Below are 258,458 nucleotides of genomic sequence, written 5' to 3' on the forward strand. Positions count from 1 at the left end.
TTTGCTTGGTACTGTCCTGATCTGCCTAGTAGGTGTTCCAACCTTTTTTCCTGTGGGGTATTATTTTAACCATATTGCTTTGGGTAAGGTATGTTGAGGCTGGCAAACAGATCAAGAGAGAGAAAGCAGAAAGTTTTAGTTTTGCTATGCTCACCATTCCCTGGACGGAACACAGCATGTCATGTAGGGCCACTCACTGTAAACACTGGGGTGGGTTACATGGCAGAGGGTGGAGGGGAACTGTGGTTTCCATGGGAAGGAAAAAGCAAGGCAGGGTAAACAGGGTCAGGATTGGCTAATCTGAATGATTTCAGTGGGTTTGAGGGCGTAGGAGCTGTCCCTGGCTGTCTGGTACCTGGCCCTGGGGTGATTAGCTGGGTGTATGGTGGCCTGTGTGAGAGCCTGATAAGGCAGGTGGCTGGGGGCGTGGACTTGATTGGCTGCCTAAGATCGGGAACTGACTGGTCCTTAGCCTGGGCCTCAAAACTGGCTTAAGATAGATAGCATTAAACAAACAAACAAACAAACAAACAAACCAAAACTGTATTACAGGCATTTTATGGGTTCGTTGGAGACCTCTTATCATAGAGGAAGTCTTGTCTGCAGTCTCCTTTCCTCTGCCTGTATCACACACACTCTCCACTACGTCTGAAGGTACATTTCCAGCCTCTTTCTGCCAAGGTCTCCTTGCTCTGATAGGAAGCTGTCTTGTGCTGGGTTCCTTTAAAGAAGGCTTCAAGCTGGCTGTTGCCTGTGCCTCTCGCATCTGACACTGAATTATACATAACATAACCATCAGCAAGGGAGGATAGTTCTCCGAGAGGGCACCAAGGAGCTGGTGAGGAAGGCAGTAGCCGCAGCCAGGAGCAGGAGGCAAAGGTTTTTTCAAGAGCAAGGGAACAATATACCAGGCAGGACTTGCATAATGAGGGCCAGGACTAGGGTGACCGAGTGAGGCACTCTCTCCGGTGCCAAAATTTAAGGGAGTGCCACAAGATGCAGTAATCAGGATAAATCATATTTAACGCAATATTTTCTTAAAAAATGCATAGGATGCACATTTTCACTTCTGCCCGAGGCTCCAAAATGACTCCGCAGGGCACTGGTGCTGTGCAATCCCAGCTTCTGGCTCCCTAACCACCCCCACCCTCCTCAACCCCACTCCCCTCCGCCAGATCGTACCCCTGAGCCACTTCCACAGAGAAATGCTGGAGCACCCCTCTAGGAAAGGTTTTTCTTAGGAAGTAACCTTTACCTGAGCCTTGAAGAAGAAGGCAAGGCGTTGGAGTGTATGAACAGGGGAGAGGGAGCCACGCTTGTGTTAAGTCCAAAATGCCTGAAATGAAAGGAGCTAGAGGAATTTTTGGAACAGGGTGGTGGCAATGAGTCTGTAGGTTGGGAACTCTAGAATTTTAACTCGGGGAGACACAGGCCCAGATTTGTTTCTTAGGCAGATTATGCCTTGTGGGGGACAACTGGAGGGGTGAGGTCTGGATGCTGGTAAGTGCCTTAGGAGTCTAGCGCAGTATGCGAGCAAGGGATGACTGTATCCCCATCGAAACAGGTGGAGACAGATTCCCAAGGGCCAGGCCTCAGTTCCCCGCTGGAGCACAAAGGGTGGGGCGGCACCCGGGTCTCTGACCTGCCACCTGGGCCACCTCAGAGTCCCGAGTGAGCCGCGGGTGCAGCAGGGCGCGCGGAGGAACCGCCCGGATTCAGCCGGGGGCCCGGGGCGAGCGGGGCGGGGCGGGTCCCGCGGGTGCCCGACCGGATCGCCGCCCAATCGCCGCAGGCCCGCGGTGCCCCGGGGGGCTGGGGCCGCCGCCGCCGCCGGAACGTGCCGCGGCTGCGCCAACGCGCGAGCGCCGGGCAGGGCGGCGGGCGCGTTCAGTCTGGCGGCGGCGGCCGTGCGCGGACGGACGTGCCCCGAGAGCCGCAGCCGCCCGCAGCCGAGCCGCGCCGCGCCGCCGGGCCGCGCCCGCCCGCCCCCCGCCATGGTGGCGTGGATCATCTCCAGGCTGGTGGTGTAAGTGGCCTTCTTCCCCGCGTCCCTTCCTTCCTTCCCTCCTTCCTTCCCCTCCTTCTCCGGCCCCGGCCCCCGGGCAGCGCGCGCCCCTGCACCGCCGGCCCCGGTGGCTCCGGCTATTAATACCCGGCGGCCGCTAAATTTAGCAGGTACAGTAGCTGCCGAGGTCGCCGGCGAGCAGGCGGCCCAGGACGCGGCTGCTGCCCCGCGGGGCCCGGCCCGGCCCGGGCGCGGGGACCGGCGGGTGGGGCGGCGCGGGCTGGGGCGCGCGGGGCGCCGCCGGGGGTCCGGCTCGCGCCTCGCCGCGCTCGGCCGCTTTGTTCCGCGGGTCGGTGGGCTTGGCCGAGGCCCCGAATGGGCGCGTCGCGGGGACACGCGTCCCTCTCCTGAGCGAGAAATGCCGGCGGGGTCGCCCGTCGCCGCGCCCCGCCGCCACGCTTTTGTCAGGTGAATATGACAGAGCGCAGAAGAGCCTGGGGCGCTGCCTGGAGGGGTCGGCGCCGACAAGGGCGGAGAGCCGGGGGCGAGCTCCGAAGGGGGTTGAAATAATACTCCTTTTAGGGTTCTCAAACTGACAGCGGCCAAGGCCAGTGGGACGGAAGAGGACATCTGTGAATCTTGGGGTAGCCACCTCGCGTCCCCTGGTCTGATTCCTTTGGCGGGGGGTTTGAAGGAGAGACAGGGACAGGCATCTCCAGGAATTCACGGGAAATTTCCAAGTGACAGACGGCCACCCTGATGGTGCCGATGACAGCTCCCAGGTCCTGCAGGAGAGCGCAGAGTCATCTGGGGTGAGGCCTGTGTGAAGTCATTGCGGGTGGGCGTTGGGGGGGGGGGCTGCGTTTTGCTCTATCAAGCCCCAGAGCGGAGTAGACCTTTGAAGAGCTCCTTCCTCTGTGGATTTGTTCTGCTTTGGAGGTAGACATGGCTAGCTCTTCCAGTTCCTCGTCTTCCCTCACCATTCTCGCCTGAGTGGGGACGGATTTGCCACCTGCTCGGGGAAGCTGGGGCCAAAACTGGCCTGGGGAGTGGGGCGGGGTGGTGCGACTCAGGCTTTTTCTTTGTCTGAGAAAGAGGGGCTCCCGACTCTGGTTGATGGTGCACCATCACTCCCCACGTTTTGAAACACCTCCCATCTCCTACCCTTCTTTCCTGATTTTCAAAGAAGCCGTCAGGGGCAGCCTTCTGAAGTCATGCTCAGCATTGTCTCCTGGCCACCATTCTGGGCTTTCTTCCCAAAGCCAGTGTTTGTGCTTCTCAGCCCCCAAGTCATTCATTCCATGCGGGCTTCTCCACAGCTGTTGTCGCCTGCTGGGGGTTTGTGCTGTACCTAGAGGTGGCATGTTAAATATTTAGAAGATTTCTGCGGGCAGAGCTGGCATGATAACCCAGGGAAGCTGCTGGCACGCCTTGCCCCACCTTGTGCCTAACCAAGGTCTGTGTTGCCTTCAGGGTGGGTTTTTTTTGGTTTTTTTTTGTTTTTTTTTTTCCTCCAGGAGTAGTGATGTGATCTTCAGATTTGCAAGTGGCTTCTCGGGGGGTGGGGGGGTGGGGGGGTGGCTCAGGGTGGGGTCAGAGAGTTGAGCTGGCCAGGCTGGAGGACTCACTCTGTAGGTGCTACCAGGCTGGGGCTGGAACGCTGGGGAGTGCCGGTTTCTGGTCTGGGGTCTGTGTGACCGTCTTTAATTTTATTATTCCCCCCCCTCCCCCGTATACTAGACAACTGAGGAGGGTGGAGAGGAGAGGCTTATATTTGGGTGGGCCCTCAGGGACTTGCTCTTACTTTCCAAAACAACCACACTCTCCCAAAGCGAAGCTTCAGAGAATTTAAACGACCATGAGAACTGCCCCTCAGGCCAGCCCAGGACCCCCTGCTCCAGGGGAGAGTTTGTGGTGTTTAGGGTGTTATTGACACTGTCAGCTCCAAAAGGTCAGAGATACAACCTGTTCCTTTAATCCCTCATTCTCTGTAGAAACCGCACATGGAAGTGTCTGTTGTGGATTTAATAAGCAGTACCTGCTTCATGGAAATAATACCTGTTCGTTATAGGAAAATCAGAAAATAGAGATAAATAGACTGAAAATCGCCCGCGTTATTACTGTCCAGAGATAGCTAGTGATAATTCTGAGAGGTACATTCCTCAAGATGTTTTTCCTTGTGCATTTATGCACGTATGTTTATATTTACCATTCAAGGAAATTATTGACTCAGCCCCAAATTCCACCTCTTCGCGTAAGAGTAGGCATACCATGTTTGGAGTCAGAAAACCCTTGATTCAAATCCCAGTTGTGCCTCTTGCCAACAGATCCCAGTTCACAGCTAAGATCACAGGCGATCCCGCAAGCGCTGGTCAACCTCATGTTACTGTTGCAGGGATTCCAATTCCACGTGATATGTAAATTGCCAAGCACCACAGAGGCCATTAAACCAACAATAACTCCCCCCTTCTGTCCTCCGAGGGCGGGTGTCAGAGCTCTGGAAGGGGCTTTTAGACCTTATTCCTGCAGTTTTCAAACTGGCTTCCCTGAGGGCCACCGAGCATGGGTGGGTGGGCTCTGGGCTCCCAGCTTTGATTCCTTTGGTTTCTTTTATATCCTGGGGTTCTAGATAAAATAAAATTTGGAAAATATATGGGTTTCACTGCGAATAAGAGCCACTGATCCAGTCCTCCCCTCATCTGTGAAACTGTAGAGGAATGTGCTTTGCCCAAGGACACAAGGTGAGGGTGAGCTGGTGAGGGAAACAGGCTGAGGAACTTTGGGTCTGTGCCCTTTCCACCTCTGCTCATCCTTGATGGTTGTCCTAAATTGGTCCCTTTCAAGCTTTCAAGACCTCTAGAGTGGAGTCCTATGATTTTGTCCACCCGCTCCTTTTTCCATAAGCAATTTTTTAAACATTTTACAATGTGTCAAATTCCAGTGTACAGCACAATTTTTCAGTTATACATGAACATGTGTATATTCATTGTCACATTTTTTTCTCAGTGAGCTACCATAAGATCTTGTATATATTTCCCTGTGTCCCATAAGCAATCTTTTGATGGTTTTGTAAGCCTCTGTCACATCAAAGAACACTTAAAGAAGACCTATCACTGTGTTCTGAGGATGGGGAGGGAGTGTCTTCCTTCCAGCCGGAGGCATCAAGACAAGCGGACAGTGTCTGGGGACAGCCAGCTGTGTTTGTGGCTGTCTGTGTTGCCATGGGCTGTGAGCGTTTTAAGGGCAGTGGTGGTGACTTTTCCCCCCCTCCCACCTCTCGCCCCTTCCCAAGGCTCTTTTTTGAAGTTCCAGGCATCTCAAGCAGGGCACTCAGCAAAGGGTGGTTGTGTTGAATGAGATCAGAGGCCCTGGGATAAGAAGAGGAACCCGTCAGCAGTTATCCCCTGGGCACGGAGGTCAGTGGGCATCAGGACAGGGTGAACTCAGTGGGCAAAGCTCTTGGAATGAGAGCCAATTTGAGATGCTGCTTTCTTGCCAGCTGTCTTCCTCCTAGCTCCAATGGCTCAGCTGAGGAACAATTAAGGAGGAGATAATAATGCGGTAACAAGGTTGGCCTTGTTAAAACCTGGCTGATATCTGCATAGAACAGGGGAGCTCATTTCGGACTGGCCTGCTTGCCTCCTTTAAAATATTTTGTTTTCTTTACAAACAACCCAAGACCTAGGTGTGAAAGAATTTCAGACTGCCAAGAGTATGTTCATGTGCACTGGAGGGGGACACAGAGGTTGCTGTGTGTCTCCTTGGGAGAATGCACTGTCTTGAAGCATTTATTCCAAGCAGCAGGTGTTGCCTCATTGTCTCTGGACAGAATTTTGGCTGAGGCCCAGGGTGTTGGCTAAAGGGATCCAGACCTTCCCACCACTTCTGGGGTTAGTGGACCCAAACTCTAACTGACTGTAGGGAGAAAATGAGAGTCCTGATTCAACAAAAATTGTAAATAATTGATGGCCATGCAGAAAAAAACCCCACTCTTCCACAATGTACATCTTTAAAAATGGTAGCTTTGAGAAAGTGCAGTCTCAGGTTTAAAACAGAATCTTGGGTTGATAGCTGAAGATCTAGCTAAGTCTCAGGACTGTAATGTGTGTACCCTGGGTCAGGGCTGGATGTATAGAGGGGCCTGGAAGGAATGTGGGTTGTCCTCAAGATGTTCCTCAACTGTTACAACACAAATGGGAAAAAGAAAAAAGAAAAAGCCATAAACTCTTAAACATAAACTTGCCTTTCTTTGGGGCCTACTTTTAAAAAGGTGGACTGCAAAAAAAAAAAAAAAAAAAGTGGACCACAGAAAAGTGATCCTTATAGGGAAGGGTTCAGGTTAGTGGAAGATTTCTTTCCTGGCACTGGGTGTGGTACCGGGTAGGAGCTAGGTGAATGTTGCAGTTGAATTGTAAGAAGGGAAGGATGTGGGGCTGGAAATCAGCAAACTTGGGTTCCAGTCCAAGCGCTGGTTTGACCCCCTACAGAGTCCTGGGGGCCACTGGTACTGCGCTGGGGCCCTGCTCCGGGTCTGTGAGACAAGAGTGTCAGCCAGCATCAGTCGTGGAGGTCTCAGTGGTTCCAAGAGCCAGTGCTCCTCTGGGCCCCCTCCTATCCCCTAATTGGCCCATGTGCACCATGTGTATTTGTGAACAGGGGGAGTGTCCTCCAGGAAGTGAAGAATATCAGCTTAGATTTTGCTGCTGTTCTGCTGCCCTGTTCCGTGTTCATTAATCCCGCCTGCCTTCTGGGAGGTAGCTTCAATGCACCTCTTCCTGCTGTGTCTTATTTGAAGGTTAGCTGACAAGTGAGGGTCTTACCTGGTTATTAATGGCTCAGTCCTCCCCTTCCTTCTGAAGCGAGCTATTCTCTTTGGAGTGTGTATTATCTGGGGGGAGGAAGAGCCCTGAGAAGAATGAGAAAAGGGGGAATCAGGCCCTTAGTAGCCACCTAGCTGCCATTTTGTATTGTGTATGTATGTCATGCGTGTGCGTGTGCGTGTGTGTGTTTTCCAAACGATTTGAAGAGGCTAGGGGATGAGGAAGACTTGGCCATGCAGTAGTCACCGTACATGGCACCTTTGGAATTTTATTGCCAACAATGAACCATGCACATGCCCAACTGGGTACCAGGATTCTTAATGTCTGTGGGAATTTTTCCAAGAACCAGCAAGAGTAAGGGGGTTTGCATTTGGGCCAGGGAGATATTTTCCTCTCACTTCGGGGCCTTGGGAAGGCCCTGCCGGGTTGCAGGATGGATGGTTACGTACGTATTGCTTGTTCTGAACTTTCAGATCTTGTCCTTCTTCACACAGAAGCACATTGTTTTCCCTTTGGGTCATTTGGGTCACACCCAGGAGCTTTCCTTTGATTATAGAGAAAAAGTAAAACTAAAGGGCCAGCTATCTGGCACACAGGAGGAATGTCTGCAGGAATCTGGACGGGTGATCTGGTATTACAGGCCCTCAAGCCTGGTGTGCATGCCTAGACCAGTGTGGCCCATGGGTTTCATCTCTTATAATTGATAGGAGGCTGCCCAGGACCTGTCTTGCGATGGGATATGAAGCTGGTTGGGCTCAGTGGGGAAGGAGTCCCATGAATGGTTTGTGCAGGGGAGACGGTAAAGGGGGCACACATGTTGGCTCCGTATTTTGTCTCTCAAACTTAGCCTGTTCCTGATCGGAGAGGTCTGTCCCACAGTCAGAGTTTTACACACTTCCCTAAATTAGTAAACGGACAGTGGCATCCTTTACCTGAGCTGACATCCCCTGCTGACATCCTGTCCCTGCCAGGCTGTCAGTCACCTGGCAGTTCTAGGCCGTAGGCGCCTCCTTGCTGCCAGCATGGGGAGCGGTCCAGCCAGTGGCTCTCTAGTCTGCCCCTTTCCTCTGAGGATGCTCACACGTGTACCACGTTTCTCCTTTTCCCTTTGGCTTTCGCCAGCCCGCAGCTCAGTTACACTCTGCCTTGGCTCGTCTCATGTCCTTGTGCATTCGCATCCTTCCCGCCTCCTTGTAGGGATCTATGGATGGGACTCTGGGCTTCGAAACACGTTTCCCATTTCCTTCTGGTAACGTACCCCATACTCCTTCCCCTCCGCTCAGCCATGGAGATGGGTGGTCACTGAGACCTAGCTACGCATTTCCTTGGCCAGAGAGATTGGTCCAACAGTCGGTATGTGACCAAACTGAGCTGCTAGATCCTTCACCAGGGCTTCTTGATTTGAAGCTGGGAGAGATTAGCCTTGCCTCTGGGACCAGAGCTGGAAAGGTGTGAAGGTGGGGCTGCTGGTCCCTGCCTGGCACCTGCAGAAGCATGGAAGCCAAAGGGGCGAATTATGGCAAAGCAGAGGTGAACAGAGATGAGATACAGGGACAGAGAGAGGAAGCTGGCACGAGAGTCTTGATTCTGGTTACTCAGGCCGGCTTCCTGCAGCTCTCCCTTTGATGCCTTGATCTGTCCTACATCCCAGGATGAAAGCCTTGAATAGTACTTGTATTAATCAAACATTGATTGTAGTGGTGAGGATGGACTGGGTTATGCTGCAGTAACAAGTCCCAAATCCCAGTGGCTGGAGACAACAAAGGTTTATTTCTTGCTTTATGCTGCCTGTTCCCTGTGGGTTGGCCGAGGCACTCTGCTCATTGTAATCACCGCAGGCTCAGGCTGACTCAGTCTCCTTCGTCTTGGGGCGTTGTCATTGCGACACAAGGCACCAGGATTCACTGGAGTAGGGAAAGAAAAATGGAGAGTCATGCACCGGCTCTTAAGTGTCTCTAACCGGAAGTGACACGTGTCGTGTCTGCTCACATCTCATTGGCCAAAGAAAATCATATACCATGCCCGCATTCAAGTGGGTGGAGTTACAGTCTTACTAACCATCTGTGAGCAGCCCAGTGACCAGCATATGTGCTGAATGAATGAATCCTAACCAGCTTTGCAGACCTATAAATGTCCTTTTTCACCAAAGTTGGTGAAAGATGGGATTTTTTTTTCCTTCTTGCATCTGGAAGAGTCCTAATACACACCTTTACCTCTTCACGTTAGAAAAATCTCCCTTTCTCCTTTTGACCTTTTTTCATGATCCCATTTGTGAGTTTAAATTGGAGGTCTTAATGTTGAGGAGAAATTAGCAGTTGTAGAGAGCTGATGCTCTTTTATGGCTAAAGACCTCGAAGGTGCCCTGTGATTGTCACTACACTCTCCGTGTTGACCTCCATCTACCTTCCTCCATGAAACTTCACCGAAGAAAGATTTCTCTTCTTGGGTCCGCAGTGTGGCACTGCCACTTTGCACCTTGCAGTGTGGCTTTGTGCATGCATTTACACACACACACACAACCCCATCCCCCTGCTTAAGAACCACGTCTGTTTCTGTCTCCCTCTCAGCTCTTCATGAGTAGTAGGTGTCCAGTGAGTGCGTGTTGGATCGTGAATGAGTCAGGACCTCTCTACTCCCACGTGGTCTGTGCACCAGCACATCAGCATGACTGGGGGCTGGTTAGGAGTGTAGAATGCTGGGCCCCACCCAAGCCCTCGTGAATCTGCATTTTTAACCAGATCCCTATGAAACCTGAGAAGTGCTGAGTCAAGGAGACGGGGTTTCATCATCTCGCCTGTGAAATGAAAAGAAATTGGCTTGCCTAAGTTTCCCACTGTTGACTATAAATGGGGATTCACTCCCAAGTCATCCATTCTGCTAGACTGTAGTTCATCCTCTCTGGTGCAGAGAGGTCCGAACCCTGACTTTTTTATGAGTTCTGAAAGGCATAATTGGACTCCACCAACCCAGGGGCTCAACTACACACCTTTCGCAGATGGGCTGCCTAATTGTGATCTGGGTAAAAGTTTGTTTTGCCATAATTGGGGTTTATAAACGGCCATGGCAATGCCTGTCAGACAGAATATTATGCCAAGCAGGTCTGGCTACTCAGAGGAGGGTGGGCTATAACCCCCCTCAGAAAGTGGCGTGGTGAGACACAGTCAGCTGGTGCTGGGGGTGCACAGTGGATTTATAGGAACACGAAAGGACTTTTCTCATGAGCATGTGAGGCCAGGAACCGCTGGTCCCCATATGTCCCCCTGAGGAAGTCACAGGATCCAGTGGGCTCTGTAAACGTTTCACGCCAGACCCTGTGTGCTGTGGAATCCAGTCTTACCAGTGAGTCCCCTCAGCTCCACCTTTATACTGCCCCCTGTCCAACCCACTCCCGTCTCCCCTGCCGCCACTCTGTTCCACCCCCAAACTGCTGCTTTCCTGGACCACTTCAAAGCTCTTCTAATTGTTTTCCCTGCTTCTGTTCCTGTCTCTCCAGAGATTTGCTTAAAACATAAAGCTAGGTCTTAGCTTTCCTCCGCTGTTTAAAACCATCTAAAGATCTCCTGTCACACTGAGGATAAGATTCAGACTCATTCTCGACAAGACTCAGCAAGGCCTGGCCCCTGCCCACCACCCTGACCCCACCTTGTTCTGCACCCCCTTCCTCACTCAGCCCCACCACCCTCACTTGTCCCACCCGGGGGCCTTTGAGCTTGCTCTTCCCTCTGCTCTGAACACCCTGCCGTGGATGGTCCATGGTCCTTTCCCCCTTTCCGTTGAGGTTGCTGCTTACATGCCACCGATTTGGGAGAAGCCTCTTCTGACCACCTTCTCCAAGATATGCCCCATCTACACCTCTCTCCTCTTGTCCCTCCCTGAAACCTTGCTTTTAGTTCTTTTGTTTGCTTGTTCCTGGTCTGTCTCTCCACTAGGATTTGATCTCCATGACTTTTGAGACTTTTGTTTTGTTCATGTCTGTTTTCCCAGTGCCTAGAGCAGTTCTAAGCTCATAGTAGGTGTTTAAAAAATACACAAATGATGACTTTCTGTTCCCTCTGGGGTTAGATCCTTTTTTAAAACCTGGGTTTGTAGAACCTTGATTTGTGATCAAGGCAAGTCACTTAACCTCTCTAAGTCTCTGTTTTCTCATCTGTAAAATGAAATACCTGATTTCTATTTCTGGCAGTATGGCAAACTGTATAGTCTGAAACCCCTCCCATAATAAAACTGAATTAAACATTTTTCTGAAAGTCACAGATGGAATATAACAGTGATCCCCTTAAAAGCATAGCAGAGCTTTTAAGTAAGAAAGGGAATTCACCAGGAGGCAAAACAGAGAGGGAATCATTTTGCAAGGGTGTAAACTTGCCCGTTTGCTGTGGCAGCTGCACGGCACACTACCCTGAAATTTAGCTTAAATCAGCAGCCATGTTGTTATCATCTCCCCTGGCTCTGCGGTCAGGAATCTGGCCGGGACACAGGACGCAAAACTTGCTTCTGCTCCATGATGTCTGGGTCTCAACTGGGATGATGCGGATAGCAGTGGCAGACTGGACATCTGTCTCCCTTCATGTGTTCCATGGCTTCTCCGCCTGGTTTTTCTATGTGACTTCTCCAGCACGGCCGCCTCAGGGTGGTCAGGTTTCTTACACGTAGATCGGGGCTGCAAGAGCGAGTGTCCGAGACGTGTCCGGAGAAACTGTTAAGACTTTTTATGAGTTGGTCTCAGAAGTCTCGAGGTGACGCTTACAACACTTCGGCTGCCTTCTATTGGCCAAACAAGGCACGAAGGCCGTCTTAGATTTGGAGAGAGGGAGATTAGACTTTAACGCTCCACGGGAGGGGTAGCAAATAATTTGCAACCGTCTTTAAAATACCACGCTGGAGGACTGGCCTGACTTGGCTTTACTATCTAAAGAATAGAGGGGCCCCGGGTCTGGGGAGGTAATAGAGCTGAACGTCTGCATAACACTGAAATGTGAAGGGCTGCTCTGCAGTGCTGTCCTGAGTAGAACACAAGCCCAGGGAGCTTGGCCGTCTTGCTCTGGGTTCTCGGTGGAGGGAAAATCTCCCTTGGGAATTTGAAAGCGTCCATTGACCGGTCCTCCTGTGGATTTGGGGTTTGAATGGACACATTGTGCAAATACCCTCCACTGATTAACATAAACTTTGGTCCTGGGCCAGCATTACTCCTGCGGCATCTGACAGAAATTAATCCAGTCTCTCTGAGAGCTCTCAATACACATCATACAGAATTAGCCTCAAAGTGTATGAATCCATGCTCCGAAGTTACAAAACACGTGAAGTAACAATCCCCCTTGCACCCTGAGCAGGAGTTCGCAAACATCCTAAGGCAGAATTAGCCCTCCAGAAATAAATAGATAAATAACATCCATATATTAATTATATATATTATTTATATAAAATAACTATTACCGAGACATCTTAGAATAAGTCTTTCTAAAGTGAAAAAATAAAGAATTGAAAAATACAAGAAGATAGCAGATCTCGGGGTGGAACAGGAAAGGAATAGGCCCACAAGAAAAGAAGCAATTCTACAAGTTAAAAATCAAGTATTAAAACAACACACTGGATAGTTTAAAATGCTGAGGGATTGAACACCAAGGGGGTGATGTTTCCACACTGCCTGGTGGGGCCTGAGGGCTCTTAGTGATTTCACTCTTGTTTGACAGACGAGGAAGCTGAGACCTGAGGGGACGAGTCTTCATTAAGGTCGGTAGCCTGATTGGCTAGGCCATGATTTGAGTCTCCAATTCCAGAAAGTGTTTTGGACTAGAAGAAGGAGGAGGTTCGTTTTATATGGTTAGAGGGTTGACCTGGGACCCGTGGGTGATTAGGAGACATATTTTTGTCTTGATAGAAGGAAAAGGTTTTCAGTAACTGGTGTTAAAGTGAGGCAATGAGCTCCTGGCTTCCAACCGTAAGGCCCTTCAGCTCTCAAACTATAATTTTATCCTTTTCTTTTATTATAGTGGAGGAAGAGAGGTAAGAGTTGTTGGAAAGATTCTCTTTCAGTGGGTAGGCCTTCTGTCCTTGTTTGAGATTGACTGATTCATTGCTTGATTGATTCATTCATTGGTGCTCCTCCCATTCATTGACCATTTGCTTTGTGCCAAGCACTATCCTGGGCACCAGGGATAGAAAGAGGAAATGAATTACAGTTGCATCTTTGAGAAGTTTCTGAGGTCACGTAGCCAATCAGTGGAAAACTTGGACTTGAATTCCAGTGTCCTTCCTGCCTGGCCAGCATTCTTTCCGTTGGGTTGGTTATTTTGTGGGTGGGTGTGAACGACTTTCCTGGCTTTGGTTGGAAATTGTAGGGAGGAGCCCTTTCGCAGGGGAAGTGGTGCATCTGATATGTGAAGGGAGATTGAACCACTGCTGCCTCTCTCTGCCTGGGGGACACTGTGGCAGCCAGTGTTGAGAGAGAAGAGGTGGCAGAGGGGAGGGTGTGCTGAATACTTACAATCTGGGACAAAGAGGTAGGTAAAGTTGAGCATCCTTGCTCACTGTATTCGTCTACTATTGCTGCTGTAAGAGATAACCACAAATTTACTGGCTTAAAACAACAGAAATTTAGTTCTTTCATTTCTGGAGTCCTGAAGTCTGAAATGAGTGTTTTGGGGCTAACATCAAGGTGTTGGCAGAAATGCTTCCTTCTGGAAGTTTCATGGGAGAATCCACGTTTTGCTTTTTCCAGTATCTAGTGGCTGTTGGCATTCCTTGGCTTGTGGCCACGTCGCTCCAGTCTGTGCTTCTGTAGTCACCTTGCCTCCTCTGTGTCTTCATATCTTCCTCTACCTCTCTTAGAAGGACATTTGTGATTACACTGAGGGCCCACCTAGATGCTCCAGGATAATCTCGTCTCAAAAATCTTAACTTAATCACTTCTGCAAAGTCTCTTTTGCTATATAAGGTAACATTCGTAGGCTCTGGGGATTAGAACCTTCATATCTTTGGGCACCACTATTCAACCTACCAAACCCCTGGCTGCTGGCCCTGCTGCCACCAAGCAGAAGGGAGTCCATCTAAGAACAGCCTAAAGAAGGAACACTGTGAGGGGAGGGTATAGCTCAAGTGGCAGAGCGCATGCCTAGCATGGACAAGGTCCTGGGTTCCATCCCCTGTACCTCCTCTAAAGATAAATAAGCCTAATTACCTCCCCCCTGCCAAAATAAAGATCATAAATAATAAATAAATTAAATATTTTTAAAAAAAAAGAAATAAAGAACTCTGATGTTTCTACGTCTTCTTTTATCTCCATTTTCAGACTCTCCTTGATTTGCAAAAATTAATTATGGAGTCAATAGAAAAGATTACAAAGAAATGGTTAGGGTATAATGGATACAATGAATATGCCTTGACTCACCACCCAGTTTAAGAAATAGGACATTGCCTTCACTGTATCCATGTACCACTGTCTATAGACACTTGGGTTCTTTCTAGATTCTTGTTTCTCTCTTTTTCTCTTGAAAAGACTTCTGCAGTGAACATCCTTACGTGTGTTTGCTGGTGCCCCCGTGCACAAATTTCTTTGGGAATGGAATGGCTGAGGCAGGGGTGCACGCATCTTTCCCTTACCCAAATCACATAAACTAAGTTTCGTGGATGTGTAGGATGGTTGCTGGGCTCTTTATTCTGTTCCATTAATCAACTCGTCTGACTCTGCATCGGGGCCGCGCTGTCTTAATTACCATAACTTTCATGAAAATTGTTGATATGTGGCCCGGCAAGTCCCCTCCACATTTTGCTCTTCATAAGTTGTTTTCCAAAATTGTTTTTCTTCTGCGAAATATGCAATTTCAGTTGTACCGAATCTTTACTATCACTTGCTATTGTCACACTTTAGAATTTTTGCCAGTCTGCTGGTTAGCAAAGTGGAATCTCATTATGGTTTAAATTTGCATTTCCCTGAATACTAATGAGACTGAGCATCCTTTCATATGTTTATCGCCCATTCATGTTCTGTCTCCTGTGAAGAGCCCGGTCAAGTCTTGCCAATTTTTCTCTTGTCCTTAGCGTACTGATGTGCAGGAGTTCTTTAAATATTTTAGGTGCTGGTCCTGTGTCACTTAGTGTCTCACACTTTTCTCCCAGCCCCTGGTTTATTTTTTCACTTTCTTTATGGTGTGTTTTGATAACCAGAAGTTCTTAATATTAGTGCAATGGATTTATCTTTTTTTTTTTTTCATTTTATAGTTTATACTTTTTGTGTCCTGGGAAAACCTTACCTACCTGAAATCATGAAGCTATTCTCCCATACTGTTCCTAGCTAGCAGTTTTATAGTTTTGTTATTCACATGTAATTTCTTAATCCATCTTGAGATGACTTCTGTATATGATGTGAAGTAGGACTCCAGAATTTTTCCCAGAAGGAAAACCAATTGTCCTAGCACTGTTTATTATATAAAGTTCATCCTTTCTCTTTAGATCCGCAGTGTTCAGTCATAAATAAGTTTCCATGGATGTGTAATTCTGTTTCTGGGCTCTTTATTCTGTTCCATTGATCTATTTGGCCCTGAACCAGTGCCACTGTTTTAATTACCATAACTTTATGAAAATTCTTGGTATCTGGCCTGGCAGGGGCCCCCACTTTCAAAAGTGCCTGAACGCTTTCCTCTTCCATATGCATAATAAGAATTATCTTAGAATTATGTATTACAACACAGCCACACACACATGGACTTACTCACTCAAAAATCTGTTGGGAGTTTAATTGGACTAACATTGATGTTCTTAAGATATCAAATGTTCCAGTCCATAAACATGGTATTTATCTATTTATTTCGGTCTTCTTTAATGATTTTCAATATTTTCAAATTACTTTTATTTTATTTTTTTATTTTTAAATTATTACTCAATTATTTTCAAATTTCAAAATTATTCAAATAATTTTATAATTTTTACTGTAAGTGTCTTGTGCATCATTTGTTAGATTTATTCCCAGTTACTTGATATTTGTTGATGCCAGTATGTTTGGCATCTTATTAAAATTTTCATCTTCCAACTGTTAGAAGAATACATCCTTGCTAAACTGTAGATTCTTTTGGGTTTCCCAGAAAAGTAGTCATGCCATCTGAGAATAGCATAATGTTGTGTCTTTTCTATAATTATTCCTTGTTTCCCCTTCCCCTGACTGTCCTGGTTAATATTCTAGTGCAAGATGACTAAAAGTGGGAGAGGCAGGCCTTCTTGTCTTGTTTCTGATTTCAAAAAGAAAGCTTCAACATTTTTCCATAAAATATTGTATTTGCTATAGGGGTTTCAGAAATACACTTTATCATTGTAAGTTTTCTTCTTCTTCTCGTTTGCTGAGAGTTTTTATAATAAATGATATTGTATTTTATCTAATGCTTCCATTGAGATGATAATGTATTTGGTGGGGGGCTTTTAATCTGGTGAGTGGCAAATTGTATTAGTTTTGCCATTAACCAACTTTGCCTTCCTGGATAAACCCAATTTGGTCATAAAGTTGTTTTTTCTTTTCTTTTCTTTCTTTCTTTTTTTTTTTTTTAACTTTTTCATTGATGTATAATAATTTTACAATGTTGTGTCAAATTCCAGTGTAGAGCACAATTTTTCAGTCATACATGAACATATATATATTCATTGTCACATTTTTTCTCTGTGAACTACCATAAGATCTTGTATATATTTCCCTGTGCTGTACAGTATAATCCCATCCATCTATTCTACATTTTGAAATCCCAGTCTATCCCTTCCCACCCCCTGCCCCCTTGGCAACCACAAGTTTGTATTCTATGTCAATGAGTCTGTTTCTGTTTTGTATTTATGTTTTGTTTGTTTTTTGTTTGTTTGTTTTTGTTTTTTTAGATTCCACATATGAGCAATCTCATATGGTATTTTTCTTTCTTTTTCTGGCTTACTTCACTTAGAATGACATTCTCCAGGAGCATCCATGTTGCTGCAAATGGCGTTATGTTGTCAGTTTTTATGGCTGAATAGTATTCCATTGTATAAATATACCACCTCTTCTTCATCCAGTCACCTGTTGATGGACATTTAGGCTGTTTCCATGTCTTGGCTATTGTAAATAGTGCAATATGAACATTGGGGTGCAGGTGTCATTTTGGAGTAGGGTTCCTTCTGGATATATGCCCAGGAGCGGGATTTTTTTTCTTTTTTGTTATTAGAACAATCCTAAATTCAATTTGTTAATATTTAGTTTAGTTGTTTTTAAAGCTGTGTTTGTGAGTGATGTTAGTTGTGTTATCTTGTCTGGTTTTGGTATCAAGATTATGCTAGATTCATAAACCAAGTTGAGGGCAGGCATATCCTTGTTTTATACCCTGGCATAGTTGGTGTAAGACTGCATTTCTTTCTTGTGTGTAACATAGATGAACTGGCCAGTAAAATGATCAGGGCCAGGTGTTTTTTCCGTGGGAAACATTTAAACTATTTGTTCGATTTCTTTAATGGTTATAGATTTTTCTCTATTTTCTTGAGTCAGGATTAGTTCAGGAGTTCATTCATTTTAATAATTTTTCAAAATTATTATTATTATTTTTATTTTTCAAAATTATCACTAGTTAACAACATTGCTTCTGCACCCCATTCCTTTTTTCCTCTCCTTCCAACACTCTCTTTAGAGATATGTTAGATGTCCTTACTCTGTCTTCCATATCTCTTCATTTCTTATTTCTCACTCCTTTTTTTGTCTCTGCTGCTTTATGAATAATTTCCTTCATATCTGTCTCTTAGCAATCTCTAGTCAACTGCTGAACATATCTGTTGGTTTTAAAATTTCAATTATTCTATTTTAGAAATTCTATTTGGTTCTGTTTCAAAACTGTTTGGTCGTATTTTATGATCTCTGTTTCTTCCACATATTTTAAATTCACTTTTCTCCCTTCAAACGTATTAAACGTTTATATTCTGAGTCTGATCATTCTGTCATCTAGACTCTTCTTGAAGGTCTAAATCAACTGTCTCTTTTTCTGTTGGCTCTCAATCTTAGAACAGTGTGTATTTTCCAATTTTTTAAATTTTAATTTATTCGTTCACTGTGAGCTTGTATTCTTTGGGACTTTATCTGTAGGAATTATTTGCAGCCTGGGTGAAAGGTAGGTTCCTCTAGAGACTTACATTGCTTCTGCTGGGTGTCTGGGAATACTACTACTGTTGGTCCACTAGAAAATAAATTCTCAAATTTTTTTATCTAGCCATTCGGGTGGATAAGTTTGGGGGCAGGCTAGTGGTTACATCTTCTCCGGGAAAATACTATTTTCTCTCTGCCTGTTGTCATGGCTAAAGAATTAGGCATTTTTCTTTCCTGTTCCTTCAGGCTTTGGCATCAGGCTTAATTCTAGTTCACTTTTTACTTACGGTATGTGTCTTGGGGGTCTGTACAAGTTTCCTAGGGTGCTATGGACCAGAGGACTACAAACTGGATAGGTAAAACAACAGAAATTTATTTCTCACAATTTTAGAGGCTGGAAATGTGAAATTAGTATGTTGGCAGGGCCATGCTCTCACTGGATGCTTATGGGAGAATACATCCCATGGCTTTCTCTTAGTGTCTGATGGTCGTCTGCAGTCCTTGGCTTATGGATACATCATCATTCCAACCTCTGCCCCCCTTGTCACATGACTCTCCCCGTGTCTGTGATTCTTTTTCTCCTATTTTAAGGCCATTGGTCATAATTGGATTAGGGCCTAGCATAATGACCTCTTACCTTGATTATATCAGCAAAGACCCTATTTCTGAATAAGGTCACATTTACAGGTGGGGGTGGGTGGGAGTGGTGGTTAGGTCACTGTAGCTTCTTGAAGGACACAGTTCAGTCCACTGCAGGATTCAGGCTTTAGAGAGGGGATGCCCTGTGCTGGTGTTACAGTGCAGTCTGAGGAACCCCAGCATCACCTCACCTGGGAGTTTGTTAGAACTGTAAATTTTCAGGTCCCCCAGACTTTCTGAATGAGAATACCTGAGGATGGGGCCCAGGAATCTGTGTGTTACTAACTTCTCCAGGCTTTCTCAGGCAGGCTGAAGTTCCAGTAGGATTGCCCAAGACTTTGTCTCCTGTACTTAACACTCTGTCCAGCCTTGTGTGAAGTTCATTGCTTCTGTTCAGCAAGTGCCCTTAATTTACCTTTCTGGGGCCCAAATTTGACTTGGTTTTTGGCCTGAAAGATATCCTTACATTGATATACAATATCAGTAGGTTTTTAAAAGATTCTTTAAATTGATTCCTTTTTCTGTTTCAAAACCTTTTGAAACCCACAGAAAAGTTGAAAGAAAAGTACAGTGAGTACCTGTATTTCTCTTGCTTTGGCGTACCCACTCCATCTCTTTCTCCATAAATACACACGTTCCCTCTTGGCTAACCATCTGAAAGTAAGCTGCAGACCTCATGTCCCTTCACCCCTAATATTTAATTAATGTCACTCAAGGGCAAGATTTTTCTCCTACACCAGTGGTTCTCAAACTTGTTCATTTCAGGGACCCCTTTATATGCAGAAAAATTAAGAATCCCAAAAAACTTCCGTTTATGGGGCTCACATCTGTCAGTATTTACTATATTAAAAGTTAAGCTGGAGACATTTTGACATTTGTATTAATTAATTATAAAATAACAATAAAAACCCATTACACGTTAAAATAAATAATAAATTTTTTTACTGAAAAAGAATTACATTTTCCAGAACATGAAAAACAATGGCAAGAGAAATATTGTATATTTTTGTAAGTCTTTTTCATGTCAAGTTTAATTGCAATATGGTATCTGAAACCTTATTAATAAAGGTTGATCTATCTTATGCTTTGAATGAGTCTTTTATCCATGTGTTATTTGTAACATTACATATTGATTATTTAGAAACTCCTGATTCCCCAAGTTAAATGCGTATGTTCTAAATGTTGACACATTTCATTATACAATATCCAAAAATCACATTCATTAATATCATCATCATCAATCTCATCAGAAAAGTCTTTAAGTGTTGGGGCACTGTCAAGTTCATGGTAGTGGATACAGATTTTCCAAAATTCTAATTTTTGTTTGAAATCTCAAATTTTATCATTGGCAACAAACACTGTTTGTTTTTCATGAAGTAATGGGCTCATTTCATTCATTTCCTAAAAGATGCTTGCCGGATGTGCACTGAATGACTATAGTTTGTCAGTCATTCAAGTAACAATAGTGTTCTCTGAAAAATGGTGGATGATCAGCACACAGCACAATGACACAAGTGCTTTTCCTCAAGACAATCCTCATACTTTGGTACATGGCAGTACTTGATGTGTACGGCCTAGCGCATCACCAAATATTAAAAACACCTGTATTTCAGGGTCGTGCTTTAATAAAATTGATGGCTTCTACTGCATGATCAGTGATATTCTTAAATGAAACAAGCATCATTTCCCTACTGCATCATGGTGAGGAATACAGTGACTGCTGGTAGAGTTTACTGCTATTGGCTTGATTCGTGCAAAGGCAGCGGTTTTACCCTTTATTGTTTTTGCATTGTCAGTGCAAATTCTACACAGTGAAAAAGGCAGATGTCCTAGTATTATTATTAAAGTTGTTTTGCTTTCATGAACCCTCTGACAGGGTCCCAGGAATCCCCAGAAAGGGTTTTGGGGTCTCCCAGGAGTCTGTGGATCTTGCTTGAGAACCATTCACTGTCCTGTACAATTAATACTTCTTACCACCCCTAAGGAAATCCATTCTCAGGGGAGGGTATAGCTCAGTGGTAGAGAGGGTGCTTAGCAAGCATGAGGTCCTGGGTTCAATCCCCGGTACCACCACTTAAAATAAATAAATAAATAATCCTAATTATGTTCCCCCTCAAAAAAAAATCCATTCTCATTCCGCAACTTCATCCAATATGTGGTCTGTACTCAAATTAATCCCAATTTTTAAAAATCCTTTATTTGCTTTTTCTTGTTTCTGTTTGGATCCAATTAAAGTTCACTCTTTGAACTTGGCTGTTGCATCTTTTTGAACGACCTAGAAGTGTCTCCCCTCCCCCCACTTTATAAAGACTCTAGGCCGGCTGAGAGGTAGAATGTGAGGTCAGACTTGACCTCACGATTAGCCTCAGGTCAGACACTGTGTAGATGATGGGGTGCACCTCCCACTGCCTTCTGTCAAGAGGACAGAATGCCAGGCTGTCCTATAATGGGTGATACCAAACTGGACCACTTGGTTAAAAAATTGGCAATTTGTTTAAATTCAGAATTTGCAGTTGTTTTCAGTGGAGGTAAATCAGAGTGTCTTGTCTGATACTATTGGAAATGATGGTCTCCTTTTGCTTCTTCATTTTTGAGGTTCAAAGGTGTACTAGTTAGAACTCTTTTGGTTCCAAGGAAAAACAAAATGCAACTCATGCTGGCTCTTGTAACTTAAAAGTCTAGAATGGGAGTAACTTCAGGTGAGGCTTGATCCAGCAGCCCAGGAGCAGCACCGGAGCAGCAGGTTCTCTTAGACTCTCCCCTGCACTCTTGTCGACACAAGATAGTTGCCAGCAGCTCCTAGGAGGGTTGAATTTCTCATTGGTGTCCAGCAGGAAGAGGACATCTCTTCAAAAAAAGAGCATCCTCCCTGGGACACAAGGAGGCTTCTTCCCCAAAAGCTCCGAGCAAGCATCTTGCTCTCCTGACTTTGATCACACATCTGTCCCTGAGCCAATCCCTGTGGCAGGGGGCTGGAAAGTGTGGACTGACTCACACTAGCCAAGACTTGCCCTGAATCTGGGAATATGGTCAGCTTCTCTGGAGTATAGCGGCTGCATGGGGTGGGGAGACGACCCAGAGAGCATCTGCATCCTGTAGCAAGACAAAGGCAAATACCCACCATAATGTAAAGCACTTGGCTGAGCACCTGCTTTGGGCAGATATCATGTCATGCCATCCTTTCTTCATTCAGCAAGTTTACTAAGCACTTTGTATTTAGTGAGATGCTACTGTGGGCTGAGTACTGGGCCACCATGGAGGGGAAAAAAGAGTCCTCTCCATCACGGCACTTCTCATTTAAGGCTCTGTGATGCTATGAATACAGCAGTCGTACAAGGTGGGCATTACTACTTCTTTCTCAAGTGATAAACCTGAAGCCCTGAGCTAGCCTGCCCCAGGTTTCCCAGAAAGTTACTGGTGGAACTGGATCCAGAGAAATACTGTGCGGCCAGCAGTACCCTCTGGCCCAGGGCTGGGTGGGGCTAGCAGGTGTAGATTCTGGTCCCAGCTCTACCTCTGAGGGGCTGTGTGACCTTGGGCTTCTCTCTCAGAGCTCTTCTTCCTCTTCGTAAACTAGAGTGGGGTCGGGCTGAACCTCCTGGCCTGCAGCTTCCCTGGTTGTTCACGCCATCCCCCCGCCTGCATCTCTTAGAGGTACCACCTGCTCTGAGCAAGGCAGACCTTCTCACAGTATCTCAGCCTCTCTCCAGAGCCGCAGGGGCCCTGCAGGGTCCTTGATAGTTACAGTGACGAGCTGTTGAGGACAAGAGACCAAGGAGGGAAAAGGGAGGACCCTCAGGAACTGCCTCCGCTCACACATACCAGGGGGAGGAAAGAGAAGGTGAGGAGTGCAGGATTGGCTGGTGAGTTGCTAGTGTGGCTTCTGCCCACCCAAATCAGTTTGAGAGCCTGTTGGGTATGCTCTCATCCATCTTCCCTTGTAACGGTTTGGCCCAGTTGCTGGGTTTCCTGTCCTGGCCGGCTCAGCCCCACCCACCCGCTCACCTGACCTGTGCTTGCTTCATCTCAGGAGAGGCTGGATCCAAACTCTGAGGTCAGCCTGGGCCAGCCCAGCCCTGCGGCGTTTTCCCGGGTGTGACTGAAGCTCAGTGCTTCCCCGGAGGCAGCTCATCCAGTTTAACGAGGCTCTGGGCAAGGTGGCCTTTCCCTACGGGGCATGGGCACGCTCCCCGGCTGGCAGGCTGGTGGCAGGATGAGGTCAGCTGTGGTTGCGGCATGCCTGGCATCAGGAGCCATGGGGCTGGGTGAAGTCACACGGAGCGGGAGCTCTGATCCCGGGAGAATTTGGAGACAGCTTCCTGGGTCGGTGGACCATGATCCCACTCACCCTGGGTCAGCCCTTCCTTTGCAAGTGTGCTGCTTGAGGGTCTGCAAACTGCTTTCATGTCTTTCGTTGGTTACAGGCTCACAAACATGGTGGCTTCCAGGCTGAGATCAGCTTGCACATGCTTATTTGCCTTGTGGTATTTTAGATTTGAATCAGTTACCTCATTTCAAATTAAGAGGTGTGACACTCACACCCAGATTTCTGTCTTCTCTTGAAGAGTCAGCATATCTGGCACCCCAGCATGGTTCCCGCAGGGCGGCAGCCACTGAGCTGAGCGGTGGCTGCCCATGGGACATGTGCTCCTGGGTCTGCTCACTGCCGCCCTCCCCCACCCCCGACTCAGTTACTGCAGGCTGCTGGAGGTTGCCGTTTCTCATCTTACACCTGCTGGTTTCCATCACCAGCCTGATGCCGTATTTCCAGAGCAACCTGGAGAGGCGGGCATTAATATCCTTGTTTTGCCAGTGAGGTAACCAAGGCCCGATCTGGGTTCAGCATTTGATGTCGGAGAGTGGTCGTGGCCCAGCTCAGTCGTGGCTCTGCCACTTAGTAGTTTTGTGATCTTGGGCGGGTCACTTGCCCTGCCTGGGGCCCAGCCTCCCCATTCATAAAAATCAAGTGGGGGTGGGTAGCTAAATGCTCACAGGGGTCCCGCTGACATCTGTCATCTGAGTACTCATTGACAGTGTGCGAGGTGCTGGAGGGACTCCGATCTGCCCCTGTTCCCCAGTCCTAAAGGCAAAACTTAGGTTCATTTTACTATAACACAAGTAAGTCTTTTATTAACACGTATTAATACTCTGCGTCACATACAGTGTTGGCAGTGTGCATAATTGTTTCACTTAATACTGACAGTAGTCCAGTGAGATAGGTAGGTAGTATTATTTCCATTTTACAGATGACCAATCTGAGGTTTAGAAAGGTTAAGGAATTTGCCCAGTTCTTTTTTTTTTAATTAAAGTACAGTCAGTTACAATGTGTCAATTTCTGGTGTGTAGCACAATGTCCCAGTCATGCATATGCATACATATATTCTGTCCAGTTCTTAATTGTTAGAGCCATTGGATCTGTCTGACTTCACAGCCTTTGCTTTGTCTTTGCCTGAGTGTCACTGCATCCCCTGTGTCCGGAAAGGATCCTTAGTAGTGGAAGGCAGTGAGAGAGGAAGGGTGCAATGCTTCTGCAGGTGGTAAGATTCATGGAGATTCTGAAGTGCCGTGGGCTGGACTGGCTGGTCCCTGCAGGAATGAGTGGTCTTCCAAACGCAGTCTGGATTCCCTTCTGCAGGGAGGGAGGCACGTTCCAGGCAGTACGCCGTTAGGTTTAGGGGTGAAAATGTGCCAGCTGTGTTTGAAGGAACAGACTGGTTTGAGTTGAGAATTCATGTAGTGATGTCTCGGGAGTTCAGAGAGGAAAGGTAGGTTTGTGGTCAAAGTACAGGTCTCTGCTTTCAGGCAGGAGTGGACCAGGGAAGGTTTTTTATAAGGGGGAGTGAAAACAGTTATATCGATGTCAAGTTTGAAGCAACAAGGGTTGAATCAGAGTCTTGGCAGTGGGAGTGGAAAGAGAGGACTGAATTGGTTAATCAGTGGAACAGAAATTGACAGGACCTTGAACCCAACATGTGTAGCATCAGAAGGAATTTTGGAAGTCTAGCTCTGTCTTGTCCTGACATGGGGACTCCTCCTTTGGTGACATCTATGACTGCAGTGCATTGAGTCATTTCCAGTGCAGGATAAGGGAACAGTTTCTTACATGTCTATTAGGTTCTAAAACCAGCACATAAGGGTGAGAGTTACTTAGTGTCTGCACTGACGCGAATAGTGTCACCCCAAAGTTCGTGTCCACCCAAGACCTCAGAATGTGACCGTTTTGGACTAGAGTCTTTGCAAATGTAATCAGGTTAGGATGAGTTCATGCTGGATTGGGGGTTGGCTCTAGTCCAGTGACTGGTGTCCTTATAAAAATGAGGACATTTGGATGCAGACTGAGACACGCAGGGAGAATACCATGTGACAGCTGAGGCATTTGGCGTGATGCCTCCACAGTCCAAGGAGCACCAAAAGTTGCTGGCAACCACTATAAACTGGGAAAGGCAAGAAAAGACCCTGTCTGTGAGCCTTTGGAGGGAATAGGGCCCTGCTGATACCCCGAGTTCAGGCTTCTAGCCACCAGAACTGTGACAGAATACATTTCTGCTGTTTTGAGCCATCAAGTTGACGGTGCTTTGGTACAGCAGCTGAGCCCATCACCATGGAAACCCAGGGTCCCCTGCTGGCCTCCCTGTCCTAAGAGGACTCAAGGGCTTCCCAGCACGATTGTCCTTAGAGGACCTGTGCAGGCTCCCAGGGCTTGTCTCCTTCCTTCCGAGTGCTCACCATCTTTTCAGTCATCCATTCTAGAACTTCTCACTGATGTTCAGGGCCCTCCATAATATACTCCTAAACGACCTTACTTTTCACTTCCTGTGACCATCCCTACATAAGGGCATGTGCTTTCCCTGCTTTGACTTGAGTCGTTGCTTCCTCTCTCCTGAATGCCACCCCCTGCCCTGCCAAGCTGTATCCCACCCTAATGCCTGCTTTTCCTTCCTGGACCGTCCTAGACTAAAGTGGATTCTCTATCCTGCAACCTAAAAGCACATTCTGCTCAATAGCACCAACCACTGCGCAATATCCTAGCCAGTTGTCCTGAGACATCTCATATATTTTCTTATTTTGTAACATATATATATGTGTGTGTGTATGTGTATACACAGACTAAGTGGTTTAAACCACAGAACTTTATTCTCCTGCAGTGCTGGAGGCTGGAAGTACAAGATCGGGGTACTGGCATGGGTGGGTTCTGGTAAGGACTTGCAGACTTTTGCTCAGTGTCCTCACATGGCAGAGAGAGAGACAAAGACAGGGAGAGACAGAGACAGAGACAGAGACAGAAGACAGATATATGTATACATGTTGGGTTCAAGGTCCTGTCAATTTCTGCTCCACTGTATATAGATATGTGTGTGTGTGTGTGTGTGTGTGTGTGTGTGTGTGTGTATTTTTTTTTTCACTTTGTCAGTGTTGATGGCTTGTCTCCTGGTCTCAAGTCTCAGTCCTTGAAGGCAGACAGCCTGTCTTCGCTTCTTTTTCTCCCCTGTATACTTCATACGTTGTTATTACTCAACATACATAGAGAAGAGTTTCTAAGCAATACTCCTTCTACCTTTTCTTTGTCTGGAAAGATTCAAAAGAAGAAAGGTTGACTTAAGGGAAGTCTTGAGCTTTAGGGAGGAGAGCATCCTCTGGCTCTGAGAAGGTCTGTGAGTATCTTTGGAGCCAAAACTCATTATTGTTCTCTCAGCAAGTTCAGGCCCATTTATCCAAAGAGCAACAACTAGTCATTGAACGTCTTCTGTGTGCCTGGTTCTGTGATGGGCATGAGGAGGTGGTGGTGAATGAGACAGAAGTGACCTTTATCCTCAATGAGTGTTTAGTTCTGTGGGCAATATTGACCAAGAAGACATGAATACTTCTTGAGTTGCTGCCCTGTGACTTTTCATTCAGGTGACAAGGTACAGACAGGCCTGCAGATCAGGAGAGGCTCCTGGCAGCCAGGTTTGTGCTGGATGACCTGCCCTCTCCACGTGGGTATGGCTGATTAGAGCCGAGGTGGGCACCTGACTCAGACTGAGCCACCTGTGTTTTCCCTCTCTTGGCAACAGAAAAGTGAGCTTCACAGGTAGCCAGTTACTATGGGCTGAGTTGTTTCCCCCAAATTCATATGTTGAAGCCCTAACCCCCAATGTAAAGGTGTTTGGAGGTGGGGCCTTTGGGAGGTAACTGGTAATTCGGTTTAGAAGACGCTGTGAGGGTGGGGCCCCATGATGGGATTAGTTCCCTTGTGAGAAGAGACACCAGAGCGCTCTCTATCTCTCTCTCTCTGTCTCTGTCTTTGTCTCTCTCTCTGCCATGTGAGGACACTGAGCAAAAGTCTGCAAGTCCTTACCAGAACCACCCATGCCAGTACCCCGATCTTGTACTTCCAGCTGCCAGAACTGTGGGAGAATAAATCTCTGTGGTTTAAACCACTCAGTCTGCAGTGTTTTGTGATGGTAGCCCGAGCTAACAGACCCGTTATTTAAGAGGCTGGAGCTGTAATGAGTAAGAGTGAGGAGGTGCAGAGGCTGTGTTCTGCTGTGAAGAGTGTGTGGAAGGCGGGCGGGCAGAGGAGGAAGGGCAGAGAGGTTCAGAGGACACTGGGGTTGTCAGAAGTGCTGCATGGTTTCTCAGGGACCCGTCAGGCCCTGGTTCCGGACGCCTCCAAGGCCCAGCTGCCCTGGGGTTCTGGCTCCACCCACCGTGTCCTCCCCACATATTCCCCGTATTGCTTATACCAGCGTGAGTCAGTTTCTGTTACTTACAACCCGAAGACTCTCTACCAAGACCCTCCTGTTCTGCTGGTGAGAAAGCCAAGAACCGAGGGGCCAACTGGTCCAGTGCTACACCGGTGAGCGACGGAGCTCAGGCTGCAAGTCCCCAGAACAGCTGTCTGCCACTCCTGTCCTTCCAGGCCAGCAAGCTGAGCTCGTTCAGCAGACCCAGGGGGTTCTGAAACCATGAGGAGAAATGCTGTCGCTCCTCTGCCACCAACCGTTTAAAACACGATCTGTGTTGTCTTGGAAGTCCCTTCCAACGTCACACGTGTTTCCCTCTTTTTTTCTATAATCCTGTCAAACTGAGTAGCCAGGCTGTCACCACTTGTATTTTTGCCTTTGGAATCTTGCATGGAAGAGATTGTCGGCAGCATGTACTGTCTGAGAACAAAGGTCTGCCCAGTCCTTGCTGCTGTCTCTGCCCTTGTCTGCCGGTTGTTCTTGTAGTCGGACACACGTTTATATCAAGATGAGGTGATTTTCTCCGAGCTATATAGTAGGGAACACCTGACATCTGTGTCTGGTTTGGCTTCTATATTTATTTAGAGATATATTTTTAAAATGAGCTCATCATTAATTGGAACATAGGTAAAAATAGAAAGGAAAAGTTATTCCTATTTCCACCATCCTGTTACAACTGCCAGAAACATTGTAGAGATTCTCTAGTAGTTTCTACTTGTAAACTTAATTTGTAAAAATACGTAGTTGTATTTATACATATTAACAGGTTTGTTCTACTTTCCCCCTAAACGTGATGATATAAACACTTTGATGCTTGTCAAGCATTTTGTAAGTATCGTTTTTAGTGACTGTTTCCATTCCAGAGAGTTGAGCACAGTGAAGTGTGTAGTAGATCCTTTGGGGCATGAATGATAATGAGTATGTGAAATGAGAGAGCCATACCTCTGTTTGTGAGACATTTCGTTTGTGTCTGATTGTGTGTGTGTGTGTGTGTGACTGTAGGAAATGGCACAGTCTTTGCCTTTGCTTTTCAGATGTTGTCCTTGTGCTAGATTCCATAAAGTGGAATTATGGATCAACAGGTGTGACTCTTTGATATACATCATCGAATCGCTGTCACACAGGGAGGGCCGATGCCCCCTGCTAACCAGCAGTGTGAGAGGCCCCATCAGAATTTCACTGTGCATTCCTCTGCCCTAGTCCCTGAAGAAGTAACACGAATAAGAACACATGGCTATTTCTGTTAGTGTTCTTTGAGGTCTGTTAGGAGAACTCCCAGCCATCCGTTTGTAGAGCGCATGACCCTTAGCAAGGAGGGACATGCATTTGGTTCTTTCCTTTGATAAAGTTACAGTAACTGTTTGTCTCCAGTGTATGGGAAAATGCTGCCAGTGCGATACTGTAGACAAGCTTATGTAAAAAATCCTTCAGTTACCCCCACCTCTTTTTATGGATGGATAAAGACTAGGTAACAAGTTCAGCCAGCTGGGAATATTTTATTATGATCACACTTTTTCAAGCAAAGATGGGAAATGGGGAACTAGATTGTCTGTACTGAACTGTTTTTGTATGTTCTGTATTTGGGGAAGAGAGGCCTTTGTGTTTTTAGATGAGGGTGGGTGGGAGAATTCTCACAGAAGAGGTAGGACTTGATTTAGAGGGAACAGGACACAGGGTGAACATGGTGAGGATTGCGTCAGAACTCCTGGGCTGTGTTAGGTTTGGCTGGATCGGCAGGTTGGGCCAGATTGCAGGATCCTGGAAAACCAAGCCCAGGATTTGGGGAAATGGTTAATACTCTGTATGGAGTCATTAAGAGGTTATGAGCAGGGAGGGAATGCCACATGGTCCGGCCACTTTAGAAGACAGTTTGTCCGTTTCTTATTAAGTTAAACATATATTTATCATCTGTCACAGCTATTTCGCTCCTAGGTATTTACCCAAGAGATATGAAAACATATGTCTGCACAAAGATTTTACTCATGTTCACAGCAGCTTTATTCATAGTAGCCTGAGGTTATGGGCGGAAGAGTGGCCTGAGGATGAATCTGGCCGTGGTGTGCACTTATGGTCAGAGCAAAGGGAAGGGAAACTGGTTAGAAGGTTCTCACAGTCCTCCAGGCATGAAATGAGAAGGGCCAGTGTTGTGAGGTAAGAAAGGGCTGAGTAGAAAAGGAAACGTTCAAAGCTTGGAACCTGAGACGTGGGTTCCAAAGGAGAGAAGAAGGAGATACGTGTGAACAAGGGATGGGTGGTACCATGGCTGGAAATAGGGCAGTGGCCTTCTTCCGACCCACTGACTCCGATGCTCTGGGGATGGCCCAGCATTCTTTGCTTTAACAAGCCCACCAGGGAATTCTGATGCACCCTCAAGTTTAAGAGCCACGGACACAGGGAAATTGGGTTTATGGGGGTATAAGATCTAAGAGGAAATACCAACAGGCTGTTGGAGATTGGGGGAGGAGGCTCGGGAGAGGAGCGGTGGGGCTGAGGTGGACACTGGGCTTCCCTGATCTGTGCACACAGGAGTGTAAGGAGTGCTCTGAGAGAGGGAGAGGCAGGGGCCCAGGCAGTCTTGGGGGTGTCTCAGTGAGACTCTATGGTTGCAAGTAACAGAAATCCGCTTCAGATCAGTTTCAGCAAGAGAGGACATTTATGGGAAGGATGCTGGGGCAGCTCCTGGAATATGAAGGTGGAGTGTCCACCGGGACATTAGGAAGGACTGAAACCAGGAGCTGAGCAACGGTGAGAACCCAGAGAGCTTCTCGCTCTGTCTCTGTCTCTCTTAATTCTTTGAACTAGCATCTCTCCAGTTCCTGACTATGTGCCTGTTTTAGGTGACAATAATGAGCTAAAACAAAACAAAACAAAGACTCGGCTCTGCCCTCATACAACATGTCTGTCTGTCTGTCTGTCTTAGCAAGAAATGTCACCACTTCTCTGTGTTCTATTCTCCTTTCTCTGTAGACATCCGTTTCTGCTTTGGTGAAACATTTGGCCAGATGGGGCCACCCCATACCTGCTGCTTTACAGTCCCCATTTTAAGTAACCTGCAGACCTCTCAGCGCTGATTCTAAATTCCTGGGGGATAAAAATCTGAGAAGCCCAGCTTGGGGCCAACGTTGGTTGAATCAGCTCTGGCTGGAGGCAGGGTCCTTGATACCTGTGTTCTGGGGGTGGGGGTGGGTGATCCTTATAAGAGAGAGGAATGGGCAGCGTGGCTGTGCCAAACAGTATCCATTCCAGAGAGCACTGTTTGCATCGTAACTAGTGTCATCTGTGGGAGGAGGAATGGGTTTTGCTTTCTTTCATAATGAACTTCTTCACAGAGCATTCCCGCAGCAACGTGGGGCCCTGTTGCGGGCTTGTGTGCCCTGATTATTAGACCCCCTTGTTGTCGGGGAGGGGCTTACTGGTGCAGAGGGATTGACACGTTGCGTTGCTTTTTTTTTTCTTTTAGGAATGGGGAGATAGCCTTTAAAGCCGCTCCTCCCACCCTGAGAGTCTGATTACAAATGAAACAACTGCGTTCGGGCATCCAACCCTGAAAGATGAGTTCCAGGCTCAGAGGGGAGAGAAGGGTGTTGCGGTGGCTTCTGTGTTCCTTCCTCTTGGCCAGAGTAAACTCACTCTCATCTAGTTGGTGCTGTGGTCAATTTGGCAGTGTGCTTCCTTCTTTGCTGTGAAATCTAGGGCTTCGTTGCTAATGGTTTTAGAGCAATTGTTCCTTTGTTATGTTGGAACCTTGATGAGGCCTGGGAGACCACAGGGCATATGTGGGAATGGATCTTCACCCACCTTCCTTAGGAGGGGAAACTCCAACTCACCAGCTCCCTTTGCAGGCTTGGTTGCAAACTGCTTCTCTGACCTCTTGTCTGCCCCTGAGCCATTCATTCATTCATTCATTTACACATTCATTCACTCACTCATTCATTCATACCTGCTGCGTGCCAGCACAGTGCGAGGAGGTAGAGTTCGTCCTACTTCATAGTTTCAGTCACCCACCTTGCCGCCTCCCTCGTTAGCTTTCCCTCCTCCCCTCAGCCTTTGGATGGACCTTGGCAGAAGGTGCTCTCGGGAGTGACAGCTCACCCCAGCCTGTGCCCTCCTGGCCTGGCCCCAGCTGCACTGAGCGCCTTGTACTGCAAACCCATGATGCTCTCTCCTGTTTCTGGGGTTTGCTCATGTCTTCTCCCTTCCTAGAATGCCCCCACAATCTACAAACCCCTTACTCATCTTTCAAGATCTTCTGGAGCATCCCCTGCTAATTTAGTAGCCCAGCCTCAGCTCACAGAGCATAATTGTGTGCGATGGTCTGCTGGAGTGTCGTCCAGCTAGACTTGGACTTGGTGATTCTGGGGCTGTCCCGCTCATCTTTATATCATGACAGCGATGGATAGAGGATCGAATGCTACTGTGGGCAATAGGATGAGGGAGAAAAGGAAAAGATAAAGAAGAGAATAAAAAACCACTTACAATTCCATTACCCAGATGCATTCAGGAGGGATCCTTAAGACACAAAAATTTTGTGTGGTTGAAGTTACTGTGTTTCTTGCTTCCTCATTCACAGTAATGTATTAATATGTCCGTGTGTCCAGAAGATTTCTAAACAGGATTTTAGCAACCTTTTAAAATTGTATAGTCAATTCCTTTTTAAAAAGTGTTGGATATCTATATTATTTTCAATTTTTTATATAATAAAAATAAGCCCTGGAGTGTATTTGCGGCTTAATCTTTGTTTGCCTCCAGTGATTTCTTCTGGCTGGATTCCCAGATGCACAGTTACTAGGTCAGAGGGGAGCAAAGCTGTTAAGATTTGCGAGATAATGGCAACTTACTTCCCAGAAAGATGATACCAATCTCTGCTCCCATCTGCAGTTATTGATGGCTGGGTTTGTAAATTCTTAAAGAAGTTGGAGGCAGAAAAAGAAACACTCATGGCCTCTTAATTGGCTATGGCTTCAATCTGGAGGAAGCGGCTGCTTTTCCTGTGTAAGGGGTCAGGGCGTGGAGAAAGGCCTGTTGCCCCGAGCCCAGGGCTGTGAGCCTGGCCCTTAGTGACGAGCTCTATCAGCACCATCACACTTTCCAGGACTCGGGAGCCTCTCAGAGACACCGTGCAGCTTTCCGGAGCAGGGAGGGAGAGAAGCTGTTTGCTGACCTTCGGGCGGGGGGCTCCCAGCAGTGCTGCATTAGCCACTCGTCCATTAGTGAGGAACTCAAACACATCTGGCTTTTTAAAGCCTATCAGACATTAAAGGGAAGTGGAGTGAGGGTGAAGCGTTTGTTGCCGTCATGGTATGAGGAGATCACTACTGTGCATTCATCTGCGTGAGGCCTCCTAGCCAGGTAATTCCAGGAGCAAAGAGGGTTCCAAGAGGTCATTCACTGGCCTGGTAGGGAATTAGACCTGCCTGCAAACTGCAGCCTCTTGGACGTGTACACCTGTTGAAGTATTAAGTCTACTCTGTTGGTATTGCTTATTTTTGCCTATGTACTTCTAGAACTGGTGAGGATACTTAAGGTGGGGAGCGTGTAGCTCAAGTGGTAGAGCGTGTGCTTAGCGTGCAGGAGGTCCTGGGTTCAATCCCCGGTACTTCCTCTAAAAATAAATAAATAAATCGAATCACCCCTCCCCAAAATAAGTAAAATAAAAATAGAGAACACTTAAAGGAAAATGAGCCCAAATCAAGTTTTTATTTTCCAGCTGAGGATGATCTTTCATAAATATGCTTTAAAATTGACATCCTGTTGTCATTTAGTTAACTGAAGACATTAATTAAAACATTTGCTATGGACAAGATGGGAGACAGGAAACTAGTACCTGGAGAGTATTAGAACTCGTGTTCCCTTTCAAACTCTCATTTCATTTAATCCTTAAAATGGGAACCGTTGTTAATTTCTTATTTTTGTAGATGAGGGAACTGAAACTTAGAGAAGTGAATAACTTAATCAAAGTCATAAAGTCAATCAGTGGTCAAGATGGGATGAGAATCTGTTTGTCTGCTCCAGAGCCCCTGCCCTTCTCGGTCTTCAGGGGGTCATTTCTCTCCTCGCTCCGGGAGGAGCTGAAGAAAGCACGTTGTAAGCCAGCTGCCGTTACCTGCTCCTGGGGAGGGGAGGGCCGTGCTCCCCTAGGAAAGCCTGCTGTGGTTTCTGCTGGGGCCGAGATCTGCTCTAAGAAGCGCTTAGAGCCGGCTTCAGAGGGAACCAGATGGAGAAGTTGGACAGCTCCCAGCTTCTCTGGCCTTAGACCCTCACTGGGGGTGCTTGTGTTCAGTTGGGGTGATGTGAATTCTTACACAGACATGCACTTTTGGTGGCTACTGCTTGCCTGGATTTCTGGCTCTCTCAGCTCAAGAACTGGATCCTCACCTTTTGGTACCGTAATAACTTTGGCTTTGTTGGTGGTACTGAGGTGAGAAGGGCTTTGTGTACATGGAGGCATAATCTGCCATCGGAGAGGCCTCGGTCAGCCCCAGTGGATGTGAGTTCAGGTTGGAGAGGAGAAGGCTAATGGGACATGAGCTTTTGGGCATCAGTTGTCTGAGGTCTGAAGGGCTGTGTCAAGGCCTCTTCCTTTTTTTTTTTTTTTTTTTTTTGCATGAACCAAGATAGATAAAACCAACTGGACTTTGCACGATCCCAAAAGGGGAATGGGATTCTCCATTATAAAGAGGCAGGGAGTTGCAGCTGGACTCCGCGGGGTCCCAGCACCCAGACTGGGAGCTGCCGTGAAGCCGCCTACTCTCACTTCCTCCCCCTCCCCCCAGACCCTGGTCTGACATCTCTGCTTCTCTAGCCACATCAGCTTCATTTTCTTTGTGTGTGTGTGTGTGTGTGTGTGTGTGTGTGTGTTGCTCTCTTTGACCCTGTCTCTCTCCGCGTACTTCTGCTTTTCATAGATGTAGGGGCAAACATGGACAGCTACAATGGCGGTCCCACCCTTGAGTTGATCTTTCTTTAGTCCAAGTATCCAGCAGAAACTACTAACTCAAGTTTCTCAGTCCCGGTGCCAACCCCTGGGAGACAGAACCCGACTGTTCAGGGTCAGAGGGAGGTCGGGTAGTGTGCACCTGGCTGCTGGGCCCCACCCCAGCATTTGAGAAGGGAAATTCTCCCAGGGGAAGGAGGAGGGCTGGATCGACGCCCTGTTAGTGGAAAATTGAGAGTTTAGGTCAGTTTGGCTAAAGAGGTAGAATTTGGACTGGACCAAGGAATGGAAGCCCCCGGGTAACAGACTTCAGGTCAGTTAGAAGAAACAGCTCCTTAGAGCGGTCCAGGGTAGACCGGAATGCTTTGGGTGACAGCAAGTTCCTACACGGGCAGGGGTTCAACCAGAGTCAGAAGCAGCATCCTGGGGGGTCCAGGCATCTGCTGGGGGTGGACCACATGGCCTTCAGGGTCCCTTGTGGCCATGACAGTCTGGCTGTGAGCTGCTGCCTCTGCTGCAGATACTTGCCCTGGACCCCTCTTGCCCAGAGAGAGACTGGAAGGACCTATACCAGCACTTTATTGGCATGCCGGTAGGGGAGGGGCATAGCCAGTGCAGCAGTGTTTTAACTACCGTTATTGCGGGACAGTCAGATTGTGGGTGATTTTGAATTTTGTTTTATTCTTTTCTGTCTTAACATTTTTTTCTTCAGTGAACAGAAACAAGTTATGTTTATGTGAACAGTAAGCAAGTTAAACCCAGTGGTTGAGTTTCACTAGGCCCGTACGAGTTGTGTGGCTTGTATACGGTGAACAAAATATGGTATTTGCCCTCAGTGAACTTAAGGCCCAACGGGAGGAGGGTGAGATAACTGAAAGGAGGCTGTGTTAAATGCTAGTGGAATATTACCAAGTGTGTGGAAGGTGCACATGTGTGATATAACCTGCCTTCTAAGAAGCTCAGGGAAGTGTTTCATGAAAAGATGAGCACCAAGTCTGGCTGTAAGAACTGTGATTCTCAGCCAAGGGCAGTTTTGCCCCCAGGGGACATTTGGCAGTATCTTGAGACATTTTTGGTGGTCACACCTGGAAGGGAGGGAAGGCTACTGGCATTTAGTGGGTGGAGCCCAGGATGCCTCAATGCCTGGACATCCTTCAGTGCCTAGGACAGTCCCCCTACCCTCAACAGAGAATCCACTGCATAGAGTTGTGGCCAGTGGGGGAAGAGAAATGAGGCACAGAGAATGATGGCAGAGCACAGTGGCAGAAACGCATGAGGTGTGCACAGGAGTTAGCGGAGGGGTGGGGTGGGCCGTGGCTAGGTGTGGAGGCCCTCAGTGCCAAGGCAAACACTTGGATGCTTTTGGTGGGCAGTAGGGAGCCATGGAAGTTTTCTGAGCAGTGGAATCGCTCCATCAGGAACGGTGTCATTTCTTGTCGTCCCAGCTTTGTTTCGTTGTTTGCTCGTCTGCACATCCACAGACTAAAACGCACCCGTGTTTTCCTGTTTTCCACCTCAGTCCGTCCATTCTTTGTTTCCCACGCATCCGAAGGAAGGCACTGTCAGCACTCTGCCGTGCTGACCCGTGATTCCCATCTGCTGGTGACAAAGGGATACAGCAAAAACATGATCCCCTTTTGACCGCTCTGCTTCCTGCTGCAGTTTCCAGGAATATACCATGGCGAGGGGTGGCTGCCACATCTGTCCCGATGGCCGTGTAGCAGCTCTGCTTGTTTGGGTGTTTGCTAATTCTTCACACTGTCTCAGGATGCAGAGTGGAGCCGGGGTGGCAGGGGGACAGTTCGTGCTCAGTGGTGTCCACACAGCGTAAACAGCAGAGGCCAGGGCTGGACCTGGGTCAGACTGCAGTCATGGGATGAAAGAATGCCTGAGCTAGGGGAGGGGGGGTGCCCCAGCTCTCAACAGGGTGCTCTCCCCATCTGTTCACTGCTGGTTTGCCAAAACAATGCCGGACACCTGCTGTACCAGGTCAGTACGATATGTACCTGGTCAGTAGGCCAGTGATTTCTGAATGAAAGAATGAGGACACCAAGGTCCAGCAAGGGATGGTGTGATGGCTTAAGATCATCCCACCAGTTGGGATCAGAGCTGAGCCTAGAATCCTGGTTCCTGACCCCCGGTTGGGAGCCCTTCCCCTGTGCCATACCCCCCCTTCAGCCCACAGGGACCCAGAGATGCCATCCTGGGCCCTGGCTGATAGGATCTCCCCCCATATCAGGCACCTTTACCAGCGCTCTTTGCTCCAAACCCCTCCCGCTGCCTGAATTCCACTGCTCCCCAAACCAAACAACTAACCAACCAACCCACCCGAAAAAGCAACCTGCCTTCTCTGCCTGCTGTCATGGCAAAGGAGCTGTAGAACCACCCTGCACTAAAATGCTGGGGCTTCCAGTTCCTTTAGTTGTACCCCCCAGGAGAGAATGCCTCCCAGGGGTATCTGCAGGGGTGCCTCAGCCCATTTCCCCACAGACCAGGCAGGGCAGGGGTGCAAGGAAGGATCCTGTAGGTGCTGAAGTTTGGGCCAAACTGTCCCATCGATAGGAAAGCCTCCTTGGTTACATGCACACAGGGAGAGGGAGGGGTGTGAACTTGCCCATTGTTTTCTCTCTTTATTTTGGGAGGGACTTCAGGGTGGACCTCGGGCATCCTCTGAGGTCCTCGCTGGACCCTTCTGGGAAGAGGCATTTCCCTGATGTCACACACCCAGAACGAAGCAACACATCAGGGTAGGATGCTTTTTATGATTCCGCTGAGACAGTGACCCCTCCCCGTATTGCCAAGAAACATACACATAGGAGATGTTAGTGTCCGCTTCCCCACCCACCATCCCCAGGGAGGAGCTTGCAGGCAGTGCATTCCTGGGTCTCATAGGCACAAGAACTTGACGCAGCCCCACCCAGGACTGGTCGGGTAACTCCCACGATGGCTCCTGTGTCACCCCTCTGGTGGAGGGACACCATGGTCTTCTGCTCAGAGCCTCCCCTATAGGGAAAAATGATTTCACAGATCTGTGCAGCAGTTGTTTTCAAAGCATTTTCTTGTATGTCATCCCATCTGACCGGACCACCAGCCCCGGTGAGAACACCCCATTGTGCAGAGGAGATAAAGCCAGGGAGTTTACGGGGCACTTGTCCAAGGACCCTCACCTGGTGGGTGGTGCAGCACAGACCAGTACCAAGGTCCCCAAGCTCCAAGCATCCAAGGTTGTCACTACTCCCATTCACAGCTTAGGGTTCAAGCAGCATTACAGGCAGGTCACATCCCCTGCTCACTAGTGCTGACCAGCTCTGCAGACAGGGAAAGCCTCTGGGTGTCGTGAGTCTGGAAGGGGATCAGGTGGGTGGTTTGCAGCACAGTGCCTGGCACAGAGTAGGTCTGTGTGTCAGAAGGACATGTGACACACTCTCCCGGGGAGGGAAGGGGCGGACCCTTAGGAGGAGGAGTAGATCCACAACGTGGGATCCACATGGTCCCGCACTCTTTCGTTCACTTTCAGCAGAACCCAAATGTTACAGTTTGCAGCCGCTTTGGTAAGTGGGCTTATGTTTTAGATGCTCTCATCTTAGATAAGCCAGTCCTCATGATGACTTAAAAAGATTTCCTCAGCAATGCCGAGGATTCATCATCACACAGATAACATGTGATCAAAATATTTTACTGATGTTCTGCTGTCAAAAAAGTCGGGACATCCGCTTAGCATCTTGGTTTAGCACTGAGGATTTGAAATCTCACATTCTAGTTCAGCCCTGCCACGGTCTCGCTGTGTGATCTTAGCCTGATTATTTAACTTCCCTGATCCTCACATTCAGTGTGAGAAATGGAGATCAGAATTGTGCCTACTTCCTAGAGTTGTTGTACTTGCAAATTACAAACTGTGCTTACACATTGGGTGCTTAGAGCTGTGCTCAGTAATTGGCACTGCTCATTATGCGATGTGAATTTTTTTTCTAAAACGTGAAGCCTTCCTTCTTGGTGTTGCTTCCCCAGATAACAGGGCATCCCTTATGCCTACCCTGAGATCATGGCCATTTGGGGCTCACAACAAATGGAAAAAGAAAGCGTACTCTTTTCATTCTGAATCGAGCAAAATTTCTCAATATCGCCCTCCTCAAAGCCAACCCTTTCTGTTATTCTGTCTTGGAATTTTTCTCTCCTTTTTAGTGACCTAGTTTTATCCATTCTCTTCCGATCTGCAAAAGCAAACGGCACAGTTGTTCAAGAGTAGTTCTTATTGTATGTAGTTGAGAGGAATGTATTTTCTAAACAGAGCAAACTATTTGGTGGATTTCAGCTTCTTAAGTATTAAGCGGTACTCCACCGCACCTTTTAGAGCAGTGCCAAGGATGACCTTTCCAAGCATCGCAACTAAAAAGTTGTATTATGCTGTACATCAGAAATTGACACAACATTGTAAGTGACTGCACTTCAATTAAAAAAAAAAAAAAGGTGTTCCTTCAAAAAAACAAAAGCAAAAACAGTTGTTACCCAAACTGGGGCCTTGCTTTCCTCATTCAGGGCCCCATTTGCACACGATGGCTGGGTCCTGGAATGGTGCAGCCAGCACAGTCGAGTGGCCCGCACTCACTGGCCTTCTCCCAGGGGAGCTGTGGGCTTCTGACATCACCTGCAGGGCAGGTGTTCCCTGCTGGGCTCGCTGCCTCGCTGCCCCAGGCTTCCGCAGGTTGGCAGCTCAGGAGCAGGGTTCAGAACACGCAGACCTGTCCTTTAGCTGCCATCAGCTGGGTTTGTTGCCTAACTGTCCCTCATAATTAACGTGTCTCCCTCACAGTAAGACACGTCCTGGAGAGCCTCCTCTCAAAATTTCACTCCCTCGAAATTTCCCTGGCTCTTTTCCACTTTGCCTTCTTTTGTGGTCTCATCAGGGCGGCGTTCTGGGCACGAGCCAAACACCCTGCTTCAGACCATCTCTGCTCTTGCATGAGCAGGTGCGTCAGGGCTGGACATGGTTGGCTTTCCTCTAGCTCCTCCACTTCCGGTGAGATGACAAGAGGGGTTCGTTAGCTGCCCCGAGCCTTTCTGCTGACAAGCCCAGTGGCTTGGAATCGTGGTAATTTCTTATGAGCCACACAATTTATAACCAAGTCACCTCGGATCCTTTCTGGAGCAAATCAAGATATACAAAAATAAATATATAAAATATCAGTAGCAGGAACATACTTAGTAGTGAAACTTCTGGATAGAACATAAGTACAGCATATTCCACCCCCCTGCAACCAGAACCATGAAAAAATACAGATTTTGCATTACTCGCTAATTCATCTTCCATGTCATTACATCTGCTCTAATGAATTGAGAAGGTTTACAATGCCTTCTAAAACTGATAAATTTTATTTTGTTTTACAGTTTCAGTAAACTAAGTGAATAGCGTTGTACCAATGAAGCAGAACAGATGGAACTTGAAAAATTAAAAATTCTGTTTTCTTCAAAACTAGAATGAACCTTTTATGGGTTAAATGAGGCAGTGGCCTATACTCAGTGTGTTCTGTTTTTATAAAATTTTCAAGTGTGGATGACTTTGAACAAATATTCATGTAAAGACTGTATTTGTGGTTCATAAACATCATACATTTATTTTAGTTGTGGTAAAAGAAAACCACATAAAAGGTACCATCTTAACCACTTTTAAGCGCAGTTTTAAGAAGTTGGGTAATCTTAAGTATATTCACGTTGTGCAACCAATCTCCAGAACGTTTTCGTCTAATATATATATACGCACACACACATTTTATATATATATATATATGAGATATGTGTAAAACCACGTGTTGTTCATCTGTTCATCCATCACTGGACACTTGAGCTGCTTCCATCCCTTGGCTATTGTGAATAATGTTGCTGCGACCAGGGGTGTGCAAGTATTTCCTTGAGACACACCGTTTTTAAATCTCAGCTGCGTTCTACTCTGTTAACGTGATTAATTTTAAGCATAAAGAAATGAGTAGCTTAACCAGCAAGACCAGCCTCGTTCGGCAGCGTTGTGTTCACGTGGTCCCGCAGGATTGTCAGCGGGAAGGCTGCAGCCTCGGTATAGCTGAGGGAGAAGGTTGGAGGGACTTGGGTTCACACCTGGACAGGGTGTGTCTAGCACAGGCCCACATCCCTGATGCAAGGGAGGCTGGAAAAGTGAACATCAACCATTTTTAGCTTCAGGTGCATAAGGTGAAAACTCCCCTGCACTGGGTGGTGGGGGTCATTGCCGTGCAAGGAGCCAGAAGAATGATCAGAAGCCTGCTATACGAGCTCACCAGCAGCTAGAATTTTCACATCCCATTAGGTCACAACTGACCTACCTGCCTTGAATGGCTTGGCGTGGCTTCGGAGGTCCCACCATGACACGTTGCTTGGGTGGTGAACGTGAGTGTAGGACCAGCAGCTTCCTGGTGCTCATGTGGTCGTTGGAAACCTTGGAAAACCCTGCACTTGTGTCCGTGCTGGTTCTGCTCCATGAGTTGCCCTCCATACCTCCCTCTACCAGAACCAGGTCTTGCCTCTCTCTGGGGTCCCACATGGGATACCAGCTCCTTGGGAACCCACCCTTCTTCCTTTCTTGATCTGTTCCTGTACTAGTGTTCAGGAGTGGATCCAGGTTTCATGGACTCCAAAGCTTTTACAATGGAGGGGAGGAGCTTTCTCAGAAAAAGTCATAAAAAATTTGACGAACGCAACCCTGGGACCCCTCCCAGGACCCATGCGGTGAGGGGCCATGTAAATCTATTGCTTACATTCATTCTTTCTCTTTTTTTCCCATTTAAAAAATTAGGGTATAATTTGCATGCAGTGAAATTCACCCTTTTAATTGTGTACTTCTGTGAGCTTTGACCAATGCATACAATCATTTGACCATTATCACACTATGAATATAGAACAGTTCCATCATGTCCAGAAATTTCCCCATGCTCCTTTGTAGTCAACTTCTCCCCCTACTCCCAGCCTCCGGCAACACATCTGTTTTCTATCTCTGGTGGTTTTGTCTTTTTCAGAATGTCATAGAAATGGAGTCAAGCAACGTGTAGCCTTTTGGGTCTGGCTTCTTTAAGCACTTCGCATAATGCATGTGAATTTCATCCGTGTTGTTGTGTGTCCCACCCACTCTGTGCCCAACACTGGAAATGCTGAGATGAGGGGGGGTCCCAGTCTCTGCACCCAGAGAGCTCACAGTCTGATGGAGGAGGCACTTGGCCCATCATCCTAGGCTTTTCCTTCGATACTTAGCGCACACAGCTTTGCCCTGCTAACTGTCTTGTTCTGATGCACCAGGCACTCCAGCTGCTTCATGATCGCTCTGAGGATAAAATTCTTCCCTTCTTGAGATATCACGTTAGACTGAAAAGAGCAAGGGGTTTGAAGCCAGGAAGACTCTTTGGATCCAACCCACCCACTTAGCAGCTCTGTGATCTTGTGTTAGACTCAGAATTCGGCACAGAGTGTGTACTGAATGAGTATCTGTTGAATGAACGAATGGAACTTCCTTGAGTCCCAGGTTCTGCCTGAGTAACAAGGGGATAATAGTCGTGACTGCACCTGCCTGCTGTGGGCATCAGTAAAGGTTTGTCCTGTTCCCCGCCCCTTCCCTAGGCCCTTTTGACACCCTCCCCGGGCAGGCACGTATACAGTGTATTGACCTCCAAGCTGGCTGCGCGGGGCAACACCAGCACCTGCCACGTAGGAGCCAGGAGGGGCACGAGCTGAGCAGACGAGTCCCCAGAAAAATCCCCCAGGTACCCCCCCAGACACCCCACAGCCACCAGCCCCACAAGTCCAGCTCAGAGAGCCCCTCAGGCTTATTGCCCCACCCCCTCTTTCATGGTGCAGACAGAAAGACCCATCGGTCCTTTCCTCTCACCAAATATTCCTTGTATGGGGCTTTAGAGAAAGTCCACCAGGAGAAGAAAACCATAACCCTTTACCAGGGGGTCCTCTGGCTGAGGGTCGGGTCTCTGGCTCTCAGATCCTGGGAGGCGACACGGGCTGGGGAGGTGGGTGCCCACAGGACAGTCGTTGTAAAGGAAATCTGTTCTCTCCTTCAACACACTCAGCAAGAGTGAACACATCGGTTGTTATTAACGAGTTATTTGTATAATTGTCTGTTTGCTGGCTGCCTTCCCTGTCAGAGGACCCAGGGCACGTGGTAGGTGCTCGGCAAATAATGACTGGATGAAAACTGTTTTGTGGCTAAAAGAATTGACATTCAAAGTTACTATTTCTGTAGAAGGGAAGGGAAGGGAGCTAGTATTTGTCATTCTGCACAGCGTCTTTGGATGTTAAGTCCTTCCCCACAGTCTCCGTGTTTAATCTGCACAGTGGCTGTTGGATGTGGGAGCTTTTCTTCTCTACATGCGAGGAAACTGGTTCAGAGTAGTTAAGAAACACACTCGCAGTCCCACAGCGAGTCAGTGATGGAGCTGGATTCAAACTCAGCTCTGATGCCAGAGCTCAGCCTCTGGATTTCTTAGGAATGGAAATCTCTACAATTTAGACATTAAAAAAAAAAAACCCAGACTGGTGCTTGAGCAGGATTTGAGTGGGTTGGATTGCAGAGTTTAATGCTTAACAGCATGAATTGAAAATTTGCAGAATGTTTCTTCCGTTTTGTGCTTCTCTAAATTGGATTTGGGAGTACTTCTGTAATCCAGTTTAAATTCAGATTTTTGCCACGCACATCACACACAGCTCTAAATAAGCAATAAAACCTCTCTCTGTGCTAGCGCCATGTGGGCTGCAGAATGGTCCAGATTGGAGGCCAGGAGGCCTGGGTTTGAATCTTGTTGGGTAGGGTAGGAGGCTTTGGCAGGTCCCTGAGCCACTCTGAGTTCAGTTTTTTGTTTGTTAACTGCAAAAAGAACCCCGGGTATCTCAGAGGGTTGTGATGTGGCTCACAGGAGCAAATAAATGAATGAGATGTTTGCTCAGGGGGTTTTCCCAGGAAAAGCTGTGTATCTGTTGTCCCAAATCTGCAGAGAGGAGTAGGGGCTTGAAACACACCGGGAAAAGAACGAGTCTACAGAGAGGGGTCAGGAGAATCAGGCACCAAGGTGAGAAAGAAGGATGTGATTTGTTTCTGTTCTGCCAAGATCAGCTTGGGTGGAGAGGATACTGTCACCCGGTGTCAGTAAATTCATAATGCTGGGTCAGAGTGGAATTCCCTTGGGCAAGGAAACAGGCAGCATTCTCCCTTCCTCTCTCCTGGTCCTCGTTCATTCATCCGTTCATTCAGGGGCCACTGCAGGCGCTGAGCCATGCGCTGCAGTCCAGTCAGGAAGGCAGTTATGCCAGGCAGTGGAGTCAGGTAGTCCTGGGTTCAAGTCTGGCCTCCTCCTCTGGGTAATAGTGAAACTCGATTATTTAATTTCACTCAGCTCTGGTTTCCTCACCTGTATGATAAGGAAACAGGTGTCTCCGAGGGCCATATGAAGATGAAAAGTGATAATGCTTATAAGGAAGTTCGCACAGTTCCTGGAACTTACTGAGCACTCAAAAAAACAGTAGCTTATGGATCATAATAGCATCATCTCCAAGGAGCCAAAATGCACAGTGGGCCAGTTCTGCCGTTTTCATGTTTTCTCCCTCTGGCCTTTTAGAAGGTCCCAGAGGGTAAGCAGAAGCAGAGGCCCAAGGGTTGGAACCCATGGCAACCAAAGCCCGGGTGGTTTGCCGTGCCATGGGAACCTTGAGCTGTGAGCCCAGCCTGAGAAACTCTGCCCGGCCTAAGCCTCTGGATAAGCCCTGCGAGTGCCCTGCGCAGCAGGTGAAGGTCAGCCTGCTCAACTGTGTTTAGAACCCAGGCCCATAGTGTATCTAAGGCAATCCTGTTAGAGCTGTAGTGTTAACAGGCCCTGGAGGTGTGTTATGTTTTTTTGTGACTCCTTGTCTGTGACACATGGACCCTCCAATATCAGGACGTTGTCTCAGAGCTTGGAGGCTGATGCTTGGTTAGCTTTATCCATTTTTGGAGACAAGTGTACACACACACACACACACACACACACACACACACACTTACGATTCTAAATTCCTCCGAATGCTTTTTTTTTAAGATCAAGTGTATCAAAACATAATTAGTTAAGTTTACCCTTTTCAGTGTGAGTGTTATGAGTGTGAGTTTGAATTCTGAGTTTCGATAAATGCATACGGTTATGTAACCACCGCCACTATCAAGATGCAGGGCGGTTCCATTGTTTCCCCAATTTCCTTCACTCTCCTTTGTAGTCAGCCCTCCCACCATCTCTGGTCCTGGCAACCACTGGTCTATTTTTGGCCCCTATGAATTTTACTTTTTCAGAATAGCCTATAAATGGCATCATACAGCTTGTTGACTTGGGACCTAGCTTCTTTCTCATAGTGTAAATGCATCTGGGACTCCAAACGCTTTTGACTGCAGCAAGAGAAATGGTTCTAATATCAACATGGAAAATTGAATAGCATTGTTGTGTACATTAATAACCAATAGAAAATCTAACTTTAAAAACTCACAATACCACCAAAAAACAAAACAAAACAAAACAAAACAAAACAAAACCCTGAAGTACTTAAAAATAAAGAAAACAAAACATGTCCAAGATCTTTATAGAGAAATGTATAACCTATCATGGAAAGACATTAAAGAAGACATAAATCAATGGAAGAGACCATGCTCATGGAGAGAAAAGCTCATAAAGATGGCAAGTCTTCCCAAGTAAATCCACAAACTCAGTGTACTTCCAGTCAAAATTCAGATAAGGTTTTTCATGGAGCTCGACACGTTGTTATGAAATTGATACAGAAAAAAGAAAGTGCTAAGAATAAGGAAGATAATTTTAAGACTATCAGAACTTATCTTTCGGCTGTGGGAATTAAGACACCACGGTGCAGGCACGTATGATTAGTCGGTGGACCTGTGTAATGGAATGGATAGCTGAAAAGTGGGAAAATGGAAAGTGGAAAATACTGTCCGTTCCATGGTTTGCCTTAGCACCCGCGGTGCCCAGCTTGTAGCCGAGCCCTAGGCCAGCGACTGCTCCCCTGTGGGCTCCAGGGAACGGTGGGCAGTCCTCCTCAGTGACAGTGACAGTAACTGGTGTCACAGTAACCATCAATTCATGTGAGCAGGACCCCTCTTCCTTGGTCAGAAGTTGGTCAGCAGCTTTAGAGTTGCATTTTCCTGACATTGGCCAGTGGAGTAGGTGTATGGCCTTTGCCACTTTGGACCACCCCCCTCCCCAAACTCTTTTCGGCGTATTTTCTGTCTTAGCAGTTTTTAAACTCTTGGGGCATATGCGGTGGTCAGACGAAGAGTCCAGGGCCCGAGGACTGAGAAACAGTGACCTAAACCAGGGTTTCTCCCCCTCAGCACTTCTGACGTGTGGACTGGATAGAGCTTTGTGGTTCTTTGTGGTTTGGGGCTGGCCTGTGTGTTTTGGATGTTTAGCTGCATCCCTGACCTCCACCTGCTAGATTCCAGTAGCGTTCTCTCCTTTGGGACAACCAAAGTGTTTCCAGACATTGCCCAGATGTCCCCCAGGCAACCAGATCACCCCCTGTTGGGGACCACTGCCTTAAAGGATGATGTTCATGTGAGACCCCTTGCCCCTTGTAGTCACTGCAGCTGTGGAGGAGGTGGGGGAGGCAACCCGGGGGAGGCCCCTGATTTGGAGCAAGAGGAGGAACGAAGGGCAGAGACAGGAAGAATGCAGCAGGTGGATAAACGGAAGCAGTAAGTTGGGGTGGGGGCTCCAGGTAGCAATAAATGGCAGTGGGCAGAGGGGAGGGTGGGTGCAGAGCTCGGAGGCTCTGAGGCACCGTGCGAGGCTCCGCTCGCAGAAGACTGGGAGGATGTGTTAGCTCGGAGCCCCGTCTCCTCTCTAGAGCGTGGCACTCAGGCCTTCCACCTTCCCGCTCTTGAGCTGACCTTGAGTGCTTATGTCGCTTTAGACACTCCTAAGAACTCTGCCGCTTTCCTCTTGATCTTGTAGAGAGAGTCATGTGAACCTCTCAAGTGGGCCGAGTTCCTTGGGGAGAGATTGCCGCTGTTTGGCACTTACTCACTCATCAGGCGTCTGTCGAGAAGCCACTCGGGCGGGGTGTAGGGAGCCCCACCCGTCACCCAGGCCTGGGTGGTCTGACTAACTCAGCCAGCTCAGGCAGCCCTGGGGGAGGAAAGCCAGCCTGTTGTCAAGCTGCGTAGCTCTGCTTCTGGCCGTCGTGTCCCTTTGAGCCTCGGTGTCCTAGTCTGTGAAATGGAGTGGTAAGAATTCTTATCCTATGTGGGTGTTGAGAGGATTGAGAGGATTAACAGGATGTGTACAGTGCCTGGCATTAGTGAGCGCTCGATGGCATTCATGTCATTGATTTTAGTGTTTTATTATGATAACAGGGCCGTAACTGACTTAACCAGCATCAGGAAAATTCTGAGGGGCGAGTGATCAAAGACTCCCAGAAGTGGCTCTTTTGAGATGGGTCTTAAAGGATTGGTGGAACTTTATCCGGGAAAAGAAGTGTGGGGCTGTGGGAAGATCTTGTGCTAAGATTCAGGCAGAAGGAAGAGCAGGCAGGAAGTCACAGATTGTGAGCGTGTGAGCATGGCTTTTTGGGGGGGTAGGAGGCCAGCTACTGGCCGGGAGCTGGAGCCGAGGGAGGGGTGGGCCGGGAGGCCGGCAAGGAAGGCAGTGGGGCCGGTGGAGAAGGGCCTTGCCGTGGGGACTTGGTCTGAATGGACGTAAATCCCAAGCCTTTGGCTTGGACCTACTTCATTTGTCACTTCTTTTCTCCAAAACAGATTTAGAAGAACGTGCCCTTTTCATCCCATCCTCCCTCCGCTGGGCAGTGAAATGCTAAGTGTGCTCCCTAACACGCCAGCATTACTGAGCTTTTAGAGTCTGAAAAGCAAATTCATCTCGCTGTCCCTGTGCTGTCACGCGGGAGCCAGGGAGGGGGACGCTGGTGGCCACTTCACATTGGAGTCCAGCTGATGGACGGAGCACAGACCTCCCTGGTCGGGTGCCCAGGAGGCTTCCCACCTCGGTGACCACTCAGTGGGTGTCGCTGCCTGTGGGGTTCACAGAGGAGCAGAAGGAGCGGACCAGTGGGCTGTCCGGTCAAGATGCGCTTTCCACCTGTCTCTCTTCTGCTGCTTCACGTGCTGCCTCAGGGCAGGGGCTGGACACCTTCCTGGCAGACGTGGCTAATAACCAATGTATCCGTGCCAAGCGGGGAGTGTTTACTTCTCTGGAGCCTGTGGCCTCGTGCCTGAGGCTTTGCTGAGTCAGCCCGGTGCCGTCTGGCATCCCCCTCGCTGCTGAGACCTCAGTCCCCAGGTCATGAGTATCCCCTGGATGGCTCTGACCTTTGCTGCACCGGTCTCTGAAACCTCCCTGAGAGAACACATACTTCCTAAGCACTTGCCAGGCCCAGGGGGTGGGGTTACACGAGAGAGGCAGACACCATCCTTGGCTTCCTGGAGTCTTGTGGGACAGACGGACGTTGAATAAAAGCAGTATGGATAAGGACTAAGAAGGGGGACAGTCCAGGGAGTGGCAGTGAAGAATGGGGAGGAACCTAACCTTCTGGGGGTGCGGAGGTCAGGAAAGGCCTCATGGAGGAAGAAGACTCTCCCTGGTATCTGAGAATGTTTAGGGGGAGGACACGGTGGGGCGGCTGGGGAGATGTCTCTCTCCAAGCTGGCTTCTGACCGAACCCCATGGGCTTCCCCAGGCTGTGTCCGCCTCGGCCTGTGTGTGTCTTTGGCTCTGTTGCCACCCCTCTCTTTCTTAAATTTCTTGCTTCCTTTCAGACTAGCCTTTTGCCCCCTTAGTTGGCTTCTCTTGCTCCCCAGACATAATCCCGGCCTTCCTGGAGGATGGCCTTGCTCTCTGAGGCAGCAGACGCGGCAGTAAGGAGCCAGGCTCTCAGAGGCCAGCTGGCTGGGTCCCAGCCCCCGTATTCCACCCCTTAATGGTCGTGGAACTAGAAAAGCGCAGACTAACCACTCCACGTGTTGGCGTCCTGTCCAGAGGTGAGGTTCCCATTCCCAAGGCCGTCTGAGGACGGAGGTCGTGCCTGCAAACTGCTTAGCGCAGGGCCGGTGTCAGGCAAGGTTACAAAACCCTCTCCCCTTCCATTCTAGCACCAGAAACAGACTTGCTTCAGTTAGTTTTCTGTTTTTCCCTGGAAGTCTGATCAATGTGAAATGTCAAGGTGTTACCAGGCCACAACGCTCACGGTAAAGCTGACCCTGCTTGGTCAGTTGCATCTGGACTGGGGAGTTCTCTGCACGGCCTCCCTGATGAGGAAGCCATGGCTTTGGGCTCCCCGAGGGTGGTGTCTCCTTGAGGGACCCTGGAAGCTCTGTCTGTTGGGCTGTCACAGGAGATTTTGGTTCCTTTGGGGCTGGGGCTGGGGCAGCTTGCACTGGAATTGACACCTGGGTGTGACCTCATCTGTCAGGTGAAAGGATTTAACCCTTCCAGCTCCAACATTTCATCCATTCACTCATTTAAAAATATCCACTGAGAGCCTCCTATGTGGATGGTGCTGGGAACACACTGTGGAACAAAACATCCATTCTGTGCCCTGAGTTCACTTACATTCCAATGGGGAGATGCTGTCAATCAAAGTATCACCCAGGTAATAATAAAAGAGCACCCTGATCATAGATACAGCATGCTCCGAGAGTCTGGAGGGGAGATTTGACCTAGTTGGCGAGGTCAGGGAAGGCTTCCATGAAGAAGTCACGATGGAGCGGGGATCTGATGGATCAAGAGGCACCAGCCAAAGAAAGGGGAGGGGAGATTCCAGAAGGAGAGACAGCATAGGCCGAGGCTTTGTGGGGGGGATGGTGCAAGGTGGGGAGAATGAGGGCAGACAGAGGTGTGCCACGCGCCATGCAGGTCCTCAGGGGCAAGGCTGAGAGGCTGCTTAATGGCCTAGTGCGGCCCCGGCGTGCTGGGACAGTGAGAGCTGATGCCCAGTCATGCTGGTGTCATTATTTTTGCTTCTTCATCTTCAGAGCAGTGAGAAGCAGGTTAATGCAAGGTGGGGATGGACGTGTGTGGTGGGAGGAGGGGTTGGCCTGATTGGATTTACAATTTGAAAAGCTGATTCTGGCTGCAAGATGGTGAAATTAAGTCAGAGGGAGGTGAAATTTGAAGCAATTTGGAGTGACACGGTTTTGATGGAGAAGGAAGCCCAAGGTGTGGGTGGGACTTAGAGCATCGGATGGGGATTAGCAGCAGGGAGGAACATTTGGCCTTTAATTTCAAGGGGTCTTGGCTGCTCAGCTTGGCTTCCATGACCCCTAACCACCCTCCTCTGTTGCCAGACACAGATTGAAGGAAGGTGTGTGTAGAGCTGTATCAGGAGATAGAGGTTGCTAAGTGCGTCCAAGCCGTGAGCAGAAAAACCTTCAGGGCATTCAGAAAGATAAATCAAGCCCCAAGCACCGTTTTCTGTAGCTTGGAGAATGCTTCCGGCATTGAAGATGACAGTTTTTTCCATCAAATAGGATGAATGAAAATCACATTTCTTTTTTTTTCCCCTTCCCTCTAGGCTTATATTTGGCACCCTTTACCCTGCGTATTATTCCTACAAGGCTGTGAAATCAAAGGACATTAAAGAATATGTAAGTAGCACTTTTTTTAGGGGGGCTGTGATGGGGTTGGGGGGATGCCCTCGTTGGGGGCACTGGGAGCAGGGCAGAGGAGGCCCTTCATGACTCTTCTCTTGTGAGACCTGCCTGGTGTGACCCAGGAGTCCTCTCCCGTCTAGACCTCCTCTTCAGAACTAGTGGAGGGGAAGAAAGCAGGTGTATGACAGGAGAAAGTGGCACCTGGAATTGGAGACCCCCCACCCCAAGTCGGCCACATGCCACTGTATGGCCTTAGAAGAGCAAGTCCATCTGCTGAGCCTCAGTTTCCTTGCCTGGAACATGCTGTGTAGACCATAAAGCAGCGTTACAGGGAGATGCACTGACACCGGGGGCAGGAGCATGGGTCCCAGAGTCCAGCAGACCTGGTTCAGCTCCTGGCCCTGCAGCTCAGCCCTGATCCCCATTCCAGTTCTGTGATTTGAATACCCCACAGCGTAAGCCCGGTTGCTTTATAAGCTTTTAGAGGGCAGGGGCTATCATCATCCTATGACTGTTGCCAGCAGCACCTAGCAGAGGGCCAAACACACGGGAAGGTGGTCAGGAGTGCTTACTGGCTGGAGGATTGTGTTACTGTTGGGTGATTTGGGTGCCCCAGTCACGGCCCTAAACATTCTGGGCCCTGCTTAGGCAAGAGAACCATCAAACCACCCCTGATTGACAAAGACCTGTGAGGGAGGGGATGACAGGGAGGGGGATGGTGGGGGAGGGGGACGGCAGGGAGGGGGTTGGTGGAGGAGGGACACTCCTCCCGCTGTGGGACAGAATCCCAGGTCAAAGTACAAAGGATATAGATTTTGTCATCAAGAGACTGAAGTCAAGTCCTGGCTCTGACATTTGATTGATGCAATGCTGGACAAGAATCTGAACTTCCAGGAGCCTCAGATTCCTCATCTGAGCGGTGGGTGGGTACCAGCAATCCTAGACCCTAGTGTTGTGGGGGCAAAGGGTCTTTGCTCTCCTTCTTTTACTCAGAGGAGGTCCCTTGGTAAGTTAGGCACAGGGAAAGACATCATTCGGAGGAGGTTTGGAAGTCGTCTTTTTCTCAGATTTCCCAGGATGTCTCTAGGATGAAACCAGCCACCTCTAGATCAGTTCAGACAGAGCCCCCACCCACCCACTCTCTTAGTTTCCCAGAACTGCTTTCCTGGCTGGCATCTGCTCCCAAGCAGGGGATCCAGGCAGGGCGTGCTCTCTGGAGGCTGGGTCCCCGGTACAAATCTGTGAAGGAAACTCAGAGTGTGAACTATAAATAGTGGTTAAGTTGCAGGCGCAGAGCCTCATGGTTCCTAATTACTTGGCCCAGGGGAAAGCCCCGGGCAGCCTCTTCCAAGTCTCCATTTCCCGGACCCCTTCCAGCCTAGGACTCGGGGAGGCTGTGCCAAGGAAGGAGGCAAAACCAGGGTCACCGCAGTTCAAGGTCTGATCCTCCACTTTGCAGGGGTGGAAGCTCAATTCTGTCCGCTCATCCAGGAGAGATGAAACCCTGGTGAATTATTTCATTCCAACTAAACTCACAGGAGCCTGGTTTATGACTAGAATGGAAATTCATTAATTTAACGTGAAAAATATAACTGACAAGCAGAGCAGCTGTTTGTGTTGGCGGCGAGCACGTGCTTTTCCCAGGAGGGAAGGCATGGATTAAGATTAGATGGTTTCTCGGTGAAAATGGAGCTGGAAGAAAGGAGCCCGAGACCTGCCTCCTTTTTCTGCACTTTCTCCCACTGTCTTACGTGCGCGCTCACGCTCACTTCTTTCCCTCCTTTTGACCAACAGAGCCATTTGTCCAAGAGAGAAACCTGGGAACTTGCCTCAAATCCTGCCTCCCCCTCATCACCCACCCCTACCCCCACCCCTTCATCTCTATCCTCCTAATAATCTTTCAAACTAGATCTCTCCTATGCTGCCTCTCTCTTTGGTGAAGCTCCCATCATCCTTCCCTGGAATGTTGCAGTGGCCTCCTGTATTTGTTTTTTTTTTTTTTTATTGCCACTGTAACAGTTTACCATGAACTTCATGGCTTAGAATAATGCGAATGTATTATCTCATGGCTGTGGTGGTCAGAAGTCAGGTGGGTCTCAGTGGGCTGAAATCAAGTGGGGCTGCATTCCTTTTGGAGACTGTAGGGGAGAATCCATTTCCTTTCCTTTTGCAGTTCCTGGAGGCCACCTGCATTCCTTGGCTCCAGCCTCCTCCTCCTCCACCTTCAGAGTCAGCAACGTTGCCTCTCTGACTGTTCTCCCATAGTCCCCTCTCCCTCTGCCCATAGCCGAGAAAGGTTCTCCACTTTTAAGGATTCATGGGATTACGTTGGGCCTGCCTGAATAAACCAGGATCATTTTCCCTTCTGAAAATCCTTAACTTAATAACTACAATGTCCCATTTGTCTCATAATGTAATATACTCACAGGTTCTAGGGGTTAGGGCAAGGACATTTGGGAGTTGCTGTTATTCTGCCTACCATCCCCCCAGCTGGTGCCTCTGCCTCTTGTCCCTCATCTCATGCCCTATTGTCTGCATAACTTCTACAAGCCTTTAAAAAAATGGAAATCTATTCATTTCACTCCGCCTGGGTCTTTTAATAGCTGCTAATCACCTGCCAGGTCAGGGCCAGACTCCCTTATACAGTGTTGGACCTTCTTGATCTTGCTCTTGGTACTTTCCAGCCACTCCCTGCAAGCTTTCTGTGCTCTTGATCTCAACACCCAAAGTGTGGTCTGTGGACCAGCATTAACAACATCACCTGGGAGCTAGTTAGAACTCTCATCTCAAGCCCTCCCCAGACCTCCTAAATGAAAATCAGCCTTTTAAACAAGATCCTCAATTTGAGAAGCACTGCTCTTGACGTTCACAGCTGTTTATGTCTTTCCAGACTTACTGTATCAGTCATGGTTTGTGGACAAAAACTTAAACAGAAAGGAGTTTATGGGAATTTGTAGAATTAACTAGGAGGCTGGGAGAAAGATACTCAGAAATTGGGGAGGATCCGAGAAGGCTGGGTGACAGCCAAGTTTATGCCACAGGAAGGGTCTGGTTAGGAAGCTGCTGTCTGTGTCACCACCATGGATCTGGCTGCCAGCTGCCCATGCCTTTGGAACAGTCCGTGAAGATTCAAAACCCTGAATAGGGGCATCTGATTTTTCCAAGCCTGGATAATAGGACATAAAGACCCATATGCTGGGAGATGCCCTCTGAATTAGAAGGCTTTGGATGCTGGTAGTTTAAAAACACACACACACACACACACGCGCGCACACAGACATACCTCAGAGACACCACGCGTTCTGTTTCAGACCACAGCTATAAAACGAATATCACCAAAAAGCAAGTCACACGAACTTTTTGGTTTCCCAGTGCATACAGAAGTTGTATTTACACTATACTGTAGTCTGTTAAGTATGCAATAGCATTATGTCTTTAAAAAACAATGTACATGACTTTATTAAAAAATAATGCTGCTGGGGAAATGGCCCAGTAGACTTGCTTAACACGGGGTAGCCACAAACCTTCAATTTGTAAAAAACTCAGTATCTGCAAAGTGCATTTTAAAAAAGCACAATAAAATGAGGTACATCTATATGAAAATATATAATGATTTTATATTACAGTTACTTCTTTGGCTGCACGACATCCGCATTCACTTCCTTACCCAGAGTTTGACTTAAAAAAAAAAAAACCTGCCAGTTCTGTACCATTCATTTACTTGCCAAATCCAAATTTCTTCGTCTGAGTCTGGGTCCAGAGCCAGGATCTCTGGCAGATTCCTCTCCTCCTCTAGCTCTGACAGGATCTAACCTTAATACTCAACACTAAAAATTAAATTGTCAAGTGAACCATCAGTGATGCATCCTACATACAATACTAGGGGAAGAAGGAAAATAAATAAAAATAAAATTAGTTAAAGTATTTTAATCTATACATAACACAGAAAGGAAGAAACTATAGCTAGAAGCTACAGTCCTTATTTATGCAAGTGGTCATGAATTCTTAGCTGGTATTTGTGTCTTTTGTTAAAAGATAATTTTAAAATGGATAAAAGCATGATTCTTGTACAAATATAAGATTAACACATGTTGAAATTTTTACTTAACTAATTAAATAACAAGGGAACCAGAAAGGTATTTGAAAAAAAAAAATGATTCAGAGGAGACTCCAAAGAACAGACACATATCAGCGATCAGGAATGATGAAATGAATTTGTTCATTGATATTCAAGTGCTTTCTTGGGAGGGTGGGGCCACTGGACCCAGTTGTACCTCCATTGGACAAAAACTCTTCTGCACCTCTGTGGACTAAATTATTTGCGTGCCAGTCGATGTTCTATCACTTACAAAGTTGCAGAATAGCTCAGAGACATTGTGAAACAAGACACCTGTAGAATGAAGACAATTCTTAATTAGGCTGCTCTGGACAGCACCTAGCGTCCCCAGGACACCCATTCCAAAGCCTTTCACAACTTTTCCTGTTCCCTCTTCCACCATCTAATTCATGCTCCCTGTGCCTTCCGCGTTAGTGAACAAGGTTTTTTCTCTGGGGGTGTGGCCTATGTCCACATTCCTGAGGAATCTGAGGCCTTAGTAGTGGGACCTCTATATGGTCGTAGTAATGATCCATTGACTTTTGCCTCTGAACAAGGCGATGCTAGGACATCCCCTAGAGGATCCTTAGCTCCCATCCACCCTCTTTCCTGCCGCATCGTGTGATAGCAGCTCTGGTTCCCCTGGATTGTCAGGATCAGTCACCCCATCAAAGCCCATAAGTCCATTTATTGTCTATTTCCTAGTGGCGTGGTGGTCTTGAAATGGCCAGGTGACCTTCTAGTCTCTGCTTATAGTTCATCGGAACCACTTTGTATCTCTGGTGGAAGCATCCATCCCTCAAGTACTAAAATTATTAAAAAGCAGAGCTCGAAGGTTTGAGGATGAGAAGCAGAAATGCTGTGAGTGGGTTAGGCCAGGGGTTCTCAAACTTAAATGTGCATGTGAATAAACAGAATTTTATTAAAAATGCAGATTCTGATCCATTAGCTCTGGAGTGGGGCCTGAGGTTCTGCATTTCTAATGAGCTTCTAGGTGATTCCAGTGATGCTGGTCCATGCACCACACTTTGAGCTGCAAGGAGCTGGCATTTGGCTTAATCATAGCAAAGAGCACCCCCCTTTCCTTGGTTCTTGAACCTCTGGATTCTGGCTAAGAGGCAGTACCGTATGTTGGTCACAGTTCAGAGAAGAAACTGCAACCTCACAGAATGCTGACTCCCACCTGGTTCTTCTGAACCGGCATTGTGTAAGGGCAACAGGGTGCGTGATAAAGATCAGTGACTCCCCCAAAGCATCAGCCTATTGTCTTACTTCTTTTGCTATTAAAGAGGGCCCTCGGTCAGAAACAATGTTGGCTGGGACACAGCAAGATGAAAAGAGCACTCACTGAGTCCACAGCTTGCTGTATGGCTGCCAGAAACATGGCAGTGGGAAAAGCAAGTGCCCATGCCCAGTAAATGAATTTTCCAGAAAAGACTCTGTGCTGCCCGTTTGATGAGGGAAGGGGCTTGGTTGGGTGAGCCTGCTCCCAGGAGGCTGGCTGGCGCTTTGAGATATGGTGCCATCCTAGAGATGCCCAGTCACTGCTGCTGGCAGCTCGGTCTCTTAGCAGCGGTCCTGGCCAGGTTGGCCTCGGCAAGAGGGGTCCACATTGCCGAGCTCACATGCCACCTCTGTCACTTCCACGTGACCACTGGTACGTGAGCCCATTGAACATGCAACATCATGCCTGAGATAAAAGGCTAGCAGACATCCACAGGGCTGGTCATCTCATCCACTTGATTACCAAGAGCCTCCTCTGCTGCCGGGACCCTTTGGTAAGAATTAGCATCTGCATCCCATGGGCCCATTCACATAATTCCTGAACCACCTCAACACCACTCAGTCTTGTCCTTTCCAAGTACCTTGTCATCTAGCCAATTTAAGCTGATATCTGAGGGCTGAAATCTGGAGGCAAAGGAAGATGCTCTGTTCAGGGAACTGGAAGAGATTCATTCTAACTGGAGTGGAAAATTCAAGAAGGTGTGAGTGAGGAGGAGCACTTGTGATGGAGATAATTAGTGTCTAGTTTATGCCAGGAATAGTAAGCCAATTTAAGGAATTTGGGGCTTATTTTAACAACAATAAGGAACTAGTGAAGGCTTTAAGGTAGGAAGGAGAGTTATCAAATTTGGGTTTAAGAGGATCACTCTGACTGGAGTGGAGGACAGACTGGGAAGGGAGCAGAAGTACCGAGACCAAGCTAAAGGCTGCAGTTCTGTTCTAGATAGGCGATGTTGGTGGTCTGAAATAACGGCAGAGAGATGGAGAAAATAAGACAGACTTAAGAGAAATAAGAAGGTGCAAGTAACAGGACTTGGTGATTGGTTGGCTGTGTTAGGTGATGAATGCAGTTTCCTCCAGGGAGAGTGTCTAGTCTAGAGTTAGAAGAGAATGTTAAGAACAAAGCTCCAGGGAGGAATTGATGCAGAAAGAGGGAAACCGGGACAGTTGTGGTGGTGGGAGGAGCTTTTCAGGAAGTGATGGTTTCACATCCAGCTGGAAAGTCAAGCAAGTCAAGTGAAACACTGACAAAGGGTCGCCTAAACCCTCTTGCCATATGTTACAAAGTGGAAACCCCAGTGAGGGCAGTTTTGATGTGACATAGAGGCCGAGCACTAAGTGAGGGGTGAAGTAGACACTGCAGGTATGGATGACTCACTGAAGAAGTTTGTAGCTAAGGGTTGTGTCAAAGAAAAACGTTTTTATTGTCATTGTCATCTTCTTTTGTTTTTAACTGAAGATACTAGGGCATGGTTTGAATACTAAAAAGAAAAAGCCTACCGAGAGGGAATTCAGGCTCCTGGCAGTGTACCTGGGTACCAGCGTTGGGAATTTCTGGATCCTGGGCCCCAGTATGCCACGGACTTTACGACTGGACAAGAACTTGCTGGCTCCCTGCTAAGGAGTCCATTCTGCAGATAACCTCGGCAGCATGTAGTATCTCATAGAGCATTTTCTTTTGATGGACTGAGCCAGTCTTTTTCTAAATAGAGAAGGCCTCTAATTATTCTACCAGGCCACATGTTTCGGAGTCACAAAGACAATGGAAATTCACCAGACAATGGAAATTCACTGCCTTCATTTCTGAGAGATATTTTTGCTGAGTATAGAATTTTAGATTGACACTTTTTTCTTTTAGCACTGGGCCTGGGTCAGTTGTGGAAACAGCCTGTTTGCCTCCAGCCCCAAGGTCTGGAGTGGACCTGGGGGAGGACAGGGGAGGGGGTTACCAGTGCACACCCCACTGCCTGGACACGCCTCAGCAGGCACTGTCGGCACCTCTTCTCTTGAAGTTGGCGGCCATTCATCCCTGACCTTTTCTGCTAGCTTTGTTGCATTCTCTTTCAACAGGTCAAATGGATGATGTACTGGATTATATTTGCACTTTTCACCACAGCAGAGACGTTCACTGACATCTTCCTTTGCTGGTAAGTACTCCAGGAATTGGAACTTTTCCAGGGAAGGCATTGCATGGCGCCAGGGGAGAGGTGGCAGGAGTCTGAAAGTGGTCTCAAACCCTGCTTCAGCACAGAGGAGCAGGGCACGGATGCTAACTGGAACATTTTTAGTCAATTAGCCTTTAAATTTGTTCTTCATGTAAATATTTATTGAATGACTTTCTAAGAGTGGCTGTTGTTCTTATAATGATAACGGTGATGGGCAAGATCAACACAGTTCCTCGATTAACAAAGTCAGTAAAGAAACATTCATATTTTTTTTAAAAAAAAGGAAAGAAAGAAACAATATGCAAAAGTGCAATAAAACTGCTTCCCTCCTACACCTTTTACTCTCACCGTAACTACTTTTCACAGCTGTATTATATACCTTTAAAAATGTATGTGTCAGTATATGTACACACATATACACGTGCTTTACCTTTTTTTTGAAACAATAATACTATAGTATTATACCTCATAGTTCTCACTTTGTTTCTCAGATTTATTTTTGAAAGACTTTCACATAAGCATAAATAGATCTACTTTTTTTTTCTATTTATTTTATTGAAGTACAGTTGATTTACAATATTATGTTAGTTTCTGGTATACAGCAAAATGATTCAATATATATATACACATATATATTCTTTTTCATATTCTTTTCCATTGTGGTTTATTACCAGATATTGAATATAGTTCCCTGTGCTATACGGTTGGACCTTATTGTTTATCTATTTTATATGTAATAATTTGTATCTGCTAATCTCAGACTCCTAATTTATCTCTCCTCCATCCCGTTCCCCCTTTGGTAACCATAAGTTTGTTTTCTGTGTCTGTGAGTCTCTTTCTGTTTTGTAAATAAGTTCATTTGTGTCCTATTTTAGACCACATATAAGTGGTATCATATGACCATATGCTGCTCGAAAATCAATCCTTGAGAGGCAAGTATTGGTAGAAACAGAAAACGTTCCTTTTAATCAGAAAGCCAGCGTTCTGGGGAGAAGACAGACTCACAGCCTAAGTCCAACTCCAAAAATTCTGCTCAGCCATGAGTTTTAAAGGGAAAAGGAGAAGTAATCTCAGTTAATTGCTGAGATAGGTGATGAGACTCACAGCCAGCAAGTGCAGGCTTGTCAGCGCCTCGTGATCTTTTTTTAGGTGCTATCTCGTTCACACAGTTTGTTTGCGAGATTACTGAAGGCAAAGCTAGGGGAGAGATCCGGTCATCTGTTAATTACTTATTCTTCATTTTTACTTTTTCTTTTATCTATGGAAAGAACCAACAGATCAGGCAAAGTATTGTGTGATCAAAAGATTTGAAAGGTGGGCTTAGGCCGGAGATGAGTAGAGCATGGGGGTGCCTGGTTTCAGGTTAGTGACAATGTAGCTTTGCTAAAGTGACAAAAGGGGCCTCCCACAGCGAGCTCTTTCCTGCCAAAAGCTGCTTACAGTTATACACCCATATATGGCCATTAAGAAGAGTGAGGCTGTGGAGAGGAGAGTGTAGCTCAGTGGTAGAGCATGTGCTTAGCATGCACGAGGTCCTGGGTTCAATCCCCAGTACCTCCATTAAAGAAATAAATAAATAGGAGGAGGGTATAGCTCAGGGGTAGAGTGTATGCCTAGCATGCACGAGGTCCTGGGTTCAATCCCCGGTACCTCTGTCTGAAAAAACAAAACAAATAGATAAACCTAAAATTACCTCCCCCATTTAAAAAAAATAACGAGAAGAGTGAGGCCGCTCTCCATGCACCAGTATGAGATAATCTCCAAAGTGTACTGCTAATTGTGTGTGTGCGGTGGGGGGAGCAATCCCACATGATTGCATGTCTTATCCCTAGTCCACTTCTGGAGTGATGCGCAAGGACACATGGTGTTTGTGCTTTCCGAGGTGTTTGTGCTTTCCGAAGAGGGATGAGGGGTCCAGGATGGGAAGGAGACTTTTTGTTATGTGCTCTTTTGGAATTCTAGAATTTTACAAAATATGTACATGCATGACCTGTTTTTTAAAAAATACATCTTTCACATAATAAACAAAAAAGACACAGGGCGACAGGGTTTTCTGTGTATCTCGGGTTGATGCCGGAGCTTGCTGGAGTCACTTGCCCCTTGAGGCTGGCAAATCCTTGTTTTCAAGACAAAATTTCCTCCGTTGTTAATCAGCAGAATGTTCAGAGGTGGGAGAATCACACCTCAGTTCCTTCAGGCCCATCTGTTTTCTGGCTATGAAACAATAAACATTCTTGACATGAAAGTGTCCCTTAGTTGCTGAGGGAATGCTTGGGACAGGCCTGCAAGAAGCAGAAGGCAGCCGACTGGGAGCCTCAGTGGGGAAAGAAGGAGTTAGTGAGAGTTGAAGGCTCTGAAATGGCTTGGTAGAAATCGCTCTTTGTTTTTGCCTCCCTTATCAGGGAGGGGTCCTGGGAGGGGGTTGCTTTTCTGAGTCCTCAGACCAGCACAGGTGTCGTTTTCCCTCAGAGCATCATGTTTTAAGGATACCCGGGATTTGCTTTAATCAAGCCTCATAAGACACACACAGACATGACCTTCGTGAAGGAATACGTTTGTTATATTCACAGATCCTAGAGGCACAGCCTGCCACTCGGGGCCACACAGGGAAGCCCGGGGCTAATCAGGAGGCAGAGGCAGGAAACGTGGGCAGGAGCCAGTACTGTGGTTTCCATGGGAGGGGAAGACTTTCCAGAGTTGGCAAGACCCCAAGATGTTAAAGCATCAGAATACAGAAAATGAAAAGACATGGTCAATACACATCAGGCCTGCCAAATACAGTTGCACAGGTTGTTCATAGCACAAGATATCTGGCCAAGGAGGCAAGTGGCGCTGAACTTCAGAAGAAGCCTCGTTTGTGAGCCATGTACTCGCAGGACTGCATCCAGTTGAAGGGCCTGGCTTTTTCTCACATGTACAAAGAAACCACACATGGGTTAGCAGAGGCCCATTATGGCATTTGTCTGAGGTTACTATTCTATCTTATTTGTGATTATTCGATCAATCTCTATTCCTCTGGACTGTCAGTTCCAAGGATGCCAGAATCTTGTCTATGTTCCCCATTAGACCGGAAGCTCCAAGAGCAGGGATGGGTTCTTTGCCCCTCCTGTCTCCTCGGTGCTCAGCGCCAGCTGAGGTGCCGGGTGTTTATGGGATGCAGAAATGAAAGGTTTGCAGGACTTTAAACTTCAGAATTGTATGCTGTCTGCACCCTGAACTCTTCTTTCTCTGGGCACCAAAAAGATCAGGATCTGTTTGCCTGCCAATATCCGTTTCCTGGGAAGCGTTGGGCTCCTGTCCCTGCCTCTTTAGGGACCAAGAAGACAGCCAAGAAGGGCAGGTTTTCATTCTCAGTCTGGAGATTTTTTATCAGCCCCCACCCTGCTATACATCCTCCAGGTGTTTGTGCCTTCTTGGTGTCGAGTGAAGAGTGAATGACCAGGTATTTGGGCACGGATGGATGTGGCATCTGGACCTGCAGGAGCCCCAGCTCCAACCAAAATGAGCTGAGCCTGGCAGGAGGCACCAGCTGTCATCAGGCAGGGGCGTAGGGTGACTGCTGGAGAGCCCTTGGGTTCCCGGCTTGCGGGGCCACAAAAGAAAACATCGACCAGCTTTCAGAAGAGGTCCTGGTCTTGTGCAGTGGAGGCGCACATGTGTGTGGACACACCTTCGCGGGAATCTGGGGGCCAGGTGGCCGTGCGCAGGCGGGAGAGGTGTCTGTGCCACCAGGACCCGTCTTTCACAGGCCCGGGGCCGTGTTGCTGAGAACCTAATGGAATGTGTATTTTCTCCTCTCTCTCCAGGTTTCCATTCTATTATGAACTAAAAATAGCATTTGTAGCCTGGCTGCTGTCTCCCTACACAAAAGGTTCCAGCCTCCTCTACAGGAAGTTTGTGCATCCCACGCTGTCTTCAAAAGAAAAGGTGATTTATGTCGCCCTGCTTTGCACTCCTTCCAGCGAGTGAAAAAATTTAACAAGTAATAAAAAAAAAAAAAAGGGCAGATTGTGTTATCGCAGGAGACTCTCTGTTGACTCTTATTTACTCCCCACCCCAAAAAAATACTTTTAAAACTTAACATAAATAGGAAAATTGAAGCCCAGAGAGATTAAATGACTTGACCTTGGACCCAGATAGCTACTAACGGAGACTGGAATGTAGTATGTTTCTAGTGCAGTGTTTGCTTCATTGTTCAGTGATAAAATGTATGCTACCAGTGAAGCACCTGCTACTTTCGTGATGATCAGCCGATACGTATAAATGAGGATAGTTATAATTTTTTTCATCTGTCTACCTTTTGTGTCTATTTGCTTCAAAGTAACTCACAAACTTCCTTGAAATGAAAATGTAGATTTGTCTAACGTCAGAGATGGAAAAAATAAGACAAGGAGAAACTGCAGGAAGGGGGTCGACAATAACTAAGGATTTAAGGAGGAATTACAACTTTACCGCCTGAAAAGAAACTTAATTCTGAGCTACTTACAAGATAATGTCACTGTCTGTAAAATTATTTTTTGTTAAACATCTCTGCTGAATCTTATTCGCCAGATTTGCTTTCAGTGGATTGTTCCATTGTTTTGTTAAGATTTCATACAATAGTAGATGCAAAGACCATTAAAATTAACATGACCTCTGTCTTTTTTTGGGAGGGAGTGGTAATTCGATTTATTTATTTATTTTTTAACAGAGGCACTGGGGATCGAACCCAGGACCTCATGCATGCAAAGTAAGCGCTCTACCACTGACCTATACCCTCCCTAACCTCTGTCTTATTAATTTGTTTGGTAACTCCTTTTTTTTTATGCAATCCAGTCTATGTAACATTTCTTTAAAATCAAATTGTAAATATACAAAAAAAAAAAAAACAAAGCAACAACAATAAACCTACCCCTAACCAAAAAGCAGCAACAAAAAAACTGGGCAGATACAATATTTGTTTTCTGAGATCTTAAACATGTTTGCACATCATCCATTTCCACTAGGTCTTCTTAATGACCCACAAACGTCACCGTACATAGTATACATAGTTCCTTCTTTTGACTTATTATCTTAGAGTAAGTTCTTAAGAGTGGGATTATTGGGTCCAACATTGTATGATTCGTTACTGATACTAAATGACTTTCTAAACCAATTGTGTGGTACGATTCTATGGCATGAATTAGGAGCTCTCTAGGTGGCTTGATGCATTCATGTCTATTGGTTCTGCAAGTTGCATACTTTGGATTTCTAGGGGAAGGCGTTGGTCTGTCAGTGAGATAGGCAGGCGACCGTGGACATTTCTGAGACTCCATTTAGGAACTAGAACGCAACCCTTCCTGTCTCAGAGGGTGGATTTTGAGGAATGGTACTCCCTGTCCTGACCTGGTTATCAAATCTCTACTCTTTCTACTTCCTTTTCTCTGAACACTGGACTCACCCTGAGCCACCAGTGTAATTTCCTCTGAAGGGCAGGTGTCTGACTCTTAAGAGCTGCCAAGAATCATTTCCAGGGTCAGTCTGGGGTGACAGTGAAAACTTCCTTGTGACTTTCCCAGGAGGCTGGAACAAGGATTGATCAGGGGGCTGACTGCCCACCTGCGCACCTCAAATCGAAGATGTGCTGAACTTCAAGGGACACAGGGCCGAGCATCACTGACTGACTGAGGCCTGAAATGAGCTCCGTGATTACAAAACAGCTGTTTCCTTAAAACAGTGACAATGACAAGACAGCCCCACCTAAACAAACAAAAAGAATAAGCCAGAGGTGATCCACATTTGAACTATTTCAGTACTTTTACTTGATTTGGGTCCCTGAAGTAGACTTCAGCCCTCTTTCCCACCTCACCTTTACCTTGTGGTATGATGCTGGATGACTTCTGATTTCTGCTTTTATTTTATTTTCTGTAAAATATCTTCCCTAGCGACAAAAATAACACCTATCTCTTCCTGCATGCTAATCCCGACCATCGATACACACATGGGAAGGGATGTGGAGCATGAAATACCTATAGAATAGTAGAATTTAGAGCTGACCCCCTTGAAACAGGGAAGATGACGGAGGTTCTCGGTGACTGAAAGCAGCCCCTGTGTCAGATGCTTTCCTGGAATGATCACATGTAATCCTCACTGTGCTCCCCGGGTTAGGTGCACTGTCCTCATTTTTCAGAAGACAGAACTGTGTGTAGAGGCTAAATACTGGCCCAGGCGGTGGCCGTGCCAGCGAGAATCAGTGGTCAGGCAAGCTGCCAAGCTCAGTGCTGAGGAGAAGTGAGAAAGACAGGGATTTATTTGAACCTTCCAACTCAGTGTGCCTCTGTTTTCCCTTTGACAGGAAATCGATGATTGCCTGGTCCAAGCAAAAGACCGGAGTTACGACGCCCTTGTGCACTTCGGGAAGCGAGGCTTGAACGTGGCAGCCACCGCGGCAGTGATGGCTGCTTCCAAGGTACCGTGCCGGGGGGACCTGACCGCCATGGCTGCAGCTTGCACAGGGACAGGCTAAGGAACAATCAGGGGTTCTGCCTCCTTTCCATCAGTGAAAATCTGATGGAAAAAATGGTGAATCTTGCCCCCAGAAAACCGTGTGCAGGCGCACATACACACACATGACTTGGGCAGTGGTAGGAGGCTCCCAGAGCCCCTGAATCTCATCTGTGAGTCTCATGTTAAGAACTAAATTCCTTGGAGCTTAAGCCGGGACCAAGAGAAGAGAGAAACAGAGGGAGGGAGCTCTTCCCTGCAGCTTCCCAGGGTGCACTGGGAGTCACCTAAGCAGACAAGGGGCAGAGACGACCCGAGTGAGTGGGTGGACTCCACGCTTGCGTGACCCAGCAGATCCAGGGGAAGGAAGCCAGGGTCCCAGGAGAAGACGAGTGGTTCGAACGTGGAGGGCAGTGATGTGTGTAGCAGCAGTGCCTAGAGGCAGAGGAGGCTTGAAATAAACACTGGTCTGGCAAGATATTGTGATGTAAGCGATTACTTCCTTCTCGTTTCCACCCAGCCCTGTTCAAAGGGTCCTCTGTGATCCTTCCTTCCCGGCTTCTTCTCACGTCACATTCTCCTTGTCGCTGTGTCGGTTTCTCATTATGTGCTCAGCCCTGAAAAATTAAATTGAGCATCGTTTACTCTCAGAGCAGAGTCAGCAGACTGCCGTTGTGTTTGCTGGTGACAGCCACTTCCCCCAAGTCCAAATGTGGAGTGGGGGTCTGCAGTGTGGGGGGTGGAGGAAAGGCAGTTATGCTAATGTTTGGGAAGACACAGTAGTTGGGGGGGGCGAGCTGTATCAGCAAGGAAGAGCTATGAGTTCTGGATGGTGGTGTGAGGGTTTTGGGCAAAGAGCGGGTAGAGCTGTGAAAGGGTTTGGAAGAGGACGGTTAATACAGATCTTGGTGCTCTGTGGGCTTCGAATGGATGGTGGGATGGGGGGTGCCGACAGCCAGCTGGGTCAGGGAACCGAGCTGGGTTTTCTGGGCCCTGAACCAGAGAAAGGCACGTTCAGAGCATTTCTGGGAGAGAGACTTAGCATACGGGGCTGAGTGTTCTACCAAAGTCGAGGAGTTCTGTAGACAAAGGCTGAGGGAGAGACTGGAGAACCAAAAGGGAGTAATTGCTACTTCAGAGAGGGCCAGCGCCTTCTGTAGCGCAGAACCACAGTGAAGGGTCCCGCTGGTACCCGGAGGGCCCCTGCCCATCTTACTACGATAGTTTCCGACAAGGCATTGGATCCCAGTGAGAGTCGTTGGAGGGGAAGTTCCACTTTGGTGTCCGAAGGAGATGTGTCAGGATTTACAAAGAGCAGTGAATTCCAAGATCCTTCTGTTTGAGATACAGTCGTTTTATGCTTTTGTGTTTAAGCTGAAAGAAAAGAGAACTCAGAATTTGCTGAATTATGAGTTCGTCAGGCCAGCTTGGCCACACGAAGCTGCAGAAGCCTTCTCTCAGGCGCCTCTCTCCACCCCCATCGTCTCTGCTTCTGCTGCTGAAGGAGGACGGTTACTGCTCTCTTCTCAGCTCAGTCATAGAGCATCAGTGTGGGGTGCTCACAGGGTGGCTCGGTGCGGGTCACCTGGCCACACAGCAGCCGCATGTGTAAAGTTTATTCTGATGGCAATTCCGTAGGGCCATCCTTTTCCAGATCTGCCTCCAGCCAGAGCCTCCAGAGTCTTAATGCCATCCTGGCCAGTCACCGCCAGCCCTTCAGACCCCCAGGGAAGCCCGTGGGCCCGGGCCTCCCTCCAGGCCCCTTATAACAACTAACCTGAAGGAAGCTCCACACAGTCTGAAGCTTGCCTCCAAAAGTAACTGCTCATTAGCTCTTCCTAGTGGGACTCAAGTCAGGAGGGACGCCTGCTTCCTGCTGAGTTTGGTTTCAGATGAGAAAAATGTTCTGCCTTGTAGGGCCTTCGCTTTTCCTCTCTAAATATCTTTTGAGAGAAAATACTCCTCTCCCCAAAATAATGCCCTCTATTTTTTAAACAGATGTGTGCTTTAAAAAAGGAGAAGTAAAATTCAATCTGGCTGGGGGGTGGGGATAGGGGGGAGATCAGTGGTTTCCATGGCAACAATAGATCACTCCAGGCAGTGGTCAAAGGACGATGACTCACCAGTGAGTTCAAATCTGGCTCGAGTGTCCAAACCACCTGGGAAGGTTGGTTTTTCATTTTTAAATAGATTCTCAGATGTACTGAATCAGAATCTCAGGCAGTGGGGCCCTCGAATCTCTGTTTTTAACAAGTTCCCCAGATGATTTTTAAGCAGCCGGGGTAAGGGTCCGGGTCACAGCCTGAGGCCCCATCCAGAACCACAAACCACAGGTGATTAGGGTTAAAACAGCTAACTTCTTTAACATGCCTGGCATGCAAATTTAGCTCCTGAGAAGCTTTAACCTTGAGAATGAGAAAGCTGAGCCCAGAACGACATTGCTGATTACCCCAGGGGAACAAAGTAATTTTGTGAAAACAAGATACCCTGCAGAGGGTGACCATATACTATAATGCATAAAGCGGGGCACATGTGAGAGTGAGAGGGCACTATGATTATCATGCTGGGACAGCAGGTGTCAACTAGGTCTGTTCCAAGCAAACTGGGATTTATGGTCCCCCTGCTCATGGCTCCGTTTTTCATCTCGTCTGTTCTGCCTGTCTCCTCCCAGGAAACACTCTCAACTTACAAATCAGTTCTCACTCTAAATGTCTACTGCATTTAGCCAAACGGATGCAGGAGAGAGTGCATGGAGGTAACTGGAAGATTCTCTCTGAGGTCAGGCAGATTGCAAGGAGGCTGGGAGCAGGTGACTGGATGAGGGGGTCACTCCTTCCTCATCTGCTCTCCTGTCCTTTGATGACTCCTCAGGAGGAACCTGCAGAGCTTAACGGGAAGAATGCAAGAACTTTTGCCTACACTTGTAGTTAATTTGTTTGTTTTTCTTATAACTTTGAGCCCTGAGCCCTTTTGTTGCAGGACAGTGGGCCGCGAGAGGATGGTCCTGTCCCAGGTCTTGAGGGAGTCCATGGGATGGGCCGCCAAGTGAGGGTCCTTGGCTTCGTGCAGGAAAGAATTCAGGAGCCAGCAAAGTGGAAGCAAGTTTATTTAGAGAGATAAGACATTCCTTGGACAGAAAGGGAGAGCAGCCCTGGGGTGGGGGGATGGTTAGCTTTTATGGGCTGGGTAATTTCATATGCTAACAAGTGGGAGGATTATTTCAACTGTTTAGGGGCAGGGGTGGGGATTTCCAGGAATTGGGCCACAGCCTATTTTTTGGTCTTTTATGGTCAGCCTTGGAACTGTGGGCGTGACATTTAGCGTGCAAGTGTATTACAGTGAGGCTCAGGGTCTACTGGGAGTCGAATCTCCCGCCATCTGGGGCCTGCTTGGTTCTGACCACTTTGTATCGTACCCTCAACGGCTGTGTCGTCGTTTTGAAGGTTGTGCCCCGGCCCCTCTTCTCTCCCATCTCACTTTCTCTTAAAAAAAAAAAAAAAAAAAAGTATTTGCAGGGTTTTGCATCATCATGAAGTAAGAAGAAACTTTGTAAACCATAGCATTGTACAAATATAAGTTGTTGTTAATGTCCATGTTTTATCTTAGAACTGGAAAAGCTAAAACAAAAAGTTGCACTTTGGGAATTTCTCCCCAGCCCACCCCTCAGTGTCCCCCAGGGTCCAATTCCTGTCCCTGGGAAGGGTTGATGCATCTTTTCGTTCAGTGAGAGCTGCTCTGCGTCCATCCTGGGGGACACACTTCTCTAGCACCTTCTTTCCGAGTGTCCCTAGTCTCTTGGCTGCTCCAAGCCTGGATATTGGCTGTTTCCTAGCCACTTATTCCACTGAGAGGGAAAACTGAGCCCCACATCTTTTCAAGACTAGAATTGGAAAACTCTCTCTTTTTAAAAATAATGCTCTGGACATTCATTAGTTAATAAGCAAAACACATTCTCACATGAAGAGGAATCATAGTGAGAAAAACCAATTGATTAAAAGTTTTGAAACTGTGAGGTGTCCGGGCCACCTTATTCCTCTTGAACTTGAACCGTGTCCTTGGTCTCTTCCCCCTGCCCAGTCCTCAGGCCTGGTAAACCTGTCTGGCTTTTTACTTGTCTCATAACTTGAAAAATAATGTGGTTTCACTTTGCCTGGACATCCTGTCCCTAGAACAGTGCCAGGGGTGCCAGGAATGCTATTAAAGTCCCCTGTTTACGACGGCGGCTCTGACAAAGCTGGCATTCTGTGGATCAGGGATGCTTCTTTACCCAGATTGCACATGGGTTTCTTTTCCTCCTTAGAATCTAGTATTTCCCATTAGATTGTGAGCTTCTGGCGATGAGTGGCTCTGGATTCTTTTCTTTTGTTTCTTGCTAAGGAAAAAAAAGCAAAACCAAACACTGCCAACTTATTTCGTGTTGTGCACTCATTAAACCCTGTTAATTGATCTGAAGAATAAACCTATTTAATGCCTCCAATCCTCCTCTGTCTAAAAATGGGAGCCACTTGCATGTGGCTATTTAAACTTAAACGAATTGAAATAAAGTAAGTTTTAAAATTCTGTTCCTCAGCCTTACTCAATTTCAAGTCTATGGCTGGCACAGGGATAGGATATTTCCACCATCGCAGAAAGTTCTCTTGGGCAGCACTGCCCCAAGCCCTCTGCTAAGGCTCCTGGGTTCTCCTCTGCCTTCTTCCTGCCTTCTCGTCTGCAGTGCTCTGCTTTGGCAAGGACCCCTCCTGTCCTCACCCAGCACTTTGGGACCTCTGTGCATGAGGTTCACTGGGAAGACAGGGAGATAGGGACTCAGCCTACAGCATCACCCATGGTGGAGCTTTCGTTTCTCCATCCTCTCTGGTCCAGCCCGCTTTCACACCATGACCTCCACTCGGCTGACTTGTCAGCCAAAACTTAGGCACTTTGTCTGCAATTACGGTCCGTGGCCTCCAGGATATAGCTAAGCCTTGGCTTTAGTCTTAGCATCCAAACAGCTAGGCACACTCACAGAGAGGTAAAGTATAGTGTTTCCCACTCGTTTTTAAACAATGCCCACTCAATTTTGTTTTAAAAATAAACTCTACAAAACAGTTCAGCATAGTTTCTACAAAAACTCCTCTCCCTTTGATCCTTATCTTTTACCCATCACTGCTTTATCTAAACCTCTTGCTTGAATAAAATACTGCTTTCAAACTACATGGAACGTGATTCTTGGAACCAGAAGCTCATTTGGGAAAGTTCACAAGCTTAGTGACCTGGGGCTTTTGACCAGACTGGAGTCATTTGCCTTTGCTTTCTCTCTAGCAAAAAAACAAAACAAAACAAAACAAAACACCCCTCAAAACCCCCAAACAAACAAAAACAAAAAAAACTACCTGTTTATGATTAATCAGCGAGCAGGCATTGATTTTCCTTTCATGAAACCTCCCTGTATCCTCTCATGCTTAGAAGGTATTTCCAAGGAAGAAGAAAAGACTGCTCTCCTTCCAGGTCCCCGTGTCTCCCTTCTCTGGCTTCACACCCCCATGTCTGCTGAATCCAAGTGGCTGAGGACTCCCGGAAGCCTCGTGCCTGTCCCTTCACCCCTCAGAGGGACATTTCCCAGCCTCTCTGCTAGCTTACATCAGGTCGGCCCTCTTCCTTCTGTTTTAGCCGAGGACTGTGTGACATAAAATTAATATTTAGAATTCACCGTGGCAACCCATTTGAAACACCAGGATGATCTAAATTGTTATGGACATCCCGCTGGAGAAGTTTGGAAGTCTTCCCCGGGCTCTGTTCTCCCAGACAGTCAGCTGACGTGGGGGTTTATTTCCACGACAAGCTTAAGCAGAACCAGGCCAGCCTTGACCACTGTGTTCTGGCCACACTCGCCTTTGTCACTCAGCGCCCTGTCCTTGTCCCAGTGTTTCTATTTGGAACGTCTTTAAAAGAAAAAACTTGAGAAGACTAATTTTGGGGAGAGGAGGTACAGCTCAGTGTCTAGAGTACATGCTTAGCATGCAGGAGGTCCTGGGTTCAATCCCTAGTGCCGCCATTAAAAAAAACAAAATTGAGAAGACGACCTGGAGCATCGCCTGGCCTCACCCCACTCTGTGGGGGGTGAGGGGGATTAGAATGAACAAGAGACTCGGCCTCACAAGTCAGCTGAAGAGGAAGGGCTGGACCTCAGGCGGACTCGCTGGTCAGATGTTCCCGCCCAGTCTCTGTTCCGAGCCAGCCTGTGGAGGTTATGTGGAGCGGGATGCACCAGGGGTCCCGCGGAAAGAGGAGCCTGCCCGCCTGCCTGACCTCTGAGAGGAGCCCGGCTGAACCTCGGAGTCTGCGAAAGCGTTTTCAGGATCTCCGGGAGCAGGAAGAGCCGTTTCTTGGCTGTGGTCCCCTGGTCCCTGGCTTCACTCTTGCTCCCTCCTCTCCTCCCCTCATGCCTCAGTGTTGGGTGGGATTCTCCAGGGCCCCGCCTTGCTCTCCTGTCCCTCCCAGGGCCATCTCATGCCGGCCCTCCCCTTCACCTGTCACCCGATGCTCCTGGTTCCCAGGTGGGCTTCCCTGCCCAGCTCTCAAGGCCAGTGCTTCTGGCTCTGGTTTCTCCGAACATCTCAGTTCGTCTGAGTGGTGGACTTCTTGCACTCGGGGGCTGGGACAGCTGCTGCCTGTGGAGTCCCTCCTGCTGACCCCAGCCCCCACCACCTGGGTGCGGGCCTGACCTGGACGACCAGGCTCCGATCCGGTCTGCAAAGGCTCTTCTCATCTGTGCACAGTCCTTCCTCTGCGCAGCCCTGTCTCACCTCCCAGATCCCGCTCCTCACCTCCTCAGCAGCTCAGATCCGGCGGGGGGTTCCAAACCAGCCCTCCCTCCCTAGTTAGTGTTCCTTTCTGCCTCCCATTTAGGGCACTTCCCAGGAGGGAGGCTGGGAAATAGGTCTTTATTCCAGACGTCCATGTGCCCGGCTGCAACCAGTGGAAGGAAGGCAGAGCAGAGATCAGGGGCCAGTTCTCAGTGTGTGGCACACGGCGTATCCAGAACATTCTCATGACTCTAAAAATTCCTGCTTTCTTCACTTTGCTCACTACTCAGAAACCTCCAGTGGAGCGCTCATCAAAGTCCACGTTTAGGCAGCCGAAGTGTGGTTTTTCTAGACTTACCTCCCGCTCCTTGTGGCACCAGAGCCTCTTCTCAGACTGGTTGCGTCTCAGTTTCCTAGATGCGCCCCGGGGTTTCCACTCTCACACCTTGGCCATGCTCTCAGTCCCCTTGCTGGCCCAGCACCCTCCCCCTTTCTGATGATGATGCAGCCGTTGCCTTGCTCAAGGTGGAGCTCTCAGAGGGGCCTCCCCCGGGGGTTCCAGCCAACAGCCCTCTCTCTGTCCCCTGAACTTGTCATGTGTTTTTGTCATCTGTCATTTGCTGTCTTGTGCGCATTAGTGTCTCAATGCCCCAGCCAGACTGTGAGGTCCTGGGGAGCAGGAACTGTGTTGTGTTTCATATTCATCTTTGTTCCCCTGGCTGGACTCCACTTGGAGCTTCGTGAACTCTCCATCAGCGTCGGCTGCGAATGAATGAATGAAGTGAGTGGGTCAGTGAGTGAGTGTAGGAGGCCAGGGCAGCATGGCGCCCTAGAACCCATCCTGTAGGCTTGGTGCCCATGGCTTTTTTTTCTTTTCCCCTTCATCAGGTGGCTCGACTCTTTCCTTTTGTCTCCTCTTTGGACCTCAGAGAAGGGCAGGTAACCCCGTTGAGAGGTGTGACTAACTCCAAACTGATCCAGCCGGGGAGAGAGGCCAGCAGCCACCTCTGCCCACCAGCACATGGTCTGGATCGGAGCCAGGTGTCTCTCCTGCCAACACCTGTGTGTGTTTACGTGTGTGTTAATCCCGGAGCCGGGGGCCCATGTCAGCCTCCTCCCAGAGCTTCTGTGTTCATTTGGTAGCATCTAACGTGTGATTAATTTATTTGGGTTTGTTTGTTTGTTTCATGCCTGGAGAATGAATTGAATTTGATGATCGATACTGTTGTGGGAGAAATGCTCTCTCTCTTTTGTTTGTTAATCCAATTTTATGTCACAAACGAGGCCCCTGTCTTCGTCCAGCATGTTGAGAGGGAGCCTGCTTGGCCTTGATGTGGGTGGAGCATGTGTAGCTGTAGAGGTTAACTCTGTTGGCGAGGCGGGTGCCCCGTGGGAATTTAGAAGGAAGTACTAACTTTTTGAATCACCGGTGGGAAATGTGGTTGTGCTGGTGGCTTTGTTACCAGCTGCCTGACTCACTAAAACCATCTGACTTGCTTCTCATTCTCACCCAAAGCAGGCATTAGATACCGTGTGCAGTGAGGTGGGCCAAACTTTGGGCTCTGCTGGATCCTCCTCTGGTCACTTGTGTCTCTGTGACTTGTGTCCCTTCCCCTCTGTGTCCCTTTGGAAAATAGGACCTCATCAAGGGCTTACAACCAAACTTAGTGACTGTGTAGAATCAGGGCTCTGTGGGCCCTAATGGCAGGTGCTCTGTTAGTGGTAAACTGTTTCACTTAGAATATCAGGTTGTTGAAGGTCTGGGTGTTCCCAGGAATGCACCCCCTCCCTTGACTGAAGAAAGCATCAAAATATAGAGAATTTGGTATGTGTTAGCTACGTGGCTTACTTATCCATTACAAATTTGGGGAAGGATTAGGAATTAAAGATCTCAGATGAATAGAAAATTCAGTGACATGGTTTACCTCTTAAGGTCCAGCTTTCTAAGAGGAAAAAGAAAAGATTAAAATAACCAGGAATAGATGACCCTCCCTTGCCCCCAAGATACTGCTGTGGGATTTCTGGGGTTCTATGAGGACAGCCGAGAGAGAACCCCGGGGCCACGTGGTACTGACGTGCCCAGAAGGCAGCAAGGTGAGTCTGTTCAGCACATACACAGGCAGCCACAAGCAAACTGGGTACCATGCTTATAGCATCCTGGGGGGTTAAAGAGGTCAAGAGTAGAACAGAATACTTTTTTTTTAATTTCAAAATTTCAACAGTTATTTATTTGTTTGCATCTTTTAATTCATACATGGGATTCATCAGTTTTTACAAGTTAACATTCTCATTGACATGGACGAGTTCACATTAACATAATTACATTATACATTTACATTATACATTGTATAATGTATGAAGGGAATACATGGGAAATTCAGATAGAACAAGAGCTCAACTAAGCTGTTAAGAGACATGCAGAATAACTAATACACTGAACATAAACAAAATATTATTCTCAGAATAACAACATTCCTAAAGAAAACAAAGCATAAGATAGAATAAAGGGGTTTTTTTACAATACGTATAATTAAATAATTTATTAAAATTAATTAACATGTTTCATTTACAAAATATTAACATAGCAATCATTAAGTTTGCTAAGCACTTCAAATAGAAAAATGTTAAAATGGCAAAACTTATACTAAGCAACTTTGACATCAAGGGATCTAAATCTTGCTTACTAGTTCAGGCTGAGCATTCACTCTCCGAAGTACTTTTTCTGGCATGTGAAAAACAGGACCAACCGAAGACAAGTAGGAGATTTCGTTTTCACGGAAGGCTGAGCATGTCTCCCTTTCCAGTCCCACGAGGCTGGGCTGTGGAGAGGTTCTTCCAGGGGTGAGGTGCTGAGGACAGTGCTGACATGTGGTGTGACAGCCCCAGGGGCAGGTGCTCAGATTTGCCTGAAGTAGGCTGACCTTGGTTCATGAAAGGGCCCCAGAATTCTTAGCCTTTCCTGTGGCTCTTATTCTAAACTCAGTGTTGGCTGGGGAGGAAATTGATACAAGACTTAGAACACACACGCATGCACGCTAGAGTTTGTTCATCTTTCATCAGGGGTACCTTGGGAGGCCCAACATTAATTCTAGAGATTTTCAAATCATTCTAGAAACTCCTATCTCGGAATTGCAATCAGAACCCGATGATGAGCCATGGAAGAGGGCCACAGAGTCTTGAACTCAGAATTTTCTGATTAGAAGGGAATCTGGTTCAATGCTTTAACTTCCCAGTGAGACTGGAAGGCTGAGCAAGACCAAGTCGACCTGATCAGTGTCCCCCATAGCAGAGGTGAATACTTGGCTGGAGAGTGAATACATGGCAGCTTCTGGAGACACTGCTTATCCGTTCTCGTTTGTTTGTTTTATTTAAATAGTTCCAGGTGGCTTTTTCGGTCCACGTGGCATTTGTCTGCAAGCCCTAAATTCACAAAATGGGATCCTCAGGGTGATCTTGGAAGAGTGCGGTGGGTTTTTCTAAAAATGAGATTGTAATGATTTCTTTAAGGTAATACCTGTTCATTGTGCACAATTTTAAAAGTACAAAAGAGGGCACACAATGAAGAGTGCGTCTCACTCCTGCCCCTGCCCTCCACTTTGCACAGTTGTTTTAAAAGAAACCCTGTAACCTTTCAGCGGGCACTTTCACAAATGCATTCATTTGGCTATTGATACGGTGTAACTGGACCCCCGTCTCCTTAGCAGACAAAACTGTGACGATCTCAGCTGGGGTGGAATGAAGAAGCAGCTCTGAGTGTTGACAGATACTCAGAAATATAATTCTCTTTCCACCTGGTCCCCATCTTCACCCACCCGAGTCCTCCAAGGCCAGGTCAATGCCGCCTCCTCCGGGATGCCATGCCTCCCAGATGTGTGCCCTCTGTCCTTTGCACCCTACAGCCCTCTGGCATCTCTCATACACTCCTTGTGGACAGAGCTCAGGCCCCCATTTAATAGGCTACTCCTTCAAGTCTGGGACCCTGGTGATGCATCAGGGCGGAGCAGGTGGGTAGGGATTTCCTGCTGCACCCTTTACTCAGGGGATTGCTCGGTAAATGGCTACATGTTCATGCATTCAACTCCTTGACCCCTAACGTATCTGGTAGAGTAGCAGATGCCAAGGCTTCATGAATAAATAGAACAAACAGTCTGGGGAGGAAGACAAACCAACAATGCATATGACAGGAAGCTGAGGCAGAGAAAGCTTCTCCGAGAAGTGCAGCCATATTTCAGTAAATCTAAAATGCTGTGGTTTCTAAGACACGTTGTTTTCTCACGTACCACTAAGGAAGAAAATGCTGCCAATTAAATTAAGACATAACGTTTTTCCCTTAGAATTTTTACTTCTACTTATTAAAAAGACTCTTTGAACTTACGTAGATGTGGTTATTTTTCTGTGCATCACTTTTGTACATGCATTAAAGGGAACATAGGCACAATAAATTGAAGTGTTTCTAAACGTCACTTCAGCATCTGATCCTTCTGAGTCACTTTTCAACTCAGTTCATCAGTATTCGTGTGCGATCACACCATCTCCCTTACCGTGCCTTCCAGGGCGGTGGTGATGCAGACTGTTGTCTGGCATTTTTATCTGTGCTGCTGATACCCGTCCTGCTGGTTCTGATTTTGTCACTTTCTTCCTTTTGCCGGTGCAATGTGTCTTAGACAACCTGGGCTCATGTTTCTTCAAGTGGGTCTTAAACGGCTTGTTAACAGTGAACAGTCAGGAGTCTCCGTTCTCCAATCTTGCCTTCAGGAATAACAACCAAGGGTATTCACTGTAGGCAGTGACAACAAGGATAAGACAAGATCACTTGTTAGACCCACGCCAATTTCAGAGATGAAAAAAATCTATGTCTTGTAACTGATGAAAATCATTTACAAGAAGTCTAGGAGTAGGGGGGTAAGGTATATAGTTCAGTGGTAGCGTGCTTAGCATGCATGAGATCCTGACTTCAATCCCTGGTACCTCCACTAAAAATAAATAAATTAATGAATTAAATAAATTACCCTCCCCCCCAAAAAAGTCTAGGAGTGGATGGGCACTGTCAGTATTCCAGTAACTCGGTGCTATCAAGTCTCTGAGCAGCTGTCTCCCTGAGTCTCCTTGTCACAAGATGGCAGTTTCCACACTCAAAGGAGACAGCAGGCAGCAGGGTCACATCTTCTTTTGCCTTCTGCATATCAGAGAGAGGGAACATCTTTTCTGAAAATCCCTTGGCAGGCTTCCCTTTACCTCCCAGTGGCTAGAACTGCATCCCATGGCCGTTCATAGCTATGAGGGACTGTGGGAGATCTGTGTTTTCTCACCATTTCGACAGTGGGTTTGGGAATGGCTTTTGGATGGTCAGATTAACAGTTTATCCCCCTGTGGTCAAATACATTTGGGTTATGCTGAGTTAAACAACCCAAAACACTAAGGCTTCTCAAAGCTTTTAATACAGTAATGTGGCTCATTGAGTTATGGAATAAGCTTTTAAGCTTTCCCAAACTTAGTATCCAAATTTATTCTCCCAAAATAAGGAACCCAGTTTTGCAGAATACCAGACAACAACTCTTGGTTGTTCCCAGAGTAACAAAACGAGCTCTCAGAGCAGAGCTGAAGTGGCAGGTGGAACAAGGCTTGTGGGAAGTGAATGGGGATGAGGTGTTTTTTTGGGGGGACTTAAAAAAAGAATTCTTTATTTTATTTATTTTTAATTGAAGTATTGTCAGTTGCAACATGTCAATTTCTCGTGTGCTGCCATAAAAAGAAATAAAAGGATGTCATTTGCAGCAACATGGATGGACCTGGAGATGAAGTTTGAGTGGAGACTGAGTGGGGCTGAGAGGTTTACAAATGAGAGTGCCGTATTGATTTGAGCCATCTCACGCTGTTTTGATGGGTACGGGCTGATTTATTTTCAAGAGCCTGTACCCCTGCTGCCGTGATTTCTTCTGAGATAGGACTAGATTGATACTGAGCGATTATTATCCCCTTCCCTTCCTGACCTCTGCCACTTCCAGTCTTCATGATGCTAGTGATGCTGGAGCTGGGCTGGCTGGCTTCCGAGGGTGGAACTGAGTGCTCTGCTGCGCAGGACGTGCGTGTGTGCGGCGCCTGCTTCTTTCTCCCAGATACGCTGCTGAGGCTTTGTAAGAGCCGGCAGACACAGTGGTGGAGTTAGCCCCTGACCATTTACCTGGGCTGGGATCATGAAGCCCCTCCTGGCTTCTTTGGCCAGAAATGATCTTTCTATTTTTTTTTTTTTCAATTTCAGCAGCGACTTGTGTGTCTCAGCCACAGTACCTCATCATCTTAGTTGACATTTGTGGGACATGTACACGCACTGGGCTTTGTAACGGGTATCTTGCAGCAGCCTCTCATCTCCTCCCCCCACCATCCTGCCACGTGGGTGCAGTTCTGCAGATGCGAGCAGTGAGGTGCAGAGAGGTTGAGGTCACCCAGCTGTTAGTGATGGGACTGGGATTTGAATCCAGGTCTGACTCTACATCTCCATTTCCTTCCGGAATGGCAATTCTGGGTGGTTATTTGTCCATTTGTCTTTTTACATTTTGTCAGACGTCGAGCTGTGTTTTCAGTATTTTCCTAATACACCCAGCACAGGGTCTTGTCCATGGAAGGTCCTTGCTAAATCATTGTCAAACAGATAAATGAATAAACAGGAGGATGAATGCAAGAGCGAATCTGTGAGTGATTTTCCTGAATGTTAACCTAGTGTTGATTACTTCATTATAATTATCAGAATATTTCCTCCCTCTTCTCAGAATCAGTGTTTGTTCCTTGGTCATCTCATTTCGTCTAAGTTCTAGATGTCATCTTAAGTGTTTCTGAGTGCAATAATCATGGATCATTGGCTGATGGATTTGGAGGGGATTATATTGGGCAGCTGGTCCTGCCCTCATCTTTTTGGCAAAGAGCACCCAGCTGTTATGTCTAGAAGGTGAAGCCTCAAACCCCTTGCCAACCCTCGTTCCAGAGCAGTATCTGAGGCAACCAGCATAATTTCTGCCTTTTTCACATAATGCTCTTCAAACACCCCTTTGCCTGGATTTAGAATTCTAATTGCATATATATATATATATTTTGATGATTATTTAAACAATTTTCTTTTTGTTGTTGTTAGCTTCCTTGAGATATGTTTTTCTTTTATACTTTGGGTGGGTTGAGAACTTATCTTTTTCCTATTTTCATGGGCCTTTGTTTCATTCTGATGTTTCTTCTAAACCTGTGTGCAAGCTCCTTTGTTTTCCCCTCTCCCGTCTAATGAACTCATCCTGCACTTGCTGAATCTTTTGCTAAAGTTATTTCAGTGAATTGCTGTGCTTTGTTAGCTCATGTTCATTACTTTTTTTTTTTTTAATAAAATGAAAAACATCTCCAAACCCTTCTGCCCTCTGTGAAAGCCTCTTGCTAAGCTGTCATGGCCCTTGTTTGTTTCGTCAGTCCCACCGCCAGCCCGGAGCTCTTGCCAGCTGCCCTCGCTGATGTTGTGCTGATTTGCTGGTTCTGTTCTATCTGTTGTGCCTGTTGTCCCTAAGTCCTCTGCCCCTCTAGGACACCTGTTTCCTTCATTATCCCAATAAGACACCTGCATCCCCATGCTTGCTTCCTGGGTACCTATGTCTGCACACTCTCAACTGTGAAGATGCCCAGGTTTTATCCTTTTGCCTGGTGTTTAATTGCCTTTCGCCTCTTGCTCCAAATCCCGCCCCAGTTCTCAACAACCCAGTCTCCTACCAGCCCCTGCCCCCTCGGGTTCCCTTCTCCCCCAAACACGTCTCCCTGTCCAGCCCCCGAGGCACACCTAGAGCAACGCCGTCATCCCTGAGCCTCCGTGATGGTCCTTCTCACTCTCCGACGCAGATTCTGTCATCTAGACAGCGGGGAGCTTGCCTTTCATAAGTATGATGGATTGATCTTGCTTTCCTAAACAAAAGAACAGTTTCCCCTTGAGATGAATTCGTGGCGCTCTCTGAATATGAAATGGTTACAGTCAGCAGGGTGTTTTGGTTTTTTTTTTAATATCGTTTTTCCCCTTCCTGATTCATTACCTTTGGGGTATGTTATGACGCTCCAGTGAGACAGTGGAAGAAAACGTGGCTCGTGAACAGTAACGTGAACAGATAAAAGAAATTGCTGTTGTCACTCATTTAAAAAATAGTGTCTGCATTTTATTTCCTTTGAAAAGAGTAAGGACTGAGCACAGAGATGGTTAAATTCTGATATTCTGACTAGACTCTTGTGTCCTGGGAACAGAGAAACATGTCACTGTGCAAGGATTTTGATTTGTGTGAAAGCCGGAGAAGCAGCAGACCAGCCCTGGAGAGCGGGAGCTGCAGGCAGCAGTCATTCCTTGGCCCTGGGCCTGGCCGAGGCTCTAGTTTATCATGGAGAGGAAGGAGCCAGGAGCCAGAGGAACAATTACTGAGCCCACGGAAGGCTCTAGAATGTTCCAAGCCTTGACCCCTTCAGCGCTGCCAGCAAGCACACCGGGCAGCTGCCCCCCGTAGAGCCCTTCCACATCTTGATCTCCACCTTGCTGGCTGTCAGAGTTCCTTCTGCCCCCACAACTGCCCCCGGTCTGTGGCCAGGCCTCTGACATGTGCGTCCCCCTGTGTTGTGTCCAGGGACAGGGTGCCTTATCGGAGAGACTCCGGAGCTTCAGCATGCAGGACCTCACCACCATCAGGGGAGACGGCACCCCTGCTCCCCCGGGCCCCCCACCCCCAGGGCCCGGGCGGGCCAGCGGCAAACACGGCCAGCCTAAGATGTCCAGGAGTGCTTCTGAGAGCGCTGGCAGCTCAGGTAGGTGTCACTTCCCTTCCCCTCTTTTCCATCTTGTAGGCTTTGCTTTCATTGAGAGAGGCCCAGGCCACCCTATGGCCCTTGCCCCAAGGACTTGCCACCAACAGCCATCCAGACCATGCCAGGCCGGCCAAGGGGCAGAGCACCACTCAGGCCAGGACAGGAAGCTGGCCTGGGGGACTTGGATCAGGGGCAGGGTTCAGTCACCTGCACAGAAGGGTCCTGCCTCCTCCATCTGAATGTCTGCGGGGGTCGGGAGTGGCTGGGTAGTGATACATGGCCCAAGCCTAGACGTGACAGTCACAGCTGGACCTGGGCCAAGGCAACTTTATCTGTTTTCTTCCTCTCTGAGCCCACATTCGCTGGAGGGATTATCTGTTTTGAGCACCTGAGTGTCTCCTCCCACCCAGGACTTATGGCTCCCGTGGCCCCTTTTCCCTGCATGGTATTTCCTGTCCTCTCTCTCACTCTGCCATCTCCTCCATCCCTGAGCCCCCCCATGCACCATGCACACCCTCAGCCACCACGTGCCAGGGGCCACGTGAGCTCTGAGTCTAATTCCGGTGGTGGCCAGGGCTTCATGGAAACCACACCTCTGCCTCCATGTCTGCCTCTGGGAGAGGGCTACCTGAGCTGGGACAGACCTGGGATCTTATTAAACATGCGGGTTCCTGGGCCTGCCCCGAGGTGACTCTGTAGGTGAGACTCAGATGTGTGATGCCGTCAAAGTGCAGCCACCTTGGGGACCCACTGACGCCTGATCCTTCGGCGGGTTTCAGCATTTTGGCAGGTAGGGGCGTGGATTAGGGGGGTAGGGAGCTGGCCCAGGGCTCGTGGTTTCCCAGACCGTTCCTTGGGGAGATTACAGAGACCTTGGCTCTCAGGATGGGAAAGGGGCTGTAGGGGACGGTTCTGGACCACCACCTCCACCCCTCACCTGTGGTGGGAAATTGAGCCTAAGGATGGGAATTAGGCCGCTGTTGGAATCTCTGGCTGTGATGTGTAGCAGGTGGCTAACCTGCCCTTAAATATATAAATAGGGACGTCCGAGCCACATAGACCTTGACTGTGTGCTGTGAGGTGCAGCCTGCAGGGGGCACCTCCGTCCTGAGCCCTGGGTCCTTCCAGACCCCACCTGATTTTGAGGGTCTGAGACATGGATGGAATAGAAGGAGCCCTGGCTGCCCTGGGGATGGCAATGCATGCTCCCTGCCAGGGAAAGGAGAATGGCTCAGAGCCAGGCCCAGTGTCCGCCAGCTTCCTCCCCTCTCCAGAATGCCCCCCTGACTCCTGGCCCCAGGATTGCAGACTGTGGCTTTTCTGTTGGGAAGGAGATATTTTAACCCTGGCAGGGCTGGGAGGTGGAGGCTGGGCCACGGGCTGAGGTCCACCTCAGGTAGGGGTTATCTCCTGAGGGACCCCCACCCTGTGCTGGGGGAACTGAGGAGGGAATCCCAAAAGGCCAGGAGGAAGGGACCTTGAGGCTCACTCAGTCTAACCCCCTGGCTTTACCAATGAAGAGACGAAGGCCCAGGGAAGAAAGCTGTCACCAGGGTCACCTGATGGTGGCATTCTCCGGTGGCCTCCTGACTCCTGGGCCAGCGCCTTCTGTTCACTCACCCACTGACCATCAGGTTTTCTGGAACATCTACAGCTCTGACCTACTGGGCACTGTCCCAGAAACAGGGATGTGAAATGGAATTAGATCTCACCTCCACCCTTGGTCGGCTTAGTGGCTACTTAGTCTCGGATGAAAGCTGTCCTTGGAAGGAAAAAGGGCCCCCGTTCTGCCAGACTCAGTGGGCCGAGCTAGAACCCATGGGGTAGAGCCCCAAGAGGGTAGTGGCTTACTAGCTGTGTGACCTGGGCAAGCTGGTCGTCCTCTTTGCGCCTCAGATTGCTTATCTGAACACAAGGAATGGCAAGTCCCATTTGTAGGGTTGTCGTGAGGATTCAAACAAAATAACCCATGTGAAGGCGTGTAGGGTCCTGCCTGGCACTCTGTGTGGTAGCTCCTACTGTTGGTGTCTCACTCACCTACGGAAGTGCTTTATGATTCGAACGTGTCCAGGAGCGAAATGGGCTGCCTTGTGAGGTACTAAGGTCCCTGACATTGGAAGGGCCCCTACCAAAGTTAAATAGTCAGGTACTGAGCTCTAGCAAGGGGTTCCTGCCTTGGCTGGGAAGTGGGCCTAGGTGCTCCTACAGTCCCTTTCCCTCTGAGAGTCTATGTTGTCATTATAGAGGTGAACCAAGTAGAGGAAGTGGGCTCAGAGAGGTCATGCTCTGTGCCAAGGCCACACAGGACCGGGATCCAGGCTTCCTGCCTAGACCTCCCCTTGGCGGATTATTCATGGCAGCTTCAGAAGAGATAGAGAGGTCCAGTGGGATCTAAAAGGTGAGGAATATTACTCAGCCATAAAAAAGCATGAAATTTTGCCATGTGTGACAACATGGAGGGACCTGGACTCATTATGCTCAGTGAAATGAGTCAGACAGAGAAAGGCAATACTGTATGTTTTCACTTAAATGTGGAATCTAAAAAATAAGACAAATGAACAGATGTAACAAAGCAGAAACAGACTCATAGACACAGAGAATGGATCAGTGGTTGCCAGAGGGGAGGGGGATGGGGTGAGGGGCAAAATGGGTGAAGAGTATTGAGAGCTACAAACTACTAGATGTAAAATGGATAAGTCACAAGGATGTAACACACAGGAGTACAGCCAGGGTTATTTACAATGACCTTATATGGAGTATGGTCTGTACGGATATTGAATTACTATGCTGTACACCTGAAACTAATATAATATTGCAAGTCAAGTATACTTTGATTCAAAAAAAAAAAGACAATGGGAGGCATTCCCTGGGCTTTGACCATCTTCCCAGACGAGCACTGGACAGAAACGGATTCGGGCTGGTTTGTTTTGGACCTGGCCCCTCCACCCGCCCTCCGCTGCGCCCGCCCTGGGAGGCAGCGGCAGCTCGCTGGCGGCCGTCCTGCAGGCCGGGCGGGGGCAGCTCACGGAGAGCCAGAACTGCGACGTGACCCGCTCTCCCCACTGCCCGCCCTCGGCTGTGGCACCTGTGATTTCAGGGGGTGGGGAAGGCAGGTGCTGACCCAGCCGGGAGGGTGGGGAGAACTGGCCCTCCCCTCCGGCTGTTCTGGGCCTAAAATAAAAGTCATCTCAGAACGAAAGACAGGCGAAAGATGGCCCAGGGCCTGGGCGTGGGGCAGAAGCACTCAGATCAGAGGCTCAAGGGCTGTCTTACCCTGGAGGCGGAGGGTCGGGTTGCCAGGGAGGAGCTTTGCCAAAGGAGGCCCAGCTCGCGTGCCCTCCCCGACCCCAGCGTGGGCCTTGGACAGCAGGCTTGGTCTGTAGGGGAAAGGCCCCCGAGTCTGAGCTTCCACCGTGACTGGGTGACACTGGGCCTGTGCAGAGACAGCAGATGCCATGCAGCGAGGCAGACGTCCCTGAAGCAGCCACCACACTTGTTCCCACTGGGGCTGGATTCAGCCTCAGAACCTTCCTCAGAACGACGCCTCGGGCGGTGCCACCAGAGGATTTGACCTTGGCACAGGAAACGAGCCCAGGCCACCTCCGCTTTTCCCTCTGAAGAAAAGGCACAGTAATCCCCATTCAGCTTGCGTCTCAGGGCTGTGAGGAGAGCAGTCAAGGTCGTCTGCCAGCCCTGGGCATGTGGCAGGTGTTGAGGGCAGGCTGGGAGAAGACAGGTGAGAGGCTGTGGCTGCCCACCCTGGGGTCGTATGCAGCCAGTTGGAAGCAAGTTTCAGTGAACATATCGGTTGAGTTTGAAAGCATGATGCCTGGTACAGACATGCACAAAACCGAATAGGATATCATGTAGCAACTTATGTAAAATAAAAATCTATGCCCATTGTGTAAAATAACACAGTACAATTTGCAAGAAGACATCACCCTCCCTGCAGAATGGACTGGGAGGTATGTTGTCAGACACCATTCATTGAAAGCCTGGCATTGAACCCCAGGAAGGGTACAAAGGGAGTTGAAAGAATGATCCTTGCCTTCCATGAACTCGGAGACAGTCAGCATGTATTTAGAGAGTGCCTACTGTATACCAAGGCCCAGATGTGCACTGAGACCAATGGAGTGTGTGAGGCAGCCTCCAATTGGGCCTTTGACCAAATGGCAAGACATTAAGCACTTTGGGGGTTCAGAAGTCAGTCTGAGAAGGTTTCCTGCAGGTCATTCTGACCTGGGAGACAGAGAGAGAGGTGGGGCATCTGGGCAGGCGCAGTTGGGGTTGTTCCCCGGGGGACACTTTGACTTCGTCCCCTGCCTTCCCTCGGGCTGCGGGACACAAGGACTGACCTCTCGGGCCAGGCAAGGGCATTTTCTAGCACCTGAGAGGAAGCTGAATCTGGAATGATCCCTTCCCCACCTTGGTGTCTCTACAGAGACCCACATTCCTGGGACCCCTAAATTGAACACACTGGGATCCCCACACCTCCCTGGGGCCTCCCTGTTTGCCTGGGGCTGGTTCCTGTCCAGTGGGGGATGTCACTGACGGTGCCCCCGTCCCCACAGTGTGTACCTGCTGCTCCACCTGCAGGACCCGGAAAGGTGAGTAAACAGCCAGCTTGTCTGCAGTGCTCTGGACTCGCCTTGGGAGAGGCTCTAGCCAGGAGCTGGTGCCCGGCCTTGGGGCTCCCTTTCAGCTGCAGGGTCTAGGGCTGGAGTCAGGAGGTTATCGCCTTAAAACAGCGGACATGTATTATCGTACAGTTACCACAGGCTGGAAATTTAGGAGTGGCTTAACCAGGTGGTTCTGGCTTAGGGGCTTTCAGGGATTGTGGTCAGGATGTCGGCCAGGGCTGCGGTCACCTGAAGGCTTGACTGCAGATGGCTCTCTTGGGGCTGTTGGCTGGTGGCCTCAGGTCCTCTCCAAAGGAGCCTGCTGGAGCATCCTTACGACACAGCAGCTGGCTTCACCCAGAATGAGTGATGCGGCAGAGGCGGGGGGGCAGGCGGGAAGCCGCAGCACCTTTTGGGACCTTTAAAGTCACACACCCTGCCCCTTCTGCCTTATTCTCTCTGCTGGAAGTGAGAGGCTTTAAGTCCAGCCCACACGCAAGGGGGAAAGGAATTAATTTCCACTTCCTGAAGGGGAGGGGAATCTCTTTGAAGTATCAAAGAATGGATGGAGATAGTTTAAAACCACCACAAGGTCATAGTTCCTTGTGCTCTGGGTGATGAGGGCACAGGCACTTGCCCAGGCCCTCTGAAGTGATGGAGCCGTGTGGTTCCAGGGGTTTCGGTCCTTGTGCAGCCAAGGGAGCCCGGGTCCTGCTTTGCCACTTACCGGCTGCGTGGCCGTGTGTGTCACCTAACCACTCTGAGCCTTGGTTTCCTCATCTTGAAAAAGAGCAAAGAGTCCCTGCTTCCCCACCTCCCTGCGCTGTTGTGAAAATGGCTGTGAAAGGGCGCTAATGACTGTTACTGTTACAGCCAAGAGACCCCAGGGAAGGGATGGACCTCGGCTCTCCCAGGCCTGGGCGGGGACCCGGGCGGCCACCCGCCCTAGGTGTGGGTGGTGGCTTGGCCCTGTTGTTCTCTCCTGCCCTGCTCCTGCTCTTTCCAAGACCTTAACTAGACAAGTGAGGGACTAGAAGTGGCCCTGGGCTAACCCAGGCCCCTTTCTCCCTCCCCTGTGAAGGAGCTGCCTTTGGCTCAGAAGGCGAGAGGGGCCGCCCTGGCCCGCAGCTGCTGGCTGGTGTGAGGGGAGGGGAGGCACGCCTGGTGCCCACTGTTGCCTGTGCCACCAGCCCCGGTGCCACTGAGACACGGCTCGTGCCTCCCGCGTCTGTGGAGAGCAGGAGGACATGAAGCTGCGATTTAAGAAGTGTCCCGTTTTCTCTTTATTTCTTCAGTTTTAAGACCTTCAATGCTAAGGTTTTTACAGGTCTGTAGAAGACCTGGGATGGGGGGGTTGGAGGCCATATGCTTCATGTGAACTCCCGGTCCAGGGAGTCCCGGGCAGGGGGCCGGGAGACCAGCATCCTGCTGAAACCGGCACGCGAACACGTGCTCAATAAAGGAAGCAGCAGAGGGGCTGCGCGCAGCTGTTTCCAGCACTCGGGCCAAGACTGGGGCCTGGTGGTGCACCAGTTCAGGGGAAGCAACCGCACGGTCCCAGCGGCCTCGGGCAATTATGGTTATTTCCATCTATTCACCCCTGAGCCATTCTGAAAACCTCTCCTTCTGGGACCTTGTTGCCTGGGGGCCCAGGGAGAGGAGAGCTGTCTTCTCTTCTGTTCTTTCCTGGTGGGCCTGCCCTGCGCTGCTCTCTGGGAAGCCCCCACCTCCCGCGACCCCTGGTGGTTCCGTGGCCGGGGCCTTTCCTGTGCCCTTCCACAGAGTCACAGCCGACGTGGGAGCTCAGTCGAGTTTGGTCTTTCCTGGGAGCTGCGGGGATGGGGGTTTTGGGGGATGGGGCAGCAGGCAGGGCTCGGTGGAGGCCTCCGGCGGGGGTGGCCCTGCTGTGAGTCGCTGTCTGGGAGCCCCTGCCCCAGCCCTGCCTTTCTCGGCCCTCTTGTCACCCAGGGCCCTGGAGTTCTCCCACCACCTCGCTGAGGTCTGCTTTCCAGGGGGAACCAGCGGATGACTTGTCTACCCCATTTCCCTCCATGACAGTGGGAAAGCCCACTGGCTCTCCAGGCCTCAGTCTCCTCTGTAAAGTGGGGGCTGAGGTCGATGCTCCCTGGGCCCTTCCCTCTCTGAGCGGCTCTGCGAGAGTGAAGGGGGCTGGGTGTGAATTGTCAGCAGGTGGTGTCGGGGAAGGTCTGTCTCACACCCGGGGCTGGAGCAGTGATGCTGGGAGAGGATTTCAGGGGGTCACAGGCTTTGATCAGAGGGGCCCATCTGGCCCCCTGAAATGGTTTTCATCTGTGTATCTCAGGTCCTGGGGGGGAGAACATTCTGCTCCAGCCCTGCCCCGTCAGTCGTTCCCTGCACATCTGTCTCTTCTTCTGTTTCTGATATTAGCTCTCCCGCCCCTACCGCCTGCTCCCCTCTTTTCTCTCTACCTACCTTGACATTATACAGAACTGAGCCCTGAGTTCTGTTACTGCTTGGAGTGAGTCACAGAGGTGGAGTTTTTCCCTTTTTTTTTTTTTAATCAAGTGTATGAGACATCATTTCAAAAAGCAGAGTCATTCCCTTTTTGTCCTATTTAAAGAGAGAGAGAATTGTGTCTTTCTTGAGTGTGGCCCCCGGGGCAGTTTGTTTCCTCGGCAGCAGGAGCCGGGAGAGGTTTGGAGCTGGGAAGCGAGTGAGTTGTGTGTCCGTGTGCGTGTGTGTGCGCGTGCGCACTCACACTCACACGTATGTTTCATCCCCTCAAGTTTCCTCCCTAACAGAATATTCTTTTCTTTCCTCCTCGGTGGCCGTCGGGGACGTGGATGTAAGTGTTCCAGACAGGCGTGCTCTCCTTCAGACCCACTTGCTGACTGTGATTACGGGCCCCCACTAATGTGTGCCGTGTGGGGGTGTTTGCTAACCTGGTACATTCTGCTGCACTTTCGTTGTGGGGAGGCCTAGTGCTCCTACAGACGGATCAGCTCGGCCTTTAAGGACTCCCTGCCCTCCCTACAGAGAGAAGAGGGCAGCTGCTTCCCAGCCTGCACGTTTGCTAATACAGACTACTAGCCAAGGCCACATACTCCCTCCCCTGCTGTGGAAAATAAGAGTGACCCCTGGCCTTTCTAGAGGCTGACCAGCCTCAGGCATCAGGGTCAGCTCCGCAGGCTCATGGCCTTGGCTGTTGTCCCCTGAGGTTTGCAGGTGGCTGTGGCCGTGACCTTGCGTGAGAGATGCTCCTATCATACAAGCTGTGTCCAGGAGCCATCTGAGTATTAAGATGGGGACAGCAACACCCTTTCAGGTGAACACAGTGGGTCATGAATTCTGTTTAGATCTGCTGGGAGAGGGGTGTTGAGGTCCACCACTGAATATTCGGTCCAGCCACTCTCATGGTAGGACCGTGTTCTGTAGGGTTTATTTCTTCATGTACACTCCTCCCTGTTCCAAAAAAAGATTCAAATCTACTTGTGGAAATGTAGATGTTACAGCAAACCAAAGTAAGAAAAATGAAGCTTGGAAAGGGAACAGGTAAGATGGAGTCAGAGTGAGAAGAGAAACTTCAGGGCATGCTATCAAGTCAGAAGCTGTCACAAGGCTGGGTTTCCTCGAAGCCAGTGCAGAGGGAAATGCAGAAGAGAGATTCAGTGTGACAACAGGGCAGCCAACCCGAGGCTTAGGTCAGCTTGTGCGCAATGCTTGCACGGGTCCCGCGAGTCAGGCAGAATATTACAAACAACATTCTTGGCAAAAACCCTCAGTGAACATGGTGACCAGGAGGATTATTCTGCTTCATTTTTTTTTAGTCTCTCTGTGGCTTCCATGGGAAGCCACTTCTGCTCCCCCCAGCTGCCCACACTAGCTTTCTTTGCTCCCCACCTCTGCTGAATTGAATGCTTGTTTTGTATTCCCGACTGGATATCTGGGTCCCCCTTGATCCATCACTCCCAGTGGGCCAGTGGGTTACTTCTTTTCTACCCTTTGGTCCATGCTCAAGGATGCAGTGGAGGACAGACTCAGAGCCATTTTGGTTTCAGTCCTGAGACAGTGGTGGTGGTGGTGATTATTATCGTGATGTGTAAGTTCATTGCTCAGTACCCGTGAGTGCAGACCAGTTCAGCAGGCTGAAGTGTTGGACGCCTGAGGATTTCTTGGTGACTTTGGGCTGCCTTCTGAACCCAGAGTAATCAGTACAGTAAATCTGGGCCAAGAATTAGAGGGAGCCGCATGCGCAGAGGCACATTGAAACCAGCGGGCTCTCAGGAGGCACGGAGTCCTGCTGGCGCGGAGCCGGCCAGGCTACTTATGCAGTTTCTGCCCTAGCCAGCGGGCTCTTGGTCCTGGGCAGGCCTGGCTCGTTTTCCTCCTGTCAGGTGCCCAGAAGGAGTTTCCTCGTGATGGGTATCGAGTTCTGATCTGGGACAGGAGCTGCGCTCGGAGGTGTCAGTTCTCCGCCGCGGCTGGTGGACCAGTGGCCGCTGGCTGCGCATGCGCAGCCGGGCTCAGCGGGGCCGATGAGGCGCAGCCGGAGTCCTCCGAGCTCAGGATGCTTTCCGAGGCGGTGAGACTGACAAGAGAGCCGGGGCGCGCAGCGCAGGCCTCGTGGTACACATTCCAAGTCCTGCTGGGTGACCAAAGGAGTAGGGAGGCCGGGGAGGGCCAGAGTATTCCGGGAGGGCTCCCCGGAGTTGCCAGTGTTCATGTTCGGCAGTCCTAAGGTTGCAGCAGGCTGGGGCTGGGGAAGGGACCGGAGGGAACATAAACCCGGAGTAAACCGGCTGGGGAATGCACAGGAGCGAAAAACGCAAAGGAAAGTTAATGATCTCAGGCTTGGCCCTTACTCGGGCGCTGCCTCCCAGCTCTGAAATTCGTGGTTGAGACAGCCGTGCTCTCGTGCTGCCCCCTGCTGGCTGTCGGGGAGCATGGCAGCAGTGACCGGACAGCGGCTCAAGATCAGGGTTCCGTTTAGTTTTACTTAACACCACACCTAGTGCTGTTATCCGCCCTTTGATGGAGAGAACACATTTGGTGGCTGAACGTGTGTTTAGGAGTAGTAGCAGGGTGTCCCAGAAGGAGCTCTGGTTTCTCTCTGCAGGCCTTGGGGTGGTTGGCCCAGGTGATCTGAGGGCCCCCTGGCTCTGCCTTCTGTGATTCTGGGTTAGAAACAATATAGGAAGCCTAGAAGGATGTGTCTCTGGGTGTCAGAGAAGCTGGGTGTGGTATCTCTGCTAAGATAGGACTACGTGGCCAGATGACAGGAAATATGCTCAGCACTGAACATTGAAAAAATACTGCGCATTCAGTGAGTGAATGAATTCTGGAGCTTTCCCTGCGGATTAGTCGCGGCAGATCAAAACAGGAATGTTGCTACTCAGTTGTCCTTCCACTAGGCTCCTTTTGCTTCTCTAGGACTTGGCCTTTGAAATGAAAAATCTACATAGCTTTGATTAAGGTTCTCTCTGAAGGTTTCCTGGCATTTACATCCTGTCTGTTAGAGAATGCTTGGAGCTGAAGGTGGAAGTGTAATTAAGGCACTATCAACACTGCTTGGATGTATCATATAGAAAACTGTGCTCTTCCCCTCCAGATGTCACTGCCGCCATCCTTTCTAGGAGACTCTTTTCCCAAGCATTCTTCTGGTGTGGCCTCACTGCTCCAAGCTGCAGGGTTTGACACGTCTCAGTTAAGGCCACCTCCCTTGTTAACGTCTCAGCAGATTCTGAAGTCTGTACTTGTTCCTGTGCATAGTGCCTGACCAGTCTCACCTCTGCACCCTCGTGATCCCGGACCCCCTGCAGTATCCCCAGGTGCTACTGGGGCCTTGGCTCTCCTAACCGGCCTGACTTGCCGTGCTGTGTGCCTAACCTTGACCTTGCCTGCCCTCCTTTGCTCCTTTCTACACTGATCCCTCCTCGCTGTACTTTGTCTCCTCTGTGTAGATTGTAAATGGACATTAAGTGGTTGAGGGAGATGTGAATGAGGGTGGTGTGAAGGCATGGGAGCCCCACCAGGTCCAAAATCCACTGGCGTTTTCTGACGAGGAGGAGGAAGACTTGCTGGATTTCATGTACAAGTATAAGGCACCTCGAAAGACGGAGTTCCCCCTGGAGGTACACGGTGTCAGGGGCTGCGGGTTGGAGCGTGTGTTTGCACAAAGGGCTTCACCCTGGAGATCTGGGGCTCCTGGGGGCGGCATCTCCTGGGACACCCAGCATCTCCTGAGTGCCTGGGGTGGGGAGATCTTCCTCCAAATGGGCAGGCCAAGCCACTAGGTAGCATCTGGCTGCTTGCCAAGGGATGAAAAAGACTCTGTGCTTTTATTTAGAAATAGGAGAGGTGAGATAGCCCCTAGGGATTTAAACAAACAAAACCATAAAAGCCCAACTACTAGCCTAAGGTGATGTGTGAGTGAAAAGCATCCCAAGTGAGTGTTTTGGGGGAAGAAAAGCTCAGAATGTGTTATATGACAAATTTTTATAAATAAGCTTGTTCATCTCTGTGTCGTCAAGACCCAGCACAGTTCCTGGTACAAAGTAGATACCCATAAAATGTTATTGAGGGGCACAGCCTTCAAAATGACCAAAACAGTGCACCTGGTAAATGTACTGTTGCCAGTTGTGGATGTGGATGGAGTTTTGGCAGCAAGAGGGCCAAGCCAAGAGCCTCAGGACCTGGCTCTGTGTAGGGTCACCAGCTGGGGCTCGAGTGCTGGGCGGGCAGAATTGGGGAACCCCAGAGTCGGCTTCTCCTTCCCCACCTGCTGAACACGGCGGCCCGAGAGTCCATCTGAGGCAAGTTGAGAGTCCCCCATCCAGAGAGCAGAGACCTTTGTGAGACTCAGGTGAGGCAGTGCCTGGAACGGTTCCCCGCCTCCAACTCAGGGGCCCGCCGGCCCTGTTCGCACGAGGACCGCAGTCCTTACCGCCGCGGTGCGCACGCGGCCATCAGGCTTCTTCCCCGGGTGGGGCACGCAGGGGTCAGTTTTGAAGTTAGAGGTTTTGGTAAAAGATATTCTGGGTTTGGACTCTGCCCAAGGAGTCCTTCACAGCCTGGGCAGCGCCATGATGGGGAGAGCGGCTCATCCCAGAGGCAGGGAAGTTGCCAGAACCATTCCAGATCCTGAGGGTTTGTGCCTTTTTGGTTCTGTGCTTTTTAAAGCTGCACAGGGTGTTTTACTGTTACCGTTGAACTGCTGAGGCCGATTACTACACAGACGCTTCAGCGATTCTTCTCGTACTCTGTCCAGAGGTGGCTGGTACCCATTTCCTAGCCTAAAGTTGTAGTGTGAGGACTCAGGATGTGGAAGGCCAGAGCCTTCGGTTCCTGCCTCTTCCTCTCCCGCCTCCCTTCCATGTGCCCGCGGGGCATGTGCTACTGGCTGGGAAATGGTGGTGACATGGACCTGCCCTCCAGAAGTCAGTGTGGCAGGGCAGACAGTGAGCAGAGAGGCACACTCCACCACGAGTGCAAAGCCCCCTGACATCCTCTCATGGGTTAAACATCGTGAGAACCGAGGAGGGGATCCTGGCTGTGAGTGGGTCGCAGTGGGTGGGGCTCAGGAGTGACTTTGCAGCTGGGTCCTCAGGAGCATTAGAAATAGCCAGACGGAGAAGGGAGGAGGGTGTGAAAGGACAGTGTAGAGAAAAAAGCTGAGTACGGAGAAGTGGGCCAGATGTGAACGCCCTTGAGTGCTATGCTAGGACAAACATCTCCCTTTTCTTTTATCGTAATAGTAACTTCCCCTGTGATGTGCGTGCCCCCTGGAAGGAGGGGCCGCTGGAGAGTCATTTGCAGGGGAGATGAGGTGGAACCCTTTGTACCTAAAGACAGTGTTTCCTCTGCTGTGTGGTGTGCTGTGCATGAAAGTGGACTGAAAACTGGGTGATGGAATTTTTAAGCACGTACCAAGAAACACGAGGCTGGTTCCCAGAGGAAATAGCAAAGAGCTGGGGAGGCCTTTCTCTCTGCTGAGTCATTTGTTGAGATCATTTTGCTCCCAGGGCAGAAACAAGCTGTGTCATCCTTCTGCACCACCATTGACTCGGGAGGTCCGGGGACTTAGGAGAGCATGAAGAAGAGGGTGGCCCGGCTTCACGGGGACGCGGGGACATGACTGATTCCCACTGCCGAGGCTCCGAGTGCCTCCCCCCGCCCCCCCCCCCCGCCTCCTCACACACACACACCTGCATTTGGCCTGCGGAGCTGGATGTCACAACACAAACCCAGCCAGGGGCCGTCCCCAAAATGTCCCACGTTTATGCCAAACTGAGGGATCCTTTTTCTGTTTTCCCTACCAGGCACCGCCTAGAATCCTTCGATCTCGCTTCAGGAAGAAAAGTACCTCATCCTCGGCCACTGAAACCACGTGAGTGAGATGAGCCAACAGCACCGGATCCACAGAATGTTCCTCCTCTGCCTTAAAGAGCTATTTATTCACTAATAACATAGAAACCCGCAAGCTGGTGTGCTGAGTGCGCAGCCTCGGACATGGCCTTTTCTCTCTCCCCTCTGCCGCTTTGAAGAGTTTTTCCCCCCTCTTTCCTTTTCTTCATTTTGCTGGGGAGAGGCTGAAAAGGGAAAGGTAGTGTGCAGGCGGTGTGACCTTTGTCTTCTGAGGTTAGTAATTTTCCACAGTTGGATTGTCATTGCAGACAGCAGTGTTTTTAGAAATAGAAGAGAACCCCCCCCGCACTGCTGAGATGTACATTTGTAATTTATTTGTTGCATACTTCGTTTTCAATCCTGTATATGCAAACAAAGCAATTTTTTAAATCTTTTTTTTTTGTTCTTGGTACTAATACTTTGGACTATGATGTACATATTTATGGCTTTTGGCTTAATATAGTGGGCTTGCCAGGGCTGCCAGAGGTTCTGATGTGTAAGAAAACTGCAAAAACAGACGTGTGAAAAATTATTTTGATTCTAGAGAATGTCTCGGATGTGCTTATAAGCTTCCAAACACAACTCCAGTGAAACATCCCTTTTCCTGCAGGGCGATGGTCCATGTTCTCCAGACAGTCAATATACCAGAGAAGTTTAGGATGAAGAGATAAGATTTTAGTACCAGAGGTGAGTGGAATGAGGTCAGGGGAACAGCCTAGAAGACGAGAAAAGCCACAGGAAGCTTGTCTCCCCTGTGGACCCAGGATCAGGAGCTTGTGAACCCTTCTGGGGGACTTACCGTCGCCGGAGGCAGGTGGCTCACCCTCGGGAGTGCAGACTCACAGAGCTGTTGCGAGGAATCCTTTTGAGTGTTTCAAAAGTGCTTGACAAGTGACTGTTCTCCTTCATAGGACCCAGGGCTGTGACCGATTTCCCCAGGTAGAGGAGCCTACAGTTGGAGCGCTTTGTTTTAGAGAACACTAAGCAAAAATCAGCCAATCAGTCCGAACAGAACCAAGCTTAGCAGCGCGCTTTGTTTCAGCCGGGCTGTGAGGCGCACCCGAGGCACCCAGCTTGCCGCCGGAGAGCCGGGTGCGAGCGAGCTTGCGGAGGCTGGGCGGTCTGCGGGGGAGGGGGGGGGACACGCGCGCCCGGCTCCCGGGCCGCTGTGGCTCACGCCCGCGGTCCCCTCCCTGGCTCGTGCAGAAGTGAGCAAGACAGAAGTCGCACGCTCCTGGGCGCTCATTTCGTACACGCCTGGATCGCTTAGTCAGAGAATAGAGCACCATCTGAGGGGACTCCCTATTTAGATGGAGAGTTTTATCTGAAAAGAAGAATCTGGTTTAAATAGCATTTGATGTGAGGCAGCTGCTCTCCCCAGGAGGGCTGAGTGTAGGCCTGTGCTTAGGTAAGTTGGTGTTCCCTTTCAGTGTAATGCATGCAGTGGTCACAACCCAGTTACTTATAGTCCTTGGATTGTGTTTGTTCATAGCAATGCCCTGAACACTAGAGAATTAGCGTCATGTACCACGTAGAACTTTGTGTCAATCGGCGATAAACAGGCCCAGTTAAAGACTGTTCCAGGACTGAGCTAGTCCAACAGACACCAGTCTTTGCTGATGAAGCGTGGACTGGATCTTAGCCACCTCAGAAGGGGTTTTACTTGAAGCCGATCGTTACTAGATATGCATATTTAAGTCCCTTTACCCCGCCCCCCCCAATGCCGCTGAAGGTGACTTTGTAATTTACAAAAGGATTTAGGAAAATAAACCTAAAAGCAAATTTGTGGTTCAGAGAGCAAATAGGGGTGGTCTGTTCTTTGTCTGTGCCCCACACCCATCAATACCTAAACCCGACAGGGAAGACAGAAAACTTGTTTTCTTCAAGCTCACTGAATAGTTTCAGACAGAGGAAAAATATATGCTTTAAAAGGTATTTATCTGATATTGGGGAGTACCCAGAATATCAGAAACAAGTACAAAAAAAGCTTGACTTAAGCAGCTTTTTAGCAATTTTTTTTTTGCCAGAATAATAAATGCCTTTAGCAGCAGAGATTAAAATCCTAGATTATCACCATTTTACAATGGAGAGTTTTAACAAGTACAGGCTATCAAGTTTGCACTCAATTATGCCAAAAACCAGTCTGAAGCACTCTGCTCCCAGACACGCTGTATTACTTCTCATTTAAAAATTAAAAAATATAAAGGTATCCAAACTGCTGTCTTAATGTAAGTGTAACTATTTTTCCTTCAAGTGTTGATTAGGGAGTCGGTTTTGCTCTTGAAAACACTCACTGTACAACTGAGAGCAGCTGTCCTATTTCTGGCAAAAACGTGTTTACTTATCCAACAAGCCGTGCATTTGTGTGTGGACTGATGTAGAATGTGAATGCCTCAACGTGTACACGTCGTGGTGTGGAGTTCTGTCTAGAGGATAAAACTGAATGTTTTTAAGTTGCTGATTTACAGACACAGGCTGTTTACAAAACGCTAGCTGGAAAGTCTGTGATTTTCGCGTAGTAACTTTTAGTTATTCGCTATCGAGCACCCGTTCTGTTTCTGAGGGGGTGAGATGTAGTGTTGTCCTTAGAAACTGGAGAGTTAGGCGTAATCCCTCCTGGCTTTGTGTGAATAGCTTGCTCACTTCGCTGGCCTCTGAGATGTGTGTTCTCTGTAGTGAACTGTCCATGTGTCTGTGGTAACAGTGCTTTGTCAACCATGACCATCACTGAGCACCTTCCTAGTCCTTCACCTTGCACAGTATTTCAAATGGTAAAGGATGTGCTTCGTTCGCAAACAGCACACGCTCAGAGAGCTGCCATTCTGGACTGTGGCTGTGCGTGTCTCCTCTTAGTTGATTTCTGTAATCCCTGTAGAACGATCTGTAATAAAGTAGTCTGCTGGACTGTGCATATCAAAAGGATGTAAAATTACAGTATTCCAAAGGTTGAAGTTCTGCTCTTTTGTTATATGCCTGATATATACCTTGAATAAAGTCTTAACATTTTTCTTTTAAAAGACACCTTTGTAATGTTGGGCTTTTAAAATACTTTAAAAAAATTGTATTCAGCAGCAAGGATTAGAAGCTAAGCGCTCAGCCACTAACTGGCCTGGTGCCTGGTGACCTGGCTCCAAGCCTGCTGCACAGAATTACTGCAAAGAGAAAAAATTCAAAGGTATCAGTGCTTTTTGAAAACCAGTTGATCACATGAATCTAAACCTGGTAGTACGTTTGTTTTACATATTTAAAGGTCACCGGTGGGAACTAGGGAGCTGTGAAAACAGAGTAGTTCATCGGTAAGGCGATTTTAATTCTGCAACAGACCAGTTCCTTCTTGGAACCTGTTTATTCATCTGCAAATGTGGGAGGACGCGTGCAGGTCAGAAGAGGGTGCTGCATGCGGAGGTGCTGGGGGGCGTGGGTGCCCCTGTTTTAGAAGGTATAAGGAGGCACCTGGAAGCCTCCCCGGGTGGTCACAAAGGCCTGGAAACTCAAAACCTGAAACATCACAATGAAGCGCCCATTTTCTTTGCCATTACAGTCCTGTACATTTGACACGAGGGTTGTGAAAAATAGTAGCAACAGGTCAAGAAGAAGATTCAGAGGACTGAAAGCAGAGATGCAAAGAAAGGCTGAAAATCCATTCATTTATTCATTTACTGAGCCAAGCCCAGTGTCAACAGAACTGAGATTAACCAGGTTAAGAGCTGACAGATGACGGAAAAGCAAAATGACAAAACTTAAAAGCTGGGGGGAAGGTATAGCTCAGTGGTAGAGTGCATGCTTCGCATGCGTGAGGTCCTGAGTTCAATCTCCAATGCTTCCATTAAAAAAATAATAATGAAAATATAAAAAATAATAAAACTTTAAAAAGCTAACTTGGTTCACTGTCATGAAGAAGTGTTGAGTATTTATGGTGCTAGATTTCAGTCACTTGTTGATTTAGATGTAAATTTTCAAGTGTTGTTAGAAGACTCAGGGAAATACACAGGAGTCCAGGGAGTCAGACCTGGGCTCTGTGACTTAGTAGCTGTATTTTGGGTAATGTATTTAAGCTGCTGTGAGCTTCAGTTTCCACAAATCTGAACAAGGGAGAGAGAATATCTCCCTTGCAAGGCTGGTCCTGAGGATTAGTGGTTTTGTGGATACATGCTGGGACACAGTAGGTGTTCAATAAATTATACTTTTACATACTTGGATGTTACTTAGATAAGACTCTAACATTTGATCACCCACTGTGGATCGAGTGCCCCTGAGGAAACAAAACTGTCACCTAGATCTGGGTGACATGGCAATCAATGTGTTAATTTAAGATGTTTTGTTGTCAAACTATAAAATCAGTGTCAATGACAAACCCTGCTCCCCACAAAACAGTTGTATATGTGAAAATTCCCTTTCCCCTAAATCACAGGCCTGTCAGCCCTTCCATTTCCATCCACCTCTGGCTGCTGAGGCCTCGTGCCAGCCCTTGTCTCTGCCTCTCCTGACCCTGGCCTGGAGGGGGAGCCAAGGTGCTCTGCCCCGTAAGAGCCCCTGCAGTCCATGTTTGCACTAGAGAAGTCACGGAGGTGATGGGACAGTCTCCTCCTCCCCAGCGTCTTCAGGCACCAGCTCCATCCCACTACTAGAGGTGAGTGCAAGGGGTAAGGAGGCAGGCAGGTGAGAAATGATGCCGATGCCTTGTAAGTGACTGGCTGCGGCCACCTCAGCAGTAAGAGGGAAAGAAAACCCATCAAAACAGAAAGACACTCTGTGCTCCATGCTCAAGATTCTCATCTCAAATCAAATGTCCTTTCTTTATTAACTGGAAACAGACATACATGTGGCTTTGTAGTTTTCGAACATGCCATTGTCACCCTTTTAACGAACGCACACTGGTTTCTAGGAATCCCTCCACTAATCCGAGCCTGCCACAGAAGTTCAATTTGGGTAGCTTTTCCCTTAATCTGTTAATAATAGAGGAACTTCATCATATCACTATCAACTATTATATTAAAGGATCTGAAGCAGTAATTGAGGCATGGTTCTATATAATAATGATTTTTCAACCAAGCGAAATGCTCTATTGTTTGAAAATGCTTTCCAGGTGATTCTGATAGGAGAGCTTAGAACCAGGCCCTCATAATCACTTTGAAAATCTAAACTTTCCTCAGTGCCTGACCCTCTTCAAGTGAATAATGCTTCACTCTTGCCTCATTTCTAAAATGACTGAGGTTACTTTTTACCCTTAGTTTGTACAATGTGTCTTTGGAAAATTTTGGAAAAGTTTATCCTCAAAGTTGAAAATACGGAATCACAAGTGGACAAACCAACTTTTAAAAAATACAGTACCTTTTAAATCCTGGGTAAAAAGCTTTTGTCTTCACCTGTATAGCCTTTTATTTCATGAATGGACATCCCGAAAGACTATTTCATTTTCTCCTCTTGAAAAAAAATCCTTTCCCAATAACCTGAGTGAGAACCGTTGTGAACACAACAAACCCAGTCCCCTGGGTGCGTGCTGCCACCCCGGGCTCCCCTCGGAGTGAAACTGCTCACAGAACTAGTTTTTGCTGCACGAGGACCAGCTAATATGACCAAGTGGGCCAGGTTGGGCTCCTGACCTAAGAACAGCCAGTCCCTACGCTGGTCAGCGCCCCTGATGAGACCTGGTGTGAAGAGACAAGCTGGCCCGGTTGGGTCCTGACAGTCAGAGCCTGGAGTCAGGAGCTGAGGGTCCTGATGCAGAGAAGAACCTGCGTGGTGCACGCTACGAGGGAGCGGGTACTGAGAGTAAACAGAAGCTGTGAATTAGAGAGCGTGGTGAGGAGAGAGCGAGTGGAGCCCGCGATGCAACAAGAACTGAGCCGCATGCAAGGCAGACTCCACGCCTAGAGGCCCACCACGTCCTGCCGCTGGACCCCTGGAGGTGCCTCGGGTCCAGGATCACCATGTGGCTGCTGCTCGTCCTGAGGCCCGGGGGTCCGCTCTGGGAGGGAGGAGGGGTGGTGAGGTGGTTCCTGAGTCCCCAGGCACGTGTCCTTTAAACATCACACTGCGTGAGCTAACTTGTTACTTTACAGTCTTTTTATGTCTGTCCTCGCTTGAGATTCCTTGCAGCTAAATAAGCCTAATGGGAACAACTGGTTAAGCCGTTACCATGTAATTAATAATGAACAATAATCATTCATTTAAAATTTCTATTTCTCTGAACAAACCTGGGAATGTTTACTCCATTGAGTTTTAGAACGCAGATAAATTTAATGTTGGTACTGTATGTTACCATATCAGCAGGTACAATTTACAGCACATTTCATACTCTCTCACTTTTGCAAAGACATCATATACACAAAGATGCAGATTCATCCACCAGGAAATCATAAAACTTCTGATCTACGCTTCCAGGTTCGTCCGATCGTGGTACTTCCGATACGGGTCGTCAGCGTACCAGTTCCGCCTCTTCCAGAAAGACGTCGTCATTTTATCCAGGAGCTTACTCTGAGTTTTGTTGCAGAAGACAAATTCCCTTAAGCGTCTTTTTCTTGCAACCGTCTTTTTCCATAATTTTTTCTTATAACCAGCCTGTTAGATAATATTACAAAGACAATTAAAACATTTTATTATGTAGGAAACAACAGATATCTCCACTACTCATGGCTTATAGGCCTTGTGGGAAAAAAGACTGAACTTTCACAGGGGCTGGTATGTTTTTCAGAAAAAATGTGATTCTCAATAGAGGGTAGACAGAGAAAAAGCATGTGTAGTTTGAAAAAAATTAATAATTTAATATTTTTAAAAAGATTAAATTAAAACCAAGGAAATAAAGCTAAATAGATCAGTGTGGCTGGTGAAGTACAGGGAATGATAAGCAATTCTAACAGCCAACTGGCTGTGTGTTACCTTGTTATCCCTTCAACCATCTTCAACAATAACGTGCTAAGATTCTCATTTTACAGATTAAAGAGAAACAATTGCTGATTAGAGAAGTTTAGTAGCAGACTGAGGTCAGAGAACTAGTAAGAGTCCTTAACAGCTGCGCTGCTGTCCTCCTACCTGGAGGAGGATGTGGGGAGTACTGCAGTCGGTAGCATGTACGTTCACTTACGGGAACCCAAGTATTACAAGGGCTGAGAAGAAAGGCACTCACACACGTCGCTCCGTTTATTCTTTTCACACACGGGGGACCAATTTCTATAGTAAGTACTTTTCTAGGGAATAATGACTACAGCAGAACTACCACTAGGAGTGGGGAAGGAATGGTTACCCCGTATGTTTAATCCACAAAGGCCATATACACCTTCTATGCATCATTAATTCTGAAGAATTAATTTCTGAAGAAACAGGTTATGACACCGAATATAAAAACTATAATCAAAGCCTGTTTAAACTAGAAGAGACCGGGAGCGGGAGGGTATAGCTCAGAGTTAAGAGCACACACTTAGTAGTGGGTTCAATCCCCAGTACCTTCATTAGAAATAAATAAATAAATAAATAGATAAATACATAAAAATAAGATTTATTTAAAAAAAATTAAAAATAAACTAGAAAAGACCTTGGGCACCACCCAGGTTAATGCTTGGCTAAAACCACCCCTGATTTATAAGGGAGCTGAGATAAAATCCAAGCCATTGGTCAGAGCACTTGGATCCTTTCAAGCCAAGGGCTCTTGGGGGCATCGCACTAACTGAACAAAACCACAGCTCTTCCCTGAGAAGGTGCCCGGGATTTCCAGCACGCCTTAGTGTCAGCACTGTGACCAGCAAGCCCCTCTATAGAACAGTGACGCTTAGAAATAAAGAAGGGTTATTTAAGAGTTCTGGTTTTAAAATGGCAGAGATTAGATGGCCATTTCTCATTGCTTACAATTTTAAATTGAAAGATTCAAGCCCAAATCCTCATATTTGTGTAGTAATTTTCTAGTCTGTAAGCCAAATGGGGGCCCTGTAGATCTCCGACATACAGACAGCTGCTCTGCTCTGCTGACCTGCCCATTATGGGTTACATGACGTGGAATGTAACCACTGTGAAAATGCTTGAAAGTTTTTAGACAATCCTAGGTCCAGAAATGGAAGGGGGGAATATAAACAAAACAAATTAGGGACACTGACATGAAACTGTGCTGCAGAAAATACTTTCAGTTTTTATGCATTAGTATAAATTAACCCACCCATATTTTTTATTTTCTTCTTAAAATCAGATTTTGGTGGAACAGGCCATTCTGCATACAGAGTACTTTTTAAGGCCTTGAGTGGGAACTAGGTATTACAACTGGAGAATTTGATCAGGTCATTTATAACAGTATGAGGGTTTCAGGGCCCAATAAAAAGGATGTGAAAAGGAAGGCAAGGAAAACCACTCGTTTCATTTTATCTACAGCCAGATGAGGTCCAGGAAACTATTTGTAGAACAAAGGGGAGGAGATGTTTCCAATAGTCCAAAATTCACAACCATCAGCTACTTGTGGATTACAAGAGCTTCTATTTAGTGCAGGAAACTAACCACCACAGTACTGTTCCAACAGAGAAATGAGCTGAGAGTTCTAATCAAACTATTTCTCTACAAATTTAGGATTGTTTATAAGAAAGAAGATAATCCTTTCAACCTTTTAAATAGTCAGTCCTATCAATTATTTTATTTTCACAGGGAAACAAATTTTAATCTTTAAGGAATTATTGGTTAAATTCCAAGTAGTATAAGGGAATTAGGATTTGAATAGTTACGAAAACTCAAAGGTCGTTTTGTGAAACTCCGGTTTTCAGCCGCTTCCTAATTATGACCTGCTCTGTCTCTAAGAATAAAAAGGACATGAATGAAGAAGCCCACATTCACATTCACGACATGCTGTGGGAGAAGACGGAGTGGGAATAATCCATCAGAGTCCCCCTGTAGGGGCTGTGGTCCCTGGTCAGACTAAGTATTAGAGTTCTGTCTGATACGGTCCCCAATCAAATACGCCAACAGGGGAAAAAAAAGTGTATGAGGGGTTAATGTTCTGTCATAGACATTAAACCACCTGGAGAACCCAATCCAAGGTAGGCTGGAAGCTCTTCAGTTCCCAGATCTGAGCCAGATGACTAAATCCACTCCGCTGTTTTAACACTCTCGGCTTAAACAGAGCCTCCCCACAGGATCACTGCACGGGGGTCTCTAAGTGATCCAGGTAATCATTAGATAAGGCGGACATGTAAGAGACCTGAGAGGAACCTGCCCTAAAGCGAAGACTTCCATCACTGAATATTTTGTTATATGAATGCTTAAACATGTTTTCTTCACATGGATTTGTTTACATGAAGAGATGCCTGCCAAGCTGGGACTTAAGCACTGCAGTGTAAAAGCTACTGTAAGTCGGGGGTTAGGGGGCGCGGGGAGGTAAGTCAGGAACAGGCTAACTGAATTCTGCGTCAGTTCAGTCTGCATACACTCCTTGTCCAAGCAAGTAACCACGTGACGACTCACCTTCCTCCTTAGCCACAGGCCAGAATGAAGTCGAAGAAACCTATAGATGACAGCTTTCACAGTCTTTCTCTTGCCTTTTCGTGAACTGAAGTATGTGACAGTTCTGACTGGTAGCTTCAGGACACCTGGGAGCAAGGGGGCCACTCTAAAATATATTAAGAAAAACATAACTCAGCAGTAAGACTGATTAAAGGATAAAATCCACTTCTATACTTTGAAAGAAGCAGCTCCACCGGAATAGAGCTGACTTTCAATACACACTATTATTTCAGGTGACACTACGTGTAGGTAAGAATAGCAGCTTGCGAGCCCTCCATCACCTACCCCCTCCATCCCCACAGGATGTATCCTGTGATACTTTAACCACCTGATTTCTCATCCATCTGCCCAATGGATTATAAACTCCTTGAGGACTTCAGCTTGTTTTTATCTTTGCTTCCTTCATACCAAGTATGGTGCTGGGTACCCAGGAGTAATTAAACATCTGCTGGCTGAACGAGCGCCACTCGCCACCCAGCCTTGTAAGCTGAGCATCTTGTTCACCGCCCCCCCCCCCCCACTTTGGCCAACAGATTCCATCCCAGAAACAACAGCTAGAACATTAGAAGGGTGTTCGGTTTGGTTGTCCCTGCTGCCGGCACAAATATTCTCCCATTCCATCAGGCAAAGGTCTACAGAATAAACTGTAGGCAAGCAAAAGGTATCATGGACTTCTAAGATGTTGCTGGAGGCATGAAGGTTTTAGAATTTTTGTCCAAGCATCATGCTTACTGAAATACACCCCACCTATTGAAGACTGTTGCTGTAGGCCCACATGTCAGGTTCCTGACAGATGTGATAAGCCTGGGAGCAGAGGAAACAACCGGTGTCTGAGTGGGACTGAAACGTCGGGTGGACAGGGCAGAACTAAGACAGGCATTCTTGGCGCAGTTTCGATAGGCTGAAGAGGCCAAAATATTCAGGGGTCGGAAGATTCCTAGAGAGAGAGAGAGAGAAGCATATATGCTCAATGTGACGCTCCAAGTATGCATCCGGGTACTTAAAATGAAGTAATGTATCAAAGCAACCAAGTGTTATATGTAATTAATGTGTCCTGAGCATCAGACCCACACGTGGAACTTTTTCTCAACCTTACTGAGGTGTAGCTTACATGCCACAAAATTATCCATTTGTGTACAATCCAATGCTTTTTAGTAACTTTAGAGAGTTGTGCAGCCATCACCACAACCCAGCCTGTGTCCTAGTTCTGCGTTCAGCAGTAGTGGGAAAAAAGACACGTAATGTTAACCCCCACCTCCAGATCTGAGACTGACGAGACAAACTCCTGCACGAAGGGCAGCAGCGTGGCAGAGACACGAAAGCCTGACAGCTCCCCTGAGAGGCAGTAGAGCAAAAAGAGGAGACAGAAGAGGTACTTGAGCTCTCCTCTAGAAAACGAAGAGGCCATGAGAGGAGGAGGTACAGATTCCAGGTAGGATGAACAACACATGTGAAGGCAAGGAAGTTGGAACAGATCCAGGTCGGGAGTGGGGACTGGACCTGCCCAGAGGCTGAGCACCGCTTGCCTGACTGTCAGAGAAGCCTGGGGAGTAGTGGGAGACAAGGCGGGCGGATCAGAAGGCAGATCACGGAGGGCCTGGATGTGTGGACAGAACGCAGTTCTCTTTGTCAGTCCTGCACAGCACCGCCAGACCAGAGGCCACGCTGCAAAGCAGGATCACTCAGGGCTCCAACTCTACCTGTAGATTCTGACTGAGCCTAGTGTGGGACTCAAGAATGTGCACATTGGCCAAGCTCCACAGGATGATGGACGTGTCCTAAAACTGGACTGTGGTGGTAGCTGCACAACTCACTACATCAAGTTGTACACATAAAACAAGTAATTTCATGGTATGTAAATTATACCTCAATAGTTAGTTAAAAGAAAATCTCCACTATAAACAACAAGGTCCTGCTGTGCAGCACAGGGAACTACACTCAGTACCTTGTAATAGTCCAAAATGAAACAGAATATGAAAAAGAACACATATATGTATAACGGAGTCACTATGCCATACACCAGAAACTAACACGGCATTGCAAATCAACTAAACTTCAATTATTAAAAAAAAAAAAGATACTAAGCAAGGGCTTAGAACCACTGTCTTACTGTCCACTGCACTGATTTCACATAACAAATAAGGGGCAGTGTGGCACAGAAGTGAAGTCCCAATGTTTGAGTCAGATTGTTTGGATTCAAATCCAACTCTAGTACTTACTAGCTGTGTGACCATGGGCCAGTTACTTAACCTCTCTGTGCCCCAGTTTCCTCAAATTTAAATGATAATCAGGAGCATGTAATGAGAATTAAATAAAATAAACCATGTAGAGTGCTGATAACAGTGCTTGGCATGGAGAAAACACTTAACGAATGTTAATGGCAGATAAAAAAGAGCTGAGGAATGCTTAGCAAAGATGGTATAATGTTAAGAGGTGGCAGAAGGAAGACAGAACACTTAAAACCCTTTTTCTGCTTTTCTGTTCTCCAGCAAAGATAACAATTTTCAAACTGAAAAATGTAGCATAAACGTTAATGAATTAGCTGAAATCCAAGATTCAGGAGACTGGTGAGGCAGCCCTTACACTGGGCCTCTGGAAGTCAAATTCTCTACTCAGTGCAGGCCTTCAAGGCTCCAGGTATAAATAATTTATGTCTCAAAGAACTGAAAACTATTTGCAGACATGATTACAAACTAGGAGGTAATCTTTCAAAGATTAAAGTGAATCAAAGAGGAGGATTGTAGGCAAGAAAATCCAATTTTCACAGGTCATCAGAGCTAGATATGTCTCAATTAAAAAAAAAAAAGCCTCTCAGAAATTCTTGGAACTTACTCCTCAGGGAAGCGAGCAGATAGAGTCTAGAAATAAATGGGTAAACTACAAGCTTATCTGTAGAAAAAAGGTTAGAATGGATTAAAAAAGAAAAAAAAAGAAGTGCACAGAGAAAAAAAATATTTTGTCAACTGGGAATAAATTGTTCCTTAAAAAGAACTTCATTTTATTTTCTGATGTAGTCACCAGCCTGAGAAATCAGGGGAGTATCTAGACACGGTGTATCCTGACTTTAGGAAAGCATGTGAGGTTTCTTATATTCTAAATAAATACAGCAATGTGGGCAGGATAATAGCACTGTTAGGTAAATTCCAAGCTGACTGAAAACTATCCTCAAATGAGTTGATTGCTGTTCTGCTGGTGAAAGCGTCTTCCTGGCTCCCTAATTGACTCTTATGAACATATCTTCATAAGGCATGTTTAGCAAATCTGCATGAAAAAACAAGCTGGGAACCACGACTTATTAATGTGTTTATGAAGACAGACTATCTGGACGCAGAGTGATCTCAGTAAGAGGAAAAACACATCAAAATTAACAAGATGAAACGGGATAAACACACTGAGGTTAGAAAAACATGGCTCCTGGAAGAATAGGAAGGGTGAGCCTGGTTTAAGAGCAGTTCCTGAGAAAGTGACTTGGGAGGGGCTTTTATCCACCATACCCTCTCGTGGACCAGCATTGTGATTTAGTTTGTAAAAACCGAACACAGTCCACCTCAGACTGTGTTAACAAAAGGGCAGCTCACAAATCAAGGGCAGTAATTAACTGCTCCTTCAGTCTTCTGCCCTGTTTGAGTATTTTAATACAGACTGGCTTTCTCTTTACTCTTGAATGGAGAAGACTGATGTTTTCACAAAGAAGGTGATACAAAACCAGTTTCGAAGGAATAAGAGAAGGTGGAGGGAACAGGAGGCAGAAAATGGAATATGTAGTATGTTTGGGAAATTATGTATTATGTTTGGAGAATTACAAATAGTCCCCTGTGGCAGGAATCCAAGGAATATGCGGAGGGGTAGATGAGTGTGACAGTGTCTAAAGTAGTGGTCTTCAAGCTTTTTTTTTTTTTTTTTTTGCAAGCTTTTTTGATCCCATACCCTCTAAAAGAATATGAAAAATTATATACATTTTCACAAAATTTTAAGTAATATCTAAAATTATAAACAGTTTACATTCTTAAAAAGGATATAATGTCTAGTGTATTTCAAATACTGACATTTAAAAATAAGATATCACATCACTCTCTTAAATGTTTTCAATGGAATCTGAATATCATAGTGTATTAATACCCACCTACCTTATCTATTTTTAAAAAACAAGGACAATAAATTTAAGTTGATGAAAATAAGAACTTCTTTTCATCAAAAGATACTTTAAACTAAAAAAGCAAGCCAGAGTGGGAGCTATTTGGAAACATTTAAATAAGAAAAGACACATACCCAGAATATATAAAGAATTACCATAACTTAGTAAGACGAAGAATCCAATAGAAAAATGGACAAAATATTTAAGTATTTCATCAAAGAAATTCAGATGGCTAATTCACACATATAAAGCTATTCCGGCTCATTACTAATCAGGGAAATGCTATTTAAACCACAACGATGCCACCAAGATCAGACTGAAAAAAATCTATAGGTCTTAACAATACCAACTCCACATGAAAATGTGGAGCATACAGTGCTGGGTGGCTTTAAATAAACACATCACTTTGGCGGTTTTCAGGCAATGCAGAATATATACATACTCTGATTCAGCAAGTCTACAGCCAGTTTTATATGTATACACACACACCTTAGAGAAACTCTTGCACACATGTACCAGGACACACCACCAATCAGCTTTGCATCTAACCACCCCAAATGGAAACACCCAAACACCCATCAACAATAAAACGAAGAATAGAAAAATGAGGTAATCACATAAGGGACTATTCTATACCAGTGAGAAAGCATTACAGCTACATGTAAAATGAATGAATTTCACAATGTAAAAACACAAGAGTACATACTGTGTGATTCCGTTCATGTAAAGTACAAGCAGACAAAACTAAACAGTATATTACTTATGACGCATATATGGATCTTAAAACTATTTCAGAACAAAAGACAAGGTGGTAATAAAAATAAAGATAGAGTTTATGTTCGGCAGAAATAGCTAATTTTGATTGGGGAGGCATATAGAAGTGGAAAAGACACTTCAGGTAGCGTTGTACGTTCTGGCCTGGGTGTTAAGTTCTACCCATGTTTGCTTAAATTATTCAAGTTATGCGTGTACGCTATATAAATTTTTATATGTTGTATTTCGCAATTTAAAAATATCCCAAATAACAAGCTTTTCTGTAACTTTACACTTTTTTCTTCTTTATTTCTATTCTTATTCCACAGAATTTTATCTTTATTTCGTGTGAAAGTAATTTACTGATAATCTTATCCTATTTGAATGATCTTTAACTTTTTGCAGAAGTCCTTAGAGTGAAGGCAACCCTTCACTCCGATCATCTCTAGGTCAGGATGCACCGGGATCTGAGTGAACCAAACAGCCACATTCCCTGCACGTTGCTTGAATCTCATACGGACACGCTCACGATATGCCAGGTTACTACGCAAGGCGCTGTACGTGCACGAGCTCATCTAGTCCTCAGGAGGATGGTATTATCCCTATTTTAGAGCTGCAGAATCTGCAGTTCAAAGATACTAAATAACTTCAAGGTCAAGGGTCGTGAGTGGCGGGTTCTAGCCTCCAAATCAGAAAGTCAACTGCGACTTTCCTGTCTTCCTCGCGCCAGCCCCGCTACCCTAGTCCCTCTGGTTTGTTTTCTAGGGAAGGCGGAACGGTTACGAGCCGGTAAGGAAGTGGAACCTGCGGGAGACCCAGGTCCGCAAGGGTCCAAGAGTCTCGAGGATCTCTGTTGCCGGTGGCCGAATACAGGCCGCCCCGGAGAAAATTCGGCACCCTCTGGCCTCAAAGAATGACACCCCCTTCCCCATTTTGTTTTTTCCCTGTTAACCTCCACGCTAAAGGCCCACTGCTTCCTGCGCAGGACCCCTTTCTGTGACTCGAGCGCGTCGCTTTCCACTGACCTGATGCTGCTCTCACGGCACCAGCAAAAGCGGAGGCTGCCATCTTGCCGCCCCGCCTTACGGCAGCCGCCTGGAGTCTAAAAGCTGCAGGGCGAGAGGGAAATAAAGAAAAGTAATCTGGGCGGGGCTAAGGAAAGGGCGGGGAAAATGAATAAAGGAACAACCAAGGCTACCTGTATTGAATGTCTTCTGCATGCCAGGCTGTAAAACAAGTGCCTATAGGATAGTGCCTGGAATATAGTGGGATCTCAATAAATTTTTACTGAGCATTTGATTGAAAGATGTATTTATTTAAGTACACAACATAATTGAAAAACAATTTCTTTTTGTTCATTTTATTAAATTTATTTGAGGGAATAAAACGTATCCTTCCAAAGCTGGTAGATGTTAGGCTAAATGAATAGGAGATAGCAATGTTATCAGAAAAAAATTTAACTGGATGCCAAGTATAATCAAATGAATGTAAATATCCCAAGGATCTCTCTCTCACAGAAACACAAACACACACACACACAATTTTTTCTAATCAATATCACTGCCATTTGGTAGAATAGCATCTCAACTCTTTCTGAACAATCTACACTCCTCATTTTATTCCTGAGAATGAGAGATCATACTTAAAAAAAAAAGTTCAAATAGACAAAAACCAACAAAACCTCTCCTATCCTTGTTGCCTAAGATATTTTACACATATAAAATATATGACAATATTTACTGGTTGAAATGGGTAAGGGTCAAACATTGGGTCTCAAAGACTTCACATTTAATAAGGAGACAAGTACAGACCATAAATACAAGACACATAAATGACTCATGGGGTAGTTCAAAGTTAAGGAGAGAAGGCTTCTGGTTGGGGTGATCAGGGACAAGGAGGTAAAATATAACATGAGTCTCAAAGAATAGGGAGGATTTTAACAAGGGCAAGGTCATTCTTGGCAGTAAGAACACCACAAGCTGAGAAGAGGGAACCAAGACAGAAAGACACAGGATTTATTTAGAGCAGTCATTCTCAAACTTTTTGGTCTTAGAATCTCTATGCTTAAAAATTGAGGACCCCAAAGCACTTTTAATTATATGGATTATATCTATTAGTATTTATTATATTGGAAAGTAAAAGTAAAACAGAGGAAAAATAAAAAATACTTATTGTATTAGTTTCTGATTGCTGTTATAACTAACACAAATTTGGTGGCTTAAAACAACACAAATTTACTGTCTCACATTTCTGTAGGTCAGAAGTCTAAAATGGGTTTCACGGGGCTAAAATCAAGGTATCCAAGGCTGTGCTCCTTCTGGAGGCTCTTGGAAAGATTTGTTTCATTGCCCTTTCTAGCTTCTAGAGTCTTGTGGCCTCCTTCTTTATCTTCAAAGCCAGTGAGCTACATCATTCTGACTTCCGTTTCCATTGTCACATCTTCTTTTCTGACTCTGAACCTCTGGCTTCCTTCTTTTACTCATAAGGACCTTTGTTATTACATTTGGCCCACACAGATAATGGAGGATAGTCTCCCCATCTCAAAATTCTTAGTTTAATCACACCTGCAAAGTTCTTTTTGTCATGTTAGCATATTGAGAGGTTCCAGGATTTGGGACAATGTAGGCATATTGGGGGATGATGATTCTGCCTACTGCACTTATTAATTCATTTTTAAACAATTATAAACCTATTACATGTTAGAACAAGTATTTTTATGAAAAATAACTATTCAGTAAAAGTGAGAAGAGTGGCATTGTTTAGCCTTTCTGCAAATCTCTTTAAGGTCTGATTTAATAGAAAGGTGGATTCCGAAATTCACATATGCATTCAATTTGTTGTGGTATCACCTGTCGTGTTGTCTCTGGAAAAACTCTACTGTACAATTATGAACAGTGAGTGAAAACACTCACTGTTTGAAGGTAGTTTTGATTTTATAGACTGCCTGAAAGGGTCTCAGGCTCACCAGGGGTCCCAGGTCACACTTTTGAGAACCACTAAGTTGGTTATACTTCAGTTTCTCTGGGTTTTAGGGTAGAGAAGTGGGTGACGATCTTGAATTGCTATTGTTGCTATCTTGATCTCCCACCACAGTGGCCACTTGGAGCTTAGAAACACACATACATGCTGGAAAAATACTCAGACATTTCTTAATACTCCTTCATTGGCAGGAGTCACTGCACGTTTTTGAACAAGAGAAGTGATTTCTGAGTTACTGTAGAAGAGTTTATTTTAAAACAAAAAAAATTCTTAAATTTCATGTAGAAGATGAGGATTAAGGACTTAGTTAAATGAGAGATTAGGAAACTACAGGAATTAATTTTGGATTTTGAAATCTTGCAGCAGAAGTTCCTAATGATGTTCAGGCCCAAGATGTGGTTGTGCCATACACAGCTGGAGCAGATTGAAATTGCTCATTGGCATTGAGAAGTTTATGGCCAAGGTATCGGAAAAGTCATCACATTGGTATCACCTAGCATGACAGGGGTGGGCAGAAATGGGATGGGGGGACTGCAGTTCAATTGTTAAAATTACTAAAACAGATGGGAGACTGCTCTGGAGGCTGGTATTGGCGATATGAAATACAGAGTGCAATATAATTACAAAAGTACCCTGAAAAAGCATTGAACATATACAAACGTAAGTAATTATTTTATTTTAGATAATTTTCAAGCCCATTTCTTTACAAATGGGATTAGTAGCGTTGTTTACCCCTAGGGAGAACACCACACTACAATAAACTACCTAGTTAAGGCTTGAAAGTACTTTGCAAACGCAATAAATAAACACGCTATTTATTTTCTATGATACTGCGATAAAATCACTTTTAGTATTAATAGCATTGAATACGGTGTTCAATAATTAACATTTGATACCTTGATCATAGACTCAGTGGAATACTTTGAACAGTGTTTCTGCACTGACCTTATCTTCCAATCTATTCCACAAATTGCGGCCAAAATCATCTCTAAAGTAAAAATTTGGTGAGGAAAGTGGTTTGGTTTTATCTGGAAGGAATAGAAACTGTGGAACTCGAAGAATCAGGGTTCCTATCCTTGCTCTGCCATTTATTACAAGGGCGACACATTCTGCACAAAGGTTCTTTCACCAAGTGTCCCACAAGCAGGATAACTCCCTTCAGGGCTGTCAAAGGAAACGAACGCGCAAACCGAGAAAACACCACTGTTTACATAATTTTGGGCAAACCCATTCCTTTCTGTATCCAGCTGACAAAAATGCTTTCTTGCTTGAATTCTCCGAAGAGTCATAACTGCCGATTTCCGCGCGCACCAATGCCGGAGTTCCAGACACCTTCCCAGTCTTGGCTTTCACCTAGTAACTCCGGCTTCGGGCAACGGACCAGAACCACAGGAGCGACCCGGAAGGAGAAACCGCCCTTTCCGCCAGGGGCGGGCCCTTTCTCTCCCACCGGCCGGGACAGGCGCTGGAGGGGGCTGCGCGTGCGCAGTGGCGTTGGCTGCCCTTCCGGTACGCCCGGCGAGGAAAGGCGGCACGGACGCAAGCACGCACGCACGCACGGTTTTCCCTCCTCGCGCCGCCTCCCGAGCAACCACTTACACCCGCAGCGCCGTCCGCCACGCAGAGATGCTGCGGGCCTGTCAGTTATCCGGCGTGACCTCCACCGCCCAGGTGAGGACAGGGGCGCCGGGAGAGAGCGCGTGGTGAAACTGCCTCCGGGCCACCCATAGAAAGCTGGGGAGGCTTTGACTCCGCTTAGGCCCGGAGACAGAGGCGTGTCTCAGGGCCGCCCTTATCGCGAGAGGCCCGGGCGGCCCGTGGGGCAGTTAATTCGCGAGTCCGCCCGACAAGGATGACTTGAGGGTTATTGCTGAAGCGGGATGGGGCGTGGGGAAGAGAAGGTGGCGGGGAGGCGGGCGTAGGACGGGAGGCACGGCTTCGGGGACGTACCATCCAATCAGCCCCGCGCTGCCCCAGTCTGGGACCAATCGTGGCTGCTGGCGCCCGGGTCGCCGGTTGGGCGCGTGATAGGTTTCGTGCAGCCGGTGGTTGAAGGTCGACGGGGGGGAAACTACAGTTCCCAGCAGGATATGCATAGCCTTGGCTTGTTGCATCTTAGTAAGGCGGTGCCGGGACAGCTCGAGTCCGCGTTTTAGGGGGTCAAGGTTGTAATTATCCAGGAGAGACTGCCTTTCTTTTTGTAGCTGAGAACACCTCTTGAGCTATTCTTACTCTGAACAAAAATGAAAAATTGTAGTTTGTGGAGCTGAAACTCTTAATACTCGAGGAAGGTTAGGCGTTATGACCTTGTGCTAATTTCTGAGATTAGCCTGGGGAGCTTATGTCTCCAGGTGCTGGGACAACCTTGGCAGACATTCAGGGAGCTTAGACATCCAGTTACTTTTATTTTTGCATAATTATCAAAGTAATTTTCGGAAAATAAAAATAAACTTGTTCCCATTGCTCAGAATTTAAAGAAAATTTGTATTTTGGCAAAATGTGTTATGGCAAAATAAGTACTTGGACTCAAACAATTGAGCAAAATCCCTAGACCTAGTGAGTTACAAATCACAAAAGTCAAACTTTTTTTTTTTTCCAAGTTTGCTTATCTCCTTTTTTCGTTTTCAAGAGAAGCAGCTTCTTAAGAAAGTGGAGTGTGCGTTAGTTTTCTGTTGCTGCATAACAAATGCCACGGATGTTGCAACTTGAGAGAAAACCCAATTATTATCTTACCATTTCTGGACATGAATGGTTGGGCTTCTCTGCTTGCTGTCACACAGGCTGCAGTCAAGGTGCTGTCCCTGCTGTAGTTCTCATTTGGATCTCAGGGTCCTCTTCTAAACTCATGAGGTTTGTTGGCATAATTCAGTCCCTCTCAGCTGTCAGACTGAAGTCCTTTTTTCTTGCTAATTCGCATAGCCTCTCCTGGGGGCTGCCTGAAATTCCTTGCCACAGGGTCCACAGAAGCAATTTATAACATGGATGTTTACTTTTTGCAGGCTACCAGGAGCTTGTCTCTCAGACTTCTAAATCTCTCTTCCCTGTTTCTGATCTCCAGACCCAGATTAAAAGGGCTTATATAATTAGGCCAGGCCCACCTGGATAAACTCCCTTTTGATTAATTCAAGCCAACTGATTACTAACCTGAATTACATCTGCAAAACCCCTGTTGCCGTGCAACCCGCATCTTGGGCTTAACAGCAGAAGGCAGAGATCATGCGGACCGTCTTAGAATCTGGCAGAAGGTGGTGCCCAGGTAGGGCCGGGAGGAGGGAGGAAGCAGAGCTGCCTTTCAGGGCAGAACTGTTGAAATGCGTCTTTGGAGTCCTCCTTTCAGGGCACATTCTTCCTTATTCTGCCCTCAGGTTTCATCGTGGTTATCACTGATTTGTCCCCACAGACTGCTCTAAAGTCCAAAATTACTTTTTCCTTCCTTGCCTTTATCAAAATATTTTCCATTTAGTGGGATCCCAGTTAGGAAATTAGAAGAAAACTGGTTAAAACTTCATATCAAAGTGGGGAAGATATAGCCCAAGTGGTAGAGTGCATGCTTAGCATGCACAAGGTCTTGGGTTCAATCCCCAGTACCTCCAAACAGAAATAAATAAATAAACCTAATTACCTCCCCCTCATTAAAAAACAAACAAAACTTCATACTAAAATATGAACCCTTTTCTAGCCTGCAACCAAGATTTCTTCTCTTCCTGAAATTGCTGTCTCATAAAATTCATTGATTATTCCTATTGTCTCCTCAGTCATTCTGTAGTATTTGATGTTGTTGCCCTGTGAGACTATTTTTGCTCTTTTGGCTTTTCTCATGTAGTATCTTGGGTTCCTTCTTATCTTTCCTTTTCCTCTGTTGAGTCTGCTGCTCCTTGTACTTCTAGGAGCTCTAGTACCCCAAGGTGTGCTCTTCCAGTCTCTCACTCCCCCCCCCTTTTTTTTTAATTAAGACCTCGTTTTGTTTTTTTTTAAGAGCAGTTTTAGGTTCACAGCAAAATGGAGAGGATTTCCCATATACCCTGTGCCCCTACGCATGCACAGATCCCCCAGAATTCACATTCTCCATTTGTTACGATTTGTTACATTTGTTACAATTGATGAACTTACAGAGACATATCATCACCCCAAATCCATAGTTTACATTAGTTTACTTTTGATGTTGTATCTTCTATGGGCTGTGTCAAATGTATGATGACATGTATCCATCATTATGGTACCGTACAGAGTATTTTCACTGTCCAGAATCCTCTGTGCTCCACCTATTCATCACACGCCTCCCCTCAGCCCCTGGCAGTCCTCAATCTTTTTACTCTTTCCATAGTTTTGTTTTTTTCAGAATGTCAGGTAGATGGAATCATACAGCATACAGTCTTTTCAGATTGGCTTCTTTCACTTAGTAATACATTTAAGGTTCCTTCGGGTCTTTTCATGGATTGATAGTTTTTCTTTTTAGTGCTGAATAATAGTCCAATGTCTGGATGTACCAGAGTTCATTTATCCATTCACCAACCAAAGGCCATCTTGGTTGCTTCCAGTGTTTGACAGTTAAGAATAAAGATGCAGTAAATGTTTCTGTGCAGATTTTTATGTGGACATAAGTTTTCAACTCCTTTGGGTAAATACCAAGGAGCACATACGCTGAATCATATGGTGAGAGGATGTTTAGTTTTATAAGAAACTGCCCATCTCTCTTCCAAAGTGGCTGTACCGTTTTGCATTCCCAACAGTGGTGAATGAGTTCTCATTGCTTCCCATCCTCACCAGCGTTTGGTGTTGTCAGTGTTGGGGATGTTGGCCATTCTCATAGGCATGAGGCGATATCTTGTTGATGTCCCATCTCTTTAAATACTATCTTACTTGGGTTTACATCAGTTCTCAGAACTTTAATCCCTAAGCAAATGACTGTCTAACCTGCTCTTTTGAACTTTGTACTCAAATTTCTAAATTTGTGACATGTTTCAATGAAAGAATAAATGTGTTCTGTGAATTCCTAATTTCTGTAAGTGGTTGTAACCTCCCTTAAACCTCCATAGGTTTTAGAACCTCTCCAGAGAAACAGAACCAATAGGGTGTGTGTATACATAGAAAGAGTTGTTACAAGAAATTGGCTCATGCGTTTGTGGCGGCTGTCAGGTCCGTATCTGCAGGGGAGGCTGGCGGACTTGATATGCACAGACCCAGGAGAGTCTGTGGTGCAGTTTGTGTCTGACAGCTGGCAGACTGGAGACCCAGGAGAGCTGACAGTGCAGTTCTGGTCTGAAGGCAGTCTGCTGGAGAATTCCCCCCTTGCTTGGGAAGGCTGGTTTTTTTGTTCTATTCAGGCCTTAATTCATTGGATGAGGCCCACCCACATTGTGGAAGGCAATCTGCTTAATTCGTAGTTCAGTGATTTAAATGTTGATCTCCTCCTCAGACATCCTCCAGGTTGACATATAAAATTGTTGGCCGTCACTGTTGGCATCTAGCTTATTCTGAATGTCTGGACATAATCATCCTTAAGAAATGAATTATTCTTTCTTTCCCAGGGTTGCTCTTCAGAGCTCTGGTTCTTCCTCAGTTTACTTCCCAGACCTCATACCATGTGTCTTCTCTTAGTCCCAGGCCTGCGTTGCCAGGCAGCCTTTTCTGAGCCTTTCAGCCTAAGCCAGCCCTCTCCCAGACTACAGATTTGGGAGTTGTATATCTTCATATACATTGTACTAAAAGTATTACTTCCGAGTTCCCAACCCTCAGAGCCTCCCAGATTCCTTTAACTGCTAGTTGTGATGTTTTCTTCTTCCTTTAGAGCTGTCTCTGTGGGAAGTTTGTCTTCCGTCCGCTGCGACCATGCCGTAGATACTCCACTCCAGGCGGTTCTCGGTATGTCTCCCTGTAAACAGGCTTTTTTTTAAACTTGTGCTAAGGGGTGTGTGTGTGTTTTCTTTGAATGTGGGAATATCTGCTTAAAATCTTTTTTTTTTTTTAAGGGAATACAATGGCGCTTTGCTGTAGTATCTTTGAAGCATTGTTTATCTGCAGGTGAAAGCTTGGTGTAGTGCCCCTTCTGGTCCTTTGGTAATTGGCATCCAAAGTAGACCTTCCCCCCAACCCTTGTGGTGTCTTCCATTCTATGCCAAATAGATTCATATCCAGAACTCAGCACACTGGAACTTACAAGTACTTGTTAGTTCTAGTTGACATTTGTTTTACTGTAGTTACGGAAATGTTTAATTAAGGGAGAGGAGCTTTGAAAACTAGTGATACTTATTTTTCGGGTTCAGAGGAAACTTCATGATTGAACATGCTAAATTTTAAGTGTTAAAAGGCGGATTGCTTCATTCGTCCTATTCTAGATACTACTGTATTAAAAAATTATAAATAATTTTTTTTTTATTGTGGATGTGTTAGAAATGAATCAGAAAGGTGGTGTGCAGCTGCAGTGGTAAACGGGGATGCTGTGCTCTGAATAGTGGTAAAGAAATAGAGGTGAGAGTTCTTTGAGACTCTTACACCTAGAGTCTAGGGAAGTAGGTTTAGGAGAGCCAAAACCCAAAAATGTTTCCTGTTACTTTCACTTAGGTTGTCTCCTGGCAAAATTGCTGGAGCTGGCATTTTGTTTGTTGGTGGAGGTGTTGGTGGCACTATCCTGTACGCCAAATGGGATTCCCATTTCCGGAAAAACGTAGAGAAAACCATACCTTACTCAGACAAACTCTTTGAGATGGTTCTTGGTTCCCCACCTTATACTGTTCCATCGCCAAAGAAGCCGGTAAGAGTTTGCCGTAAAATCTCAGTTTATCCTGTGGAATACTTTGAAAAGCAGGTTGTTTTCATCTTGAAAATATTTTGCATGTAGAATTCAGTAGAACTTGCTAGGTATGTGTTTGTTGTTTTTCTTTAGATTGAACTAGTATTATGTAGAGCTGGGTTTTTATCCCTTTGGAGTCCCATACGTGCTCTCATTTAGTCGCATCACATAGAAAAAACGACGTGACACCCAGGGCTAAGTGGAGGGGGCAGCACAGGCAGAGGCAGCCCAGCTGCCCTGTGGACGGAGGGGCTCCGTGTCCGCCCGCACCATTGCAGCTCTCGGACCCTGACTTAGAACACTGAAGACGCGGATGTAGATTGGTCATGACGCAGAACCCACATGTTACGGTTAGTAATGGCTCCTTTTAGCCCACAAAGCAGAGTCACAGAATTTTCACTTATGTACTGATTCACTGACAGGAGTTTCTCCCAGTATTCCTGGAACTTTGGGCACAGCCTTCAGTTTCGCCCCCCCACCCCAAAAAGGCTTACAGTTGTTTTTTTTCACATCTTACACATTTCTTCTTACAAGTTGGCGCTTGAGAAAGATGTATGAAAGAAAGCATGGGGTTTTGCTGACTTGGTATTTCTTTATGCTGTGAGGCTGGACATGGCTGATCAGTTCTTTATTAGAAACTGGGCAGACTTCTGTTCTCCAGTGTCCTCCATGATCTCGGGACCAGTCCTATGGCAGAGTTACTATCTGGGAAAGCATGTGTCCTCTGACTTCTCCCACCCCCACCCCCAAATGATTCAAAAAATGTCCTTAGTTAGTCTTCTACATCATTTATTCTCCCAAGTGAACTTTAAAATGTCTTGCTGGCTGAGGGAGATAGCATTGCAGCTTCAGTAGTCAAGGAGCAGAATCCTTTGGCTTCATTCTAAAATCCTGAGTCTATTTTAAGTTCCATGACCTGGGAGAAGTAGCTGGAAGCAACTCCAGGAGCACGGAGTCAGGCTGAACTGTTCAGAGCAGTGTTCTTTCCTCCCCTGACACGACTTCAGGTGTCATTCTCGATAGCCTTGGCTTCTTCTCACTCCGCTGTCACTGTCCTGCTGAACATTTGCACCTGCTCAGCTTTGCAGGTCCATGCTACACCACCTCAAAACGTGCAGTCTTCCTGCTTAGCCTTTTCTATAGTAAGATTATACCATGCTGGCAGTGAGCTGGGTTAGAATTGTTGGATTCATCTTCAGAGTTCCCCAGATTTTGTTAGCTATCCTATCTTGTTTAATCTGTAATATTTTTTAAAAATTATAATAAATAAACCTAAAACCCCCACTCCCCCCAGAAAGCTTTAAATTACCTATTTTTGTTTGTTTAATGTATATAACATCATGTATATGTATATATACATGAGCATAAGCTTATAGGTGGGAGGGTAGATTTCAGAGTATTAGCAGTGGCTCCCTGAGAGTGCTACAGGGAGGAGGCAGATTAAAACCCAGGGGAGGGGGAGGGCACAGCTCAAGTGGTAGAGCACGTGCTTAGCATGCACGAGGTCCTGGGTTCAAGCCCCAGTACCTCCTCTATAAATAAACAAACCTAATTACCTCCCCCATTAAAAAAATAAACAAACAATAGACAAAACCAGTGGTATATCTTGATATTGTTTTGCTTGTTATAGTGAGCATGCACTTCATGAGTTAAAAAATAATAAAATTTTAATAAAAAGAAAATGGGCATATTTCTAGTTTCTGATAATGACAAAATTCAGAACCATTTCTGTTAAGTTTGAATAGTCCTGTTAGGGATATCTGAGTCCCAATGCCAAGTACTGGCAAAAGGGGGGACAACATAGGTAGAATGAAGATATTTCTGTTACTCAGTAACTTTCTCTGGCACATCACTGGGCAGTCCTGTTAATGACAGTGCCTGAAACTTAAGGCAGGTGGTAATTGAGAAAGAGAAAAGAAGGCATCACTCACAATTGGATCATATAGCTTAGTGTGCAGGTGTGTGAATCTTGGAGATTAAAGAAATAAAAAATGAATTTTCATTTTTACTTAGCCTTTTAAGAAACATTTGTTTCAGGAGGTGGGTATATATCTCAGTGGTAGAGTGCCTGCTTAGCATGTGCAAGGTCCTGGGTTCAATCCCCAGTACCTCTGTTAAGAAAAAGAAAGAAAGAGAGAGAGAAACAGAGAAAGGAAGGAAGGAGGAAGGAAGGAAGAAAGAAAGGAAAGAAAGAAAGAAACAAACAAACCTAATTACCTACCCCCCAAAAGAAAAATAAATTTAAAAAAAGAGAGAAAAAAAATTTTATTTCTAACTGAATGTACAAAGAAAGCACCATAATTTGATTTAGAAAGCAAATGGAAATAACCTTCTCAGTGTTGAATATGTAAAAGGAATGGTGTAAAAATGGTGTTTAAAGGGAAGATCCTGTATCATGAACTTCATGAGTTGCCCTAAGAGAACTCTTATGTCTATTGATACATGGACTAGTCACTTGGAATGAAATTTTTGGACTGCATTTTTCTAGCATGATTGCTTCTCTTATTATGGTCAATAAAATACATTGTGTATTGTTGAACTTTATGTTAAAAGTCTGAAAGAACCTGACTTTTAAAATAGTGCAAGTTACTGTGTGCTACCTCTTTTCAAAAACAGTGCTGTATCTGAAATGTCAAATGTTTTTCATTTCCAAGATTCAGTCAGGTCCACTAAAAATCTCTAGTGTGTCAGAGGTAATGAAAGAATCTAAACAGCCTGCCTCACAACTCCAGAAACAGAAGGGAGACACTGCAGCTTCAGCAGCAGGTAAGCGTATTTAGAATCATTCTTTCCAAATTATAGAGTAGATGAATTGTTTTGTATTTGTACCCGTGATCAAGATGGGGGGCCCGTCCCCATGAAGGACTCTTCTCTCGCGCTGAGCAGGAAGTGCTCCCACCTGCCACCGTGGCTCTCACCTTCGGGGTGAGTGGGGTGGGGAGCTGGGCTTTACTGTGGGCAGCTGCTGAGTGAGGGTAACAGCGAGAACTGTCTTGCCTGCGGCAGTGTAATGTTTCTGGGGTTTTTTTTGCCTTTTCTTTGACTCCTAGCATTTCCCTTCTTTAGATTTTAAGATTTATTCTGTTTCCCCACCTTTTTTCTACCTGTTCACCTGTTCCTTCTCCTCTCTTCTTCCTTAGTGATGAATGTGTCTGGATCTGCAGATGTTTTTGCCTTTACGATCGACCAGTAATCCCACACTAATTTACAGCACTCACCTAATCCTAACCTGTTCAGCATATATGTGAATTTATAAAGCTTCTCCTTAGTCACTTTCACTCTTGATTAAATCACTTGACTTTCATTCAGCAAGTATTCACTGAGTATCTACTACATGCCAAGTGCTGGGTGTCATCTAGGCACTGGGGCTATAGCAATGAACAAAATAGTAAACACAAACACACAAATGCTGTGACTATTCCTTAGTGGGATGAGGGGAGGGAAATCGTATGTAAGTACATAAGGAAAATATATATAGGACATCATATAGTGATGAGTTGGGTGGGGGGAATATTGCCATTTTAAATGGAGTAGGTAAGAAAAGTCTCCCCTGGAAGGTGTCGTTTGAGCAAAGACTGGAAAGCGATGAGAGAGTCAGTCATGTGGAAGGCTGGTGGGGAAGAGCACCCTGGGCAGAAGAGTGAGCTTGGCGTGCTCTGGCAGGGGCAGGTGAAGCTGGAGGGGAGTAAGAGAACATAGCAGATGAGGTCAGGGAGGGAGCAGAAGGCCTATCTTGGAGGTCCTTGGAGGCCATCGTAAGACTTTTGAGTGGGAAGGGAAGTTGTTGGGAGGGTTATGAGTCAGGGGATTGATACTTGATTTGTATTTTAATAAGATCACTGGCTATTGAGGAGCATAGATAAAGGAACCAAGGGCAGAGCAGGGAGACCAGTTAGTGAGGTTTGTGATAATCCAACTTTATCTCTTAAATGGAATCTTCAATTTATTAAAACATTTTTTTCTCTATTTCATTCTCCCCCCCATTCCACCTTCAGAAGTTACATTTTCTCTTCCATCAACGCTTATTTATAATTTACAAGCTCTTGAGTTTTCACACTTCCTTTCTTTAAAATTGTCTGTGAAAGAATTTTTTTAACTGAGTTCCATTTTTTACTAACTCACTGTCTAAACTGAACTTTTCTTCATGTTTAAAATTGTCATCCTGTTCTTGCTCATAACCTCTCCTTTCATCTCTACCACTCTTCAGAGTGATTAAAAAATATTTTTTGGTTACATTCTTTTGTCTGCCTTCTTCACTACAGGCTCTTTTTTCCTTTGTAATTATTTTTCCATGTTGCGTAAGTCTTATGTCCCCTTTTCATGTTAAGATTTGGTACTGTTTAGTACAGTTATTAGGACTCTTGCCTGAGAATAATGGTTAAAATGCAGATGGATGCTGACAAGACTCTTTTGTCTTGTGCTTTCCCAGCCATCGTGTATCTTGGGTGGGTTTATGCAGTGGACGGTGCCCCTGAATAGTGACAGCACGTGCATTAGTGTCTTTTGAGTCAGATGCAAAGTGGGAGGTGGTAGTAGTGGATTCTTGTGTGTTTCTCTGTCGGCCCAGGAACCTATCAATACCATGAGTAACGTATATTTATAGCACCTACAGAGGCAGCTCACATTATTTCTGCAGCAGGTGATACCCTGTCGGTCCCAGCCCCTGTGCTTCAGCTTGAGGAATCTATAAAAACTGATCATCCTGAAATTGGTGAAGGAAAATCCAAGCCTGCAACTTCAGGTAGTTTAATTATCTGTATTTGTGATTTTATAAGGGTGTTCATCAGAGCTGTATAATATCTAGGCACTTCCTAGACACTGTGTAAGCACACATTTATGCTGCTTTAAGTCTGCAGACTTGTTTAGGCAATTTTTAATATTTCAAAGTCTGAATAAATCTTTGAAAACAAGGGGTTTAAGAGCTGATCTGTTATTTCTTCATTTGGGGATCGTTGAGTGATGATATGGCTTTAGAATCTTTATCACAGAAATGCCCTCGGGTTGATAACAGCTGGCAAGTACAAATGATGGTGTTTTTATGTCCCCATTAGCTGTTGAAATTCTGTGCTGAAATTTGATTTCCTCTTATTTACTTTTGCTGAAAGAGGAAGCATCCTCAACTTCTGTAAGGGAGCGGCCACCTGAAGAAGTTGCAGCTCGACTTGCGCAGCAGGAAAAGCGGGAACAAGTTAAGATTGAGTGTATGTAAACCAGACGCTTCTTAAGTACTTGGGTCACCTCTGTCGGTTGCTCTCTTCTTCGACCATTGCACAAGTTTCTCATCTGTCAGCTCGTTGTGGTTTCTTTAGTGGTGTTACTCTGTTCACCACCTTTATTTCATTCGTGTTCTTTCCATGTAAACTTTTACCCAGGTGACGAGGGCTGTTCTTAGTGTATAATTGGGTGAAAATTCCAAGTGATACATGTCCTTTCTCCATTTGTTTTTATTATGCTTAGTGCTAAAGATTCTTTATACTCTGGGGAACAGAAATTATGTATGTTCTGGCAGCTTGCCTGAGTGTCTTCTGATTGTTACGCTCGGAAATGTCTTTGTGCAGTTCGGAAGGGCTCCCACTCTGGTTTGTTACTCAGATTCTGGGCTCAGCTGAGCTGTCCCCTTTGCTGACATTATTGGGGGATGAAATGCTCTACACATTGCTGGTTTCCGCTTAACCGAAGCACATTCCTTTTCAGTTTTATATTGGGTCTTTTGATGGTTTAAAGAAAGATATGAGATACCTAAAAATGTAAGGGCATATGGAACACAATTTATTGTGGTATGCTGCAGCATATGGATGCCCCTGGAGCTAGTGTGCATGTAGCTTTTTGCTGGACTGGGCGATGTTTTTAAAATCTTATGGCAGCTATATATAGTTTTGTTTGTTTGTTTGTCTCTCCCCATCACTTACTTGTTTAGTCTCTCTACCTTGAGTGGTGGTCCTTACTATTTTTCTTCAGTGCATTGGTTCTGCCCTACTCCTAGGAGGCAGGTTTCTTAGAATTTTGTAGAGAGTAGAAGGGTCAGAGTGAGCACAGGTGTAAGGCATTAGTTTGGTTACTTGCATTTCTTTTTTGGTATTGTTTTGTTTTTTGCATTCTTCTGGGTTGCTGGCCATGTTACTGCTAATCATGAATATTGAATAAATGAGTTCCACATAAGTGAAATATTTTTATAATTTTTTCCCGTGTCATATTTTTTCCTGAATTCTCTACTACTTCAAATTAAGAGCACCTTCTTCTTATATTCATATTTTTTCCTTTCATTTTCCTCCTTTTATCATACGAATACCTGGGAGGAAGTTGTAAATTTAAGATAGCGATGTCTTCTGTTTCATCATGCTCCTTTTTTTCTTTGTCCAGTTTTTCTTATCTTTCATTTTGGGCAAAGAAAAACTTTCAAGATTTTGTTTATCACCTCTTAATTTTCTCCCAAGTTTTACTTTAAAAATGTACGTGTGTAATTTTTATGAAGAATCAGAGCAGGAAAAGTATATTGCCTATGGGTTTGTTGTAAATGAATTTTATTATGTTAGATATGTTCCTTTATACCCACTTTGGTCAGAGTTTTTACCGTGAACGGATGTTGAATTTATCAAACGCTTTTTCTGCATCTATTGAGATGATCATGTGGGTTTTCTCTTTTGTTGTTGTTGATGTGATGTGTCAACATTGATCTGTATAGATGTTTATGAACCATCCTTGTGACCCTGGAATGAATCCAACTTGATCATGACATATGATCTTTTTTATGTGTTGTTGAACTTGGTTTCCTAATATTTTGTTGACAATTTTTGCATCTATATTTATTAAAGATATTGGCCCATAATTTTCTTTCTTTGTAGTGTCTTTGGTTTTGGTATCAGGGTGATGGTACTTCATAGAATAACTTTGGAAGTGTTTCCTCTTCAGTCTTTTGGTAGAGTTTGAGAAGAATAGGTAGAAGTTCTTTATGTTTGGTAGAATTCTCCAGTGAAGCAATCCAGTCCTGGACTTTTGTTTGCAGGGAGTTTTTAAAATTAAAGATTCTGTTTCACTGCTAGTGATGGGTCTGTTCAAATTATGTTTCTTCTTGATTCAGTGTTAGTAGGCTGTATGTGTGTAGGAACTTGTCCATTTCTTCTGGGATGTCCGTTTTGCTGGGATGTAATTGTTCATAGTATTTTCTTATGATTTTTTTGTATTTCTGTGGTATTGGGTTTTTTTTTCCTATTTCATTTCTCACTTTATTTGGGTCCTTTGTCTTTTCTTCATCAGCCTGGCTAGTGATTTGTCGATTTTGTTTATCCTTTAAAAAAAATCAGCCCTTGGTTTTACTGATTTTTTGTTGTTTTGTTTTTTAATCTCTATTTCCTCTCTAATCTTTATTATTCCTTCCTTCTGATGCCGTTAGGTTTTGTTCATCTTCTTCTAATTTTTCTAGGTGGTAGGTTAGGTTATTTATTTGAGATTTCTCTTGTTTTTTGAGGGAGGCCTGTATTGTTATGAACTTCCCTCTTAGGATTGATTTTGCTACATCCCATAGTTTTTTGTATGGTTGGTTTTTAGTTGTTTGTCTTAAGGTTTTTAAAATTTTCACTTTGATTTTATCATTGACCTATTGGTTTTTTAATAATGTGTTGTTTAGTCTCCATGTAATCATTTTTTTCTCATTTTTCTTCAGTGGTTGATTTCTAGTTTCATGTCCTTGTCGGAAGAGATGCTTGAAGTAATTTCTGTCCTCTTAAATTTGTGAAGGCTTGTTTTGTGTCCTAGTATGTGGTCTGTCCTAGAGAATGTTCCACTGAATGCTTGAAAAGAGTGTGTATTCTGGTGTGTTTTGTTTGTCTTGGATGTAGTGTCCTGTAGATACCAGTTAAGTCCGACTGATCTGTTGTCTCATTTAAGGATCTGTGTTGCCTTGTTGATTTTCTGTCTGAAGATTTGTCCATTGATGTCAGTGGGGTGTTAAAGTCTCCTGCTATTATTATATTCCCATCAGTTCCTCCATTTATGTCTGTTAGTATTTATTTTATATACTTAGGTGTTCCTATACTGGGTGCATATATGTTAACGAGTGTGATATCTTCTTGTATTGATCATTTTATCATTTTATAGTGTCCTTCTTTGTCTTTCTTTGTGGCCTTTGTACTAAAGTCTGTTTTTTGGTATGAGTATTGCCACTCCTACTTTCTTGTCATTTTCATTTGCGTGAAATATTTTCCCATCTCTTCACTTTCAATCTATGTATGTCTTTTCCTTGAAAGTGGGTCCCTTGTAGGCAGCATATTGTAGGTTCTTGTTTTATTATCTGATGCGCCAGTGTGCAACTCTGTGTCTTTTGATTGGAGCATTTATTACATTGACATTTAAGGTAATTATTGATATTTACATATTTATTGCCGCTTTAAACTTTGTTTTCCAGTTGATTTTGTATTTCTTCTTTGTTCCTTTCTCTTTTTCTTTTGTTTTTCCTTTTGTGATTTGATGGTTTTCTTTTGTATTATGCTTGGGTTCCTTTCTGGTTTTTGTGAATCTGTTGTACGTTTTTGATTTGTGGTTACCCTGGTTTTCAGGTATGTTAACCTTATCTACTTTAGACTGATAGTCCTATCAGCTCACTTTCTAAAAGATCTGTTTTCTTTCTCCCTCTCGCATACTCTGTGACTTTAATGTCCTGCTTTACATCTGCATGTTGACTCCTTTGCTGTTCATTGTAGTTACACTCGCTTTCACAAAGTGTGTTTGGTTGTTTTTAAGCTACGTACTAGCCTATCTGAGAGTTCTTTGCCTTTCCTACTGTGATTTTCTCTTTCCTGTAGAAAACCCAAAGCATGTTTAATTTTGAAAAAAATCCAGATACACATAAAAGTGAAAACAATATAGTGAATCCCCATAGGTTCATCATCTGGATTCAGTAATTATTAATACTTTACCCTACTTTTAAGTGAAATTTTGATTCTCTAAGTCTGCATTTTGTTTGTTTGGGGCGGGAAGTTCAGTGGGAGACTTAATAGGTGTCGAGGGAAAGACTGAAATAAAGTCATTTCGGGGGAGGGATCTGTTTAACTGTTGTCTTTTTTTTTCTTTTTAAACTTCAGCTCTAGCCAAGAGCTTAGAAGATGCTCTGAGCCAAACTGCTTCCATCACTCAGCAGGCCATTGTGGCCCAGAATGCTGCGGTCCAGGCTGTCACTGCCCATGCCAGCATCCTGAAAGCAGCCATGGACGATTCGGAGGTAGGCCAAAGAATAATGAGACGTGTAGCATTGAAGAGAATGATTGCTTCCTTCTAGGTTGGGCTTTCTCTTACTAACTGAAGATAAACTAGAACGATTGTCTTTTTAGAAAAACAAACAAAAATGACAAAAACCTTTCAGTGTTCTTTTTAATGAATTTTGTATATAGTGCTTTATCTCACCACAATGACATGGTATAAGAATTAGTTCAGATTTGCTTTTGTATCTTAATAGTGCTTGAATGTATTTGTCATTTGCTTTATTTTTTTTGCTTTAAAATCGCCAACATATTTTTAAAATAGACTTTTTTTGAAGATACTTTTAGATTGACACACAGTTGTAAGAAATGATACAGAGATCCCATGTACACCGAAACACCAGCTACTCTAACTGGTTATGCTGACTGTGTAACTTACACCTCTCTCGTGTGAGCATCTTGCTGCACTGAGTTGTAATCACAGTGTTAGAGTGGTTTTGTTTTTGGTATGATGTGTCCCTTAAATATGAGCCACCTCTGCTCAGTTGAAGAAGTGGCGATCAGCTCCAGTGCTGGGGTGGAAACACGTCAGACCTCCCTAAGGAGTTTTCAAGGGAGACATTTATATGGATTTATATACACGTGTGTGAGTGTGTATGTGTGTGTGTGTATGTATTTATAATTCACATTCTATAAAAGTCAGCTCAAGGGGGAGGAAGGTTCTTGACAGTGGTTGATTTTCACCTTAAAAATTACGGAGGATCATTCTTTAGGGTAATATTTTGGAGAAGCAAGGACCCTACAAATGTGTAAACTTTCTACTTATTCTTAAACAGTGATTTTGGTAGGGCTACAAATAAGAAAATTTTAAGCACCAGTGCTTCATTGAAGAATGATTTAATCCACAAACATAATTCATGACAAATTATTGTTCTTATTAATCTTTTCTGCTTCATATCTCCTTTTGAGAATCTGATTAAAACCATCGTCTTTCCTTAGAGAATGCTTCTGCCCTGGAACACCATCTTTTACAGTTTGGTTGGGGGAGAGTTGATGGAAGTGGTTGATGGACTTCTTTGAGCCTCTCCATGAACATTAACTAGATTAAGACTTCTTACTCTGGAGAAATAGCGTATATAACTTTTTACCTTTGACACTCATATCACTGCTTTGTGCATTTACTCATGTTATTATGATAGTAATGGCAGTTCTTCACGCTTACATAATTCAGGCTTTTTGTTTAGATTGCAGGGGAGAAGAAGTCAGCTCAGTGGCGCACGGTGGAGGGCGCGCTGAAGGAACGCAGGAAGGCGGTGGACGAGGCTGCCGATGCGCTTCTCAAAGCCAAGTAATTACTCATGGACTTTAACAAGTAATTAGGGCCTCCTGGTGGCTTTCTTTTGGCTGGGTTTTCTTTGTACTGTCTGTATAGAAAGAGGCAGAGAAACCCTTCTCTCTCCTCTCCACCTGTACTGTGTTGGTATTAGGAACACAGAAGTTTAAAAAGAACAGAGGGAATAAAATATAATTCAGCCAAAGTAAATTTGGCAGAAACCTGTATAAAACATCTTTTATAAAAAGGAGATGTTCTTTGGATTGTTGTTTATGTGTTATGTCCCTACAGTTTACTGAGATTCTGCCATAATTTCAAGATTTTTCTGGGATAGTTTGAGCAGTTTTATCAGAAGTTAAAATGTAAAGAGTATGTCACAATCTCTTTGCCTTAACTGCTAAAATATTTATATAGCATGGGTCTAGTTTTATGCCACCTTGACCTTGATTCCTGGAAGTCGGCTAAAACTAGGATCAAGCAAGCAAACCAAGTGTAAGGTCAGCCTCTGATGACGGGAACCTACATTTGAATAAAGGGTTCTCATCCACGTTATGGAATTTTTATTTGTCATTCAAAATTTTGCTGTCTTCGTCAACAAAATATTTGTGATTGATAGAGAAAGAGAAGCCTTCTAATAAAGCCAGAATATCTTTTAGATTTAAGGCATTATGCTCACATCAGTAGACCGTGGGTCAGGGCTGTGAGCTCTGTGTTTCATGGTTGGGTAGATCAGAGCTCCATCCAGCCTGAACTGTCAGGGCTCCCAGGACCCTGCTGTTTGCTCAGTGAGCTCTTTGGCGTCCTCCCTGGCTTTTGCCTTCCTCAAGCTCTCATTGGCAGGGAGTCAGCCTCATCCTTGCGAAAGCCGCCGTTTATTGAATGCTCTCGATGTGGCAGCCCTGTGCAGGGTGCTGTCCGTGAATTACCTGTAGTCCCTGTATGTGGGTGAGCAGCACAGGGGAGGCCGGTCTGGGAGCTGCATCCTGGGCTGCTGGTTCTGAAGCCTGCGTTGTTCCCCGTGCACCGTGCTGCCTGGTCCACTCTAAACCTAGCCTCTCACCAAGGTGTTTTCAGTTGTTGGTGAAGAAAGCGTCTCTGCCTACTGACTATGAAAAAGCACTGAGTAGTTTTTTTTTCGAATTAAATTTTTCATGGATTTTTAACTTCAAATTCTTTAATAAAGTTGACAAGGGCTCATATTAAACGTTTGTTTTGTTTTATTGGCTTCCAGAGAAGAATTAGAGAAGATGAAAAGTGTAATTGAAAATGCAAAGAAGGAAGAGGTTGCTGGGGCCAAATCTCATATAACTGCTGCAGAGGGGAAGCTTCACAACATGATAATTGATCTGGATAACGTGGTCCAAAAGGTGTGTTTCTTAGGTCTTTTACAAGTATTTTTAATTTTGAAATATAATCGTTTTGTCAAAGGATTTTTAAGAATAGAGGAAAATAGACTCCTATCATCTTTCTTCCTTTTCCCTTGCAAAGAATATTAGTTGTTATTAATTTTAAAAACTTGCCTTGGATTCAAAGTGGACTGTTCAGTATTGTTGATACTTTGTGTAATAGGTAAATGTTTGGTCATGGTTATTACCACTTAACGGAAGTTTCCGTTTTGTGTCAGATCTCCTGTCTGTACTTGTGATCTGTAAGGGTAGTGCCCCGTGACCCAGGGAAAGTCAGATGGGGCACAGTGAGGTGGGAAAGGGCTTGTCCGTGATATTTGAATAGAAGTGGAAGGAAACAAAGACAAGGCGTATGTCCCTTTTTCTGGGCTGTATATTCCTTCCTATGTATTGTTTACGTGTATTCCTAACCAAATGCAGAGAAATAAATGAATGTGACTTCTGTGGTTTTGAACGTCTATGGTACTTTTTGTTCACTTTAATCACATAGCCCTTGTGTTTGTTCAGGTTCAGGCAGCTCAGTCTGAGGCCAAGGTTGTGACTCAGTATCACGAGCTAGTGGCCCAGGCCCGGGATGACTTCAAACGAGAGCTGGACAGTATCACTCCGGAAGTGCTGCCAGGGTGGAAAGGGATGAGTAAGTACAGCTGAAGTGTCAGCGCTTTTCTTCTCTCGCTTTTCTTTTTTTTTAAACAGCTGATCAACTGATCTAAACTTGCTTCAGCTCCATTTTCCTAGCCCAGACCCCTCTGGCATGTGTGTCTCATTTAGTGTGCAGTACACTCTTCTCAGCGTTTTATTTCAGTCTTAGCCGAATTCAGCCATGGTGGACGCAAGTTCCAACCAGGGTAATTTGAAATCCCAAGTGAGTCAGGGTGACGTTATAACCTTGACTCTATTAGCATATTATATATGTGTAAAATCATTGAAAACCTTTGGTGCAGTAAAAATGCTTGTAATAAATTTCTTAAAACACGCCTTGTGACTGCTCTGTGACAACACTGGGTGGAAAGGAGATCAGCCTTCAACTTGTAAACAGCTCAGACCGAAGGGAACTTTAATGGCTAAATATATGCACGTTGTAACCACAGGGAGCAGCCGCACTCCCATGAAGCACTGGAGGCAGTAAGAGTCACAGAGATGACTCGTCTCAGTAACATCAGAAATACTGCTTAAATGCCAGTGTCTTCTGGAGACTGGACATTGGGTAGCGTGTGAGGAGCCCGCGTTTACAGGCCTCTCTGGGGTGGCGGTGTCAAGACTGCGTCACAGGAGCTGGGGGTTCCTGTTGCATGATTAGTACCTGGAACATGTGCTTTCTTTTTTCAAACTATTCTTCTTTTCCTTTGTAGGTGTTTCTGACCTAGGTGAGTAATTACGTATATTTTATGTTAAAGGTTTTTGTTTTGTCTTTAAAGACTGAAGTCTTTCTGTTTTGCCTGTGGTTCTTACACTAAACTGTCTAAATTAATATAAAGTAGAATTATGTTGCACGTGATCGATCGGAATTAGGTATTTTGTTCCTGAGAGCACATGAATGACAAAAATCTTTCACAGTGTGATTGGAAACCTGTAGATGTGATAGATATGTGTGCATATATATTTTTAAGTTTTTATATTGTAAAATTTCAAACACTAAAAAGCAAGAAGAAAACCATATTGAACTCCTGTGGCCCATCACTCCACTTTAACAGTCACATGACTGGTTTTGTCTCGTTTGTTCCCCCAGCTTCTGTTGAAGTAAATCCCAAGCATCATATTCTTTCACTTGTAAAAACTTCGTGTGTTTTTGAAAATGTAATCACCATACCGTGTCACACCCAAAACAATAGTGATTCCTTAACGCCATCAAATGTCTATCCAGTTTTCAAATGTCCCCAGTTATTTTGTAGAATGAGTTTTTTTAGTGGTTTCATTCAAGTCAGTATCCAGAGGAGCTACACATTTTGAATTTGGTCAGTAAATCTCTTACCCTCACTTAAATTTTTGTTTTTCAGTCTATTTATTGTGGAATTTATCATACGATATTTCCTCTATTCCTTATTTTGCTGTTAGAGCCATAATTCTTAAGCTTTGGTAACATACCAGAACACTTTTGGAGTATGAGATTTGGAGGGGGAGTGGTGGGAAATGTGCTTAAGCCTAAATAAGAATCTTTGGGCAGGATTATTTTAAAAAGCTCCCCAAGTGATTCTGACGGGCAGCACTGGCTGCAGGTAGATCACTGGCCCAGACACACCATCTGTGTAAGAAAAAAGCACGGAACTCTTACCTGGGAGGAGTCTCAGAGAATTTGAATTTGATTCAAGTTTTAGCAGAAAAGATCTTTAATTGGATCCCTGTTACAACTAATCATAGTTATGCATGAAAGAAAATGCAGAACTGATTGTCCATGTAAACTTTGTCCTTACAGACAAAATTATGGCGAGTTATAAAGCCGACTTATAATTAGTTCAGACTGGAAGTGCTTCTCATTTGGGTTCCTGGAAAAGAACTGATTTTCTACTTGAAATCCTCCGTGAATTATCGTACTTGGGGTTGAAAATGCCCAGTTGCTGGCCGGGAGCTAGGAATTTGATTGCTCTGTAGCCTCTACATCCTTTTCAAACATTAGCTGCTCTTTGCTTCCTTCCTAGCTGTTAAAATTAGGTTATAATCAGTTGAGGCAATGTACCTTGTATGATTTTGGTGAAATCATGAACATTTTCGTGGTTTTCTGTGTAGCTGACAAGCTGTCGGCCGATGACCTAAACTCCCTGATTGCTCACGCGCATCGCCGCATTGACCAGCTGAACAGAGCGCTGGCCGAGCAGAAAGCCACCGAGAAGCAGCACATCGCCTTGGCCTTGGAGAAGCAGAAGCTGGAGGAAAAGCGGGCATTTGACTCTGCAGTGGCAAAAGCATTGGAACGTCACAGAAGTGAGATACAGGCTGAACAGGACAGAAAGGTAAAAAAAATGAGTATAATTGCCGAACATCCGAAGTGAAACTAACTTGATTGTCTAAACACTAGCTGGAGCCAGGCCAGCCCGCCTCTCAGGTGGGACCTCGGCCCTGGTGTGGTCAGATCCTCTAGGGGAGGGCCGACCTAGCCGGCGCTCTGTGTCGAGCAGGTGCGCACGTGTAAGAAAGCGACAGGCTGCCGGCACCCATGGTTGTCTAGCCTGTCTTTTCCGGGAGGGGCCTCTTTCCCCTTAAGGAGTTGGAAGGCGTCTCTGTTGGACTCTAGTATAATTTTCTCCACCAGTGGTTTATGTAGTTGCTGGTTAAGCATGGATGAAGTAACTGAAGTCTTCTGTCTGGGGTGTCTGCGGGTAGATGTGGGAACCTGACTGCGCATCCTGCCTCCATGTCCTCAGCCGCACGATCGACCACTCCCTCCTCCTTGAGGCTCTGTCTTCCCTCAGCTGCCAGCCCCCCACGCTGCTGGCCTTTCTCCCACCGTGCTGACCGCTCCTTAGCCTGCTTTGCTTAGCCTCTCAGGTGTTGGCCTGCACTGGCATCGTTTCTGAACCCTTTTATCCACCTAAACTGCCTCCAAGTGCTCTTATCTAGTCCTGTGGCCTTGAAAACCGGCTGTCACTGACGCTGGTGCTGCTGGCTCCCACCTCTGCCTTGGCTTCAGTCTGTCCAGAAGCCGACTTGCTGTCTCCAGCTGGAGTTTCAGTAATCACTTCGGACTCAGCATGTTCAAAACAAACTTCTTGATTCTCTCCAACCTGTCTCCCAGCCCCTCAGTTCATCTCTAAGTAAAGCCCCGTCTACGCAGTTGCTCAAGCCAGAAATCACGCTCAGCTGTTCCTCCGGCTCTCACGTCGGCCCATCACCGTTGGTCCATCTGCCAGCTCCGCGTCCTGAGTAAATCCCCAGACCGTGCACTTCTCTCTCTCTCCGTCACCACCACCTTAGTCCAGAGTATCATCTTCACAGGTCCCCGTTTTCATACCCATATTTCTGTGTCTATTTACACAGGCAAGTGGTCTTTATAAAATGTATTCTCATCAGATGCTAGGCTGCTGAAAGTTCTCCTCTGTCTGCCCACCACATTTAACATAAAATCCAAAATCTTAGCTCATACCAGAAAGGCGCCCTGGCGCGAGCCAGGGTTTCCGCACGCCCGGACTCCCCTGGTGCCCTGAGGCCTTTTGTTTGCCTTGTTGCTTTGGTGCCTTGACTACATCTTTTGCCCCGGGCTGGTCCTCTCCTGTTCCCTTCAGTCTAAAGTAGAACCTATGTATTGCATTCTCTTTTATTGCCCTATTTATTTTCTTAAAAACAAGTGTCAGAGCCTGAGATGTTTTTGTTTACTTGTCCCTATCTGATGCCTCCACTGAAATGTGCTCTGCAAAAGCGCAAGAAGTCTGCCTGCCTTGCGCACCGCTGCGCCCGAGCGTGGTGTGGGCACCGCCTGGCACAGGGCTGGCCCTTCGTAATATTTACGCACTGACAGAATGGATTCGTTCATTAACTGGACTGTTTCTGAGAAGCAGTAAGTTATGAATTCTAGATAATTAGTATCAAATAATTGGTAATTTGACCCGTGGCTAATTGTTGGGCCAGACACGATAGGCTTTTCATAGTTTTGGCTTGATTTGGTTTGTATTGAATTTAAATTCACATTGAAATAAGCAGTTTTAGAGCAGTTTTCCTTTTTTAGAGAAATTGTGTTCAATAACTGCCATTTTTATTAATTTTCTTAATAGCTCTTCACATTAGGCATTATTATTCACAGATGAGGACTGGAGACTTAGAAATGGAGAAGTTAATTTCTCTAAGGTCATTCAGATGGTTGCAGTGAAGCTATGTTTGGTCCCAAGTCTTTGTAGTTATTTTTTTCTGTGATCTCGGATTTGTTAAATCTCAAGGGAGCGTGTGGTTTTGGAAATGACAGTGTTTGTTTTGTATAGGAGGCAGCCTGGTGATACGGAAGAAACACAGATTTGGGGGTTAGAGAGACCTGTTTGAAATCTGATTTTTGCCACATTCGTGTGGCCTTGTCTGACTCTCCTTCCAACATTTCAGTTCCCTGATTCCTGGGAGCACTAGAAGTGAAGGACGTACTCACGTGCACGGCGCTGCTGGGGTTCGGGACGTCCACAGGGGAGGCTGCCACCATCATGGGTAGCAGTCTTTCTCTTCCTAAAAGCATACGTGCAGAGTTGAGAGCTCCTCATTCCTGTGCTCGGCTTCACAGGTGGAGGAAGTCAGAGACGCCATGGAGAATGAAATGAGAACCCAGCTTCGCCGACAGGCTGCTGCCCACACCGATCACTTACGAGATGTCCTTAGGGTCCAAGAACAGGAACTGAAGTATGAATTTGAGCAGGTGAGGACCTGTTGTAAAGTGCTGACTCCCTTTCAGCTTCTTTCCCCTTTGCGTCAGTAACGGTCTCTCCTTTCCCTTTAACGTGCCCACGCCATTCCGACTGAGCTGTGGAAGAATGGGGGGGAAGACTGCTCATGGCACCTGTCCTCGGGGGGCTGGGGCTGGCGTATATTTGCAGACCTGCTCCTTTTTATACAAAGAGCTGTACCTGTGTCACCGATCGGGTGTGCTTTGTGTCTGTCTAGTCACTTGGAGCCTTCACAGCTTCAAGGAGGGTTGGTTCTGGGGGTTTCAGGAACGCAGCTAATACGACTTGACGCGCGTGTGTCCTGCGTTATCTCCACAAACTCCTGTGCGTTGTGCGCTCATTCTCGTGCTCTGACATCTGAGGAAGCCTCCCAGAGGGGTGAAGTTCGGAATTTACAGCACGTCATTGAGATACCTTTAATCATAATTGGCTTCTACTCAGCAAGTCATTTGTAATAATATTAACTTAATATTTTGTCTCACAAGAAGGGAATGAGGTTTTCCATGTAAGGAAACCTTCCAGAAAATTGAAATTTTTGCCAGTAGGCTTTAAATTCTATTTGACGGGTATTTTTCTGAGAAAAATGAACATATAAGCTCCTAAGTAGAAGATACTGAATACAATTCAGAGTTTGGGTGGCAGTACAATTAATTTTCTAAAGTTGTTATTTTCTCATTTTAATAGACTTATTTTCCTCCTGAGCCCTTCCTCAAATAATACTAGGTTCCATCAGTAAATTTGTAGATTATACATCAAATAAAAATTGTAGGAAATTTTTGGAACCTTACACATAACATGGAGGTTTCATGACAGCTGTTTTGAGATGTTAAGGCCCACTCTGGTTTTGGAGGTAGCAGCTGCTGGAAAACTTAGTGTCCTCATAAATGGCGTGCACTGAGGAAGCACCACTTTCTTCTGTGCACTGTTTGTCATTTCAGGACCTGTCTGAGAAACTCTCTGAACAAGAATTACAGTTTCGTCGGCTCAGCCAAGAGCAAGTTGACAACTTCACTCTGGACATAAACACTGCCTATGCCAGACTCAGAGGAATCGAGCAGGCTGTTCAGAGTAAGCACACAGACCTCTTGTGTATGATTCTTTCAGTCCTACTTCTTAGGGTAGTTTCTCAGTGCAAGGATGGTGGTGTACATAGTTTGACATTAGGGAATAAAGATGCCAAAGTCATCTCATGTGAGTCACCGATGTCTCTTGTCATCTTTCTCCGAGTGGAGACAAAAGGTCAGTGTGGCCACATGCTCACCCGAGCTCTGCCCTGTCTCCAGGCCTCTTGGGGGGTTATCTGGACGTGCTGACTTGCTGGTCCCACCCACCAGATGGACCGTAGTTAGGCTTGAGGCCTCCATGTGACACATGAAACGGAATGTCCTGACGAGGATGTTAATTAAATGGGTTTCTTTGGGATGTTACGGAATCTTTTTATATCAGATAAACAACAGTAAGCTAAATGGTCATGAAATTTCAGGATCCAAGGGTCCATTAAGTTTATTTGAAGTCTCCCGTTCCTTTGCAGGGAGTCTCTGATAGCCTAATTTAAATACCATGTTTCTCTCTCGGACATTCCTAAAGATAAAGGTACCTGGGATGTCGCAGGAGGGAAGGGAGCTCGGTTGTGCCTGTGGACACACAAGTCCTCATCAGATTACGCCGGGGCTTGTTGCCTCGAGTGACGAGGCCCGCTGGGAAAGGAGGTGCCCGAAGTACGTGGTGGGAAGAGGCTCTCCGCCCATCTTCCGCCCGTGTGGCTTTAGCTTGTTCTCGGGACGGGCGGGAGGGCACGCACACAGGCGGGGAGGAGAACGTCTGCCTTCGCCCTCTCTTGCAGGTCACGCGGCCGCTGAGGAGGCGGCCAGGAGGGCCCACCAGCTGTGGCTGTCGGTGGAGGCGCTGAAGTACAGCATGAAGACGGCATCCGCGGAGCTGCCCACCATTCCCCTGGGTGGCGCGGTCGAGGCCATCAGAGCCAGCTGCTCCGACAGTGAATTTGCCCAGGCTCTGACCGCGGCCCTCCCCCCGGAGTCCCTGACCCGGGGGGTGTACAGTGAAGAGACCCTTCGAGTCCGTTTCTATGCCATCCAGAAGCTGGCCCGAAGGGTAGCCATGATCGATGAAACCCGAAATAGCTTGTACCAGTACCTCCTCTCCTACTTACAGTCCCTGCTCCTGTTCCCACCTCAGCAGCTGAAGCCACCAGCAGAGCTCTGCCCCGAGGATACAGACACATTTAAATTATTGTCCTATGCCTCCTACTGCATTGAGCATGGCGACCTGGAGCTGGCAGCCAAGTTTGTCAATCAGCTGAAAGGGGAGTCCAGACGAGTGGCGCAGGACTGGCTGAAGGAAGCCCGAATGACCCTAGAGACGAAGCAGATAGTGGAGATCCTGACGGCGTACGCCAGCGCCGTGGGCATAGGAACCACTCAGGTGCAGCAGGAGTGAGGTCTGGGAGGGGTCTTGTGAGTCCCGTTTCACGTTGGAGGAAGTCGGCAGTGACACGTGAAGGGTCTGCGACAGGGTCTCAGAGTTGTCCAGCCACGAGCAGGCTGCAGTGCTGTCCTGAGTGTTAGCACCTGCTGCGTTTATGTTATTTCCTCTTGCTATCATGTCAGTCGCCTCTGGGAGCACTTCATTTGCAACTTGTGTAACATTTTGTTTTTCAGGTTTTACTGATCAGGCTTGTGAGCCAATCAAAATAATGTTTGTGATCGCTATTATTATTGATTTTGCCCTTGGAGCAAACTGAATAAAACAAAGATGAGAACGGAGTAGCTTATTATCCCTTTGCAAAAAGTACCATTTCTGGTTTGTTGTGTGTATAGGAACTTCCCTGAGAAGCAGCAACAGCAGAAGTAGGAAGTCCTTGGCAGCTTCCCGGCTGTGAGCTGGGTCTCACGTCCTGAGCCTGTTCTTGGCTTTGAAGATTCTGTTGAACTGACTCCTGCTGGTCAAACTCAGAAGACTGATGTACAGGTCAGAATACCAATATATTTATAAGTAAGTGGAGATACTACATTCTAGTGGTTTGAAAGGCACTGGAGTCAGACTTTGGACTGCCACCACAGGAAAAAATATATTGGGACCCAGTACACCCACATACATACCCTCTGATGTGTGTGTTATATATACAGGGAAGTTTCTGGAATCATAGCATTCCCTTCCTACTGCCCCCCCCCAGCTATATGCAGTTCCTATATATCCAACAAGTCCAAAAGCAACACATAATAAAATATTGCCATAGGACGAATGTCACACATTTGAAGAACATTAGCTCTAGGTGAGCAGCATTGGAAAATACCCCACCACTGATGTGGGGTCAAAGCAGAGTATCACTAGCTGCACACAAGACTTCACCTGACATCAAACACACCCTTAACATAGGACAACTTAGAGATTGATTCATTTCAGCTTATTTTTCTAAGCGCTTTACAATTTGTGTTTTTCTCCAGTTCTCATCTTAGTGTTTCCCAATGGATACTCACTGTATATACAACCACCATTTGTGGCTGGGTTGTCTAAAGCTTTGAGTATTTTCTTGCAGGGCCCAGGAGCTCCCCTTTCTACGTGTGCTGCGCTGTGTTCCGGTCTGGGGCATTAGAAAAACGTTGATCTCTTCTCTCCCCACAAATCAGTCCCTCAGCCCTCAAAACAGTCCACAGCTCCCGTTTCTGAGCTTGCTGCTCCCGGGCACGTGGACTGGAGTGGGGGTGAGCCTGGACCCCTAAGGGCACTGGATAGTTCCTGGGGTATGTTTGAACCGGACTGACATACAACCCAGAGAACTTTCTTACCTAGTCTCTGAAGATTAGAACAGTTGCCATGTTGGGTAAGCAAATTCCTTTTATGTTTTACTCCATGAAAATACTGTCCATGTTTTTTTCCCAAAATTATCATCAGGCTTTTCCGTGTCCACATTATTGAAGAGGCACTTTAATCTGAGCAACGTATCTGCAAATTACTAAAAGAAAGGGAGGGAGGGTTGGTTTTCTGTTTCTGCAGGTGTATGCCAGTGCCCGACTTTGGACTGTCCCGTTCACTTCTGCACGGCACCTGACCTTGTCCTTCGGTCCGTTCTGGCACGGGCTGACTTGTTCATATTCCTTATCTTACTCCTAAGTGGATTCTTAATTCAACAAAACACATCGCGTTCTCTGCCGGGAACTGCGCGCGCTGTGATAGCCTCTGCAGGGAGAGGCACTCGGTACCTGCGGACCACTCAGCTTTCACTAGAAGCTAATGAGGTTCTAAATTAGCCTTTCTTCCCCTTTGCAACAGCATGAAATTGTAAAACATTAACTTGCTAAAGCTGATTACTTACCTATTTGTCATATTAGAAGTGTTTGTAATTTTTCTTTTACTCATGAAATATGTAAAACATTACAGATTATAAGGAAATCTAAATTTCTCTAGGAGCCCAGGAGTAACTTCCGTCAGATGTGGTTATCTGCGCTCACAAGAAGCAATACTGAGCGGTTTACTTTAGCTTTGTTAAGTCAAAATAACGAAGACCACTAGCTTTTCATTTCAGATGTTCTTTTAGCACATCTCCCCCCGCCAGCCCCCCCACCACACACTGGGAAGCAAGATGCTGCTGAAAAGGGGGCTCTGCTGTCCCGGCTTTGATTTCTCCTTGTCAGGACTATAAGGCTCGACTCTTCCTGAGGTGCCCCCAGCAACCCTTCAGGGAAAGGGGCCTTTACTTGGGCTCAAAGAGCCTGCTTGTGGGTTCCCAGTTCCACTGCAAGACTTGGAGTCAAAGGAGCAAGGCTGGGGGAAGGCGAGTGCAGCCCTGGGCATTCCGGGCAGCTTCTCTTCAGCCTGTCTTCCTTCAAAATCCAAGTAGAACGTTGCGCCTCTGCCACTGCCAAGGCTCTCATCCTCTCCCCGTTTCAGCCTCAGACCAGGCTGCCTCCCTCCTGAGTGCTTAGGACAACGTTCCTCAGCATTTTAAACTCATGCCTCCATTTAATTAACATTAAAACTTGAATCTTTGCCTTGATAATGGTCTAAAGTTTCTAAGTCGGTAATGTAACTAAAATGTAAATTTGGACAGCCCTTCTTAAGGCACCCTACTTCTATATTCTTTAGTATTAAACCGTCTGCTTTCCTAACAGGGTCTGGATAAAAGCAGTCTCCAAGCCTTACGTGAGCTGTCCCACCAGTTTTAAAGTGACCTGGATGAATTCAGTGCAGAAGAGCAGATAATTTAACATAAAAGGGAAATAAAAAGGATTACATTTCAGGCAAATCACTCTTCATCAGGTCCAGTGGTCACCACCTCCCTGAACCAAGGCTAAGCTGCCCTGGGTTCCTTCCCGTTGATGCGCAGGGGCCCCGAGGTGGGGGAATCTTAAACTCTGACAACCTAGGGGAAACCATGAAGCACCAGGTCCTGGCCAGAGGATGGCCAGCGGAGATGGGGACGGGCACGTACGTTCCACCCAGCAGGTTAAGGATGCAGCTGCTTACCTGAGAACTCACGGGATGCCTGCGTAAACCTGGGAGTCAGATGAGAGCGAAGCAGCCTGTGCCAGGAGCCCCGCGGAGCGCCCGCACACCTCCTGTTTGCTTCCAGGACCCCCTGTGAGCCACAGGGGTACGAGGCTCCGGACCAGCTGCATTATCAGCCATACGCAATCAGGTCACGGAGACACTGCAATCCTTCTGTCCTCACAAGCCCTCATTCAGATCACTAGGTGCCAGCACACAGAGATGAAGCACGCCCATGCGAGCCCCACGCCTAGTGGAAGACCGGCAAGAGCCACGTAAAAATGAAAACACGCAGACCTTAGTCACAGCATTTATTTAGTCTTCGCTCTCCCAGCTCCGCAGCCTGAACTGCCACTGCTGTCTGATCAGCTCTAAGGCGCACAACTTTTCACAGCTAACCATCCCTGAAGTTAGGCTACCGCCGACCCCCCTACTGACGTGAGCGGACAAACGCCGCAGGTGCGCGGCGCTGAAGGAACAAGCAGCGACGGCCCTCACGGCGGGGGCCCAGGGGGTGACTCGCGCTTCAGGGGCGGTTTGGTTTAAAAAGCATTGAACCTAAGTCAGTCCGTGCTGGATGAGTGATACGCGTTCTGCTTTCCTGACATTAGGGTTAAATGTTAACATCCCAGCTCTGAAGTGTAACCTCGGCAGCTGGGCCAGGCCACTTCTATTTGCCTTCACTGCTGTCACTGTCGCTGTCACTGCTGCCATCACTGCCGCTGTCGCTGGTCAACGCAGTCTGGTCTCCCAAGACTTCCCTGTAAGAAAAGTAACGGAGGGTTACACTGCGGCTCGGGCAGGGACCCCACAGCTGCCCTGGACCAACACAGGAAGAGGTTCCGGAAGGCACCTCTGTGAGCCTCCCTGACGTGCATGACAGATGACAAACACCACAGCCGTGCACTCTGACTTTCTGCAAACCAGGAAGGAAAGTCGGGGCAGAAAGCTACAGGCGACTGGGCAGACTGACAAAGGGTCCGCCCCATTTTATGAGCCTCTTTCTGGGTGATGATACAGGACCCACTCACTTTTGTTCCTGGCTGGGTGTGAGCTCAGCCTTTACTCTCTGGGTGAGGTCTTCACAAATAGGTAAGCTGAAGGCGCCCGCCAGCTTCACGACCTCCATGGCCTGCTCAGGGCTGCGGGACGCTGTGGCACTGTCCATGAACTCATTCAGCAACTCATTCCTGCAAAGAAAGGCCAATGGCAACATTCCCCAACCAAACCCGTCAAATATCTTATGCGAGATTTAGTACTTTATAAACTTCACACAATCCTCAGCAGCAGCTCTGCAGACAGCCACGTGAAGTCTGACTTCTCTTTAAAGGGCCAAAGAGAGAATGATTGGCGGTTCAGTATGCCTTCACTGAGGATCCAACGGACCCCAGTGCTGTGGTCACCGCGCACAGACGGAAACACAGCACTTGCCTCGGGACGCCCTCGATGGGGGGGCCTGTCAGAGAAGTGCCCGACAGCCACGGCCGAGGTCTGTGAGACAACTCTGCCCCACCACCCCGCACCCATGAGGGTTAAACCCACGCAGAGAATCAAGGATGTGCCAGGCAGGCCTGTTTGCTTCAACTTACCTAGGGATCTTATTATGTTTCCTGAAAAGGCCCAGCATTTTCCTGTTTGGGATGAGACAGGAAGATTATGACTATTAACAGAACAGAAGGCACCTGAACGACCACAGCTGTGCTTCCGGGTGGAGACGGCGTGTCCTCCCCAAGCAGAGGGGAAGCTCCCAGTGACACCCGTCTGGGAGCTCCGCTGGCTCCCAGCCCCGTCTTTACATCAGAGTTGCCCCCGGTGCTTCAACTCCCACCTCCCAAACTCCAGGTATGGACAAGTTTCACGGGCAAATCTGATCTGTTGACAGAGTGGCTGAGAACCGCTGGGCTGTACTGTGCAGCGGAGAATCACTCAGTCCCCCGGGGAGGGAGTGTCCCACGTGGGCAGCGGGCAGCTATGCTCTCTTCTCTCACAACCCAGCATGAACGTGTGCCCTAACGGGATGTACGGGGAGCAGGCTCAGATTCAGGCACCGGTCTCATGTAGGTGCTCGCCCCGCTCCTGCCACACGCAGGACAGAGGAGAAACACATACACTCAGCTCCCATCATCAGCTGAGGTCCGTACCCCTGCGCCAATCATCACAGCCTGACTCGTGACAAGTGTGTGGCACCCTGCGAAGTGTCAGCAAATGCAAGCAGCAGGTGTTTCTGTCACCAGGTGTGCAGCAGGCTGTGTGTACGACTCACCACCAGGTAAGACCAGCTGAGGCAGCAAAGCCTTCACCAGCTCTTCCTGGAAAGAGCGAACAGCCACATTCTGGACTGACAATCAAATTAAGGTCCTTTCTTATGCCGAACAAGCAAGGCGCAACCACCCACCCCCGCCACACCCACTGACTCTTAGAACACACGTTTATACTCCAAACAAAATACAGCGGAACCACCCAGCTGTGACTACCCCTACAAAGTGTTCTTTCTTCTTTTGCTGACTTCTCTACTTCTGGAAAAACGAACACGCATAAGGTGTCCATTCACACACACTAAACATTAGTGTAGGAATGGAATGTGGAGGAAAACACAGAACAAGAACACAGCGGCACAAGCCAGAGCCGGGCTCGAGCCAAGGCCAGGATCAGGGAACACTGGCCAATGCCAGTTTCCGGACGTCCCGTACGCAGCCCACGTTTTAAGCTGGGAGGTAGGCGGGAGCATCCACAAATGAAGTACCTGAATAAACCAAATGCCCGAAACATTTTCAAACTGAAGATTCTTCGATCACTCTGTTCTACGTAAGTGATCAGAGAAGTGACTTGCCCAAGAATACAGAAAACAAAAACGGGAAGAGAATAAGCCCACTGAACCGCATCCTCTCTCACATACACTGTGAACACTGGTTCTTCTCCCAAAAGTCTGCTTTTTAGTTGCCATTTGGAAGTTCCCATAAAAAACTCATGAGGTAGAAAATTCATTTGTCTCCTTATAAACTACACATCATACGGCCAAACTAGAAAAACTCTACTGACCAGGGTCAATGTTCTCTGCGATCCAAACACAGAAGCCCCGAACTCACATACGTGGTATCTGCTGGACTCACCAGGCCTCCTGGGTTCTCCCGGCCCTTAGAAGCAGGACAGCGATACAGTTCAGGCAGTTGACTGGCCACTCGGGAGCGGTCTGTCTGGCATCCTGGATTTCGTAAGTCGATTTGATATCTGCAGCACAGTCAGCAAACGCCACCTGCAGCTGAGAGGTTCTAAGACTCAGCAGAATTGTCTAACTGGTTTTATAAGAATTTAAGTTCAGGAGACCCCACAGGACCGTTACAATTGGAGCAATGCGTTTTCCCATTGGAACACATCATATGTACAGCACATGCTAATACAATACTTTAAAAAGAAGTTTTAAGAGGCACCCTACCCGGGGGTAATAAACTTCATTAGCCACATTTTCCAAACCCAACTATGGGTTTTCTTTTTAGGTAGTTTTTTTTTCTTACAAGGCAAGCTGCTATTGATTGTCAGCACAGAGAGAAGCCATTTTCAATGCTGCTTGCTTTGGGCTAGAGGAATGACAGTGGTATTCGAATGGTTAGGTATGTTCAGATGTGTAAGTCAAATCTGGGCTTAGATGGCAGAATCTCCCACAGTGAAATTACCCTCAGCAGGCCCTCAGTGCTAGAAGATGCACTGGTTAGTACGCGTCTAACAATGACAACAAAACCTGAGTGTGAACACAGCCTTACCTCCGGTGGATGACGATCCCTTGCCATGAGCATCAGAATCTCTTCTTTCAGCTCATTTCGAAAAGTGTGACCATATTCTTTACTATCTTGAAAAAAAAAAAAAAAAAAAAGAGCAGTGGTCACTGGCACGTGAAACAGACCCTCTGTGGCCGACCTCTGTCACTCGTATTTGGTGGGTGAAAGTAAGTTGCTGATGCTACATACTCCAGGATCCCAAAAAACTGGCAGCATGATTCGTGGTAGAAAAGGACAAAAAGGCAGTGAAAGCCAGTGCCAGTAACCTGCTCCCGGACAAGCGTTCACACAACACACGCAGCGCACTCAAGCATCCGTCAGCTCCACACGCGCGACACTGTCTCACAGCACGTGGGAACACGGCCATCAGAGCAGCCCTGTGACGGAGGAGGGCCAGGTTACCGACTGTCTCATGGCAATTTGAGGCAGACAGAAACTGACTTTACGATCACAGTCATTTAGCGGACGAGAGACAGCATCCTCTGCAGCCAACTTCCACAAGCGAGACACACACACAAACCCAGTCACAGCTGTTTTCTGGAAACCTGAGTGTCACTGGTGAGCAGCTGAGCCACAGCAATGCGACATGGCACAGAGGGACAGACGGCTCGGGCTGTGGGTGAGAGTTCAGGTCTGCCAAGCAACGAACACTGAAGGCACAGAACAAGTGCCGGAAACCCAGCCCTTTCTTGTCAGGAAGGAATTAATTTAGGTCATTTTCAGCACATTTTTATTCACGCAATCCAATACGCAACAAGGGGCCCTGAAGTAGACCTCAACTAACACATTCAATTTAGTCAAAATGGCAGTTTTCTTCCTTAACGATGTTAACGTGCTTGTGAATTAAAATGCAGGACAGTAAGGTGAGGTGGGTCTGGACAGATAAGCTGAAACTGACCTTTCCAAATCTGAGGGATCACCTCCAGCCGGTTGGCCACGTCTAATGCTTGGAGAAGGTCTATCAGTGTTTGGGAATGGGGAAAGAAGACCTGACCAAGAGAAACACGAGTACGTTTTTCAAGTGTTAATCGGCCACAACACCCACAAGCACGTCCACGACGATAAATGGGGAGTAACGGGTCATCTTACTGAAGGGATCAGGTCTTTATACCACTTCATGGTGACATCAATTTGTTCCATTAGACAAAGCAAATTAAAAAACTTGGAACTGCAATGGAGAAAAAGTACAGTCAGTCTAAGAGCCCCGCCTAACGACAGGGGAGTAATTAAACCACAGTGCAGGCGTGATGCATGTTACACAAAATTCAGTCACGATTTATAAGCAACAAACAATTTCACGTTGTGCGGGCCAGCACTTGACCCAGGAGGCGCTAACTGTGCTTTCTGGACTTTCCAGTTAATACCTTCTTATCCTCACTGGTCACTGATGCTGTCACCTCAATATACTCTCAGCTTGTATTTTAGAGAGTGAAATGTCACATTCATTTTAAAAGCATTCCGTGGGGAAGGGTACGGCTCCGTGGTAGAGCGCATGCCTAGCATGCATGAGGTCCTGGGTTCAGCTCCCAGTACCTCCATTAAAAATTAAATAAACCCAATTACCTCCTCCCACCCCCTCCACCAAAAGCATTCAATATGAAGCAAGGATGTAGACACAAAGAAGAGAATGATCATGCATCTATCAAAGGCTGCCTCCTCAAGTTCCTGTTTTTATCTGCCTAAAAGGAAACCCTTTTAAGGGGTCTCTTTGGGCTCTGGTATCTTGTCTTCAAAAGCAAAAGAGGCTGTGACGAAATCTTTAGGGACCCACCCTGTTAAGAATCAAAAAACGTAAAATAGAAAGGTGCACAGGGAAAAAAATAAGCACGTTTAAAGTGTTACAAACGGCAGACCCCAGACTCCTCAGTTGGGAAAATCAGTGTTACCACTGCATGAATCTCCAAGTGTTCAGTTAGCTTAAGTCACAGACGTGCTGCCTAAAACCAGAGGCGAAACAGGAGGGCCACGTGCAGAGCTGACTCCTGGCTGCACACGGATGCTTCGTTAATGTAAAAGAATACATTTCCAACACACTTACTAATAGAAGTTACGCCGATGATCGGATCCAATGAATTTCCGGTTGTCTCCGGTGTTTAAAAGGTCATGTACTTGGTAAGCAAGCTCCAGATCTCTGAGAGATGAGCACTGAAAATTTACAAACAGTGAAGGAGCACACTGTGCCATCCTCATCGGCCAAACAGTGGCTCATCACATAAAGAAAAAAGCAGTTACCTACACAAATATATATGCTGATTCAACACACTGGTTGACAGCAAATCAGTTACAATTGGGGGAAAAAAGTCAAATCACTAAATTCTGTGAAATCCAAAACAAATTTACCTCTATCTAGTAATTACATTCTGTATTTAGTAATTATATGAAAGCACGTGGTCACATGCATGAGACAGACTGCTCACGCCAGCATCACTATAGTGGCAAAACAAAAAAAAACAAACAAAACCCAAACCCATGACGTCAGTCCAAACCTCATCCACAGGAGATTTAAGACCTAAGACTTCACACCTATGAAATACTGCACTGCTGCCAACAAACCAAATACTACGGAACCGTGCCTGAGTGGGCATCTCTGAATACCCAGAGGGAAAACCTGGAAGGACACAGGCCAAAGTGCAGAGCAATTATCCGCTAGGAAGAGGACATGCTAATTCATTCTGAAGCTGCTTGAAAACTTCTTCCACGACTAGCATGACAAAATGAAAAACCAAAAATAAAAACCACCATCTTCAATTTAAAAAGTTACCAGTAGGCAAATATGAAATATTAAGAAACCTTATCTGAAAGAAGGTATGAAAAAAGACCAGCTATACCATAAACACAGGGCAGAAATGTGACTCTGCAGGCATTTTAGAGGAGTAACAAAATCAGCACTAACGTCACGAACAGAAGAGCGAGGAAGCAGCAGAATCAGGAAGCCCCCCGCCCCCTGATGGATTTAGGAAATGGGTAAAAGAGAAAAGGACAACTAAGCAAGAAATGGTACTCACCACCCTCATGGCCGACTGAAAGAACATATCTGAAAATCAGAGTTTACAAGGGCCTTGGTTACTATGGATAGAACACGTTTTCAAGTCAGTAACATTAAGAAAAATTCTGGCAACAAAACTGCCCACATGTAAAATAAACCTAAAGGAATAAAAACTCGAGGAGAAGCGGCATACAGCAGGCGCACAGACATTTCTGCTTTCTCAGAATAATCACCCAGAAGACGACTAAGCTAAATGCAACCCTGTCCTCATTATAAGGCTCTCCCTAGCCTGGCAGACAGGAAACCAGGCTGTCCCACCCAAGCAGTTTGTGTACGCACCGTCATCTGGGTCCTCTGGAGAAAATCTCTTCCCCGCTAGCTGGTCCATGATGTCATAGATTATGCGGGATGACCCTCTCGCAGGGCTTTCTGCAGCACAAGAAGGCAATGGGGCTTTATCATGAGGCCACTTCCTACACAACCACCAGGTGCACAGAACGAGTCCTACGGCCACACTTCTCCTGCCCCTGCAGCCTGGGGCCCGGAGCTGGCTGGGCACATCCTTGCTGGAGGCACAAGTGCAACCCTCCCTAAGATCCAGGACAGCTGCGGGCCTCTGTGCGCTCCCGGCAGACTCTGCCTCTCCTCAGTATTTCATAAGGCCGACTTACACTGAAGTGCGAGGCAGACAGACACCCTCATCGAGCCTGCATACACGCTCAGAAAACAAACATGCTTTTGCTAAAAACATTTGTGTTCCTTTTAAGTATAATCAAGATGAGAACTAAGAAAAACTGCAGAAGAAATGCGGGCAGTCCTTAAAAACCACACAGACTGAGTACTGACAGGCCAGAAAATGCACCCACGACATTTCCAGTCAAACATTTCGCATTGTTTATCCACGTTCCCTCCCTCACCTAACGTGTGCTGGCGACAAGTACTTTAATGACAGCACAGAGGTACTTGTGAAGTTCCTCAAGCATGTTTCCACTTGTCAGAAAACCTAATTATTCTATTGGTTAATCTATTTTATGTGTCTTCTTTTTCATTATTTTAGGCTTCCCCCTTTGGGTAGACTCCTAGAAATTCTTATTTCAGGCAGCCAATTTACGTGACTAAGACAAACCAACAGCCCTCCCTGCCGTGGTCATGGCTGCCCCTCAGGACGCACAAGCACCACTGACTTGCCGCCACGGAACCAGACACCCGTGATGCTGCAAACAGATCAGGCTTTGGGCTCTGAAATACTAGTTTCAGCACGACACCAAGGTTGAAATTTTAGAAGATAAAATTACCATGGAAACTAGTTTACCTACTTCCAAGATAAAGTCAGTCAGCTGCCCCTACCCCTACCCACAAAGATAAAAAAACTTCCCTAGGGTGAGAGTATAGATTTTGTAAAACTAGCCCTCCAAAATAGATAATGAAGGTTTTCTGTTGTTTTCGTATTTAAAGCTTATCACAGGAGGACTAGAATTGTCATTTCTTAACCCAGGGGTCCTTTCTCGGTTTGGGGCAAATGGGTTAAGAACCAACAGACTGGGAGTGGCACCCGTGCCTCCCCAGCTCGGGACAAGACACTGTGCCTAATGCATCTGCTCACTACCCCTGATGGCATTACTCAGGTAAGGCATCCAGTCCCTCTCCACACAGCTGGTAAGTGGCAGAGGTGAAATTTCAACTCAGCTGTGCCTTGCTCCAAAGCCCATTCAACAGAGCACAGCTGACCTAAAACTAGGTGGTAAATGGAGCCTCAAAGTTCTCCCATGAGGCTTCAAAATAAGGTTAAGGTTACCGCGGAGCAGCACCCTCCAACAGCTGCCTGCAAAGATGAAAACGTTCTGTATCTGCATCACGGAATACAGTAGCCAGTAGCCACAAGTGACTACTGAGCACCGATGCGATGAAGGAATTTTAAATTCTATGTAATAGCCAGGTGCGTCTAAGTGGCTACTGTACAGGGCAGCACAGCTCTGGAGAGCAACAGAAGTCCAAACCCAAGTTCCTTCTGACCTCAACTGTCCACCATCACTGTTAGTACATGAATGACCTCCCTCCCCTCCAACTCAAGTTTTACATCACAAAGATTACTACCCTCCAGAAGAACTTTTTGCTCAGGTTTCAGACAATGTGATTTTTGTGAACCGTTTGGTCTTAATTCATATGCAGTGAGGTTAGTCTAATTTCTACATAAATGAACGTAACATAATGACGTACATACCATGTTGATAAAACAGCTGAATAACATAGTGATACGTGGCAAGCGAAGGCTCTTATATTACCAGGTAGAGAAAAACAAACAAAAAAAGACAAGAAAGAAAAAAAAAAAATTAAGTCAAACACAGCTATACAAAATACAGCTACTGAGGCACACTGAACCAAACACATGCTAATGCTGGTACTGAGGTCAAAGATGCACTTCTGCCCCTCTGAACACATTTTCCAGCTCCCGTGATTAATGTAAAGGTGGAAAGGTGTCATATAGATTGAATTACTTTTACAAAGTCCAAACACCTATTATCAAAACATTACAGCTACTGTACAGTACTATGATCCTTCACTTAATACTAAGGCACATGGAAGTGAACTGATGCCCAAAACCATCTTCAATAAATTACTGAAAAACATACAAAGCACTAGCACATAACTAGGTTCAAGACCAGAACTATGCTAAAAAATGTCACGAGATTTAAAACTAGCCAACTCTAGCGAATAATTCTCCTCAGAATCAAGAGAGGCATAAAACAAGTACCTAAAATACTAAAAGAATGTAACTTGTTGTACACAACACGAAAATAAAGGCGCTCCCCCCATAACGAATGCGTGCAATTAAAGTGTGCCAGATGGTGGAAAGGAAATTTCCAACTTGTTACGCAAACAGCACAGGAGTTTACGGTCTGTCTTTTTGCTTGTCTGGCCCTGCCTCAGTCTTCAGTGAGGGACACTAGGACACACTCCCACCTATTCCGATGGCGTTCATTTCCCGTAAGGTCTGTAGGGCTGGCACCTTCCCAAATGCATAAAACCTTCGGAGACACTTCAGAATAGTATTAAAAGTCTGTAGATTGGGTTTCACATTCTGTGCAACCATTTGTTTCAGCAGGTCCTAGTTGAATCAAAAGCAGAAAGTATTTTTTATGCCCGGGTAGGTAATTAGCCCAATAAACTAATAAAACATACTAAAAAAAGAATTTGGCTGTCCGCCTACGTCTAAAGCAGGTTAATAAATACATCCCCGATTTACAAGTTCTCTAGTAATAGCAGGACCGGCAACTGCCCCTTAGCGATGCCCCCCCATCAGTCAGCCCACGTGACCAAGGCATCCGACTGTCTTCAGCTGCCTAGTGCATCTGAGACGGAAGCAAAAGAACAGGTGAATGGATTCTCTTCTCCTTTTCCACACGAGCAGCATGGTATAGTATGGCGTAGTGTGGTCTCTATTCCTGTTATTTCAACCGAGTGATTTCAGTTTTTTAAATCTTACCTCATAAATTTTTTCAATATATCTTATTTTAATGAAAAAACAATTATGAGAAATAAGTGAATAAAGCAACTCGGGTCTTCTCAGATTCTAGCTGTACGACTAGGTTAGATGCAGCTACAGCTACTTAAACAGGGCAGCAGGAAGGGCATGGACAGGTACTGCCGGCTGAGTGCCCAGCACAGCGACTGCCAGGAAGATGCTCAGTGAATGCTGCCTTCATCCCATGTATTCCCAGCAAAGGATATTTTAGGCCTATCAGAGGACAGAATAATTACCTTGTAATATTCTAATATATTACTCCTTACTATTATTTACTGCCATTCCTTACCAATATATTATTCCATTTTTCTTCAAATTTCTCATTCGCCACCAATGCTGTTGCTTCAATCAATGAATTGAAGGTGTGTACATCAGCTACAAAAGAGAACTACTTTAACAAAATTTGGGGTTGAAGATTAAAGGCAAAGTGGTCAAGCACACGTGTCCACAAAACTAGAAAACTACTACTTTCTCTGGCTCTCTGCTCCTGCTTCAATCACCAATGCCACAGGAAAAGATTGAGAATGAGCCAATGACTGAGGCAAGATCCTAAGATTTCAGATGCTGGAGAGAAGGAAAGAAAAGGGATGACAGGGGAATTCTCTAAACACACTTACCACGCAGTCTGTTGTTCAATAACTCAGTGTACAAGTTCAATGCCTGCGTAGGAGCTCGGTGCTGGAAGAGGGAAAGGATGAAAATTAAGCACCATCAAATCTGTCTGTTTAAGAAATATTTGCATATCTACCATTCTCAGCTTTGAGAACACTGCAGCAAACAGACATGGTCCTGGTTCTCAAGTGCATCCACTGTGTGGTGGTTCTCTAGCGGGGCAATTTTGCTTCCCAGGTGACATTCGATAATGCCGGGAGACATCTGTTAGTTGTCACAGCTAGGGGGTGGGAATGATGCGCCCCTGGCATGCAGTGGCAGAGGCCAGGGAGCTTCCTAAACACCCTCCAAGGCCCTGGAGAGCCCACGACAGCAAGTCACCCGGCCCCACCGCGGACTGCTCTGAGGCTGAGAATCCCTGATTTAGGGGAAATTAAAAATAGGAATATAAAAATAAATGTTACCTTCACCATTCCTCGGATCATTGTGCAGTAGGAATGTGCATTTTTCTCTGGCATTAGAGCAAAGATTCTCTCAGCATTGTTGTTTGCTCTAGACACAAGCGAGCAAATGTGAACCAATGGAGACAGGAAACACCAGGGAGAGCCACCACAATTTATGCCCCTGGTGCTGTGCTAAGCACTTCATGCATAAAATTCCAAGTGATTCTTGCCACCCAGAGGAGAGGGAGATACGGTTATCGCCATTTTGAAAATGGGAAAAGTTGAGGCTCAAAAGCCTTAGGTTGTCCAAGGCTTTACAGGCAAGTGGCAGAACTTGGACTGACAAGGTAAGTTTCATGAAAAAGGAATATACACTCAAGGTATTAAACAAAGAGCAAACTGCACAGCAGGGTACATAGTGAAGTCTCCCCACGCTCCTTCAATCAGACATAGCTCCCCAGAGGCGACCAGACAAGCGGTATCTCCTGAATCCTCTGAACTCTTCCAGCACGTGCCCGCGTCCGGTCCCAGCACGCCTACTCTTTCAATCAATCAACATACTAAGTCATACGAACCATGACGCGCCGTGACTCTCCCTGTTGCCAGTGTGTCTCAGAGTCACACAGAACCAGGACTGGGCCCTTCAACCCAAGCTCTTAACCACTGTGCGGCATTATTAGCATCCACTGAAGAAATTTAATTTTATCACTTCAGAAAAGATTTCCGATATTAACGGTAGCTTTCAACCCTGGACATCCCTGTGAAACACCTTTCCTCTATTCAGACACTTCTACTCAGTTAAACTCTGAAATGGCAGGCGGTACTCACATTTGTTCAGAAGTGCGGAACACAGTTTGCTGGCCAGTGGTCTTAATTTAATAGTGTACATAACATAATCAAAAACCTGACCCTTTCAGAATCAGAGGTGTTATTTCAAGGTCGGACTACCGATGAAACCACCAAAAGCAGCGCACCGTGAAGGTTACACAGAGTTTAATGGAAAAGAGAGAAATCAGGCGCCAATCTGGAGCTGCTGGCTGGAGGTAAAGATCTCATGAAAAGATCATATGAAAAGCAACTGTGACGTTTACATTATATACTGAAAACAAACTACATTTTAGATTACAGGATCACATCTTCAGGGGGTGATGAAGAACGTTCTGAGCACTGTAGGAAACCACAGTTCAAGGTTTTCAAGGTTCTAATTACGTGTAACGTACCTCCAAGTACTGGTCTTCCTCTTAGATTTCTCACTGTTTCCCACAGTGGCCTCTTCCTGAAATGAACCATCAACAGAAATAAGACAAAATATGACAATGGGATGTGTTCTCCTAGTTAAGACTACTCAAAACCAGTAAGGAAAAGGCAATCTCAGAAGAGCAAAAGAAACACAGATCCAGAAGAAGGCAAATTTATTAAGAAATACTCATTTCTAAAGTGTAAATCAGATCGTTCATAGATGAAAAGTAAATCCAGGCTTTACGACGACTGACAGCCCGGAGACAGAGGAGACCAGTGCCCTGTGCGGCCCAGCCCAGAGAGGGAAGCTGGAAATCCAAACAACTCAACCCGTTGCCTCAGAGGCTACATCCGTGCTGATTCATTATTAGGGTGAAAGCAGAAGGCAACATAGCTGGGTACGGAGTACACTTAATGGCTAGGACTGACTCAACAAAAGCTACGATTTTCTAAAAAAGTAAGACTAAGTCTTGTCCTTTATCTATAAACCCAGCTGTGGGGTGAGGCTGACACAGAGCGGGGCAGGTCTGGCTGGTGCTGCCCAGGTCAGCGCTGGCTGTGTAGCTGGGGCCGGAGGGGCAGGGGCCAGTCAGGTGGGGAATGAAGGAGAAGACCCTGTGGAAGGCAGGGTGGGACCGCAACCCACTGCCCGTGCACGTTGTAAGACGGGCTTATACCCTGTACAGAAATAATCTGTATCGAGTGGAGAAAACTTACAAAAGACATAAACTGAAAGAAAAACACCCGTAATTCCATCACCCAGAGGGAAACACTTCATCTCTAATATGACTTTTCCCCACGCATATTAAAGGTTTTTTTTTTAATAAAAATGGAAGACATGTGGTCGTCTAGCCTCGTTTCCCACCTTCCATCCCCAGATAGACTTACACCAGCACTCTCAACCGCCACCCAACACCACCACCAGAATTTAATCACACACTACTGGGCATCTAGTTTGCTCTCAACACTTTGCAGCTTTAAGTATAAATATCATATTATGAAAATGCCACATATATGTCCCTGTTCACCAGATTCAAAGGTTTCTTTGCGATCTATTTCTAGAAACGAAATCCTTGAACTGAGAGGGAAGATGTGAATCGTATCAACGGGCCGGCCCTGAGCACGACACTGCTCTTTGCCCCCAGGAGAGCGTGCTTAGTCCTCTCTGCCCTGTATGTGTGAGTTTCTGAGGAGGTTGGGGCCAGGGGCTTGTTCCCCTGTGCCTTACATATCACACTGTCACTAGAAGGAACCACAAAGGCGTTACCCAAACATTTCTGGTCAAAGCTTTGCCTGCACATGATAGGCAAGATCAAAATATTTTAAAGGAGGGAACCAGGGTTAAAAAAATTGTTTAAGTACTTCTCCTCTCCACATCACTTTTCATGAAGGCCACACACTGTACCACACATCTCAGAACAAACCTCTTCTACTGTCACCCACGGCACAAGAACCCGCCTCACTCTGAGAAGGTATTACCACCAAAAGAAACTTTAAAAACCACTGCCAAAAGCCATTACCAACTCTTCGGATCGTTCCTGTTGTTGAAAATTATAATTAGCTGGGGGCTCTTGGTTACCATAGTAGCATAATAAATCCAACAGACGGTTAGTTGTTTCCAGAGATACAGTGGTTCCTGTAGGTAAGAGAAAAAGGGGAAGAAACCTTGAAACATCCAAGAACTAAAACCCAAGAGATTAAAATTCTTCACTTGTTCCAAGAACTGTGGCCTTCTTGGCCTCACATTCAGTGTCACCCATCACTTTCTCAGTGGACCAGTGTGCACTTCCCGTCAGCTTAAACACCTGGAGTGATGCAGACAGGGACACAGCCCCTATGAACAGTGCTGTGTGACAGGAAAGATACAATACAAGACCAAGTCTGACCCTGTGCTCATTTATTTCATGCACTCATATCCCTGAGACACTACCTCATGGCTCTAACTATCATCTCCTAACGGAACGCTCTGCAAATGACTGCCACTTAGTCCCTGAAGCCCAGCTCCATTTTCACAACTGCAAGCAGAACCACTCCACTTGGATCCAGGCCCTCACTGACCCACTTGCCCAGAAATACTAGCGTAAATGTCTCATTACAGTAGCCTTTTAAAAATTGTTGCTCATAACATTATGCTTCCATCTTGACACTTAACAAGAGGGAGAAAAGGGAACAGAAAGAAACATGAAATATAATTCAGTGTTTTAAAAGAAAAGTAACTACAATCTTCTAAACAAAATATATTGACAATAAAAATGCCTGTGAGGAAACTTAAAAGCCCAGGAAAGAGCAGAGCAGAGTGGAGAGAACACAGACAGTGGAGCGGAACCTGACTCCTACGTGGCTCTGAAAAACAGCTTTTAGTCCATTTCCTTTATAAAATGATGACAAGCACGCCAGCTCGTAAGGTGCTGTAGAACTGAATGCCTAGCGAAGCGTGTGACACTTGTGAGGGGCTTGGTAATAAAGGTTTCTGCCTCCTCTCCTGGTATGTTGTCTCATTCCGTTGCTCTGAGTTATGGGTCTGACATACTGTCTTTAGAAATGTTCACTGGATGTCTGTACGCATGTGCCTAGTCCGCAGTGTGTAAAACAGAGGAAGACAAGTCTCAGTGCTAAGATGTTTATCACATTCAACCAGCAGAGGGAAAAGGCTCCCTAAATGACACCTGCATCAGCAATTCATCTGCACACCCAACGCCTTAACAGGCTATACACCATGATTCTCAAAGAAAACAGTTTTCTGCAAATGTTTCTTGCTGTGTTCAAGACTGTACTGAGTGATTCGGTCCAGTTTCTATCTCTTGCATGTCTGGTTGCTTTTTATCGTAAGTCACTGAACAGCACTCTGGATCCCATAAACAGTGCTGCTGCCTATGTCCACGCTGCTACAGGTGTATTCTCATGGGAGCTTATAAGCCATGCGACCTGGATCTGTACTCCAGGAGGCTCATCCAGATCTGATTCAGAGCTGCAGGATGTGAGAGACAGAAGCTCTGAGGAACTAAGTGGCTCTCTCAAGGCCATGGTGCTGGTGAGTGCCGGAACTTACCCTAGCCTCTAATCCCCCAGCCCAGTGCTCTTTCCTTTATGAGTATTTCTATCTTGTTTGCTTTATACCTTCCAAACATACTTAAGGAGTATACGAAATGTGAACACAGTATATACACACCTGAGGTTAAGAAACAGAAGCTAGGGAAGAACAGCTGTGTGACTTCTCTACCTGTGACACAAAGCAAGAGGACAGCACGCTGACAAAGCTGGAACTCAACCTCACCCACAATTTTAAAGGAGATGCTAATGGAGAACCTGAAACATTACTCAATAAACTATTGAAAATACAAACACAGCCACTGGGCAGTCAGTACAGGAGCACTTACAACATTTACTCACTACTGCCTGGCCCACGACAACCACGCACGTGACTGCAGCCCACGTCCAAGCCCACATTCCCAGGGGAGGCTTTAAACGAACTTAGTCACCTGCTTGCAAGAGCTGATCAAACATGTCCACAGAAGCTTTGACTTTTTTGAGCTTAATTCGTTCCTGCAGAGCAGCCTCACTTATAGCTTCAATCTGAGGTTCAAAGTACTCAGGCATTAAGCACTACGAAAACAAGACGGCTAAAATTAGTACAAACAGGACAAGGGGAAAAGGTAACCAAGTAGGACAAAATTTTCATCACCAACACACCAAAATAACACTTCATTGCTCCAGCTCAGGTTTCATGCACCAGACACCATTTATCATTTTAACATGAATGTCTTTGTAAGGACCATAACTTAAATCAAAAAAGCCTCTCCAGTCTCCAGAACAAGATTATTTAGCCAACTCCTAGCTTGGGGAGGAAAACTTTAAAGCACCCAAACATAAATATTTAACCCACATCTGAAGAATCCTATTTCCAACTAAATTTCCCAACTTAAAGCTGAATTTACTATTTTCCCCTTCCTAAAACTACCCTTCCTCCTCTCCTCCCAACCTTGGATAAAAGTGTCAGAGCACACCCGGTTTCCAAAGGCAGAAATCTTTCATCCTTGACAGTTCTTTGAACACTCAGTATTGCCAAGGTATGTCTCTTTTACCTCACTCACTAATTTACTCAAATACTGACTGAATGCCTACTACTTCCCGCCAGGCACTAAGCTAGACACTGGGGATAAGAGACAAACGTCATTCTCTACCCTCAACATGCTCACCATCTAACAGAGAGAACAAACAAGGAAATAATTATGATGCAGAGTGAAGGATAAATGACACAAGAGAGCTCAGAGGTCTGAGGGTGCTGCCGGCCACGGAGGCAGGGGATCCGTGGAAGGCTTCAAGCAAAAGGGAGCTAAAGAAAGAGTCACTCCACGGCTGCCACTGTCTTAGTTCAAGACTTCAGTATTTTTACGGACACAATCCAACTTCCTAACTTGTCCCTAAGAGTTGCTGCTTGAGAAGCATAAGGGGTGTGTCTGGGTCTGCGTGTGTGTTTTGCAAAGCAGGGAGATGTGAGGGAGCGGTCTTAGATATAATGAGCCTGGAGTTACTATTCTCACTAATGAACTCAGGAGGGCAGAGCGCATGCTTCGCTCCCCAGCGTGTGAGACACACTGAGCACAACGCCTAACGCCCAGCAGGCACTGCACCCTCGCTCCTCATGACTACAGAACAGAGGTAGCTGGAGACACAATCTAGAGTTCAGAGCAGAGACATCTAGGACAGGTAGGCAAGAATGCCAAGGGGAGTCTAAGGGTCGTTGAAGCAGGAAGATTTTAGACAGAAAAGAAGAGAAGGTGACCAAACATGGAACCCTAAGAAACACATCAAGGGGTAAGGAGTAGACAGAAAAGCCTCCGAGGGAAACTAAAAGGGAGCAGTCACAGAGGTAAAGATCCTGGAGGCTGGTGACATGGAAGCCAAATGGGGAAAATAAAATGAGGAGCAAATACACACAGGCATTAAAAAAAGAAAAAGAAAAAGAAAAAAGGTTAGTATGGTAAGCAAAGGTAACTATACACATTGAAACACTTTTCATCCAAATATTGCAGGGATTCAAACAGCTACTCAAATACTAGCCATAAATGTTTAATTTACATTCACATAGTGCTACTTGAAAACTGCAGTTATCTCTCCTTACCGGTATATGAGGTTCAGCTATATCCTTCTGAAAATACTTGGGGTATGAATTAATAACAAACTTCGCAGCGTTCTCCCCGGACTTCTTTGCCAATAAAAATGAATTCTATATAAAGGAAAAGATTGAGAAATATATTGGTATTTTATGTAATTTAGACTCAAGATCAAAATTACACACTCAACAAGAATTATTCTCCCATCTAAAAAAAAGAATGCAGTAAGACACAGAACCCCAACTGGAAGTGAAATTACAGTTACAAAGCCACCTCTGCTACTGAGCGTGACACGATTTCAGGTCACATCTCATACTCAGCTTGAGGTTTATAAAAACAATGCATTTCAACTCAACGGATTGCTTGAGTGTGAAAAAGCCCTAAGTATTAAAAATGCAAATCAAATACCCTCTCCACAGTTAATCCTCTAAAACTTTTTGATAAAAGTAGTTAAGGATTTAGAAAATCCACCAACTTATCTACCCGCACCTATACTCTTTCCAGTTAAGTTACACGCGTACTCTTGTGCCCCAAATAGCAAGATAAAACACAGTACTAGAAAACAGAAAAGTGACATGAAAATACTCACAGATTCCATGGAGGATGCCGGCATAAGGTAAGGATCATCTTGAAATGCATACGGGGCAGCTGTGGTATCCTGTGGGGGAGACACAGAAGTCTTCTTGTGTGAGGTTCAGCGGGAGAGGGGTTTGCTTTTAGACGTGTTAAGATCTTTATCACGCATTCAGGTGGAAAGGTTCCCCATATCCGCATTGCTGTCTTTTCTAAAATTTGCCTGATTATGTCACACCACTGCTTTGAATCCTTCCATGGACTTAAATAAAAATCCGAAGTCCCTAGTGCAGCATCCATGCTTTCCTCCCGTCTCACTTCTCCACCCCGCAAATTCTCGCTCTCCCGACACGAACTACCCAGTCATCCCACACCCTGCGCCTGCGCTCACGGTGCCGCCTCTGCTAGGCATGCTCTCTCCTACCGCCGTATCCTCGCTCCTCAGCTTCCAAGCATCGAGCCGGTATCAGCTCTCCTGGAAGTCCTTCCCCAGCCTGGGGTATGTACCCCCTCCTCAGGGCTCTGCAGTCTCCCTCTCCGGGAACTATGAAAGGACTGTGTCTTAACTCTACAACCAGCACAGTGCCTGGTAAGCACTGTGACGGTAGAATATGTGGTTACCAAATGAATGAATGAATGACTATCCCTCAGATTTTAAGGGCCCAAATTCAGACAAGTCAGACAACTGTACACATAATTCCACAACTTTTTTTTTTTTTTTTTTTTTTGACATGAGGGGACCCTGGACCATTCTCAGTGGAAAACTGAGAATAATCTCAGAGACCCATTTCTCTAGTCTCTCATTTCAGGTGCCTGTTCAAGGATAAGTGAGCTGAAGACCTCAGTCTTGCTCGTGTGGAACGCAGCACTTGAAAACCCTTCCTCAGAAGCTGCCTGGGCACACCAGTGCACGTTTCACCAACAGCCCGTAGCCTTAACATCGACAACAGAAGAACAGTTCTGAAAATCCGTGCTAAAGGCCTCAAGAAGGTTCAATATCCACATGGACACTGTGGCCAAAAAAAAAGAGGACTTTATTTTAGACACTGCTGAAATTCAAAGTACAACAATCAATCAGAGAGTTCCATTTCTGAGACATGTATCAGGGCTTCAGTTTATCCACCAGACTACAAACTCTATTCTTGAATTGTCAGGAGAGCAAATTATTCACAAACGCATCACTGAGATAGTTGTACCAACAGCAAAACGGCACCCGCCGAGCATGCCCTCTGAGCTAGGCACTGCCCTAAACCCTTCCACACGTGCCAACTTAATTTTCAACAAAACCTCAAGGTTTGGAGCTATAATTAAATCCCCATTTTATAGGTAAGGGAACAGAACCATCAAGAGAAAAAGCCACTTTGTGATAAAGATCACAAAGCTAGCTGTCAGCTATGGAACAAAACATCTGGCTCCAGGATCCAGATCTCAATCACTGCATAAATTCCAGTGTGGTGGGTGCACTATTTTCAAAACTGGTCTATTGATCACTTGCATTATAGTAACACACCCAAACTAAACCCCCAGGAACATGCATCTCAGCAAGCTCTCCAGCGATTAAGGCTGAAGGTTACTGGCACAGCATAAAAACAATGAGCCTGGAGACAAAAGACGCGAACTAAGTCAAGCCTTTAACACCCTAACTAGCCCGGGGCCAGTCGCTTTATATGCTTCAGTTTTCTTCTCACTTTTTTTAACTGAAATGCTTCGGTTTCCTTATTTATCACATGAAGGGACTGGACTTGATGACGTTCTAGATTCACGCTCGTGAATAATGAAGAGGTATGAACACTAAATGTATCATTAGGTGAGTCAGACACAAAAACCTAAAATCCCTACTTACCCGGTGGACTGTGGACGCTAGCGCCTGGAGAACAGCCACTTTGTCCCTGAGAAGAGAATCACAAGTTAACCCTCGTCAGGGCTGTTCACACCCACAAAGCGAACAAGTGATTCTCCCCCTAGAATGGCCTGGCCAGTGACACAGTTCGGGTCTCACGTAAAGCCAGTTCTTATCTCTCGACATCACGGGAATAGTAACAAGTTAGAAAATGAGAAAACTGTTTAGTTCTTTTGCCTAGAGGTGGTTAGTACACGTTCCCACCACGCTCTGCCCACCTCTCTGGCCTGGTCCCTATCACCATCACCCAGGGCTGGCCACTTCCGCCCTCATCTCATAAAACCATCTGTCCTCAATCCTACTTCCTCCCTCCATCTTCCTATGCATTCTTACTGCAGCTTTCTGCAATCCTCTCACCTTTACTATCTAAATTGGGTGGCTGTCGATTTAGCTATGTATGGGAACAAATCACAAATTGCCCTCTGGACTTTTGAACCAGAACCTCCAAGTTCTATGGAGAACGCTCACGTGCCTTCTTACTGAATTCCTAGAGTCCCAGATGATCCCGGTATGGAACTGCTCAATTAGATAACCTTTGTAAGAACTTAAGGCCAGCCACCCACTGGGCCTACAAGTAGAGACCTTCACTGAACTACTGGAAAAGGAGGCTTCACTGGATAATTAACAAACAAAATAATTTGGTTTCAAATTTATTTTCACTTCTGTGTTAGATGTAATGTGTTTCATTTCCAAAAGAGGAATCAGAGTAAATTTAATAAACCATAAATATTGTTCTAAATAAAATTTAACATAACATTCTTAAGTCATCTGAAAAAAAAAGAACATACAGGAAATTTTTTATTATGTCAAGACTAAATAATTCCCTGATGTGGATTTTCCAAAATTGTACTTATGTAATTTCAGCAAGAGAAAGACATTCTCCCATCTCTTGGTATCCCCTAACTCTCACCTTAGCATATTTAAGCCTTATCAAGTGAGCTTATCTTCACAACATACTGAACAAATGCCAGTGAAAAAAAATGATGACGTTCCAATTACTCATTAGTTCTTTCTAAAGGTTTATGATTAAAAGCAACTCAACCAATACATTATATTTAACAAAAAAAAGAAAGAACATCAGAGGTTATGACCCTCCCCCACTCCACTGTGAGCTGTTTGGTTTACATCTCTGGAACTTTTAAAGGTTACTTACACACACATACTACCCCATAAAAAACTATATACTACCATCCTAAATATACCCTTCTGTAAGTTTGATTGTATTACCCATGTCACTACATGTAAATCTAATAAATTCATTTGTATGTTACATCGTATGGTAACTGTTTATTATTATCCCCTCACTTACCCATGGCATTTGGGCTGTTTCCACTTGCTACTATTCCCAAATTGTAAAGAACATTCTCATCTACGTCTCTTTGGGTATGTACCCAAGTGATCCCCTAGAATGGCTAACCAGTAAGGTATGCACATTTTAAAATTATGATTCCGCCAAATTTCCCTCCAAACTGTTGCTCGAATTGACTGTCCTTTTGACAAATGTATCTGAGTGCCTGTTTCTTCGTATCCTCTTTTTGGAGTTTTAACACCCATTTCTTTTATGAGCCCAGTTAACTGCCTTTAACCTGCCACATTCGTGTATGAGCACTCATGGTGACTCTCTACAGTTTGCTGAAGTCCTCTACGGCACCTGTGATCTGTGAAATCACAGCCTTAAAAGATGCTTCTCTAAAATCTGGCAACAGAAACTCGTAGTCTTAATGGATTCTTCCAGGTCTAAAAGCACGAATTCCTGAGCCTGGACCATTTTTTCTGCAAGGGGACAGATAACAACCATTCCAGGCATTGTGGACCACAGAGGCCCTGTGGCAACTCCTCAGCCCTGCCAGCGCAGCAGAGGCAGCTGCAGATGCTACGTCAGCACAGGAGCGAGACTGTGTGCCAAACAATGTAACTGACACTGAAACAGGAATTTCATGTAATTTTCATATGTCCTGAAATAGTCTTATTTTGACTTTTTTCAACTATAAAAAACTGTAAAAACCATTCTTGGCTCATTGGCTATAAATAAACCTCAATTTGCTGGCCAGTGCTCTAAATCAACTAACTTTTTTCTCCTATTCTAATAGCATTTCTCACAGGCCTAACTGCATGGTCTCCTCCTACCAACAGACATAGTGTCATCATGTCCGCTCTGCTATTTCCTGCATCTGTGGGTCTCCTACTTCAGGGTTCATATGAGTTACCTGCAGGAATATGCATTTTAAACAAAATTCCCAGGGAATTCTGATGCCAATAAAATAATCTGACCCATTTTAAGGTGCAGCTAAACTTCTGTATTTTCAGTAAAATCCACTTTGATTAGTGCAACACAACCACTCTTGATTATATTGTCTTGTGTAGCCTTTAGTCCTGTGTACAAAATTACGGACACACGTAGTACGAGTTTAAGATATGAAACATAAAATATGCACGTGATTCAACTAGACTGTAGGCCGTCTGAACACACCCTCATACACCCCCTCTTTCGTATTCCCTGTAAGACTTTCCTCAGAGATGGAGGCACCCTGGGTGGGTGAAGCTCACAGACCTCAAATGCCATTCAGGAAATGCTCCGCTCATGCAGCATATTCCTGCTTTATCTTGGCTCTGACTTTCAGGCCAGGGAAGACAAAGCTGAACCTGAACATATCCATGTAACAAAATACTACGCAGTCATTAAAAATTAAAAGCAGAGCGTGGAGCAGTACAGCTAACAAATCAACTCTGCTAAACTAAATATGTGTGTATAATTTATATAAAAAGGTTATTTCTCAGACATTTAAAAATAACAGCTACTGTCAATTGAGATCTGATTATGTGACAGGCACTGTTCAAGTGCTCATTTAATCCTCTGAGGCAGGTACTATGCTATCCACGTTTCACTATGACGCAGATTAAGTAATTTGCCTCTGAGCAGTGTGATTGCTGGTGATTTTGTTTTCTTTTTGCATGTTCATTTTATCTCAACACCCTTTTGGCAATAACCATTAATTACTTTTGTAATTTAAGAAAGCCTTTTTTTTTTTTTTAAATTAATGAACCTGAGTCTTCAGGTCATACTGAAAAAGGACCCAGTTTTTTGAAGGACTTTTAAATGCATTCAATAATGTCATTACTATATGAACTTTTGTGAAGAAGTTTTAGTTCTTAACTATTCCACAAATGTTGAATAAATAAGGCAGGTTAAGGATCCAACTAGCAAAGTAAAAAAGCTAAATTTTGTAGTCCACACCATTCACTTTATCTCATTAAAGACCATCAAGATAATACTTTAGTCTGCTCTCTCAATAATGTAAGAATGTGTTTAAAAAAAAAGGAATTATTCTAATAATGATGCTCATGATTAACTATTTTTATATAAACATTAACCCAACCTAGTTTGGAAAGTCTCTAACCCCTTAAGTAAATCTCACTCCCCACTCATTCACCATTCTCCACCTTCCTCTTCTATGATCTTTACACCCCAGAGCCCCTAAGCATTTTCCCCTTCAACGGCCCCCTCAAGAATGCTCCCGCATTGCTCTTCATGTCACTGGCTCCTTACCTAACAATGTTCACTCAACCACTTGCTGAATGAACAGCAACTGAATACTCACCAAGTTTTCTTTTTTGGAATAACCACCTCTTCAGTCCCTTAATGTGAAAAATAAAACAGTGAAATCAGTTTCCCAATACTACTACAACAACAAAAAAAATGGAGTAACTTCAGTATTTTTATATACCTGTTACATCAGCTCCTTCAACCTTTGGCAGGACTGCACTTTCAGAATAAAATCTGCCAAAAAAAAAAAAAAAGTCCTATATTATATTGAAGTTTCCACTTCACTTCCATCTATGTGTGTTTGAACCAAAATTTTCCAATTATTATGGATCAAACTGAATAATTAATTTCAATGTATCCTAAGAAGACATGGCCTCAACAGCAACTTCAAAGCCATTATAGAATAGATACAAGATACAGACATAATATGGCTAAAATTTTTTTAAATCAGGCAATCTCATTAAAAAAAATCAGGAGAAAAAGGAAAAATTTAGTAGCAGGTGGACATTTGAGCAGCTGATCTGAAATATAAGGGACTTTCAACTCTGGGAACCTAAAACACTGAGGTTACAAGGGACAATTTAATGGGCTCCTGATTTTACATGGATAATGCCTTGATGATAATAAAAGACTATCCTACTTAAAGCAATTATGACAAGTTATGAAACTAAGATCACGGTCTCTCATTCCACGTCCTCCAACAATCAGGAATATACCAAATATATACATCCTGATTTAAACTTGGAACTACTGATATTATTTTTTAACCCAAAATATACAATCACTGACCCACGACTGAGTTTTTAAATGTTCTGATCTCACTAAAAAATACAGTCAACATTCTACACAGGTAATGGACAGTATCTTGTGTATTTCCTTCCTAAATGGCACTGATACCATCAGAAAATTGTCAAGAAGTGATCACACAGAAAATTACTTCCTCTACTGGTATCTGGTCTCAGGCAACATTTTAAAACAATACTTGTTCTAGGGATCTATTCTTTCAAATCATGCTGCTTCTCATGATGTGCATGTGTAGGACACGCACACCTCTCGTCTTGTGGGTGAATGCCGAGAGATGCTGCTGCTAAGGCAAAGGAAACGGGCAGAAAAACATCAACACTGGGCACTACTGGAAAAAGGGCTGGGATTGAACAGCAGGTTTCTGCAGTACCAGGTGGAGCGTATTCTGTTTTGTGAAGAGTTGAGGGAAGGTATTGCATGTTAAAGGTATCTAAATTACACATCTCACTCACAATTTTTCGCATGGCTATTTACTAGCTCCAGGCTACACATAAGGAAACTTGTTTACTATCACTTCCCAAAAGAAATGGCAAACATCAAATCTAAAATTAGGTTTTAACCTTTCACAACAAACTGCTGCCACGCATACTTCCAAAATGCCACCATTTATACTGGGGGGGGGGGGGGACGGGACCACACAAATGATATATGTAAAAAACTTTAACAAGCACAGCAATCCTATTCAGATTGTGCTCAGTTTTTTTAGACTTTCCTGCTTTTATGAACACCTGGATAATTTCTTTGGCTAAACATCCCTACAACATCTATAATACACAAACTGACTTTATTTTGGGAAAACCTCATTTTCCCCGTTCCTTCCGGTTTGTGAAAATGGATAAGGGCAGATACAATTTTTTATTTCTTTAAAAACTTGTGGGGTTGCTAACAGCCACACTCACAAGAATGCAGGCTCCACAACATCGGAATCCTAATCTTGCCGAGAGTCAAAACCCCGGAGAAGGGCAGCCATGGAATAAACACTAACAAGCGCGCTCGGAGCCCTTACTCAAGGACGCGAGTGCGCGCACGTGCATTCCGCTCCATCGTAGCTAGTTCCCTAGCTCTTGGGGGAAAAGGGGATGCATGGTACTAAATTGACCCCGAAATCTTTCTTATGGATTCTCCAACCTTCTCTTACCTGTTACTGAGGGCGCCTCCACAGAGACCTGCCTGCCGACCCATTAGCGGTAGGCAAAGCCCGCAGCGGAGCCTCAGCCAGCGAGCCGACGCTACGGAAGCCATCGTTGGCGTCTTCGCAGAGCATGCTGGGAAGGCACGCCCACGACCTAAAGGAGGGGGGGAAGTGGGCCGGGAAAAAGGCGAAAGCAGTCCTAAAATAGGTTACAACCTCATGGTTTGAAAGACTTTGCTTCAGAAGTTAAAGGCTCAATACCTCGAATAAATGCCTCGAATAAATTTACGAAAACTACTGTTTTAATGTCTTATAGGTCTTCATTGTTTTTAAAATAAAAAGGCGAATGAGAGTCGTGAAATTATTTTCCTTCCCCCCCTAGAGCGGAAGTGGTCTCGTCCCCGCAAATCTCTTCCCAGCGAGCATTTCTCGCGCGCAAGCGCAGTTTAAATCACATGGTGGCTGCGGGCTTGAGCAGCATTAAGAATCTACCGGTAGTGACTGGGACTTCTCTCTGGATATCAGAGCTCCGGTGTTAGAGCTCGAAACTGACCTGGAGGATGTTGGGCTCAAAGAACATGCCCTGGCGGCGGCTGCAGGGCATTTCCTTCGGAATGTATTCGGCCGAAGAGCTCAAGTAAGGAGTTGGTGGGAAGCATGCAGAGCCTCTTGGGGTCTGGGCGATAAACTACCGTTCCCAGAAGGTATTGGGCCCAGTTTCTCCTCAGGGCCCGTGGCTGTCCGGCGCATGGCCTGCTGGGACCCGTAGTTCCAGGAACGTCTTGGCTGGCGGGCACTGCCTAGGAAGAATCCGGTGGCTGGGGATGAGTTTGCTCTGAGAACGTGGAGGTTCCCAGATTGTAGCATTATCATGCGCCAGTCTCATCGTTAATTAACCAGCGTTTGTGGGGTTACTGTATTATTTCTGACGTGGTTTATTAGGCACCTGATTAGTCTCTTGTCTATAAGATGATTATCCTTAAAGCCTCAATTCTGGCGACAACTTCTCTTTGCTAGGACCCCCTGCTGGGCCCCCTACCCCCAGCAGGCCCCTGGAGAGCATCTTTCCCACTCTTAAGGCTCAGCTCAACCTCCATCATTTTCTGAGGTCTTTCCGCATCTAGACCAGTTGTCTGTCAGGTGCCTCAGTTACTTTTTGTGCTTGTTTGTATTTCTGTCTCTCTCCACTAGCCTTAGGCTTCCTCATTCTTTATATCCTCAACTCAGGTTGAATGAATGGATGACAAAGCCCCTGAGCTACAACAGTATCCTGGCTCAGAAATTTCACTTATATCATCACTAGCCATAAACAAGTATTATTTCATCCAAAAGCAAAAGTATTTTAGGTTGCTTGACTTTTTTAAAAAGTTAGTTATGGCATTTTCAGACAAGGAATTTTTGGGAAAAATTTATACCTATTGCTACCATTGTAAGACCTGTTGGAGTCTAGGGTTGAGAAATTTCATTAATTATGCAACTTTTTATTGTGCTAGGTTCTAATAGCTTCCCATCTCTTTTGGAGTAAAAACTAATCCTTAAAATTGCCTGGAAGGGTCATTCTGGCTCCTGCTACTTCCCTGAACTCACGTCTGTACTCATCCTGGCCTCCTTACTATTCCCAGAGGACACACATCTAACTCAGGACCTTTGCACTCCCCGCTTTTTCTTCCTGTAAAGGTGACTGCATGACTTGCTTCCTCATCTCCTCAGGCCTTTGCCCAAGTATAACCTTCATAAGTATGGGCTTCTCCAATCACTGGCTCATTCTATCAGCCCCTTTTCTGCTTTACTTTTCTTCATAGCATTTTCTGCCATCTAACATACTGTATGCTCATTTAGTTTGGTTTTTCTCTGCCGGCCTTCAGTAGGATGTAAGGCCCATGAGCACAGGAATTTCTCTGTTTTCCCAGCCTCTAAAAGTGTGTCTAGCACATAGTTAAGCACTCAGTAGCCATTGGTTGAGTGCATGGGTGGATGGGGGAGCTGTCTTTCAGCACTTGGTACAATCAGTTCTTACTACAACCATTTGTCTCCAGTTACAGGAGAGGAAATTCCTGTCCAGAGAATAAAGTAACCCTCTAGGAGGCAGCAAAGGTCAAGTTTGTTAGTCTCAAACCCTCTTCTCTCCTGTGGAGTCCTTGCTAGTTGCCCTTCCTCTGCATCCCATTCCTGCAGTGGTTAGAAGAGTTTTGTCTTATTCCCCAGCTAAGGAGAGGAACTTTTTTCCTTAGCACATTGGAAGACCAAGGATGAGGACCAAAAAATACATTCAGTTTTGGATATGAGCTATTTGTGTTGTCTTTACAAGCACAGGATGCATTTCCTCTGCCACTTAGTACAGGTTTGTGTTGGCCCCACTTGCCTACTTTTTTTTCCATCATTGTAGGTTCAAGGGAAGTGAAGTACCAACTTACAGAACGTGGTAGAAAGAGGATCTAATGGTGCAAGACTTTGCACTAAAACCTAATTAATTTGTATTTGCCTTATGCTGTAAATATTTCTCTCGTTAATAATTCCAGTTAGGTTTTAGAGCTCAGTGTGAAATGAATGAGAAGGAAATGTAGATGAATATTTGTCCAACTCTGAAGAAGGACTTAGCCTCAAGGTAGTAGAAGAAAGCAGCAAGAAAAAGACTTGTGAGTTTAACTCATAAAAAAATATAAACCATACAAATAATATCATCAAGAAAGTGAGAAGGCAAGAATAGGAGAAAATGTTTGCAAATCATTTGTCTGATAAAGGACCTGTATACAGAATATATAAACAGATGGGCAGTCTACTGTTAACTCGTCTTTCCTGGAATGCAAGGTGGTAGAGTATTTCCAGAGCATCAAAACAATTCGCCCCCTTTGTTTCAAGGATTTCGTTTCCACAAGGAAATAATTACATTTTTAGAAAACAGAAGGTTGAATTATTCTGTGCAAAAACTTCTATGCAGATAGGTACCATAAGCTTAACTTGCAATGGAGTTTGGCTAAATGTATTATATGAGTTGCCAGATGATGAAAGATTTTGTAACTCCTAAGAATTACATTTCCAAAAAATTTTTAGTGGCCTAAAAACACTTATATAATGCTAAATGAAAACAAGAAATGCAATGTTAGAAATAGCAAATGATCCCAGTTACAGTTTTAAAAAAAAAGTATCCATAGAAAAAAAATCTATTAACAGTCGTTTTCTCTAGTTGTGAGATTTGGGTTTCATTATCTTTATTTTCTAATTTACAAAAAAAAAGGTTTAAAAGCAAACTTGGCATGAATAAAATTTTGGTAAAAGTAATTAGGTATCCTATGGGAGCCCCCTTTAAACCAAACATAAAGTCCTGCGATGAGACCTTTAGTAGAGCAGGTTATATTTCTCACAGGTCTGCTTATTTGTGTTTAGCTTTTCTCAGTTTACTGTTCCTGCACACTGCGACTATTGGACCACCTCCCCTTTATTGAACCACCTGGGCTTTGGCGTTCGGTCTGGTCTATATCTCACCCCAACCTTCAACCTGGCCCCCATCATTCTGGTTGTGTTGCCTGGATTAAATCATTTAACCACTCTGAGTCTGTTTTCTCCTCTGAAAAATGCATGTAGTGGTTCCTATCTCAGAGGGTTGAAGTCAGAATGTGTGCTGCTTATAAAGCATTATTGTGTAGTAGGCACTTAACGCCTTTGTCTAAAGCCTTCCAGTGTGCTCAGTCAGTGCAAGAGCTGCACTCGGTCTGGTTTGTGAAGATGTTACCACTCTTCTTCATTCAGCACATATTTACTGAGCAGCTACTGTGTGCAGGCTCCGTGCTAAGTGCTGAGCCGCAGCGGTGAGAAGGGCAGGCATAGATACTGCCCTTTGGAGCTCCCAACATGTCTGAGGAAACAGACGTTAAATCGTCACTTCGAAGTGCTGAAGAGGAAATGTCCCAGAATTGGGTAACCTTCGTTGTTCCTGGTCTTTTTTATCTCCCTAGGAAATTAAGCGTTAAGTCCATTACAAACCCTCGGTACCTGGACAGCCTTGGGAACCCATCGGCGAATGGCCTGTATGATTTAGCTCTGGGCCCTGCAGATTCCAAAGAGGTGTGCTCCACCTGCGTGCAGGACTTCAACAACTGCTCCGGGCACCTGGGCCACATCGAGCTCCCGCTCACCGTGTACAACCCTCTCCTCTTTGACGTACGTTCTGGACGCGTGGGTCTCAGGGCTGCTGCTGGGATTCATGAGTGCCACCCGTCTCCCCGGGGGAGGTGTCTCAGGAGGTTAGCTCCAGACACTTTGAGATTTAAAACCACGAGGAGCCAAATCTAGTATGTTCAGCTTGGCCTCCGGCCCTCCTGAAACCAGCTTCAGTTTGATTCCCGTTGAGAAGAGCCACAGCTGGGTTCTGTTTACACCAGGGGAAAAGCCTTCAGATTCATCCCTCTACCTTGTGCTTCAGGGGCTTTATGCCCTCCAGAAATCCGGGTGGAGCTTTCCTGGCAATAGGGAGCTCTGGGATTCTCCAGGCCTCCCTGAGCCCATCGGGTGGATTGTAGGCTCTTTGCAGGAGGAGCAAGGCTCCAGAAGGCCTGGTGCTGAGCCGAGAATGAAGTTACTAACCAGAGTCCTGCTTGTACATTTGTAGCTTCTTAACATCTGTGAACCCAGCCTCCAAGATTTGTTTTAAGCTACACAGATGATAATGTACATGGACGTGATTTTTGTCTGTTAATCATATCAAGGAAAGAGAATTGTGTCAGTTAAATACTAAATATTTTAAATATTAGAAAATTTAGGAGGAAATTATAGCTCAGTGGTAGAGTGCCTGCTTAGCATGCATGAGGTCCTGGGTTCAGTTCCCAGTCCCTGGTACCTTTGTTGAAATTAATTAATTGATTTTAAAAATAAGCCTAATTACACCCCCCAAAAAATTAATAAAGTAAAAAAAAAAATTCCCTACCTCAGACCCAAAGTAAATTTCAAATTTTAAATGGATTACAATGAAACCAGAAGAGAAAAATAGAGGAATATTTATCTAGTTCTTAAGGTATAGAAGGACTTTCCAGGTACACAGGGTGATGTGGAATTCTCAAGGAATAAACTGACTGCATAAAAGCAAAACTCGTAAGTATGCTGAAAATCACTTCGACTGCTAAGTCACTTTCTAATACCCTGTTTATTCCCTCTTCAGAAACTCTACCTGCTGCTTCGAGGTTCCTGCTTAAACTGTCACATGCTGACTTGCCCGCGGGCTGTGATTCACCTCCTGCTCTGCCAGCTGAGAGTTCTGGAAGTCGGGGCGCTCCAAGCAGTGTACGAGCTCGAGCGGATTCTGTACAGGGTAGGTGGGTGGTGGCTGTCATGGAAGTCAGGCGAGCCGAAGGGATGGGAACGAGAGCTGTTTTTGTGTGTGGTCCCTAAGAACAGTCACCAGGATGCTTGATCTTTAAGTCTTGTAACTGGATACCAGTAGCTGGGCGTGAAGTCGTGAAGCCATGAGAACAATGGAAGAAATGTTCATGAAAATAGCATAGAAATGCCATTTTACCCGTCAGGGAGCTTTTTTTTCCCTCCTGGACCCAGGATCCAACCAGAGTTCATGTATTCCTTGGCGTTTTTATATCTCTTTTGTCTGTTTTAACGTAGAATGTTTTAATATAGAAAGTTCTTTTTCTTGATAATGAGTTTTTTGAATATATAAGGCCAGTTGTCCAGTGGAATTCCTCACATTCTCGATTTATCTGATTATTTCCTCGTAAAATTCACCTTTTGGTAAGAATATACCTACATGGTACAGGATCCTTCCTAGCACATCATTTTAGGAGGCACCCGCTGTCAGGTTGTTCCACCACTGGTAATGCTGGGTTTGATGACTTGGATAAGACAGCGACTACTAGATCTCTTTATTGTGAAGTTATTTTTCTTTGTGATTAATCATTGCTTCAGATTTTCTGGTGCTATTATAAATATCTTATTTAAAATTCATTTTCAATTTGTAGATCAAAACATTACTCATTTTTGTGTCTTGATTTTTGTATGAAATAACCTGACAAGAGTGTTCATCAATTCTAATACTTTATTTGTAGATTCTTTTAGATTTTCAGCACAATCATATTACCTGTGAATAAGAGTAGTTGTATTTTTTTTCAGTCCTTATATGTTTTGTTTCTTGTTCATACCTTATTTTGGTGGCCGGGATCCACATTACTTTGTTGAAGGGGTAGCACTCATCCTTGTCTTGTTTCTTGTCACAAAGGGAGACCTTTCACCTCTCCTCTTCCCCTTCCCTTTCCTGAATAATTCAGTCTTAATGACATTAGGTGAACAGAGCCTGTAGGATTACACACCGGAGGTGTGGCCGGGTGTGAGTTGTTAGAGCCCAAGCAAAGTGAGAAAAGCGCTCCGGGGGAGAGTATCTCTGCGTGTGCAGGCAGCTCAGACACTAACCTAAGGTCAGATTTGTCCAAAAGAGAGATTGTGAGAGAGAGAGAGAAGGATTCTCTTAAACCTCTATTCAGAGTTTAATTATACTTTTTAGGGATTTGTCCGTTTCATCTGAAGCATCAGATTTATTGGTATAAAATTATGCATGATGCCTGCTACCTTAAAAAAAATTTTTTTCGTGAAATATACACACCGAAATGCATACACACAGTCTAACAAGTAGTTACAAAGTAACCATCGCCCTTGTGATCACCTTGAACATTAAGATACTGTCCCTGTCTCCAGGGGCTCCCTCTCTTTCCCCTCCTTGTGTGCTTATTTTTGACAGTTTGTCATTTTACTTAAAAATTCTTTGTAGAAATAACTTGAGGTCTAGGATGCTGCAGTCTCCCCCCAGAGAGGAATCTTACTGCTTCTACCATGTGCTTGGTGGCCCAGGACCATCGCAGTCCAAGGCTAAGGTAGCCTGGATTGCAGGCGATGGGAATCTAGGTGGTTCGGTTCCAGGGCTGGTCTAGTTCCCAAGGACATGGCCCTTAGGGTCCCCAGCTTCCTCTGTTTGTGGGGTGGGATATGGGAGGAAGGGATCCTGTTAGATTCCTGTCCTTGCACTAACCCTAGGCTTTGATTTCTGTCCACTCTGTCATTTGAGGCCTTCAAAATGGAAAGTTAAAAATTACTGGATTGTGAAATGTTTCCAAGGCCAGGGCTGCATCCAGGGAGCATCGCAAGTCTGTCAGCATCTTCCCCGGAGGGACACAGCCTCGCTGGGGGTTGCTCTGGGCTGTGCAGCCGTGGCCCCTGTGCCCTTTGACCGGGGTTCTCACTTTCCCTTCGCTTGGGCCTGGTTGTCCCTCAGTGTCCTCTCAGCTCCTCAGAGCTTTACGCTTTTAAAAATCCCTTCTCCTGTTTTGGTTCTTTTCAGCTTTCGGTGGAGTCTGAGTCATAGCGCACTGTTGTTGGGAGCGGGGTCCTCTCTCTTTGGATTTTTTTGTTTTTTTAACACCAGTGTTGCCGCATTGTTTTGCAGATGTAACACAGCAGCTGTGAGGTTTCTTTCTGTCGCTTCCAATGGACCTTCCCCGCTGTTGGGGAGGCCGCCCCGTGGGGCTGCTAATCATACACTCGCTTTACTTTGATAATATGGTGTCTTTCAGTTTCTGGAGGAAAATGCTAATCCTACCGCCTTCGAAATTCAGGAAGAGTTAGAGCAATATACAACCAAGATTGTGCAGAACAACCTCCTGGGATCCCACGGCGCCCACGTGAGTCATCCTGTCTCGGTTCCCGGAACGCTCGGTTTCTGGCATAATTATCACCGTTCCCTCTGCACTGTCATTTTGGCTTCTCAAAGTAGACCTGGGTTTGAGTCCCAGTTCTGTCTCTTACGAGGCCTGTGACCTTGCGACTTACTTAACCATCCCCCAGGCCACCGTGTCCTTGTCTGTGATGCCTGCCTACAGGACTGATGAGAAAATCAGGTGAAATTAGGTGGTTTGGGTACAGCGTCCAGTGAGGTTCCAACTTATGGTCTCACTTGGAGAGTAAGGCCCATGTCCTTTTCTTCTTTCTCTTGCCAACACTCAATGGCTGCTGCCTGCCTGCCCCCTCACAGCACCTGTGGGAGTGTTGATCTGGTCAGTGAAGGGATGGTGCCGATAATCCACCCACAGGGCTAATCTGATGTTCCTTGTGCCCAAGTTGCACACCAGAGATGCTGATTTCCTTCGTCTGGGATGAGGCCCAAGGATGGGGACTAAAAGCTCCCGAGTGGGTCTCAGTTGAAGCCAGCTCGGAACCATGAGTGTCACTTAACTGTGGGTGTGCCTTTCTCAGAGCCCTGAGGCCCATCCGAGGGAGGCAGCAGCTGCACCCAGGGAGGTTAGCTTTAAATTAAAGTAAAAGTAGCATGTACCGATAACTGACCTTATTCCAGGCCCCCCACTGCATCTGCGATCTCTTCATCTTAGTAACAGCTTGATGAGGTGGTTGCTGTTCTTATTCCCATGTTATAAATGAGGAGACTTAAGGAGTCACTCAGTGACTGGCGGAGCTTGGGTATATTCGGGTTCTGTGGAAAATTTTAAGAAAGAGGGTGGCTTCCTCTGGGTTTGTTTTTTTTTAAAGGTGAAAACCACAACACTGAATTTTCATCCAAATGGCACTCTGAGGTCCCTTGCCTTTTTTCAACAGGTGAAAAATGTCTGTGAGAGCAGGAGCAAGCTCATTGCTGTCTTCTGGAAGACACACATGACTGCTAAGCGATGTCCCCACTGCAAGTGAGTGCCCGGCTCTTGCCCTTCCCTTTCCCCCGGCGAGGAGCCCCTGGCCAGCACCCACGCCGTTACTCAATGTCTCGTTGGTCTTTTTTTCCTCCCCTCACAACTGCCCTGTGTCTAGAACCGGGCGGTCAGTTGTCCGAAAGGAGCACAACAGCAAACTGACGATCACGTACCCGGCCGTGGTGCACCCGAGAGCCGACCAGAGGGACGCAGAGCCCCCGGGTAAGAGGCTGGGCCCTGGGAGGCCCTCGGCGTGTTTTTCTTGTGTGACCATCAGACGTGTCCCAAACCTTGGACTCCCTGGTCCTCTGCACCCCTGTTTCTCAGTTGCATGCTTGCAGTGGGCCAGCGGATAGCAGGTGTCTGGGTTCTTAGGGCTGGCAAGTGTCCTGATGAGTGCCCAGCCCCGGCCTGTCATGCAGAACTGACAGGCTGGGCTGCAGCATGAGCCCGCGCCCCACAGGCTGAATGAGGCACCTCTTGCCTCAAGTGGTTGGTTTTTCTGAAAGATTTTTGAGAAAGATGTTAAGAAATTTACTTGGCGAATATTTAGAACTATTTTTTTTGTCAAATAAGTGTGGATTTATTTTGAAGTAAAATGTAGGTGAATTTTAAAAAAAACTGTGAGCCTCTAAAGGACATTAGCGCCTCCTACAGGCCGCTCCTGGCTGGCCTCTCAGATTCCTGGGGTAGATTGTCTTGCCCTCAGCTCTGCTCTGCCCTTGGGGGTCCGGGAGGAAATTTGGGGGACCTAGTACTCCTGCCTTTTTATTTCTGTAGTTGTGAGTTTGTTTAAAGTTTTTTTGTTGTTGTTGTTTCTTTGGAAGTGGTGAAGGTAAATGAGGCATTCCATTTGGAGTGCGGAGGCCAGTGCCCGCTATGGAGTGTGTGAGCGGCAGGCATTCCCCGTTCATTGTTCGTTACATCACTCGTGTGCCAGGGCGGAAAAGCGTCGCTGTCACTGACACCTCACTCTGCTTCTTATTCTGAGTGGCTTAGAGAAGGTCACCTCTTAGACTTGGGTTTCCAGCTCTGTATAGTGGCAGCAACAGAACTTCTTACCCAGAGTTGAGGAAATTCCCTGTGTGAAAGTTCATAGCGCATTGTCGCTAAACTTCACGCCAGAGTTCACGAACGTGGACTGGACAAGGAGCAAGTTCTCTTCCTGGAGTTGCATAATCTGTCTTTCACATGGAGGGCGAGGGCAAGGCCTGGAGTAAGTAACTGTCTGAGTCCTTTTGGGCTTCTTAACAAAAGTACCGTGAACTAGGTGTCTTATCAGTAACAAACAATGATTTCTCGCAGTTCTGGAGGCTGGGAAGTCCAAGACTGGTGCCAGCTCATGCGGTATCTGGAGAGGCCCAGCTTCCTCGCTGACAGCCAGCTATGCCTTGTAATCTCACACAGTGGATAGGGGCAAGGGGACTCTATTGGGCTCTTGTCATTAGGGCACCAATCCCAGCCATGAGAATTCCAGCCTCATGACCTAATCACTTCCCAAAGGCCCAACCTCCCGACACACCACCACTTTGGGGGGTTAGGATTTCAACACGTGAAACTTGGGGAAATACAAACACTGAGACCACAGCAATAGCAAACCTGTGTCTTGTTACTTTTTAAGTAAACCTCCTGTTTTAGACTAATTTTAGACGTAGAGAAGGGTCACAGACTGAGCACAGAGGGTTGCTGTGTACTCTTTATTCAGTTTGTCCTGATGTGACGTCTCAGATCACCACGGTGCATTGGTCAAAACTAAGAAACCAGCGTCGCTACACTCCCATTAACAGAACTACAGGCTTTGTTTGAATTTCACCAGTGTATACGGGAATGTCCTTTTTATGTTCCAGGATCCAATCCCAGATACCGCACTGCACTTAGAAAGCCTGCTTAATGGTTAACCGTTAACAACCACAAGGGTGGATTTCCCTGCACTATACGTAGCCCTTAAAACAATTTTTAAGATTGGGAAACTGCTGCTCTAGCCCTTCGGGTGCCTTAGAAAACGTTCATCAATTGAGAACAGAGATGGTCAGAATTCTAGAAGATAACTATTTCTTTGGGGCAAATATCTAACAGTTAGGTAGGCCTTCAGTGTCTTTGCCAAATCCATTACTTTGAAGCAACTTTCACCGCAGCTGTGAAAATATGGTGGTGCCACCCCAAATTCTGTGCATTAGAAGCAAGTCAGCGGTAGTCTTCAGTGGTTTTCAGATGGGGTTTTTGGTAGTTAGCAGACAGTTAGTTGTTGGGCACTCAGCCTCGTGCCAGGGGCCCCGCCTGTGGCTGAGCACAGTGCCAAGGTGGACACCTGACTTTGTGGCCTCCGCCCTCAGGGGAGTCTGTGGGTGATGCAGGTCAGTAACCCCAGGGAGAGGTGATGTGGGGGCGGGTGAGCATTCTGAGCAAGGGTCCGGCCACGCTCCTGGTACCAAAGGGGGCCAGGCAGTGAGGCTTGTGCCTCACATGATGGTGGTCCTACAAGGAACACCATAAGCTTGTGAAATGCCCCATGCGCTCCAGAGGACCCCTCAAGCCCCGTGATGCATGTTGGCATCTTCCAGTGAGAATTCTTATGGCCAAAATGCTCCACCCACTATGATCCAATCTTCTCCAAGGTATTTGACTTCCCGGCCTTTTTTTTTTTTTTCCCCACATGGCAGCTCTGATTTCTGAATGAAACACATGTTAGGGCTGTCCTGAAGTCCATCCTAGGATTTTTGCAGGCTGCAAAAGTGTCTTGTTAGGAAGGGTGCAGTCCACGTGAGGAGGTGGCATCCCACAGGTCATTCTGCCTCAAATCCTGCGAGTGACTGACCCCAGTCTGCCTTAACAGTGGTCACACCGTGGTGGTCACCTCATGCACTGGCCGCGCTGGGACTGGAGCTGGAGAGCTCCGCCAGGCTCGACTGAGGAATCAGCCCTTGAAGCCAGTTTGTAAGAGAGTCGTTGTTTCTAGAAATGCCCGCAAAATTGCTCTTTAGGTTAATGGGGTCTTTTTTTTCCCACCGAACACACATTGCTCTCCAATTCTGTGGTGATCCCTGAAGGTCAGAGCCTCTCTTCATTACGTGGCCCACACTTCCTTCAGTTGCATTAACTGGGCAAAATGTTCTGCTTTTATAGGAACTAAAATTTTAAATGTGTAAACTCTTGACCTAGCAATTCCACATTTATGGTTTTATCCTAAAAATCAGGCATGCTCACAGTATTGTTGAAATAGTTTAAAATTGGAAATGACTTAAATGCCTGTTAATAGAGATGGACTAAATAAATTATGGTACATCTATTAATTGTTATCCAAGTTACAGGTTTCTTTAGAATCTTGTGATGACAAATCTTCTGCAGATGGTAAAGAAACCAGCTAGAGAATAGAAGAATATTGGGCAATATTTAATTTCAGTGAATGTATTCCAGGAGAGGTTGATAGTTTTGAATCCAGAGGGTCACATCACTTAAAATTGTCTTTGTTAATTTTCTAAGTGCTTGGAGCCTCATCTCCCGAATAGCAGCCCCAAGTCTGTTTTTCTAACTTACTCTGGGTAGAGCTGATAAACAATATCCCAGAGTGACCTTGCTTAATCCGAGAAACCAAAATCGATCCACTCCTTGTGCACCAGCGTGATATTTGTAAGAAGAAACTGACTATACGTTTACCCACAAAAAATGTTCATCCTAATTTATCCATAATTCTGTTGCTGTGAACCTTTCTGGTAAAAAGCCATGTGCATAAAGCTATTTATCACAGTGTAACTTATAAGGATAAAAAAATGGGGATGAAGTCGGATGTCCAGCTATTAAGAGTGTGGTTGAGTCACTTAGGAAACAAACATCCTCTCAGAGGAATGTCACGCAGCCGTTAAGAATGATGGTCGGGCAAAAGCTCCGGGGCACCACGCAGAAGCGCTCACAGGATGACACCGAGCGAGCAAAGCAGCACAGAAAAAAGCTAGACCGTGTAACCCAGAGGACCAGGAAGGGATGCATGAAAGTGGTAATAGTAACAACATAATGGAATGGTGGATGATTTTTTTTTCTTTTGCTCTGCTTTTTAGGTTTCATACAGCAGTTATATGATTTTCATTTGTTTAGAAATTAGATTAAGGGGGTGGACTCCAGAGCAGAGAGCATGCTGTCCGAGAGATTGATTTTGTGGTCAGACTGCAGGCTCGGCAGGGTGGGGAAAAGAACTGGTAAGTCTCATTACTGAAAAGAGTGCCTGTAATTGACATGTGCTTTGACGCCCCTCTTTTGGCTCCAGGAATTGAGGAAGCTCACTTGGGAAAACGAGGATACCTGACACCCAGCAGCGCTCAAGAACATCTCATCGCCCTTTGGAAGAATGAAGGTGCTGTCCCAGCGTGAAGAAGTGGCCCTTTATCATTTCCCGACTTGAATTTCTTGGGCTCATTTACCCTGCCCTACTAGTTTAATTTTTCCCAAGTTGTGGTGGTTGTAGATCTCTGCTGAAACTGAGCCACTGGTTTGGGGCAGGCTTCAGGGTGCATTGTCCTTGGTGCATTACGGTGTGGGGAAGGTCATTATACCTTGAACTGTCTGTGAGCTGTAACTGAGTCTGGTCATTAAAACGACAGCTGCGGGTGGACGTCGCTTAATACAGTCTGACATACGTCTAGAAGATTCAGTGTAACTCACCTTATTTTCAATGCCCGTAAATAAAAGTTTATTTTTTTAAGAGTTTCTGTGGGAATTCCGCCTGTGAGTCAAAAAATGAACTCTTAATACGTCTTTTTTTTAAATGAGGATTTTTAAACATTTTAATTCCCTACTGAAGGGAAGGTCTTTTTCAGTTTTTGAGTTCATGTAAGAAAAACTATGCGGTATAGTCAAGCTCCCATGTCACCCCCCCTTAGAGTGTGTTCTAGAACACTGAACAGTAACCGCTGTGTGTAATGACAAGCACTGAAAAATGAAGACGTTGCTAAAGGGATAAGTGATGTCATAGGAAAAAAAAGGGCAGCCGGTTAGTATGAGTGCTGCTGTGGCAGGCCCTGACACGTGTCTCTGTAGCTTTTTTTTTTTTTTTAAGTCACCAGAAACTTAAAATACAGCTTTGAACCATAGACGATCCCTTCTTGGTAGCATCTATGTGGAGGGTTTTTTTATTTTGTTTTGTTCTGTTCTTAAGAAAGCGAACTTGCTTTTGGTTTGGTCAACTTCATTTCAAATACATTTTTTATAAATACCAAAGTAATGAGTGTGTGTGTGTGTGTGTGTGTGTGTGTGTGTGTGTGTGTGTGTATAAGTAAGTCTGATAGTTCAGGAAGGTAACCAGAGCTGTGAAAGGTTGTTCCCCATCCTGGCCCATCTCAGCCCCCGGGCTTAGCACTGTCACCCGTGTAGTCCCTGCCCTTAGCCTGTGCGCAGGCTCATAATGCCCAGGGACTGTTTTTTGCTCATTAGTTTTTAATAAAGAAAAATGTGATCCTTTTCTACATACTGTCCTGTATTTTTTTTTCCCCACTAGGTAAAATGTTTGTGGTCATCCTTCCACGCCTTTACATATAGACTTAAATGATCTTTTCGGTTTGTTTCAAACACAGGATTCTTTCTGAACTACCTCTTTTTGGGACTGGAGGATGTTGCCGTGGAATCCAGGTTCAACCCCAGTATGTTCTTTCTGGATTTCTTGGTGGTGCCACCGTCAAGGTAACGTCCTTCTTTGGCTTTGCTTCACCTGCAGAAGGTCTATGGAATAGTTGAATGATGACTTCTGGGTGAGGATGGAAAGGTCAAGGGCGCTGAGAACTTAAGTGGCAGTTCCAGTCCCAGGTTGCAGGTGGTAGGAGTATTTCCTCTCCTTTTTTTCTGAATGCGATCGCAATGTGGGTTTCTTTTTGAGTGTGGTGGGCTGTGAGCTGCTTATAGCTGCGGTGGGTGAGAGGCCGAGGAACACCACCCTCCGTGCTAAACGTTCGCTGATTCCTTGTGTCCTGCAGGTATCGCCCCGTCAGTCGCCTGGGGGACCAGATGTTTACCAATGGCCAGACGGTCAACTTGCAGGCTGTCATGAAGGATGTGGTTCTGATCCGAAAGCTTCTGGCGTTGATGGCCCAAGAACAGGAGCTGCCGTGTGAGGTGGCAGCACCTGCCACAGATGAGGTAAGCACTGCCCTGGGGGGAGGTGATGCCATCAGTACAGGGACACAGTTCTCACTTCCTGCGGTGCAGGTGCAGAATGGTTTGGGTGCAGCAGATGCTGGTCAGGACCTCTGTACAGTGATGTGTGAGCCGTGGGTTAGGGGTACCTAGGGGATGTCAGGGAGAAAGCATGGGTCTGAGCGTGGCCCCAACAGCCAAGCCTAGTGACATTGTTTAAGTTGCTTTAATTTCTTGGTCTCATCTCTGCTATCAAATATGTGTGGTGTGTGGTGGGATTTTATACGTCTTTGTGTTCTGGGCCACCTTCTCTCGCTGGCGGCTCTAGAAAGAAGTCTGCCTTCCTCAGGCTCCAAGAATGTCCTTCCTGAGTTACGGTACCAGAGCCCGTGCCACCCAGCTCTGGGTTTTGGCTCATTAAGGTCTCCAGTGTTGGGGTCAGGAAGGCAGTGGTGTAGTTTCTGGGACTTTCCCAGAATGGGACTATGAGATTTCTGAGATTCCTCAGAAAATGGTGGAGCTGAATTCAGTTTTCCCGTTTCATCATACATTTCCCTTCAGTGTGCCAGGTCCTCAGTGGGTATAAAGATGAGTCAGGCACTCAGAAAGCTTGCTGAGATCACCGACATCCTTCCCAGCTCTAAGATGCACTCTGAATGCAAATAGGAAGGACTCTCAGCCTTGAGTAGACAGACAGGGTTCTCCCTTCCCCTGCTGGGACAGGCCTGCTCTGAACCAAGCTCATCACCAGGTGGCGCCACTGTCTGGCCTGGACACTGGTGCTCTGGGTTTGGGGCTTTCTTTGGTTTTGCTTAAGTTTTCTGATCTACCAGCGTAGATGTGATTTAAAAACCCTCAGTGCAAAATAAATCTGTAGATCCTAGTCCAGTCTCAGGGGGAAGACCATAGAGTTGCCAGATCCAGTGACCAGGGGTAAGGATTTTATGTTGATGTCCCTTGAAAATAGGGCAGCTCATTTTCCTTCCCGCACTCGCTCCCGGCATCCTATTACCATGGCAGCCCTCTTACCAATTGTGAATGCCTGGTGTGAGCCGGGCGCCGTTCTAGGCACTGAGGATGTGCGGGCGAGACGGGGTCTCACTCACTTCACAAGTAGCCATCTGGCCCTAAGGCAGGTGATACCATAAGAACTGCGTTAGGCTGCCCGGGTCCCTGTCATCATAGAGATGACCATCTCTCCCCGTGAGGCTCCTTCAGCCAGAGGAAAAAATGCATCTGTGCCCTCTGTAGCTGAGAAGACCTTTCTGTTCCTCAGGGCTGAGGACAAGCTCACGTCATCACTGCTGGGATCCATGACATTCTCATTTACTGGATCTCCCCACCCCCCGCCCTCCTGTTGACACACTGACAGGTTTCTTCTCTCAGCTGACCCACACCAGGGGACATGGGACCATCTGTCTCTCTCGTGTCATACCCAGCCCAATGGGGCCAGTTCAGGTCGCAGACAGTGTCAGTAGGTGGTCCTCCAGGGCAGCCTACAGCCTCAGGGCCTGTCTCTTGGGCAGGTAGGGGGAGAAGAGGGAGATGTAGAGCCAGGGACAGAAATGTTGAAAAGGATTGGTTAAATATTCCAGTGAGGCTTGGGGATCAGCCAATGACTTGCTATATCCCGCATCTTAATGATGACATCGGGAATCACATGGCAAACATTTTTCCTTTTTAGAAATTGTGTCACTTGCATTTTTATAAGTGCTTCAAGTCAAGTTTTTCCAAAACCTTAAATAAAGCTGAAACTCCATATGAGAAGCAGTTATCTGGCAGGATAAGAGAGCTTCATAAGAAGAGAGGTGGGGTGGGAAGAACTTTTAGAGTTGCCTTGGGAATTAGATACTAAGGGATTTCGGCAACTGCTGTTAGCAGACGCCTCTGTTACCTTCTTGGTGTGCACACTTTGACGGAGTAAGCTACCATGTTAGAGGGGCCCACGTGGCAAATAATTGAAGGTGGCCTGTGACCAACAACCAACTAGCAACTGAGGCCTTCAGTCCAGTAGTCTGCAAGGAACCAAATTCCACCAACAGCTGCGTCCGCTTAGAAGTGGAACCTCGCCCAGTTGAGCCATCAGATGAGACCGTAGCCCCGGCTGACTCCCTTATTGCAGCCTGGGGGAGACTGTAAAGCAGAGAATGCAGTTAAGCTTTGCCCAAATTCCTGACTCTCAGAAACTGTGAAATAATAAGTATGTGTTGGTTTAAAAGAAAAGAAAGGAGCCTTCTTAGAAATTTGAGTTCATTTCACTCCCAGAAAGAGACGAACTGGTAAATATGTAACAGGACTAACGTTCTGTTGATGCAAACGGACAGGATTGATTTATGAGCACTTCTGCCACTGATCTCTCGAGTTCAAGAGACATAAAGGCAAACTCCAGAGCCGTGATTTGTCAGAGCTCCAGTAAGAAAGAAAAAGAGAACCAAGCCTGACCTTGAGGTTTTTTCCATCACATGTGTTTTCTTGATTGTGTCTTGCCAGGAAAAAGACTCTTCAGTTGCCATGGACCGATCATTTTTGAGTCTGCTTCCAGGCCAGTCCCTCATGGACAAACTTTACAACATTTGGATTCGCCTTCAGAGCCACGTCAATATTGTGTTTGATAGCGAAATGGACAAATTAATGATGGAAAAGTACCCTGGCATTAGACAGGTGAGCAGGAAGTTAGATCCCCATTGATAACTGAAGGAGTTAAGTGATAAACATATTGGTATTGAAGGAAGACAATAATAAACATACTTTCTTTTTTTTTTTAAATGCTTTCCATGGACCTTTAAAGATCCTGGAGAAGAAAGATGGTTTATTCCGAAAGCACATGATGGGAAAGCGAGTGGACTACGCAGCACGCTCGGTCATCTGCCCAGACATGTACATCAACACCAACGAAATTGGAATTCCCATGGTATGTGCTGTCGGGTAGGCGTGGTGGCGGGGCCGGGAGAAGGGGTGCGGCAGATCACGGTGGCCTTGGTGGGGACAGCCTCTGTCTCTCCCTGGACAGACCATTTGGAGGGGACCTGAGGCCTTGTGGTAGCATCACTCTCACTCCCCGCCAGGTGTCCTGACACCCTCCATCCACAAGGAGGACCCACCTCCCGGGTCGTGGGGAGCAGACTGCAGGGTGCACGTCCCGCCCGCCCGTCTTCCTCTTGTCTGCCTTGGCCTAGTCTTTAAACCTTCCTAGTCAGGTTGAATACATGACCGAGAGGGGGCGGGGGAGGTGGGTTTCCGACCCATGTGCCTGCCCAGTGGCAGGAGGAGAGGGGAGAGCCCCAGAGGGGAGGCCTCTGCACATGGCCCTCCTCCTCTGTCCATTCCTTGTTCCTCGGGGTAAGCGGTTTGCCCCATCTGCCCATTAGTGTTTCCCCAGGGCCCGGCCTCTGTTTCTCACTTCCCCACGCATCACACTGCGGTGCTCGTTAGCAGCAGCCCTTTAATCGGCTTCCCCAGTAATGGGCCCTGAGGTCAGTGCTATGAAGGTGGTTTAATTCCCTGGGTGGAGAGGCTCATTTCCTCGCTCGACCTCCCTGCTGTTCTCGGGGGAGCACCGGTAATGAGCAGAGAGCAGAGCTCAAATGTCCCGGTGGCCTCCCGCATGCCACTGCCTCGTCCCTCTTGGGCACACGTGGGCATCCTGGGCAAGGGTGTGACGTATGAGGGGACAGGGTAGAAAAGGCCCGGTCCTGTGCATACCACCTCCTAGGAACCATGGGTCTTTGCATCTGGAAGCTGGGTCAGGGAAAGGCATTGGGCAGCCCACTGGTGACATCCCTGAGCCTGAGGCCCTGGGAAGGGAGGCCCGTGACCTGTTCGTTGCTTTCTTTGGACAGAAGGCAAGGACTGCCCCTTTTGGCTTTGACCTGATGGTGCCCACAGTGTCCCCAGCTTTGGGAGAGACCTCGAGTGTCGCCTCCTCTTTCCACCTCAAAGGTGCTGGCCTCTCTTTCTTCGATGTGGGTTCCTTTGGAAATGGAGGGACTCTGAAGTTGCCCCTCTGCCCACCTCCAGCTTGCCCCAAGCCTCAGGGCCATGGTGGCCGGGGCTGTCAACTCACAGGATGGCTGTGAGGAGGAGCAGAGCGTGTGAAACTGCATCTTGGTCCCTTGCGGCCCACCCTTCCCTTACAGCACTGTGAATGGTTGTTATAGAGCAGAGGAGGTGAAGTAAGTTTGGGGAAGGAGCTAGAGATCCAGCAGTGAACCAGACAGACTGGCATGTCCCCCGTGAAGCTTGCGTTCCAGCCGCGGAGATGCACAAACAAATACACAAAATTCCTCGACTTATGATGGAGTTGCATCCCCGTGAACCCATCACGTGCATTTAGTGCACCCGACCAGCTGAGCGGCACAGCTTAGCACAGCCCACCTTAAACGTGCTCAGAGCACTTACGTTAGCCTACAGTTGGGCAAAATCATCTAATACAGAGCCCATTTTATAATAAAGTGTTGACTATCTCATGTCATTTATTGAATACTGCGCTGAGAGTGAAGAACAGCTCGGCTGTAAGTGTATCAGTTGTTTACCCTTGTGATCGCGTGGCTGACCAGGAGCGGTGGCTCGCAGCCGCTGCCACCGCCCGGCTTCACGAGACTGTCGAACCAAGTTTCGCTTGCCCTGGGAAAGATCAGAATCCAGTAGAAGTACGATTTCTGCTTTCGCACCATTGTAAAGTCGAAAAATCATAGGTTGGGGACCGTCTGTACATAAACACTCTGTCAAGCAGTGGTCAGAGCATCAGCAAACGCAGGGCAGCCACGGGGCGGGGTAGCCACGGTGGCCTCTCAGGCAGAGACCTGGCCAGCGTTCAATGAGTTCCTTAACGTAGGCCTTCCCTGAGTCTCTAATGCAGTTATGGGCATTTTGAAGCATCAGAGGGTTTTAATATTCAGTAGCTCAGAATTCACTTAACCGGGGAACTCGTTTTTCTTGGAGTGTGGTGCAGATCTGGTGTTAAATGGAGCACAGCATTCTCATGTATCAGGAGACCATCTCAAGCCAAATAAAGAGACTTGGATGCCATGTCTGGGCTCAGGGCATGGACCTCCATCGATTAGTGATGGCTGCTTGGGTGGGAGCGTGGGGTCGGGGTGGTACTTGAGAACAGGCATTTGTCACCCCCCCCTAAGTTGGGGTCTCATGCTGTATTCCTTCTTTGGGGGGACTATGAATTTCTTGACAAACGAGAACATGGTGAAATTTTAAGATGGATTAAAATTTTTTTCTGATGTATAAACTGCAACACTCAGATTAGTCTCTCAGACAGACTCTGCTAGAAAAGGAGACTAGGGGGCTTTAGTGGGGTGGGTATGGCTCAGTGGTAAAGTGCATGCTTAGCATGCATGAGGCCCTGGGTTCAATCCCCAGTACATCCATTTAAAAAAAAGAAAAAAAATGACAACCTCTTCCCTTAAGAGAGCAAGTCTGGGAAAATGACTGTGGAGAAGACAGGCAGGATGTTACTTGACTTCCTGAAGAACCTTCTTGGCTAAGAGCACCTCGTGTCTTACAGGAGAAGTCAGGCAGACTTAAGTCAGACTTTGGATCCCTATAACCTTTTCCTGCCCACCCTGAACTTTCATATCTGCTCCTTGTATCTAGGTATTTGCCACAAAACTGACCTATCCTCAGCCAGTTACCCCGTGGAACGTTCAGGAGCTGAGGCAAGCAGTCATCAACGGCCCCAGTGTGCACCCGGGAGCCTCCATGGTCATCAACGAGGATGGCAGCCGCACAGCCCTGAGCGCCGCGGACCCCACGCAGCGGGAAGCCGTAGCCAAGCAGCTCCTGACACCTGCCACCGGGGCACCTAAGCCCCAGGGGACAAAAATTGTGAGTAGTGGGCTGATTTGGTCTGGGGCTGGGCCAGCTCCTGTCTGCTTCCCCATGATCGCCTGCTGTCAGCTGTGGCCTCAGTGAGTGTGGGTGCGGGATGCTGTGAGAGCAATTCCTGCCTCCCTGAGAAGAGGCTGCCCCCACACCTGGGTGTTCCCCAGGGGCTTCCGGGTGCTTACCTGACCCCCCCAGCTGGGGCCAGAGCACCTCGGGCCTTAACACCACGGTTAAAGTGGTTCTTAGACTGGACCTGGGGACTAAGGGTTTGGTTTCCGGAGTCTCAATAATGATAAGTGTAATACGCATGCATGTAACCAGATACACATGCATCTGTGATTTATTTGTAGTTTGTAAAGTAGGTTTTATTTGGTTAACATACTGCATATGAATCAGGACCAGGCTGAAGGGCTGGGTGACATGATTGGGAGGAAGAGACCCACGTCCAGGAAAGGACAAACTGCAGGTCAGACGAGAAGGGGAAGGATGACTGGAAGGCCCCATTTCCCCTGGGAGGTGGGAAACCGCTCTCCCTTCCCCGGGACCTCGTAATTGGAGGAGGAAGTGGCCAGGCCCGGCAAGCCTCATTTCGCGGCCCAGCAGTCGGCCAGGAGCCGATCTTTGGCTCCGGGTCTGCCTCTGAGAACTCTGACCCAGGCACTTGGGCACAGTACTTTTCACTGCAGTGTTTATTTAGAGACAAGAGAAAGGAAGGGCTTCAGGTTTGGGTTGGCGAGGCTAGCACTCTGTGCTCCAGGGCTTCTGTTTGGATTGGCTGGTGCCTGCCAGACTGGCCTGCGAGCCTGCCCAGCTGTGGAGTCTGCTTACGCTGGATGGTGTCTCAAATTTGCGAGACTCAGATCCGAGGCTTAGCCTGGGGTTTTGGGCCTGAGCCACAGGTCTCGGCAGTTTCTCCCTTGAGAAGCTAAAGAAATAAGACCTTGAAAGTCAGCTCCGGCTCTGTGACGTGCCCTGGGCAGACATTCATGGGAGTCCTCTGAATCCAGGTCTCCTTGGAAACATGGATGTGGGGGCGGGGGAAGGGCGGGTTTGAGTCCTTGGGGAGCAGAAAGACTGAGTCCGTGCCAGCTGCTTTTAGGACTGCCTTTTAGAAGCTGAGGGGTATTCTGCTCCCTGCTCCCCTGAGTTGAAGGAAACTTTCAGCCCAGCTGAACAGGAATGAGGGGGTGGCGGGTGGGGAACATCTCTTATTAACCTCTAGCCTTTCTCTGTAACCAGCTTCCTGATACAACTTTATAATCCGGGCAACACAAGAGGAAACTAAACCTGCTGTAATTTTTTCCCCGACCTGTTGTGTGCTGGGTAATTCAGGGAGACTTAGGGTCGGGGGAGGTCTCATTGAGTCTCCATCATGCCTCTGGGCTGCTGAGGGCAGCCCACGGGATGATGAAGGCAGCAGTTGCCTCACGCATCTCTTTTGAAGTAATGTTTCTGCTCATCATTTAAGAAGCCCAGTAGTTAATATACCATGAGATAAAGGGCCTTATACTCGAGTCAGCTTATACTCAAGTCAGTGGGAGGAGGGGTTCTGTCAGGAAGATGTGACCAATGGCATGTTGATATTGGTAGGAACAAAAGAAATGTGAGCAGTGGTTGTCTTTTTAGGAGTAAAAGTACTCATGATTTTCACTCTCTTCTTTAAGTTTGCATTTTCTATATTTTCCCCCACAATAACATAACACTTGTGTACTTTTTCTTTCTTTAGAAATAGTTGAAGATCTTTTTAAAAAACTGTATAGAAGTAATACACATTCATTGTAACATAAATAACACTAAGATGATGAAGGTAAAGGTGATGGTCTGTGCCTTACTTTCATTCCCGAGTGCCCCAGCCCCAAGGAGGCCATAGAAGCAACTTGGTGAGGAGCTAAGCACCCTTTTCCCTCACGTATAGAAACATGTAGAGTTGGGTTGGGTTTTAAATTGCCTCATTCTGTCACCTGGATTGGTTTTGTCTTGTTGGAGTACATGATTGCCATCACTTCAGGACTGGTATAGATTTAAATCATCCTTTTTCATCCCTGCATAATATTCCACAGTCTGTACCATGGTTTATCCACCTACGCCCCTTTCTGTGGGGCAGCCAGGCTATTTCCAGCTTTTGCCATTATAAACACTGCTACATAAACATACGTGTTCCTATAACCTTGCATTGGCATCTTTTTCATAATAAAAGGCCAAAAGAAATGAGTTTTAAATGTTCTAAAATCTATTGTGAAATTGCTTTCCCAAAAGACTATGGCAATTTAAACTTCTTATTAATTTTTAAGTGCAATAAACCATTTTCAGAAAGCACTGAACTGGGAATCAAGAACCCTGTGTTTCAGTGTAGCTCTGCTGGATGAGGTTGGGCATGTATTTCTATGACATGGAATTCATATTTAGAATAACATGTTCGTATGTGAGTGTGCAGGGGGTTGTAGAGGTCTGCCAAGTCCTTTCAAGCCCTGGGGTTTTACGGCTCTTTGTAGATACGCTGTCTTCAGATGTGTCCATTTCTTGCTTTAGGCTGATTCTCAGAGGAATTCAAGACTCTGGAAAGGCCATGCATCCCCGAAGAAGACGGGGATTACTGAACAGGGGCCTGTAGCCTCATTTGCTTGTGCCTCTGAGCCCAGAGCCAGGATCAAGCCTGTGCTGGGTGAGGAGCTATTTCCCAGAGTACCAGAGGGGCTTAGTAGCTGTCTCCTAAAGGTTTTTAGGGTTTCACTCCAGACTAAAAATTCTCCTTTTATTTCGTTGAATAAAACATGAGACAGAGGCCACACTCGGCCCAGGCAGAAGTGAGCCCCTTGGGACAGCAGTGATGCTGCTCAAGTTGCTGCCGCTCACGCCCTGTCCTCTGCTCTGCCCCCAGGTGTGCCGGCACGTGAAGAATGGGGACATCCTCCTCCTGAACCGACAGCCCACCCTGCACAGGCCCTCCATCCAGGCGCACCGCGCCCGCATCCTGCCGGAAGAGAAGGTTCTGCGGCTCCACTATGCCAACTGCAAGGCCTACAACGCCGACTTTGATGGGGACGAGATGAACGCCCACTTCCCCCAGAGTGAACTGGGCCGGGCCGAGGCCTATGTCCTGGCCTGCACGGATCAGCAGTACCTCGTTCCCAAGGTAGATCTGTCCTGGGGGCCTCTCCACCGTCCTTGGTGGCACCACTTGGCCGTTCAGGTCTGGGTCCCTGCCAGCTCCTGGGTTCGGGGGGCGGCCCCAGAGCCGGGGCGTGTGGAGCAGAGGGTCCTGGCTTCTTCCAGGTGGGCTCTTCAGCTCTCCAGATGCTCGGAGGCCTGGAAGGGTTTCTGTCTTGCTGCCTTTTACATGCAAGTCCATGGAGGAGAGGGGACCTTTGCAGCCAGGAAACACCAGAGGCTGCTCGGAGATGTGCGGCACTGACTAGTGCCCTCTCCTCCTGGAAGCTCCTGGGAGCAGGTGCAGGTGACTCTGCCACCTGGGGGAATTGGGCAGCTGGCCCGGTCCTTGCGTCCCAGCCTCTTTTCCCACCACACATACCTCTGTGGCTTCATACTGGACCCAGTTGTTTGAATGTAATTTTCTTTCCCTTCTCTGCTCACCTTAGCTGTCTGTTGATCAGTGAACAGGCTGACAGTAGGCAGCAGGGGTTAAGGGCCCAGTCAGGTCCCCCAGAAATTAGAGGAAATAGTTTGATTAATTTTTACTAATAATTAGATGAAATAATTAGAAGGGAATAATTTGACTGCTTTGAAAATTAGCTTCTTGTCTTTTCACATAAATAATAATAGTCGTGGCCTTAATGGTGGTGACAACAAAAGCCACCGTCCGCTAAGCTCTCCCTTGCAGCAGGCACCGCTCTGAGCGGTTTGCAGACATTCCCTAACCCGGTCCTCACCACAGCCTTAGGAGGCAGGTGCAGTTTTCCGATGAGGAAACTCAGGTGAGTGACTTGCCAGCCAGTGATGAGAACCCAGCACATTTGACCCCCCGCCCCCAAGCCTCTGTGTTCAGCCTCGTGTGTAATGAGCCCCCTTGACAGGCCAGGCTGGAGCTGGGTGAGGGCACGTGGCACTAGGTGTCTCCTAGAACTGAACCAACTGGCTCTCTAAAGACCGTGTCACGTTTCACCATAGCAAGCGACGGATGGTTCATTTTTTGCTGGCAGAGTGACCTCTGGCCATTAGCTTTGTGGGAGCTGGGTGCTTCAGAGTTCCCAGAACTTGAATGTTCTACACTTGATTTTGGTCAAATAAAATAGAATAGGAAACTTCGTGCTTATTACACTGTGCAAAGGGTTGGCCTATTTAAATCCAGAAGTGCTTCCTCACATGCTTGCCTGCCTCTGAGTTTTAGGTCAGGTGACAGGCAGAACACAGATACAGAAGCTTACAGCAATAAATTAATCTCTTAAAAAGTAAAAAACAAACAAAAAACACTAGGGGATGACTTGAGAGTTCACCTTATTTGTAAATAATTTCTTTTGTCAGCGATAAAGAGCTTTTGATTTTTGATAAATTTTTAGCCTTCAGGGTAAATGCCAAGAGAGGGGAATCCTTATTTTTTGCAAACATTTATAAAAATGAAACATGTCTCGAAGTCCTAAGAGGTGAAGAGCTGATTTTCTTAAGCTAGGAAAGCCATTTTTTGCTAATTTTTTTAGAGGGGGGGATCTTTATTTCCCTTTGTTTCCATTTCTCTGTTCATTTTTCCATTCCTTCCCTATTTCCGAGTTCCCTTCCTTAACCATAATACCCAATTTAAGTGCATTTCGTTGTTGGTTGTATGTATTTAACAGAGCTGTATATTGTCTTAAAATAGGAGGCCAATGGAACTTTAGCTGTTTCTTTTCCGAGAAAACAGTTAAACACTTTTCATTTATATGTTTCTATGTGGATTCATTTTTTTCTTCTGTTTATTTTACTTATTGAGGGCCAATGCTTTGTGAAAAGTTTTTTTAACAAGCCTTGAGACATAGTTTCCTGACTTTGACGTAATCAGCTAAAAATTCAAGTCACAGAATACCCTAATTCTCTTAAGTATCCTGACCAAAGCCATCAATTGTAATGTCATTTTGCTGGGATATTAGGTGGAACAGGATAGCTAACAATTATCTGGGGTTTTGAATTAGAAATGGTCTTTCTGATCCTAAGCAGATTTAGGGAATTCAGAACTATAAGTAGACCCTTTCGTCAATTGCTTTAATCAGCATTCCTCCTTAGAATGCATGATTATTGCATTGAAAGCAATTTAGCCATTAAGGTAATTTTCCAGTCATGGAAAAATCTGGATGGAGAGAGAAGGCACTGAATAGATCTCGTAACTTGTAATTATGTTCTTTAAAGGAAGAAAACAAAAGGGAAAGTCTATATTTGCCCCCAGAGACTGATGAGTCAAATGCCTAATACTGTTTTGGGTCCCCTCCCCGCCAGCAGAATAAGACCTTGTCTTTGGAATAAGATGTAGAGTATAATTTTTTATTCACATTCATAAGTCAAAGCCTTCAGTAAGAAGGGCTGTGTGCGCCCTCTGATCTTGCCTTCCATCTGCAGCACCTGTTCAGCTCATCTGTAATAATTATCTTTGACTTTACGTGAAGCTCATTGCTGCAGTATTTAAGACTGTTTGACAAGCATCCTTTTAGCCTTTGAGTTAGTGCCGGTGGTTAAACTCCTGGCACTTCTCCCTGGCTGCATTTGTGAGCTCTTTAGTTATGCAACATGACCGTAATATTGGACAGTATTTAACAAATAAGCAAATGGTAGGGATCTTTAGATCCAAGGCACCAATTTTTCTCAAGTTCCCATAAACATTGAAAAGTTTGCAAAAATTACTTCTTAAAGAATGTCAGTGAGCCAGGCTATTTTTACTTTAGTGTGCCTTGGGTGGCCGTGAGTGCAGACCCAAAGATAAGGTTCAGGAGACTGGGGGCCAGAAAGGCTGTGGAAGGTATCAAATGAGATGAATGTACGCACCCAATCTGGAGCTTTTATAAAAGCCCTTGTTCTGGCATCTGGTAGATAACAGCCTGCCATGAACATGTGCTACATTGTGAAGAGACACTAGTAGCAGGCGTTCCTTCCTTCTGCAGCCATGCACGTCAAAGCCGTCTCATGACCCCCTTGAGAAACCTCTGCCTGAGCCCCTCCCTCCCTCCCTGCAGTGGCTGACTGCAAGTCACTCCTCTGCCCTAGCTGCAATGCTGCCCCTCAGAGAGACCATTCCTGACCATCTGCATACCCCAAATCTATACGATGACCCTTCTTGTTATATTCTCTTCCATGCCATCTAAAACTCTTTGTGATAATGTGTTAATCCAGTCATTTGTTTACTGTCCGGCTCTTCCTCATCGTAAAGGATTGTGTCTGTCTGGTCCACTGTAGTAGACGGAAGGTCTAACCCAGTGCCTCGGCATACAGTAGGCTCTCAATAAATATTTGTTAAATGGATGACTGCCTTAGAGGAGAACCAGGCCAGAAATGTGTGAAAAATACCAAAGCATAAAACCAAAATATAAAAACAAGAACACAGCTAACAGCAGCCAGACCAGATTTATGCATAAATGCGGAAAATATGCCAGAGTAACGAGAAGCAGATGGCATTATGGAGGGAAGCCTTGGGGGACTGGATGAGTTTGAAGCAGTTTTGATATAGAACAGTGGGCAAAAGGCAAAGGCAGAAGGCAATCAGGAAGCCCTGGTCATGTGCTTTGGGAGGCAGTTTGCTCTCGAGAGGGGTGGCCCAGGCCCTGGCCCGGTGCGGCTGTGGGGCAGGACAGCACCAGCATATGAGGGTGGGTTGCTCTGGGCAGCTTCCAAGCAGATGATTAGGAATTACAATGTGACTTAAATTTTTTTCTTTGTTCACCTCTTACCTATTTTGGTTTGTAGGATGGCCAACCATTGGCGGGGCTGATCCAAGATCACATGGTTTCGGGTGCAAACATGACCATTCGAGGCTGCTTTTTCACCCGGGAGCAGTATATGGAGCTGGTGTACCGAGGACTCACAGACAAAGTCGGGCGCGTGAAGCTCTTTCCTCCTGCCATCCTGAAGCCCTTCCCGCTGTGGACAGGAAAGCAGGTAATTGGGAGAAAAAAAAAAAATGAGAAGTTGTAAAAAAAAAAATGGAAACAGACCACTTGGGAAAAGATATCCTTCTCAGGAGAGCCCAGGCCAGGATCAGAGAAATGGCAAGTCAAACAGTGGTCTGACTTTCTCTTTGGTGGGGCATTTGGATGTGGTTGGTTTCGAGGGAATGTCTACTAAGCGCAGGCTGCATAATTTCTGTCCTTTGCTTCTAACTTAAATTTGATATCCTCATAATCCAGATGTGGGGGTCACAGGCAGCAGTGCTGATGGGAGCAGTGGTAATGTTTGTTGGGAGTGCTTCAGAAAGGTTACCTCCCTTAGTCCTCACAACCAGCCTGTGGTGCAGAGACCATCATTAGCACCATTTAGCAGATGAGGATAACCTCATGGTGGTCCATCTGTGAACCTGGGACTTGAATGATTTTTAGTTGTTAATCCAGCTTCTATTCCTGAGATAAACCTTCTTGGTTATGAGGTATTTTTGTTAAACTTTTGTTTAGAATATTTGGCATCTGTGTGCAGGAGGGACTTTGATCTGTAATTTTCCTTTCTGGTATCTTTGCCTGGCTTTTCTATCAGGGTAACGATGCTTTCATAGAGTGAGCTGGGAAGACTTCACTCTTCTTCAGTTTTTTGTAAGAGTTTGTGTAGTATTGATACTATTTTTAAATATTTGGTGGAATTCACCAGTGTAGCCATCTGGACTTGAAGGTTTCTTTTTAAGAAGGGTTTTTTTAACTAAAATTTCTATTTCTCGAATACATATAGGGCTATTCAGGTTATCTGTTTCTTCTGGGATGAGCTTTAGTACTTTGTTTTTTTCAAGGAATTAATCCATTTTATCTAAGTTGTTGAATTTATGGGCATAAAGTTATATATCATATTCCTGAGGGTGGGTCCCCTCTCTCATTCCTGGTAGTGGTAATTTGTGTCTTTTTTCTTTTTTCCTGATCAATTTGCTTAGAAGTCTGTCAGTTTTACTGTTCTCAAAGAACCAGCTTTTATTGACTTTCTCTATTTTTCTATTTCATTGATTTCACTTTGATCTTTTTTTATTTCCTTTCTTGTATTTACTTTGGATTTGATTTACTCTTTTTCTAGTTGTTTAAGGTTGAAACTGAAGCCACTGATTTGAGACTGTGTTCCTTTGGCATTTTGTGTATAAAATTTCCACCTAAGTATATTGTATTTTCATTTTCATTCATGTCAAAATACTTAACTAATTTCCCTCTTTATTTCTTTTTTTGACCACTGAGTTGTTTAGAAGTCTGTGGGTTAGTTTCCAGATATTTGGGGATTTTCCAGGTATCTGTGTTATTGCCAATGTAATTCCATTATGGCCAGAGAACATACCTTGGATAACTTGAGTCCTTTTAAATTCACTGACATTTGTTTTATGGCTTCAGATGTAATTAATCTATCTTGGTAAATGATCTGTGTGTCCCTAAAAAGAATGTGTATTCTGCTCTTGCTGGATGGAATGCTCTGTAAATGTCAGCCAGGTTCAGTTGATAGATAGTTCAAGTCGTCTACATCCTGGCTGATCCCTGTCATTTCCTACTGTCCATTGTATTGAAAACTGCTGTTTCATTTTCACGTCTGCTTTTGTTGTTGTTTCCTGGTGGATGTCATTAGGTCACCATCGCTCTATCCTGGCCAGAAATAGAAGTTGATTTAGCAGAATAGACTGGGAATTTTACCGTTTAGGATGAAACTCTATAAACGTGGGTAGTTTAGTTTAGGGACTGGTAAACTTTTTTCTGTGAAAGCCAGATGGAAAATATTTTAGGCTTTACTGGCCATATTGTCTCTGAGTTACAACTTCTCAGCTCTGCCATTGTAACTTGAAAGCAGTCATAGACAAGGCTTAAATGCATGAGCATGGCTGTGATCCAACTTAACTTTGTTTACAAAAAAAGATGGAGGGCCGGATTTGTCCTATAGGCTGTAGGTTGCCAACCCCTAGTTTGGTTGGCTATATGTATTTGTCCACTTACTTTTCCTATTTGTATTCTTTTTATTTTTTCTTTTTTACACATCTATTTTATATGCCATCTCAAGTTATCTTGGAATTAAAAGGATTTTTAAGTCTTAAGTAAGTGCACAAGGTTTATTAGAATTTTATTCAAACATAAACAGTGTGTTCAAAATAGAACCAAATAGTGGACAAAAAGATTGTATATCTAGAGCTACAGATATGTTCATCACCTTCAATCTGAGAATCCAGCCTAAGGAAATAATCTGAAATACAGTAAAATCTGCTTGAGAAGAGCAGTCCATTCCATCATGGTTTATAGTGGTGGAAAATTAGAAAAACCTAGATATACAGCAATGGGCCTGAGTAAATCATGGGACATTCATTTGTTAAGATATTATGTAGTTGCTTAAAACAGGTTTTTAAAGGCCATGTAACAGTCTGGAAAATTCTCTGACATAATGTTGAAAGAAGAAATTGATTATACATGGGATTGTGTAGTCTTGGTTGCAACTATGTTAAAAATATAAAGCTGGTTTCGTGGTGCTCAGTTCTTTTAGCTTTTGTTTATCTGAGAAGCTTTTGATTTCTCCATCAAATCTGAATGAGAGCCTTGCTGGGCAGAGTATTCTTGGTTGTAAGTTTTTCCTTTTCATCACTTTAAATAAATCGTACCACTCCCTTCTGGCCTGTAGAGTTTCTGCTGAAAAATCAGCTGATAACCTTATGGGAGTTCCCTTGTATGTTATTTGCTGCTTTTCTCTTACTAATTTTTAATATTTTTTTCTTATCCATAATTTTTGTCAGTTTGATTACTTTGTGCCGTGGTGTGTTCCTCCTACGTGGAACTCTCTGCGCTTCCCGGACTTGGGTGACTGTTTTCTTTCCCAAGTTAGGGAAGTTTTGGGTTATTATCTCTTCAAAATTTTTCTCAGGTCCTTTCTCTCTCTCTCCTCTTTCTGGGACCCCTATAATGCAAATATTACTGTGCTTCATGTTGTCCCAGAGTTCTCTAAAGCTATCCTCATTTCTTTTCATTCTTTTTTCTTTTTTCTGTACTGCAGTAGTGATTTCCACTAAATCTGTCTTCTAGCTCACTGATCCGTTCTGCCTCATTTAGTCTATTCTTGGTTCCTTCTAGAATGTTACTCATTTCAGTGATTTTTATTTTTCAACTCTGGGTATTCTTTATATTTTCCAACTCTTTGCTAAAAACTTCACTCCGTGCATCTATACTCCTCTTGAGGTCTCTGAACATCTTTACCATCATTACTCTAAACTCTTTGTCAAATAAATTGCCTACCTCCTCATCACTTATTTCTTCTTCTGGGATTTTATCTTGTGCATTGGCCTGGGAGATACTCATATTGTCTATCTTTCTATTTGTATATTTAGGTAGGTTAGTTTCTCGACCTTGGAGAGGTGGCCCTCTGTGGGAGACGTCCTGTGTGTCCCAGCATACACTCCTCTCTTGTCACCCAAGGGCCAGGGTCCAGCCTAGTCTGAACTATCCCTAGGCTGTTGAGTGTTTTTATCATGAAAGGGTGTTGAGATTGTCAAATGCTTTTTCTGCCCCACTTGACTACAGATACCAGGTGGGAGGTCGCATATCCCTGTCCCTAGATGTTTCTCTCAGACTTTCCATCCTGACTGTGCCCAACTGGCGGTCCTCACCGTGCACGGTGCACTTTGGTGGAAGTGCAGCCTGTGGTCAGCATCCCAGGGAAGTCACCCGCCTGCGGTTACTCCCCACCCCCACTCCTGGCAGTGCCGGCCTGGTGAAGAATAAGGGTCGTGAGCTTCCGGGTCATTTTCCGCCGAAATAACGAGAAGTCTTGTCTGCTCTCTTTAAAGCTGTCCCCTGGCTCCTGGTGCACATGCGTGAGAAGGCAGCCGCTCCCGTAACGGCCCTGATCTCACTGTGCACGCATGGATGCCACTTTGTGGGGCCCGGTACAGGCACACAAAGAGCTACTGATGCCACTGTTGCTTAACAGAGCAGCCTGGTGCCCGTTAGACTGGTCTGTCTGCCCAGGCCTGCTGTCTCTTTGGGAATGTGTGCCCTGGGCCTCTGGAGCTGACCCATGTTTATCCCCAGGTACGGCTGCCCCCACTTGGGTTCTCTGCGGAGCAGCTGCTGCTGAAATTGCCCCTCTCGGCCTCCTGTTGGCAGCCGTGTGTTGATTGATGGGCCTGTTGGGCAGGGGGAGGATGCCCAGCCTTTCAGTAGCCATGATTAACCCCAGTGAAATAAGTGTATTTCTGGTATTAGCTCTGTAAAAGCGAGTTGTATGGGAGCCAACGGATTGCCGAGTCGTCCCATGACCAGCGTGCCGTGTGGTGCGCTGCACACAGACTCCGGCCCCCGGCGCTCCCTGCCCGGGTGGCTTCAGTGACTTCTCGTGTACTTCTGAAGTACCAGTCCTTCTTGTCTGTGTCACTTAGAAGGCTTTTTCTCTGCAGCATTTATCTAGCCTCAAAGTCCAGATCAGGAGTGTATTTGGGACAAGCAATCCTGTTAAAAGTTCAATTGGAGCGTGTCACTCCTGGGATCAAAGCCTTCCAGATGCCTTCTCACTCGAACTCAAAGCCTCCTGCCCAAAACACATGATCTGATCTCAGCAGGGCTCCCTCCTCCTGCTCTGCTCTGCATCCTCCTTCATAGCTTTATTTTCCTCCAAAGCGTGGACCCCCCTCAGGATCAGAGGCTCCCTAGAGGGCAGACTATTTTATTCACGACTCTCCCCAGCGCCCAGCTCATAGTAAGCACTCGATATATAACTGCTGAACGAGTGAGCAGATCTTACCTGTGATCTACAAGTGGGGCGATGCTAAGGCCGAGAGAGCACTGCCCCGTAGCCCACGGCCGGTGATGGAGCGGACACTGGAGCACACCCTCATCCCCGAAGCTTCGCCGCAGCCCCGTTCTCAGTCGGATGCCTCAGGCTTCCCCCCTGAAGCTCTTCAGACGGAAAACTCTGGATTCCTAGTCTTCACATCCCTTCCTCCTTGGCCCCCACCCGGAAGTCAGAGCCGACTGTGGGGGGGTGTTACTAACTGTATGTGACAGCTGTCATCTGTTTCAACGCGGCCTGAAAACGAGAAGGATGCCTCTGACGATGCTCTTCGGCCTTTGGGGCTGACGTGTCGGGGAGCAGCATTCGAGCCCCGCCATCTCTCCCCACCCTGCCGTCTTTGTGGTGGTTGTTTGTTTTGTTTTTTTTAACCACGTATATACTTAAGTCTTTGTTTCCTGTGATGCCACAGCAATTTTCTTTCCCTTTCCTTCCTTTAGCCTATTTAGGAACTTAGTTTTCAGGTCTAGAGGATCGTTCACTCTAAGAAGAATTATGTTAGGAAATAAAAATCCTAGTGAAGGAAGTTCTCAGTGGTATGTGTTTGTCTCCAACCCTAAGTTCCCTCCTGAGTCATGTAAGCAGAAGAGTAAGAACTGAGATCAACCTGTCCTACAGAAAAGAAACTGTCTCTTTTTTAGGGTTTTTTGGATATTTTTCCTGCTTGACTCCAGCTCATCAGAGTAGAGTTGTCTGCCTTTCAGGACGAACAGGGACAAGAGGTCCTAAGAGGGAGCTTCTCAGCTTTGCTTCCCACCATCAGCTTTGTCTTCTTTTTCTTTCAAGGTCGTCTCTACACTGCTCATCAACGTGATCCCGGAGGACCACGTCCCCCTGAACTTGTCGGGAAAGGCGAAGATCAGCGGGAAGGCCTGGGTGAAGGAGTCTCCTCGGCCCGTTCCCGGCTTTAACCCGGACTCCATGTGCGAGTCCCAGGTGTGGCTGCCCTGCTGTAGGGGTGGGAGGCCTCTGGTCCCTGGTACAGGCAAATCGACTTAAAACCAAAGCAGAGAAATGGAGGCACATGCACAGAAGCAGGTGTTGTGCCTCAGAAGGGAAGGAGTTGTACCCAAGTTGGTGTCAACTTTGGTGCTGGAAAGGATGAGAGTCCGCTGCTAGCATTTGACGCTCAGTATAAAACCCATAGCCAGCTTAGGAAGGCTTCTACAACGGAGGGCCCCTGAACTTGACTCTGCAAAGCTTAGCAGTACAAACCCTCTGTTTTCCCCTGAGATCCCTGAGAGGCTGGAGGTTGGGGTGTGGCTATGAGGTCTCACACCTCCCAGCTCCAGGCCTAGCAACCAGGCCTCGGGGACAGCCCAGGCCAGTCAAACCGTCCTTTTAATTAGCTTCTATTGCTCTAACCCAACTTTATGAAAGTACAAATTTGGGCCTTAAAGAATATTAGAAAGGTTATGTTTTTCTTACTCCTGGAGTGCAAGGTGAGGAGGGCCTGGGCCAAGGTCACGGTTATGAAGTTTAGACGCCAGACATTCTTATTTCCAGTCTCAAGGTCTTTGTCAATGATGTTTGACCTCAAGTCAGTACGAATGAGTGGACAGCGCAGGGGGACATAAGAACACACTGAAATGTCCATGTGTGTGGTGCAGTCCCTGAAAAAGTAATTTTAATGTCCTATATATGCTCACCTCCTTTATTAAAAAAAAAGGGGGGGTTCCATTTGTACCCTACTTCTTGGCATCAAGGACTTGAGGCAGGTTACTGTAAGGTTAGTAAAACGTGGGATGGGGGCTCACACAGGAGGTGTCACCTCCAGCTCAGCGCCGGTGGCTGTCCCTCCGCAGGTGGTCATCAGGGACGGGGAGCTGCTCTGCGGGGTGCTGGACAAGGCACACTACGGGAGCTCGGCCTACGGCCTGGTCCACTGCTGCTACGAGATCTACGGCGGGGAGACCAGCGGCAAGGTCCTCACCTGCCTGGCCCGCCTCTTCACTGCCTACCTGCAGCTCTACAGAGGCTTCACCTTGGGTGAGTGCCGGGCAGGTGGCCCTGGGCCCCGCTCCCCTGGCCAGCACGCCCGCCAGGATGTCCTCCCTGCTCTACCTCCAGGGGACGGCCAGGCTCCTTCTACGAGGGTGTCCTCACTTGGCTGCCAGGGACATTTCACAGCCTTGCTCCTCCTCTCCCCCGCACCCCACCAGTGTTTATTCGCATGGTATAGAGCAACCCCGCTGCCATTCTGTCCCTTTCTTGTCCCCACCCTTTATGGTTTTCTATCCCTGAGACTTTTTCACACTCACTCACCTCCACTTCTCTCCTGCAAATGCCCTTCTAGAATCTTCTGGCCACTCTGCGCTCTGCAAAGGGTCTTCCCTGTTGTCAGAAAATAATTTAAAACCATCCAGCATTCAGCTGCCAGAGATAGCCACCAATATTGATTTGATGTGTGTCTTTCTGGGCTTTCCAAGTCCAAATACATTCAGACCAGATGGGATCCTGTACTACCTTGTGTTTTGTGATGTGCTACGCCCCCTGCCCTCCCCCCCGTTTCCAGATGTATTTTATAAATATCCCTTTTAGCTGATACAAACCTGCATCCTCAGGTCTGTGGCCACAGACTATTCTAGTTGTGCGGATGTTCCGTAGTTTATTTAACTAGTTCCTGTCAGTAAACCTTTAATAACCCCTTTTCCTGGTTTTCACTATAATCCTGGGATAAGCATCCTCGAATAAACATCTTAAAAAAACAGTAGAGGAAGACCCCTCACCCAGACCATGATGGGGATCAGCCCGAACTCTCAAGCCAGGCTGGCAGCCGCTTACCACATGGACAAAGAGAAGTTGGGCCCCTGAGTGCAGTGACCATCCGGATGCCGTGAGACTGAGTGGGAGCAGGGCCAGGCTGGGCGTCGAGCTCTGAGGGTGGGCTGGGCTGGCGATGGTGCCTTCCCCCAGCCCTCACCGCTGGAGGTCATCACTGAAGGAACAGCAAGGCGGCCTGGAGCTGACCCCACAGAAGGACCCACTTGCATGGTTACGGCTTCCTCAAAGAGGGACAGTTTCTTTCCTGTCCCTCTCGCACGAGTTCCTCTGAGACCCTCAAGCTTCCAGGACGTTGCATGTGGGAGTCCCCGGTGTCTTAGCCCAGCTTTTGAACAGTGCAGCCACGGTCTCCCTCCCACTCAGTCCTTGGCTGAGGGACTTTGGAGTCCAGCAGGTCTCCGAGGTAGACAAGAAATAGCTCGCTGAAAGGTGAAGTGGAAAGATTTCCTGCCCAAGGTGAGGGGTGCCTCAGCGCTTGGAAGCTAGAAGGACAGTCTTAACTGAAGGGACCCTGGCTTTTCTCCTTCCAGAGCAACGGGGAGGACCCTGCAGTGGTCACCCAGGGGCTCGAGTATGTCTGTGTGCGCCTGCGCACGTGTTCTCACAACTGTATAGGGTGGTTCCCACGACATGGGACTTCTGGGTGTCAAAACCAGGATATCCTCTCTCTCCCTCTCATCTTTCCTCAAACTCAGTTTTTGACCCAAAACTTCACCTCTAGCCCATTCATCCAACATGTATTTATTGAGTGGAGGGAGTATGGCCGGCGGCTAAGAGCACAAGTGAGGGACTTGGGCTTGGGTTTACTTCCTACCCCCATAAGCTCTGGCAGGTTCCTCAAGTTTGAGCCTCAGTTTATTTGCAAAATGAGGATTATAACGCTTGGCCTCTGGTAAGCACTTCAGAGATGGTAGCAGTCTCTTAATAACAACGTGAATGGCACCATGATTATTCAGGTGCTTCCTGTGTGTGTGACACTGTGCCCCGTGCCCTGACCTCACCAGGTTTATGGCCTGGTGAGAAGTCAGGCCCAGTCACATCCAGGCTTGTCTGTTTCGCTTCACAGGCGTGGAAGACATTTTGGTGAAGCCGAAGGCGGACGTCAGGAGACACAGGATCATTGAAGAGTCCACCTGCTGTGGGCCCCGGGTGAGGAGGGCCTGGGAGGCTACCGCCTGCCACGGCGGGGTGGGCAACGACGGAGCAAAGCCCGCACCCTCCTCACTTGGCTACAGCCTCCAGCTTGTTCCTTTTCTCATTCTAGGCTGTCAGGGCTGCATTAAACCTGCCAGAAACTGCATCATGTGATGAGGTCCGAGGGAAATGGCAGGATGCCCATCTGGGAAAAGACCAGAGGGATTTTAACATGATTGATCTGAAGTTCAAGGAGGAAGTGAACCATTACAGCAACGAAATTAACAAGGCTAGTCCCGCAGTATGCGCACTTTCCACCACCATTTTGAATGCTGGTTTTTAAAAAATTTTATTTTGATTCTCACTCTGGGCCCCTTAGAGCAATTGGGCTGTTTCACAGCTGTCTAGGTGAGATTTGAGGTGGGGAGGGTAGAAATCATCGTTTTGAAAAGCCAAGGGCTTGGTTCCCTTATCTAATTAGGGTCTGGAGAGGTCTTTGAGAGAGAGAGCTGAGAAAAAAAGCTTCGCACTGCTTTTCATTTCAAATGTTTGTATTTTGGGATGACTGCATTAAAGGGAAATGAAAATCTTTCCTATGGGGCCACTAAGGCTGGAGGGGCAGAGTGAAAGATCGAAAACACCAGTGCTGCTTGTATAGGGTCCTGGGTTCGAATCCCAGCTCTGTCACGTACCGGCTGGGTGATCTCGGGCCTCGCGTGATGTAACCAGTACGAGCCTCAATGTCCTCCCTTGAGGAGGGGGATGTGAAGAGCTCCTGCCTCATGGTGTTGCTGAGAGGATCAAGGAGCTAATGTGCACAGTGCTCTGGGCGAGGTCTGAGCGCCCCGTGAGTCCTCCCAGGCCCCTTCCCGTGCAGCTGAGCAAAGAGAGGGAAGTCCCTGCACAAGCCAGGATGGCAGCCTGGTTCTCTCTGTCTTCCTGTCCCAGAGCTGGGGCTTCCAGTCCTGCTGCTTGAAGGAGCCTGCCTGGTCCTCACCCTGCCTCCAGGGCCGTGAGGTTCCACCTGAGGGAAAAGGGGAGGCGAGGCCAACCTGCAACAAAAGTCGGTATTGGCTTCTGGTGTCCTCTTAGCTGGCTGTCAGCCTCCATTGAGCTGCCAAGAACTCAGACCTCATTGGTGTAATTCCATCCCTGAAAGGCTTGGTCCAGAGGAGCCTTCCCAGGCCCATGGGAGAACCAGGAGGCCCAGCTTCCGGGGCTGACTGGGGATGCTGCAGAGGGATGTTGTCTCAGAAGCATCTCAGGGTTCCTGCATCTCTTCCCACCCACTCTGTCTCTCCTGTGTTGGGCTGGGTCTCTGCAACCTTGGGCAGAGGCATAAACAGACTCAGGGCCCCCTCCCAGCGTCTCCCCGGTCCACCTGGGGGCTCTGCCCACTTCCACTGGCTCAGGAGCCCAGGTGAGACTCGCGCTGGGTGCTTGGGCAGTGTGCTGGGAAACGTGAATGGGATGCGGACATTGGTCGTCATTGCCAGGTGTGCGGGGCCAAGCCAGGCTCTACTGGGTGAGTTCCCAAGGGCACCACCTTAGGTTTTATTTGTAACCAGCTGCTTTTCAGAATCACAAACTGGAGAGGCTGGCCCTGCCGCATCTCCTTTCCTTCTCCCTTTTTGCTGCCGTTCGCCAGTGACAGGAACCTTGGGCTTCCTGGCAGCCGTGCCAAGGGAGCACAGGGCCCAGAGCCATCCCTTAGACATCTCTCTAGGGCTTTTAGTGGAAGGGTTGTTGCTGGATAAGACTTCTCACCTCGAGTGGGGTGTGGCACTTCTCTCCAGGTAAGTAGTGTGAGTTGACTTGTGCATCCTAGACTTGCTTTGCAACCTGGGATTCCAAAGAGGGTGAGTCACTGACCGATGTGTGTATTCAATCCCCAGGTGTGCATGCCTTTCGGCCTGCACAGACAGTTCCCAGAGAACAACTTGCAGATGATGGTGCAGTCCGGAGCCAAAGGTTCAACTGTGAACACCATGCAGGTGGGAGCCAAGGCAGGCTTGCTGAAGGGTGGGATGATTGCCGGGGCAGCTTTCAGATTTTGCTTCTGACTTGAAAAGGACCCACATTCCATATAAAATATGGGAATTACTGAAAAGTACACAAGTGTATTGAAATCCGTACAGGAGCTAACCACTCTTAACACGCCAGTATTATAGACAGATTCAGATGTAAATATCTGGATGTTGATGTGTATAATACATGTGTATAATACAATTGTAAATTCATATACTGTATTATTGTATTATATGCAGTATCTCTGCATGTGTGTATATATATAATCTTAGCTGAGATCCTGAAATTTTGCATAAAAGGTTAAGAATCTTCTGGGACAATACTTACAATATCCTTTGATTGGAGGCTCAGTTTTTTCCTCAGAAAGTGCAGTGCTATCACAGCATTTTCACAATCTTAGCAACTTCCTTTTTTTAATCTTGGTCACCTCGAGAGGGTCTTAAGGACCATCTCATTGTTTGTTGTGTGTAGAGCAATAGGAATAGGTTTAAAAGGCTGGAGACCATCAGGAAGTGCTTTGGACTGAGTGAAATCCAGATGTACTGCTCTTTTCCTCCCAAGAGTATCAATATGCAGTTTGACTCTCTCTTGGCCTAGGAAGGTTAAGGATCACAATAAGTTACTTTTCCTGCTGGTCTCAGCTTCCCCTTTAGGACCCTGAGGTCCCCTCCAGTTGTCACCTGTGACGCTTCTGAAAGTGGCCGCTTTTACAAGCATCGCCCATTTTCAACTGACCCCACACGTGGAAATTCCAACCAGTCAATAAAAGGAAGACATAGTTGTTTTCCTGAAACATAAGCTTCCTGGTCCGTTGAGAAATCTGGGTTGTCCTTCAAGGACTCAGTTTCCACCAGTATTTCTTGAAGAGCAAGCCCTCCGTCCCCTGCAGGGACAGAGCGTTGTTGAACGTGCGTGTGGGCCTTCAGTCCCCTGTGGGTGTCCTTTTCCCCAGATCTCATGCCTGCTGGGCCAGATTGAGTTGGAAGGTCGGAGACCCCCTCTGATGGCGTCTGGCAAGTCGCTGCCCTGCTTCAAGCCCTATGAGTTCACCCCCCGGGCCGGCGGCTTCGTCACCGGCAGATTCCTTACGGGCATCAAACCTCCTGTATGTATTTTGATTTTTCCTTTTGGCTCTTCTCCTCAAGTCTAGGCTCAAAATAGGAGGCCTGTGACTTTGACCAACAATTTCAGCAAGGACAGCCAAGTAATAGGTGCAGGCCGTCCCACTAGACCCTGGGGCCTGTGAGGACCATAGGATTGCGACCACGTCGTAGTCACCTTTGTCATGTCAGAGCCCAGCACGGTGCCTGGCACACCGCAGGGGCTCAGGAAGGGATTGCTGATAAATGCAAAGATGCTTAAGATCAGTGCCAGCTCCATCTCTTCCTGCTATGTGCCCCCTCTCCACCCGTTCTCAGCTCCATGGGAAGGCAGCTGGGGAAGGGGAGCCCCTCACCAGTGTTCTCTGCGCTGCTGAGAGGAGCACCACAGAGATTCATTTCACAAAGGCCCCCGAAGAGACCCGCCGTGGCTCCTCCTTGACCCTGGGAAATTGACCAGCTGTAGCAAACATCTAGTTTTCCCTTGGTCAACAGAACTCTCCCCTAAGAGGAAAGCTTTCCCCTTACACTTGTCAGAAATGGCTTTTTGAATGTTAGTACCTTCTGTTCCCTGGTTGAGTGCATCTCTGCCTGGACGCCTCTTGTGTTCAGACAGCTCAGTCCAGGTTGTGAATGAGACTGACACTTTGTGTCAAGGCCACTGGCTGCTCCCAGGGCTCCTCCATCGGTCCCACACACACGGTCTCCGGTGGCCTCTGGCAAAGGATGATGGAGAACTGACGTCAACCAGAGTTTTTCAGCTCAGGTTGTGGCCCATTGATGAATCCTGAAATCACCGTGGTAGATAGTGACTGTCATCTCTTTAGGTAATGAAATAGAACAGGGTAGTAAAGCATCAGAGTGAGGGATGGGGTCATTTCGTAAAGTTTTAGTTTGAGCCGTATGTCTTTATCTGCACGTGTGGATGTGTGTGTGTTTGCTGATTGCTGTTATAAATGTATTTCTCGTTGTGGAAGTTTGGGAAACACTCCGTCCCTCTGTTAACACTCTTGGAAGCAGAATTCAGACACGCGGCCTGGACGAGGCACAGTGATGAGGCGGCCGAGCCGTTTCTATCTGGAAAGTGGGGTGTAGGGTGTTGGGGGGTGGTCCGGAGGATGGACCACACAAGTGCAGGTGGAGCCCTGGCTCCTGTGAGTGGAGCTGCATTTCTCCCCTACTTGTCCCTCTGCTCTCAGGCAGGATAAGACAGAGGTAACCCTGTGGTGAGGGTGGGGCACAGAAGTCACTGGGGCCATTGGAGCCATCAGTGCCAAGGGTCCTAGGAGGTCAGGCGAGGCTGCTGGGGGCGTTGGCCTGAGCCGCCCTTCACGGCCACCTCTGGGCCCGGGTCCCTCTTCTCCCGCAGGAGTTCTTCTTCCACTGCATGGCCGGGCGAGAGGGTCTGGTGGACACCGCAGTGAAGACCAGCCGCTCCGGTTACCTCCAGAGGTAAAGAGCCCCTGCTTCACCTGCCTCCTTTAGGTCGATTGGCACCCCAGGTCATCACTGTGGTCTTTTCACGTTTTCATGGACAATTCACTGAAGATCCCTTTGGATGAAAAAACTTTTAAAAAATGTCCATGGGTCTGAGACAGAAAACAACAGGTGTTCTCCCCCTTCTAAGAGGCTGGTAGAGCGTGAGCTCAGAGGTTTATACGAAGCACCCCTGCGGGTGTGCTGTTCCCCGGGCGAGGTCGTGGATGCGGGGAAGGGTCTCGGGGTGATGAGCTGGGCCTCCGCCCTGTGACGGCTCAGCGGTCAGAACAGCTCAGAGAGGATTCCAGGTCCTGTGAGTCCGTAACGGAGTTCCTGCCCCGCCGGGTGCAAGTTTCCCATCAGGGTTCCCCAGCTTGGACCTGCTTGTTTAGTCTCCTCTCTGGGAGGAAAGGGATCAAGTAGGCGCTCTGACTGGCTTGTCTGGGCAGGTGCGGGGTTGAAGCTTAAAACAGCACATGGCCTGACTCCGGGGTGCCGGCAGGAGGGGCTCCCCTCACGCCTCCCCCCACCCTGAGGGTACAGTTATGGGGGCTCCGCCTTGGGATTTTGGGGTGACGTGTCTCCCTAAGCCCAGAGAACCTGTGCTGGTGGAGATGGTGGTGGGAAATGGAGGAGGTGGCAGAAATCACCCCTGTGCCTCTCAGGCCTGGAGCACAGCTGACAGCTGAACGGGGCGGGGGGCCCTCTCTTCTCCCCCTCAGAGTCCTGCCTGTGCACTCCAGCTTTGTCCTTTCCCCGCTTCTGAGCTCCAGACTCGCCTCCCTTGTTTCAGTCCCTTCCCCTGACCTCCCAAGGCTGCACGTGTAGCCCATGGGGTGGGGTGGAGACACACCTGGAGGCCAGTCGGTGGGGAGCCCAGCTGCACAGGTTGGGGGCACGTGCTCCATGCACTTGGATGAGCAGATTCCAGGGCCAGATCTTCCCGTGAACAGGGGTTGCACCCCATTCTCTTAAAACATTCAAGACTCACGTAGTGTAGAAAACGCTAGGAAACAAATGACCAAATAAGTCTGGGGGTGGGGCATCCACGGATGGGGCGGGCATCTCCGAGGCCATTTTAATGCAGAGCAGGGAGGAGGAGGGGGGTGACAAGGATCCTGGCTGGAACAGCAGCCCCCCAGGAGCAGCAGCCGTTGGGGCAAAGGGCACAAGCGTTTGTGGGACCCACCAGCTGGTGGAGGCTCACGGCAGAGCGGGCGAGTGCAGCGCTGCAGACTGGAGGAGCTGGAGGGGGCTGGTGCGGCCGTGGCAGATGCCCAGGCTGCAGGTCAGAGGGCTGCCTCCCAAGGGTGGCGATGGAAAGGGAGACACCGATGTGGCGAAGACACGGGGCAGCTGGCGGAAACGAGTTAAGAGGCAGGAAGCGTCGGGCCCAGCCGACTTTTTGGGCCCGAGTGGCAGCAGAGTGGGCAGAACACAGGACAGCGCTGCAGAGGGGACAGAGAAGCGTGGCTGGGGTGAGGGGGCAGCAGCAGATATGCAAGTGGACATGTTCCAGAGACGGGCCTGAAGCTCAGGAGTGGCCTGGGGGTGCAGCCTTTGGGCCGGTGCCAGTGCTGAGAGCTGCAGCCCGTGACCGACACCTCAGGGTCTGCAGCACAGGGGCTGTGGGTGTGTGGCCCTGCCTGGCCCGGTCCTGGGCGGGGTGCCAAGAAGGCAGTGGTGACCAACACTGAGCCCTCTCCTTGGAGCTCAGGAACAGTGGCTCCTCGGAAACCCCCTCTTAAGGTGGCGGGAGGAGAAACCAAAGCAGAGTGACCCCAGAGGTGAGCTAAGGGGCCAGCACCAGGGCAGCAGAGGGAGAGGAGGCAGCTAACCACTGGGATCACCAAGGAAAAAGGGCATCGGGTTAGGGATGTCACATCAGCAGTTAGTTTCCAGTGCGCCTTTGTCCCTGACAGCCTCTGGACTGATGGCATTGGAGAAGCATTGGGTGAGACAGCCCCTCTGCTCTGCCCACCTTGTAGATCCAAGGACACTGGTCCCTGGGGAGCTCTGCCGTGCTGGAGAGCGAAAGGGCCGGCAGTAGTCCCAGCAGCTGGGGCCGGTGATGGGAGTCGACCTGGGACAGCCAACCTCTCCAGGCACATGGCTTCAGCCCCTGGCCCGCAGGTGCTGTAGCTCAGAGCCAGGGCATCGGAGCCAGCCTGTCCTGGAGGCTTGCTTGGCTGCAGAACAGCAGTCCCCCTTTCTGCCCTCCACTGGCCCCCATCAGAGGCTGCCCTGGGAGGTGGCGGGCCCAGCGGGCGCTGAGCCGCTGGTTTCTGTAACAGGTGTATCATCAAGCACCTGGAGGGGCTGGTCGTCCAGTATGACCTGACGGTCCGTGACAGCGACGGCAGCGTGGTGCAGTTCCTGTACGGGGAGGACGGCCTGGACATCCCCAAGACGCAGTTCCTGCAGCCCAGGCAGTTCCCCTTCCTCGCCAGCAACTATGAGGTAGTGTTGCTCTGAGCGCCCGGGGGTGGCGGGGCCAGGGCTGTGTGCTGGGCCTCCCACCCTGCGCTTTGCCACTCGGTCAGACCAGCCACTGAAAACTCGAGCAGGAAGAGTTTAAGAGCGCCAGGGCCTTGGAACACCTGACGTTTTCAGAGCCCCTCTGGGTACTTCCATCAGACTTCTGTGAGATGGCAGAGAGTCACGTGGACCTCCAAAACGACAGCACCACGTGGGGGCGTTTGTTGTGTGCTGGGCCCTAAGCCGGAGCGCACTGTGGATGCTCTCTGCCCTCATCCTCACTATAGCCTGGGGAGGCAGGGCCTCCTCTGCCCATTCTACAGCTGAGGCCACTGAGCATGAGCTTAAGTGACTAGCTGGTGAGTGGCAGGGCTCGTGTGTGCACCCGGGCCCTCTGACACACAAGCTCGTGATTTTCATACCATCCCTTCGTGCTGCAAGAGTGATCATCATGGCTGACTGAGCAGTCACCCCGTTTTGCAGAGTGGGAAGCTGAAGCTGAACTGGCCTGTCTAAGGTCATGCAGCAGGTGGTTGAGTTGCAGGTGGAGCTCTGGGGCTGGCTCCTTTCCATCCTGGCTCCTGTCCCCTCCTTTCTTCCCAGAAACTCCCATGTTCCGGAGGGACTCCAGCTGTGTCGGTCTCTCCCCATGACCTCAGCTCCTGAGACCGCCAGCTCCCAAGTCTGGTCTGCCCAGAGTGAGGGCCCTGGTTAGCACTGGGTGCTCGACCCCACCCGCAAGGGGCATCACGAAGGCCCCACACAGGCCACCTCAGTCCTCTGAAGTTGTGTGACATGTCCCTTGTATCCCACCCTCACCTCTTCGTTCTTGGGTGTGGTTGGTTTGCTTAGGTGATAATGAAATCGAAGCATCTCCGTGAAGTTTTGTCCAGAGCAGATCCCCAGAAAGCCCTCCGCCACTTCAGAGCCATCAAAAAATGGCAAAGCAAGCATTCCAACAGCCTGCTGCGAAAGGGCGCCTTCCTGAATTATTCCCAGAAAATTCAGGCAGCTGTGAAAGCTTTGAACCTCGAGGGTGCAAACCAGAATGGCCGCAGCCCCGAGACTCACCAGGTGATCCTGGGGGGACGGTGGGGGGTCAGTCAGGGCTGGCGGGGATGGGGGAGCACTTCCACAATGGAAGGGACAGTAATGAAATCTGGCTTCATTCACTGCCAGTCAGGAAACAGATGGCCCTCAAACAGGAATTTAAGGAGGGGAACCCTTACAAAGGTGTGGGCAGGGTTTCAGGAAACTGACTGGGGTTCTCCACCGCCCACCCCGACTGGACATCAAGGAACGGGGAGTGGTCACCACCACGGACCGAGGCCACCTGACAGGAGCCCTCAGGAGAGAGGCTGGGGCTACTCAGAGGCTCCTTAGAGAGGCTGGGGGATGAGTGCCCAGCCTCACTCTCCTCCCGCTTCCCTTTCTGCTTCTGGGACCTCCCATCAGCCAGACACAGCTGGGAGCCTGGAGGCAGAGGAAGCAGCTCTGGGGCATCGAGTGTGTGAAGGCCTGAGTGGGGGACAAACAGGAATCCAGCCAGTCACCTGGCTCCTGGTGACTGTGTCCTGCTTGGCCCGGGACAGCCCCGGGTTTGTGTCTCATCCCAGAATTATTATTAATAGTGCCCTGTTTCACTCTACAAGAATCTCAGCCTGGACAGTACCTTACTGGCCAGAACGGATTGCTCATAGAGTCATGATCAAGCAGTGAGCCTTGGGATGGATTCGGCTTCACCTTTTTTAGATATTGAGACGGTTCTCGAGTTGCAGCCAGGTTTCTGTCTCTTTCCCCCACTCGTTTGGAGCCAGAGCCTTTGCCCCTCCTTGTGCTGTGCTGGGTGTCCAGGAAGAGAAGCCCATTCCTGGTGTCCTCCAGTGCAGCTGAGGCCTGCTCTCCGTTTCAGATGTTGAGGATGTGGAGCGAGTTAGATGAGCAAAGCCGAAGGAAATACCAAAAGAAGGCAGCTCCTTGTCCTGACCCCAGTCTCTCCGTCTGGCGCCCAGACATCTACTTCGCGTCAGTGTCAGAAACCTTTGAAAAGAAGGTGGATGACTACAGTCACGAGTGGGCAGCTCAAGCAGAGAAGAGTTACGAGAAGTCAGAGCTCTCTCTCGACAGGTAATGACGTTGATTTGTCGCACAGCCTGTGCAGGGGAAGGATCTGCTTCTCAGGCCCGACCGTACCCACACCGGCCGCCTCCTGGGTTCAAGGCTCCAGCCAGAGGGAGGGAAGTGAAACAGAGGGTCCCTTGCAGACACTGAGGGCTCCAGGACAGATGACAGCAGGTAGGCAGGGATGCACCCCCCTCATCTGGGCCAACACAGAGAGGAGTGCACTGCTGGACAGAGGCTCCCACAAAGGACCTCTCCCTTGAGTTTGGTGTGATGGGTGTGGTTAAGTGACAGTCAGGGAATCTAGTCACCATTCAGTGCTGCCAACTCGGTGACCTGGGGCAAGTCATTCCCTGCCCATGAAACTGTGTTTCAGCCTCTCATTAAGGGTTGGATGTGATTATTCCAGCAATCCTTTGAGCTTTGGGTTTCAAAGCCTCGAGGAAGAAGGACCACTTGGAGCCCTCTACTTGGACTTGTTTACAAAAAAGTAAAACAGGAAAAAGTCGTGTGGTCTAGGCAGGTGGGCAGCCAGGTGTAGACCAGCACTGAGCCTCGACTGCTTAGAACATCAAAAGTGCCCCCGAGGAATGCCCACCGGGCGTTGGTCTCAGAGCGGTTGTCAGGGGATCCTGCCCGTTCAGCTCGCTCAGCCTGGCCTGCAGCACCGAAGACGGAGGCCATGTGCTGAAGCCTGGCTGTTTGTCCTGCACCTGGGGAAACCCAGCGGGGTGCGTGGAGAGGCTGAGGTCCGGGGAGTGGGGCTGCGGGGAAAGATGAGCCAAGACAAACACTTGGGTGGAGGGCCCCGAGGGGAGCAACAGGGCTCTCTTTTCACTCTTTAATGTGGTTTCTCCCCCCAGGCCTCAGAGATTTGCAGAGTAAATCATGCCTAGCTTGTGACCTAGCTGCCAACAGGGCTTTCCCTGAAAAGAGCAAGGCCCTGATCCCGCCCCCCACCCAGCCCCCTTCACCTGCCTCCCTGCAGCTCAGGTTACTGCTGTTTACTATTATTAATTTTTAATGGAGGTACTGGGGATTGAACTCAGGACCTTGTGCACGCTAAGCTTGTGCTCTGCCACTGAGCTCTACCCTCCCCACCACCATTCCCCTTCAGAAGGACCATGCTGGCCCTCCCTCCAGCTGTGGGAGAGCATAGCCCCAGGGAGTATCACTTGGGCTCAGAGGGCCAAGACGGTGGGTCTGCCTCAGTGGCTCTTTTGCAGGGGACTTGTTTGCAGGCAGCAGTCTCTGGGTGCAACTCCAAAGTTCTGGAAGTATTTAAAGATTTTTCCTATCGGGAATGCTAACACAGAGCCCAACCTCACTGGTTTGAAGTAATGGGGAGAAGAGACACATCAGGTTAGCAAAAGGCCTGACTTTTCTTGAGAAGAACTTGCACAGCAGTTTTATTACGTTTTTCTGCGTTCACACATTACGTCGTGTAGTCTCCATTTGTTGAGCCCCCTCCTTGTCCCGGGCGCTGGGGTAATGCAGGGTTCTGTGGCTGCTCTAAAAGGGCTGGCTTTCACGGGAAGAACAGTTTGCAAATTACAGAATTGTGGCGCTCGGGTACTTCCACCATGGCCTGCAGCCATTTGCGCTAACTGAGAGAATTAGCACTCGGTTTCTACTCCCCCCACCCCCGAATCTCTGTAATTGCTTTGTGAACCTCTTCCTGTTTTGCGTAGAGAGAGGTTTAAGCCCTCTCCAAGCTGTCACAGCTAATGGGGAAAAATGAATTAACAAAAGCAAATATGAATGGTAAGCTCAGAAGTTCCATTGACATTCTCAGGGGAAACGTAAACTGTCCGAGCCCGGACAGCTAGAGCTGCAGCCACCCAGCTGGGCTCTGTGCTGCGTGATTTCGGGTCGCTGGCAGGAATTTAAGGATGATAAGGACCATGTGCCTAGAAAAACAAGCCCAGAAAGAGGGAGAGGTAACAGGTCCATGCACCTGGCTTATGGGTGGCGTCGGCAGCTCCTGAAAGGCAGGTGGTGTCTGTGCCCCTGACCCCTGCTGTCCCCTGCCCCATCTCCAGGTTGAGGACCCTCCTGCAGCTGAAATGGCAGCGCTCGCTGTGCGACCCGGGTGAGGCCGTGGGCCTGCTGGCCGCCCAGAGCATTGGGGAGCCCTCCACACAGATGACCCTGAACACCTTCCACTTTGCCGGCAGAGGCGAGATGAACGTCACCCTGGGCATTCCAAGGTGCGGGGCTGCGAGCGTGCACAGGGTGGGGTCTGTCGTAGCCCACTCCTGGGGAAGGAGTTTAATTAGAGAGAGGGGGTGTGTGTGTGTTTGAGAGAGAGTGAGAGAGGGTCTCATCAAAGTAGGGATCAGGGTTGGAATTTCCAGAGCCCGACTGGTTTCTGTGGCTAGATCCACGCCCCACGCCTCTTAGAGTCTCCATCTCTCTCTCTGCCAACTCCTGTATCCAAGTCACCTGGGATGCTTGTGAACCTGCACACTTCTAGGGTCAGGCCATGGTTGCCCAACTCCTGCGGCACCATTCACCTAGAACAGGACCCACAGTGGCCCTGGCCCTTCAGGTAAAAGCACGCACCCTGCAGGTCCATGGCTGCTGGACGAGAGGAAAGAACAGGGGTCAGACTCACCTGTGTGGCTCTGCCACTTTCTAGCAGAGTGGCCTCGGGGTCATCGGCTTCCTCAACCTCAGGGTCTGGGAAGGAGGAGGGCAGGGCCCGCTTGCATCCAGCCCGCGCGGGCTGACTGGGCTCGCGGCCGAGGCCCGCGGCAGGGTCCCTGCGCTGAATGGGAGGCTGCAGGTGCCCGTTCCCTCCGTGCATCTCTCGTTCTTTGGGTAAGCTCTCAGCGTTCCCGCGCTGCATTTGAGGCATGGGTGATAGGAAGCAGGAATGACACAGCCTGACCTTGAGGAGCACATCCTCCTGTGGGGGAAAGTGACAGCAGAGTCCCTTGCTGTCACTCACGGGGCCAGAGCTGAGACTGCCTGATCCGGCATACTTCCCTGCGAGATCCCAGGGTCTCTCTCTCAGATCCCAGAACTGTGGCATCTTCATGAGAAAGGCCTCATGCAAAGAGAGAATCCAGGTGCCTCTTACGATCAGATGTGTCCTCGTTCTGGGACAGGTTGAGGGAGATTCTCATGGTGGCCAGCGCCAACATCAAGACGCCCATGATGAGCGTGCCTGTGCTCAACACCAAGAAAGCACTGAAGAAAGTGAAAAGCCTGAAGAAGCAGCTCACCAGGGTGTGCCTCGGGGAGGTAACTGTCCCCCGGGGGCCCAGCTGCAGGCATTCCCTGCGTCCTCCCGTCCTCCCTTCCGGGAAGAGCAGTCTTCAGTAGCTGCTCAGACCTTGGGCTCAGACTCCACCAACGAGAGGGAGGCTTTCTCTGCCAGGGGCTGAGCAGGGATGGATCAGGAAGCTTTGAAAGTAATTGGCATTCTTCTGTGCCTTAAAAACAAAGACACTTCCTGGGTTAGCTTACCAGCCCCACGGGTGCCTCTGCCTGCCCCTCAGCCTCAGGCCATTCTCTGGAGGTGTGACCTACAGGCTGGGGGTCCCAACCAGCAGAGCTCACTGGAGTTTCTTTGGGGTTTCGGCCTTTGGTTCCCCAGCCCCTGTCCCCCCAGATCCTTGGGTTTCCCATAACCCGCTTGTAATGCTCAGTCCCAAGCATCGGGCGAGTTGGGTTTTGTCTGTCTCTCTGGCTCTAGGTGTTGGAGAAGATTGATGTCCAGGAGTCTTTCTCTATGGGGGAGAAACAGAGCAAGTTCCGGGTGTACCAGCTGCGTTTCCAGTTCCTGCCTCACGTGTATTACCAGCAGGAGAAGTGCCTGAGACCCGAGGACATCCTGCACTTCATGGAAACAAGGTCGGGACTCAGGCCATGTTTGTTGTTTCATTCTTATTGACCTGGAGGGCTCCTGGTCACAGGACTCCCGGAGATGGGGCACATCTGCCCAAAGGAGTCCTTCAAGGGAAGTGTTTAGGGAAACCCTGCAGCTGAATCTGGAGAGCTCACCCCTAATCTGGCTTGTGGGTGTGACTGCATCAACTGCATACCCCTCCCTGCACCCTGTTCTGCTGGTTGATGAGTCCTGTCTACTCGGGTTTGCAGGCTTCAGGAGGTGGAGGTCCGTGTACCATAAAGAGGATGGAGCCCTGTCGCAGTGATGCTCTGTGATGTCAGACCCGCACGTGGTCTGGGGTCCGTTTTTGACATGTGTTCCCTGATACTTTTATATTTTGCTGGGAATGAGCAGTGGACTGACTGATGGATGCTGCCTGTAAACGCCAGTTCTATAACTGGGGCCACCTCCAGCTTCCCACAGAGAAATTCTGGTTCCCTGCTGGTAGGGAAAATGAACTTCCACTTTTTCAAGTTCAGGTTGCTGTTAGACATCAGAAAACACAGGCCCAATGCTGAGCGTCCAGGAGTTGGGGGTGGGGGTCACACGGGGGCTGGGGCGAGCCCAGAAGCATCAGCAAATCACGTCTGACTTGCCAGCTGACCCTGGGTGCGGAGCGCAGACCAGTGGCTGTGGGGCCGGCAGGTAATAGGGCCGGTGAGGCAGGTTGGAGCCCCTGGCAGGCTGGGAGGTGTGACACCTGTCTCGAGGGGGCAGGAGTATGGGCCGGGGTGGCCAGATCTTCTGATTCAAAAAAAAGAAGAAAGCTCCCTCTCTTTTTTTCTGCCTTTGGTTGTTTGATTACTTGCTTTTGCTTTTTATAAATAAGTCTTCTCTAATTTTTAAGCATCAGCAATTAATTCATATCTCTTTGAAAGACTGGCAAGGCCCAGGTAGATCCCGTATGTCGGTAGGATTTGGCCACGGACCACTAACCACTGCCTCTAGTCTGGACCAGCCCTTGGGTCTTCCGGAGCTGCTCTGAAGTAGCTGATGGGAGAGTCGAGGCAGAACATCCACTGTCCTCAGTCATCCCGCAAACCTCTACTGAGTGATGGCCACCTACAGTCCAGTCATGGCGGGGCTGGGAGGGGCAGCGTGGCCCGGAGGGAGGGACGGTTCTGCCACGGGCCCTCTAAGCAGGTGGCATTTAGAATGGCGGCTATTACGGTCGGTGAGCTCAGCCCGTTGGACGAGGGTGGGCAGGTGGAGCTGGCTGGGCCACAGGGAGCACCTGCACTGCCTGCCCCTCGCCTGCGTGGAGGAGGCTCATTTTGCCAGGCGGCTCTCGTGGTGCTGGGCCACCTCTCAGGAGACCCGCCTGGGCCCCAGCCTGCCGGCTCCTTAATTAACCGGGAGGAGCGTAACTCCCAGCGTGCCTCGTGTCTGTGCTCGCCAGGCAGGCGGCCCTTTTCTGAGAAACGGGGATCAGGATCACGGGGCCCCTTGGGAATTTTCGAGAGCAGGCGGAGTGGGACGACCTGCCCCACTTCTCTCCATCTTAGGTTCAGGCCTGCCACGCAGGTAGGTCGGCCTGAGGCGCGCGCCAGGCGGTGCTTGGAGTCCTTTTATTTACGTTATCCTGGAGAATTGAAAACCCATCGCTTTAAAACAGTTTCTTCTCCGAGAGCCCTGGCTTCTTCCCAGTGGCGAAATACTTACTCAGCTCCTACTTTGTCTTTTGCTTGTGCACTTGAAAAGCTGTGATAAACATAGCCGTGTGCATGTGCCCTTGGAGGAGCTACTCTGTGACCTTGGCAGAGTGGGCTGGAGACGGGGCGGGAGGTGAAGTGGGTGTGGCTGGGCGACCTTTGCCAGGGCTGGGCAGCGAAGCAGCCACGCAGGCCCCTTACAGACCCTGGCGGGGGGTGTGCCCTCAGAAGAGGGACCCTCCCCCCAAGAAGCTGCTGCTTTTTCCTTTCTCCCTTCTCTTCCCCCTTCTGCTCCTCCCTCCCACCTCCTGTTCTCTGTCTTCCCCTTCTCCCTCTCTTTCTTCCCTTCTTTCAACCCAGCTGTGGGATCATGAGACTATTTTGACGTAGACTGGAGGGGAAAAAAAAAAAGACACAGAAGCGTGTCCCTAGCTGAAGACATAAGCTGTGAAGGTCCCCTGGCTCTCAGCACTGGCCCTCACCCCTTTGGCTATTGGTGTGAACTACCTGGAAGGTGGGCCGGGGCGGGGAGGCGGAAAGAGCACCCCTCCGGCAGTGGGGGTGTGAGTTCCGGGCGGCCGCGTTGGCAGTCTGCCGGCAGAGCTCCTGTGAGTCTGACTGCAAACCGCAGGTGGTGGAGCGGTTGGCAGGCACTTTGGGAAACAGCCCAGGGTCATGTTCCCTGTTGGTAATTATGTGGGAGGGAGGTTTCTCTGCAGCTACCCCTCCGGTTCCCTCTCAGTTGCCACCTTGTGACAAACAGCACCACCTTCACACAGCAGTCACTGTGGGCCCCCGGTTCCCTGGCTCTGGGCAGAATCGCAGAAGGGCAGCCTCCTCGCACCCCCAGGAGAGCCCTGGCGCACTGGTAGCAGGCCTGCCACTTACCAGCCAGGGGCTTATTCTCCTTCCTCACCTTCTGCCATGGTCTGCACCAGTCCTGTTCACCAGAAGAGGCAGGCAGGGTGGGAAGGATGCCCACCTGGGAGATGAAGATAGGTCTCTTAGGGGTCACACCTGCACTGAGAGCCAGCAGTGGGGGGGCGGGTGCAGCACTGGCAGGTCGAGGGGAGGCTTGGGGAGTGGCTGGCAGAGCACGTGGCTTGAGCAAAAGCCCAAAGGATGCACGGGGGTGGGTGGAAGCAGGTGGATATTTGGGGCTGAGGCCAGTTGTGAGGGGCCTGAAACGCTGCGGGGAAGAGCCTCAGAGGGGTGATAGCCCCTCAGGGGACAGGCCCAGGAGCTGGGTGAGCCAGAGCGGCAGCCGCACAGCAGGGGAGGCGAGGAGCAGCTGTGCGCGGCGGCGGACCGAGCTCCGCACCCCGTCTGGCTCGTCTCCTCCCCTCCAGTCTGCGCCGCGGGCTGGGCCGTGCGGCGGGAGTGGCCCCACTGTACAGACGGGGTCCTCGTCTGTCTCTGTCTCTGGATGAGACCTGCACCAGAGCCTGTCCTTTCAGGAGCATCCCTTCTGCCCCCTCTTCCCAGTTGGACTCTGGCTTTCTAAGGACAAGCCGGGCTTCCCCCGACCTGGCCCCCTCATCCCTGTCCCCAGTGCCTGGTGGCCAGGCTCCTGCCTGGATTGGTGGGTGAGGACCTTTTTTTCTGTCAAGGGCAGAAACTTCAGCAAAAACATCTACAACTTTAAAAAGTAAAAACAAACAAAAAAAAAAAGTAGTGGGGCGGGAAAGGAGCAGTCTTTGATTTTTAATGAACAAAACAGTAAACATGTGACTTGCCTGCTTCTCCAGTTAAGGCTCTAAGTGCCTGTCTTTTCATCCTTGCTTTGCCCCCTGGGGCTGGCACGTGGAGGGCACATCATAGGTGCTGAGGGAACAGAGAGTGGCTGGCTGGGCGGAGGAGGGACCGGTACTTCATGTGATTAAAAGCAGTTCATCTTGGTGTGCTGTTAGGGCTTGGTGAGGAAGACAGGCAAGCGGAGGTTATATGAAGAAAGGAGCAGGGGGCCAGGGGCCAGGGTAAGGCCCAGAGGGAGCGAAAACTAGCTAACCCAGGAGCAGGGGGCCAGGGGCCAGGAAAGACCACCCCCCACCCCCCAGGCCCTTTCTCAGGTCGGTCCTTTTACATTGGTTTGGTTCTAACCTGTCGACATGATTTTCTGCCACAAAGTAAGTTATCACTGCCCTGGAGATTCTGATGAGCTCTTGCACATCTTAGTTCCCTAAGAACTGGCGAGGCTCCCACACCGAGGGGACAGCAGTCAGAGGACAGGAGTCGGCAGGCCCGAGCAGTGCCGCCTCCTGGAGGTGCGTGGTGTGGCAGACAGCAGGCAGGGGGCGTTCCCCGTCCCGGCTGGGCTCCCTCACCGCCTGCAAGTTCTGTCACCCTCGTTGGACAGCCACCATGCAGGCCCTGTGACAGGTATCGGACGGACGTGGGGTTGTCTCTGATCCCGAGAGCAAGATCACATGATACATGTTAATACAAAGCTTAGGAGACCATCTGGGCTGATCGAGGCCACGCCCCTGCGAGTGGCAGGGCACCTGCTGAGTCCAGGCCCACCGGGAATGGAGTAGTGAGTGCTCTTCCTGATGTGCCATGTGGCATTCAGAAACAGCAGGAGGGAAAAGAGCGAGCTGGCTGCAGAGGCCGGGTCTCCGTCTCACGTGTAAAGTCCCCAGCATCACCTCAGACGGGTGCAAGGTCCTTGGACAGAGCTTCTTACCCCCACGGTGAGGGGAGAGTGGAGGTGCTGGTGCTGAACGGGGCTGCATGGCTTTCTTCTCATTTTAGATTCTTTAAAATTTTGATGGAATCCATCAGAAAGAAGAATAATAAGGCGTCAGCTTTCAGAAGCGTAAACACGCGGAGAGCTACCCAGCGGGATCTAGACGACGCTGGGGAGTTGGACAGGAGTCGGGTGAGCGTGTCCCCGGGGCCCCACGGGGAGGGTCCGAGGCTGGGAAGTGCAGAGGGTGGCGACTCACCGCGTCTGCCCCCTGGGAAGGCTCTGTGACTGTCCTCCTCAAGCCCCATCCTGGTGTTGGCCCATCTGTTTGCTTAGCGTTTATTGCTGTTCTGAGAGAGCCAAGAAGCAACGTTTCCTTCTTGGGTGTGGTGGGCCATGCACGGGAGGCTGCCAGGCAGCACGGTCATCTGGGCCTTGGGTGAGGGCCCAGGTAACCCATCTGTCTGCTCTCAAGAACCCTTCATTAAGTGATGTTTTTATCCTGAGGATAGACTCAAAGCAATGGTCCCCATTAGGCTTTTGGAAGTTCTTTTTCTGGTTTCATTTGCTCGGTTTGTGGTCTACCTAGGCCAGATGAACTGAGGCCCACAGAGTACTGGGCAGGGACCAGAGAGGCATTTTGAAGTAGGGAGATTGAGCTACAGCGACGAAAAAGGAAGGAGCCTGGGAAAAGACATTGGATGCCAGGGAGTCTAGGAATGGTCATACCTCATCTGCCAGGAGACCCGAGGCCGGGTGGGGCAGGTCCCTGGGTGTCGTCTGACCAGCTGCTGGAGGGGCTGTGCCCTGCTGGGGCAGGGCTGCGACCAAGACTGGTCCTGCCCCTGCTTGGCTCGGTGACCTCAGCTGTCACCTCCTCTCTCTCTCTGGGCCTCATCCCTAAATGAGGGATGGGTCTCTTCATCCGTAAAATGACTTCCTGGCCTAGACAGAGAGAACGCCAGGTCTCCTTCCCCAGGGTCCGCCAGGTGGCTAACTCAAGCGCGGGTGGACTTGGAATATCTTTGAAAGGCTGCCCAGTCTTGATTCTTAAATCTCCGAGAAGGAGACTATAAGAAACTAGGAGCCGAGATCAGGAGGAAGGTATAAATATTTGGGTTTTAAAATACCAAGACAACCCTTTCTCTTCATCTCCACCCAGAATAAAAATATTTGGATCAATATTATCACCATCTTCTTTCAATGCCTTGGAAAGCCTTGGCACTTTTTTTTTTTAATGCAAGATTTTGCAAGTGGTGCATGTAAAGATTTAGCCTGGAGAGAAGGAGGCATGGAATGCAGAGGTGGGGGTGCTGGTGGAGGGAGGGTGGCAGGTCGCAGAGGGATAGTTGGGAAGGTGGTAGGTGGCTGTGTGCTGGGTGGGTGGGTAGACGGGCAGGCGGGTGGCTGGATGGGTGAGTGTGGAGAGCAGGCGATGGTTGGGAGGAGAGGCTGGCGGGTGGATAGATGGACTCACCAAGCACTGGGTATTAGAGCTCATCTTCTGCCTCCTTGTCCCCAAACCACAGGGAGAGCAGGATGGGGGTGAGGAGGAGGAGGGACACATTGTGGACGCCGAAGCTGAGGAGGGAGACGCGGATGCCTCGGACGCCAAACGCAAGGAGAAGCAAGAGGAGGAGGTAGGGGACTGTGGCTGAGGTGAAGGGGCTGTGGTCCCAGCCCGTCTCCACCACGCCTGAGGGGTCACCCCCCGCACCTAAGGCCACACCTTTGCAACATGCTGGAACCCATCAGGAACCCGCCACTCAATGGAGAAGGTGGTATTCACAGGGCAGCGAGTGAGCCAGGGCCAGCCCCGGCCTGCCACTTTGTTCTGGCCATCCTTGCATTTGAATCAGATTTGAGGACCCAGAGGCCTTTGGCAGGGAGAGGAAGTCAGCTGCCTTCTGTTTTTACCATGAAAATGTGATACCTCCCTCCCCTCCCACCTACCAGTCCTCTGCTGTCCCGACTGCTGCAGGACAGAGGGCAGTGCGGAGGGGCTGAGGGGGTGCACAGGGGAGAGCTGGAGCGGGGCTGGGCCCCGGGGAGGGGGCACCGGGACCAAGGGGCCTGCGGAGCAGGTGGCCCCTTCAGGCCAAGTCCAGACAGATGGCGGGGGCCCACGTGACCCAGCCTGCACGCCATCCCCCACCAGGTGGATTACGAGAGCGAGGAGGAAGAGGACAAGGAGGACGAGGACGAGGAGGACGTGCAGGAGGAAGGGAACGTCCGCAGGGAAGGCGGTCCCCAGGCCCCGGAGCAGGAGGAGGAGGAGGGGGCCTCGGGCCCTGAGGAGGACTCGCTGCCTGCTGCCCGCCCGGCGCATCCCCGGAGGCCCCCCCGCAGCCGGGAGCCCCAGGGAGCCGAGGCGGTGGAGCGGCGGGTGCGGGCCGTGCGCGAGTGCCACCCGTTCCTGCAGGACTACCAGTACGACACCGAGAACAGCCTGTGGTGCCAGGTCTGTGCCCGGGGTGGCTGTCGAGGGCCTGGTAGGGCGGGTCGCAAAGAGTTCTGTGGCATCCACAGGCCCTCCACCCCAGATCATGGACCCGCACACTTGACTTTCAAACCCCTCGCAGACCAGGTCCCTCTGACTGTCAAGAACAGCGTGCATGGGTCTGAACCGCCGGGCCTGTGGGTACTTCTACGTGTGTCGCCTCCCTGGGCCCAGTGCAGCGCGGGTATGACCGTCCATCCAGGCTGTCAGGCAGCAGGGACACGTCATTCCTTACACCATCCTCACTCCTGGTCACCAGCTGCGAGGCCGCATCGCTCACGGAACGGCTCGGTGGTTTCCAGGCCTAGACGTCTGCACACAGACCGGTTTTTCTGTCCTTTCCTTTGATCCAGTTCGGTGGTTCCCAAATGGCAGTGTAGATAGGAGTCATTGACCAAGATGACACACACCGAACGACCTGTATTATGCTTTGTGGTGACCGAAAGGACATCAGGGGTGATGCTGAGTGAGCTAGATTTTCACCGTTTTCTTGCTGACATCTGTGAAAACGTTGCTCCCGTCTTCAATCCCAGTGGCCGAAGGTGGCTGCTCTGTGGTCATTAAGCCACCGAGGTTCACATGCCAGAGGCACCAGCCCGCTCACCCCAGCAGGACCTCTGCCTGCGGCCAAGGTGTTTCCTAAGGGGCCTCTGGAGAAATCTCCCCGGGCAGGGAGCGGCCATCCCCCCGCCCAGCTGTCCCTCCTCTTGCAGGTGACAGTGCAGCTTCCTCTCATGAAGGTCAACTTTGACATGAGCTCCCTGGTAGTGTCCTTGGCTCAGGACGCCGTCATCTACGCAACCAAGGGCATCACGAGATGCCTCCTGAATGAAACCACCAACAGCAAGAACGAGAAGGAGCTTGTCTTGAACACAGAGGGCATCAACCTGCAGGAGCTGTTCAAGTACGCCGAGGTGCGTGGCCCTCCGCGGCGTCTGCTGGCCGGTCCAGGTCCCCAGGTGCCTCAGGCTCGGGCCGCTCTACCTCAGCCTTTCCTGGGCCGTTCGCACTTCCAGCCCAGTGTCCCCAAGCCAAGTTCGCATTCCCTGGCCCACCTCCTGGGATCCCCGATGCACGAGAGCCCGGTTAAGGCTTGCAGTGCAGAAACCTGCTTCACTTTACCAAACCCAGAGTTTCCTCAATTAATTTGAGTATAGTTTCTTTTTCTTGAAGTGAAAATCTTCCCGGAGTAGATTTATAAGAAATAGTTTGCTGAGTTGCTGGCCTGGGAGCTGCTCACTTTGTCCGGTAAAGGAGGCCCTGGGCACAGAGGTGGCCCAGACCCGGCCCCCAACACCCGAGGCTGGCGGGGGCCTGTGCACTCCTACCCCAGCTGTGGCTCCGCACTGTCCTTTCCACTGCGCTCTCGACTGCCTCCTCCTTCTGAGATGCTCTCAGGCCCTGGGCACGAGTTGCCCCCAGACTTCTGAGGAGCTGGGACCCCTCCAGCCCACTCTGCCCTTGTCTGCACAGAGCCGGCAAGGCCCTCCTGCCCGAGAGCCTTTCACCAAGTGCTCCCCCAGAGGACAGAGCAGGAAGGCCTCGTCTCCTGAGAGGCAGCCACTGACGGGGCGAGCTCTGTGTCACACGCTCGTGGGATTCGTTTAAACAAGGCCAGGCAGGCTGTCTCCACTGTCTCCTGTGGGGTGACCTGCCATAGCACAGAGCCGCCGTGGGCCCCCAAGACGGCTGAACTGGAGCCTCAGGCCTCTGACGAGGCCTGTCTCGCCCCTGTGGAACTGGCCTGTCTCTGCTCCGCTCTCCCAGGCAAGGCACTTCTCTCTGCAGGGGAATTTTCCTCACCTGCCAAGGGAGACCTCCATCGCAGGAAACAGGTCTTTCCAGTAATACACAAACAAACCCCTTTCTTCCTGTTGACTCTAAAGCAGGTACCAAGTCATCTCCCGTCTCCGGTGATGACGAGACAGATCCCAGGTCCCGGCCAGCGTGCTGTTGGCAGCTTTGCCCACACTGTTCCCTTTTGCTCATCCTGGGCCACCTGGCGACCACTCTGTCCTCAGCTGTGCTCGATGGCCAGACCAAGAGCGAGCACAGCCCAGGGATGGGACACGCCTGCGGGAGGGGGCACAAGGCCAGGCCCTCCAAACCCACCCCTCCCGCCTCCCCCAGGTGCTGGATTTGCGCCGCCTCTATTCCAACGACATCCACGCGATGGCCAGCACGTACGGCATCGAGGCCGCACTGCGGGTGATCGAGAAGGAGATCAAGGACGTGTTCGCCGTGTACGGTGAGAGCTACGGGCAGCGCTCCAGAGGCCCAGGGGTGTTGGGCCAGCTCCTCCGGCAGCGGCAGTGCAGGCGCAGTGAGCTTTGCGTCTGTAGGGGACCATGGCTTGGGGGGAGCTTCTGCTTCCGCCCGCTGCCTGCAAGGTTCCAGTTCCCAAGTGCAGGCAATGCTGTGAGGTTCTCACGCCCTGCAAGGCTGCTCCCTGCACTGCGGGATGGCAGCAGAGGGCAAGATGTAGTCACGGTGACCAGGGAGGGAGGGCTGCCCAGCCGAGGTCAGGGGTGCGAGAGCCGGGAGGGGAGCCCTGGGGTCTGACAAGCCCATGCGCTGACCTGTCGGGGGGGCTGCTCCAGCCGACCCCTCGTCCCTGCTTAACCCTTCCTGCTGTCTCCCGTGTGACAGGCATCGCTGTCGACCCCCGCCACCTCTCCCTGGTCGCTGACTACATGTGCTTCGAGGGTGTTTACAAGCCACTGAATCGCTTTGGGATCCGGTCGAACTCGTCCCCTTTGCAGCAGATGACGTTTGAAACCAGCTTCCAGTTTCTGAAGCAGGCCACCATGATGGGTCAGTCGTGGGCAGGTGCCCTCTCCTGAATCTGCTTGGGCGCCTTTCCACATGCTCTGCATGCGGGGGAGATCTTGGACTCTCACTGCCCGGAGCAGCTGGGGAGGGCAGGCAGCAGGCGGGAGAGCTGCCTCTGCCTTTGGAAGGAAAGTGGGAGGGTCTTCCTCTCTTTGAAACGGAGAAGCAGTGGTGCCTCCTTCCCATCAGACTCCGAGCCTCAGGACCACTCCTCGTGGCCTCGGAGACACCCCATCCGCCCAGCCTCAGTGTTGAGCTCCCCCACCCGCAATATCATGCCCAGTTTCTGCCTCAGCCACCTAACAGGCGCCCTTGTGTCTCTCCCAGGATCCCATGACGAGCTGAGGTCCCCGTCAGCCTGCCTCGTGGTTGGGAAAGTCGTCAAGGGCGGGACGGGCCTGTTCGAGCTCAAGCAGCCCCTGAGATAGTGGCCCCTGCGCGCCGTGCACCTGGCCAGCCCGTCACCTGAGAGAACCCGGAGGCGGGAGAGACCAGAATCCCGGGCAGTCCCTGGCAAGGGTGCGGAGCACAGCGGTGACCCTGGGGTCCGAGAAGCAGCTGGACCAGCCTCGCTTGGGAAGTGGCTATGTTGCTCGTCCTCGCCTGTCCAGCTCAGGATGTCAACAGGGGTCACCAGGCCCCCAACCAAGTCCCTTGAGTCCCTCTGAGGTGGCCGGACCTCCCCCTGGGCTGCAGTGAGCCTCGGAGGTGACATCCATGGTCCCTCCAGGGTAGGGAGGTGAGGTCTCTTTGCTGTGAGCAGCCGGTGACTACAGGCAGGACTCCTGGGGATCACGACAAGCAGGAGCGGCACTGCCCGACAGCCCACCCCTCCTGGCTGCACCAGTCCCTGGGGTCGGAGGTCCCAAGGAGTCTCCGCCCAAGGCCCTTTCTCTGGACCAAGCAAAGGTGGCAGAGACCCCTCCTCACCCACCCTCTGTGCCTGGGCCAGAGTCCTGGCTCTGCTGGCACGTGACTATGTGTCCTTCTAGAGCAGATCGGCCCCGAGTCAGGGCCCCAGCAGCTCACCTCGGCACGTAAGCCCCGAGCCACCAGCCGGGCTGCGCTGTTGGCACGAGTTGCCTGGCTCTGCTCGCAGCCCAGCTTTGAGGCCTGAGTCCCTCTCTGCAGGCTCTGCCCTGTCCGGGGTGGTCCGGCCTCCCCTGACCTCTGGCACCAGCAGCCAGGGGCCCCAGCGTGAAGAGAAAAGTCAGAGGACCTGTACCGAGGCTTTGTAAAATCAGAGGCTGTTTCTATTTTTGTCTAATGTTATTCCAGCTCAGGCTGTGTAATAAACGTCACTGGAGCTAGCTGTTGGGAGGAAAAAAATTCGAAAGACTTGGGACTTTTTGGTTTTGCTCTTGGTTCGTGGTTTCTACATTTGTGATTTGAGGGCCCAGGACTGGAACTTCTCAGGACAGTCGTGTCTCAAGTTCCTGTTTTTTTGGCAGAGGACATGGTGGGAGAGCTCAGCCCTGGCAGCCTCCCCCTCTGACTCTAGCCTGCTCCCACGGTGGCCTCCTTCCGCAGCCAGCTTCTGGCCCTGAGGCCAGGAGAGCCGAAGCCCGCGGGAAGGAGGTGTGTGTGTCTGGGCTGGGAAGGGCGGCCTCACCTGGGGAGAGTGAGCACGCTGTTCTCTCTGACAGGTGGTGGGGCCAGCCTGGGCAGCCTGTGCCCGTGCTGGGGGAAACCTGACAGAAACAGGGTTCACCGGGCTTAGGTACAGAGGGCTGTGGACAGCTTCTCAGGGGCGCAGGGAGAAGGGTCAGGATGGACCCCTGCACCCCACGTTATGATGTGTGTTCTCGGATTTAAAGGGACAGTTCACTACCTGATGATTTCCACGCATGCTAGAGTGGTGGGAGAGGATCCTCAGAGGAGGTCACAAGGTACCTGTTAGAAAATGAGCACGTGGTTCTCCGGCCCCAGGGCTCGGCGTCAGCACAGGAGTCCCGTGCCGGGCCCTCTGCGGTTCCCCAAGCCTAGTGCGGCTTTCTCTCTCCTGCCTCCCCTGCACAGGGCTCGGTCACAAGCTCCAAAATCGCCGCAGTCCAAAATGCTGACATTTCTACACCATGTGTAGACCTGGTGGGGGCCTGGTGACCCTTGTTTACATCCTGAGCTGGGGACAGGCAAGGACAAGCAAGCCCACCTTTTGCCGAGGACCACTTAGAACAGAGTTTCTCAACTCTGCGCGTTGGAGCCACCAGTATAAAGCCAGTATGAAGACTGGAGCCTGTATCAAGACTGATTCCAGCACCCGTGTCCCAGAGAGTCTGATTAAATGGGCCTGGGATGTAGCCTGGGCATCAGAAGCACCCTAGCAGAGTAACGCGAGCAGGGTTGAGAACCACCAATTTAGAACAGGCGCGAAATTGTGCCAAGTCACAGCCACCGTCCTTTCCTGCTGGTGTGATGGCTTCTCAGCAAGTGGGTCGTGAACATCAGGTCTGATTCCTGCCCCCCAAAAGCAGGGGTGCAAGTATGTGATAAAGCCACAACAGGTGTCTGCGAGGATGGAGCGGGGTTCAGAGGGCGCCTTGATCAGCTCTCCCTGGGGCTGCAGCCGAGAAAGGTGGGGGTGTTCTGGCCAGGAAGCGGGAAGCTCGCAGCTGCCTCCCAGCCCAGCGCTTGAGGGGAACAGCTTGTTCAGCTTGCAAGTGCTATCAACAGGGTGCCTGCAGGCGCCAGAGGAGGGGACAGCACCAGCGAGTGCTTCTAGAAGCAGCTCTGAAAAGTTTCCATTTAAAAAGCCCAGCTTGGAGCGAGGACTGGGCCTCAGGTCATTGAAGCAGCACCTCTCCTGCCATGAGAGGTCAAGTGAGGAGCTCAGCTCTGCAGGGTTCACAGCTCTGGCTTGTTCACGGGCCCAGGGAAAGGCCAGGACCTGGTCCCAGGGGACAGGGCTGAGCACCTCGCTTACCTGGGCTGGGCTTGGGTGTCATTGGAGCTGCTCAGACCTTGAGCAAGTTTAGAAATGGAGTCTGGGCTCAGGGGCCTGGAAGGCACCTTCCAAGCAAAAAATCCTAACCGTGCCCCTCCTTCCCTCGTCCTGCACCCAGCCGGCCTGGACGCCCACTGCACCAGGCCCCGAGGTGCAGGAACCACACAGGCCCTGCCCGCACTGATCTCCCAGTCTAGTGCCCCAAACAGACAAGCCAACAGGAAATTCAGCCCATCGTGAAATGGCCAAAGGCTGAGGAACCTGTCAGGCGGCATGTGAGCCTGTAACCCTCCCCCCACCCACTGCCACCCACCACTCCAGGTAGGGCCTGCCCAGCTGGCTGTCAGGGCTTTGGGGAGAGGGCAGGGTGGGGAGGAGAGTGAAAGGCACTTGTACGCTCAGAGGCCAGAAGGGAGGGAAATAAGAAAGAACCAGAAGTCTGGTCATCACAGTCGTCCCCAGGCTCCCACCCCAGCTCCTCCACCTCCCTCCCCGAACACAGCAGAGGCCACCCTGGCTCCAGCCTCTAGGCCTTTCTTTGCAAGTGGCGGTCAGCCCTGCTCAGAGGTCTGGCGGCCCCGCTGGCTGCTGCTTTCTGGACCGGCGGCTCAGCACAGTCATCTCGGGGAGCCCAGCCAGCCCCGGGGCCATGGCCTCGCATGTGACAGGCTCAGACACCACAGGCCTCGGCTCTCCTTCCCTGACCCGTGGTTCTGGCCTGGACACACGGACTTGAAGTCCTGGGACATTCAACCCGTCAAGCCTCAAGAATGTGGTTGAGCCGCGTGGCTGTGTTTGAGGCAAGAAACTGTGAAATCAGACCCCTCTTGGATCTCGGGTCCTCAGCTGATGGTTACTTGGCCTCCTGGCCTCAGTTTCTTTATCTATAAAATGATGATTAAATAATTGTTCATAAAAGCACATGCAGCTATAAATGTTCACCTGTATACCAAGTGGTTCTCAGTGAGGTGGGGCTGATTTGCCCCGTGGACCCTCAGCAATGTCATCTCGAGTCCTCACAATTGGCGGCAGGGGCGGGGGTGTTACTGCCATCCAGTGGATAGAGGCCAGAGACGCAGCTCCACATCCCACAACATGAGGACAGCCCCTGTGATAACGAATTATCCACACACACCCGCTTCCTGCTGGCTGGCAGCGCGGCGGCCAGACCATGCCTGGAGTTACTGTAAAAGACGTGATCCAGCGGGAGTTTGTCAGAGCTCTGGCAGCTTCCTCAGAAAGTCGGGGAAGCTGAAAGGTCCTGAATGGGGGGACGCTGCCAAGCTGGCCACGCCTGAGGAGCCTGCTCCCTGTGATGAGAACCGGCTCTAGGCACGAGCTGCTCCCACAGCCTGGCACCTGTATCTCCGGGGTGGCACTGGGGGCGGCTCCCGGACCCAGATTTGTGGGGGGCATCAGCATGCAGACACTTCAGCACAGCCTCCAAAAGCATGGCCTGCCAGGTCCTCCAAGCCCTGGAGGGGCTGAAAATGGTGGAAAAGGGCCAAGATGGATGGGGGCTGCAAACTGACACATCCAGGACGCAGAGATTTGGACAGAATCGCTGGACAGGTGGCAGCTGCCAACAAGAAACGTTACATGAAATGATGCTGGGTTAATAAATTGCCTCATTCACTAAAAAAAAAAAAAAAAAAATCAGGCTCCAAATGTCAGTGACGCCAAAGTTAAGAAACCCTGCCACGTTCACGTGTGTGTGGGGGTTAACACTGTTCTTTTACAAATGGAACCATTTCCATTTTAGCCACTCTGATGGGTAAGCCGTAGCATCTCAGTGTCACTTTAATTTGTAAGTCCCTATTAATAATTCTGAGCATCTTTTCATAAGTTTATTGGTTCGTTTGATTTGCATTTACGAGAATTATCTACTTTAAAGAATTCTAATTTCTTACAGATATAGGTGTTTGTCATCTGCATTCAATACTTCCTCCCACCCCCAAATTAAATGCATGAGATGATACTGGCCAAGAATTCAGGGCAGAACCCGCACTGCGTTGAAGGAGATTAGCTGCTGGCCACACATGGCCATGCTCACCCCTAGAACCTCATTAGGGCAGCCAGGCATCTTCTGAGATACAGAGGTTGATTGAGAACGCAAATCCCCTCTCATGAGGGACTTACAAGAAGGTTACACCCATGACAACATCTCCATGGGCTGGAGGGACCGTTTTAACAGCAGAAAGCTCCCAAAGTCAGGAGCAGAGTTCCAGGGCCGGAAACCCAGCCTTTCCTGGAGCTCACCCAGCGCGGTGAGGGGCGTGGTCACACTCCTCCTCTCACTGCTGCAAGGAAGGGGTTTTCACATCAGAGGCTGCCTCCATGGAGCGTGGCAGGTAGCTGTGAGGGTACCACGTGCCTCCCCAGCCCAAGGAGCACCCTTTCTGAGTGGGCCTCCCCGGGGTACAGACGGGACCGCCAAGTGCAGGGAGGGAGTCCTGTGTTTTGCTTGGTTGGGGAGTTGGCAGCTCACAAGGTGAAACTGGCACAAACCAATGACAGCAGCCGCCTTACAGAACTAAGAACCACAATCTATGGCCCGAACCAAAGTGGATGTAAATTTTGAAGAGTTTTAGAATTACGTCATGCACGTTACTAGAAAGAATCTCAGAACCTGGGGGCTAGCCCTTGGCTGCGGAGGAGACGGGTACCAGTTACCAAGGATTCCCGTGATATTGTCTCGTATGAACCCCTCAGCCCAGCAGCATGCGTCCTATTAGCCCCATTTCGTGGTTGAAGAAGTAGGTCTAGAGAAGGGAAAGCAATGCCCTGGGGTCAGATCAAATTCCAGGGAAGACACCCAGGTCTGATATTCCTCTTGGAGCTGTGCCTCTGCACGGGCGTCTCCTGGCATATCCATCGGGTTGTCACAATGCCCCTTTATCAGGTTCCTCTCCGAAGACCAGCTCCTCATCCAGTGTCCTGCTGCCTGGGGACCTCCCGAGCCCAGGGGAAGGCTGCCCTGGCTTTGCACAGTGCCCTGGGCTCCCGCCCAGAACGTGGTACTTTCCCTGCCCCGGCAGCCTGACTCACACGGACCCCTTCACGTCGTCACAGCACCGGCTGGGGCCGTGACAGCCAACGACCATCTGGGCCCAGCCCAGCCCAGACCCTGTGCTCTGATAACAAATGTCGGACAAAGAAGGAAGGAAAGAAACAAGAAAGGGAGGGGAGTGAAAGGGAGGATGGAGGGAACTCATGTGTCTGTGGTCCTTAAAATGAGTATCTTTCCTCCTCCATTTTCTAGAGCCATGGTTCTCAAAGTGTGGTCCCCAGAGCAGCACCTCAGTATCACCCAAGAACTTGTAGAAGTGCAAATTCTCGGGCCCCTCCTAGACTTCCTGAATCAGAAGCTCTGGGGTGGGCCCATTCTCTGTGTTAACAAGCCCTCTGGGGGATTCTCAGTCATGTTCTAGTTTGCAAACCACCGCCCCAGAACTGTCATGAGGAAGTGCTCTTACTGCACTGTCCTCTTTTTAGCTATTTCAGCCCCGGGGGCTCTTCTGGCCTTGTGGAAACAGCCTCAGCCTTCCCAAACCATCGCCCCTGCAAGTGGCCCTGTTTGACCCACCAAGAGGGAAGCATGGAGGGCAGCCCGGGTGGGAGTGGCGGGTCTACAGCAGGCGGTGGCATCTCTGTGTCCCTCATTTCCCTTTGTTCATTTGAACCTCCTGACAATCTGTGAGGTAAATGGGTGAAAACCAGCACCTCAGCTTTATAGATGAGAAAAAGAGGGGCTTAGAAGGGTTAATGGCTGGTCTCCCTGGAGATCTGCCCAGCTCCTTGTGGGGCAAGATCTGGGCCTGTTAAACAGTTAAGTAACCAAGCAGAGAGCCTTTCTGCACCTGGGTGGTGGGTCAGGGCTCCTGCAACCCCACCTCCCTTCACAGCAGGTGATGGGTGACTAGGACATTCTGTAGGGGAGACAATGAGGAACCTGGAGGGTCTTGGGCATTCTCCTAAAGTGCTGGTGGGCAGCACTTCCTCTGGGACCCCAGCAAAGCCCACCAGCACCTCTGACCCATATAAAGTCCTTGATGTTAAAAATTCCTCTGGACACAGCAGCCCCACTTCTGGGCACATACATGAAAGAATTCAAAGCGGGGACTCAAAGAGACATTTGCACACCCACAATCATAGGAGCATTAGTCACAGTAGCCAAGAGGTGGAAACAACCCAAATACCCATCAAGGGATGAATGAATAAATAAAATGGGGTACCCACCTGCAATGGAATATTATTCAGCTATAAAAAGGGATGAGGTTTCAATAAATGTCACAACATGGATGAACACTGAAGACATTATGCTCAGTGAAATAAGCCAGACACACAAGGACAAATACTGTATGATTCCACTTATATGAGGCACCTAGAGTCGTCAGCTTCACAGAGACAGAAAGTAGAACGGTGATGGCCAGGGACTGGCAGGAGGGGGAACGGGAAGTTAGTGTTTCATGGGTACAGAGTCTCCATTTTGCAAGATGAGAAAGTTCTGGTGGTGATGGTTGCCCAACAATGTGAATGTACCTAATGCCACTGAACTATACACTTAGAAATGATTTAAATGGTAAATTTTATGTCATGTATACTCTATCACAATAAAATTGCAATCCAGTAATGATTCCCACTGCCTCTCCCCACTCCTCAAATCGTCAGGATGTTGGAACCAGTTCCAGGGAAACAGCAACATATAGCTCACTCTGCAAACACCCTACGCAGCCACACAACTGCCCTGACTCCGCTGTGACAAGGGAGAGAAAGCCTTGGACACTGGGTTCCATTTCCTGGGCTCCCACTGTCTGGCCCTGTGACCTTCAGCAAGCAGCTCAGCTAAGCTCAAACCCACAGCTGCCCCTCTTATGAAACGGACTGACACTACCGCAGGGCTCTTGGGAGGGCCAAGTGGGAAGCGATTTGAAAGCTGCCAGCACCTAACAGGCACTCACTCAGTGGGAGTTGTTTACGGTGTTCCCTCAGCCTGGAATGTCCTCCCGCTTCTCTGCAGGGCAAGCTCCTGTTCATGCTTCAAAGCCCAGCCAACTCCAATCCCATCTCTTTCACAAAGCCCGTGGTAGCCTGCGGGACCGTTCACCGATACCAGCTTCTCCCTGCCTGCCGTCGGCACAGCCGTGCAGCCTTTCAAGAGCCAGGTGCTGCTTTCCCGTGGCTGCGTCCCCTCTGCTCTGGTCACCGGCACTGCTCCAGGCTGGAGCTGCTCTGGCCGCCTGGCTCCCGGGAGCAAGGCCCCAGCAACTCACAGTGGACAAGTTGCACGAGAGAGAAACAACCCTTTGTCATTTAAGCTTCTAACACTTAGGGGCGGCTTATTTCCTCAGTGTAACCCAGCTCAGGGCCACTCAGAGTGTGGTTTTCCTTCTGCAGCCTCAGCCTCCTGTGGGTGTTTATTAGAGATGCAAATTCTCAGGCCCTACCCTGGACCTGCTGAACCAGATCCTGTGCAAAGTGCTACGCATAGTTTCTCTCCCATAAAGGTGCTCAGCAGCCATTACTTCCTCCCCACCCTCCGAGGCTTCTACTGAAGACTCTGCCAGTGGCCTCTTCAAGAGCCATTCTCCCCGCCATTGACCCTGCAAATTCAGATTTCTCAGGGCAGAGCAACGTGCTCGGGTGAAAATAGTCAGTTTCCCAGACTCCCTTGCAGCTAGGGGTAGTCCCATGACCTGGTTCTCTTCTGGCCCAGAGCAAGTCAGACCCACCCTCTGGCTGCCATCACTTTAAAATGAGAAGCGAGTACATTCTGTGGCCTGCAAAGCCTGGTAGAGCAAGGGAGGCATTGACTTGCCTTATGATGGGAGACAGGGGGCATGTGGTACCCAGGGCTGTGACACAGGAAACTGAGAGCAGATGAGGGTGTGTGTGATGGGGAGAGGGTGCAGTGGTTAAATGTGGGAAATGTCTTTAAGTCTCAAGTGTACCTGGTAGAGCGCAGTTCTGGTAAATGTGGGGGTGTATCTGAGTGTGTGTGGCAGGGAGGCTGCCTCTGACCATCTGGCCGTGTGCCATGTGCCTGAGCCCCTTGAGGGCTGATGCTGAGGGACACCCTGCCCCAGCCCGGCTCCCACACTGTCTGCTGTGGCCTCTCCCCACTGTGCACTGGTTCTCAGCCTGCACTGGGCTCAGCCCTGCGAGATATGCTCCTGCACGTGAGGAGTTCGTGGCCAGTGGCAGTGGCAGGACCATCCTGGACCAGCTGTGTATTGAGAGGGTATCCATCTGGTTGGGTGGGGAGGCAGGTGAGCAGGTGCAGGGCTGTGTGCATGCCCCTGTTTGCCTGGGGTAGGGGGGAGCACAGGGCTGGGGGAGGCGACACTGGGCTGCAAAGGGGTGGCTTGGGGGCCTGCTCTCTGGGCCTTGCAGCCTCAAGAACAAAGCCAGGACTTCCTGCAGCCAGTTCACTTGGGGTTCAGTCCCCTCACTATGGCCACTGTCACATGTCGTTATTGCTGGGAGAGAAGGAAGTTGAGCCCAGTTCTGCTCAGGGCCTGAGGGGGCCCAGAGCCCAGCTCTCCACCTAGGCCTGGCCTCCAGCGAGTTTCCCAAGACTGGAAAAAACCCGTGATCATTTCCCAGGTCCCTCACAGGCCTTCCCAGGAGACCCACCCAGAGGATCCTGGCCTCTCCGCTTCTTCAGTATCTTCCTGGAGGTCCCTTTCGTCCAGCTAAGAAGACTGTCGGGGGTGGAGCCACAGGGAGCAGGTGAGGCGCCTGCGCCCTGGGGGTGGGGTGGAGGGGTGTCCTCCCTAATGAGTGCCCGGTGCCCTGAAGTGGCCAGGTCTATGTTCAAAGCCCACCTGTGCACAAGCCCCAATTCCATGAGAAGAATCCCGAGTGGCTGACTCTCTACGAGGCTCCTGACTCCGCAGAAGAGTCATATAATGTTTATTGCATCATAAAAATGGAATCTTTCCACATCCATTTTCTGCCCATTATGTGTCTTCTAGCGTGGGCTCCCGGAAGCAGGCCAGGTCCGTGCACCACGCGGTCAGCAGCCCTCGGCCTCCTGCCTCCCATACTAACAGAGCCCCAATTTCAACCAGGCTGCAATACGCCCAGCCTCTGATTAGTCTAAGCCATTCGTAACCCCAGTCCATCTGTTCTTGACCCTGGCCAATGAAGAGGGAGTAGCATCTGGGAAAATACATTTTTTATATACACGGAGGAGGGCAGTGTTCGTTCTTCACTTCCTGTGAGGGTGCGGCGCTGAGACAGCGGTCCCACTGCCACTGCAAAGACCAGGGAGCCGCGGAGGGACATCTGTGGCCCACATGGTGGCACCTGTTGCAACTGGTTTCATTTCCGCCTTGTATTCTGAAGTTCATCTATTGTCCTCAGCCTTACATTTTACAAAGAAGACCACGCCTTTCGCTGTTTTCTAAGTTTTGAGAAAAGCTGCACAGTCCTCATGTATCAGTTGAGTAAATGGGATTGACATCAATGAGGTCAAGGGAAGTTAACGATCACCTGGACCCGGGGGATAAGCTCGAATGCCTGTTCAAGTAGAATCTGCAACTCTACGTGAACACACTCAGTTTTCTATAACAAACGTCCCGGCAAATGTTCCTGGAACAGGCATGTTCTGGTCTCAAGGTTTTGTCAGTCAAAGATTCTTGGAACTATTTAGCAAACTTTCTATTTCAGGAAAACACTTTGTCCTTCATCATTAAGAAGTGAATAGACAGACTGATTTTATGATGAAACTGTACAAATGGAGTTTTCAGTTACATTGTAGGGTAACAGATAAGTAGATATTTGCTAGCTTTTTATTTATCCAACAAGATATAATGTCTGGCTCAGGGCTTGTCTTCCTTTGGTTATCCGTGTCATTGACTTCCATTCTGTCAACGTCCATCATTGACTGTGGACTCAGGCGTCAGCCTTGAAATTGGAGTAAACTTTCCTAGCCAGGGCTGAATTAAAGACTAGGTAGCTCATATCGTTTCCTGTTTCTACAAACTTCTGAGCCAACCTTGGGACTCCTCCAGGGCTTTGTTATATGATGCAATTAGACATCTTTATCACTTAAGCCCAGTCATTTGGATTTTCTGTCACTTGCAGCCAAATGCATTCCGGACTAGCACAGAGAATTTCCAGGAAGGATTCCAAGGAAGCATTTCCCACAGACGAGTTTTCCCTTCTGGGGTTCCCCATCACGGCCGCTCACACCCAAAGACTGGAAGACATCGATGAGCCTTCCCTCCCTGCATATTCCTATTTCCAGCTCTTTTATGTGGATCACATTCTCCCAGGAAAACGGAGAGCTTCTCACAAGAGAAGGAACTTCTCCCAGTGTGCGTGTGTTATGTTTCCCTGCCAGCAGAATCCTGGCTGTCTTCTCAGTTCTGGGTATCTTATTATAATTTTTATCTCAAAGAACTTCTAGCTCTTTATCCACTTCCTGCAGGAGCCAGAGTGGAAGGTGGGGCAGGGAAACACAGTTTCCCATTGTCCTTATTGTATCAACAGAGTCCCAGCAGACAAGAGATAGCAACATATTTATAGCTCTGTTACTGGAGAGAATATAACAGGCTGTTTATAAAGACACAAGATGAAAGGACACCAGCAAGGATGGTGCAGCACCTCCAGGACAGTGAGATGGAGAGCCATCAGCACGGTCTGCTTGGCGGGACCAGGACAGATTATGATTGTGAGGACCCAGGGAGGCCCGTAGCTGAAGGATGGGGCTTACTGGAAAGCTGCTGTGGCCTTCAGTGTAGGAACCAGCCACACGATGCCCAGCCCATCCCCGAATGACAAGACTCTTGACTCTTTTCCTCCTGCCGTCCTGTTTCCTGCTGATGTCCACGATGGGCTGAAGTCACTAGAATCCAGGAAAAGAGGGAGCTCAACAGACTGACGGTCCACACATTTCAGCCCCTGGGGACAGAGCAAGGGGGAGGAGAAAGGGGAGCAGATCTGGAGGGACACACGGAATACTCAGCACGTTAATACTGACATTCAAATCAAAGCAACACAGTAGAAACCATTTGTCCTTTACTGAACACCAGCTATGGACCTAGCGTAAGGAAATGACATAAAGCCAAGGCTGGTGAGTAAAGAGGTCTTTCTTTTTGTCTTTTATTTTGTTTTGTTGTGTGTGTTTTTTTTTTTTTTTTTTTTTTTTTTGGCTTCAAACAACGCACATTTAATATCCAGCAGTTCCCGGGGTCGGAAGTCTAGAATGGGTCTTCCTGGGCTAAAATCGATGAGTCGGTAGGGCTCACGCTTCCCACTCTTCCTCTAGAAGCTCCGGGGAAAATGTTGCCTTCTTTTTTCCAGCTTCTGGGTCTTTCTCTTTGAAAGCTGGTCTGCAGAGAGGAGACTCGCCGAGGCTCAGAGAAACAGGCACCCAAGAACACATGAAGACAGAGCAGGACGAGGGACACTGCAAATCTCTTTGCAGTTTTCTGAGAGGCCTGGTGGCCTGTTTTTGTGAACGTTCCTTAATTCCAGACAAGGAATTTTCCTTTTATATAAGGTGGCTTGAGGAAGTTTCTACTTGTTACAACCAAAGAACTTGGGTACACTTAACTTGAAACAAAAGAACCTTGAGCACACTAATTTCGTTTCATCCACAGTAACAACGCTGAAAGGTCAGTAGCCTTACCCTCATTTTAAAGAGGAGGCCATTCAAGGTCTGAGCAGGATCAGGCAATCTTCACCGAGGGAGCTGGGACTCAAGCTCAGGTCTGCCTGACTCCAGCACTCTGGAATTTTCTAGGATTCCACAAGCTGACAAAGCTGGCCAAAAGCAATTTGCAAAACCAGAAGGGAACTCCACCCTTGACCATGGCACCCGTGGGGACACTGGCCTCTCCGAGTCAGTTTGCCAGCTAAACGAAGGCAAGCACGCTAGGGTTCTGGGAGGAGCCGGCAGGCAAGGCCACCCAGCGCCTAAATACTGGAAAGGGACCAACCCTGGGCTTGCTGCCAAGTTTCTTTCAAGTATTCCTAGGAAAGCGGTGTATTTGTAAATATCATAATTCTTCAGCTAAATGCCAAGAGAAGGGTTGACTGCACACAGGGGTGCTCCCTGCGCCCCCCAATTCCAGCACCCCCAGCCCCAGAGGTGGACCGAGTTGTTGGATGAGGATGGCCTGGCACCTCAGGTCCCCAGGAGCCCAGGGCGGGGCTCTCAGACCCCTATCTCGTCCCACCCCCAGGCCCACTGCCCCACCTCAGAGCAGAAAGTTGAGATGAAGTAATGTCTCCACGGAGCAGGAGATGAATCTCAGAAACTCTGTGTTTAATTTAAAGCAGACCCACCCAACCCACCTTAGCCAGGCTGCAGTTTCCCTCTGAGTAACCAGTTTGTTTTTCCTGGACATTCCGGGAACGAACTGGCCACCCATGTAATATCCCAACAGGAATGTTAGGGGGGCCCCTTGCTGGGGGGCACATGCCCTCTGCATCTCAACCATTTGTTGCCTCATTCTCCCAGGCCAGGGACTCCTGCTTCGGGTGGGGCCTTTCTGGGGGTCACTTGAAGGCTCTCTCTTTGCTCCCTGTGGCTTTTTTTTATCCCCAAGCACCTAAGCCGGTGCCCAGGGTTCTGGGGGTAAAAGGTAAAATGTGTAGCGCCATGAGCTACCGTCCATTCACACGGTCCGCCCAGCCCGAGCTCTCCCTCCGCGCCCTGCTGAATGCTTTGTTTCCTGTCCTGCCAAGCCCTTCCCGCATCCCAGCAAGGTGTGTGGAAAGTCTTTACTGCTCTCTTTCTTATTTGTGTCTATTTATCTACTTATTTTATTGAAGTACGATCGGTTTACAACATTGTGTTTATTTCTGGTGTACAGCATAGTGATTCAGTGATACATATATATGTATATATACATATATTCCTTTCCATGTTCTTTTTTTTCCTTTGTGTATATATATTTTTATTGAAGTACGATCAGTTTACAATGTTGTGTCATTACAGCATAATGCTTCAGTCATATAGGAGCATACATAGATTTGTTTTCATATTCTTTTTCACCGTGAGTTACTACAAGATATTGAATGTGGTTCCCTATGCTATACAGTATAAACTTATTGTTTATCTAGTATATACATATTAATTAGTATCTGTAAATCTTGAACTCCCCATTTATCCCTTCCCAACCCCTAATGGTAACCATATGTTTGTTTTCTGTGTGTGTGAATCTGTTTCTGTTTTATAAATAAGTTTGTCTTTTTTTTTTCAATTCCACATATAAGTGATATATGGTATTTTTCTTTCTCCTTCTGGCTTACTTCACTTAGAATGACAATCTCCAGGTCCATCCATGTTGCTGCAAGTGGTATTATTTTATTATTGTTTTTTCTTTTCCATATTCTTGATGTCATATTCTATATTCCTTTTCTTATTCCTTATACATTCCTTTTCATATTCTTTTTTATTGCGATATAGTCAGTTAACAATGCGTATTCTTCTCTATTATAGGCCGTTACAAGGTACTGAATACAGTTCCCTTTGTTACACAGTAGCTGCTCTTTTTATAGGTGGTAAATCTGAAACTGAGGGAGGTTCCCTAACTTCTCCCAGGTCACTCAGCTGGGATCGGAGCCCCCACAGCTCTGGCCGGAAGCCCAGGCTCCTCTCTCTGCCCATGTGGCTCCCCGCCCCACCCCACCCCCACCCCCCCAACTCCAGGCTGAGGGGCTTCAGGGGCTTTGCCTGGAGGCAGATCACAAGCCCTTCCTTCCAGCCGTTGACACCACCAGTTTGGACTGGGCTGGTTTGAGGCCTTCCAGCACCTGGGGGTTTGCTGCTTCCAGGGATCTGTTTGCCTCCTGGCCCATGTGGTGAAGCAGTGCTGGGGCAAGAGGCAGGCTCCTGGGTGGGGCCAGTCCTGTGATCTGGGAAGTCCCTCTTGCTAGCATCCACTGCTTCTCTAGAAAATGGCAAATGGGGACTGAGAGGGGGAGGGCCTGGGGCTCGGATTTCTCAGGTCTCTTTTCACTCTGCCCTGGGATTCGTGCAGCTAGGCCTTGGCTCCCGCCAGGAGACCGGAGAGGGCAGAGGTGGGAGGAGGGACCCCGGGGAGCAGCTTCTAGGGAAGTTTCCAGGACTTGAGTGAGAAGGGAGTGGGCGGAGCTTGCAGCAGAACCAGGACCTGGGTGGCCCAGGATTTATCCCAGTGCCCTAAGGCCAGCTCCCGAGCCCGGCCTTCTGCCGCCAGGCCAGCACTTGGCACACTCTGGGCGTGAAGCTGCCCCAACCCGAGGACAGACTTTCCTCTTTGCAGCTTCAAAAGGGAGACAGTTGTGCTCAGAACTGAGTGCCTCTGGGCGCCCTCCACCCTCAGGGCTCAGGGCAGCTCAGAAAATGAGCTCTCTGGCCTCGCTACTGGGCTGCCTGGGAGTTCACGGGGTGTAGAGAGGGCAGGTTTGGGAGGTGACTCCTGAGGCCGGTAAGACCCCGGTGGTTCCCCGGACGGACGGGGCCAGCAGGAGGAAAGCGTGGGGAGCCGGGAGCTGAGACCTGGCAGAGGGGTGACAAGGGGCCTCTCATGGGGGCCGGCTCAGGGGACAATGGGCTCAGTGTGGGAGGCCTGGGCTGTTGCTGTCCCTCTGCTCCCCAGGAGGTTTCCATGGCACCCAGACCCAACTGGGCCACAACTGTCAATGGAGACAGTGTGTGGGAGTCCTTGAACCCCAGCCTCTCCCCCAAGGTGGGGAACCACCCACTCTGGCCCTGCAAACACGCCCAGTGCTGTGCTGTGGGACTGTCTCCCCAGCCCACTACCCCACTGGAGGAAAGGGGGAAGGAGTGGGGAGCATTCCCCAGGAGGGCACTGCGTGAGGTCTGGGGCCAGGGCAGCCAGGTGACACACACTTTTCTGTGCATTTTTCCCAAACCTAAACCAATAAATTAACTTTCTCCTCTACTGACTCATTGACTTATCTGGGGGAATGATAAGTGTTGGTGCCGAGTTTGGAGAAATGGGAGGCATTTTACAGGTTACCAGGCCATGAAGACATGCCACTCCCTTCCCTGCTGCCCTTTTTGAATCCAGAGCAGCATTGTAGCTATTTAACCTAGTTAACCTAGTTAACCCTTAGCCCAGGGCAGCTACCGGCAGATGCTGTCCTCAGGGTACAAACAAGATGCTTCAGCAGTGGCCTGGGAGATCTAGGAAGGCTTCGTAGAAGGGCCGGTGTATGGGCGGGGCCCCAGTGGGCAGGGTCCACAGGAGCAAAGGTGAAGAAGTGGGAATGCCCATGGAATCTGGGGGTGTGGGGGCATCGTAATGGGAGATGAGGTTTTGACAGATCACAGGACCCTGTATTGGGCTCACGAATCTAGACTTTGTTGGGCAGGTGGGGGAGACCTCTGAAGGTCTGAGTGGGGTCAGGGAGACACTATGGAATTAAAGGGGCTTCAGAAAGCCCTTTCTGCTAAAGAGCTCCGACCAGGAGCAGTGCTCTCACACAACTGTCATGAAATGGCTAATGGTGAGAGCAGTCGTCAATGCCGCTTTCCCCAGTCAAATGTCACATGAACCCAGTATGAACCTGTGCCCTGCTGTGTCACCCCCATGGCGCTGGCCAGTGCTGCTGGGTGAAATGTGGAGGGTGGGTTAGGGAGGGGAGACCACATAAGGGATGGTGGAAGTGGGGCCTGTAGGGGGAAATGGAGGGTGATGGGAAGGACATAGGGGGTGCAGTGACCTTGGCAAAGGCCCAGTTTACAGATGAAGAAACTAAGGCTCACATATGTATTACTAGATCTGGCCTTGCCTGCCTGCAAAACTTGTCTTTTTCCTTTGGAGGCCTTGAGTGCCAGGTAAGCAACTCTCTAGGATGGAAGTGCAGGAGTGTGGGGGGTGGGTGAGGGGTGGAGAACCTTCTTTTTCCTCCAACCCTGAAGATGATACAGGACTCAGCAGGATCAGAAGGGAAAGACCTGTGGGAGGCACACCTGATTCTTCTGCATCAGCCTTCCTTCCACTTGTGCCGGGTTGGTCTACCGGGAAACAGACTCTGAGATGGAGGTCTGTGAGCAGGGAGTTTGCTGGGCTGTGCCCTGGGGTTACTTATGCCCATGGGACGAGGAAGGGGCAAAGGAAGAAGCAGAAATGAGCAGTGGGAGAAACTGGGCTGGCCTCTGAGAGCTGAGTTGGAACAAGAAGACTGGTAGCTGGGGAGATAAGCCCTCCGGTTCTGGAGGAGGGTCTGGGCAGCACCCCACAAGGTCCAAGTGGGACCAGTGTCTCTGCCAAATGCAACGTCCCCTGAGCAGTGGAAGCCACATTCCTGAGAACGAGAATGTACCTGACCCGGTTTGTTTTTCTGAGCCAGGCTACGCACGTCAAAGGCCACTGCCCAGCCCATGGATGTGTCTGTGTGAGCCACTCAAGGGTCTCAAAGCTAGAATTTATTTTCTTTTTTAATGTGCATGTGTAACTTTAGTACTCAGGAAAAAAAAATTACTTTTACGTTGTAAAAAATTGATTTGCATGTGTCCCTTTAGGCAGCTGTGTGCCGTGCGGGGAGAGGGTGAGAGATAATTGCATGATCTAGAAAGGGGCTAGGGGATAATAGGCGAGTCTGGCCACGTGCAAATTGATCACTGTGAACGCCCGAATGGCCTGTTTTCACTTCTAGCAAGAGAGACGAATCTTACAGATGCCATGTTGCACAATAGATGTCAGACACAAAAGAGGACATCCTGTCTGATTCCATTTATATGAAGTCCAAAAACAGGCAAAACTGATCTATGGTGACAGAAATCAGAACGGCGGTTACCTCGGAGGGGAGGATTTTACCTGGGAGGGGACAGAGGGAGCCTTCTGGAGTGATGGAAATAGTCTATGTATTGATCTGGATGGTGCTAACCTGGGGATACACACATACACACACACACACACACACACACACACACACACACACACACACACACACATAAAGTCATCAGGCCATACTCCTAAGGTACATGCAATTTATTACACGTAAACACTGGAATTTTTTTTTAAGAATAAAAGAACAATTTTTCTCCTGAAGCTACTCGCACTGAAGTTCAGTGGGGACCTAGGCCAGTAAAGGCATTGGCGCTAATGACAGAACTTGACATTTTTCTAGAGGTCACCTTCCAGGCTGTGGAATTCCGCTTTTGCCGGCTGTCTAAATTCTGCCTCTGAATCTCCTAGTCCCCAGACCACTAATATCCTGCCCCACACGTTAGGGACTTTTATTTTAAGAGGTTATTCAAAAGAACTTCCTCTGAACTCGGCACGACTTCTGTCTCCTGCCTGCAGAAGGGGAAGCTGGCCGAGCGCAGGGCTCCGGGGGGTGGCCTGGGCCTCACGAAGACCTGGGCAGCTCCTGGACCCTCCACTTACTTTCAAAGACTCTGTCCCAATAACCCATCAAGCACAACCCACCCTGACTATGATAGATGCAAGTACATATCCACAGAAAGTACTCACACACATATGTGCATGTTTTTTAAATGTAAAATATTTTAGGTGGTTTTAAAATTTTTGCTTTTTAAAATAATAGGATATAAGCCACATGCGTTATTTCTTGGCAATCTCCACCCACTCTTGCAGAGGAGGAAATGTGACCTTCAATTCACTTTTCAGATGTAATGAAATTAACACAAATACTAATTATTTCATTATTTACCAATTAATGAAATTGACATGATGGTCTACTTTGTAGACATTTAACTAAACATTTGTTCATTTCGATTATGCAGTTTTTCTTTGTATATTTTGGAGTGAATTAATTTTTCTCTAGAACTCAGACTTTTACTGTAAGGAAGGTGGTCAGTCAATAAACTGGGTCTGCCTGGGCTCCCCTTTTGGGCCAGGCGGGTGTGTGTGGTCAGGACTGTGGGGATCTGCACGCAGCGGAGGCGGGCAGATGGGGTGTGGGTTGTGGGAAGTGAGCGTGGGATGATCTCAGAGAAGAGTCGGCCATTTCCCAAGAGCTGGCGAAAGTCTTCTCTACTGTCCTGGGATGATGGGAAGAAAGTCAAGTTCAGCAGCCCCTTGGAATCACGACACTTTACTGAGTCTGACAAATCACTTTAAAAAGTCCCCTCACACAGTGGATCTCTATGAACTGATGTGAAAAGACGTCCAAGACAAGGCAAGTGGAAGAAGCCAATCTTCCAGCACCATGAGTAGCATCCTGCAGGGCGTGTGTGTGTGTGTGTGTGTGTGTGTACACAAGCACAGACAAAATCTGGAAAAATGTACCGAGGACTAGAAACTTATCAATCATATCTAGAAAGCATTATTGTGGGGAAATTTTCACTTCCCTAACTCACCCATACCTGTAATATTTGAATTTTCACAGTGAGCAGGTACATCCATCTCTTGATTTATGTGATGGGTAAGTCTTGAAATGCGTCAGTTCATTCGAGATGCTTCCCTCAAAACTTCAGAACAAAGTTTCTCATTCAAAAAATAAAGAACACACTAGTGATAGGTTCCAGGAGATGGAGAACAGCATGCCAGGTCCTTCTTTGCCATTGATTAAATAGCAACAGAAAATAGCCCATATAAACGTGTATTAGTGATTATTCAAGAAAAAAAAAAGGCCACCTGGCAGACAGCAGTGAACTGCAGGTGGTGGCTTGGCCTATAATCATTAAATACGCGTTTCCCTTTTTCCTCCATTTTTAAAAACTTTGCTTCCAAAGTGTTTGTCATGGATGACATTTCAATCTTTGTGGCTCTGATGTGTGTGATAAGGTGAAATTTGATTGAAAAATGAAGCTGGGGACCATTTCTCTAAGGGCTGACAGCTCTCCGATGATAAAGCTTTGACCACTTGTTCATCCAGGACCTCCCAAACACTATCAACTGATATTTTCTAGTCATGACATCCCTACAAGGTGACTCCTCGGGAAAGCACATGTCACCGAGTGTCATCTGGGACCAACTGCAGGACACAGCCTCCGGGCTAGGAGCTCAAGGCTGGATGAGAGGACACTTTGCTTCCTGCTGTGAATGTCCCCAGGCAAGTTTCTGAACTTGGTGGTCATGGAGATGCCCCCAAAAAGGGAGGCAGGTGGGCAATTCCAGAACAAGCGCCATGTATTTTAAAAGAATTCATTTCTATAGGGATTGTTTCCAAAATGTGTAGAAATGAATCCCACGTAAGGTGGCTAATCAGAAAAAGTCCTGCAAATGAAATTTTCGAAGGAGAGGCTGAGGCTCTGGGCGTCCCAGTTTTGGCTGGTTGATTGGCTTACTCAGTCACTCAGCACCGGCTGCCCTTGGAGGAAGGGTTGGGGGAGGCTGAAGGAGCAGGCAGAGGGCATAGGTAGGCAGGCTAGGTGGGACCACAAGGCGCTGACAGTCTAGTGTGGCACTTCCCAAACTCTGAGTGCCATCTTCTCATTTTTTGCCACATTTTAGTACCCCAGGTACTACTGTTTACTTAATACTTTTCTTTAGAGCAACTGACATCTTTTTCCTTCGATAAATTTGTTTCCAAGGTGACTCTGTGTATCTATTCTGGACTGGATGTTTGTGTCCCTCCAAAATTCTCATGTTGAAACCTAACCCGCACGGAGCCTTTGGGGGATAACTAGGTCATGAGGATGGAGCCCTCATGGATGGCATTAGTGTCCCCATAAAAGGGACCCAGGAGAGCTTTTTCTCTCTTTTCACCAAGTGAGGCTACAGTGAGAAACTGGCAATGGGCAACCCAGAAGAGGACTCTCCCCAGAGCCCTGACCCGACTTCCAGCCTCCAGGAATGTGAGAAATAAATTTGTTGCTGATAAGCGACCCGGTTCATCACGCTTTGTTGTAGCAGCCCAAACTGGCCAGGACAGTATCACCGTCTTAATTTTTATGTGATCGTCATACTTGTTTCTAATACACATTAAAATAAACATAAACTACTAAAATGGGTTAAATGCTTGCTCACCTATTGCCTAAAGCCATCTCATGTTTCAGCCATGGTTTGAGCAGCACTTGGGGAAGCGCAGAGGAAATTTGACATACACAGTGAGCGTTAATAGTCATAACCTACAACAGGGCCTGACTCATGGGTGTGAGGCCAGTGCAGTCACACAGGCCCTACGGTCAGAAGAGACCCACATCTGAGGGTTAATGCTCTGTGTGCATTGTCTTGAAGTTTTTAATAATTCAAAAAATTGAGATACAATTGATATATGACATGATATTAGCTTCAGGTGATTCGTGTTAGTTTCCTAATGGCTTTTTATTTGTGTATTTTACAAAATGATCACGACCCTAAGTGAGGTTAACATCAGTTGCCATTCAGAGTTAAAAAATGTTTTCCCTTGTGATGAGACGTTTAAGATCTACCCACTTAGCAATTTTCAAACAGGCAACAGTATTATCAACTCTGCTGTACATTACGTCCCCACGGCTTTTTTATTTTATAACTGGAAGACTGCGTCTTTTGACTGCCTTCACCCATTTCTCCCACCCACGTTCCCACCCCACCCCCTCACCACCCCACCTCTGGCAACCGCCAGTCCGTGTTCTGTGTCCGTGAGCTTGGTTTTGTGGGGGATTTGGTTTTTGTTTTTGTTTTAGATTCCACAAGTAAGTGAGATCAGATGGTCCTTGTCTTCCTCTGACTTATTTCACTTGGCATCACCATCCATGTTGGTGCAAATATTAAAAATTTCATTCTCTTTTTATGGCTGAATATTATTCCATTGTGTATCTATCTATGGATAAATAGATACCACATTTTCTTTGGCCATTCAGCTGCTGGCAGAACCTTAGGTTGTTTTCATAGCTTGGCTACTGTGAATAGTGCTGTTATGAACATGAGGATACGTGAAGCCTTTAATAATTTTATTTCTGAGTTTGTATTTTGTAAGTGATGACCAGTGGGACAAAAGAGCATGTGCTAGTGGCTTGGAGCCTCAGCTCACATGCCACACTGTCTTCTGCCACCTCCGCAGGATGTGGTCTTGGCTGCCCACTCCCCTGATCCCCAGTGTCCCAAGCTCTCCCAGCTCCCTTCCCTGCTGCTGCCCAGAAGCCACTGCCCCTCTCAGCTTTGGCTAGAGGGGCTGGGGCACATGTCTCTGCCCCAGGCTGGTGGTGCCGGCCACTCAGCAGACCTCTGCCCTCCCCTGATCCATGTGACTAGCACATCCCCCATGGGGGTGGCCCACCTGCCATGGGTTGGAGCACAGGCCCACAGGAAGGGTGATGACTGACTCTACAAACTGGTCCAGCAGCCATGGTGGGCGGGGAATCAGGGGGCCAATGATGTCTGAGCACCGAGGTGTGGAGGGCGGGGGTGGCCAGGTGCCTGTGGGGGGTCTGCCTTCAGTAGCCCCACACCCAAGAGACCACAACACTAAACAAAAAACAAAAACGCCATGACCAGTCAAGAGAAAGATTTCAGAAGAAAGGAGAAAGCTTTATATTTGAGTACCTTCAATGGCACCTCTTCTTCTTTTTTGAAGGGACCCCTGTATATTCCTTTTGTACTTGGCTCGCAAATTGTGGAGTTGGTCCTGACCCAAACCAGTACCTGGGAAGAAAGTCTCACTGGGGCTGTGCGGGTATCCAGGGGGCGCTATAGGATGTTTGCTGGTGGCTGGAGGCTCCTGGGAAACTTCGTGGTAGATGTGGCTACTGCACTGGGCCTCAAAGGCAGAGGGGATTTAGACCTGCAGGGCTGGGGCTAGTCACACCTCAGGAGAAGGAACAAAGGTGGGAGCCCTGCAGGACTGCAAAGGTGTGGTCCGGCTGGGGCACACGTCAGGGAACAGGAAGTGGGTGGGCTCAGATCAGCTGATGCAGGAACCTGGACTTGGTCTGTGGCCGCAGCCCGGAAGACACTGACGGTCTCTGATTAGAGATGTGACAGGTGTGGGACGTGATAGTGGAGATTGCAAGAGGCCCAGGAGAGGAAATCCAAGTGGTGATTATACAAGTAACAGGTCACAGTTTTCTTCACAAACCTTGCAAGGCCAGGAGCTGAACAGCTGCAAGATGTAATTCTATGAGGAGAGAATGCGACTAAAGACAGGGTGGGGTGTGGGGAAAGTCCAGAGAGGACATAGGCCAGACATGTGTCATCCAGACCAGAGGCCAGACATGTGTTATCCAGGCCAAGAAAGAAAGATCTATTGCTGTTGTTCGCAAACTTTTTGGATCACACACCTGTAAGATCCTTTTGAGCACACACCCTAACTAGTTTATGCTTAAATTATGCACTGAAATAATTCTATCATGGTTGTTATTAAAAAAAAAGCAAAAACAACTTTAAAAATTTTTTTGAGGTATAGTTGATGTAAAATATTACATAAGATGTAGAACATAGTGACTTACAATTTTTAAATCTTTAGTGGGGCAGAATTTGGTTTATTAATGATATTTTTAATGGAGGTACCAGGGGCTGAACACAGGACCTAACAGCATGGTGAGCACTGCACTGTACCGCTGAGCTAGCCTCTCCCCACCACAAACAACTTTTAAAAGGAAAACTAAAACTGAGGATAAAAAGAAGTTCTGATGCCCCCTTCCCACCCACAGTGGGCTGCCAGCTTGGCGCGCTGGAGAGCTGGTACCTGGTGCTATGGCTGGAGGCCTCTCGCCTGGTTCTACCAGCTCAAGACCGTCCCCTCCGATCTTCTCAAGTAGAAAGGGGCTGGGCTTCCGGGCAGTTTGTGTTTTACATGTGTGTGGGGTGAGTTGTGTGCAGAGCTGTGCAGAAGAGCCGGGGGCGGAGGCAGCAAATTATGACTTAGCTGAGTGTCAGGGAAATTTCTGGGTGGGGAAGCGCAGGGGATCCTCACAGCACCCCATGGGCAGGAACCGTTACCTCTACATTATCAGGAGGATGCCGGGAAGTCCGGGCTCCCCTGAAGTCACAGAGCTTGGCCAGGATTGGCTGACTCCATAGCCCATGTCTCTGGGCTCACTCGGTGCACAGCTCACCCAGTCAACTTGGAGTTGGGTCTCTTTTCCTGGAGGAGCAAGTTGTTGGGGTTGAGCTCATGGTCAGAGTCGGGCTTGCCGTCCAGATGGGGAAGGCCACTGGAGTGGACCCTGCCGGTACCCTGCTTACACTTGCCAAAGGTGCCCACCTACAGGCCGTGACCCCCATCCCAGGGTTTTGTCCTGGGCTGCGCTGGAAGTTGAGGGGCGTTGGAGGAGAACGTCCCCCTCCCTCTCCTCTTGGGTGGGACAGCTCTGAGGTGTGTTCCCCACTCTCTCCCAGAGGAGCCCCGGCTGAGCCTCGGATGCTCTGAGTGGTGACATGCTGAGTAAGTCACTCTGCTTTGATGCCTTCCCCTTCCCTCCCATCCCTGTCTCACTCCCTGCTCCTGTATCATTTCTCGAACAAACTGCTTGCCCAGGAATCCTTGTCTGTTTCTGGGGAAGCTGGTCTCAGCAGGCCCACTGGGGAGGGAGTCTGGTCTTGGGGATACAACTTGCGTGTCCCGGCCCCTCTCCTAAGCCTCGGCAGACGTGGCCAGTCAATCACGGCATTCCCTTTTACAAGCCCAGAGCTCTCCACTGGGCGCCTCAGGACACTACTAGCAAGGGGTTGACACTGACAGGTAAGTTGAAATTTATTTGCCAAAGACAGAGCCTCAGTGGGATCACCAGTGGGGAACGCACCACGACCTCCACTTCCAGCCCTTTGTGCCAAGAGAACCCACGGCCGGGTTAGCGGAAGGGGGTGGGGTGAGGAGAAGAGAGGGGGCTTCTCCTCAACCACAAAGACCCCTCCCCATACAGCTTTGGTGACAAGCCCCTGCAGCTATAAGAACGGAGAATAACAGAGGTGAAGTTAATCCCATTTAGCAAGTACCTGCACCCTTTATAGCATCATTGCTAATCCTTACCGTCCCCTTGCCAGCCACTCACCCAGGGCCTCAGCAGACAATGAAGGGACTATTTATCAGTGAGAACACGGTGAGTCATAGACTGTAGGTCCCAACTGGAAGAAGAATGATTGGAGTCTGTGGAAGAGAAGGAGTGAGCTGCAAAGATAAAGCATAGTGGCTGGAGAGTGGGTTGCTAAAAGCTGAGATAATGGTGGTGGTGATGGGTCCCAGAGTATGACAGTGGGAGGGAGTGGCCGGGGTGGAGGTGTCAAGGTCACGGGTGGAGAGTAGGTCACGAGCTGAAAGGCTGAGTGCTAGGGACAGGATGTTTGTATCCCCCACCCCCCAAACTCATGTGTTGCAACCTAACCTCCAATGTGATGGTATTAGGAGGTGGCGCCTTTGGGAGATGGTTAGGTCGTGAGGGTGCAGCCCTCGTGAATGGAATTAACATCCTTATAAAAGGGACCCCAGAGCCCGCCCTTGCCCCTTCCGCCGTGTGAGGACACAGCAAAGAGATGGCCAGGAAGAGGATCCTCCCCAGACACCCATCTGTGGGTGACTTGATGACCCTGGACTTCCCAGTCTCCAGAAATGTGGGAAATAAATTTCTGTTGTTTATAAGGCATCCAGTCTGTGGTCCTCTGTTATGGTGGCCCAAACGGACCACGAAACCGGGACATGGGGAGGATCGTCTGCCTGCGTACTGAAATCATCATGAGATAAAATGAAAGGAGCGCTGGAGCCAGTGAGTGTGAACTCGGAATCCTCGGGGAACCTGGGGTCCGCAGGTGCTGGCAAGATGGACGGGTGAGTGGTATAGTCCGATGAGAGTCAAGGGGAAATTCAACCAGGTGTTTCTGTAGGAAGGAAGGAGGGAGAATGATTTGGAAACAGCAATGAGGAGCAAGCAAAGGAGACAGCACCCCCCTCCCGCTCCCCCAGGGCCTGAGGTATGGGAGCTGGAAGGAGAGCAGCCCCACGCACTGGCTGTGGGGAAGTAACAGCCTCGTGAGGAGCGCTTTCTGCGCCTCTGACTCAGTTTTCCCCGTATCGTTTCGCATCACCCAAACTGCTCGAGAAATGGTAACTTTCTGAACCCACATGTGATGCTAACCTTGGAAATTTTAGCTGAAACCACAGTTACCCATTCACACAGTGTTAGGACTGTTTTTCTCCTCCGTTTACCCGGGAGGTATAAATATATACCTGTCATTTCCAGAGCTTATATTTTAAAGTGACCTTTAAAAGCCTTGTTGACGAAAACATGTAGCTCTTTTCGTCGTGAGGTCTTATCCCCAGGGAGACTTACTAAATTTGTGCTAAAATTTTTTGGCCTATTCTTTTCCACCAGTGTCATTGGGTGACCTTTATAAACATACAAACTAGCATTAACTGAGGTCATTTCAGGCCAAAGCATCTTCCCTGGACAGTTGTCATTACTTAAGAAGAAGGAAGGAAGGAAGGAAGGAAGGAAGGAAGGAAGGAAGGAAGGATGGGAGGAAGGAAGGAAGGAAGTATGGGAGGAAGGAAGGAAGGAAAGGAAAAAGAGGGGTTGGGAAGAGGGACCAAAGAAGCAAGCAGGGAAGCATGAAAGCAAGGAGACGAAGGACTCCAATGTAAGACTGCTTGGAGTTAGTCTTTTCTGGGAGATCGTTCTCATATAAAAACCCTTACCTTACAAGCAGCCATCTCTAGCACTGATCTTTGGCAGCCCCGGTGTCTAGAACAGCGCCAAGAAGTATTGGTGGAATGAATTAACTGATTGCTGTTGCCTCCTAGTCCTACCAAGGATTCCTTCATGGCCCTTAGGACCTTGAGCCTGTGGTCCTAAGAAAAGCATCTTCCCCCAGTGCCCATCCCACACCCTGCCTCTGCAACTTGCTTCTTTTCTCCTCTGACATGTGTGTTCGGGAGCTCTTTGACTTTTATTAAATGCAACTCTACTGCTGATACATTACAGAACTTAATCTTGCACCAGCCACACCCTGGCCCTGGACCCGGCTGGGGAGGGGGCCAGATTTGGAACGAAGTCCTTCCCACCAAGGGATCAAGTTTCGTTAAGAGGTGAGATAGTCGCTGCCAGATGCAAAATCTCAGGATGCTTTTCCAGCTGCGTTTAGAACTCTGGCAGTTTCTGTGCCTGGTGATGGAGTTTAGAGGTTAATCAAAGTAGGAGGGATGAGAGGCAGGAGCTATAATGGAAAGATGTAAATAAGACAGAGGGGAGGGCTGTGGGGGGGAGCTGGTTCTGGCCAGGAGGATGAGAAAATAAACTGTGTTGCTAAAAGCTTCTCTAATCTTTTATACCTATAACCCCATCTCTCTCCAGGAAGCCACTGTCTGGACTAGACTTGGCTTTGGGAGCTCTGTGAGCACATGTTCTGATAGCACACGATGAGTTTCTAGACTGAAGTGTATTGAGTTGGTTGTTGTTGAGGAAATGCACAATTTTGCAGCCTCCTTTGGGGTCAGGTACCTTTGCTTGGTGCCACCAAGCACTGTCTCAGCCACAAGGGCGCAGGGCCATGCTTATGGAAGAGGCCTCACCAATCATCCGTCCCCTTGGGTCTTGAGTACATGGCAGACTCTTCATCAGATTGCCTTGAGGGCCCCTGGGGAGTGTGGTTCCCTAGGGCGCTGGTCACTCTCACCCGGGAATATCAGACTGTCCCCAACTTCCTCTTCCTCACGCCAACTTGGGGAGAGGCTTGGAAAGAGATGGAGGAGGCACTAAAACACATTCTCCTGAATGGTCATTTTGCTGAGACCATACCTGCCCAGAGGCTTATCAGAAAACGATGGTTGCGTTTGATCCGGGTCTGAAGACTTGAGGTTGGACGTGCATATCAGGTTCCTTACTTGCAAAATACAGAGAACACTACCGCCTTGAGGATTGCTCTGATTGAAGTCACGGCTAGCAAGTGTTGCACCAGAGCCAAAGCTGGTTTCCCAGAAGCTCAGAACAGAGTGCTTATTAGTAACAATATTAGTGGTTCCGTGGAATGAGTGCATACTGGGTCCAGGCGTCGTGCTAAGTTCTCCATAGATAACATTCCATTTAAATCTCACAGCACCCCGAGGAGGAAGACGTTATTATTCTTATGGTACCTCTGAGGAAACCCAGGCTGAGAGATTAAGTAACTTGCCCATGGCTGTGGAGCCAGGTGTCAAACCCAGGTCCCACTCACAATGAGGCTGATACCAACTCCAGAATCCCAGGAACCCTCCCCTCAGTGCCTCTCAAGAAACTGTCAGATTGGCTGCAGCCCAAATAGAGCTGGGAGTGGGGAGGTTTGGGGTGCAGCCCCAACTCTGTTATTACAGAGCCGTGTGGGTGAGGGCAAGCCGCTTTCCCCTGTCTGCGCCAGTTTCCTTATCTGCAAGGTAGTGTCTAAGGCCTCTTCCAGAGCTAACATGTTAGCACTGCACTGCTTTTTCATTCGGCCTTAGGCACCAAGTTGGTTTCCAGAAGTTTCTCACAGTGCCAGGGTGCCACCCCCAAGGCTCCAGCAGTAAACCAGGTCCCAGGAGGCTACTTAGACTCCCGTAATTCTCTGTAGCTTACAGGGAAGGGTCTCTATGTTAATCAAAACATTTAAAATCCGGATCAAAATACAGAATTTTCTAGAAAAATACAAATTACAAAAATGTATACAGGAAGACAAAGCAGACCTGAATAGGTCAAAAACACAGACGCAATTAGAATTGTTGTCAAAGGTCTTTCCCTTAAAAAAAAAACAAACCCACATGCTCAGGTGGTTTTATGGTGAATTAAATCTAATTTTCAACTCTCTATGGCACAGAAATTCTTTCAGAATGCAGGAAATGAACATCGACAAGGTTTCATACCAAGCTGGAAAGGGTAGTATGTGTGTCAGCTGGGGCTGTCCACCAGCCCAACAAGAAGCTCTCAAGCAAAGGCTGCCAGTTAGAGGATCCTGCAGAAATGGCCAGGCATTTGTACCTTCTTTAGTCTTGTTTGGTCATTACCTGCAAACATCCTGAGAAAAGCGTGATCTTGGCTCACCACAGCACATGAAGGAAGGGAGGAGGAGGGAAGGAAGGAACTATAGGCTAATTACACTAAAAATTTAAAGACAAAAATTCTAAATAGACTATTAGCAAATTAAATCCAATGGAATCTTAAAAGGATTATACATGAACAATTGAGGGAATCTGTTCACAGAGAATCTATTAATTTGCTACACGGATAGATTAAAAGGGAGAAAAGACATCCCCATTACAATAAATGCTTTGATAAATGACTTTGATAAAATGTATGCCTATTTGTAAATAGAGCATAGAATTCTTGGCAAGCTGAGGTAGGGCACTTTCTTATCCTGACAATGTCTAACTACCAAAAACCATTAGCAAATATCCTATTCAGTGGTGAAAAATCAGACATTCCAGAAAAATCAGGAAAGAGACAAGGCTGACCATGATCACCATCACTACTGGTCTGCTGGTGACCCTCACCAATTCAATAAGGGAAAAAAAATTTTTTTTTGTTAATTGCCATTCATTGTTCTGAAATTGATTTTGGTAACGGTTGTACGACTCTGTGAATATACTAAAGAGACATTGTGCTCTTTAAATAGGTAAATTGTACAGTGTATGAATTATATCTCCAAAAGCCTCTACAAAATCATTATCTTCTCTATTACAAGATATTTACTACTTAGAAGATACTTCTCTGCTTAGAAAATCAAAGAAAATAACTTAAAAAACTAGTAAAATTGAGAGAGTTTAGAAAGGTGGCCAGGTTCAAAGACAACATACAAAAATCATGTTCTAATAAACAAACAGTAGCCCATTTCAAAACATCACAGAAAAAGAATCCTATTTACTATACACAGAAAGATAAGAAATGTGGAAGATTTATAAAAACAATACAACTTTACAGATGGACATAAACTGAGGTATAAAGTGTGAATGCCAAGCGTTCCCTACGGCTCTAGACCCGATTCAGGAATGGTTGTGGGGGAGTCCTTTGTAGAAGAGCCTCTGGACATCACAGGGACCATGAAGAATGTGAGTAATGAACTATTTTAAATGCCTGGCACATAGTCTGGCGAATAGTGAGCACTCAACCAATGTCCATTAGTTTTCCAGATTCCACGTACAGCCAGAACTCAGGGTCACAGGAACTGAAAACTGAACTTGAGCCAACTGGCTGGGATGGCAGAAATGCCCAGGGAGGGGTATGGCATTTCTTTGAACTAAATATGCCACTTAGAGATGAGGGGCTCGGACTGGACGAAAGAGTTCGTGGGAGAATGAGTCAGTAGAGTTCAGAGGTGGAACTCACTCGGTGTGTGTGTTTGGGGGGGTGGGGAGAGCTGTCTCACTTGGGGTGACCAGATCATGAGACAACGGGGCTCCCTCATGTTCACTACGAAATACCCCAAGTCAGAGACCCGCCTCGGTCCCCTCCGTATGGAGCGTTAAGCTCAAATTCCTCTCCAGCCGCCGTCTGGCCCCGCGTGGTGGACAGCGCTGGTACTTGGCTTGGGGATTTTTTTTCCCACCATTTTTGCCCTGCCCCCCTCCATCAGCCAGCACCTGCAGCACATTCCCAAAGGGCTATCCTGAGGCTATAGAAGGCTGGAATTGCCTGGGAATTTATTTCACCCCAACAATGAATAGGGAGCTACAGCTGACCTCTGTTCTGATAGGATGGCGTCTGAACTAGCTGGGGTTCAGCTGTAACAAAAATGCCGAGTGACTCGGGGATGAACACAGCTGATTTTTCAGATAACACCCAAAATGGGTATTCCTGATTTGTGGCTGAGTCTCCTCTCTGTGGGCGTCTGGGGCCCACGCTCCTCCCCTCTACGCTTTGCCCTCCGAGCACGTCTTCCGGAGTCACTGTTCCAAACTGGAAGAGGGAGAAAGACCTCGAGGGGACGCACGTGAAGGATTTGGGGGCTGGCAGGGAAGCGGCACACATCACTTTTAATTACAAGGAGGCTGGGAGACTGGTTAGGCGAGCAGCTCACCGGTCTCAGGATGGAGATTGCGCCGCCTTCATTGTTAGTTCTCGTGGTATTCCTATACTCACCCGGGTTAGAGAACATGGGTTTGAGGCTTCTGTATACTTCTTCATAGCTGAGAGAGCTTGAACAAGATTTTTAACCTCTCTGAACCTCAGTTTTTTTTAACCTAAAACAGTGACAATAATAATGATACTAAACCATACCTTTGAGGTTATTTGCAATTATACAGAAGATTGTTAAAGACCCTTATAAACAACAAAGTCCCGTGGAAATGCTCATCTTCATTCGCCTTACTTGGAATGCACTGTCTTCCCCTCCCTTTATCTGATTTCTGCCTCTCCTTCCAGAGGCTGGGTCTAGTTTCCTGTTAAGGGTACCAGAGTTCCCTATCCTAGCAACTGTCGCCCTTGGGGTCGTGACCCACCGCGTAGAAGACAAAAACCAGATTGCTTCGAAGTGGTTTGGGAATTTTTACTACCTGAGCAATTCTGGCCGCTGCACCCCTTTCTCCCAACTCAGAAATGTTTGTTTCCTCTCCTGGTGAGCTTCTGGCAATTTGTGACATTCCTCCCCAAAGCACTGTGGATTCTTGGCCAGTGAGTATCCAAATCCAACAAACAAGGTGAAAAACTCAGCTTAAGAGGCATAGAGAAGAGGTTAGAGACTTACACTAGGAGAGCTGTGACTTCAGGTCCCAGAGCGCCTCTCTAAGCTTCATTAAGGTCCCCTTACCAATCACCTCTTTTACAAAACATTTTCAAACATTTCCAGCTCACATTATGCTCCACTTTTCCCACGGGATTGCATTTCATAAAGGCCTCCTGGAATAGCTCCCCTTTCAATTCAAATCCTTCTCTTGTTAGTTGGCCTCTCACACAGAAAAGTTACTGGAGATCAGGGACTGGGTCTTTTGAGTCCACACTAAAGACAGGCAGATATCAGTAAAAATGTGTTTATCAAGGACTTTCCATGGGGAGTGGCATTTCCTGGAATGGGCTAGTTGTGTCCTGATCCTAAACATCCAATATAATGATTAGAATATTGGGACTCTTGAAATCTGATTTCTTGGGCATTTAGCTACTCAGGTTAGCTCTGATCCAAATATGTGGCACCACTCAGAACTGAACAGAGGAAGAGTGGATCATAGAAGGGTTTTCTTTCACTAATTCATTCAACAAATGGTTATTGGGTTCTAAACCGTTCTTAGCACCAGCAAGGAGATTTAAAAGGGAGATGTGTAAGATAAAGCCTCATTTCCTAAATAGACATTTCATCCAGATGGCCAACAAGCATATGAAAAGATGTTCAATATCACTAATCATTAGAGAAATGCAAATCAAAACTACACTGAGGTATCACCTCACACCAGTCAGAATGGCCATCATAAAAAGTCTACAAATGGTAAAAGCAGGAGAGGGTGTGGAGAAAAGGGAACCCTCCCACACTGTTTGTGGGAGTGTAAATTGATGCAGCCATTATGGAGGACACTATGGAGGTTCCTTGAAAAATTAAAAATAGACTTATCATAAGTTGCAGCAATCCCTCTCCTGGGTGTATATCCAGAGAAAACTCTAATTCGAAAAGACACATGCACCCCACTGTCCATAGCAGCACTATTTACAATAGCCAAGACATGGAAGCAACCTAAATATCCATTGACAGATGAATGGATAAAGAAGTTGTGGTATATATATACAATGGAATACTACTTAGCCATAAAAAAGAATGAAATAATGCCATTTGCAGCAACATGGGTTGACCTAAAGATGATCATATTAAGTGAAATAAGTCAGACAGAGAAAGACAAATATCATATGCTGTCACTTATATGTGGAATCTAAAAAATATATATATAATAAATTTTATATAATATAAATATATATAATATATATTTAAATATATATAAATAAAATCATAAATATATATAAATTTTATTTACAAACCAAAAATAGACTCATGGACATAGAAAACAAACTGGTTACTGAGGGGAGAGAGGGGAGAAATACATAAGGAGTTTGAGATTAACAGATATATATTACTATATATAAAATAGATAAGCAACAAGGACCTACTGTATAGCACAGGGAACCATATCCAATTTCTTGTAATGAACTGTAATGGAAAATAATCTGAATATATACATATGAATGTGTATAGATATACACATACATATATGTATATGTATATAACTGAATCACTTTGCTGCACACCTGGAACTAACATTGTAAATGGACTACACTTCAATAAAAAATAAGAATTCAAAAAAATAAAGACTCATTTTCCAGTCTACTAGAGTGAAACCAGGACAAAGCAGACCAATAAAGTTGGACAAAGGACCAGGCAAGCGATTTAGAAGCAAAGTTAGGGGTAAGTAACTTTAGGGACAGACTTGTGAGACCATGACTTAAAAAGTGGCCCAGGATGGAACAGATTTCAACAGCTGCCTTCACTTTTCAGACAAGCAAACATTTAAAGATTGACAACACCAGGTGTTGCAAGGGCATGCAGAGCCAACGCACACATATTCCTGGGATGGTGTAAATTTTGGCCAACCTTCCTGTGGGGCAACCTCACAAAATGTGCCAATGTTTAAAACACACATACACATGACTTGGCAATTCCAAACCAGGCATTTATCCTATGGGAATAATTGAACAAATGAAAAAAGATGTTAGCACCAGTAGAGCATTCATTGCATCATTACTTGAAAAGGGAAAAACTGTAGACATTGGATGGGGTCATATGTTCATCCTGAACCAATCACAATGGTCAGAGGGATCAGGTCCTCTGATTGGTTGAACCTCAGTCACACATCTCTCCTCGGTTGCTAGGGGATAGAGGAGAGCCATGATGGACAGTTGAGAATTGGGACCAGGGGGAAGTTCTCCAGAGGAAAAGAAGGAAGAACACCATTACCAGAAGACTGAGGAGGAGAAAAACTGTTAACTTAACAAAATCTATAGCTACTTCCATCCATTATAGCAGGAGTATCTGGGGCAGAGGGAGGAATGTTTCAGGTAGAGGGGATAGACTGTTCTTAACAGAGCCTCAGAGAGCCTGTATAATCAGTGACGGCTCCTTGTCCTGAGAGGACGAGAAGGGACATTGGGGAAGGTCAGCCCTTTAAAATGAGAGCCAGATTGATAAACTCAGATGTATGAAAAACTGAATAATTTAAAGGTGTGGTCAGGGCTGTGGGGGAGTTGTAAGAAAAATATAAAGGAGACAGTTGAGAATGCTATGAGTAAGACCAGGACAGGCTGATAGTGGATGGGCCAACGTCATGTCCACACATGTCAGTGTGACGCTGGCCGGCACTGCCTGGTGACCTTGGACAGGTGACTTAGTCACTCGAAACCTCAGTTTCCTTATCTCTAAAATCAAGAGAAGAAACCCATCTCATAGGCTGCCCGGGAGAATTTCCTGAGACTGTGTTGATGAAAACGGCTAACA

The 258,458-nt window shown here is 47.8% G+C and overlaps 5 protein-coding genes, 1 non-coding gene and 1 pseudogene across 20 annotated transcripts; 4 read left to right on the forward strand and 3 right to left on the reverse strand.

The window, feature by feature from the left end:
- Window positions 1-1,697: 1,697 nt before the first annotated feature.
- On the forward strand, window positions 1,698-95,464 carry REEP1 (receptor accessory protein 1). 5 transcript variants are annotated; one of them, XM_032469638.1, is made up of 11 exons: window positions 1,698-2,026; window positions 49,763-49,835; window positions 57,292-57,368; window positions 61,193-61,313; window positions 63,700-63,813; window positions 71,522-71,674; window positions 79,264-79,441; window positions 84,013-84,048; window positions 90,022-90,173; window positions 92,361-92,428; window positions 93,056-95,464. In XM_032469638.1, exons 1-11 carry the CDS (start codon window positions 1,995-1,997, stop codon window positions 93,114-93,116), a joined length of 1,065 nt encoding a protein of 354 aa, XP_032325529.1. In that variant the 5' UTR covers window positions 1,698-1,994; the 3' UTR covers window positions 93,117-95,464. The 5 variants fall into 5 exon arrangements, 4 of the variants coding, with proteins under 4 accessions (XP_032325529.1, XP_032325531.1, XP_032325530.1 ...); XM_032469639.1 differs by lacking the exon at window positions 71,522-71,674 and having other exon boundaries at window positions 1,759-2,026; XR_004315803.1 differs by lacking the exons at window positions 84,013-84,048; window positions 90,022-90,173.
- A 601-nt stretch (window positions 95,465-96,065) lies between these two features.
- On the reverse strand, window positions 96,066-111,016 carry MRPL35 (mitochondrial ribosomal protein L35). Of its 2 annotated transcripts, XM_032469642.1 has the most exons (5): window positions 110,998-111,016; window positions 107,833-107,916; window positions 102,652-102,856; window positions 101,881-102,025; window positions 96,066-99,006 (listed from the first exon to the last, which is right to left on the reverse strand). In XM_032469642.1, the coding sequence occupies exons 2-5, from the start codon at window positions 107,873-107,875 to the stop codon at window positions 98,818-98,820; spliced, it is 582 nt and encodes a 193-aa protein (XP_032325533.1). In that variant the 5' UTR covers window positions 107,876-107,916; window positions 110,998-111,016; the 3' UTR covers window positions 96,066-98,817. The 2 variants fall into 2 exon arrangements, with proteins under 2 accessions (XP_032325533.1, XP_006183699.1); XM_006183637.3 differs by lacking the exon at window positions 110,998-111,016 and having other exon boundaries at window positions 102,667-102,856.
- A 274-nt stretch (window positions 111,017-111,290) lies between these two features.
- On the forward strand, window positions 111,291-136,643 carry IMMT (inner membrane mitochondrial protein). 4 transcript variants are annotated; one of them, XM_032469631.1, is made up of 15 exons: window positions 111,291-111,457; window positions 115,575-115,648; window positions 116,348-116,537; window positions 119,231-119,342; window positions 121,180-121,317; window positions 121,682-121,777; window positions 125,654-125,790; window positions 127,012-127,115; window positions 128,332-128,467; window positions 129,014-129,143; window positions 129,859-129,873; window positions 131,231-131,454; window positions 133,701-133,832; window positions 134,799-134,928; window positions 135,704-136,643. In XM_032469631.1, exons 1-15 carry the CDS (start codon window positions 111,413-111,415, stop codon window positions 136,315-136,317), a joined length of 2,277 nt encoding a protein of 758 aa, XP_032325522.1. In that variant the 5' UTR covers window positions 111,291-111,412; the 3' UTR covers window positions 136,318-136,643. The 4 variants fall into 4 exon arrangements, with proteins under 4 accessions (XP_032325522.1, XP_032325523.1, XP_032325524.1 ...); XM_032469632.1 differs by having other exon boundaries at window positions 121,213-121,317; XM_032469633.1 differs by having other exon boundaries at window positions 121,216-121,317.
- Window positions 136,644-139,661: 3,018 nt separating this feature from the next.
- Window positions 139,662-165,154, reverse strand: PTCD3 (pentatricopeptide repeat domain 3). Of its 5 annotated transcripts, XM_032469637.1 has the most exons (26): window positions 165,015-165,100; window positions 163,254-163,329; window positions 163,128-163,164; window positions 159,472-159,517; window positions 158,469-158,638; window positions 157,645-157,713; window positions 157,064-157,168; window positions 155,421-155,544; window positions 155,111-155,161; window positions 153,462-153,577; window positions 151,923-151,978; window positions 150,724-150,811; window positions 150,265-150,325; window positions 149,937-150,022; window positions 149,086-149,230; window positions 148,346-148,396; window positions 146,464-146,553; window positions 146,144-146,172; window positions 145,177-145,283; window positions 144,228-144,306; window positions 144,037-144,127; window positions 143,124-143,209; window positions 142,476-142,624; window positions 140,955-140,996; window positions 140,397-140,555; window positions 139,662-140,126 (listed from the first exon to the last, which is right to left on the reverse strand). In XM_032469637.1, exons 6-26 carry the CDS (start codon window positions 157,666-157,668, stop codon window positions 140,036-140,038), a joined length of 1,830 nt encoding a protein of 609 aa, XP_032325528.1. In that variant the 5' UTR covers window positions 157,669-157,713; window positions 158,469-158,638; window positions 159,472-159,517; window positions 163,128-163,164; window positions 163,254-163,329; window positions 165,015-165,100; the 3' UTR covers window positions 139,662-140,035. The 5 variants fall into 5 exon arrangements, 4 of the variants coding, with proteins under 4 accessions (XP_032325528.1, XP_014413789.2, XP_032325527.1 ...); XM_014558303.2 differs by lacking the exon at window positions 158,469-158,638 and having other exon boundaries at window positions 163,254-163,306; window positions 165,015-165,154; XM_032469636.1 differs by lacking the exon at window positions 158,469-158,638 and having other exon boundaries at window positions 165,015-165,099.
- On the reverse strand, window positions 141,395-141,530 carry LOC116660403. Its single transcript, XR_004315911.1, has one exon. It is a non-coding gene; the product is annotated as a small nucleolar RNA SNORD94 (small nucleolar RNA).
- Window positions 165,155-165,451: 297 nt separating the features above from the next.
- Window positions 165,452-225,581, forward strand: POLR1A (RNA polymerase I subunit A). Of its 3 annotated transcripts, none has more exons than XM_032469475.1 (34): window positions 165,452-165,645; window positions 168,962-169,166; window positions 170,161-170,310; window positions 172,571-172,678; window positions 173,607-173,692; window positions 173,814-173,917; window positions 177,954-178,040; window positions 179,257-179,362; window positions 179,653-179,815; window positions 182,303-182,473; window positions 182,601-182,723; window positions 185,420-185,650; window positions 188,529-188,783; window positions 192,530-192,721; window positions 198,347-198,496; window positions 199,366-199,549; window positions 201,411-201,493; window positions 201,609-201,779; window positions 203,374-203,472; window positions 204,459-204,611; window positions 205,976-206,058; window positions 208,380-208,545; window positions 209,416-209,637; window positions 210,476-210,690; window positions 212,727-212,894; window positions 213,798-213,933; window positions 214,388-214,545; window positions 218,986-219,112; window positions 220,450-220,560; window positions 221,079-221,381; window positions 222,134-222,334; window positions 223,551-223,668; window positions 224,070-224,234; window positions 224,580-225,581. In XM_032469475.1, the coding sequence occupies exons 1-34, from the start codon at window positions 165,569-165,571 to the stop codon at window positions 224,678-224,680; spliced, it is 5,172 nt and encodes a 1,723-aa protein (XP_032325366.1). In that variant the 5' UTR covers window positions 165,452-165,568; the 3' UTR covers window positions 224,681-225,581. The 3 variants fall into 3 exon arrangements, with proteins under 3 accessions (XP_032325366.1, XP_032325368.1, XP_032325369.1); XM_032469477.1 differs by having other exon boundaries at window positions 201,609-201,767; XM_032469478.1 differs by lacking the exon at window positions 201,609-201,779.
- A 2,777-nt stretch (window positions 225,582-228,358) lies between these two features.
- LOC102513981 lies at window positions 228,359-228,830 on the forward strand (annotated as a pseudogene).
- The last annotated feature ends 29,628 nt before the right edge of the window (window positions 228,831-258,458 follow it).

The sequence above is a fragment of the Camelus ferus genome, chromosome 28 (assembly GCF_009834535.1).
Source record: "Camelus ferus isolate YT-003-E chromosome 28, BCGSAC_Cfer_1.0, whole genome shotgun sequence".
Lineage (NCBI taxonomy): Eukaryota > Metazoa > Chordata > Mammalia > Artiodactyla > Camelidae > Camelus > Camelus ferus.

Coding starts and splice junctions, on each gene's coding strand:
- IMMT (XM_032469631.1), top strand. CDS start 111,413: ATGCTGCGGGCCTGTCAGTTATCCGGCGTGACCTCCACCGCCCAG. Junction 111,458..115,574: donor GCGTGACCTCCACCGCCCAG/GTGAGGACAGGG, acceptor TTCTTCCTTTAG/AGCTGTCTCTGTGGGAAGTT. Junction 125,791..127,011: donor CAGCCATGGACGATTCGGAG/GTAGGCCAAAGA, acceptor CTTTTTGTTTAG/ATTGCAGGGGAGAAGAAGTC.
- MRPL35 (XM_032469642.1), bottom strand. CDS start 107,875: ATGGCAGCCTCCGCTTTTGCTGGTGCCGTGAGAGCAGCATCAG. Junction 102,857..107,832: donor TGCCGTGAGAGCAGCATCAG/GTCAGTGGAAAG, acceptor CTCTCTCTCTAG/GAATCTTCCGACCCCTGAAT. Junction 99,007..101,880: donor GCCTGTGGCTAAGGAGGAAG/GTGAGTCGTCAC, acceptor ATTATCTAACAG/GCTGGTTATAAGAAAAAATT.
- PTCD3 (XM_014558303.2), bottom strand. CDS start 165,118: ATGGCTTCCGTAGCGTCGGCTCGCTGGCTGAGGCTCCGCTGCGGGCTT. Junction 163,307..165,014: donor GGAGGCGCCCTCAGTAACAG/GTAAGAGAAGGT, acceptor TTTTTTTGGCAG/ATTTTATTCTGAAAGTGCAG. Junction 153,578..155,110: donor CTTCTGTTTCTTAACCTCAG/GTGTGTATATAC, acceptor TCTTACCTACAG/GAACCACTGTATCTCTGGAA.
- POLR1A (XM_032469475.1), top strand. CDS start 165,569: ATGTTGGGCTCAAAGAACATGCCCTGGCGGCGGCTGCAGGGCATTTCC. Junction 169,167..170,160: donor ACAACCCTCTCCTCTTTGAC/GTACGTTCTGGA, acceptor TTCCCTCTTCAG/AAACTCTACCTGCTGCTTCG. Junction 213,934..214,387: donor CCAGGGTGTGCCTCGGGGAG/GTAACTGTCCCC, acceptor CTCTGGCTCTAG/GTGTTGGAGAAGATTGATGT.
- REEP1 (XM_032469638.1), top strand. CDS start 1,995: ATGGTGGCGTGGATCATCTCCAGGCTGGTGGT. Junction 2,027..49,762: donor ATCATCTCCAGGCTGGTGGT/GTAAGTGGCCTT, acceptor CCTTCCCTCTAG/GCTTATATTTGGCACCCTTT. Junction 79,442..84,012: donor TGAGAGCGCTGGCAGCTCAG/GTAGGTGTCACT, acceptor CCGTCCCCACAG/TGTGTACCTGCTGCTCCACC.